Source organism: Oryctolagus cuniculus, chromosome 19, assembly GCF_964237555.1.
Source record: "Oryctolagus cuniculus chromosome 19, mOryCun1.1, whole genome shotgun sequence".
NCBI classification, from domain to species: domain Eukaryota; kingdom Metazoa; phylum Chordata; class Mammalia; order Lagomorpha; family Leporidae; genus Oryctolagus; species Oryctolagus cuniculus.
In genome coordinates this window covers 18,544,591-18,757,206 of record NC_091450.1, presented here as the reverse complement: position 1 = coordinate 18,757,206, position 212,616 = coordinate 18,544,591, and the positions used below count along the sequence as shown (strand labels likewise).

Sequence of the window (212,616 nt, the reverse complement as noted above, 5' to 3'; positions counted from 1 at the left end):
ATGCCGGCATCCCATATGGGCACTGGTTCGAATCCCAGCTGCTCCAGCTCCGATCCAGCTCTCTGCTGTGGCCTGGGAAAGCAGTTGAGGATGGCCCAATTCCTTGGGTCCCTGCACCCACTTGGAAGACCTGGAAGAAGTTCCTGGCCCCTGCTCCCACTATTGTGGCCATCTGGGGAGTGAACCAGTGGATGGAAGACCTTCTCCCTCCCTCCCTCCCTCCCTCTCTCTCTCTCTCTCTCTCTCTGTCTCTGCTCTCTCTAACTCTGTCTCTCAAATAAATAATGGAAAAAAAAGTCAATGAAAATAAAACTTGATTCTTAAGCAAATAATAAATATATGTTGGGGCAGACATTGTGGTGCAGCGGGTTAAGCCTCTGCTCGGGACATCCACTTCCCATATCAGAGTGCCAGTTTGAGTCTTGGTTCTGCTGCTGCCTATCCAGCTTCCTGCTACTGCATCCGGGGAGGCCCCAGATGGTGACCTAAGTGCTTGGATCCCTGTCAGCCAGGTGGGACTGGCTGGATGGAGTTCCGCGCTCCTGGCTTTGACCTGGGCCAGCTCAGCCCTTGATGTTGCAGCCATTTGGGGAGTGAACCAGTGGATGGATGATCTCTCTCTCCCTCTCCCTCTCCTTCTCCTCCCTCTCTTGCAATTTCTTTCAATTAGATGAAAACAAATAGGGCCAGCGCTGTGGCACAGTAGGTTAATCCTCCACCTGTGGTGCCGGCATCCCATAGGGGTGCAGGTTATAGTCCTGGCTGCTCCTCTTCCTATCTAGCTCTCTGCCGTGGCCTGGGAAAGCAGTAGAAGATGGCCCTGGTCCTTGGGCCCCTGCACCCACATGGGAGACTGGGAAGAAGTGCTTGGCTCCTGGCTTCGGATCAGCACAGCTCCTGCCATTGTGGCCATTTGAGGAGTGAACCAACGGAAGGCAGACCTTTCTCTCTGACTTTCCCTTTCACTGTCTATAAATCTACCTCTCAAATAAATAAAATAAATCTTTTTTAAAAAGATAACAAATACATCTTGATTAAATGAGTATTGAGTCCTAAGTGAGTTACTGACTTGAGTCCCCACTGCCGCTACGTCCCCACCACTGCCACCACCATTTATTGGTAGCAGTCCTTCCCCAACCATGGCAGCTCTGGGGGATTAATATACAATATTTTTTAAGTACAGATAACCCAGAAGTTCGTTAATTATTAGCTTTTGGATTTCAAAATAGTCTTTGGAAGCTCATCACAGAAGGATGACTTTCAAATAGTTCTTACAATACACTTACCTCTGAATGTCAAAAGTAAAGTCCCAAAGGGTTCAAGGTATAAAGTTTCTGCAATGATTAACAGATTTAGTGAAGAATAAATGAGAAGCCAGTCTACCTTGTCCTGGGAGATAGATCCCTTAACAGGATGGAGATGAAATGGAAGCAGAGGGATCCAGGGGAGAGGTCACTGGGGCTGGGAACAGAGATCTGGTCAGGGGTCTGCATTGTGGCACAGCAGGTTAAGCCACCACCTGTGACACCGGATCCCATATCAGAGCACTTATTTGAGTCCTGGCTGCTCCACTTCCAATCCAGCTCTCTGCCAATGGCCTGGGAAAGCAGCAGAAGTTGGCCCAAGTCCTTGGAACCCTGCACCCTTGTGATGAAGCCTTCGGCCTGGGCAAGCCCTAGCCCTTATGGCCATTTGGGGAGTGAATCAATGGATGGAATACTTCTGTCACTCTGCCTTTCAAATAAATAAAATGAATCCTTAAAAACAAAGAGAAATCTGGTCAGGAGAGATGGCATGGACAGGGGATGAGTCAACACTGAAGGGCTGCCTAGCCTCACAGGGGCAAGCACTGGACATAACCAGCAAGCAGAGCTACGTCAGGGCTCACAGATGATCCAGGTCTCAACCACCTGGCCCTTTGCGCTTTGTACTTGGTATGGCTGCCATGCACCTGTACACGTAAACTTGTACGCCTTTTCTCCTATTAATTTGTATTGTCAGCATATATTTTTTAAAGATTTATTTGAAAGGCTTAGTTTATTTTTTAATTATTTGAAAGGCAAAGAGAGGGAAGGAGGGAGAGAGAGAGAGAGAAAGAGAAAGAGATCTTCCATTTGCTGATTCACTCCCCAAATGGCCACAATGGCCAGGGCTGGGCCAGACCGAACTCAGGAGCCAGGAGCTTCTTCTGGGTCTCCCATGTGGGTGGAGGGGTCCAAGGAATTGGACAATCTTCTACTGCGTTCTCAGGCTCATTGGCAGGGAGCTGGATCAGAAGTGGAGCAACTGGGAGTTGAACTGGTGCCCACACTGGCATCCAGTGTGGCAGGTGGCAGCTTTACCCACTATGCCACAACACCAGTCCCAGTGTATTTTTTTAAGGTTTATTTTTTAATTATTTGAAAGGCAGAGCAATAGAGAGAGTGTGTGCATGACAGAGACTGAGAGAGATCTTCCATCCTCTGGCTCACTCTCCAAATGCCCACAATGGCCCAGGCCTGGGCCAGGCCAAAGCCAGGAACTAGGAACTCCATCCAGGTCTCCCATGTGGATGGTAGGAACCCTAGTACTTGGGCCATCATCTGCCACCTTCCAGAGTGCATTAGCAGGGAGCTGGATTGGAAGCAGCGTAGTCAGGACTCTAACTGGGCTCTGTGGTATCAAAAGCCACTGATTAACCCTGTGTACCACAACATCAGCCCAAGTCAATGTATTTTAGCAGACAAATAATTATATAAACCTGAGAGTGAAAGTTTAAACTTCCCTATACCTGCAGGTCCATTTTCCAGCAAGATACACCCATCTGTGTCCTAGACATAGCTGAGCCCTCTAAGTTACGATGTACAGAAGAACCCTATTTTCTTAACCTGGGGTGGGGGGATGAAGAAGCCTCTGGAGCCCTTCCTGAATGAAGCCAGCTGCAGAGCACCTGTGAGCCAGAGCGAAGATTAAACACAACCCAGCAACAACAGCATAAAGTTTGTTAAAAGGAGGCAAGAACAAAATATCATAGGAGGGGACAAAGGAGCAAGCATTAGAGGTTCTTATGGGACAAGGAGGAAACCAGTCTGCAGCAGGGAAAGCAGAGTGGGGAATAGTAACTGCGGTATTGATTCTAGCTTTTAACATTTGTTTTGTTCACCATCCTTTCTTCATATTTGCAAACAAAAATTGCCTCCTTTAGCCTTTGTCTTACAATTTATTATTTTTTTTTTAGTTTTATTTATTTATTTGAAAGGCAGAGTGACAGTGAGCAAGAGAGAGAGAGAGATGTACCCACTGGTTCACTCTCCGAATGCCTGCAACAGCCAGGGTTGAAGCCAGGAGCCCAGATCTCCTTCTGGGACTCCTGAGTGGGTAGCAGAAACTGGAAGCTGGATTGGAAGCAGAGTAGCCAGGACACAAACTAGCACTCCTGTATGGGATGCAAGCATCCAAACAGCAGCCTGACCCTTGCACTACAATGCCCACCTCCACAATTTCCTAGCTTATCCACCTCTTCTTTTTTAATATGGTGAAAAGCTTTTGATTTCTTCAGGTGAAAGCATTATTGCTCCAGACTGTTGAGAAATGACTTAAGATGTGTATATTGCTCTTTGTAATTTCTCCAAGAAAGTAAAATGAACTACTTGCAATCACTGACTCTATTCAAATAACCACTTATCACCTGAGGAAATTCTCTGAAACTTGGTCTTACAAATTTGTTCTTGGCCAAAAGCCTGGAAATCTTGGTTTGCTTGGGTATTATTTATCAGTAAGGTGCAAAAACAGTCTGCAAAAACATGACAGCTTATCATTTCTGCATGGTGGGTTTATGACTTACTGTTCAGTATATTAATTGAATTCTTTGTATCCTTTTGTTGAGTCCTCTAAGTATTATTAAGTATTTTCTCTGGTAATCAACTCATGCATAACTTATTTTTCCATTTTTAGTAGCAAAAATAAGATAAAAACACCTCCAATCTACAAAAACCTTTGTTGACACACATTTTTTCTCTGAGAATACCATAATATTAATTTAGATCTACTTGAGAAGCTTGTGCTGTGGAGTAGAGGATTAAACCAATGCCTGTTATGCCAGTGTCCCTTATGGGCCCTGGTTCGAGTCCTGGCTGTGCTCCATATCTGATCCAGCTTCCTGCTAATGCACCTGGGAAAGCAGTAGAAGATGGCCCAAGCCCTTGGGCCCCTGCACCCATGTGGGAGACCTAGGTGGAGCTCCTGGCTCCTGGCTTTGGCCGGGTCCAGCCCCAACCTTTGTGACCATTTGAGAAGTGAACCAGTGGATGGAAGATTCTCTCTTTCTCTCTCTCTCTGCAACCCTGCTTTTCAAAAAAAAAAAAAAAACTTTAAAAAATAGATCTACTTTTGAAGAAATGAAATGAGTGGGGAACATTTTCACTTTGGTGTAGCAGTTTTGATTCAATTTTCTAATTTACATCCCTTAAGAAGAAGGCATTCAGGTAGAATGATACAAGACACCTGAGTTCTGCATGTAATGATATTTCATTTGTTCCATCCCTGTTCAAATTATAGACCCAAAAGCTAAGCATGTAATACAGGAAGGGAATCTCAACTCCCCCATTCCTCCAAATTAATTTCCTGAAAGTACTTAACTATTCCCATTATAACCACAACAGGTCAATTATAATATGAGCTGTTATAACAATAGAAATGTATAATAACAGAGACGCCTAAAATAAAAGTGCAATTAAAAACAGAAAGGGTAGCAAACTGGTTCAGATCCCCGAGCCACAGAAAAATCCAATGTAATAGTCAGGCATGTGTATAAATAAAAGGGGTCTTCAAAAAGTCCATAGAAAATGTGTGCTACTGAAAAACTATGCATGGATTTCAAAACAGATTTTCACCAAAATAAACATATCCTTTAATTCCATTTTCCAAGAACTTTTTGAAGTAACCTCATAAGTTTAAAGATAACAATACATGTATAAATGGTTGCTGAACTCAACTATGGAACAGTTCAACACATTTTCCAAATACCTGTTCTCAGTTCCTTTATTAAATATGTGCAGGGAAATCTCTTTCAGTCAAGACAGAAGAAGAAATTAGTGGACTCTAGACCACATGGAAAACATGGAAATATAGAAAATATGGAAAGCTTCAATAATTTGACATTTAGATTTAAATTTGCCTCCTCAGTACTAATAAGAGGAATCCTAACACTGCATTTTTTCTACTTATGCTACAAAAAGAATGTGTTTTTTAAGTTACTTATTTTTGTTCAAAAGAGAAAGACCTCCCATCTGGTTCACTCCCCTAAATGTTATCAAAAGCTAGGGCTGGGCCAAGCTGAAGCCAGGAGCCTGGAACCCATACAGGTCCCCCAAATGAGTAGCAAGAATTCAAGTACTTGAGCCACTAACTGCTACTTCCCAGGGTGTGCAAGAAATGTGATTTTTTTTTTCGAGAAGTCACTGGGGAAATATTGCAACTCTCAAGTATTCTGCTCTGTGATGACATACAAAGAAAACAGGCCAACATTTGAAGGAATTCAGTAAGTGTTAAAGAACACACATGAATAAAAAGGACAACTTGTATCTCAATACAGACATCCAAAGTGAAGATGTAAATCTTTGTGTTTGCAATACATATGAATAGGAAAGATAACAGGCTATACATTTCATTACCCTTATACATCTCCCAGAATATTCATATCACCAGCAACACAAAACAGCCAGTCATTTGCTATACTTAATTAAAATTCATTTATTTTTCATATACATTGTCACATTATTTCAAAATTTTAACATACATGATACACAGATAATTAAAACTTAAGAATGAAGCAACACTGGTTGCTTCTAGAACACCGGGTACCTAAAATATGAAGACAGCATTCTGGGCTCATGGCTCAGAAAACCAGGACACTAATAGAAGTATTAGAAAATGGACAGATGGAACTTCCCATTGCAAATACTGCAATGGCATTATTCAGACGTGGCAAAGATCCTTGCCATACTGATTTTAATCCAAAGGGAAGTAGGCAGCATAATGTACAGTGTATCAGAAGTCTTTGTCCAAAAACACACCCCAGTCTCCCCACCCCCAGAAACAGTTCCCAAAAATTCATCCAAAGATAAGTTTCTATTATTAATTTTAATTTTTTTAAAAATTCTCAACTAAAAAGGTCAGCCTCCACATCTCAGTAAATCAGCTTAATAAGCCTGCTTTTCTAACACCTAGCTGAAATCAGCCAGATAAAGAAAATGAGTTTTGAGAAGCTAAGAAAAGGGAGAGCTAATTTGGGAGATACAAAGCCATAGCCATTTTGAGAATGGAGAGAAAGAACACCCAGAGGAAGGAGAAGGTGTCAGAAAAGACGGAGCATCTAAGGTTTACTCACTTCAAAATTATTCCTAGGGCTGCAGGGGTGCTGTGGTCTAGCATCCCATATCAAGTGCCTGGGTTCAACCAGCTCTGTTTCCATCTTCCTGTTCAGGCACACCCTGGGAGGCAGCAGGGGCGGCTCAGGTGCTTGGGTTCTTACCATCCACATAGGAGAATGGGTTCTCAGCTCTTGGCTTCAGCCCAGCCCAATCCAACCTAGCCTTGACCCTTGCAGGCATTTGGGAGTGAACCAAAGGACAGGCGCTCTCTTGTCTATTATCTCTGTCTGCCTCTCACCAGAAAAAAAAAATTCTGAGAATTCATCCTTCTTGCTTGTTTTTCTTGCAGAGACCAGAGCGGGGATTCTACCACCATCCTTGCTAACGAATGGCTGTCACTTAAGTACAGTACACATGTAGTGAGCCCTTACTTCATTCTAGTCACTGTCTTCCTGGAGCATTTGGTTGGTGCGAGTACAGGCAGGAGAGGAGGGGCGGAAAAAAGGGGTGCTGTGGTTTGGCTACTTTGATGTGTCCCCCAAAAGTTCATGTGTGGAAATTTAATCCCCCCATCAGGAGAAATTAAGGTAGAAATTTAATTCAGCTGTGGTGGCTAGAGGTGAGGGCATTTGGAAAATGATTAGGTTTAGATAAAATCATTAGGGCAAAGTCCCCATTATTGGATTATGGTGGCTTTGTAAGAAGAGGGAGAAAGACCAAACACACGCGTGTGCACACACACTCCCTTTTTCCTGCCACATGATGCCCTGCGTTGCCTTGGAACTCTGCCAGCAGAAACTCCATCGCCAGATGCAGTGCCTAGAGCTTGTGCCTCCAGCACAGAACTCTCCCTCGTAAAGTAACCTGCATCAGGCGTCTCATTTTAGTAGTAAAAAGCAGACTCTTACAGCCGAGCTTGGTTGGGCTTGGGGGGCACTGACAAAGTAACAGGAGAGAGATGGATGAATAAAGACTCAGGTAAGTAAAGACAGACTTAGAAAGGGGAAGAGAATCAGAAAAGCACAGAATTCCTTCACACAGGGGGCCTGGTTGGAGTCTCAGCTATTTGGCTTGAGATCCAGCTCCCTGCTAATGCACCTGGGGAAGACAGCAGAAGATGGGCCAAGTGCAAGGGTCCCTGTCCCCATGTTTGAGACCAAGATGGAGTTCCTGGCTCCTAGCTTCCATCTGGCTCAGACCTGGCTGCCATTTGGGGAGTGAATCAGTGGATGGCAGATCTCTCTCTCTCCATGTGTCTCTCTTTGTCACTCTGCCTTTCAAATAAATAAATAAAAATCTTTAAAAAGCACAACACTATGGGGGCCGTGGAGGCCAGTGCTGTGGCGCAGTAGGTTAATGCCCTGGCCTGAAGTGCCAGCATCCCATATGGGCGCTGGTTCTGGTCCCGGCTGTTCCACTTGGGATCCAGCTCTCTACTGTGGCCTGGGAAAGCAGTACAAGATGGCCCAAATCCTTGGGCCCCTGCACCCGCGTGGGAGATCCGGAAGAAGCTCCTGGCTAATGGCTTCTGATCAACGCAGCTCCGGCCATTGCAGCCAATTGGGGAGTGAACCAACAGATGGAAGAGATCTCTCTCTCTGCCTCTCCTCTCTCTGTGTAACTCTGATTTTCAAATAAATAAATAAATTTAAAAAAAAAACACCATGGAAAATGCATAATATGAAAACAACTTGTTGATCTTAAATTATTATTATTATTATTTTTTGACAGGCAGAGTGGACAGTGAGAGAGAGAGACAGAGAGAAAGGTCTTCCTCTTGCCATTGGTTCACTCTCCAATGGCCGCTGCGGCCAGCGCACCGCGCTGATCCGAAGCCAGGGGCCAGGTGCTTCTCCTGGTCTCCCATGGGGTGCAGGGCCCAAGCACTTGGGCCATCCTCCACTGCACTCCCGGGCCATAGCAGAGAGCTGGCCTGGAAGAGGGGCAACAGGGACAGAATCCGGCGCCCCGACCGGGACTAGAACCCGATGTGCCGGCACCACAGGCAGAGGATTAGCCTATTGAGCCACTGCGCTGGCCCTGATCTCAAATTATTTTGCATCAAAATAAACTTACCTTAAAAAAAAAAAAAAAGGATACAGGATGCTGGTGTTGCAGGTGATAGCTTAATGCCAGCCCTTAAACTTGTCTTATAATTTTGTTTTTCCAGAAACTTTTTTAAATACTCCCATGTACAAAATAGTGCTTTTTTCTTTTTAAAAAAAAAAAAGGGGGTTTATTCTTTTTAATGTATTTGAAAGGCAGAACAATATAAAGAGAGTGACTGTCCAACAGTCTAGTCCAGAACTCCACCCGCATCTCCCACATGGGTGGCAGGAGCCCAAGTACTTGAGTCATCATTTGCTACCTCCTAGGATGCTTTAGCAGGAAGCTGGACAGGAAGCAGAGCAGCTGGGACTTGAGCCACGCTCGCTGATAAGGGACGGGACAGCGGCTTAGCCTGCTGTGTCACACAGCCCACCCACATACTTTATCTTTAAACCCCAGATTTCTCTTTTTACTTATAAGATGTTAACAGTCTTAAAGAAAGGATTTTCGGTAGTTTTAATTGCATTTTCACTGATTTAGTTCCTTTGGACTGTAAGCCTTATGGGTAAAACTAGATTAAATGTAGCCATTGTGAGGTCAAAATCTTCAGGCACAAAAATCCATTAACTTTTTAATACTCTCAGAAGATGAACCTAATTTCAAATGAAAGCTGCCTCCAGAATATAATGTTAAGCATGACCTAGATACAATTTGTTTTTGCAAATACTCTATAGAAATTCACATAAAATTCCACTGAACTAAAAGTAGATTGCATGTGTAGCAAGAAAATATTTTTTGATAGCTTCAAATGGATCCTAAAGGATGATGGTCCTTGGAAGAAAACCAGTAATCAAATAAAGTACATGGCAATGACGGATAGGTTAGAAATTGTGAATCTGCATACTCTAGCTCTATTAAACAGACGAAGTGCTTTTAATTTGGTTCATTGTAGTTAACATTGCTGACATATTTAGATACAACCTCAAATACCAAAGTTGTTTTACCTATAAGTTGTAATGTGAAAGAAACAGAACACATTTTTCCTCAAAGCATGAAATTATAGTTGCTAATGAAGTACTCGAATATGAGAACGCTTTCCTCTTTGAACTATATCTTTCATTATCTGTGATTCCTTTCATTCACTAAACAGTTTTCTCATTCTTGCTCAAGCAGTATTGACACAAATAATTAAATTTATCTGAAGCACCGTTTATTTGTATGAATCCCTAACTGCTAGATTTCACTGACTGTATAGTGGGCAAAGAATCAATTTGTCCACTGAATCACCTTACTGAGTGGATTTTAAGGAAAATATGGAAGTCTTACAGAAAAGGTTTTTTTCACATGTCACTCTTGGTTATTTGAAAATTTTAAAGACATGCAAACTGTCCAGTTGCCTAATTCTGTGTCACAAAACCAGCCAGGATACAGATAAAAGGGAATAACGTTTATCAATTTTCCTACAAATGAAGTTCCATGATTTGTAATGACAAGTAAGAGGAGCAGAGGCACGTGCTGCGGAATGGTCAGTGGAAACTTCCTGTCTCCATCAGCACGTACACATCCTGTATTTCTCCTTCCAGATTTCATCTCATTCCACCACCACTGCTCCTGTTCTCAGATCCTTACAGTCTTGTGCTTTCCATCCTTCAAGATATGGCTCAAGAATCTCCTCCAGATTACCAGGGCACCATGGTTTCAAAGTACCTACTGCTTATGTCACTAACCTGCTAAAGCTGAGCATATTAGAGAGCAGTAGTCAAGCTTTCTGTTGGCCACCTGTCACCAGTGTCATTCAAGCATGGTGGGTTGGAGTAGATGTCCCTAATCTGATGATCAGGGGTTTTTTTTTGTTGCTGTTTTAAGATTTTTTTTTTTAATTTATTTGAAAGGTAGAGTTACAGAGAGAGATAGACAGAGAGACAGAGACAGAGACAGATCTTCCATCTGCTGGTTCACTCCCCAAATGGCCACAAGGGCAGGGTTAGGCCAGGCCAAAGCCAGGAGCTTCATACAGGTCTCCCACACAGGTGCAGGAGCGCAAGCACTTGGGCCATCATCTGCTGCTTTCCCAGGCACATTAGCAGGAAGCTGGATCAGAAGAGGAGTGGCCAGAACTTGAACCACTATTCATATGAAATGCCAGCGTCCTAGGTGGCAGCTTAACACTATACCACAATGCTGGCCCCCGGTTTTGTTTTTGTTTTAACTATCATTTCAGTTAGTCAGTGAACTCCCTAACAATGTTATCACTGCGGTGTTTATCCTCATTTGGTGCACACACTGGCCATTTAATAACATTTGTGACTTCTTTACATGAGGATTATGGTTACCTTAATGGCTGTGGTTACCCTGACGGATTATAAGGGTAGTTGCATCCTTTGTATAGAAGGGAAGATTGCCCATGACTTGAAAAATCACTTTCCAGTTATCCAGGACAAGATGTACCTTGGAGACTGGACATAGAGAAGAGCAGTCCAAAAAGATGAGACCCTGGCTTTCTCTTGATTGTGCTGGTACCAGGGCCAGGCAGTCTGCTTCCTGGTGGTGGATGTCCCATGGCACTGTCACACCATGACAAAGTCACAAAAGAAAGAATGTGGAGGAGGTGCCCTGAGAGCGGCAGGACCAACACCCCAAATGCCTGGACCTAGAACAGGGTCAGTGATCCATGACTTCAAACTAACCACAAAGGATCAGCAACCAGTATCCTGTAAGCTGCTTTGTCATTGTTATTATTGTTGTTTGTTTTTTACAATGTTTTCAGTATCACTTTTTGTGCTTGTATTAAGTAAAGTTACTTTGAGAATCCAGTCTCTCTCGACTCTGCTAAGGGAAATAAATTATAGGTTTATCCTTTACCTAAACAAGCTGGGGCCAGAGCGTGGTGGGGCAACATCGAAGTGTGAAGAAATCTTAGAGAATGGTGAGAACTGGAAGAAAGAGTGGCGCTGCCTGCCCAGTTGTAAATCCTGGAAGGTCTAGGGCATGTATCACTGAAGATGGCAGAATTTTTTTTTTTTTTTTTTTTTTTTTTTTTTTTTTTGACAGGCAGAGTGGACAGTGAGAGAGAGAGACAGAGAGAGAAAGGTCTTCCTTTGCCGCTGGTTCACCCTCCAATGGCCGCCGCTGCAGCCGGCGCACCGCGCTGATCCTGGCAGGAGCCAGGAGCCAGGTGCTTTTCCTGGTCTCCCATGGGGTGCAGGGCCCAAGCACCTGGGCCATCCTCCACTGCACTCCCTGGCCATAGCAGAGAGCTGGCCTGGAAGAGGGGCAACCGGGACAGAATCCGGCGCCCCAACCGGGACTAGAACCCGGTGTGCCGGCGCCGCAAGGTGGAGGATTAGCCTATTAAGCCACGGCGCCGGCTGATGGCAGAATTTTATAACAGCCATACTCTGTATTTTGAGGGTACTTCAAAGTCTGTGGAATCTGGGATTAAAAGTGTGAATTTAGGGGCCAGCACTGTGGCGTACTGGGTAAAGCTGCCGCCTGCAGTGCTGGCTTCCCATATGGATGCCAGTTTGGGTCCTGGCTGCTCCACTTCTTTTTTTTTTTACAGGCAGAGTTAGTGAGAGAGAGAGACAGAGAGAAAGATCTTCCTTCCATTGGTTCACCCCCAAAATGGCCTCCTGGTCTCCCATGTGGGTACAGGGCCCAAGCACTTGGGCCATCCTCCACTGCCTTCCCGGGCCACAGCAGAGACCTGGACTAGAAGAGAGCAACTGGGACAGAATCCAGCGCCCCAACCGGGACTAGAACCCGGGGTGCCAGCACCACAGGTGGAGGATTAGCCTAGTGAGCCACGGCGCTGGCCCGGCTGCTCCACTTCTGATCCAGCTCTCTGCTATGGCCTGGGAAAACAGTAGAAGATGGCCCAAGTCCTTAGGTCCCTGCACCCATGTGGGAGACCCAGAAAAAGATCCTGGCTCCTGGCTTCAGATCAGGGTAGCTGCAGCCATTGCGGCCAATTGGGGAGTGAACCAGAGGATGAAAGACCTCTCTCTCTCTCTCTCTCTGCCTCTCCTTCTTTCTTTGTGTAACTCTGACTTTCAAATAAATAAATAAATCTTTTTTAAAAAAGTGTGAGTTTATTTTGATGAAAAAAATTTAATAATATGTGGTCAGTGTGTATTATAAAAAACTCATGCATAGATTTCAAAATTATTTTTGCACCCAAATAAACTTAGACTTTTAATTCCATTTTTCCATGAAGTGGTTAAATATGCTTGTATTTAGAATAAGTTCCATTTTTTACACCAAAACACAAAATTACCATTGCATGAAAATTAAGTGTATTATTTGCAAAAATTCAGAATTAGCACAGTACAGTATTAGTGAAGACCATCATACTGTAATTTTTGTAAACATTAAGCTTTCCTTTTTTTCCTTTTGACAGTATAAGCAAGGTCTGTTTTTCCAAGGCTTGCATCATAAAAGTAATGTTGAAGCTCATCTAAAACCTTGCCTGTAATCACCCTGGATAAGCTTTTGAAGTATTTGCCTCATCTATCATGAAATAGCTTTTCTGTTCTATTAACTGCTTTTAAAATAATGCAAAAACAAATTGTTTTACAATTTAGACCACCTAGAAATTTCCTTATTTCTATATTGTCCTAATATAAAATATATTAATACCTATTCAATTCAGATAAATTATATACTTATGATTTTTATAAACATTAAAATCATATATGCATAGAAATTTTAATATACATTCTTAAATTAGCCTCAAGTATACATTCTTGAGATAAATTAACAGTTAAGTGCTCAACATTGTAAAACATGTGAAAATACACCATTGGAAACAACAGAATGGTATAATTCTTAATTTGCTGAAACTCCTTGAGATACATAATTTTTAAACCTGAGGTTAGACAAATTGAATAAATCTGAAAGACTGAATTAAGTTTTTCATGTCTACTTTAAAGTATAAAGATTTATATTAAATTTATTTTTATTTATTTTTTTTTTTTGACAGGCAGAGTGGACAGTGAGAGAGAGAGACAGAGAGAGAAAGGTCTTCCTTTTGCCGTTGGTTCACCCTCCAATGGCCGCCGCTGCAGCCGGCGCACCGCGCTGATCTGATGGCAGGAGCCAGGAGCCAGGTGCTTTTCCTGGTCTCCCATGGGGTGCAGGACCCAAGCACCTGGGCCATCCTCCACTGCACTCCCTGGCCATAGCAGAGAGCTGGCCTGGAAGAGGGGCAACCGGGACAGAATCCGGCGCCCCAACCGGGACTAGAACCCGGTGTGCCGGCGCCGCAAGGTGGAGGATTAGCCTATTGAGCCACGGCGCCGGCTTAAAGATTTATATTAAAGTGCTGAATTTTAAAGATAACTATCGGTGTGAAATGCGAGGTGACTACCTTCCGTGGTATCATATGGGTGAGAGTTCTTCCTTCCAGAGGAAGAAAACTTGTGTTTTAGAACTTTTCATTCAGTGTATTTCATTAAGAAGCTGAATTATTTTATATATCTTGAAAATAGAATGCTGTAGTCAACTGAAAAGGCTCAAAACCAAAAATTATCAATTGAAATGTACTTAGCTTAGAAATTATAAAAGTAGGAGACACTGATAAAATACATTCTATACAGAACACACTTACAAAACACTGTTTTGATGATAAAAATGTACTTATAGTATTTTAGTATCAGCATAACAATAAATTAGTATATGGTATGGGAAGGATCAAATTATTCAGTCTTCTCATTGACTGAGTTGTTTGTAAGTAGAAATGTATTTTAAGGATTATTTTTGGTACAAAAGGTAATCTGACCCAAAAGTGTTAAGAAGATAGCCTGAGGTTTTAAAATACAGAAGTAAACAATCAAAAGTGGAGTTCCTGAAATCAACTGGAATCACAATATGAGTATAAATATTAATTATTCTAAAATGGACATCTGCCACTGTTACTATTAATCAAAATATTAGAGAAGTGAAAATATTCAGGAAGTAAGACTTTCAGACTGGAAGAGGGAAGGGTTTGAATAAACGTAAATAATCATTGGTAATTAAAAAGCAAGTGAGCCTGTGGAATAGTAATTCTTCAAAATGCAGCACACGACTGGGAAGTCAAGTATGTTCTCCACAGGCCACCCAGTGCATTTTAGAAAAACAAAATGTGGTCACTTTAAGGGAGCTGTTGACCCCTCACTTCTCCGGGGGCCTCTCAACTGCCCCGGCTTCCTTTCTGCGAAGGAGAGTGAAAGCCGACCGCAGTGTGCCGTCACCACTCTGCTGAGAGAAGCAAAGGAAGGTGGCCCAGAGGAAGCCACAGAGTCCAGTGTAAGCTGTTCTCCAGTGAACAGGAACGAGGCCAAAGTTGGTCAGCTGGAACAGAGAGAGAAGGGGTGAGGGCTCCACAGAAGCCAAAGCAGGGCTTAGTGTTCTGAGTAGTGTGCAACTCACCTGGACCAGGGGCCAGTACATCAGACCAGTCTGCAACACAGAAAAACTGTGTTAGGTGCCTTTTAATCACACAGCTCATTCTATAAGATTAAGAAATACCAGGTGGACAGCATGCTTAGGTACGATTATATTTCAGACTAAGCTGATTAAATTAAGACTGCTTTTAGAAGTGAGAGAATAGAAAGTTGTGGGAAAAGCTGTTAGGTATTAGAGATTTGAAAACATGTTTTTATTTATTTCATTTGAAAGGCAGAGTGAGAGAGACAGACCGTTTCCATCTGCTGGTTCATTCCCCAAATACCTTCAACAGCCAGGAGCCCAGGCCAAGCCCAGAAGCTCAAAATTCAATCTGATGCTCCCACATGGATGGCAGGCAGCCATCTTCTGCCTCCCAAGATGCATTAGCAAGAAGCTGGACCAGAAACAGAAGAGCCAGGATGTAAACTGTCACTTAGATATGGGATCCGGGCATCCCAAGTGGAAGCTTAATCTGCTGTGCCACAATGCCCGCCCCTTCAAGACATTTTTAGTAGTTATATTCTTAAGTTCGGAATGAGAAGACTACCAGAACCAGGACCAATTCTGGAAGAAAACTGTAGAAATAGCACCACACATTTATGTATTGCAGTTTCCCGGTCAGCATAAGCAAATGATGCAGGAATAGACATATAATACAGGATCATCAAAGATTTATTAAAACTATATGCCACCGAGGCCAGCATTGTGGAATAGCAGGTAATGCTGCCCAGATACCAGCATCCCATGTGGGCGCTGGCTTGAGTCCTACCTGCTCCACTTCCAATGCAGCTCCCCGCTAATGCACCTGAGAAAAAGAAGATGGCTCAGGTTCTTGGGCCCCTGCACCCACGTGGGAGAACCTGGAAGAACTCTTTGGCTCCTAAATTCGACCTGGCCTAACCACGGCCATTGTGGTCATCTAGGGAGTGAACCAGCAGATGGAAGATACCACTCCTTGTCTCTTCCTCTCTCTCTGTAACTCTGATTTTCAAAAGAGTAAATAAATCTTAAAAAAAAAAAAAAAAAACTATATGCCACCAAATGATCCATTATGGAATTATCTGCTAATAAAGTGTTCAAATTGTATTATGCTATCAGGCAAATTTAGCTGACACTTTTGTGTATAACAAAATATTTTACATATGTTTATTTAAGATTTATTTATTTGGGAACAGTTTTTTTTTTTTTTTTTTTTTTTTTTTTTTTTTTTTTGACAGGCAGAGTAGACAGTGAGAGAGAGAGACAGAAAGGTCTTCCTTTGCCGTTGGGTCACCCTCCAATGGCCGCCGCGGCCGCCGCACCATGCTGATCCGATGGCAGGAGCCAGGTACTTATCCTGGTCTCCCATGGGGTGCAGAACCCAAGCACTTGGGCCATCCTCCACTGCACTCCCGGGCCACAGCAGAGAGCTGGCCTGGAAGAGGGGCAACCGGGACAGAATCCAGCGCCCCGACCGGGACTAGAACTCGGTGTGCCAGCGCCGCTAGGTGGAGGATTAGCCTACTGAGCTGCGGCGCCGGCCGATTTATTTATTTGAAAGACAGAGTGACAGACAAAGAGATCTTCCATCTGCTGGTTCAAGTCTCCAAACATCTGCAACAACTGGGGCTGGTCCAGGCTGAAACCAGGAATTCCATCCGGGTCTCCCATGGGTGGCAGGCACCCAACTACTCGGGCCATGACCCACTGCCTTCTCAAGTGCATTAGTAAGAAGCAGGATCCAGGCCTTGAACCAGCACTCTGATGTGGAATGCAGGTGACACAACCCCTGCCCCCCAACAGATTTATTCTAAGAGGTTTCATTCTATACATTCTGACAAAAAGGGGAAAAAAGGTGCCATTTTAGACTTTTTTTTAAGAAAGATAGAGGTCTTGGTATGCAAACTGTAATCTCAAAAGAAAAATAAAAAGCCTAAGGTTTTCAAAATAGTCCTTAAAAGTAATATCATGACTTAGCTTCTTTTTACTGATTTGTATTTTGGAGCGTTTCTAAAATAGTTGCAATGAAAGTTATATTTATGTATTTTATATAAATACAAATGTATATAGTACATATACTATACCTTTATACTTAAAATATATATTCATTTAAGAATGTGACACCAAGGCAGGCACGGTTAAGTCATCACTAGGGACACCCGCATCTGCTCAGAATGCCTGGTTGAAGTCCCGGTTCCTCTGCTTCCGATCGAGCTTTGTGCTCTTGGGCATCCCGGGAGGCAGCAGTGATGGCCCTACCACTCTGTGGGTGACGTGGGTGGAGTTCAGCGCTCCTGGCTTCAGCCTGGCCCCAGACCTGTGAGTATTCTGTGGGAGATTCTCTCTCTCAGTCTCTCTCTCTCGTTCAAATAAAGTGAAAATAAATAAAAATAAAAAGTAATACTTTAGGGCTGATGCCGCAGCTCACTAGGCTAATCCTCTGCCTTGCGGCGCTGGCACACCGGGTTCTAGTCCCGGCTGGGGCGCCGGATTCTGTCCCGGTTGCCCCTCTTCCAGGCCAGCTCTCTGCTGTGGCCAGGGAGTGCAGTGGAGGATGGCCCAAGTGCTTGGGCCCTGCACCCCATGGGAGACCAGGAGAAGCACCTGGCTCCTGGCTTTGGATCAGCATGATCTGCCGGCTGCAGCACGCTGGCCGTGGCAGCCATTGAAGGGTGAACCAACGGCAAAGGAAGACCTTTCTCTCTGTCTCTCTCTCTCTCACTGTCCACTCTGCCTGTCAAAAAAAAAAAGGTAATACTTTAGCAAAAATAATCAAAAGACCAAACCTTTACAGACTTGGCTTTACCATTGATTTTTCTCATCAGAAAAAACATCATCTGGCACTTACATCTTGGTCTGTTAAACCAGAATCAGGACCCCTCAGAGAAGTGAGTGATTCCCAGGCCCAGGCAGGGCAGGTACAGGTATAAGGTACCAGATGAGCCTGGAACATCTTGTTATGCCATAAAATAGGAAAGAGGTGTTTTTAAAAAAAAATTATGTATTTATTTGAAAGGCAGAGTTACAGAGAGGCAGAGATTGAGAGAGAGAGGAGAGGCAGAGAGAAAGAGAGAGAGAGAGAGAGAGGTCCTCCAGATGGTCGCAACGGCTGGAGTTGCACTGATCCAAAGCCAGGAGCCAGGAGCTTCTTCCAGGTCTCCCATGTGGGTACAGGGGCCCAAGCACTTGGGCCATCTTCCACTGCTTCCCCAGGTCATAGCAGGGAGCTATATTGGAAGTAGAGCAGCCGGGACTCAAACTGGCGCCCATGTGGTATGCTGACACTGTAGGCGGCAGCTTTACCCACTACACTACAGTGCTGGCCCCAAAAAAGGTTTTTTAAAAAAGAAAAAATAAAATAAAGATGTCACAAGGACATAGGAGCCAGATTGAAGAAATTCTCATTGGCCAAAATCTGTCACACCTGAGCGCAAAAATAATCTCAGTAAACAAAATTATGAACCAATGAAAAAGTGGGAGTCTCTGGATCCGTACTGATAAGTGAACGAGTGGAGTGAAGAGCGGGCCCTTGCCCACATTGAATGCCGAGTGCCACCTGGTAAACATGGACCTAGGGCAGGAGTTTAAGCGCATCATTTGGCAGACCAACATAGCAGTCAGGAGGTGTTGGGGCGCAGAGGGTTGTGCCTCTGTGTGGGATGCCCACATCCCATATCAGAATGCCTGGGATCAAATTCCAGCTCCACTTGCAAACCAGCTTCCTGTTAATGTGCATCCTGGGGGGTGGTAGGTCCTTGCCACCCACGTGGGGCTCCTGGCTTTGGCCTGACCCAGCCCTGGCTTTTGCAGGCATTTGGAGAGTGAACCAGCAGATGAAAGAGCTCTCTCTCTCTCCCTTCTCTCTCTCTCTGTCACTCTGCCTTTCAAATAAATAAGATAAATGAACTTAAAAATATGGAAAAAATGTTGCAGGGAAATGCAGCACTGGCGCCTAAGGAGTAGGTCAGGGCACATTATGACAAAGACTGGCTGTTCACAGGCATGGTGTTAGAAGCACCTTCTTGCTGATTGGGTGTTCACTTCAAGGAAGAAAAGGAAACTGTACCCAGGGAGTGAAACATCACACACCTTGACCACCGTCTCCTCTGGGCATGGTGTGCCCCCTCCTGATGCCGTAAGGACGACACTGGATTCCCAGTCAGGAATCCAATCAGGAGCAAACATCAGGCAAAACTTCCCAAACAGGAGGCTTAAAAAGGGGAGGGCGGGACTGTGTTCTTCAGAAGTATCAGTGTCATAAAAGGTGACCAAAAGGGCTGAAGAAATGTTCCAGATTAATGAGGACCAAAGAGACAGGAGAAGTAAATGTGCCCCTGGTCCTAGACTGGAGCTTGTACCGGAAGGAAAAGAAGCGGCATGAAGGCCGTTACCCGGTCACTGGAGAAGGCGGGCCGTGGGTGGCATATGAAAGTGTTGATAAATTCGCTGAGGTTGATACTATGTAACTGTGGTTATATAAGAGATGCCTCATCTTAAAAACAGATACTTAAGAATTTAGGGGTAAGCAACAATTGTGTATAACTGATTCTGAAATGATTTAGAAAATCAGAGGGCCGATGCTATGGCATAGTGGGTAAAGCTGCTGCCTGCAATGTCAGTATCCCATATGGATGCCGGTTCGAGTCCCGGCTGCTCCACTTCTGGTCCAGCTCCCTGCTTGGAAATTACTTCCAAACAGGTGTTAAAAACTTTAAGGGGCAGGCATTTGGCACAGCAGTGTATGCACCACTTGGGATACGCACATTCCATACCAGAGTGCTTGGGTTTCAGTCCTAGCTCTGCTTCCTATTCCAGCTCCCTCCTGCTCTGAACACCCTGTGAGGCACAAGTCCTTGGGTCCCTGCCACCCAGGAGGGAGGCCCCAGATTGTGTTCTGGCTCTCAGCTCAAGCCTAACCCAGCCTGGCTGTGACAGGCATTTTTTGAAGTAGACCAGTAGGTGGAGGATATTTCTCTGTCTCTGCCTCACTGCCTTTTAAATAAAATAAAACAAGGCCGGCGGCACGGCTCACTAGGCTAATCCTCTGCCTGTGGCGCCAGCACCCCAGGTTCTAGTCCCGGTCAGGGCACCGGATTCTGTCCCGGTTGTTCCTCTTCCAGTCCAGCTCTCTGCTGTGGCCTGGGAAGGCAGTGGAGGATGGCCCAAGTGCTTGGGCCCCGCACCCCATGGGAGACCAGGAGAAGCACCTGGCTCCTGGCTTCGGATTGGCGCAGCTCCGGCCATTGTGGCCAATTGGGGAGTGAACCAGCAGACGGAAGACCTCTCTCTCTCTCTCTCTCTCTCTGTCTGCTTCTCTTCTCTCTGTGTAACTCTGACTTTTAAATAAATAACAAATTCAAAATCCCTTTGTCAAGATTTTGGACAGCATTGTGCCATGGCAGGTTGGGCCATTGCTTGTGCTGCTGGCATCCCATGTCAGAGTGCCAAATCAAATCCTGGCTGTCCTATTTCCAATCCAGCTCTCTACTAATGAACCTGGGAAGGTAGCGGAAGATGGCCCAAGTGCTTGGGTCCCTGCCACCCATGTGGAAAAACAGGGTAGAGTTCCTGAATCAGCCCAGGCTGTTGCAACCATCTGAGAAGTGAATTAGTAGATGGAAGATATCTATCTCTCTCTCCCTCTATCTCTCTTTGTCTCTCTCTCTCTCTCTCACTCTGCCTTTCAAATAAATAAATCTTATTTTATTTTATTTTTAAAGATTTTTTATTTATTTATTTGACAGGTAGAGTTATAGACAGTGAAGGGAGAGACAGAGAGAAAGGTCTTCCTTCTGTTGGTTCACCCCACAAATGGCCGCTACGGCCGGAGCTGTGCCGATCCGAAGCCAGGAGCCAGGTGCTTCTTCCTGGTCTCCCACGCGGGTGCAGGCGCCCAAGCACTTGGGCCATCCTCCACTGCCTTCCCGGGCCATAGCAGAGAGCTGGACTGCAAGAGGAGCAACTGGGACTAGAACCTGGGGCCCATATGGGATTCCGGCGCCACAGGCAGAGGATTAGCAAAGTGAGCCACGGCACCGGCCCCAAATCTTTATTTATTTATTTGTTTGTTTGTTTGATAGGTAGAGTTATAGACAGTGACAGAGAGAGAGAGAGAAATGTCTTCCTTCCATTGGTTCACCCCCAGAATGGCCGTTACGGCCGGCGCTGTGCCGATCCGAAGCCAGGAGCCAGGTGCTTCTTCCTGGTCTCCCATGCGGGTACAGGGGCCCAAGGACTTGGGCCATCCTCCACTGCCCTCCTGGGCCACAGCAGAGAGCTGGACTGGAAGAGAAGCAACCGGGACTAGAACCCGGTGGCCATATGGGATGCTGGCACCACAGGCAGAGGATTAACCAAGTGAGCCACGGCGCTGGCCCCCAAATAAATAAATCTTTAAAAAATAAAGATATTGGACCCCTCTGTCAACCAAACTGGATCCTGAATGTAAGAATTTTTTTGTAAGATTTATTTATTTATTTGAAAGACCTACACACACACACACACACACACACACAGAGAGAGAGAGAGAGAGAGAGAGAGGTCTTCCATCTGCTGGTTCACTCCCCAGTGGGCCACAACAGCTGGAGCTGAGCTGAACTGAAACCAGGAGCCAGAGGCTTCCTCTGGATCTCCCACACGATTGCAGGGGCCCAAGGACTTGGGCCATCTTCTACTGCTTTCCCAGGCCACAGCAGAGAGCTGGATCAGAAGTAGCACAGCCAAGACTTGAACCGGTGCCCATATGGGATACTGGCACTGCAGGTGGCAGCTTTACCCGCTATGCCACAGTGCCAGCCCCAAGAATGGTTTTATTAAAAGTATTTAATGTTAAAATATTAAAATATTATATTTTCAAAAGCCTGTCTTACCTTATATGTATTCCAGAATTTCTGTTTCAGGTCCAAAAATATGTCATCATCTCCTTGGAGAATGCTCATACCTATTTATACACAAAAATATCAAAAGAATTTTGAAAGATTCTGAAAGATTACTAACTATATAACAGCATATAGTCAAGTTACCTATTTCAATATGCAAAATAACTACTATCACTCATTGAATATATTCCTTCTAACTCAACAGTGAAAAGAAAAGATAATCTCCATTTCAAAACTAGACAAATTTTAAAGGGATGATAAATACAAAGTGAGACCAGCAGGGTATAAATGTTATAATGGGGTAGGCATTTGGGGCAGTGGTTAGCTAAGTCTCCATGCCCACATTCTATATCAGAGTGCCCGGGTTCCAGTCCTGTCTCCACTTCTGATTCCAGCTTCCTGCTAATGGATGCCCTGGGAGGCAGCAGGTGACAGCTCCTTAGGTTCCTGCCCCCATGTGGGAGACCCAGATAGAATTCCAGGCTCCTGATTTCAGCCTGACCCAGACCTGCCTGTTGCAGGCATTTGGGGAGTAAACCAGTAGATGGAATATCTTGCTCTTTTTTTTTTTTTTTTTTTAATTTGAAAGAGTTACACAGAGAGAGGAAAGTTAGAGAGAGGGAGAGATCTTCCATCCACTGGTTCACTCCCCACCTGGCCACAACGACTGGAGCTGCACCAATCCGAAGACAGGAGCCAGGAGCTTCTTCCGGGTCTCCCACGCAGGTGCAGGGGCCCAAAGACTTGGGCCATCTTCTAGCGCTTTCCCAGGCCATAGCAGAGAGCAGGATTGGAAGTGGAACAGCTGGGTCTCAAACCGGCATCCATATGGGAAGTCAGTGCTTCAGGCCAGGGCGTTAACCCGCTGTGCCACAGCGCCAGCCCCTCTCTCGCTCTTGCTCTGGCCCTGGCTCTCTGCCTTTCAAAAATAAAATGAAAATAAACAAATAATTTTTTAAAAAGTTATGCTTTGATGATTATTTTTAAAGATTTATTTTTATTTATTTGAAAGAGTTACAGAGAGAGAAGAAGAGAGAGAGAGGGACCTTGTATCTGCTAGTTCACTTCCCAGATGGCCACAACAGCAGTGGAAGATGGCCCAAGTGCTTAGGCCTCTGCACTAGCTCGGAAGAAGCTCCTGTCTCCTGGCTTCAGATCTGCCCAGCTTCAGCCGTTGCAGCTATTTGGGGAGTAAAACAGTGGATGGAAGACCTTTCTCTCTGTCCTTCCCTCTTGCTGTCTGTAACTCTATGTCTCAAATAAATAAATCTTTTAAAAAAAAATGAGTGCTTTAAAGATTCTCCCCCAACTACAGTTTGGAGGAAGGAGAAATAAGAGATTTGTTAATTGTGGGGAGCAATCCGGACTGGACTGAGTTACTGGAATTAAGACTTATTCTATGCATCTGCTCTCCCACAATATGGCGCTGGGAGAGAAGTAAACAGCTTCCGCACAGCTGCCTCCAGTTCAACCAATAAACTGTAGGACTTGCTCCTGATTGGAGAGCAGCGTACTCGGCGTGTGGGCAGCCGAGTTAGGATTGGCGGAGGAGGACTATAAAGGAGGAGAGAGACGGCATGCACCAGGAACATCTATGGGGAACATCTAAGGGGAACATCTAGCTGAAGGAACACCCGTGCAGCCCCCGAGAAAGCCGGCCGGCGGTGTGCCGCTCCCCTGCGGAAGTGGGGAATGTGGCCAGGGGGAACTGCCCTTCCACGGAGGTGGAAGGGATAGTAGCCAACCCGGGAAGAACCAGCAGCAAACCCGGGGAGGGCCGAGCAGACGAAAGAACAGCGCAGGGTCCTGTGTCATTCCTCCACGAAGAGGGGGAGCGACATGATGGTGCCGTGACTCGGATATGAAGCCTAGGCAGGGTTTAGTGTCGTTCCTCCATGAAGAGGGGGAGCGACAGTTAATTATAAGAGTTTCTGTAAAAAAAATTTTTTTTAATTATTTATTTGAAAGACAAAGGAGATAAACTGAGTTTTCCCATCTGCTGGTTCACTCTGCAAATACCCGCATTGGCCAGGGCTGGGATGGATTAGGGCCAAAGCCAGCAGCCAAGAACCAGCAACTCCGTCCAGGTCTCCCACATGGGAGGCAGGAATCCAATTACTTGAGCTCTCACTGCTGGCTCCCAGGGTCTGCATTAACAGGAAACTGGAGTTAGGAACCAGAGCCAGGTTTCCAATGTAGGCCCTCTGATATGGGATGCAGGCTTTTTTTTTTTTTTTTTTTTTTTTTTTTTTTTTTTTTTTTTTTGACAGGCAGAGTGGACAGTGAGAGAGAGAGAGACAGAGAGAAAGGTCTTCCTTTGCCGTTGGTTCACCCCCCAATGGCCGCTGCGGCCGGCGCACCGTGCTGAACTGAAGCCAGGAGCCAGGTGCTTCTCCTGGTCTCCCACGGGGTGCAGGGCCCAAGGACTTGGGCCATCCTCCACTGCACTCCCTGGCCACAGCAGAGAGCTGGCCTGGAAGGGGAGCAACTGGGACAGAATCCAGCGCCCCGACCGGGACTAGAACCCGGGGTGCCGTGCCGCAGGCCGAGGATTAGCCTAGTGAGCCGTGGTGCCAGCCAGATGCAGGCATCTTAACCTCTCAGCTATATATCCACCCCAAGAGAGATTCTTCAAAGAAAGATTTATTTTAAAAAAATCCAGCAAAATATTAGTAATACCGTGTTTCACTTACCCAGCATTGATTAAATGCTGAGCACCTTATGTGCTTCATTGCATTTGACCCACCTAACAGTTCACTGAAGCAGCTAGAGTTGAAAGGAGGAAAAGAGGTTAATACCAGAGGGGTCCAACCCAGGTGTCCGATTGCCTAGCCAGACCTAACCTGGCCCTGGCACAAAGGATCATCTAATCCCCTCCCATGAAGTTTCTAAAGAATGCCTTAAACAAACATGCAGTCCACCCCTCCCATCTTATTGTAACTTGAGGAGAGGGGAACCAGACCAGAAATGTGAAAAGCTAAAGAAAGCAGCGCTCTGGGCAGGAGTCTGTACCAGGTGCCTCAGGCCTGAATCTTGGGCCTCCAGCATCTCTGGTTTCAGACAGACTGACAACAGTGTCACCATTAGGGCATCCAGATGAGGAGGAGGGCTTGCATCCTGTTTTCTTTGAGTTACCCAAACTCCTTTGAGACTCAGTGTTCTCGTCTGTAACCCAGGAGTGATAAGAGCGAGCACCTGCCTTCCTGGTTGGCTGAGGATTGAGTAGGAAGCGGATCCCCAAGGTCACAGCTGCATTGACAGGCAGAGGAGCCTGTTTGCAGATCAGGCCCAGACTTGACAAAGCAGGAGGCCCCTGCTCGCAGCATGCCGGTTTCACGGAGCCCATTGATTCCACCAACCATGTGTGTGGTTGACTGAGGCTGCAGCAAGCAACCCAGTCTTCCCTGAATCCGACCCCAAACCAAACCCCGTGGGTCAGTTTCTCCACAGTGGTGGTTTGCCTGACCTCAACCCTGGTTTAGAAGACACCAACAGCCACTAAGAGATTCTCTCCCATTTTGGGGGGAATTTTGTGGTCCAGGACCCATGGAGATATGCCAAGGGTGTGAGCACCCTTCCCCACTTACCCCCCCCCCCCCCCCCCCGCCACACACACACCTCAAGGCCATAGAAACAGCCAGGATGGTTGTGAGCTGTGAGCACGGAGCCCTTCACTGTGTTTGGTATTCTGCCACCGGGAAGGTTCCCCAGGTCGGGCTCTCCAGCCATCACAGTCTCTGTCGGGGACTCCCGGGAAAATCTTGTTACCACAAGGAGGACTAGGACCCTGGGCGGGACTGAGGATCCAGGGCCAACGCCAGGTTCCCCATCCCCCATTGTGTGTGTGTGTGGGGGGGTGCTGTTCCTGGCAGCAGGACGGACCCCCGGGATTGCAGATGCTGAAGCATGGAGGAGGCGTCCCCTCCAGGTGCCTGCGGGCCTCGCCACGGGGAAATGGCCCTCCCAGCCACATCCTAGCACCGGAGTTTCCATCCCAGCCTCCTTTATCCCTCACCAGCTGGACTTTCGGCCTCCAGATCCCGGTGTTCAGACAGCCCAGCCATTATGCCCTGCCCTCTAGCCCTGGCTCCCGGCCCCCCAAAGCTCCCGGCTCCTACCCTAGTCCTTAACCCTGGCCCCTGGCCCGGCTCCTGCCCCTGCTTCCAGGTCCCTAGTCCCGGGTCCTCTGCCTCTCACCGATGTAGAAAGCCGAGAGGGCCACGGGTCCGCCGAACGTCTGGTCGCACAGCACCTTAGCCAAGACGGTGCGCGGCGCGCGGCCCGGCAGCGCGCGTTCCAGCAGGCGCAGCCACACGTAGTTGAAGTTGGCGTGGAAGGTTACGGCCAGGGTGGCCACGCGCCGCGTCTGGCGCCAGTCGGCAGGGCCGCCCCGTAGCTGCTGCTGCAGCGCGTCGCCGGAAGAGTAGAGGCCGGCGTAGAGCAGCACGTTGGTGGGCCACGGGTGGCGTTGGGCCGCGCGCGCCAGCGCCCGCCACCAGCCCGCCATGCCCGCGCCGTGGGCGTCCGGAACGACCGCCCAGCCCGCGGTCTGGGCCACGCCCGCCGCCGCCCCTACCCGCCGCGGCCCCGCAGCCGCCTGCACCTGCCGAGTCCAGACGCTGCAGAGCGGTTGAGCGCCCTGAGCACACCCGACCCGCGCGTCCAATCCGGCGTCCAAGCTCAGCGTTTGAAATACGCCTGGTCCATAAGATGCACGGATCCCTTCACACGAAATTGCCCAGAATAGGCAAATCTATAGAGACAGAAGGCAGATTAGTGATAGGGGGCTGGGCGATGCAGAAACACAAAATGACTGAGCAGGGTTTGTTTTTTTTTTTTTTTTTTGGAATGATGCAAACATTTTATAACTTGAGAGTGGTGCTGGTTTCACGACTTTGTGAATGATATCATTGAATATAAAATGAATTTCATGGCATGTGAATTATATCTCCAAAAAAAAAAAATAAATGAAAGGAAAAAAGCAAGGGGATACCAATGCACAGTTACCTGAATGGCAGCGTTTTTAAACGTTTGCATGCAGGTAAGTCCTGCTTTCATCGCACAATACAGTGATTGTGTAACTTGGTTTGTAGAAAACGGCAGAAGTTAACACTGGAGGTCCCTCCTGGATGTGAGGTGAGGCCTGATGTGCCTTCCGGCCCTCACGTGTCATCTCTGTGACCCGAGCTTCCCAAAGCCTATGCTGACCTCCAGGGCACTGTCCCAGAAGCAGAGGTCATGGGGAACCCAGATACAATCCCTGACCTCATGGGACCCGTTTTTCTGTTTTCTGCCTTTATTTCTTCCTCCACAATCTAATCCCATTCTTTCCCTCCCTCTCTCGCTCCTCTCAATTCACTTGCTCGATTTTACCTAATTTTAAAAATGTTAAAATTTTAATCTTGAAAGAATTCCAGACGTGGGAAAAAAGTTGCAAAAAATAGTACAAAGTGTTCCCATATACTCTTCATCCAAGCATCCCCAAATATTGACATCTTACATAACCATAGTGCATTGACCAAAACAAGGAGATAGCACACGTGTACTCCTATCGCCTGATGTAATGCTACTACCTAATTTCAGGCCTCGCTGAAATTATTGCCATTGACCCATCCAGTCCTGGGTCTCCCTACACGGCTTTGAACTGGTCACGTCACCTTGGTCTCCAATAGGCAGGCTATGTAACTTTTATCTGTGATTTTGTAGACTGTCCCTAAATTTATCAGTTCTGTTGTTGTAGGCTGAATTGTGTCTCTTCAAAATTCCTGCATCGAACCCTAACCCCCTAAAACTCAGAATGTGACTGTATTTGGAGATAGAGCCTTTAAAGGAGTAATGACATAAAAATGAGGGTAGGATGGCAACTATCACTATGTCCCTAAATCCGTATATCTGAAATACATGAAACTTGTATACCTTAAATAATTTTTTTAAATGATGCCTTTAGGTTGGACTCCAATCCTGTCTGTCTTGTATTGGTATAAGAACAGGAAATTTGGGCCGGCAACGCGGCTCAATAGGCTAATTCTCCACCTAGCGGCGCCGGCACACCGGGTTCTAGTCCCAGTCGGGGCGCTGGATTCTGTCCTGGTTGCCCCTCTTCCAGGCTAGCTCTCTGCTGTGGCCAAGGAGTGCAGTGGAGGATGGCCCAAGTGCTTGGGCCCTGCACCCCATGGGAGACCAGGAGAAGCACCTGGCTCCTGCCATGGGCAGCCATTGGAGGGTGAACCAATGGCAAAAGGAAGACCTTTTTCTCTGTCTCTCTCTCTCACTGTCCACTCTGCCTGTCAAAAACAAACAAACAAACAAACAAACAAAAAAAACCAGGAAATTTGGACGTTTGAAGAGACATCAGGGTTCAGGCATTTATCCTAGAGGTTAAGATGCTTGTGTCTTATATCAGAGTGCCTGGGTTCAATTCCCAACTCTGTCTCCTCCCTCCAGCTTCCTGCTAATGCAGACCCTGGGAGGCAGCAATGATGGCTCAAATAATTGGGTTCCTGCCACCCTTATAGCTGGTCTGGATTGAGGTCCTGGCTTTCAGCATTTGGGGAGTAAACTGGCAGAGAGATTCTCTCTTTTCTCTCTCTCTTAAAGTTGGGAGAGAGAGAGAGAGAGAGAGAGAGAGAGAGAGAGAGAGAAGGGATCTTTGCACAGAGGACAGGCCATGTGAAGGCACAGGAAGGAGGAAGCTATCTGCAGGCCCAGGAGAGAGACCTCAGAATGAAACCAGCCCAGTGCACACCTTAATCTTTGACCTTTAGCCTCTAGCTCTGGTGAGAAAACAAATTTCCATAGTTTAAGCTACTTAGTCTGGTGCTTTGTTAGAGCAGCCCCAGCAAACTAAGACAATCATTCTCTTCCATTCTTGGGAATTGGCTAATTTCTATGTTCTTTTGCCCTTTTTACTTCCCTGTTTGCCAATTTCTACCCCTCATGCTTCTTTATTCTTGTTACTGGTGCCAAGTTAAGCTTTCTGTGAGACTTTGCTCGGGTAGGCAAGCGCCTAGCTCACCAAGACACCTTTCCTTGCTTAGTACTCATTTCCCTCTCATATTCAAATTGCCACAAATCCAGTAGCTTAGACAGCACACAATTGTTGTCTTAAAGTTTTGGAGGTCAGAAATCTAAGATGAGGACATTTGTCTGGCCTAGTGGTTAAGCTTTTAGCTGAGACACCTGCATCCCATATCAGAGTGCCTGGGTTCAAGTCCTGGCTCTGCTTCTGATTCCAGGATTCCTGCTAATGCACACCCTGGGAGGCGGCAGGTGATGGCCTACCTGGGTCCCTGCCACTGCCACCCACATGGGAGGCCAGCATTGAGTTCACAGCTCCAGGTTTTGGCCTTGCAGGCATCTGGGGAGTGACCCAGAGACTGAAAGTTCTCTGTGTGTGTGAGTGTGAAATAATAAATAAAAGTTGTGAGTGTGCATGGGTGTGCTCCATCTAGAGGTCCTAGGATAGAATGGATTTCCTTACCTTGTCGGGTTTCTAGATGCCCCCTGCATTCCTTGGTGCCGTCCTCCATCTTCCAGGTCAGCAGCGATCACCTTCCAGCCTCTCTGTGATTACATTAGGCTCATGTGGATAATCCCAGATCATCTTCACACCCCAAGATCCTTGCCTTAATCATACCTACTGCCGGGGCTGGCGCTGTGGCACAGTAGGTTAATCCCCCACCTGCAGCGGCTGCATCCCAAATGGATGCCGGTTCGAGACCCGGCTGTTCCTCTTCCAATCCATCTCTCTGCTATGGCCTGGAAAAGCAGTAGGCAATGGCCCAAGCACTTGGGCCCCTGCACCTGCATGGGAGACCTGGAAGAAACTCCTGGCTCCTGACTTCAAATCGGCTCAGCTCCAGCCATTGTGGCCATTTGGGGAGTGAACCAGCAGTTAGAAGACCTCTCTTTCTGTGTCTCTACCTCTCTCTGTCTGTAACTCTGCCTCTCAAATAAATAAATATGGAATGCCAGCACTTCAGGCCCGGGCATTAACCTGTTGCGCCACAGCACTGGCCCCAATAAGTAAAAATCTTTTAAAAAATCATATCTACTGCCACGACAAGTAGAGATGAATATAGACATCTTCTGGGACCATTATTAAGTCTACTGCACCCCTCTTTATTGGGTTTTTCTGATCTTTAATCTTTCTTGTCTCACTCCAACAACAATTGATCACGTTAGCTGAAATCACACTACCCATCTCAGCACATCCAGATCACGTCTATCCAGGCTCTCATTCCTTCACTTCAGTTGATAACTATTCACTGAGTACCCTTATGTGTCAGGCACTGAATTACAGAGTGTGGAAAAGATTTGTATTTGCTGTTAGACCCTCTGAGTGAGGATGCTAACACATCGAGAGGCACACCCCAAAGACTCAGAATCCAGACCGGCTGATGCAAAAGCAAGAGGATTTATTTGGCGTCTGCGCAGATGGGCCTCCTGAACTCGGGAGTCCAGAGAGCGCCCCCAGCACAGAGCCACACGGTTTATATACCCGCAGCAACCAATCCGTGAGCTGATCATGTAAAAGGCATGCGCCTTCTGTCCAATCCGTGAGCTGATCATGTGAAAGGCATGCGTCCTCTACCCAATCAGTGAGCTGATCATGTGAAAGGCATGCGTCCTCTACCCAATCAGTGAGCTGATCATGTGAAAGGCATGCATCCTCTATCCAATCAGCTACGGGATCACATGGGAGGCATGCACCTCATCACCATTTTGTTGTTTACTTCTTCAGCAGTTCCTTTCCCTGTCAGCGTCATCTTGTTCACCCTGAGGGGGACGACATCTCACTCCCTTTGTTCCCCTGGAGGGAGAGCAGCGTCCCGCTTCCCACACGGTTATCTGAGTATTAGGAGGCATACAAAATGGGTTAGGTCTTAGCACAGCCAGGCACAAGTGTCTCAGCTAGCTGAGCATAGGGTCCCTTATTTTTATACCTGCACCTAATTTTAGCTCTGGGGAAAAAGTTTAGGGCTATAATTTTTAAATTTTAATTTTATTTGGGGCAAAGGTGACTTCTTGTTTTTAGTAGCATTAGCTTAAGTCACTCCATCTTGGTTTGATTTTAAGGTTCTTCATTTGCAAATACTAAAAACTTTAGATAGCCAGATCAAATCTCTACCTAAATTACAGAAAATTCTTATGGTCTATGAAAAAAAAAAAAAGGAAAGTATTTCCCTAAAGATTCCACGCAATTCCCTTATGCAAATTGTTAGAGAGGAAAGTAGTGGGAAACTGGCTTTTCAGAAAAGCAGGAAAGTTAGATGGGAGAAAAATTAGGTTACCAGGTAAAATACAGGTTAGCTTTAAATTTTGTACAATAACTATTTTTAGAATAAGTCTGTCCCGTGCTATATTTGGTGTCTATTTATACTTAAAAAAAGCCTTTATTGTTCATGTGAAATTTGAAGTTAACAGGGTGGCCTATATTTTTTTTTGAATTTATTTTTAAATCTGGCAACCCCCAAAGGGATCGTACTATTTTTTTTCCTTAAGGTTTATCTGAAAGGCAGAATGACAGAGAGAGAGAGAAAGAAAGAGAGAGAGAGAGAGAGAGAGAGAGAGAGAGAGAGAGGAAAAGATCTTCTATCTGTTGGTTTACTCCCCAGATGAGTGCAACAGCTAGGGCTGGGCCAGACCATAGCCAGGAGCCTGAAACTCCATCTCCTTCTTGCCAGAGATCCAAGTATTTGGGTCATCAGGTGCATTAGCTGGAAGTTGGATCAGAAACAACAGGGCTGAGACTCAAACCAAGCATTCAAACATGAGGTATGGTGTCCCACGCAGTGGCTTAACCCACTGTGCCACAGATCCCACCCTGGAAGCAGTACTTCTTGGGAGCCTACTGAATGCGTCAGTTCCCTCCATCGACACAGAAACCCGGTGAAACAAGGGATTGGAACCATCTGCAGAGGCACGGATCCTCCAAAAACCACAGCCATCTTTATTAAGCCAATCAATGTGCTTATTTAATGGGAGATGAAAAAAGGAAAAATGAGTACTGAGGAGGCTGAGCCGGTTTTACATGTGTTGCTGTATATTTATGTCTTCTTAAGGGCAATTTTTAAAAATTTCAGTGGCTAAACACAATCTAATGCTCAAGCAAATGCCAAAGGACTTGTTGTGGCCTTTAACCAAGAGAAGATGCCCTAAGATAAATGAATGAATGCAGTAGACCGGCGCCGCCATCCCATTGGTGGAAGCTGTGAATCAGAGCCCGAGCGACTATGAGGTAACAGATTCACCCGGCTTTAATAGCCCCGAGCAGCGTGGGGATGGCTGGGGCACTCAGAGCTGTGTTACATGTAGAAGGGGAGTTTTGTTAGGAGTTCTTTCAGCAGTGAGTAAGTACTGACGTGGGAACAGGGCTTCCATTTACAGCTAAGGATCACATTAAAAAATACTTTCAGTTGATTACAATGAAGCCTATTATAGCTGTTATTATTTTATTTTGTTTAAATGAATCTAGACTTAATAAGAACCACCAACCGGGCTGTGGTGTCTAAAATCTAGCTTCTCTTGCTAATCCTGAAATTTCCACTGGCAAACAAAAGACTCTTGTGCTTAAAAAGCACTAAGATCAGGCCGGCGCTGCGGCTCACTAGGCTAATCCTCCACCTTGCGGCGCCAGCACACCGGGTTCTAGTCCCGGTTGGGGCGCCGGATTCTGTCCCGGTTGCCCCTCTTCCAGGCCAGCTCTCTGCTGTGGCCAGAGAGTGCAGTGGAGGATGGCCCAAGTCCTTGGACCCTGCACCCCATGGGAGACCAGGAGAAGCACCTGGCTCCTGCCATTGGATCAGCGCGGTGCGCCGGCCGCGGTGCGCCAGCAGTGGCGGCCGTTGGAGGGTGAACCAATGGCAAAGGAAGACCTTTTTCTCTGTCTCTCTCTCTCACTGTCCATTCTGCCTGTCCAAAAAAAAAAAAAAAAAAAAAAAAACTAAGATCAATTGGCCTGTTTTTGAATGAGCTGATGCAGCCGTTAGCAAAGACCACCCTTCCTAAGAGGTAGCACTCTGGTGCCAGGTGGTCTCTCAGCTTGGACCTCTAAGGCTCGTCTCTGTGCAGGGGGGCTCAGAGCAGGAAAACAACCAGCTGCTTCCCTCCTTGTCACCTGAAAGGAAGCCAACAAAGATACAAGATTTCTTCTCTTTTTCATGATTTTCCTACCCATCTGCCCCTTCATTCCACAGTACTCCATTTCTTTTTTTTTTTAAATTCTTATTTATTTATTCAAGAGGCAGAGAGATGTGGGGTGTGGGTGTGGGAACAAATAGAGAAAGAAAGAGAGAGCTCCCATCTGCTGATTCACTCCCCAACTGCCTGCAACAGCCAAGGCTGGGCCACGGCTGTTGCTGGGAGCAAGGACCTCCATCCAGCTCTCCCATGAGAGCGGCTGGAACCCAATTACGTAGGCCTTCGCTGCTGCCTCCCAAGGTCTGTTTCACTAGGAGGCTGGGGTCAAGAGCAAGAGCTGGAGCCAGGAATCGAACCTGGGTACTCTGACATGGGACACTGCATCTTAATGGTGTCTTAACCGCTGGGCTAAATGTCCACCTTGCAGCCTTTTTTTTTTTTTTTTAAGAATTACTTTATTTATTTGAAAGACAGAGTTATAGAGAGAGGTAGAGACAGAGAGAGAGGTCTTCCATCTGCTGATTTGTCGCTCCCCCTCTTCGCGGAGGAACGACACTAAACCCTGCCTAGGCTTCATATCCGAGTCACGGCACCATTATGTCGCTCCCCCTCTTCGTGGAGGAACGACACAGGACCCTGCGCTGTTCTTTTGTCTGCTCGGCCCTCTCCGGGTTTGCTGCTGGTTCTTCCCGGGTGGGCTACCGTCCCTTCCACCTTCGTGGAAGGGCGGTTCCCCCTGCCACTTTCCCCACTTCCGCGGGGGAGCGGCACACCACCGGCCGGCTCTCTCGGGGGCTGCACAGGTGTTCCTTCAGATAGATGTTCCTGGTGCATGTTGTCTCTCTCCTCCTTTATAGTCCTCTTCCACCAATCCCAACTCTGCTACCCACATGCCGAGCACGCTGCTCTCCTCCAATCAGGAGCAGGTCCTGCTGTTTATTGGTTGAACTGGAGGCAGCTGTGTAGAAGCTGTTTCCTCCTCTCCCAGTGCCATATTGTGGGAGAGCAGATGCATAGAATAAGTCTTAATTCCAGTAACTTAGTCTAGTCCGAGTTGCTCCCCACACTGATTCACTCCCCAGATGGCCACAATGGATGGAGTTGCACTGATTCGAAGCCAGGAGCCAGGAACTTCTTCAGGGTCTCCCACGTGGGTGCAGGGGCCCAAGGACTTGGGCCATCTTCTACTGCTTTCCCAGGCCACAGCAGAGAGTTGGATCGGAAGAGGAGCAGCCGGGATTAGAACTGGCACCCATATGGGATGCCAGCGCTTCAGGACAGGGTTTTACCCGCTGCGCCACAGCGTCTGCCCCACAGCCTTCATTTTTAAAAAAAAAGTTTTATGGGGCAGGCGCGGTGGCACACTAGGTTAATCCTCCGCCTGCGGTGCCGGCATCCCATATGGGCGCCAGTTCTAGTCCCGGTTGCTCCTCTTCCAGTCCAGCTCTCTGCTGTGGCCTGGGAAGACAGTGGCGGATGGCCCAAGTGCTTGGGACCCCGCACCCACGTGGGAGACCAGGAGGAGGCACCTGGCTTCTGGCTTTGGATCGGCGCAGCTCCATCCATTGTGGCCATTTGGGGAGTGAACCAATGGAGGGAAGACCTTTCTCTTTGTCTCTCTCTCTCTCACTGTTTGTAATTCCACCTGTCAAATAAATAAATAAAAGTATATTTTTAAAAAGTTTGATTTGATTTGATTTGAAAGGCAAAGTGACAGAGAGGGAGAGGCAGAGAGCAATAGAGATCCTCCATCAGCTGGTTCAGTCCTCAAATGGCCATGACAGCCAGGGTTGGCCCAGGACAAAGTCAAGAGTCTAGAATTCCATCTGGGTCTCCCATATGGGTAGCAGGGGCACATGCACTTGGGCCATCCTCTGCTGCCTCTCAGGGAGCTCATTGGTAAGAGGAGCAGCCAGGACTCAAACCAGCACTCTGATATGGATGCTGGCATGGCCAACTGCAGCTTGACCCTCTGCACCACAACACTGGCCCCCTCAGTCCTTCATGCTGAATGCCAGCTCTGGAGTTACTCCAACAGTGGCCTCTGTGGAAGGAGACTTTTACTTGAAGACAGGTATGCCTAGCAAGTGCAGGATTTTTGCTTTTCAGTATGGCCAGAGATCAATAAAATAATTATGCTTCAGGCAAATTTTCAATATGAGTTTGTTTATTTTTATTTGATTGGCTTTTAATGGGTGGGGTTGAAGTTGGGCGTGCACTCCCACAGCTCACTCCCTGTCTGAAAGTGCACACAAAGAAAGGTTGCTCCAGCTGTGCAAGGTCAGAAGCAGAGGTGAGAAGCAAGAGCATGAGAGCTGGGCTCCCACCAGAGCCTTAATCGTCCTGTGACCGGAAATGTGAAGCAATTCTGTCATAACAATCATGCTATTGCTGCTCTGATGTGGAAAATCATGCCCAAGAAGTCTGCCTTGTGACTTAGCCCCCTCTCATCACTGCACTGACACAAATTTATGTGAAAAGTACTTAGATCAAGGCAAACGGCAGGGCCAGCACTGTGGCAAAGCGGGCCAGCATCCCATGTGGGTGCTGCCGGTTCCAGTCTCAGCTGTTCCACTTCCAATCCAGCTCCCTGCTAATGTACCTGGGAAAGCAGAAGATGGTCCAAGAGTTTGGGCACCTGCCATCCATGTGGGAGACCCGAAAGAAGCTCCTAGCTCCTAGCTTCAGATCGACCCAGCTCTGGCCATTGAAACCATTTAGGGAGTGAACCAGCAGAGAGAAGATCTCTCCCACTCTCCCTCTCTCTCTGTAACTCAGCCTTTCAAATAAATAAACCAATAAATAAACCTTTTTTTTAAGTACTTAGATCAATGTGATTGTTTTCTGGCCATTTTATTGCAAGCCAGAGCTAAAACAAAACACCAAAGCTAAAGGTTTATCTATCTTTGCTCTTGTATAAAAGGTTGGAATACTTACCCATCCTCTTGTCTTATCTGCAGTAGAATAATAACATGAGGTGCTAGGCTTCGAACAAGATTTGGCTTCCCAACCCACGCAGGTATTTTCAGCCCAGACGTAAGTGGACACTGAATCCAATTACAACGTTTAAGTGAGGGGCCTGATGGGAGGACTTTAGGTGGCTGGGAGTCCCCCCAGAAGGTAGTTCTCTCAAGAGGGTGGTCATAAAATCTCTGTGGGCCCCAGCCACACTCTCTGCCCCTTGGCTTACCTTGTGAGCCGTCTTCTTTACACCCTCTGCCATTGTCATCCTCCAACCTTACCACACAGCAAACTAGTAGGACCTGCCCGATTTCTGGACTGTGAACCTCCAAAACTTTGAGCCAAAATAAATCTCCTTCTTTCCTGTGTAGCTCGTCTTTGGTACTTCTTGGAAGCAAAACATGTGTCAACAGATTTTGTAAAGAGGCTGGTGGACACTGCAGACCCCACTTGGAAGAAATGTTTGAAACAGAGTGTGTCTCGGGCTCAGGAGCTGTTTTCACCAGCTTTATTTTAAGTAACTGTTCTGCCTACAATTAGTGTGGGATAATAGAGCAGTCAATTGAATTTATTTCATTAATTTACCATTGTTAAGCTTTGTGAACAGAAATACCTTTGTACATTTTCTTAAAATAGTGAAGGGAAAAAATAAATCTGAGATTATGAAAAACCTAAGATGAGAGGTAGTTTTAAAGATGTTTATCTAGTGCATATTCAAATATGCAAGTCAATTAAGAATTTCCACATAAAAAGTGGATTCATCACAGATTAATTCTTCTCCAATTATGCTTTTTTTGAACTTTTATAGGTAATTTTAAAAAATGTTTATTTCTGGATTTATTTGAAATGCAGATTGATAAAGAATGGAAGGGAGAGAGAGAGATCTTATATCTGCTGCTTCCTTCCCCAAATATCCACAACAGCTAGGGCAGGGCCTGGCCAAAGCCAGGAATTCTACCTCGGTCTCCTTTGTGTGCGGCAGGGACCCAAGTACTTGAGCCATCATCTGCTCCCTTCCCAGATGCATTAGCAGGAAGCAGAGGAACTGGGACTGGAACCAACACTCTGATATCGGATGCAGGTATCCCTAGTGGCAGCTTAATCCTCTGCGCCACAATGGCCACCTCAGTAATTTTTTTTAAAGTTTTGTTTATTTATTTGAAAGGCAGAGTAAGAGAGGGGGAAAGAGAGAGAATCTTCCACCTGCTGGTTCACTCTCTAAATGCAAAGCCAGGAGCCATGAACTCCATCCATGTCTCCTATGTGAATAACAGGAACCCAAATGCTCTGGAGCCATCATCTGCCTCCCAGGAGCATGGACAGGAAGCTGGATCAGAAGCAGAGACAGGACTCCATCCCAGGCTCTCTGATATGGGATGCAAGAGTCCCAAGCTATGGCTTAAGTTGCTGGGCCACAATGCCCCACTCTGCTTTTCAGAACTTCAAAACCTCCATCAGCACAGAAAATGTATGACTTCCAATGCATCAAGGGAGTAACCAATCAGTGCAGTAACAATTAGAGACGACGTTAGTGTGCTCTAGCAGTATGATCCAACCCAGAGAGAGATCACGCTGTGATCAGAACAGGGAAGGCTCCATGCAGTTGGTTCTCATTTCCCAAGGTAACTTCAAAGTCATCTTAGAAAATGAAACAGCAAGTGCTGAATCACCGCTTTATGGGAAGTACAGGATTAGGTTCCCTCGAGCTTCTGGCCACAACATTGTCATCAACTGATCCATGCATAACCTTATTTTGCGTGTGTTTCTGTTGAAGGACACCTTTATCTAATTGCACTGTTGACTCGTTTATAGGGAGCTCAGGGCCAAGCACACTGTACTTCGTGCCTGAACAATGCTTGGCTGGCAGACATGTTTTCTCATTTATAGGCACATCACTGCCTTTTTGGCCCTTAGCGGCACTAACACTCGACAACCCTTCAGAACTATGTTTGGGACCATTTAAAACAGCAAAGTCACTAACAAAGGCGCAAAACTGTGATAAATGTGGCAGGAAACAGTCTGCAAAAGGGACATATACTTACCGTATGAGCGCCCAATAAGAAAGCAACACTTGGCCTTGGTGGACTTCAGCTGCAGATGGGTGCATCAGTGATTCAGACTTCCCACCCACGATGGCAAAGGCACCCCTGAGGACTGACCGCGGGCTCCAGCTAACTTTCAGTGAGCGCGGAATCATGACGGCCGTATGGAAAACTGTTAACAGCTGATTGGAATAATGAGGAATTGAATACAAAGAGGGACGAGAACTTTAAAGAGTAGACAAGCAGCAGATGCAAGAAACTGCTACTGTCCCTAGGACTGAGGTAGGACACCAAGGAAGAGCAGAACCTGTGTCCCGCCCCCAGGACTAAGATCTCGATCAAGCCGGGAGGGCACGTCCCTGGTGGAACTGGCCGCAAATCTGTGTCTCACAGAAGGGCCTCGGCTATAAAAACTCAGAGGGGAGTGTCAGGGAAAGCTGCTGGCTGTGGTGTGTTTCAGCCTCTGGGCACAGGAAAAGCCACCAGCAGGAACTCTTTCCTCCAGCAGTGTCTCTCTGGCACCCTCTACTGACAACACCTAGCACCACGCTGAGGGCCCAGATGCATTTATTTATTTTTTTACCCAGCATGAAAAAAAGAAAAGACCTCGAATCAGGAGACAAAAATCAGTAACTGGCACAACATTTGTAAATATTTTTAAAAAGTATTCTAAAATAACTATGAGAAATAAAAAAGCAGAGTTAGGAAATTTTTTAAAATTTTTTTAAATTTATTTCTTTTATTTATCGAAATGGCAGAGAGACAGAGGCAGAGATCTTTCGTCTGCCAGGTCCCTCCCCAGATGCTCACAACAACCAGTGCTGGGCTAGGCTGAAGACAGCGGCCAGGACCTCAATCCAAGTCTCCCTTGTGGGTGGCGAGGACCCAACTACTCGAGCCATCATCAGTTGCTTTCCTAAGATAGATGAGCAGAAAGCTGGAATGGAGCGTGGAGTCAGGACTTGAACCCAAGCACTCAGAAATGGGATGTAGGTGTCCCAAGTAGTTGCTTAACTATTGCACCTAACGCCTGCAACAGGTTAGGGGAATTAACTCTTTTTTTTTTTTTTTAATTTTTTGACAGGCAGAGTGGACAGTGAGAGAGAGAGACAGAGAGAAAGGTCTTCCTTTACCGTTGGTTCACCCTCCAATGGCCGCCGTGGCCGGCGCGCTGCAGCCGGCGTACCGCACTGATCCGAAAGCAGGAGCCAGGTGCTTCTCCTGGTCTCCCATGGGGTGCAGGGCCCAAGCACTTGGGCCATCCTCCACTGCACTCCCTGGCCACAGCAGAGAGCTGGCCTGGAAGAGGGGCAACCGGGACAGAATCGGGCGCCCCGACCGGGACTAGAACCTGGTGTGCCAGCGCCGCAAGGCGGAGGATTAGCCTATTGAGCCACGGCGCCGGCCCAGGAGAATTAACTCTTGATGAAGGAACAAAAAAATTGCAGGGGGGGGGGCAGCACTGCGGCATAGTGGGTTAACACCCTGGCCTGATGCGCCAGCATCGCATATGGCTGCCGGTATGAGAATCGGCTGCTACACTTCCGATCCAGCTCTCCACTATAGCCTGGGATAGCAGTGGAAGATGGCCCAAGTCCTTGGGCCCCTACACCCATGTGGGACACTTGGAAGAAGCTCCGAGCTCCTGGCTCCTGGCTTCAGATCAGTGCATCTCTGGCCATTGCGGCCGATTGGGCAGTGAACCATCAGATGGAAGACCTCTCTCTCTCTCTCCCTCTCTCTCTCTCCCTCTCTCTCTCTCTTTCTGCCTCTCCTTCTCTCTCTGTGTAACTCTGACTTTCAAATAAATAAATAAATCTTAAAAAAAAAAACAGAAATGTTTCTAGTTCTGATTATTTTTATAGTCTTTTAGAAGTATTTATAAAATTTCCTCTTTTTATACATGCTGTGTTTCTACCAACCTTTTTTGAATTAATAATATATCATTTTCCATAACAAAAAGTACTCATTTCTTTTTTTAACAGGCAGAGTTAGACAGTGAGAGAGAGAGAGACAGAGAGAAAGGTCTTCCTTTTTCCGTTGATTCACCCTCCAAATGGCCGCTATGGCCAGAACTGCGCCGATCCCAAGCCAGGAGCCAGGTGCTTCCTCCTGGTCTCCCATGCGGGTGCAGGGCCCAAGATCCCAAGCCAGGAGCCAGGTGCTTCCTCCTGGTCTCCCATGCGGGTGCAGGGCCCAAACACTTGGGCCATCCTCCACTGCACTCCCGGGCCACAGCAGAGAGCTGGACTGGAAGAGGAGCAACCGGGACAGAATTTGGCACCCCAACCTGGACTAGAACCCGAGGTGCCAGTGCTGCAGGCAGAGGATTAGCCAAGAGAGCCACGACGCCGGCCAGTGCTCCTTATTTTTAAAGGCTGTTGTCTTGGGGTCAGCACTGTAGTGTAGCAGGTTAAGCCTCTGCCTGCAGTGCCGGCATCCCATATAGATACCAGTTCAAGTCCCAACTGCTCCACTTCTGATCCAGCTCCCTGCTAATGGCCTGGGAAAGCAGTGGAGGATGGCCCAAATGCTTGGGCCCCTGCCACTCATGTGGGAGACCTGGATGAAGCTCCTGGTTCCTAGCTTTGGACATTTCGGCCATCCAGGGAGTGAACCAGAGGTCTCTCTTTGCCTCTCTGTCTGTAACCATGACTTTCAAATAAGTAAACAAAATCCTTCTAAAATAAAATAAAAAATTAAACATAAATCATAGTTTAAAATGTTAATGATGGGGTCAGCGCCCTGGTGCACTAGGTTAATCCTCCGCCTGCAGCGCCAGCATCCCATATGGGCTCCGGGTTCTAGTCCCAGTTGCTCCTCTTCCAGACCAGCTCTCTGCTGTGGCCCGGGAGTGCAGTGGAGGATGGCCCAAGTGTTTGGGCCCTGCACCCGCATGGGAGACCAGGAGGAAGCACCTGGCTCCTGGCTTCGGATCAGCATATCTCCAACTGTTGCGGCCATCTGGGGAGTGAACCAACAGAAGGAAGACCTTTCTCTCTCTCTCTCTCTCTCTCTCTCTCTCTCTCTCACTGTCTGTAGCTCTACCTGCCAAATAAAGAAAAATCTAAAAAAAAAAAAAGTTAATGACAATCCCTGATTTGCATGTGATTGCATCAACAATAGCATCTCTGCTTCAGATTCTCTAAGACTTCATGCCCAACCCAGCTCCTGTGATTAATGCCAGAGCTGCTCACACATCACAGGAAACTCCTTTGAGTATCAGAAAAGTGTCAACAGAAACACTCTCCTAAGGTTTCGGAAATTAATAGTAAACCAGTGACTTACCGTAGGTAGACTGGTTTTGTTTACTTCTATTTCCAGTTAGCACTGAACAAATATTTTCAATATTTCAGGACAGAGATGGCCCTTCAGAAGCATGTGGTAGCCAGGACAAAATATTCTGGTATCCCATGTGCAGTTCAATGAGGCTTGACAAACGTATAAGTACTTCACAAAATCTGTGGAGCACAGAATTAAAAGATAGTTGTTTTAGTGGGAAACAGTTTTGAAATCTAAGCCTTCAAGGGGCCTCCAGAAAGGTTATGAAAACACTATGTATGGATTTCAAAATTATTTTTGCACTAAAATAAGCTTAATTTTTTATTCCAATTTTCCATGAACTAAAAAAAATATTTATATATTTATTTGAAAGGCAGAGATACAGAGAGAAGGCCCCAAATGGCCACAGTGGCTGGGGCTGAGCCAGGAGCTTCTTCCAGGTCTCTCACCTGGGTACAGGGGCCCAAGCACCTGGGCCATCTCCCACTGCTTTCCCAGGAACGTTAGCAGGGAGCCGGATCAGAAGAGGAGCAGCCGGGACTTGAACCAGTGCCCATAGGGAAGCTGACGCTGCAGGCGGAGTGTTAACCTTACACGCCACAGCGCAGGACCCTCATGAACTTCTTGAAGTTTATTCTCACAAATGCCCATGGAACCACCACAGCAATTAAAACACAGAATTTCTAACATCTCCAAATATTTGTTAGCACCCCATGGCAGTCAACCTCCCCTCTACCCTGGGCCAAGGATTCCTGTCCTCATAGACTGGTTTGCATTTTCTAGAATTCCATTTGAGTGAGTTCACACAGTACATGCATTCATGTGTGTCCCGCTTCTTTCACTTGGCACGATGTCTCTGTGATGCATTAATGACAGCAAACCATAGCCTGTGGGGCACACCTGGCCCACTACCTGTTTATATGGAGGCCAAAGGGCCAAGAATGGCTCTGAATTTTAAATGGTTGGGGGTGTGGGGATCAAAAAAAAAAGTATATTTAATGACACCTGAAAATTAAATGGATTCAAAAATCCAGTGTTCTCTACAGGACCCTAGCAACACTCGTTTTTTTACATATGGTCTGTGACCATGCTCATGTTTCAGAGTTCCACCATGCAACAGAGACTGCAAAAGCCTAAAATAAATATTTACTGCATGGCCTTTCATAGAAAAAGTGTTCCAATCCCTAATCTGTTGATGGGCATTTGGTTTGGTTCCTAATTATCCATATTCCGTGTGGTGAACTTTGAAATTTTTTATTCTATATCATTTAAAAATATTTGTGTATTTGAAAGGCAGGGCAACAGAGGAGAGAGAAAGGGAGAAAGGGAGAGAGAGAGAGAGAGAGAGAGTGAGCGAGCTTCTGTCACTGGTTCACTCTACCAAATGGCTGCAACAGAACCAGGAATTCCATCTGGGTCTCCCACATGGGTCTTCTACTGCCATCCTAGGTGCATTGGCAGAAAGTTGGATTGGAAGTAGAGCAGCTGGGACTGGGACCAGCACTCTGATATGGGTGAGGGCTTCCTAAGCAGCAGCTTAGCCTCCCGTGCCAAAACGACAGCCCCTACCCTCTGGCGTTTTAACTCAGCAAATTGATTTTACAGCCTGTTAACAAGGTATAAGGCTAGGCGATCACTGACGGTACAGAGGATGAGTGTGTAGAAAAAGAAGTTGAAACGACTTTTGGGCTGAGTGCTAAGGAAATCCAACTGTTAAACATCGGGTAGGGGAAGACGAAACCCCAAAGAGATTGAGGAAGATCGGGCAGACAGAGCCACAGCCAGGAGAACTTCATATCAGAGGAAGCCAGGAACCTCGCAGTCTGAAAGAGGGAGCGGCCTGCTTGGTTGAGTGCAGCTGAGCGAGACTGGATAGAAACAGGACTCACTCACCCCGTCAAGCCCCTCCCGACCTGACACGTGTCCATCTCCAGCTCCAAACCAATCAGGAGCTAGGACCAACCAGAACCTAACTGCAGAAGACCCTCTACTGTCCCTTAGGGACTTCCCCAATCCATAAGAGGCCCAGAAGAGCCCCATATGGCCACTAAGTGTTGTGTGAAAAAAAAAACAAACCCACAACACAACAAAAAAATACAGCACCTGTGCAGGACATCAAGCCAGGTGCAAACCAAGTGTTTTGTGCTGAGGGACGAGCCAGAACAGGGCCAGGTGCCGATGGAAGTGCCGTGTGCTCAGGAGAAAGCTGTATGCCTCTCCAAGACCCCATGGAAGCACCTGTGCAGCTCCCGTCTGGGGCCAGTCAGGGGAGCCTCTTCCTGCCATGCTGTCTCCTGTATTTTCCAGCATCAACCACCAATAAAGCTCATCCGCATTGCTCAGTAACCTCTTGTCAATTTCTATTTGCAGTGAGGCAAAGAACTTGGGGAGAACGGACTGAGATGAACTTCCTGAGGTTTGTTTGATGGAGTGAGGCAGCAGCAGGAGCCAGATGGAAATGCGGAGGGAGAGCACGTGCGATGAGGAAAGACGGACCATGTGCAGAACTGGAAGGGCCGTGGCCTTGTTTGTCTTTTGATGTGAGAACTGTAAGAATGTTTGATGAATACTAGAAGGTGAAGACGCTAACAGATGAGGAAACTAAGACACTAAGAGGTAACTTGCTCTAGCAGCAAGCAGATTTCACTCACACGCCTCTAAGAGCCCAGGCTTGTGGTTGTTTTTTTTTTTTTTTTTTTTTTTTTTTTTTTTTTTTTTTTTTACAGGCAGAGTGGACAGTGAGAGAGAGAGAGAGACAGAGAGAAAGGTCTTCCTTTTTGCCGTTGGTTCACCCTCCAATGGCCGCCGCGGCTGGCGCACTGCGCTGATCCGGTGGCAGGAGCCAGGTGCTTCTCCTGGTCTCCCGTGGAGTGCAGGGCCCAAGCACTTGGGCCATCCTCCACTGCACTCCCTGGCCACAGCGGAGAGCTGGCCTGGAACAGGGCAACCGGGACAGAATCCAGCGCCCCGACCGGGACTAGAACCTGGTGTGCCGGCGCCGCTAGGCGGAGGATTAGCCTGTTGAGCCGCGGCGCTGGCCTTGGTTTGCTTTTAAAGCCCAGCTGTACTTGGGTCTTGAGCTCTTGTGGGCTTCACTTTCAACTAGGAAAAAGTGTAATTCACTTTACTTTCTTACCCTCGATTTAAAAGTCTGAAGTTGCAAAACACAAAGACTGAGGAACTGTTCCAGATAATATTATTTTAGACTTTCTTTTCTTATAAAGGTCGTTATTGGGATAATTGTCAAGATCTGAATAGAGTCTACTGATTAGAAAATAGAATTGGGGCCGACATTGTGGCATAGCAGGTAAGGCTGCTGCCTGTGACGCCAGCATCCCATATGGGCACTGGTTCTTGTCCTGGCTGCTCCACTTCTGATCCACCTTCCTGGTGATGGCCTGAGAAAAATAGCAACAGATGGCCCAAGTGTTTGGGTCCTTGTCACCCATGTGGGAGACCTAGATGAAGCTCTTCGCTCCTGGCTTTGGCCTGGCCCAATCCTGCTTGTTGCAGCCATCTGCGGGGTGAACCAGCAGAGGGAAGTGCTCTCTCTCTCTCTCTCTCTATATATATATATATATACACAAATTTGACTTTCAGATAAATAATTTTTTTAAAAAGAAAATATTGTTATCAATGTTCATGTCCTGATTTTATTGGTCGTACCTTATTTTGGGAGAACAAACATTGAACTATGCAGCTTTGAAAGAACATCATCTTCATGTCCCAGCTGCACTTTTTTTTTTTTTTTTTTTGACAGGCAGAGTGGACAGTGAGAGAGAGAGACAGAGACAAAGGTCTTCCTTTGCCGTTGGTTCACCCTCCAATGGCCGCTGGGGCCGGCGCACTGCGGCTGGCACACCGTGCTGATCTGATGGCAGGAGCCAGGTACTTCTCCTGGTCTCCCATGGGGTGCAGGGCCCAAGCACTTGGGCCATCCTCCACTGCACTCCCTGGCCACAGCAGAGAGCTGGCCTGGAAGAGGGGCAACCAGGACAGAATCCGGTGCCCCGACTGGGACTAGAACCCGGTGTGCTGGCGCCGCAGGCGGAGGATTAGCCTAGTGAGCCACGGCGCCGGCCCCAGCTGCACTTCTGATCCAGCTCTTTGCTGTGGCCTGGGACAGAAGTGGAAGATGGCCCAAGTCCTTGGGCCCCTGCACCCGTGTATGAGACCTGGAGGAAGCTCCTGGCTCCTGCCTTCAGATTGGCGCAGCTCTGGCCATTGTGGCCAGCTGGGGAGTGAACTAGTGGATGGAAGACCTCTCTCTCTCTCTCTCTCTGTCTCTCTCTCTCTGCCTCCCCCTCTCTTTCTGTGTAGCTTTGACTTTCAAATAAATAAATAAATAAATCTTAAAAAAAAGGACATCATCATATCTGTAACTATGAAATGATTAAGAAAAGCAGTATTACTTCACTTAACACAGTGCCCTCCAGGCTCATCTACATTATCTGATGGATTCTTCCCTTCTTTTTCATAAGGCTGAATAGCATTTCATTGTGTTATATATACCACATATTCTTTACACAATTATCTGATGACTGGCATTTGATGGTTGGGTCCATATCTTGGCTACTATGAATAATGCTACAAATAACAGCAGTGTAGATATTTCTTTGACATACTGAATTAATTTCCTTTGGATATATTCTTCTACCCAGTTTTGGGAATGCTGGGTCATATGGTAGTTGTAGCTTTAACTTTTTGAGGAGCCTCTGTACTGTTTTCCATAGTGGCTGTACTAATTTACATTTCCACTAACAGTGTATATGGGTTTTCTTTCCTCCACATCCTAACCAAAAGTTACATTTCACTTTTTTAATAAAAATGATTCTAAAAGATTAAAAAAAATGATTCTAACAGAAAAAAAAAGAAAAGCAGTAGAAGATGGCCCAAGTCCTTGGGCCCCTGCATCCACGTGGGAGACCCAGAAGAAGCTCCTGGCTCCGGGCTTCGGATGGGCGCAGCTCCAGCTGTTGCGGGCACCTGGGGAGTGAATCGGCGGATGGAAGACCTCTCTGTCTCTACCTCTCTCTGTAACTCTTTCAAATTAAAAAAAAAAAAAAAAAGTGAGACAAGGCAAATGTGGTAAAATGTTAACATTTGGGGAATTAAAGACTATGAAAATTCTTTATATTCTTGTAAATTTCCTACAAGTCTGAAGTTCTGCTAAAATAAATATAAAAGTAGGGTGATATGAAATCATATTGGATTCTACTTTTTGGAAACCTTCCCGAGGTATCAAAAAAGTATACGGTATGGGAAAATTCACACTCTCCTCATAAATGTAAAAGATTAGTGCCTGTTAACAACCAAAAGAGGGTCTGGCACTGTGGCATAGAGGGTAAAGCTGCTGCCTGCAGTACCGGCATCCCATATGGGTGCCAGTTTGAGTCCCGGCTGTTCCACTTCTGATCCAGCTCTCTGCCATGGCCTAGGAAAGCAGTAGAAGATGGCCCAAGTCCTTGGGCCCTTGCACCCGCGTGGGAGACCTGAAGGAAACTCCTGGCTCCTGGCTTCAGATCGGTGCAGCTCCGGCCATTGCGGCCAATTGGGGAGTGAACCAGTGGATGGAAGACCTCCCTCTCTCTCTCTCTGCCTCTCCTTCTCTCTCTGTGTAACTCTGACTTTCAAATAAATAAAAAAATCTTTAACACACACACACACAAAGAAGAAGAAGAAGAAGAAGAAGAAAAGAAAGAACCAGGCACTGTGGGTCTCTTGAGGAAGAGCTCAGTGTTTCCTCTATTTCCCCAACTGCAAACCTGAATCTGAGTAAGCCTAGATCCAGCTAAGTTACACGGGGAAAATAGAGACTAAGAGAAATTCTGATAATCTGGTGTCTTCAACAAACCAATTGCAAAGGAGGAAAAAAAGACAGGGAAACCTACAGAAGAAAATGGACAGAAAAGATACAAAGCTTGGGTCTGGCACTGTGGCATAGCTGGTAAAGCTGCTGCCTGCGAGGCTGGCATCCCACATGGGCGCTGGTTTGAGTCCCAACTGTTCCACTTCCAAGCCAGTTCCCTGATAATGTGCCAGGAAGATGGCTCAAGTGCTTGGGACCCTGCACCCTCATGGGAGACCTGAAGAAACTCCTTGCTCCTGGCTTTCATCTGGCCCAGCCCTGGCCGCTGTGGCCATTTGGGGAGTGAATCAGCTGATGGAAAATCTCTCTGTGTAACTCTGCCTTTCAAATAAATAAAATACATCCTTAAAAAAAAAAAAAAGATACAGGGGCTGGCGTTGTGGCGCAGCAGGTTAACGCCCTGGCCTGAGGTGCCAGCATCCCGTATGGGCACCAGTTCTAGTTCCAGCTGCTCCTCTTCCAGTCCAGCTCTCTGCTATGGCCTGGGAAAGCAGTAGAAGATGACCCAAGTCCTTGGGCCCCTGCACCTGCCTGGGAGACCCGGAAGAAGCTCCTGGCTCCTGGCTTCGGATCGGCGCAGCTCCAGCTGTTGCAGGCACCTGGGGAATGAACCAGCAGATGGAAGACCTCTCTCTCTCTGCCTCTCCTCTCTCTGTGTAACTCTGACTTTCAAATAAATGAATAAATCTTAAAAAAAAAAAAAGATACAAAGCTAGTTTTTAGGGATGCATGTTTGGGTGATAAAATTACAAGGAAAATACAAGTAGCTGCTCCTCATTATCTGGGTGGTATTTAGTCCACCAACCTCTCTTTCAAGTCTCTTATTAAAGTCTCTTATTATGTAACATAGTACATGTAACTCCCATATATCTTCCTATCCACTTTAAATCATCCTTAGATTACTTACAATACCTAAGACAATGTAATGCTATAATGATTGTTCTACTACATTAAAGTATAATAACAAAAAGAAAGTCTAAATATTTGGATGCAATTTTCTTTCCCAAATATTTTCATTCCAAAGCTAGTTGAATCTGTGGATGCAGAAACCGCAGTGCCACAGACCTACTGTGTAAATAATGATTCCTGGGGCCAGTGTTGAGGTGCAGCTTGTTAAGCCACCCCTTGAAATGCCTGTATTCCATGTTGGAGTGCTGAGTTGAGTTCCGGCCGCCCCACTTCCAATCCCGCAACCTGCTAATGCACCTGGGAAGGCAGCAGAAGATGGCCCAAGAGCTCCCCCATGTGGAAGAACTGGATAGAGTTCCAAGGTCTTGGCTTTGACATGACCAGCCCTAGGTGTTCCAGCCACTGGGTAGTGAATCAGCAGAGGGAAGATCTCTCTCTTTTTCTGTCAATCAATCAATAATTTAAAAAAAATATAGTGATTACCATAAAAGTAAAAAGTGGTTATTCTTTCTTGGGTGAGGGAACTTGGGGTTGTGTTTTGGAGGGGACCCTGAGGATGTATTGTTTCAGGGCGTTCCTTTCATAGCGTAGAGGAAGGATGGTTATAGGGTATTAGCAAATAATAATTTATTTCTTTATGCTGTTTCCAATTTTTTTAAGATTTATTTATTTGAAAGTAAGCGTTACAGAGAGGGAGAGACAGAGACAGATCTTCCATCTATTGCCCCAGATGGCAGTAGTGGATGGGGCTGGGCCAGGCCCAAACCATGAGTCAGGAGCTTCATCCGGGTCTCCCATGCGGGTGGCAGGGGCTCAAGGACTTGAATCATCTTCCACTGCCTTCCCGGGCGCATTAGCAGGGAGCTGGATCAGAGGTGGAGCAGCTGGGACTCGAACCAGAACTGAGGACATGGATGGCTCACAACTCCGGCCCCAAAATTACCCACGCTAAGGAGTTCAGGAGAGAAGTGTGCCAAGACGAATACAACGTGGTAAATCAAATACAGGAAAAAGTTAATCCTAGGATCTAGGTAGTGCGAGCATGGTTGTTCACTGGACAGCTCTTCCAACTTTTACAAAAGTATGAAAAAATTTCAGAATACACGCGGGGGGTGGGGGGAAGTGATCTGTTTTGCTCAAGCAGAAGTGTATTTAACTTTCGGTTTGGGGAGGCTGAAATGGATCCTTCCTCCGGTTTGCGGAATAGTTTCTACAGCAACTGCGAGCCAGCACGCGAAGTCTCCTTGCATTGAGAGCTGTTTTATTCACATAACCAAGCAACTGACGAAACGCGGGCGCAGGAAACAGGAGCGGACCTCCGCCGACCCAGCCCACCTCGGGCTCCCCTAGGACCGTGCTGAGGCGGCCCGGGACCCGGCCCGCTCCTCGGCAGCACTTCCCAATTAGGCGGCCCACGCGGCAGCAGGGACCACGCCGCCTTGGGCAGTCGGGGCGCTGGGGCCTGAATCTTACCCAGATGGGCACCGAGAAACGGGAACACGGACCTCTACAGCGCCGGGCTGCTGTAACAGAAAACCGAAGAGCGGCAGCCGACCTAGGATTGTCATCATCATCCTTATTAGGCCCATCCCGTGACAAGCCAAAACGGCGACAGCGAAGGAGGAGGCCGAACCACTTGTCTCAACATCTTTCCCACCTCGAATTCCGATCCTCGTCTTCACAGATCGGCGGGCGCCAGAGAGACCCATCCCCGAAACCGCCCCACCCCCAAATCCCAGAGCGCCCGGGACGCCCTAGCTACTGCGCGTGCGCAAGGGTGCTCGCTCGCCCCGCCCCCTGAGGGGAATGGCTCCATTCCTGAGGGGAGCCCAGGGCGAGGGGGAACTTGGAAGCGGGGGCCCGGAGGTGCGCTATGGTTTGCAGCCTTTTAGTTGAGGAGTGATAATTTATGATTAGTAGACTCCTACCTCTCTGGTTTCGGAATGCTCCTGAAAAAGAGTGATTTCGGAGTGCTCCGCCATCCATCCTCCCCCCGCTCACCTGGGCGCGTTAGGGTTGCCAGGCGTGACTGCCGGGTACGAAAGCCTAGAGGGCCCCGCCCACCTCACGGGGCCACGCCTCGTCCCGCCCCGCCTCCCCGCAACCCGCAGGCTCCCCGCCCCGCGGCGCCCCCGGGCAGCTCCTCCTCCTCTCCGCCCCGCCGGCCGCGGGCGCGGGAGACGTCAGCGCTGCCAGCGTGGAAACCGCGGCGGGGCGCGGGAGGCGGAAGTAGCGCGCGGGACCGCCGGGCCACCACTGGACTCTGCCGGCCGCCTCAGCCATGGACGCATCCTTGGAGAAGGTCCGTACGGGCGGCCGGGGGTGGGTGGGTGGCGCTGCGGCTCGGAGCCCTCGCCGCCGGGGCGACTGTTTCCGCGTCGCGAGTTGCCATTGTGACCTGGGGAGGCCAGCCGGGGGTTCCTGGGCCCCAGCTGAGAAGGCCTGGCCGCGGGGGTCGTCCGGCCCTGCGCTCGCGGCGAGGACCTGGTCACCTCCCCGGGGCTGGGGCCAGGGCCGGGGCCTGTGTCTCTCGGCCGCCAGAGGGTGGACCGGCTTCTGTGGCGGCCGCGGAGGGCCCGGAGCCCAGTTCGGGGGCCGCGGGGCCGACCTTGGGCCCTGCGGTGGTCCTGTGAGGGGCCGGCCTGGGCTCCGCCGGCCCTTCCGGATGACAGGAGCGGCCGCAAGAAGCAGCGCCAGTCGTTTGGGAGCCAGCTGCACACCTGTAGGTTTTCGGGGGGCCTCTAATTTAGGAAGAGAATGTCTTGGAAGCGGTGGTTTTCAACTCGAGCGTGCGTAGGAATCACCCGGGGCCCTTGGTGAAAACCCAGCTTTTCGGCCCTGGGGTCCTAAGCTCGGGGGGGTGGGAGGGGCGGGACCGGGACCGGGCTCTGCGTGTTTAACAGGTTCCCCCCACGTGATCCCGATGCTGCAGCTTGCGAACGCCGGGATGCAGAAGTCGGGGGTGGGTGTTGCGTGCGTGTGGACGTGGTGTCGGGGTTCGCAGCTGCTCCACAACTTCGTGGCGTGCTCTTGCCGGTGGCGAGGAGGGCACCCCCGCGTGAACCCGAACTCCCCCCACCCCACCCCCCGAGTAGCAGCGCCTCCTTTTTTTTTTTTTTTTTTTTTTGCCGCGGGGGAACAGCTAGCAGCGTGATGCACCTGGCTGGCTGCTTCGGCGGCGTGTGCAATGGATTCCGATTGTTCTCGATTTGGGGCTTGGCTTTTTCTCCATGGGTTCCTGCCTTTCCTCGGAGCCCTCCTTGGTGTTGCAGCTTGGGATTCTGCGTGTCTGCTGGGACGCAGACTCGGTTTCCCACACTTGTGGAGTTCCGGAGCAACGCTGGTTTTACTTTTTGAACTGGCAGCAGTAACGTTCGCACTCATCTTTGTGGGTGCAGCTCCTGCTGTAGTTGTTGGTTGTCATTGAACAGTTGAAGGCAGTAATTGTAGAAGCTGATGTTTTCGCGTGCACACAGTGGTAATGCCCTACTCCGTGGTGGCTTATTGGGTAGAGATAAATCAAGAAAATAAGAACTTGTCCCCCCAACCCCAAGCGCTCTGTCGGTGGTGAATGTTACCTGCTTTTCTGGCTGGGAACGAAGTTTTTCCAGGCTTCTGATTAGCACAGTGCCTACCCTGGGGTGCTTTGAATTCCTGTCTAGATCAGTGGTTCTCTGCCGTCTGGCCGTCTTGTTCCTCAGGGGACGTTCGGTGTGTTCTGCAGATATTTTTGATTGTCACCGGAGTGGGAAGGTGCTAGAACTCGGTCGGAAAAGACCACATTGGCTGCTAAACATCGTGTGTCCGACAGAACAGCCCCCACACATATCAGAGGATTCCCCGGGGGACACCTTGGTTTAGGTCCTGTGTGGCACGCCAGTCTTTGAACACAAAATGATGCTAAAATACCCCTTTTGTGTTGTTTCCAGTTTCGTAAGATGGAGCGAGCTTTGTGTCGTTTCAGTTAGAAACCCGAAGAACTGGTGTGATCTTTTCTCCAGGAATAGCTCTTTATAGGGCGGCTCTGCAAAACAGAGTGGGTTGGAATCCTGCTGTAAATGTTACTTTTCTGACATTTGATCAGTGGATTACAGTGGTTGCTCCCTAAATGTTAATTGACAAAAGGCCTGAAACTCTCCAGATGAAGATCTGAGGTGCTTACGGCCAGAGCATTCATAAAATTGACGGTGAACTTTTAAGAATTCAAAACATGTTGGCTGGAAGCCTCTGCCTCAGGCCAGTGTGAAAAGTTTGTAAGAACTAGAACCGGGTCTTACTTTTATATCCCATGAAGTATTAGAGGGACTTAGATATAATGAGTAATTTTTGTTGGTGCTAAGTGAGCAGAAAATGATTTGATGCAGTATAAATGGTGATGGCTTTGTGTTTGAAAAAGAGTCAAAGGAAACATCACTTGTGTCCATTATTCCTGTTTATTTGAGGGATAGGCTCTTCCAGGTTAAATCCTACATTACTAATACAAACGACAGTTATTTGAGCGGTTCTGAATGATCCCATTAAAATGATCCCTCCATAATTTATACTAGCTACAGAAATTACAGTATTATTTGATATTCATCCTCTAAAATTTCAAGTAATACCTCACTCTAAGATATACTATGCTGTTATCATTTAGTAGAATCACTATGTATTTCTTTTGGTATGAATATGATTTTTTTTTTAAGATTTATTTGAGAAGTAGAGTTACAGAACAAGGGAGAAACAGAGAAAAAGGTCTTCCGTTTGCAGGTTCACTCCCCAAATGGCAGAGCTGAGCTGATCTGAAGCCAAGAGCTTCTTCTGGGTCTCCCACCTGGGTGCAGGGGCCCAAGCACTTGGGGCATCTTACACAGCTTTCCCAGGCACATTAGCAGGGAGCTGGATTGGAAGAGGAGCAGCCTGGACTTGTACTGGTACCCACATGGGATGCCAGCACTACAGGCAGAGGCTTAGCCTACTAAGCCACAGCGCCGGCCCCCTGAATGTAATTCTGTACCCTTGCTTTTTCTTTAGGTAATACGAGTGTGTAAACACGCAGACCTGGGATAACTGAGCCACTGTCTTGATTTGCGTTTCTTTTAGGGAGGTATCAGTTCTCTTGTGTCTGAAATTAGTAATTTTTCAAGAAACTACATATATTGAGGAGGCAAGGAATTCAAACTAGCAGAGTAGAAGAGACGTCAGCCCCCAGCCACCCTATACACACTATGCCCAACCCCTAAGGAGTAAGACCCTATAAAGTAGTCTCACATTTACTTGCATTAATTTTCAAGTAAACAAGATGCCATAGGAATTGATTACTGTGATGGTGAAAATCTTAAATTACTCAGCTTATACACATAGACTTTTCGGTAAAAATCTTCTTCTTTAAACTTGCAGAACCGTAGTTTCTCAACCTCAGGACTCCTGATATATTGAGCAGACAGTGGTCTGTGAGGGGCCGTCCTTTGCCTTACTGTAGCATGGTTATCAACATCCCTGGCCTTGCCCTACTGGATGCTCTCCCAGGTTGTGACAACTAAAAAGGTCTCCAGGTGGCAGAAACTGTCCGCCAGGGGTAGAGGCGGTCCAGAATTAATGAGAATCTAGGTCTGCACTGTTCACATTTGTTAGCCACTTGCACATTTAGCAGTTAAAATTAAGTAAAATTTAAAATTCATCTGCTGTTAATTGGCCCGTCATTCTCAGTAATATCAGTTCTCTTCTATTGGAAAGTACAGTGCTAGCCACAGGCACATATCGCTTGGGGCTGGCCCGCTGCAAGCATAGGTGCAGATTTCCATCACCAAAGAAAGGTCTAATGGAGTGCCCTCTAGGGTGGGCGGTTTAGTGTACTTGTCATGTCTAAGTCTTAGCTCTGAAAGAGGCACGTAAATAATTACAACTCAACCCATTTTTAATTCTTATTTTCATCAGTTACTAAGTTTTTTACTACTTCTTTGGACCTGGTTTTGGGAATTTATTACCTTATAGTGATGCAGAAGTATATAATGAGGGCCAGTGCTGTGGCGCAGTGGGTTAAAACCCCGGCCTAAAGCGCTGGCATCCCATATGGGTGCCGGTTCTAGTCCCAGCTGCTGCTCTTCCCATCCAGCTCTCTGCTGTGGCCTGGGATAGTAGTAGGAGATGACTCAAGTGCTTGGACCCCTGTACCCACGTGGGAGACCAGGAAGAAGCTCCTGACTTTGGATCGGTTCAACTCTGGCTGTTGCAGTCATTTGGGAAGTGAATCAGTGGATGGAAGACCTCTACTGTCTGCCTCTACCTCTCTCTGTAACTTTTTCAAATAAATAAAAAATAAATATTTTAAAAAAGTATATAGGCCGGCGCTGCGGCTCACTAGGCTAATCCTCCGCCTAGTTCTAGTCCCGGTCGGGGCGCCAGATTCTGTCCCGGTTGCCCCTCTTCCAGGCTAGCTCTCTGCTGTGGCCAGGGAGTGCAGTGGAGGATGGCCCAGGTACTTGGGCCCTGCACCCTATGGGAGACCAGGAGAAGCACCTGGCTACTGCCATCGGATCAACGTGGTGCGGCGGCCATTGGAGGGTGAACCAATGGCAAAGGAAGACCTTTCTCTCTGTCTCTCTCACTCTCTCACTGTCCACTCTGCCTGTCCAAAAAAAAAAAAAAAGTATATAAAGAGCAGTAAGAGCAGCTTGAATGAAACAATGGTAATAAGTTACTGATAAGAACTGGCAGAATTTATATTCCTACTCTTTAGTAGAGAAGTGAGAAAAGAACCTGTTAGGCAAGCTTGAAACGACCAGTTTCTGTGTATAGATGCCACTTCTTCATGTAGAGTGGGAGGACTTCTGTGATAGACTGTGACTTTAGTGTTCATTTCTAGCTGATGCCTACAACGTGGTACTGTGAGGGTTTTGCATGCACACGTATGGGAGCAGTGGCAGCAAATGATCATGTAATGCTGAGTGTCAGGGACAACTGATGGGCCTTAGTGGTGATGCAAAGTTTCCTGATCCTAAAAGTTATGGTCTTGGTGATTCTTGAGTTAATCAAGATGGCAGAGGTGGTCATGAGCAGAGCTCTTGGTGGTTGCCAGTTCCATGTTTTGCATCCGGGATTATGAGTTATAATTCTAGGTAGGAGTTGCTTGAGTTCACTGTCCTTTGTCTTCACCTAAAGTAGAAACCTGTTTTACTTATGGTTTTTATTAGTCAAAGTTCAACTATGGTCCAATCCAAGTGCTGAGTGCGAAAGGAGACTCGGGGTGAATAGACGTGGCCCCTCTGGAATATTAGCTTCTGGTAAAGGGAATACAGTTTTAGGCAGATCCGTGTTTGGTAAGGAGGGGTAGAACCACAGGCATTAAACAAGCAGATAGGGGGTGCGTGCAGTGAGTGACCTGAAAGACTGTGTGAAAGAGGTTCTCTACGTAGATTATTTAATTCAGAATTATACTTTTCTACAGTTTGTTTCATGTATTGTAATTCAGTTTCTTTTTGGACTTTGGTAAAAAAAGTTTGTGGATTTTTTAAACCCAGATTTAAAATTTTAATGGCTCCAATACAGTTTACACAGGAAGGGTTCGCACCGTTAACCTACACTACTTTTGTTTTTCTAATTTCAGAACATCCCAGCATGGCCAGGCTTTATCCCTAATGGAAATATTAGACCAGGAAAAGGCAAGATGCCTTTGTTGAGTCTTCTAAGAGGGCTTTCTGGGAAATAAATTATAGTTTTGATTTTTCTTTTGTTTATAGAAAATAAACTCGTTTGGAATGTACCTTTTTTAAGAGTAAGAGGACACATTCTCAATTTTAGAAAACAGTTCTTGTGGAAATTGAAGATTAAGAAATAGATTCCTTTAAAAAAAATCCATGTGTTTTTACCTCTGGGCATATTCTTGCTTACAACTATTTGAAGACCAATAAGCTAATCTACATGTATTGAGCAAAATTTTTTTTTTTTTTTTTGCCCCTGAGGGTAGCCAGAATCTGTTTCTGTTGCTTACAACCAAAGCTGTTTACCTGATAATCTTGCCTTTAACCTTCTCAGCTTCCCAGAGCGCCTTCAGATATCCAGGATTACAGGTCTTTCATTCCGCCTATGATATAATGTCAGGTTTTTTGTTTGGGTTTTTTTAAAGATTCACTCATTTATTTGAAAGGGGGAGAAGGAGTGGAAGAGTGAGAGCAAAAGAGAAAGATGATCTCCTACCTGCTGGGTCACTCCCCAAATGGCCACAATAGCCAGGTCTGGGCAAGGCTGAAGCCAGGGGCCAGGGACTCCATCCTGTTCCCCAGCAGGGGAGACAGGGGCTAAGCATTTGGACCATCATCCACTGGGTTCCCAGGTGCATTAAAAGAAAGCTGGATCAGAAGCAGAGGAACTGGCACCCCAATGTGGGACGCCGGCACTGAAAGCAGCAGCTTAACCCACTGCATCACCGTGTAGTAGTGTAGATTTTGACTTTGTTGTATGATTGTTTCATATTACTGCGGGGTGAATATAAATCAAGAGTCAGGAAAGCCATTTCATCTTTTGAAGTTAAATAAGATGTAAAAAATAACCAGTGTCTGCCATCACCTTGAAAGTGTCCAAAAATTCTTTTCAAAAATTTGATTTATCTAGCTGAAATTAATTTCTGTTCTATTCTCTTCAAGCAGTATTCATGGGTCACAAAAGATTTATTTGCTGGGGCAGCACTGTGGCATAGTAGGCTAAGCCCCTACCTATATGGGAGACCTGGAAGAAGTTCTTGGCTCCTGGCTTCAGATCAGCCCAGCTCTGGCTGTTGCAGCCATTTGGGGAGTGAACCAGCAGATGGAAGATCTTTCTGTCTCTCCCTCTCTCTGTCTGTAACTCTACCTCTTAAATAATATAATGAATAAAATCTTTTTTTAAAACTTAATTGCTAATTTTTTAAAAAGATTTATATATTTATTTGAAAGTCAGTTACACAGAGGGAGAAGGAGAGGCAGAGAGAGAGAGAGAGAGAGAAAGGTCTTTGATCTGTTGATTCACTCCCCGATTGGCCGCAATGGCCAGAGCTGCGCCGATCCCAAGCCAGGAGGCAGGAGCTTTTCCAGGTCTCCCATGTAGGTGCAGGGGCCCAAGGACTTGGGCCATCATCTACTGCTTTCCCAGTCCATATTGCTGTTATTTTTGCAATTATCGTTTGCTATAAATGTTAGGTATTAAGTTACTTAAAGTTATATAGTCCTTGAGATCTAGCCCTGAGCCCTGTCCATGTGGTATTTCCGTGGAAAATGCATTCCTGAATTTCACATGACTAAAGGAGGAGTTAACTTTTCCTATTATCTTATTCTTACTACAGAAAAGCAGAAATAAGGGGGAAAATGTCACTTTGAAGTTGCTGTCGAATATTTTCTATAGAAACAGTTGAACGTTGGCAATTTAAAGTCCAAAGAGACATTGAAATTTCAGGAATTGATGGTTTCCCTTCCTCAGAATTCATCTCATTTTTTGAGATAAGGCTGCCAACATTAATCTTATAATTCCAGTTCAATTTTGGAGTCATGATGTTGATAGGATAATAGCTGGCTTTATCTTCTGATCAGATCACCTGCTGACAAGTCTTAGGAACATTAAAGAAGCCTGTGTGAATGAAAGTCATTATATCTAGTGACTGTAGCACACCTCTCTTTAAGCAGTTTGGTTTTTTTGTCCCAGAGTAAGTGTGTTTTTCCAGATGAACTAGTGAAGTTTTTAGAAATAGGCCTACCTTTTGTGCACTATTTCCATCTGTGTAGCTGTTTGGAACTGTTTACTCAGGATGCAATGTCTAAGTGAATTGATTTTCCAGAAATGGTGGTCTCAGAAAACTTGTTTAAAAAAGATTTATTTGTTTGAAAGGCAGAGTTAGAAGATCTCTTTCTCTCTTCCCTCCTTTCTGAATGCTGGTTTGTTACCCAAAAGGCTGCAATGGTCAGCCAAGAGTCTGGAACTCCATCTGAATCTCCCACATGAGTGGCAGGGGCCCAAGCACTTGGCCATCGCCCACTACTTTCCCAGGCTCATTAACAGGGAGCTAGCTTGGAAGTGGAGCAGCCAGGACTTGAACCTGCGGTCATAAGGGATGCTGGTGTTCAAGTGATCGACTAACCCCTGAGCCACAATGCTGGCCCCTCTAGGAATATATATTTTTTTAAAATTAGATTTGAATCTCTGCCATTTCCAACATGTGTCTAAGACAAATGGTTTGCCTTCCCTTTTTTCCCCCCTCTCTGATTGAGGTTTGATCTAGCGGTAGTGATTTTGTTGGCTCTTTATCTCTACCACATTTTTATTTTTTGGTCATTCATTTGTGTATTTTTTCTTTTTTCTTTGCTCTTTCTGTGTCTCTTCTTGAGGAACTTGTACGGTTAGCACTAATAGTTACACCTCATACAACATTTGTCTGTCGCTTTCCAATTAGGAAGATTATGATGTCCTCAGACACTCTCAAGCATAGAATCCATGATAGTTACATGTAAGATTTTTCAGTATCCAGGAGTGGGCATTTAGCACAGCAAATAAGATACTGTTTGGGATGCCCACATCTCATAGCCAATGCCAGGGTTTGAATGCTGCCTCCACTCCTGACTCCAGCATCCTGCTGAAGCATACCCTGGGAGGTAACTGGTGATGGCTGAAACAGCTGGGTCCCTGCCACTAGCAAGGGAGATCTGGATTGAGTTCCCAGCTCCTGGCTTTAGCCTGGCCCAGCTCTGCCTGTTGTGGGCATTTGGGAAGTAAACCTGCAGATAGAAAATTTCTGTCTCTCAAATAAAAATAAATGTTATAAAAACTAAAATGCTAGCTGGAATAAAAGACTATACAATTCTTTTTGTTTGTTTGTTTTTACGAATTATTTGAGGGCTGGCGCTGTTAACACCCTGGCCTGAGGCGCCGGCATCCCGTATGGGCGCTGGTTCTAGTCCCAGCTGCTCCTTTTCCAATCCAGCTCTCTGCTATGGCCTGGCAAAGCAGTAGAAGATGGCCCAAGTCCTTGGGCCCCTGCACCCACATGGGAGACCCGGAAGAAGCTCCTGGTTCCTGGCTTGAGATCGGCACAGCTCTGGCTGTTGCGGCCAATTGGGGAGTGAACCATCGGATGGAAGAACTAACTCACTCTCTCTCTCTCTCTCTCTGTAACTCTGACTTTCAAATAAATAAATCTTTAAAAAAAAAGAATTATTTATTTGAAAGACAGTTAGAGAGAGAGGGGGAAACAGAGAGAGAGGTCTTCCATCTGCTGGTTCACTCCTCAGATGGCTGCAACAGCTGAGGCTGGGCCAAGCTGAAGCCAGGAGCCAGGCACTTCTTCCCGGTCTCCCAGGTGGGTGCAGGGGCCCAAACACAGGGGCCATCTTCCACTGCTTTCCCAGGCCGTAAGCAGGGAGATGATCTGAAGAGGAGCAACTGGGACTTAAACTGTTGCCCATATGGGATGTTGGTGTTGATTCTGAGGCTTTACCTTCTTTGTCACAGCACTGGCCCTGAGTATCCAAATCTTAAAACACAGAGAGAGACCATGGTGCTTTGTTAACGTTATTTTATTTTTATTTTTTGAGAGAAAACTCCCATCTGCTGGTTCACTCCCCAAATGGCTACAACCACTGAGGCTGGGCCAGGCCAAAGTCAGGAGTTTAGAGTTCAGTCTAGGTCTCCCGTGGGTGGCAGTTACCCAAGTACTTGGGTCATCTTCCACTGCCTTCCCAGAAAGCTGATTCAGAAGTGAGTAGCCAGGACTTGAACCCAGCCCTCCGACATGGGATGCTGCAAGCTGTAGCTTAATCTCATGACTTTGTCGTGTTTTTTTTTTTTTTTTAATATATCTAATGCATAGGGTGTAAACTAGCGTTTTATAACATCAAGGTCTTCTGTCTGATATGAGCTGCTGGTTTTTCTTTTTTCACGGATTCTAGAATCCCGTCTCCCCCAATATGAACATTCCTCCCCTGAAAAAAGCTTATTGAAACTACAGTATTATGTACTTCTATTTTTTTTTTCTAAAATGTATTTTATTTATTTGAAAGGAAAAATTACAGTGAAAGACTGAGAGGTCTTCCATCCACTAGTTCGCTCCCCAAATGGCCGCAATAGCTAGGGCTGGGCCAGACTGAAGCCAGGAGCTCCATCTGGGTCTCCCACTTGAGTGCAGGGGCCCAATCACTTGGGTCATCTTCCACTGCTCTCCCGGGCCATTAGCTGGGAGCTGGATCAGAAGTGAAGCATCTGGAACTCAAACCGGTGCCCAGATGTGATGCTGGCTTTGCAGCTGGCAGCTTTACTTTCTACAGCACAATGCCAGCCCCCATACTTCTGTTATTGATGAATATTATGATTTATGTATACATATATATTTAAATTATGTTTTCGATTTCCCCCCCTTTTCTAGAAGCTGCCTCTCTAAATGATTAGCACTGTATTTCTCAAACAAGTCATTCACGTACTGTCTGTGATTTTTATCACCAGTTTACCACCCATACTGTTATTTGCTAATATGTTATTTTAAATTGACTTCACATCAGTTCACCCTCCTTTTTTTTTTTTTGAGGGAAATTTTCATACAATAAAACAATCAATTTTTTTAATTCAACAATCTGTGTTTTGGAAGTTGTAAACAGTCTTATAATCACTAGCATGATCAAGATATGAAAGATTTCTGTCTCCCTAAAAGCCTCCTTGTGTTCCTTCTTAGTGGGTCTCGATCTGCTTTCATTGCTGTAGTTTAGCCCTCCCCGCCCTCCTTCACCCCTTTTTAATTTCCCTTGATTTGTGCTAAACAGTGATGTCTGATTTCAGGAATTCAAGGTATTTTTTCTTCCCAATTCATGTAAAAGTAAATGTGTAATTTTAAAGTCACATTTTGGTAAACTAGTTTAACTGAGGAAAGTGTATACAAAAGCTTGGTTAAGTGTAGTTGAAGGCTGAGAAAATTTTAAAAGTGGCTGTAATTCAGTATTGCCCAAATTGTAGGCCCCAAAGACCCTCTTTCATTATTTTTCTACTACTGTTTTTTAATTTTGAGACTACTTCTTAGTAAACATAAAAAATATTTATTGGCAAGTTATTTACCCCATTATTAGTAATGCAAACATTCATTAAAATGGATTGCTTTTCAAACTTCAGGTTGTGCCATGTATGTGGGATATTATATTACTTCAGTAGATCAGGACCAGCAATTCTTTTTTTTTTTTTTAGAGGCAGAGTGGACAGTGAGAGAGAGAGAGACAGAGAGAAAGGTCTTCCTTTACCATTGGTTCGCCCTCCAATGGCCGCCACGGCCGGCGCGCTGCGGCTGGCACACTGCGCTGATTCGATGGCAGGAGCCAGGTGTTTCTCCTGGTCTCCCATGGGGTGCAGGACCCAAGCACCTGGGCCATCCTCCACTGCACTCCCTGGCCACAGCAGAGAGCTGGCCTGGAAGAGGGGCAACCGGGACAGAATCCGGCGCCCCGACCGGGACTAGAACCAGGTGTGCCGGCACCGCAAGGCGGAGGATTAGCCTAGTGAGCCGCGGCGCCGGCTAAGACCAGCAATTCTTTAAAAATGAGTAGAAGAGGGGGCCAGCACTGTGGTGCAGCGGGTTAACGCCCTGGCCTGAAGCACCAGCATCCCGTATGGGCACCAGTTCTAGTCCCGGCTGCTCCTCTTCTGATTCAGTTCTCTGCTGTGGCCTGGGATGGCAGTACAAGCTGGCCCAAGTCCTTGGGCACCTGCACCCACGTGGGAAGACCTGGAGGAAGCTCTTGACTCCTGGTGCAGCTCTGGCCATTGTGGCCAACTGGGAAGTGAACCATCGGATGGAAGACCTTTCTCTCTCTCTCTCTGTGTTACTCTGACTTTAAAATAAATAAATAAATCTTTTTAAAAAATGAATAGAACAAAATAGAAAGTAGAATGTGTTCCATATAAGGATGGGGGTTGTCCCAGTATTAGAGGTCATCTGGGCTGGCGCTGCGGCTCACTAGGCTAATCCTCCACCTTGCGGCGCCGGCACACCGGGTTCTAGTCCCGGTTGGGGCGCCGGATTCTGTCCCAGTTGCCCCTCTTCCAGGCCAGCTCTCTGCTGTGGCCAGGGAGTGCAGTGGAGGATGGCCCAAGTGCTTGGGCCCTGAACCCCATGGGAGACCAGGATAAGAACCTGGCTCCTGCCATTGGATCAGTGCGGTGCGCCGGCCGTGGCGGCCGTTGGAGGGTGAACCAACGGCAAAGGAAGACCTTTCTCTCTGTCTCTCTCTCTCACTGTCCACTCTGCCTGTCAAAAAAATTAAAAAAAAAAAAAGTCATCTAATTCTAGCCAAAAGCAAACATAAAAGTAGTTTTTTCCATTAATCTATAGAGCCTTATTCTAAATAAACTTATAATTTCCTTCAGCTTCTTTGAAAAATGGAAATTGCTCCCTGACCTGCTTTACTCCTTTGCCTTGCGTTTGACGCCTGACTTTTTCCTCTAACATTTATATTGCGAAAACTTTGAGTAATTTTAACATTTCACGTGTAATATTTCTTCTTCTACTAGGACAGGGTATGTTAATATTTCTTACCGACTGAAAAGGGTGAAAATCATCTCATGTCAAAATGATTCTTGAATAAATGCTCACAAAGGAGTGAACAGTGACACTTGTTTTACAAAATGAGCTGCCTCACAAGGTCGCAGTCTGTGGCAAGCATACAGCTGAATGATTCTTAGGAATCTTGAAACAGCCTAGTGAGAGATATTGCTGTTTTTCTGATTCTCAATAATGCACACATCTGTCAATTTTGTAATTAGGAAATGTGAATGTGGTTATACACACTCTATAAAAGTTTTCTTGCAGTATTTAAGAAAAATAGTATGTGGCCAGCATTGTGGCGTAGTGGGTTAAGTCACCGCTTGCAATGCTGGCATCCCGAATGGGTGCTGGTTTGTGTGCTGGCTGCACCACTTCTGATCCAGCTCTCTGATAATGCACCTGAGAAAGCAGTGGAGGCCGTCTCAAGTGCTTGGGCCTCTGCACCCACATGGGAAACCCAGAGGAGACTTCAGTCTAGCCCAACCTCGGCTGTTGCAGCCATCTGGGGAGTGAACCAGACTATGAAATATCTCTCTCTCTGTCCCTCCCCCTGTCTCTGTAACTCTGACTTTCAAATAAATAAGAAAGTCTTAAAAAAAAATAGTATAATTGTGATAAGCCTCTTTAAGCCATAGGGATCCAGGATAAGAAGAGTTCCTAGGAACTCTTGTTGGTTATGGCTTCTCTTCCTAGAAAAGCATTTTTTTTTTTTTAAGATTTATTTATTTTGAAAGTCAGAGTTACACAGATAGAGGAGAGGCAGAGAAAGAGAGAGAGAGAAGTCTTCCATCCTTTGGTTCATTTCCCAATTGGCCATACAGCCAGAGCTGTGCTGATCTCAAGCCAGGAGCCAGGAGATTCCTCCGGGTCTCCCACATGGGTGCAGGGGCCCAAAGACCTGGGCCATCTTCTACTGCTTTCCCAGGCCATAGCAGAGAGCCAGATCGGAAGTGGAGCAGCCGGGACTTGAACCAGTGCCCATGTGGGATGCCAGCACTGGCCCCTAGAAAAGCATCTTAAAACACCCCACATTCATGTATGTCACAACCTGGCTTGGCTTGCTAAGGGTCAGTAGGAATGACAGCAAGGAAACAGACTGTATACCAACTGGCCTCAAAGTGATGGTTGGAATCTATTGAATTCTTTGTTAATAAAGGGTCCTTTTTTCCTGAAATTATTTCAAATAAGCCCCAGATTTTTAATAAGGTCATTTTACTCCTGATTTAAGTAAAGGAAAGTACATTCAGATATGTTTATAGGTAGGAAAAAGAAATCTCTTGTAACAGTTCTGTGTGACCTTTGAGTATTGAGATTGATGAGTGGGTGACACCTGCACTGCAGGTGTACTACTTCAAATAATGTTTTATAACCCATAAACAACCACCATCACAGAAATTTCCTGGTCTTTGCTAGGTGGAATAATGTTTGTTTTTTAATAAGATGTATTTATTTATTTGAAAGGCTGTGTTACAGAGAGGCAGAGGCAGAGAGAGAAATAGACGTCTTCTATCCACTGATTCACTCCCCAAATGGCTGCAATTACCAGAGCTGGGCCGATCTGAAGCCAGGAGCCAGGAGCTTTTTCTGGGTCTCCCATGTGGGTGCAGGGGCCCAAAGACTTGGGCCATCTTCCACTGCTTTCTCAGTCCATGGCAGAGAGCTGGGTTGGAACTAGAGCAGCTGGGACTCGAACCAGTGCCTATATGGGATGTCGGTGCTGCAGGCAGTGGCTTTACCCACTATGCCACAGCACTAGTACCTGGAATAATGGTTTAAGATCCGAAGTAAACATGTTAGTTAAGGGTAGGATAACTTTTTGCACAGATTATCCCAGTTTGTACTTTTTGCCCTGGTTTTTTTTTTTTATTTATTTATTTATTTTTATTTTTTTATATTTTTTTTGACAGGCAGAGTGGACAGTGAGAGAGAGAGAGACAGAGAGAAAGGTCTTCCTTTGCCGTTGGTTCACCCTCCAATGGCCGCCGCGGCCGGCGCGCTGCGGCCGGCGCACCGCGCTGATCCGATGGCAGGAGCCAGGAGCCAGGTGCTTTTCCTGGTCTCCCATGGGGTGCAGGGCCCAAGCACCTGGGCCATCCTCCACTGCACTCTCTGGCCACAGCAGAGAGCTGGCCTGGAAGAGGGGCAACCGGGACAGAATCCGGCGCCCCAACCGGGACTAGAACCCGGTGTGCCGGCGCCGCTAGGTGGAGGATTAGCCTAGTGAGCCGCGGCGCCGGCCTGCCCTGGTTTAATTATTAATAGTAACCCCTTTCACTTTTAAAACTGCTCCAGTTTGGATGATAAGGACAGTTGAGGCTGTTATAAAATAGAAGTGTTACTGTAGGGAGAGACTGTTTTTCTGCGTGCAAACATTTAGCAGTGTTATCTTTAAAATGAATCCTTAGTTCCTTTTTTTTTTTTTTTTTTTTGAAGATTTATTTTATTTATTTATTTGAAAGGCAGAGTTACAGAGAGAGAGGGAGAGAGATTGTTCAGTCGACTGGTTCACTCCCCAACTGGCTGAAACAGTCAGATCTGGGCTAGGTCAAAGTCAGGAGCCAGAAACTCCAAGTCTCCCACATGGATGGCAGAGGCCCAAAGGCCATCTTCTGCTGCCTTCCCAGGCACCTTAGCAGGAAGGTGGATCAGAAGCAGAGTAGCTGGGAGGTGGTGGCTTGCTCCACAATATTGGCCCCTAAACCTAGTACTTGTTATGATTTTTGAGAATAGAGTTTTTTCAAAGTATGAATTGCTTCATATACTTACTTGATTAAAATTGAGAAGCGGTGGGGGGTGGGAGAGGGGCTGGTGCTGTGGCTCACTTGGTTAATCCTCCGCCTGCGGTGCCGGCATCCCATATGGGTGCCAGGTTCTAGTCCTGGTTGCTCCTTTTCCAGTCCAGCTCTGCTGTGGCCCGGGAGTGCAGTGGAGGATGGCCCAAGTGCTTGGGCCCTGCACCCACATGGGAGACCAGGAAGAGGCACCTGGTTCCTGGCTTTGGATCGGTGTAGCTCTGGCTGTGGTTGCCATTTGGGGGGTGAACCAACTGAGGGAAGACCTTTCTCTCAGTCTCTCTCTCTCACTGTCTTACTCTGTCAAATTTAAAAAAAATATTGAGAAGCAGGAGTGCCTAGTAGTTAGGAGTGCTAGTTATAGACTCGCGAAGACCGAATGCTCACTGTAAAGCATTCTGACTGTGATCTTGGGTTAGTCAGGAAGCAATGTGTGTAAAGCATAATGCTTGTAATATAGTAAGCAACCTGGTGTTAGTGATTTCTAGGATTCCTAAATCTTACTGAACACTTACTCTGCTCCATACTCTATGCTCCATTTTAAGGGCTGCAGAAATTAAGACATTCTTCTTAAGAATGCTGTTTTTTCCCTCTCAGTATCATAAAACAGTCTCCTTCTGTATATTGAATAATAGACATCGTGAAAACAATTAATTCTTCACTTAGGTTTGTATCTGGCTGTGCTCTGCTGTGTTTATTAATATTGATCACACAGCATCATTGTCTAGCACTATCACATATACTGAGGATATGAATGATTAAGAAAGTAGTGATTACCTTCAGTAGAAGCTTATGTACGTACAGTTTTAAGGAACCAGTTAATAAATGTATAACTTTTCTTAGAGCATTTTTGGCTTAGTGCATAGTACACAGATTATCCTGCAACTGAATAACACTGTATTTTGGATTATCCAATTAATGCAACTAGTGTGTGAGTGTCTACAGCATTGGAGTCATATCATATTCACATTTATCCAGATTTATAGGTGCTACTTTCCCTGCCCAGGACCTCCAGCACTTGGCTCACCCCCATAAAAGAGTAGGAAGGAGAACCACTTAAATGTAAGCCAGTGCTCTCAAGGAGTGTTGCTCAGAGAGGCTCAGAGCGGGTTGGGGGGTTATGAAGCTGCAGTGGCCTCCTGTCATTACATGAGATTCTAGTGTTTACAAATTGGTATTGGGGCTGGTGCTGTGGCATAGTGGGTAAAACCGCTGCCTGTAGTGCTGGCATCCCATATGGGCGCTGCTTTGAGCCCCGGCTGTTCCACCACTTCCGATCCAGCCCTCTGCTATGGCCTAGGAAAGCACTAAAAGATGGCCCAAGTCCTTGGGTCCCTGCACCTGCGTGGGAAACCCTGAAGAAGCTCCTGGCTCCTGGCTTTGATCGGTGAATCCAGCTATTCCACCCAATTGGGGAGTGAACCAGTGGATGGAAAACCTCTCTCTGTTTCTCCTTTTCTCTATGTGTAACTCTATCTTTCCAATAAATAAAATAAATCTTTAAAAATTTGTGTTGTTCATTCAAAGTGGTTTCTAAACTGAGTCAACTGTTTTGTCTTTTCTCAACTGAAAAACTTTGTCCCAATCTATAAGAAAAATTGATGTGGTGCACTTAGAGGCAATCTGTTAATATCCAGTCTGGCATGCCCCTTTTCTTGGGTAAATAGTAATCTGAAAATTGGCTAACTTCAGACCCTTGGTCCTGTATGAGAAATCAGACAGTTTTTTAAAAAAGATTTATTTTATGCACTTTAAAGGCAGAGTAACAGAGACAGAAGAGGAAGTGAATCATCAGCTGGTTCACTCCCTGAATGGGCATGAAGGTTGAGGTTGGACCAGATCGAAGCCTGGAGCCAGGAATTCCATCTGGGTCTTGTGTGGGTGGCAGGAGTCTAGGTACTTGGCCCTCCTCTGCCAGTTTCCCAGGTGCACTAGCAGGAAGTCAGATCTGAAGTTGGAATATCCAGAATTTGAATCAGCACTCTGATATGAGATGCTAGCATTGTAGGCAGCAGCTTAACCTGCTGTGCCACAGTGCTGGGCCGGAAGTCACAGTTAATAGAACTCTTTCTTTCTTTTTTTTTTTTTTTTTTTTTTTTTTTTTGACAGGCAGAGTGGATAGTGAGAGAGACAGAGAGAAAGGTCTTCCTTTTGCCGTTGGTTCACCCTCCAATGGCCACCACGGCTGGCGCGCTGCAGCCGGCGCACCGCGCTGATCTGATGGCAGGAGCCAGGTGCTTCTCCTGGTCTCCCATGGGGTGCAGGGCCCAAGTACTTGGGCCATCCTCCACTGCACTCCCTGGCCACAGCAGAGAGCTGGCCTGGAAGAGGGGCAACTGGGACAGAATCCGGCGCCCCGACCGGGACTAGAACCTGGTGTGCCGGCGCCGCAAGGCGGAGGATTAGCCTAGTGAGCCACGGCGCCGGCCAGTTAATAGAACTCTTAATCCTTGTCTTCAGGAAACATATCTATACTGGAAAAACCATGCATAAAACAGTTCACAGAAAAGGATGGGTGGTATCGTAATAAATGACAGTTGCTTGTCAGAATGGCTCACAGCTTCAAAGGTTCTGTCCCAGTATGCCCATAAATAAAACTTTCTATTAGAAAAACCTGGATTTTTGGTTTAGAAAAAACATTTTTTTAAAGATCTATTTTATTTATTTGAAAGGCAGAGTTAGAGGGAGGGAGGGAGCCAGGGAGGGAGAGAGACAGGGAGACAGAGAAAGAGGTCTTCCATCTTTCCACCTGCTGGTTCATTCCCCATATGGCCGCAACACCTGGGGCTGGGCCGTGCCAAAGCCAGGAGCTTCTTCTGGGTCTCCCACACGGGTGCAGGGGCCCAAGCACTTGGATCATCCTCTGCTGCTTTCCCAGGCCATAGCAGAGAGCTGGATCGGAAGTGGAGCAGTTAGGACTTGCACTGGCACCATATGGGATGCTGGTGCTACAGGTGGTAGCTTAAACTCACTGTGTCACTAGAAAAAGTATTGATATCATAAAGGAGATGTGAAGCAGTGCAAATTATTTTTTCCATAAAGATTTCTTGGCAATTTTGAGTTGTGATTAAATGGATAGCTAGAGATAAAAGGCACAAAGATGTTCAGACATGGCAGGTGTTAACAGCATCAAGTGTGGAGGTATGAATTATCAAGCAAAATTGTTTATCTTTTCATTGAGCCAGATAGCAGTGGACACATTGGTGTATCACAGGAAGTGAGGATAATAAGACATATGACCAGAACTAGGAGCTGAGATAAATTCTCTTGATCACTATCTGTTCTTCCTACTCTTATCGCTGAGAACACAGAGACCTCTTTAGATTGCTTTCTAATCTATCTTGGGGTTTACATTTAAGTTATGAGTTTTATTGAAAACACCTGTCATGAAGCTGCCTGATTACTTTGTGAGCCCTCTTGGGCATCAGTGTGATGTAAGAGTCTTTAAACAGGAGCCAGGGACTCAGGGTTCTAGCACGGTGCCGTCGTTTGTTAGCTCCATGACCACAGGCAAGTTGCTTTACCTCTCTGAGTCTTGGTTCCCCTCCTCTAAAATGTAAGACTAGAATCAGGAGTTGTCATGCTATTTCATGGTTTCTGTTTCTTGATGAAACTTTTATATATATATATATAATTATATAAAACAAAAATGTTATACATATATATAGCTGTATATAAAACAAAGAAAATTATATATATAACTCTCTATATCAAACAGAACTGAGTTACTTAATGGGAGGAGGGGAGCTAGAAGCCGCAATCCTTCCCCAGAGTTGCTCCTAGTGGTTTTAAGGCTCAGATAAAACACAGCTGCAAGATCCCTGGGCTTGATCTCTAAGGTCCCTTCTAGAATTAAGCATTTTCAGATTCTTATTCTTATATTGATAAATTGAGTAGAATTTCTTTTTTTTTTTAAGATTTAATTTATTTATTTGAGAGGTAGAGTTATAGTGAGAGGGAAAAACAGAGAAAGGTCTTCTGTCCGTTGGTTCACTCCCCAAATGGCCGCAACGGCCGGAACTGCACCTATCTGAAGCCAGGAGCCAGGTGCTTCTTCCTGGTCTCCAGTGTGGGTGCAGGGGCCCAAGAACCAAGGCCATCTTCTGCTTTCCCAGGCCACAGCAGAGAGCTGGATTGGAAGAGGAACAGCCAGGACTAGAACTGGTGCCTGTATGGGATGCCGGCATCACAGGTGGAGGATTAACCTATTGCACCAGGGTGCCTGTCCCTTGAGTAGAATTTAACAAATTGATTAGGTAATGTAATACTATGTTATACAAACTTGTTGCACACCTGTTCCATAGGAGATATTGGTACAATAGGCAATATAAAGAAGAGAGAAAACACGGAACCTTCTTCAAGCAAGCAGTACACTTGAACAGATGGAAATAAAAGTTTCTGCAGCTTTTTATAGCACAACTCATACCATATAGAGATTAAAGGCAACAGGATTTGTTCCCTAAAAATCACTGCAGAAATTAAGGAGAAAGAAATAAAATTGAAAGTATTATGCTTTAATTCTGCAAGATTTTTTAAATCTTGGTTTCATTTACTTTTTGGATAGGAGGTAAATGTACACATTGTACTAAAATCCAAAAGGAACAAAAGGATATGAACTTAAAAGACCCCCCACCCCTGTCTTCGAGTGCTATGTCCATCTTCCCAGATCCACCCTCTCGAGGGAGCTATCACCAGCTTCCTCCAGATGGATGCTCTCTCTGTAACAGCACTGACAGATTGATGAGTATGTTAGTTTCCTCTGGCTGCTGTAACAAATGATCCCAAAGTGGGTGGCTTAACACAGTGGAAGTGTATTCTCTCCCAGTTCTGGGTGCCAGAAATCTGGAGTCAGAGTCACTGGGCTGAAATGACGATGTTGACATTGGATTGGAGTTAAGGCTGTGTTCCAGAGTCTCTAGGAGAGAGTCCCTCCTTGCCTGTTCCGGCCTCTGGGTCTGCTGACGTTCCTCAGCGTGTGGCCACATCACTCATTATTCAAAGTCAGCATCTACTCTGCCTTCCTGGGTGTGTGTGGGGAGGGTGTCCCTCGGCCTCTCTGTCTTAAGGATATGAGTGATGACCGTTTTGGACTCATGTGAATAAATCAGAGTAATCTCACCATCTCTTAATCGCATCTATGAGGGCTCTGCCATATAAGAAAACATTCGCAGGTCCTAGGGTTAGGATCTTTTTTGGGAAAGGTTGCCTTTTCAATCTACTGCAGAGGTAAAACAATATAATACCCACACTTTTCTGGACCTTGCTTCTGATGGCAACAAACTGGAATGACCCAGAGGTTCCATTAGTTTGTAACTAGTTAAATAAGCTATGATATGTCCATAGAAGGTGAAATGGGCACACTGACATAGTACTGTGTTTGCGGTGGGAAAAAGCAAGTCGCAGAGTACATGAATAAGATGGAAATTTGGAAATGGATATGTCATACTTCAAAGCGGCTTCCCTTGAGTGTGGAATTGTAGAACGTTTATTTTCTTTTTTTGAAAATTTGTTTTTATTTAAAGGCAGAGTGACAGAGACCTTCCATCCACTGGTTTGTTCCCCGAAATGACTGCAACGGCCAGGGCTGGGCCAAACGGAAGCCAGGAGCCTGGAACTCTTATCTGGGTCTCCCACATAGTTGGCATGGAAGCTGTTTCCCCGTGTGCATTAGCAATGCAGCTGGAACTCAGACCAGTGCTCCAGTATGGGATGCTGGCCAAGTACAGTTCAACCCACTGTGCCACAACACTGGCCTATTTTATGTTAAACTTTTGTATTGTTGGAAGTGTTTAAGTTGTGTGTGCTTTATAATAAATCCAAAAGAAAATGGACTTGCATTTACCTTTTGTGGATGAAATATGTTGCAAACGTGGTAGAGTATTATTAAAATTCAGCCTTTTGGTGTGTTTCCTAGATAGCAGACCCCACGTTAGCTGAAATGGGGAAGAACCTGAAGGAAGCCATGAAGATGCTAGAGGACAGTCAGAGGTGAGCAAACAGGGCAGAGGCAAGCTTGTGAGACGTGTCCGACCTGCTGGGGAGACTCAGGGCTCGACTTCCTTCTGCTGGAAACACCTCTTGGCTTTGAAATGTCAACAGCCTGGCTGACTTTAAAGTCGGTGTTTATCTTGGGGAGAAGGTACTCTGTAATTAAAGGATTTTGAAATTGAGGGGAAGGACTTGTAATTTTCAGTTTTATTATGAGTTTTATTTACTTAACATATTGATTTGAACCTATAAATACTTATTATAGATTCAGGTCACGCAGAGCATCAACTGACCAAGAAATGAGTTGGTTTTGTTTTTTGGATTTTTTTTTCCTTCATGTTCCTTTCTTTTCATGAAATTCAGACTATACCCAAAACTGGGGGGGAGGCAGATGGTAGATGTGTTTGAAGACAGGCAACGTGGACATGTTTAAATGTTAGAAGTTTGCTAAGATAAAATAAACAGTTCCTTCTTTGCTTTACATTAGAAGAACAGATGATGAAAATGGAAAGAAGCTTGTATCAGAGGATATTCCAGGGCCACTCCCGGGCAGGTAGGTAACAGTGAAAATCCGTTTCTTTAGTGAGGGTGGAAGTTTTTCTTAAACCAAGATTTTACCATTGTTGATTTACAGTTTCAGTTTTAATGAGCAGAGAGCACATTTAAGTAGAGTTATGTGCACTGTGCTGTTGGACACCTGACATGCCAGTACTGTTGGTGATACTGCCTAGCCAGGTAGCTTCTCGCCCTGTCCCGTTCAGAATTTAATACAACCTCATAACACACAGGTGATGCAGGTGTTGATAATTACAATGGGAGTTTCATACTTAGTTTATCCTTGAAACCTGTAATCTGTTTGGTAGAGTTTTATTGTGAGAGAGATTTTTTTTTTTCACTGAAACCCTTTATTGAGAAAAGATAAGGTGGGTGGAGCACTCTCAGAAGAAGAATCTTGCATATTCTTTTTTCCCCCCAGAAACCTTTTATTAAAGAAATACAAACTTCATGCATTTCATATGCACAACTTTAGGAACATAGTGATTCTTCCCACTGTACCCGCCTTCCCACCCCTCTACCTCCTCCCTCTCCTATTGCCATTCTTATTTTTTACTAAGATCTATTTTCTATTAATTTTATACACATATGGTTAACAATACTAAGTAAAGAGTTCAACAAATAGTATGAAAAAAAACTGTTCCTCAACAGTCGAGACAAGGGCTGTTGTGAGAGATATTATAATTTGCTGAAATTTATGATTTTTATAATATACAAAGTTCAGTCTTTAGTTATTGGCAGAATGATTTATTTTTTGGCCACCTAATCAAATCTGAAAAGTCTGTGTGGTTTCAGCTTGTGGGAAAAATGTCAGGAAAATAGGTGACAGGAATTGTCACAGGATGTTAGTCAATCTGGAATTAAAGTCCTAGCCCAGCTTCCCTGAGACAAACTTTTTTTTTTTATAGCCAGGAAACTGCGTATGGGTAAATAGTACAACTCCCTTAAATTGTCCTTTGACCTTAACGTAAATTGTACAAGTTTGCAAAAGAAAGGCATGGAAGAGGGATCGTGGTGTGCCAATAAATGTCACATCTAACACACCCAGATACTAATATTTTATAATAGTCACTCCTTCTTATAACCTGAATGCTGCTGATTCAATGCCCTTTAGGTGTAAAATGCTTTCTACGGTTCAGAATGGGAAGCCAGTCCTGTAAGTCTCTTCATCCCCGCTCTACTGAAAGGGACAAATGGCTTTAAGGTTTCTTTGTTCTCCTGATTGCACAGAAGTTTCACTAAAGATTGGCAGCTCCGTAAAGCCACTGGTCAGGAGTATTCACACAGCAGTGCTAATGTCCAACATTTGAGGCTGGGCGTGTGCTTTACCTGCCCTGATTGCATCCTCACCATTCTGTAATGCAGTGGCTCAGTGGGCTCCAGAGCTTATTCACTGTCACGTGACCAGCACCCAGCTGTGCCTCGCTGCCCCTGCCTGCCCTCATCTCTACAGTGTTCAGGGGACAGAGCCGCTGTTCTTTGACGGTCAGCACCTTGGGGAGGATGAGTTTCTGAGACATTGTTTTGACAGTGTTTTTTTGTTTTGTTTTGTTTTTAAGAGAAACGTTACTAGTCATCCTCTCACTAATGGAGGGATGATATTTTTACATCACACTTGTCACAGTTGCTTTGCCATAGCTTACTGTTTTAGCCATTTGTGTTCTCAAAGTTTCTGCTTCATGCAATGAGCATTTAGTAACATACCTTGGGTAGAAGTAAACTGATTTACATTCCAAGCCAACCTCAAGTGTCCCAGCTTGGAGAAGAGCTGGTAATAAATGACACTTGTTGGATTGCATGTTTAAGACTTGTTTGTCCAGACAAGACTCGCACATGGAGGAAAACTAGGTATACCAGTGGCACAGAGTACTCATGGTACTTCTCTGAGCTTGTGGCATCTTATAAGGATTTCTGGCTTTTAAAACTTGCTTATTAAATCTCCTCTGTCCTGTGCTCCAAGATTCATATGAACCAGTTTAGAAATACTGCTTGAGTAAGACTGGAAAAAATTTTTTTACAGATTTATTCATTTTAAAGGAGGAGTGACAGGGATAGACAGAAATTTTCCATCCACTGGTTCACTCCCCAAAAGGCTGCAACAGCCAGGTTTGAGTCGGTCCAAAGCCAGGAGGCAGGAACTCCATCCAGATCTCCCACATGGGTGCCAGGGGCCCAACTTGAGCCATCGCCTGCTGCTTCCCAGGTGAATTAGCAGGAAGCTGAATTGGAAGCAGAGTGTCAGGGACTCTATACTGGATGCTGGCTATGGCTTAATAACCCCTTGTGGCAGCCCTGACTCGTAAAGTTTTGACAAATCAAGCTTATTTGGGTAGAAGATTGAATTAGTCACAAGTAAGAATTTGGTTTAGAATTTGAAGTTTGTTTTTAAAAATATGTTCTTTTTCTTGCAGCTTCTCAACTAAAAATAATGTATTTTTTTTAGCCAAAAGCTAGTTTGAATGAGAGAAATGGTGGGAGAGTGATGGAGGGGGTTACTCCTTCCACCAGTATGCTAACTGTTTTTCTTCTGCAGTGGACAGGATATGGTGAGCATCCTTCAGTTAGTTCAGACCCTGATGCACGGAGAAGAAGAAGAAGAACCCCAGAGTGCTCGGTAATGGAGACCAACTTGCTGGCTTCCATTTGAAAGCTCAAGTGCTCTCTTGCTCTCTCTCTCTCTTTTTAAGATTTCTTTATTTATTTGAAAAAGAGCGGTCTTCCATCTACTGGTTCATTTCCCAAGGAGCCGCAACAGCCAGGGCTGAGCCAGGCAGAAGCCAGGAGCTTTATTCGTATCTCCTACATGGGCACAGGGGCCCAAGTACTTGCGCCATCCTCCTTGCTTTTCCTTGGTGCATTAGCAGGGAGCTGGATCAGAAATGGAGCAGCTAGGACTTGAACTGGCAGGATGCTGGTGTCGCAGGCAATTGGCTTTCCCCACTTTGCCATAACACTGGCCCAGTTCACATACTCTTGATCTTAATAGTGATTGTTTTCTGACAGGCTGCTGCTCCTAAAAGAATCTGCACTTTATTAGCATTACATATGATCTTAAAATAATGTTCATTTTTTCTTTTCAGAAAGACACTATGTATTTTAGCTAATATATCTGTAAAAGGAAATTACTTACTAAAGTTAAATCCTTTAGGTCTTGTAATATTGTGTGTTAGGGGAGGGACTGGTGAAAGGACTGAAGAGTAAGGGCTGTGTGCTTTTCTCTCTCTGGTTGCTTCTGCTTCTGCTGCAGAATGGAGTGGTGGCAGCTCAAGTTATCTGTGAATCATCCATTGTCTTTATTTATTCCTCTATTTACTTAGTTGCACTTCTCTTTAATATTTTTAAATTTAAATTTTTTTGAGTAACAGATTGTTCTGGCTCAAATCAGAAGATGACAAAGATTGTATAAAGGAAATTTTCTTTCCTACCTTGGCCTCCTGGTTCTCTTTCCTGGAGACAGTGTTACCAGTTTTCTGGCATTCTAGAAATATTTTATGTATGTGTATAGTCTATATATATATACACAAACACACACACAAGCAAAATATCCTTTCCCTCCCCTCAGGTACATAAATACTGTGTACATATTCTGTACCTCAGTTTTTTTCACTTGTGACTTGGAGTTCAGTGCCTGTTCAGTATATAAGGTGCTGTCTCTCTCTCTCTCTCTTTTTTTTAAAGATTTATTTATTTATTTGAAAGGCAAAGTTACAGAGAGGCAGAAGCAGAGAGATTTAGGTCTTTTATCCACTGATTCACTCCCTAAATGGCCACAATGGCTGGAGCTGTACCGATCCAAAGCCAGAAGCCAGGAGTTTCTTCAAGTCTTCCACATGAGTGCAGGGGCCCAAGGACTTAGGCCATCTTCTGCTGCTTTCCCAGGCCATGGCAAAGAGCTGGATCAGAAGTGGAGTAGCCAGGACGCAAACCAGTGCCCATATGGAATGCCAGCACTATAGGCAGTCGCTTTACCTGCTAAGCCATGGCGCCAGCCCCTCTGTCTCCCTTTTTAAAAAATTTTTATTTCAAATGTGGAGGAAGACAGACAGAAAGTGACCTCCCACCTGCTTGTTCACTCCACAAATGCCCTCAACAGCTGGGACTGGATCAACCAAAGCTGTAGACTGAGAATCCAGTCCGAGTCACCCACGTGGGTAGCAGAGATCCAAGCATTTTAGACATTGCCTGCTGCCTCCAGGGGCGTGTCCCACCAGGAAGCTGGAATTGAAAGTCGGTCAGGGACCTAAACCCAAGCACTGTGACTTGGGATGTGGGCATCTCAGCTGCTGTCCCAAACACTGGGCTGCTTTTCTTTTTTTATTTTGCCTGTTTCTCTTCAGTTTTACTTTGAATGGGTGAACCATACGTTGTTTAGTCTCTTGCTCATGTTTCTCATTATAAACCTTGCTGCAGCCAGTACTTTGGATGTGTGTCATTTCCCGTAGAGACCAGTGTGTCTAGAGGGTAAACTGTCTTGAAAGTGAGATTGCTGGGTCAGGTAGTATGTGCAGTTGCAGGGTTTTTCTTAATTAATTATTTATTTGAAAGGCAGAGTTAGAATGACGAGATCTTCTATCCGCTTGTTCATTCTCCAAGCGCCTGCAGTGGCCAGAGCTGGGCTGATCCAAAGCCAGGAGCCAGGAGCTTCTTTCAGGTCTCCCACGTGGGTGCAGGGGCCCAAGGACTTGGGCCATCTTCTGCTTCTTTCTCAGGCACATTATTAGGGAGCCGTATTGGAAGTGGAGCAGCCGAGACTCAGCTGGTGCCCATGTGAAGTCCTGGCACCACAGACAGCAGCTTTACCTACTGGGCCACAATGCCAGCCCTGCAGTTGTAGTTTGGATCACTGGTGGTGTTATTTCCCTCCATGGTGTTAACAGTTAGCATTCCCACCAGTGATATATGAGAGGAGTACTTTTCCTACACCTTTGCCTGCAAGGGCATTATCAGACTTAAGGATCTTTGATAAATGATAAGTGAGAGATGATGTAATTGTTTTTCTGTTTTAAGACCTATTTATTTTCCCTTTCTATGAACTGTCTGTCCTTTATCCGTGATCCTATATAGTTCTAAGTCTTTTGCTCACTGTTAACAGTTAACAGATGTAAACATTTCTTATTTAGTTATTCTTTGTAAGTGAAATTAGTCCATCTCTTTCAGTTACTTATAAAATAGCTAGTTTCCATTGATTTTGCTGTGTTATTCTAATGAGTAACAGAAAATTTATTTTTAGTGGGGCCCGTGCCGTGACTCACTTGGTTAATCCTCCGCCTGTGGTGCCGGCATCCCATATGAGTGAGCACAGGGTTCTAGTCCCAGTTGCTCCTCTTCCAGTCCAGCTCTCTGCTCTGGCCCGGGGGGGCAGTGGAGGATGGCCCAGGTCCTTGGGCCCCTGCACTCGTGTGGGAGACCAGGAAGAAGCTCCGGGCTTCGGATCAGTGTAACTCTGGCCGTAGCAGCCGTTTGGGTGGTGAATCAATGGAAGGAAGATCTTTCTCTGTCTCTCTCTCTCTCACTAGCTGTCAAAAAAAATGATTTTTACTAATTCTTTAAAAATTGGTTTCGCTGGGCTGGCGCCGCGGCTCAATAGGCTAATCTTCCGCCTGCGGTGCCGGCACACCGGGTTCTAGTCCCGGTTGGGGCGCCGGATTCTGTCCAGGTTGCCCCTCTTCCGGAGGCCAGCTCTCTGCTGTGGCCCGGGAGTGCAGTGGAGGATGGCCCGAATGCTTGGGCCCTGCACCCCATGGGAGACCAGGATAAGTACCTGGCTCCTGCCATTGGATCAGCACAGTGCACCGGTCGCGCTGGCCATTGGAGGGTGAACCAATGGCAAAGGAAGACCTTTCTCTCTGTCTCTCTCTCACTGTCCACGCTGCCTGTCCAAAAAAAAAAAAAAAAAAAAAAAAATTGGTTTCTGCTAATTTTATAATGTCTCTATTTTCTATGGCTCTTAAAGTTGGTATCTAATTTTAAAATTATTTTAAGAGGAGATTATTCAAGAACAGTATAGATTTTTCAGTAAAAAGAAAGTCTATTTTGTGGGTCTTGAATTTTTAAAATTTTTTCTCCCCAAGCTGTCAATACCTTATATGCATTGAATTTTCTAAATTTATCTGAATTTCTGCCTTCTGAGCCAGTAAATTGATTTTGAGTGTAACATAAAGTTCTGTGGACTACTGTTCTTAGTTCTGTTTTCTTTTTCATGCTTCAACTCTAATACTTTTTTTAATCTAATTAATTTTTGATTAACAGAATCCAGGATATTGGAGAACAAGGGCACATGGCTTTGTTGGGGCACAGTCTGGGAGCTTATATTTCAACTCTGGACAAAGAAAAGCTGAGAAAACTTACAACAAGAATACTTTCAGATACTACCTTATGGCTATGCAGGATCTTCAGGTAACAACCTTGCGAGACTTTAGTTTCCCACAAAGACATGTTAGTTATAGAATGTGAGAGATCCTTTTTTGGGAGATATATCTGGATTCAGATTTGCCTCTTCTTAGAAGGGTTGCTTCCTTGGCTACTCTGTGCCTCAGTTTCATCATCTTTTAAGTGGGGATGGCATTAATTCCTATTTCATGGGATTTTTGTGGGTATAATGGGTTAAATGTAAGGAGCTAGTGTAAGCGCTTCCGGGGGTCCTAATTGGCACATGCTAATAGAATAAAAAATAATAATCTGAATCAAATGCATTTTATCATAGTGTTTTTGGGGAGGTGTGGTTGTAGTTTTTGTGTTTTTTTTTTTTAGGATTTATTTATTTGAAAGGCAGTGTTACAGAGCTGGGGGGTGGGAGGAGACAGGGAGAGATCTTCCATCTGCTAGTTCACTCCCCAAATGGCCACAACTGCCAGGGATGGACCAGGCCGAAGTCAGGAGCCAGGAGCTTCTTCCAGGTCTCCCATGTTGGTGGCTGGGGCCCAGGAACTTGGGGCATCTTCCGCTGCTTTCCCAGGTGGATTAGTAAGGAGCTGTATCGGAAGTGGAGCAGCTGGGACATGAACCAGCACCCATATGGGATGCTGTCACTGCAGGCTATGGCTTAACCTGCTGCACTACACACCGACCCCTATTATTTCTAAAAACTAATGATAGCATTAGTTTGTGCTTTTGTAGAAAAGAAACTTGTAGGGAAGATGAATGTGTGTTATGAAATTGGAACTTTTCTGTATGCTGTGATAGTCTTGACATTATTAAGGGATTATAACAGATTAAGGATTCAGCAGGAGGAACAAGACCTGTGGTATTGTGTTTATGCTGTAACTTTCATGGAGAAGGAATGTTTGCCTAACACTGAAGCATTCAAATTGAGAGACCTTCATTTGCAGATGTTGGGAAATAGCCTGGCCTAGTGAGAGAACACGTCTGCCTAATGTTATTACAAAGGAGAAGTTTTCTTTTCTGATAAAAATCTAATGCCTATAATTGAAATTCTTCCTCCTCATCTAGTAGATTGTGAAGAATGAAAAACCCCCAAGTAAATAATTATAGAAGTAAAATTAGCCTGGCTAGTGTTTTTGACAGATTATTTGAGTGTTGTAGAGCTGAAACTCCAAGAACTAGGTTTGCCTTATCCAGTGCTGGCCTGTGCATGGAGTAACCAGAGCCGAGATTTTCAGGCTTCTTCTCTGGAGGACGCCCATCCTCTGCTTGCTCTCAGAGTTTCTATTCTTTGTGGAGTTGGGTGTGGATGCAGTGTCATTGCCAAAACTCCTTCATAGCTCCTGGCTGTGAGAGTCGGCAGCCATCTAAATGAGGTGTTTCACGTCCTGTAAACACGCATCTGTAGCTGCAGAAAAGAAGTGCTTCTGTATAAAACCCTGATTAGCCAGGTAGAAGAGCATGTTAACCTGTGATTGTCTCTTTAACAGGTATGAGAATGGCTGTGCTTATTTCCATGAAGAAGAAAGAGAAGGCCTTGCAAAGATCTGTAGGCTGGCCATTCATTCTCGATATGAGGACTTTGTGGTGGATGGATTCAATGTGCTATATAACAAGAAGCCTGTTATATACCTTAGTGCTGCTGCCAGACCTGGCCTGGGCCAATACCTTTGTAACCAGGTAATGTGGCACAGTGTAGATATTTTAAAGAAACACTGTGTTATTTTGTTCTGAGGCTTTTAAAGCATGCAGACTGCTTTCTCTATTTCATCTATTTCTCTATATAAATAAATTTAGAACTAAAGAATGTATAATAGATGTATTTGCAAATTAAAAATTTTTTTTATTTGAAGAGGAGAGAGATTTTTCCGTCTGCTGGTTTACTCCCCAAATACCTGCAACAGGCAGGATTGGGCCATGCTGAAGCCAGGAGCCCAGAACTCAAGTACTTGAGCCATCGTCTGCTGTCTCCCAGGGTGCACATTACCAGGATGCTGGATCAGAGGCCAAATAGTTAGGACTCAAACCAGGCACTGCGATTTGTGGTGCTATGAGATGCAGATTTCCCAAGCAGCAACAACCACCATGCCAAATGTCTGCCCCAGTTTTTAATTGCCTAAATGCAACCACAGTCAACATTTCACTTTCTTTCCACACTTCAATCAGAGGTGTGTATGTGTGTGTGTGTTTACATGATTTTGTCTGGCTTTTACCACTTACTATTATAACAGGAGTATATCATTTTTTTAAAAGATTTTATTTATTTATTTGACAGGTAGAGTTACAGACAGAGAGAGAGAGACAGAGAGAAAGGTCTTCCTTCCATTGGTTCACTCCCCAAATGGCCGCCGCGTACTGTGCCATTCTGAAGCCAGGAGCCAGGTGCTTCCTCCTGGTCTCCCATGGGGTGCAGGGCCCAAGGACTTGGGCCATCCTCCACTGCCTTCCCGGGCCAGAGCAGAGAGCTGGACTGGAAGAGGAGCAACCGGGACTAGAACCGGCACCCATATGGGATGCCGGCGCCACAGGCAGAGGATTAACCTAGTGTACCAATGGAGCCGGTCCCAGAAGTATATCATGTTTTAACAGTTCTTTGAAGTAAAGTTTATTTTTCATGTCTCCATAATATTTTTTCAAGTACCTGTGTAGTAACTATTTCCCTCTTGGATAATTAGTGTTTCCAATTTTTTTTTCTTTTCATAACCATTTTTAGGTAATGCTCTTTATTTAGTGCTGTTATGGATATTTTTGTGCATAAAACTTGTCCTATATTAGAGTAATATCCCTCATCCGCTGGTTCACTCCCCAAATGGGAGTAATGGCCAAAGCTGGGCCGATCCGAAGCCAGTAGCCAGGAGCCAGGATCCTCTTCAGGGTCTCTCACATGGGTGCAGGGGCCCAAGGATTTGGGCCATCTTCCACGGCTTTCCTAGGCCATAGCAGAGAGCTGGATTGGAAATGGAGCAGCCAGGACTCGAACCGGCGCCCATATGGGATGCTGGCACTGCAGGCCATGGCTTTACCCACTATGCCACAGCACCGGCCCTATATATACCTAGAAAAATACATCTATAGTAATAAATATATTTATACTTAACAAGTGTCTGAAAGGTTATATATTAAACTGTTAATAGTAGTGTATTGGTGGCTTGTTGGACAGGTGGGCATTTTACTTATTGCTGGTTTTTTTTTTTTTTTTTTTTTTTTTTGATGATCTGTGCTACTTGAGTGTTTTGTAATTTAAATAATTCTTTACCTGCAGCTAATTAAGCTGATCAGCTCCCTTTCTTCAGGGGGCCTGGTATGTAGTAGCTACAAGCCTGGTCTCCTTGGTAGTGTATACAACCTATTGTTTGTATGGGTTGCCCTAAGGGACCTTGGAGACAGCCCTTCACAATGGACATTCATGCCTCTGCCTCATGCTGTTCCTAATCTAGGCTGCAGACAGGGATGCAGGCACTTTTGGAAAGCCTGAAGGCACAGTCACATTGGCCAAGTCATCATGTCCATTTCCACCGAGTTGCAACTTGTGCAGGGCCAAGTTCAAGTTCCCTGACCTCCACATCTGAAAGAAGGGGGGGGCTTTACCAAGTTTAATGTGGATAAATTTGAAGACATGGTGGCTGAGAAGCGGCTTATCCCAGACGGTTGTGGGGTCAGATGTATCCCCAATTGTGGTCCCTGAGACAAGAGCTGGGCCCTCCACTCATGAGGGCGTCACTATTCTGCACTCCTGAATCATGATCAGTAATAAATCCTGATTGCTGTGAAAGAAAATTCTTTAAAGAGGAAATGTGTAAATAAAGTACTCATTAAAGTTTTGGTTTTTAAGCACTACCAAATCTTAGTTATACAAGAGATCTTCAAAAAGTTCATGGAAAATACATACTCTGAAAAACTGCATTAATTTCAGAATATTTTTTAAAGATTTTATTGTTGATTTGAGAGGTAGAGTTACAGACAGAGAGGGAGAAACAGAGAGAAAGCTCTTCCCTTTGCTGGTTCACGCCCCAAATGGCCACAACGGCTGGAGTGGGGCCGATCTGAAGCCAGGAGCCAGGACCTTCTTCTGGGTTTCCTACGTGGGTGCAGGGGCCCAAACACCTGAGCCATCTTCTACTGATTTCCCAGGCCATAGTAGAGAGTTGGATCAGAAGAGGAGCAGCTGGGACTCGAACCGGCGTCCATATGGGAAGCTGACGCCGCAGGCGGAGAATTAACCTGCACCACAGTGCCAGCCCCAAATTTCAAAATTCTTTGCACTGAAGTAAAGCCACTAGTTTATTATGACATTTCTGAGCAAGATCAAGTTTGAGGCACTAAGAAAGATGCCAGTTTGAAAATAGCCCTTCAGATGTCTGGTACAGCGGTCAGCTCCACTTGGGACACCTGCATCCGATATGAGAGTATCTAGATTGGAGTCCTGCCTCACTCTAGATTCCAGCTTCCTGGTGATGTACTCCCTGCGAGGCTCCCGGTGAAGGCTCAGGTGCTTAGGTCTCTGCCACCTGAACTGAGTTCAGGCCGTGGCTGTTGCAGGCATTTGTGGAGTGAACCAGCAGGTGGAAAAATCTGTATCTGTCTCTGCCTCTCAAGTAAATAAAACTTGATTTAAGAAATTTTACAAAAAAGAGTACCTATCTGGGCAATATGAATTCTCCTAAAATTGAAGCAAAAACAGACATCAGATTCATTGTGAAACTTGTGTGGAAGAGTGGTGAAATCACTGATGCCTTATGAAAAGTTTGTGGGATCTGTACCCAAAAGAAGTCAGCAGTCAAATGTTTAACTCATTTTAAGAGGGTACGAAAACAGTGTTGAAGATGAAGCCTGCAACAGCAGACCATCTGAATCAATTTGCAAGGAGAAAATTAATCATCTTTGTGCCCTTAATGAAGAGGACCAACCACTAACAGCAGAAACAACAGCAGTACCATAGAGTTGGTTCAGCTCTCACAGTTCTGACAGGGAAATCAAAATTAAGCAAACTTTCTGCTCAACAGATGCCAAAATTGTTGCATCCAGACCAGCTGCAAACAAGAGCAGAGCTTTCAACAGAAATGTTAAAAAGCAGGATCAAGATGCTGAAGACTTAAGAAGAATTGTAACAAGAGATGATGAAACATGGGTTTCCCAGTACAGTCAAAGCATTTGAAGTGGTCCTGTCAAAGAAAAGCAGACCAGCGGTCAAGAGCACAGATCATAGCAGTAGTTTTTGGGGATGTCCAAGGCATTATGCTTATTGACTTTCTGGAGAGCAGCCAAAGAATGATGACAGTTGAGTGTTAGGAGAAAGTTAGCCAAATGCCAGAAAACAGCAGGGACAGCTTCCCCACCTTGGCACTGTTCCTGTTCATTCCTGTAGCAAACAGTTTTGCAAGTTGCAACAGGAGGTCTATAGGCATCCATGTTACAGTCCTAATTTGGCTCCTTCTGACTTCTTTTTGTTTCCTAGTTTTAAAATATCTTTAATGGGCACCCAGTTTTTTGCAGTTAATGTCATGGTTAAATTCCTAGGTCCCTCAGTTCTTTAAGGATGGATCACATGGCTGATATTCTTTACAAAAATGTCTTGAACTTCATGGAGCTTGTATTGAGAAATAATTTGTTTTAATCTTTTAATTCCGCTTTTACAAACTTTGGAGGTCCCCTCATATAGAAAAATATACTACAACTGTTTACAATTCCTAAAACTATAAATCCTTCACACATTGAAAGCTAAAAATGAAGAATATAAAATTAATTTGACAGTAACAGTCCATCTATAACACTCACTTCTTTCACAAAACACACTTCTGCTTTTCCATATTTATTACTTCTTAGGGGTGGGTGGACACATTAAAAACATACTGTTCTTCGAATACCTTTAGTTGATGTTACCAGTAATGCTTGGAGGAAAAATACCAAATTATACCACCCCCACCCCTCCGGAATGCTCAGGGCTCAGCTGTTTTTCTCTTTAGAAAATGAATATACCAAAGATAGATACTTGTCTCATTCAGAGCAGTTTGCATTGTATCCTCCCATGCTATTTTTGTTTTCGGCTTGACTTTCTAAATAAACATCTATAATGTTAAGATTTCCTCAGGGTAGTTTTTTTTTTTTTTTTTTAAGAATCGCTGTGGTTTGTCCTAGAGTCTTTCACAGTCATATGTGAGTGGTGGTGGAGATCTTTGATGTCGAGTTGTGTGTTTCTTCTTGCAGCTCGGCTTGCCCTTCCCCTGCCTGTGTCGTGTGCCCTGTAACACGATGTTTGGATCCCAGCATCAGATGGTGAGTTCTCCTTTTAGTTTGTAAAATAATATGGAATGTGTTTAAAGCTGCATCTTCCTTTCAACTTTAGCTGGCTTACAGATATTGGCATATTTACTTATTGCTCTAGTCTTTCTATAGTATAATACGTACTTCAGTGTTTCAGTGTCCCTGAAGGTAGGCAGGTAGATCAGGAATACCTGGTTCTTAAGGGACCTTCTAATCATTATGTGTATCACTTGTTTTAAGTAGGAACATGGTAACCCAATTAAGCACTAGCAATTCCTTCTAAAGCAAAATTTTTTTTCATATTATTTTTCTTTTGAGAGAGACTACTCAGCTACTGGTTCACTCCCTTAATGCCTGCAACAACTGGCCCTGGCCTAGGACTGAAGCCAGGAGCCAGGCTCACTAAGTCTCCCATGTGGGTGGCAAGAACTCCCCTAATTACTTGCACCATCTCCACTCCCTGTTAGTGTCTACATCTGCAGGAAGCTGGAGACTGGAGTTGGGAGTTGCACCTGGGCAGTCCAGTGTGGGACACAGGTGTTTCAGCAGCTGGACTAAATGCCTGCTTTAAAAACCCTTACTTAAATTATCACTGTTGCCCGGATTTTTGCATGGGCAGATTGTGAAAATAAGGTTCCTCATTGTAATCTTGGGATTGAGTTCTGCTTATTTTTACCAATACAGGTGCTAAACCTCTTCTTAGTAAAGCCAGAAGGAAAAGGGACGGATTTTAGGGTTCTGAATTTCTGTTTTAAAGGTAGTTTCACTTTCAATTTCGGATACATTAATAATAGAGATACTTTCTTGGCTGTTTCAAAGGGGTTGAGAGAACATTTCCTTTAAGTGTAAATGTTTAACTGATTTTTTCCAGTCTTAAACGAAGACTTTGATTTTCACACCTGTGATTAGAAATAATAGGAAAATTGTCAAGAATGTGAGTGACTGATTTTGAGAATCAGTATGCTTCCTTTGAAAGTCGTAATTTTTCATTATCTAACTTTTATGTTGGTTGCCTCATGTTTTTGTGGTTTGTTTCTTGGTTCCAGGATGTCGCCTTCCTGGAGAAACTGATTAAAGATGATGTGGAACGAGGAAGACTGCCCCTGGTGCTTGTCGCAAATGCTGGTAGGTGTTACGAACCCGAATCTTTGATTGGAATATGCGGGAGTTCGAGTACTTAGCCTGAACAAGATCAAGACTTCAGAAAGGTTTATGTGTCATATGTTTAAGATAGTCCACATTGTGGTGAGAACTGAAGTATTGAAGTTGGTTCATAAGATTTCTTTAATTGTTAATTTGTTAGGGGAATTATTTTGTGAATAGGAAGCTCCTGACTGCTGGCTTTGGCCTGCCCCAGTCTCAGCTGCTGTGGCCAACTGAGGAGTGAACCAGTGCATGAAAGATATCTCTAATTCTCTCTGCCTCTGTCTCTCTGGAATCCTGCCTTTCAAATAAATAAGTAAATCTTTTCTTTTTAAGAATTATTTTATTTATTATTTTGAAAGACAGAGGAGTTACTGAGAGAAGTAGAGCCAGAGAGAGATAGAGAGGTCTCCCATTCTGCTGGTTCACTCCCCATATGACCGCAACGGCCAGAGCTGAGCCGATCTGAAGCCAGGAGCCAGGAGCCTCTTACAGGTCTCCCATGTGGGTGCAGGGGCCCAAGGACTAGGGCCATCTTCTACTGCTTTCCCAGGCCACAGCAGAGAGCTGGATTGGAAGAGGAGCGAACTGGCGCCCTCATGGGATGCCGGCACCACAGGCTGGGGCTTTAGCCTGCTGCGCCACAGTGCCAGCCCCTAAATAAGTAAATCTTAAAAAAAAAAATCTGTATGTTGAAAATGAACAATTGTTGCTGGGAGAAATTGAAGAAGACCCAAATATATGGAATTATATGCCTTATGCCTGGGTTGGAAGATCATTGTTAATTAGATTTTCCCCAAACTGATTTACTGATTCATCTCAGTCCCTACTAAAACTTCAGTAGGCTTCAATTTCTTGTAGAAATTGATAAGCTAACTGTAAAGTGTGCCTAGAAATGAAAGATCTAGTAGGCAAAATAATTTTGAAAAAGTAAACTTTGAAATTTTCACCCCGTGTGACCTTGTAACTTCCTGTAAAACTAAGTAATCAAGACTCTGTGAGACTAATCAGAGAATAAAGAATGTAGAAATAGATTCATGTGACATGTATGGTCACTTGCTTTTTTATAATGCCAGGGTAATTCAATGGAGAAAGAATAATGTTCCCCACCAGTGCTCTTCAAACAATTGGGTATAAGTGGAAAAAACTTATCAATCACTCTGTGTATAAAAACTTGTCATAAATGGTTCACAGACCTAAAACAAATGTGCTAAGATGATAGAACTTTGAAAATATAGAGGAATATCTTTATGGCCTTGAATTAGGCAGAGTTTTCTTAGAACACAAAAAGCATGAGCTTTTTCAGATCCAAAAAACCCTGATAAAATGAAAAGCAGACTACAGATTGGGAAAAATATTTACCAAACATTTGTCTTTTTCTTTTTTTTTTTTTTTTTTTTTTTTTTTTTTAAGATTTATTTATTTATTTGAACGGCAGAGTGACAGATCTTCCTTCTGCCAGTTCACTCCCCAAATGGCTGCAATGGCCAGGTTGGGCCAGGCCCAACCCAGGATCCTGAAACTCCATCCAGGTCTCTATGTGCATGACAGGAGCCCAAGTGTTCAGGCCCTCCCAGGCACTTTAGCAGGGAGCTGCGTGGGAGTGGAGCAACCAGGACACCCATATAGGGTGCCGCACTGCACATAGTAGCTTAACCCACTACACCACAACACTTGTATCCAAAATTTATAAAAGGCTCTTTTTTTTTTTTTTTTTTTTTTTTTTTTTTGACAGGCAGAGTGGACACTGAGAGAGACAGAGAGAAAGGTCTTCCTTTGCCGTTGGTTCACCCTCCAATGGCCGCCGCGGCCGGCATACCGTGCTGATCCGATGGCAGGAGCCAGGTACTTCTCCTGGTCTCCCATGGGGTGCAGGGCCCAAGCACTTGGGCCATCCTCCACTGCACTCCCGGGCCACAACAGAGAGCTGACCTGGAAGAGGGGCAACTGGGACAGAATCCGGTGCCCCAACCGGGACTAGAACCCGGTGTGCCGGCGCTGCAAGGCGGAGGATTAGCCTAGTGAGCCGCAGCGCCAGCCAAAAGGTTCTTAAAACCCAGTAATCAGGAGATAGGGCAATTTTGAAAATGAGCAAAAGGTTGACTGGTCACCAAAGAAAATATATAAGTGTATAAGCACTTACAAAGAGTCTTAATAACATCACTCATTGGAGAAATGCAAACTAAAACCACAATGAGATAATTATATCTATCAGAATGAAAAGAATTGGGGCCAGTGCCGTGGTGCACTAGGTTAATCCTCTGCCTGTGGTGCCGGCATCCCATATGGGCTCTGGGTTTTAGTCCTGGTTGCTCCTCTTCCAGTCCAGCTCTCTACTGTGTCCTGGGAGGGCAGTGGAGGATGGCCCAAGTGCTTGGGCCCCTGCACCCATAGGGGAAACCAGGAAGAAGCACCTGGCTCCTGGCTCCGGATCGGCACAGCTCCAGCCGTAGCAGCCATTGGGGAGGGGAACCAACAGAAGGAAGACCTTTCTCTGTCTCTCTCTCTCTCACTGTGTATAACTCTACATGTCAAAAAAAAAAAAAAAAAAAAAAAGATGTTTAAAAAAAAAAAAGAATGGAAAGAATTAAGAAATACAGAACCAGGGGTTGGCATTGTGGCGTAGTAGGTAAGCTGCCACCTGCAATACGGCATCCCATATCAGAGCTCCAGTTAGCGTCTTGGCTGCTCTGCTTCCATAGAAAACAGCAGAAAGTGGCCTAAGTACTTAGACCCCTGCCACCCACGTGGGAGACCCAGATGGAGTCCCTGGCTCCTGGCTTTGGGCCATGCCCAGCCCAGCCATTTGGGGAGTGAACCAACAGATAGAAGACCTCTCTCTTTCTCTGTCACCTATATTTCAAATAAATTTTTAAAATCTTAAAAAGTAGAGAACCAAATGCTGATGAGGATGCCGAGCAACTGGAATTCTGACAAGGCCAAACAGAGGATATCTTTTCAGCCCTGGTTCTGCTTGTGGGAATTTATGAAACGAAAGCATACCTCCACATAAAGACTGAAGCAAATTTTCATAACAGTGCAGATGTCCTTCACTTGGTGAATGGATGAACAAATTGTGGAATATCTGTATAATGGATACTAAGCAGTAAATGGAAAAGACTTCTGATATACACATAAACGGGGGAATTTGAAAGCCAGATATGAAAAATGACAATCATTAATTGATTGCAAATTTTAGAAGCAACCCAACTACAGTGACAGCAGTGGAGAAGGATTGCTTGGGGTGAGAAGTGGAGAAAAGAGTGACTGCAGTGGGACTTTGGAGGTTTTTGGTAGGATGGAAATAGTCTATATCTTTTTTTTAAAGATTTATTTATTTATTTGAAAGACAGAGTTACAGAGAGTAGTAAAGACAGAGAGAGGTCTTCCATCTGCTGGTTCACTCCCCACGTGGCCGCAATGTTTGGAGCTAAGCTGATCTGAAGCCAGGAGCCAGAAGCTTCTTTCAGGTCTCCCATGTAGGTGCAGGGGCCCAAGAACTTTCCCAGGTGCATTAGCAGGGAGCAGGATCAGAAGAGGAGCATCTGGGACTCGAACCAGAGACCATATGGGATGCCAATGCTGCAGGCCGGGGCTTTAACCCACTGTGCCACAGCGCCAGCCCCAATAGGCTATATCTTGATTGTATTTGGTGGTTATATGCCATCCATTTGTGAAAATTCATTGAAACATACACTTAAAAGAGTAGATTTTATTGCATGTGAATTATACTTCAGTAAAACTGTTTATTAAAAGGAAAACTCCTACATACCCACCTTATTTCTACCAGGAAAACCACTACTTCCTGCCTGACTTACTTTATTATATGTTTAAAAAGAAACACAATCCACCTATATTTGATTAAGGAGTAAATCACTTGATTCACCTTAGTCACCATCAAAATCTCAGCAGGCTGCAGTTACTTGTAGAAATTGATAAGCTGATTCTAAAATACACACATACATGGTCATTGTAGTGCAGTGTGGTAAGCCACTACTTGGGACGCTTGTGTCCCACTGGTACTCTGGTACCAGTTCAAGTTCCAGCTACTCTGCTTCCAATCCAACTTCCTGTCAATACACCCCAGGAGGCAGCAGATGATGGCCAAAGTGCTTGGGCCCCTGCCACCCATTTGGGAGACTCAGTTGGAATTCCAAGCTCTTGGCCAAGAGCTGGGTTATGAGCATTTGGAAAGTGAACCAACCAGCAGGTGGAAGACATATCATTCTCTCTTTGCCTCTCTCTCTCTGCCATTCAAGTAAAATAAACCTTTAAAAACATGTGGTAGGGGCTGGTGCTGTGGCACACTAGGTTAATCCTTCGCCTGTGGTGCCGGCATCCCATATGGGTGCTGATTCTAGTCCTGGCTGCTCCTCTTCCAATCCAGCTCTCTGCTATGGCCTGGGAAAGCAGTAGAAGATGGCCCCAGTCCTTAGGCCCCTGCACCCACATGGGAGACCAGGAAGAAGCACCTGGCTCCTGGCTTCAGATTGGCGTAGCTCTGGCCATTGCGACCATTTGGGGAGTGAACCAACGGAAGGAAGACCTTTCTCTCTGTCTCTCCCTCTCACTGTCTGTAACTCTAGTTGACAAATAAATAAATAAAATCTTTAAAAAAGTTAAAACATATGGTAGAAATAAGAAAGATCTACGAATACCCAATTTTTTTGAAAGTTGAGAGTCTACCTTATCTGACTTTAAAATTTGATATAAAATTAAATATAATCAAGACCTTATGAGAATAAGCAAAGAGAATAGAAAATTTAGAAATAGACTCACGTGACAAACAGATGACTGTGGGCTGCAGTTGGCATGTGACTCAGTGATTTTCCAGTGTGATTCCTTGCAGTCATCTGAGCAGACATATCAGGGAGGTTTGGTCAGCAGCCACTGCCAAAAAATATGAAAAGGAATCTGAATGTTGTCATAACAGCTGTGCTTTGATTTGCATGGAAGGGTCACATGGCACAGCCCAGGCATTGACATGAATTTGAGATGGATGTATGTGTGAGGGGAAAAGTTTTCAGCCATTTTCCTTGTATAGACCATGGCAAAAGAACCAGTTTGTTTAGGCACATGGTAAGGATTTGAAATCTTACTAGTTTTACTGAAGTTCTGTCTGGAAAGGGGTCTGCCTGGGAAGTTCTGGAGGGCAATCAGATTACCAAGGGAAGAGCTTAAAGAGTTCAATATGTCTAAACTGGCTAGAATGCACGTTAACAACCTGTGTGGGGCAGGAACCCAAATTCATCTGTGTATTTTTTATACAGATCACACTTAAATCAAAATCACCCAGTAAATGACAATAAAATAAAAGGTTAGAGGGGAACGGCGTTGTGGTGTAGTGGGTGAAGCCACCTCCTGTGATGCTGGCATCCTATGTGGACTTCATTAAGTGTCCCGGCTGCTCTACTTCCTACCCAGCTCCCTACTACTGTCCTGGGAAAGCAGCAGATGATGGGCCAAGTGGGAGACCCAAATGAAGCTCCTGGCTCCAGCCTGGCCCAGCACTGGCCATTGCAGCCATCTGGGGAGTGAACCAGCAGATGGAAGACCTCTCTCTCTTTCCAATAAATAAACAAATCTTTAAGCAAATAAATAAAAGGTTGGAAAAGAGTATATTGGACAAATGCTTAGAAAATGAAAGTACTCTGGCAATATTAATGTGAGATAAAATAGACATCATTTGATGAAAGACATAATCCACTAAAAGAGATAACAGTTCTGAATGCTTGTGAACATAACTACAGAAAAAAATGATAGAATTCAAGTATAGATTGAGAGACTCAAAGTGTCGGTGAGAAGCTTGAATATGCTCACAAAATGGAGAATACATGCTCTTTTTTTTTTTTTTTTTTTTTTTTGACAGGCAGAGTTAGTGAGAGAGAGAGGTCTTCCTTCCGTTGGTTCACCCCCCAAATGGCCACTACGGCCAGCGCGCTGTGCCGATCCGAAGCCAGGAGCCAGGTGCTCCTCCTGGTCTCCCGTGCGGGTGCAGGACCCAAGAACCTGGGCCTTCCTCCACTGCCTTCCCAGGCCACAGCAGAGAGCTGGACTGGAAGAGGAGCAACCGGGACAGAATCTGGTGGCCCAACCGGGACTAGAACCCGGGTTGCTGGCGCCACAGGCAGAGGATTAGCCTAGTGAGCCGCGGCACTGGCCATGCTCTTTTTTTATATATTTATTTATTTATTTGAAAGGCAGAGTTACAGAGAGGGTGAGACAAAGATATCTTCCATGTGCTGGTTCACTCTCCAGATGGCTACAACGACTAGGGCTGTGCCAGCCAGGAGCCAGGAGCTTCATTTGGGTCTCCTGTTTGGGTAGAAGGGGCATAAATCAGCTTGGAAAAGTTCATTTTAAGTCAGTCCACAAAGAAAATCGCCATAATAAAGGATATCATATTATATTCCCCTCACAGGGAGGAGATAGTGTCTATAAAAACTCATATGCTGTAAAGACTCAGAAAATATTTGTTCTTTCAGTATCCTTGTTTGTTTTATCCCAGGAACTGCAGCAGTAGGTCACACAGACAAGATTGGACGTTTGAAAGAACTCTGTGAGCAGTACGGCATATGGCTGCACGTGGAGGGGTGAGTAGGTGGTGCGTGTTGGGCCTGCAACACGGTCATTGTGAGAAGTGGCCATCCAGGCTCACGCTCGGTAGCAGCAGTTAGCACTGAGGGCTCTTGACTGCGGTTAACAAAACCCCAAACTGCCTTAAGCAGAAAGGGATTCCATTGGCTCGTATATCTCAGAGACCAGTGTGGGCTACAGCTGTCAGCACGTGTCAGCCGTGCTTCACTGTCTTTCTCCCCTTCCCCTGTGAATGGACACGGTCATTTGGCTTGGTTCCCTCCACGTGACTCTGTCTGATACTTTACTATTTTGGTGCAACTATAGGAACTCCAGCCTCGTGTTTAGTTTGTGAGACGTCTCGGCAAAAGTCTCATATGGAACTGATGACTGTGGCCAGGAAAGTGGAGTGCTCTGATAGTTTAGGGTATTTGCCCACCTCTAGAGCAGGCGGTGGTGTCTCCTCTAACCAAAGCTTGAGGTGTGATCCTGGAAACCGGGGTGGTTTCCCAGAAGGACTTTGGTTGCCATGGAGAGAGGAGGGGGCAGTATATAGGGCAGCCAAAGTAGCCCCTGCCCACCATGGCATCCATGGTAGGTACATTTTCTATTTTATTCCTTGGAAAAGAATGATAACTTAAAAGTAGTTACTGTGACAGATATAGAATAGTATACTCACTATACCAAATAAGTAGAGACATCCTGTGAAAGACACTTTGATTAAAATGCATTTTCAAGGTTTTCCTAACACTTGTACAAACCTCATATTCTGTTGCTGTTATAAAAACTGGTAATGCAGCTGAAAGACTTAAATGTCAGCTTGCAGCAGCACAGCCTTTTATTTGTTTACTTAGTGAGTAAGCAACAAGAAGTAATCAGCTCTTAGACTGGTGTTTTTTTTTCCAGTGTGAATCTGGCAACATTGGCTCTAGGTTATGTCTCCTCATCAGTGCTGGTATGTTGTTGATTTACTAAATATTGGTGTTTTTCAGAATAAAATTAAAGTCACTCAGTTCCTAATGGCTTTCTGTAGTTTTTATGACTGGAGAAGGGTGTTGGGTTAAGTGTGTTCTGATAATGTAATGAACAGCTTCTCTCTTTTTGTTAGGCTGCAACCAAATGTGATAGCATGACACTGACTCCTGGCCCATGGCTGGGTCTGCCGGCTGTTCCCGCAGTGACACTCTACAAGCATGATGACCCTGCCTTGGTGAGGGCTTGCACTGGGAGGTAGTAGGGAGGGGCTGATGCTCACTGGCTTTAGGGACAAAATAGAGAAAAGTAAGGGGAAGAGTGAAAAATTGTCCTCAATTCTATTTCTACTACGTTAAAAAATTTTTTTTCTGTTTATTCACCCTATGCATATGAAGAGTTTTTATGGCATTTTGTAACTGGGTCATATTCTGTCACTTAACTCTCAGAGTTTATTTAATCATTCTCCATTTGTGGACTTTCAGGGTGTTTGCAAATTTTTGTTACTGAAATAATGAGATAATGAATATCTTTTTATATTTCAAATTATTTCCCTAGAGTAGGTTTCTATTAGTAGAATTACTGAGTGGGAGTATTTTAAAGCTCCTGAACTGCATTGTCCAATAGGCTGTTAAGATGTTGTTTTTTAAAAACCATAATTGTAGTTCTCAGTAACGATTGGTTAGTGTGATAGTGACATGCAAAGGAAGCTCTAAGTGATACCTGTGAAGACAGCTTCTGAAGTCTTGCTCAGTGGATCATGGCCAGACCTTTGAGGACACAGAGCCTAGGAAGGGGCTGTCTGAGTGGCTGAAAGCCCCAGCTTTTCATCTGTGTTTATTTCCTTCCTCCCTCCCTCCCTCTCTCCCTCCCTCCCTCTCTCCCTCCTTCTCTCCCTTCCTTCCCTTCCCTCCCTTTCCTGCCTCCCTCCCTCCCAGGCCGGAGCCAGGAGCCAGAAACTCTATCCAGGTCCGCCACATGGGTGTTAGGGACCCAAGTACTTGGGCCATCTTCTGCTACTTTTCCAGATGAATTATTAGTAGGGAGCTGGGTGGAAAGTGGAGTTACCAGGACTTGAACCAGAACCCATGTGGGATGCTGGTGTCACAGATGGAACCTTCGTCTGCTGTGCTACAGCACTGGCCCCTCTATCTACATTTTCTTTCTGGCTTTGCCACTCCATGGTTGTGAACCCCTGGGCAAAGCGAAGTCTCTGAGCTAAGCTACCTAGAGTAGTTCTTCATGGAGTTGTTGGAAGATCAAAAGAGTGATGCAAGCCGAGTATGTAGCATAGGGTCTGTCACAAACTAGGTGTTCAGTAAATGATGGCTAGTTAATTCTATTAGGAGCGTTCGATGACTGATGAATGAACCCATGTTTGCTTTTTTAGACTTTAGTTGCCGGTCTTACATCAAATAAGCCAGCAGATAAACTCCGTGCCCTGCCTCTGTGGTTATCTTTGCAATACTTGGGACTTGATGGGACTGTGGAAAGGATCAAGCATGCCTGTCAGTTGGTGAGTAGAAACCTGGAGTTCAGATGAGTCGCAGAGTTTCCTTGGCGGAAGCAGAGACAGACAAGTGCTTGATTTTGTATGCTCTTTCCAGCCCTCATTGTCTGGATCTGCTGCCTCATTAGCAGGCAGACTCATTGCCCTGCATGTATATGTTGCTTGTTTAGAGTTCTGGGAGAGACTCTGGGATTCTCCCAGCATTTGTGTGCAGATGAAATCAGATTAACATGAAAGCCACTGCCCACATGGGCTGAGAAAAGAAGTCACAAGATGATTTGGAGGAGCAGATCGGGGCATTGAACGTTTGCTATAACCGACTGACTTTCCAGAGTGGGAGAATATGAAGGTTAAAGGTTACTTCAAGTAGCATGGATATTGTTAACCCAACTGACTTGGGTTCCCAAATTGCAGAGTTTTAGGGACAGTTCTAATTCTCTTTTAATTTGAGTTGTTTTAAGTGTGAACAAGGTGGAATTATGCTATAGTTTAGTTTTAGTGCATTGGAACTGGGTAATTTACAAACAACAGAAATTGGTTACTTACAGGTGTAGAGGCTGGCAAGTCCAAGGTCAAGACACCAGCGGATTTGGTGTCTGGTGAAGGGCCATCCCTTGCAGATGGTGCCTTGTGTGTCCTCACGTGGTGGAAGGGGTGGCCACGCTCCCTTCATGCTCCAGTCATATCCAAAGGCCCCACTTCTTTAACTGTCACACTGGAGACTTGATTTCAACATTGGAACTTTGGGCAAGCACAAACATTCAGACCATACCATTTATAAAGCAAAAAAAAAAAAAAAGGTCAGATTTGTACAGTGTGAGAGCTGAGCCCCTTCCTAAGGTCAGAAGCGTGATGCCATATTTAGACATCTCCATTTTTTTACCTGTGAAAGAGAGGTTGTAATAGAAGATTATTACAATTATTACAAGGACTTAATGAGTTCATCTCTTTTGAAGCTCCTATAGTGGTCCCTGATCTCACATAATGGGACTTGAAAAGGTTTGTGGAAAATGAAATTGAGGTAGATTTATTGTGGTGCCAGAATTTTTGAAATCCATATAGGTGGTTTTTGTTTTGTTACTGTTTATCTGTTGTGCTGTGGTGGAGCAGGTAGAGCTGCCACCTGCAACATCAGCATCCCATATGGGCACCAGATCTAGTCCCGGCTGCTCCATTCCAATCCAGCTCCCTGCTAATGCGCCTGATAAAGCAGTGGAGGATGGTCCGTGTTCTTGGGCCCCTGCACCCGTGTGGGAGACCCAGAAGAAGCTCCTGGCTTTGCCTTGGCCCAGCCCTGGTGGTTGCGGCCATATGGGGAGTAAACCAGTGGATGGAAGACCTCTGTCTGTCTCTCCCTCTGTCACTTTACTTTTCAAATAAATAAATATTTAAAAAAATGTTTTCGAATAAATAAATCTTTAAAAAATATTTGAAAGGCAGAGTGACAGAGAGGGAGAGACAGAGATCTTTTATCTACTGTTTTACCCCCCAGATGATTGCAACAGCCGGGGCTGGTCCAGGCCAAAGCCAGGAGCCCAGGACTTCATCAGTGTCTCCCATATGAAGTATTTGGGGCACCTTCAGTGCTTTCTGAGGTACATAGCAGGGAGCTGAATCAGAAACAGAGCAGCCAGGACTCACACTAGTATTCCCACGGGGGATGTTGGCGTCACAAGCTGAGTTTAGCCTTTTAGCCTACTGTGAAAGGCAGAGTTAGAGAGGAGAGAGAGCGAGCAAGCGAGCTCCCCAAATGCCACAATGTTTTTGTATTGCTATAGCAGTAGTCCTTAGGTTATGATGCTATTGGGATAGTTCATTTTTTACATTAAAAATAATTTCAACGTTTACATTTACAAAAGCCCCACTTTTTAAAAAAGATGTATTTATTTGAAACGCAGAGTTAGAGAGTCAGAGGTAGAGAGAGGAGATCTTCGATTGGCTGGTTCACTCCCCAAATGGCTGCAAAGGCTGGAGCTGTGCCGATCAGAAGCCAGGAGCTTCTTCTGGGTCTCCCACTCTGGGGCAGGGGCCCAAGGACTTGGGCCATCTTCTGCTGCTTTCCCAGACCATAGCAGAGAGCTGGTTTGGAAGTGGAGCAGCCGGAACTAGAACTGTACCCATATGGGATGCTGGCACTGCAGGCGGTGGCTTTACCTGCTACGCCACAGCGCTGGCCCCAAGCCCCACATTTTAAAAAAAAAGTGCTCTCGTTGTTGACTCACATGTTGATTTGGTTCTCAGGAAAGGTAAATCTTTATTGCCATAGTCGCTTGGTCAGTTTAGAGAAGGTTTGGGCACTCAAGGAATTAAGTTTTTCAATTCCCCTTGGCCTATAGAGTGCAGGAAAGTCATGATGGCATGAACTACTAAGCCATGTGGTCTCCGCAGCTTTGGCATTTTGAATGATAGCTTCATGTGTATCAGCTCCTCACAGCATCCCTGAAGACAGATGCTGTCATCCCCGTTTTATAGCTGAGGCAACCGAAGCGCAGAGATGTTAAGTAACTCATTGAAGGACCTGACTAGTAAGCGGCAGATGAATTGCCTTACCCATAGTCCTGCTGGTGATACTGGTGAGAAATCCTGCCACAGCCAATGGCCTCAAACTCAATCCAGATCTCCCATGTGGAGTCATGGACCCAAGTTCTTGAGCTGTCACCTGCTGCCTCTTGGGGTGTGCATTAGCAGGAAGCAGAAGCAGAGCTAAGACTTGAACCCAGGCACTTTGATATGAGATTTGGGCTTCCCTAGTAGCAACTTAACCACTGCACCCAATACCTGCTCTACTCTGACTAATTAGGTTAATGCAACAGATTCCCATGCCTCACTTAAACAGCTTTTCTTAAATCACTATGGTAACTTCTAAAAGTGAAAGATTGGGGAATATTTGCAGATGTTCAAATGTAAAAATTCGTAGTCAAACTTAGAAATCACCAAGTTGCAGATGGCTTTGTCTGCCTGAGATCTTTGTTTGCAGAATGCAAAGATTCATGAAAACCACTGAGTCATTGAGTAATACATGAACTTTTTTTTGTCATTTGCAGAGTCAGCGGTTGCAGGAAGGTTTGAAGAAAGTTAACCACATCAGAATCTTGGTATGGAAGATGTCATCCACTTAACTTCAACAATGCAAAATGGTTTTTTTGTCTAGAATTGAAACATGAATTTCAGTGGAAATATGGCAGCTCCAATGAAAAACCACATTCTTTGGAATGAATGTTTATGACCGAATTATGCAGTTAGCCTGAAGCCAAAAAATTTGTCCCACACAATGTTTAAATTCCTGTAGTGCTTTCATATAATCCATTCATTCTATTAAGATGTGGACTTGCACAGAGATCTTAGAAACACCACTGACTTCACCAGCCTGAGGGCTGTAGAACACCCGTCTTCTTGAAATGAAAAACCATCATGTGTCTCGGAGTGCTCTGCACTGCTTTTCTGAAACCTGACACCAGTTTTTCCGTTTGTACAAAGAGGGATTTTCTGTTAAAATGAATCTCTCAGAGATTACCCACTAGGGATAATAACCAGACGAGGAAGTAAAGGTTTAGCAGTGCTCAGCCAAGAGTGAGTGTCAGCTCCTGTTGATTGGTCTCATGTTTATTTTCATCGTAGTGTTTAAGGAAATATATGGGTCAAATTCTGCTTTAAAAAGTTTTCTGACAGTCCTTCAGAGTACAATTAAGTTGAATTAAGTTTTTTTTTTTTTAAAGATTTATTTTATTTATTTGAAAGAGTTAAAGAGAGAGGTAGAGCCAGAGAGAGAGAGGTCTTCCATCTGCTGGCTCATTCCCCAACTGGCTGCAACAGCCAGAGCTGAGCTGATCCAAAGCCAGGAGCCAGGAGCTTCTTCTGGGTCTCCCACGTGGGTGCAGGGGCCCCAGAACTTAGGCCATCTTCTGCTGCTTTCCCAGGCCATAGCAGAGAGCTGGACTGGAAGTGGAGCAGCTGGAATTTGAACCAGCACCCATATGGGATGCCGGTGCTGCAGGCTGGGGCTTTAACCTGCTGCACCACAGCACTAGCCCCTCAATGTTTGTTTGGAGTTCTAGTTAGTATAATTTCTTTTTTTTTCTTTTAAGCTTTATTTATTTGAAAGATTGGGGAGGAAGGGGAGATCTTCCATCCTGTGGTTCACTCCCCAGGTGCCCACAGCAGCCAGAGCTAGGCCTGGCTAAAACCAGGAGCCAGGAATTCCATCTGGTTCTCCCACATGGGTGGCAGTACTTGGGCCATCATTGTCATTGGCCCTTCAGCAGGAGGCTGAATCTGAAGTGTGAAGTCGTCAAACCCTGCATTCTAATATTGGATACAAGCATCCCAAGTGGCGGTTTAACCTGCTATCAATGTCCACCCTGTCTCTTATTTCAGAGCCTGGTTTGGTTTAGGGTAGTGGAGCCCCTCTGTGTTGCCTCCTGAGCTGCTTGGAGCCAGTTGACCCGAGTTCTTCCTGGGAGAACCTTGACGTTAGAGGAGTCTGGAGACCTAGGTTCTGTTCTGAGCGGTGCCACGGTGTGGCCTTGTGACATTGAGTCATTCCCTTGGCCTCCTGAGCCCATGCACTCAGCTGTCAAACCAAGTTATGTTGGTTGGACTCCTGTTTGCAAACAGAGCTATGCATCGGGCATGCTAGGCCCGGGTGCCATTCCTGTCCCTGCCTTGCTGAGCCCACTCAGGTTCTTCCTCATCTCTGTACTCCGCCTCCTCCTCCAACCAGATGCAGTGGTGTTCATCACCAGTTGTTTTGGAGCAGCTTTGTAAGGCCAAACCTGGACGGGCATGAACTCTGTTCCTGTGGCAGACACTGAGCAGTCTTGTCTGTCGGTTGTCCCCATCACCATGGCAGCCGCTGCTTGTGAAATGCTCCCTAGGTGCCATGTGCAGCACTAAGTACTCAGGTTTATTCCCTGTAACCCTCACAGCAGTCTCCTTTGTACACGCTGTTCCCGTTGCCTGGAAACACGTTCCCTCTCCTTGATTCTTCTTGTGACTGGTTTCTTACCTTTCAGATTTTACTTCAAATATGACCTCTCGGAAAGGCCCTTCCTGACCCCTTTGGTCACCCCCTGCCATCCACCACTTTATTGCTGGGGTTATTTCCTTCCTCCTTTCTCTTCCTGCCATCTGAATCATACTACGTATCTGTTCGTTGACCGTTTCTTCCCACAAAAGCTTTGGACAGGCTTTATGCAAATTCACCACTGTCCCTCCTTAAACTGCAAGACCCTAGCTTAGAGTCAGGTCCAGGCCCTGTACATGACCTCTTCCCCTGCAGCGCAGCTTACTGTCATCTTTCTGCTTTCTAAACTCTTTGTGGATTCCCTTTTTTGTGAACTTTGTGAATCCAGCAATGACTTAAACTGTTTTTGATGATTGGTTCTATTTATTTATTTATTTTTCTTTGACAGGCAGAGTTAGAGACAGAGAGAAAGGTCTTCCTTCTGTTGGTTCACCCCCCAAATGGCCGCCACGGCCGGCGCACTGCACAGATCCGAAGCCAGGAGCCAGGTGCTTCCTCCTGGTCTCCCATGTGGGTGCAGGACCCAAGCACTTGGGCCATCCTCCACTGCTCTCCTGGGCCACAGCAGAGAGCTGGACTGGAAGAGGAGCAACCGGGACAAAATCCGGCGCCCCAACCGGGACTAGAACCTGGGGTACCAACACTGCAGGCGGAGGATTAGCCTAGTGAGCTGCGGCGCCGGCCCGTTCTGTTTATTTTTTAAAGATTTATTTATTTGCAAGTCATACACAGAGAGAGAGAAAGAGAGAGAGAGGTGTTCCATCTGATGGTTCATTCCCCAGATGGCCGTAACGGCCAGAACCGCGCCAATCTGGAGCCAGGAGCTTCTTCCGGGTCTCCCACATGGGTGCGGGGGCCCAAGGACTGGGGCCATCTTCCACTGCTTTCCCAGGCCATAGCAGAGAGCTGGATTGGAAGAGGAGCAGCCAGGACTAGAACTGGCGCCCATATGGGATGCCGGCACTTCAGGCCAGGGTGTTAACCCGCTGCACCACAGCGTTGGCCCCAGTTGGTTCTGTGTAATCCAGTACTTCAGCATTAGCTCATTATAGCCAGCAGTTTCTATGTTTAACCCTGGACCACATTTCTGTATTTCTTATGCATACCAAGTTTTGACACCCCCGAGTTCAAAGAAAGAAAAGGTGATCACAGCTATACAAGTACTTAGAAGTCTGGCACTCAAATCAGTCTTCCCTGTCCTGAGGATAAGGGAATGGGTGGACTATTCTGTCACCTTTTTTATTCCTACTTGCTTTTACTGATCTTACTCCAAACTATAAATATTAGGCCTCTGTTCCTTTAAAAATACCAGTAGCTTTCTGTGAAGGAGATGATAAATATAAAAGCACTTAGCACAGGAACCTGCTTCGTGAATAATGGGCAGATCTGAATATAAATCTTGTTTCTTCTGAGTCACATCCCCACAGTCTGAAAAGTGAGTGGAAAAGATGCTGACCCAGCTGCTGCCTGTCTTTCCCGGTCAGCGTCTCCTGGTGTGGCTCGCCAGACGAGTCGCCACACTCAGGGCCTTGCACACGGGTTTTGTGACTAGAACCCTAGTGCTGCGATTGTTGAATGCGTGGAGATCTTCTCCCCCTGCCAGACACCGCTGAGCCTGCTGGGGACGCTGCTGCTCAGCGCAGGCCTGGCCCCAGGGTGAAGCAGGCCTCGGTGTAACTTGTTCAGTGGAGAGCCTGAGCTTAGTGCAGTGAACATCTTCATCTGTTAGGAAACCCGTTACTGCACTTCCGTTGTCTGCCGCCTGTCTTGACTGTGAGTACTAAATTTGTTTATAAAATGGAGTTCTAGACTGCGGTCGTCTCCATCCAAGCAGGACTGTCTCCTGTTCTGAAAGTTGTACAAGGTGAGAGGAAAGTAGCTGTTCCCCTTCTTTTATTCCCTGTCAGTTGAAAAGTCCAGTAAACCCTCCCTGGTTGTGAGCACTGGCTCTCCAGCACTGATTCGGGCTCTACTTTGTGCTCAGCTTTTTTGAGCTGTAACGTCAGACCTAGATTGTGTCCACGGTGTTAGATTCCTCCTGCCTCCGTACCGCTTAGTGTCAGGTGCTCGTTATGTGATTCACAGCGTACTTTAAGGGCTGGCTCATAGTTATATCTAAAAGTTTTACCAAACCCTTTATTTTCATTTCTATAGCAACTGAAATTAACCTTTGACCTTTCTAATGCGTTTATGGAATAGAGCATCTGTCCGGTCTTTTCCACACTCAGCGTTTCACCTTGTGGGTGTTTGCGACTGAATGTTGCTTGGTAACACCAGGCCTCCACTTTTGCAGGTAGAAGATGAGCTCAGTTCTCCAGTGGTGGTGTTCAGATTCGTGCAAGAATTTTCAGGTGCAGGTAGGTGATTTTGTTTTTTGTCTGTTTCAGGGCTTTGAATGCGATTCCACTTTAAATCAAGTTAAATAGATAGTCCAAAATATCTTTATGGCTAAAATCTTCAGGCATTACTTCAGAAAAACTTCATAGTTTTCACAAGAACTTCAGTGCTAAGTGCCAAAGGACTCAGTGATTAAACCTGTGGTTGCTGAATGCCAGTCCCTAGACTGGTGCACAGGAATGGCTGAGAAAAAGTCACTTGAAGAGAGATTCTTGGGTCCTACTCTGTAGGTATTTTGGTTCAGTAGGTTGGACCCAGGAATCTACTTTTAAAGATTGTGTCTAGGCCAGTGCTGTGGTATAGTAGGCTAAGCCTCTGCGTGCAATGCCAGCATCCCATATGGGCACCGGTTCATGTCCCGGCTGCTCCTCTTCTGATCCAGCTCTCTGCTTATGGCGTGGGAAAACAGTGGAAAATGGCTCAAGTCCTTGGGATCCTGCACCACCCACAAGGGAGACCTGGAAGAAGCTCCTAGCTTTGGATCAGCTCAGCTCCAACCGTTGCGGCCATTTGGGGAGTGAACCAGCTGTCTCTCCCTCTCTCTGTATAACTCTGCTTCTCAAGTAAATAAGTAAAATCTTAAAACAAACAAACAAACAAAAAAAAACAGTGTCCCTGAGGCTGGTGTTGTGGCAAAGTGGGTAAAGCCGCTGCCTGCAATGTTGACATCGCTTATGGATGCTGATTTGAGTCCCAGCTGCTTCACTTCAGATCCAGCTCCCTGCTAATGTGCATGGGAGAAGTGGCAGAGAATGGGCCAAGGGCCTGCACCTGTGTGGGAGACGCCCGTGAAACTCCTGGCTTTGGCCTGGCCAAGCCCCTGCCGTTGCAGCCTTTTGGGGAGCAAACGAGCAGGAGGAAGATCTTTCTCTGTTCTTCCTAACTCTACCTTTCAAATAAATAAAAAATAAATCTTAAAAAAAAAAGTCCAAGAATGTCCCCAACCTAGTCCAGGGCACAATTATTTTTCACCTGGATGGTCAGAGTCTCCTCTTGGCCTCTGTCTGACTTCCATACAGTCTGTACACCCCATTCCAGAACCTTCTCCATGTGAAAGTGAGTGAACATTGCAAGTGGAAGCCACAGGTATTTCTTCTCCACCCGGACCCCTCCGTATCTGCGCTTGAGTTGAGTACAGTCCAGGCCCTTCATGGCTGTGCCCGCCACGGCCGGCCCGTGCGCGCTGCCCTGCCTCTCTGATTTCCCCTCTAGCTCTGCTCCAGCTAGATTGGCGTGTGCGCCCCGGCGACACTGCTCCTTCCTCGTGCAAGGCCTCAGCACTTGCACATCCCTCTGCTTCAGACACACTTCCTCTCACTCCCCTGACTGCCTCCTCACCACTGGGGTCCCCACTGCATGCCACCTCAGAGCGCCTCCCAGTCTGGCGTGTCTCAGGCCCTCTGCCGTACTGTATGGAGCCCCTGCCTTCTCTCATGGCACTGACAGTGACACATGAGTGCAGTGGTTTTATTTTCCTTAGGTTCTGCTCGCTAACTAGAATGTAACTTCCATGGTGACAGAAGCCTCCCCAGATTTCCATCCCAAGTGTCTGGCACAGTGCCTGGCCTCAGTGGGCACCAGACCACCTGCTGAGTGAGGGGGGGTCTGGAGCCACCTGATTAGAAAGCTGGCGGGCTCGGACGGACCCCACACAGTGCTCGCTCTTCCTCATAAGGACACATTTTTAAAACATAAAACTAAGGCTGGCTTTGTGTGAGCGTGTTCCAGTGTTCTGTAGTTCCTGAGAGACAGATGGGGAGCTCCAGCCTTCCATCAGGTGGACGTTGGGTTCAGTGCCCTTGAGACCATTCCCTGGGGTTGACGCCAGGCTCGGACAGCTGTGTGTTGCTGTTAGCCTGGTTTCTGGGAGTGAATCTCCTGTCTGTGTCTTGACCTCAGATCCAGTGTTTAAAGCTGTCCCAGTGCCCAGCATGGCACCTGCGGCTGCCGGCCGGGAGAGGCATTCCTGTGACGCGCTGAATCGCTGGGTGAGATTGGCTTGGTTGTGTTTTCTTGAACATCTCGGGGCTGAGACAGCACGTGGTCCTGAAAAGGAAATCCCACCCACAGGGGAGGAAGGCACTAGACTCGCCTGGGTCCTGCCGCGCCTCACGTACTGACTCCCCTCTGGCAAGGCCTCCTGGCATCGTTGCCTCAGCTTCCTCGTGGGAGCGTTCCTTGTTGCTGTGCGAGGCCGAGAGACGACCTGCGTGGAGAGCGAGGTCTGCAGAGCCCCTCTAAGTCCTCAGGGCACCTTCGACAGTCGGTTCCGGGGAGCCTTTATGCTTTGGTACCTCTTTTGACCCTGAAATGGTACCTCGGAGCTTTTACCCTAAAGAGTATGATAAATGGTGTAAGGTGTTCACAGTGGTGTCCTAGTTGTTGGATGTGAACAGCCAGACAGGCTTGGTGAATGAGCCCTGGAGCTCACCCACACTGTGGAGTTCACAACAGCCGTCACAGGCCGTGCAGCTGTGTGGTTAAGGTGGGAAGTGGCTGTCTCGGATGCAGTGGACAAGTGCAGGTCCCTGAGCTGTGTGGAGAAGCCACGCTTTATGACAAAAAGCACCCCCCCCCCAGCTCACCCAGGAGCAAAGCAGCTGGGGGAGCTCTCCGCCAGACGTCAGCAGTGGGGTCCCTGACTGGCGTGATATGGGTTTCACTCTTCAGCTCACCTGTATTTCCTCTGTTTACAGTGAACTTGTACTTATTAGCAAGAAAAAATATTGAGATATTCAGAAAAAGATCAGAGGAGAGCAGCTCTCCGAGAGCCTCTGGTGTGGGCGGAGTGCAGGAGGGAAGGTGGCGCGGTGGTGCTGCCCCGCCCTGGAGGGCACTCACACTCTGCTTTCCCCTGCAGCTGGGGGAGCAGCTGAAGCAGCTGGTGCCTGCCAGCGGCCTCACTGTCATGGATCTGGAAGCCGAGGGGGTGTGTGTGCGCTTCAGCCCTTTGATGACGGCAGCAGGTAACTGGTCTCGGTCGAGTCCTCTCCCTTTTGCTCCATCGGTGAAGTCCAGGCATGTCGGTTGATAGCTTCCCCTTGTGATGTTCCCGTCTCCGGGAGCATCTCATCTCGGAAGGGCTGCTGCTTTACTGTGGTGCTAACTGTGGGAAGCCGCGCATTGCAGTGTCCTTCTCATGAACACAGTGGGTCTCCCTGAAGTCCTTGGAGTTCCCGTGGTTTGCTGTCTTGTGACCCTGGGTCTTTTCTTGCGATGGCTCGCACTCCTGGCTGCGCAGTAGAGCACCTGTGGAGCTGTGCAAGCGCCCCGTGGCTGGGCCCACCACAGACTCTGCTCTCCTGGGTCTGCCGTGGGGCCCGGACAGCTGCAGCGTAGCTTCCCTCGTGATTCTGAGTGTAGACATTGCAGAAAACAGTGCAGCCAAAGGAACGTGGTCTTTCACGACAGATCCCTGGCCCCGCGCCTCCCAGCAGGGATGTGAAGATTACGATAGGAGAAGTGAGTTCTGGCATTCCAGTGCACGGAAGCATGACCACGGAGAACAGTGATCTTCTCTGCATTTCAGAAAAGCTAGGAGAAAGGGTTTTGGATGTTTTCCTCACAAAGAAGTGATAAATGTTTATGGAGACATATGCTGTCCCCAATTTATTATTATGCATGTATCAGAACATGACACAGTACCCCATAAACATGCATGATTTTTATGTTTCCATTTTTTTTAAACACTGAAAAAAGAGGTAGTAAAGATTTGGTTGTGCTTTTTTTGTATGACAGCTTAAAATTTTTCAGAAAATGTTGAGTGGTTTTTCATAATGTTTTCAACATTTTTGGAAAGATATTTTCTGAAAGACTTCAAAGTAGGAAAATGTGGTCATTTGTTCTGGAAAGAAAAAGCCATCATGAGGATTATTGGTAGCATCAGCCCAGCCTAGAGACTTGTCTGTAGAAAAATACTGTGAGATATAGGTACACATACACACGTGTGTAGACACAGGACTACTGTGAGATATAGATACACACGTGTAGACACAAGACTACTGTGAGATACAGATACACACACATGTGTAGACACAGGACTACTGTGAGATAGATACACACGTGTAGACACAGGGCTACTGTGAGATATAGATACACATACACACATGTGTAGACACAGGACTACTGTGAGATATAGATACACACACATGTGTAGACACAGGACTACTATGAGATATAGATACACGTACTCACGTGTAGACACAGGACTACTGTGAGATACACACACAAGTGTAGACATAGGACTACTGTGAGAGATATATATATATATACACACACATACACATTAGTATAGACACAGGAATACTGCGTGATGCCTGAACTTCTGACCTTGCCAGGGGTGGGCGAGGGAGCCCTGGCCTCTCAGTTAGCCACCCTTAAAGCAGTTCTCTGACGTGGTGAACGTTTTCAGTTCTGGGAACTCGGGGAGAGGACGTGGACCAGCTCGTGACCTGCATACAGAGCAAGCTGCCCGTCCTGACCTGCACACTGCAGCTCCGGGAAGAGTTCAAGCAGGAAGTGGAGGCGACAGCAGGCCTCCTGTATGTCGACGACCCTAACTGGCCTGGTATCGGGGTTGTCAGGTAAAGTTGCGGCGTCTCGAGCAGAGTTAAAGGCTGTGCTGTATCAGGAACGTGGATGGGTTACTTTGTGCACCAGCTTAGAATGCCTGCAGTAGTAATACACTGGGCAGACAAACACCGAGCCGGTTTTCTGGGCACAAAAAGCACAGTGCAGGCAGTCGGGCCCCCACCGCGACCGCACTCAGTGAGCTCAGAGTCAGTGACTGCATGTGCCAACTCACAAGTTCCCGGGAGAGGATCAAGATGGGTGTACAAGGGCACTTCATAAAGTTCACGGGAAACTGGAATTATAAATTGTAGTGGCCAGCGTTGTGGCACAGCGAGTTAAGCTGCTAGTGGGGACACCGGCATCCCATATAAGCATCAGTTCAAGTCCCAGCTCCTTCACTTTTAATCCATCTCCCCACTAATCGGCCTTGGAAGACAGTGGATGATGGCCTGAGTGCTTGGAGCCAGGCCATCCACATGGGAGACCTGGATGGAATCCCAGGTTCCTGGCTTCAGCCTGGCCCAACCCCCGCCATTGTGGCCATTTGCAGAGTGAACCAGCAGATGGAAATTCTGTCTCTCCCTCTGTGTAATTTTGCCTTTCAAATAAACAATTTTTTTTGTTTATTTTAGTGCAAAAAGATTTTGGTCCATCCATAGTTTGTTCACAGTATGCATTCCCATGAACATTTAAGTAGAACTGTCACAGTATCATAAGGGGTAGATAGATAGAGGATTACGAATCTGTAAGAAAAAGAGCCCGATTCGCAGGGAGCAGAAGCCCCACTGGGCTCCTCATCTCCCGTGTGCTGCCCTCCTGTGGCTGAGTCCCGTCTGCTGTAAAGGTGGGGCAAGTTGCCTTTTGAGAGAGAGCTTCCAGATCTTCCAGTTCACTCCCCAGTTGTCCCCAACAGCCAGGGCTGGGCCAGGCCAGAGGCAGGAGCCTGGACTCCCATGTGGGGGCAGGGATCTGAGCACCTGAGCCCACCAGTGCCTCCCAGGGTGCACTTCAGCAGAAGCTGAGCTCTCCTGCCTGCAGTCCCAAGCTAGACCAAACCCTTGGCCCTTGTTTAGATGGCCCCCTTGTGACTGCCCTGGGTTCCTGGGCCTGCCCCTTTGTCTCACCCTCCATTCCTGTTCATCTCTGCCAGATTGCAGTCTACTTCCGTGTAAACCTGTGTTTGAAGAGACATCTGATCTGTTGGACTACAATGTCATTGCTTGATTCTGTTTCTAGGTATGAACATGCTAACGATGATAAGAGCAGTTTGAAATCTGATCCGGAGGGGGAAAAGATCCATGCTGGACTCCTGAAAAAGTTAAATGAACTGGAGTCTGACCTGACGTTTAAAATGGGTAAGTGCTGCTTTTGTGAGTCAGGTGTGAACTTGCAAAGGACATCTTCTAATTGGCTTCAAGGAAACGTGTTTTCTCTCTCTGCTGTAGTCCGGTTTTGGCACAGCCCTTTCTAGGGAGCGACATCTGCCTCCTGGCTCTGTGCTTTGAGGGGCTGTCCCCCTCTTCTTCCTCATCCCATGGACTCCGTGTCGCATGACCATGTGCAGAGTGGGCCTGTGCCCCCAACCCAGGGCGTGAGGACCGAGCTTGTTTCTCCTGCAGGCCCCGAGTATAAAAGCATGAAGAGCTGTATTTACATCGGCATGGCGAGTGAGGACATCGATGTTTCCGAACTAGTGGAGACCATTGCAGTTACAGCCCGGGAAACGGAGGAAAACTCAAGGGTCTGTAAGACTGACTAGTGCTTCCTGGCCTCTCTGGGCTTCTGCCTGTGCAGCTCGCTTGGGGCCACAGAGGAAGAAGCCGCTGTTGACTATCTGTTCGTTCATTCTTTGCCAACAACAAAGCAAATGTCCCTAGTGAGTTAGGCACTGTGCCACACAGGTTTGACACAGTCCCCGCCCACAGCGAACCCAAAGCCAGTGGTGGAGGGACACCTACAGCCATGCCACGTGGCCGTGTAGACATGTCACCTCTGCCTGGCAGGGTCAGGGAGGCTTGCTAACGGGAGCGGGGCCTGACTGAGGGAGACAGGTGTTGGCCAGGAACAGGACTTGCCCGCCGCTCAGACCTGCTTGTCGGCCAGTTGGCTTCAGGGACCTTCTGCAGGCCAGACATTTGCTTCCCCAGAAACCACGGCAAAGGACAGGGGACCCCAGTGAGTCTGACCCACACCTGCCCCCTTGGGTGGGGTGGGAAGAGAGAAGGAAGTCTGCAGTGAGGCTGAGGAGCCAGCTTGCTTTTCTTTGGGTTTCTTCTAAAGCTGACTGCATGAAGATACTTTAAAAAGCTCGTGGAAACTAGAATTAAAAGGTGCTCTTATTGATGCAAAAAAATCTGAAATCCATGCAGATTCTTCACAAAGTTCTTGGAAATGCATACCATGAAAAAACTATGCATGGTTTTAGAATTTTTTTGCACCAAAATAAACTTGAAATTGCGTTTCTGCAGACTTTGAGTTCATATTTCCTGACTCTGTCTCCAGAAACGTCGAGCAGGTGCCGCTTTTCTGTCACCACACATCCAGGCTCTCAGCCCCTGTGCGGCCGCTCAGCACGCATGTGTGCCCGTGCCCGGTGTGCTGTGGCGTTCTGTCCTCTCCCGATGGGCTTCCTGTTTCCCTTTCACACTGGCAGTTAGATGTAGAATTCCGTCTACGGACAGGTGGCCTTTTGGAAAAGGGCCTCAGTGCTGTGCTGATGGTTCTGGGCCCAGGCAGGAAGCGCAGACAGGTTACCCTTTCTTGGTCTCAACACAGCTCCTGGAGAACATGACAGAAGTTGTTCGGAAAGGAATTCAGGAAGCTCAGATTCAGCTGCAGAAGGCAAACGAGGAGCGGCTTCTGGAAGAGGTGAGGCTGGCGCCGGGACCCCCGCCGGCAGCAGGCCGCGGGCCCAGCAGCAGCGTGGCCTGAGCGAGGGCTTTGTTTTGCAGGGGGTGTTACGGCAGATCCCTGTGGTGGGCTCTGTGCTGAACTGGTTTTCTCCTGTGCAAGCTTCACAAAAGGGACGCACCTTTAACTTAACAGCAGGTAGGACTAGGAGCCTCTGCCCAGGTCTCATTTCCCTGGACAGCTGTCACCGTGCCCGTGGCCCCTAGCACCCCTCAGGCCAGGAGCCCTCCGCAGTCCCATTCTTTACCGCCGGGTGCTGTGCGCAGAACCTGTCGGCTCTCTCTGCTGCCTGCTCCCACCTGAAACCAGGGAGTGCAAAGCAGATCCCTGTGCCTGACAGCAGACAGACTGCTCTGCCTTCAGTCCAGCCAGCCGGTTCATCCAGTGTTGAGACTCGCAGAGCAGCGTGTCTGAGACATTGGGTTCAGGGTCACTGCTCTTCATTGTCCTCCTGAGTGTTCTGCCTCAGCACAGGGCTGCTTCTAAGAGGGGACAGTTGCAGACCAGAAGGTAGCACTGAGACCTTGTGTTTTAAGCCAGCAGCCAACAAGTACTAGAGTTCCTGGGATTTGGGGAAGACGTGAAACTGCATGGTTCTTTTCCTGCTCTATTAAGGAATTAATTCCCGAAACTCGAGGTCCCTTCCTTTGTTCCTTCCCCAGGCAGTGCTGACTACGGTGTCATGAAGTAAAAGACAGCGCAGAGTTTAATTCACCACGTCACAGCCGTTAGCACAGGCATCTGGTCTCACTGCTAAAGGACACTTCCCAGTCGGGCCTGGTTCCTTGGGTACTTGCGTACGTGCCCCCTGCTGCTGGCTAAGGCGAGTGGGGGGCACAGCAGGGCCGCAGGACACCTCCTGCAGTTGGTGGCACTCACCTGAGTGCAGGGCGCACCAGACTGGCCAGCTCAATGGCAGGAGCAGCTTATTTTAGGGAACAGGTTGAGTCAAGGCAGGTGGCACCTCCCGGACAGCCTGTGCCAGGAGCACGCTCCCACCCCTTTCTCTCCCTGGCAGGCTCTCTGGAGTCCACAGAACACACGTATGTCTACAAAGTACAAGGTACAGGAGTGACCCCGCCTCCCACCCCCTCAAGCGTGCGCACCAAGCAGAGACTGCCAGGTACGTTACACTACACCTCCACTGCGGGGGCTTCAGCCTCGAAATCCCTGGGCAGAGCTCCATAGAGGAGCTTACGGGCTGGAGAGAGGGGTGTTTTAGCTGTGCTGCGTGCTCTTCTCAGCTTCTGATTAAGATCCGCTCCCAAGGTCAGGGTCAGGAGAGCAGCAGGTGTTTGCTTGTCCAGCAGTTATCACGAAACAAGGTAATTGCAAGCCGCCCACCCTGGGCTCGTCACATAGCTCATCCATCTCTCCCCAGGCCAGAAGCCTTTCAAAAGGTCCCTGAGAGGCTCAGACGCTGTGAGTGAGACCAGCTCCATCAGTCACGTTGAGGACTTGGAAAAGGTGGAGCAGCTGGCCAGTGGGCCGGAGCAGAGCACCCTGGAGGCCCACGGCCCTGAGCAACCCCCGGGGACTCCCAGGCCTCAGAAGACAGAGGCCCTCCCAGCCAGGGCCCAGTGCCCAGGTGACTGCACACAGGTAGAAGAACCAGAAAGCTTAAGATAAAATTTAGTGTTGGGCTCAAGACTGTACTGTTGTTTCAGGGAAGATGAAGTTCTATGAAAATGTGAACCGCGCAAGTACGAGAAGTGACTGTCACTGTGCTGAACTGGATGTTTGCACAACTGTGTGCCTGGGAGCCAGGCTTTCCGGGAGGGCAGTCAGAACAGCCACCGACAGGTCGGGTAGTGACCCCATTCTCCCCCTAAGTTACATGAACACTTTTTATTCACAAAGAACACTTAGAACTCCAAGCTCCTGCCACTTGAAACACTTGCTCTTACCTTTCTAAACCTAACTGTAATAAGTTATTAGGTTGCACATAGTAACTTTTTGGTGAAACAGCTTTTGTTAGAGTTCTCCATGATCTCTGCTGTCCACCGGCAGAGGCGACACCCAGACGTGCGGTAGTCGCTCTGCCGTAGGATCCAGTTGCAACCCCCACGTGGGTTGTCTGGCTTAAGGAGAGTGGTCTCGGTGGTGTAAATAAGTCCGAGCCCTCTCCTGCCGTCCGCGGCTGCTCTGCCTGGAGCTCTGAGTACGGACTGTGTCCACGTGCGCTGCGGCAGCCTCCTGTCCGGGTGGCTGCCGAAGCCGCCTCCCCCTTTCGATACTCTTTGTAAACACATGTAAGGACTCGTCTATTAAGAGTAAATATGAAGTCTCTTCCAGACCCATGTATGTTTATTTTTAAATGCCAGTAAAGCTTTTAAATTGGCACACAAGTAGAGGCTGTGCTCCTTTCTATGTTTAATATCCAAAAACCTGAAGATGCCACCCTTCGGAGCCCAACATCAAGTAGGCCGTGAAGCCCCCCTGGAGTCAGGACTCCACAGTAAGTGCGCCTCCGCCCCACTAGCAGTCACCCCTCTGGACCCAACTTAAAAGACAAGAGACGACATCGTCCTTAGGTGGACCGAGCCAGGCTACTTGCTAAAAGGACTGTGTTTCTACATCACTTCATCTGTCCCACGTCATGGCCTTGGCCTTTCTAGTGCAGCTAGTCAAGCTATGGGAGGTCTCCCCCGGGTGAGGGATTGACACTGGGTTTGTGGATACAGTATGGGAAGCCTTAGCTCTTACGTCACATTAAGCCTCTAATTACACTCTGATTTGATGTGATTTGACATTTGGCACTTGCCAAGATGCAATTTTCCTTTGTGGGGGGCGGGTATAAATGATTCAAGTCTTCCCTGTATATTTGGTGCAATGAAGTATAACAGATAAAATGGGGGTGGGTAAATTATCACCTTTAACAAGATTAATTTTTAAAGGTTTTTATATATATTTGGAATTGTTAATTGGTTTTGGTGAAACAGAATTTCACCCTTGAGATACTATTTGAATGTTCAATAAAGATTCTTGAAATTGTTACCAATGAATTCAGTTCATAAGTCTATTATTAGGCATGGTAACTTCCTTTTGGAGGCAACTTTAGAAAAATAAAGGGTTTATAAAAATGTGACTTACTAAGAACCACAACTTGGGCATTTTAATGACCTTGCTTGTTTTATCAGTAGCTTTTTAATTCTCAGATTAAAGACAGCAAGCTCAGAAAACTGTTTTTCTTTCTGAACCTTTCATTTATCTAGAATTGAAGCTTCTAAAATATTGTGGGGCCAAAAAAGACTCTGTGAGGTATAAATTCTCACTGATTTTTATTGTTTTAACTACTATTTTTTGGCTGGCGCCGCAGCTCACTAGGCTAATCCTCCGCCTGCAGTGCCGGCACCCCAGGTTCTAGTCCCGGTCGCTCCTCTTCCAGGCCAGCTCTCTGCTGTGGCCCGGGAGTGCAGTGGAGGATGGCCCAAGTGCTTGGGCCCTGCACCCCATGGGAGACCAGGAGGAAACACCTGGCCCCTGGCTTTGGATCGGTGCAGCGCGCTGGCCGCAACACACCGGCCATAGCAGCCACTTTGGGGGTGAACCAACAGAAAAAGGAAGACCTTTCTCTGTCTCTCAGTATTTTTTTTTACAACTTTGTCAAAAAAAAATTTTTTTTCAAGTCAATTCAATTGCAGTTTCATTCTATTCACTCATTTAGCAGAATTAGAAATACTCACCCAGGTGTCCAACACAGCTACCTTCACACGTTAGGTGCTCCTCTGCCCCTTATTAATCAAAAAGTAAAGCGAAGCAAATGCCTTTGCCAAAATAAGGTTTTATTTTCAAAGTAAGGAAAGAGACCTACAGCTCAACGGCTGTAGACCCCAAGTCCATGCTCTTCCAGCCCCACACTGGTCTTTGGTAATTCCTATTTTCAGCTTCCTGGGGAAGTGATCTTTTCCCATAAGCCATCTTCATTTTTTCTGTAGAGTAGAGCTTTATTTCCAGGAAACAGTGTGTTAGTTGGAGATGGGTATTTTTTTAAAAACATCAAGGTAGATCTGATGTGTTCAACAAAGTGGGGGGGCTCGGCCAAGGGTGAAGTGGAAAGGTTCTGAAAGAAACAAGACCATCGCCATGAGAGAGGAGTAGCCAGTTCCGTTCCCACTGCTTTGACAAAGCTGTCAAATACACAGAGTGTCTTCATCAACGTTAGTGAGGGTGTTCTCGGCCACTACCTGTATAGGCGAATACACAGTAAAGGGAAACGAAGTGTGCTGGGTTACTGGGGACAAGCAGTGGACTGCTCACTGCCACACCCCTGCAGGAAGTGAAGTGGGGCGTGCCAGTGGCAGCCACGAGTAGCAGCCCTGAAGGAAAGCGGCTGTTACCTGCTCTAAACCCTTTTTTCCTTGCAGATGAGGAAACCAGGGCCTGGAGATTAAGATTTACCCAACCTGTAAGTTCTCACCTCTAGTATTTGCTTATCATCTTGCTGCAACCAGAAATCCACATGTGGAAATGGCATCCAGGAATACGGTCCTATTCGAAGTTGTTCTGTCTTTGCGTCATAAATGCTAATCATCTAGAACAGAACAGTTCAAGGAGAGACTTGAAGGCGTGTTACCCGCTTCTCAAATCCTACCGTGAACGCAAGCTCCAGTGTAGTCTAGTGCCTACAGCATTTATCTGGAAGACAAGCTTCTTAAAAATCTGTCTCGCATTATTACAAAAACTGCCACCCACTGAATCAGAATGCATCTGATACTGCACCTCTGTGGGTACCGTACATTACGGTATGGAGCCCAGTGAGTATTTTCCCCACTCCAGGAGGCATGTCCAGTAAATGGCAGGGCGGGGCCCCAAACCCAGGTGTGTCAGACTAAAGTCTGGGCTCCTCCTGGCTGTGTAAACACTGCCTCCCCACTAACACAGCCCAGGCAGCCAGTCACCTTGAACTTCAAAAGCACAGAAACGCACGGAGCTGCGCCTGGTCGTTAAGGTACTGGTTGGAGTGCCCACGCTCTCTTCCAGAGTTGCCTGGGTTCTAAACCCGACTCCCAGTATCCTGCTAATGCAGACCCTGGGATGCAGCAGCCACACATCAAGTAACTGGGTTCCTGACACCCACAGGGGAGACCTGGGACGACGTCTCGCTTCAGCCCTAGCCAGGGACCCTGTGGGAATTTGGGGACTAAGTCTCTCTTTGTCTACAGTCATGTAGACTTGCTCTGTTTCTCAAATTTTTTTAATGTATTTAAAAGACAAGAAAAAACAGCTTGTGAAAAAACTGCCAATGGTAGTTTTCAACTTGACCAGCAATATTCAATTTCAGTTCCTAAGACTAACAGAAGTTCCAAACACTAACTAAATTAAGGCTAGTATGCTAGTTAAGAAATTGCACAAAGAATCCTAAAAATGTTATAGGACTGGCAAAATAACTCAGACTCCAAACATATTCTGGGAAAACGTCAGCAGATTTTCTTTTGGGCGTGCTGCATGCAGTTTCTGTTTTTTCATACTTTGAACATTTTAAATTTTTCTAACATTAGATTGTTATCCAAATAAAAAACATCCTAAGGAAATCAGACTTTTATATTAATTTGCATATCCTCTTGGGTTAATTACATCATTCCAGCAAACTGCCCTTCACTGACTTTTCCCAAAGGCATGCATGATCCCAAGAGCAGAGGGGAGAAAGTCCCTCCCTTCCTGTTCCTTCTGTGGGAACTTTATCGGGAAAGTGTTTTTTTTTTTTTTTTTTTTTTGGACAGGCAGAGTGGACAGTGAGAGAGAGAGAGACAGAGAGAAAGGTCTTCCTTTTGCCGTTGGTTCACCCTCTAATGGCCGCCGCGGCCGGTGCACCGCGCTGATCCGATGGCAGGAGCCAGGAGCCAGGTGCTTCTCCTGGTCTCCCATGGGGTGCAGGGCCCAAGCACCTGGGCCATCCTCCACTGCACTCCCTGGCCACAGCAGAGAGCTGGCCTGGAAGAGGGGCAACCAGGACAGAATCCGGTGCTTTTACCGGGACTAGAACCCGGTGTGCCGGCGCTGCTAGGCGGAGGATTAGCCTAGTGAGCCGCGGCGCCGGCCTATCGGGAAAGTTCTTAAAAGAAGTCCATTCTCTCTGGATCCGATGCTGTGAGTTCACAAGTACCTCACCTCCTCCCGCGCATTTTACAGAGAGCGCTGGGGTCTTGAGCTTAAAAAAATGTTCATTACTCATCTGAGAAAGGCTGTGTGGTAGTCCTTGGTGCCTTACAGCTTTAAGGAAGCTGACATGGGCGGGCACCGTGGTGCACAAGGTCGGGCCAACACTTGGGATGCCCACATCCCGTATCAGAGTGCCTAGGATTGAGTCCCACTTCTGCTTCTGATCCAGCTTCCTGCTAAGGTGCCTCCTGGACTGCAGCACGTTAACAGCTCCAGTACCTGGGACCTGGATGGCGTTCAGGCTCCTGGCTCTGGCCTGGCCCAGCCCTGGCTATCGAGGGCCTCCGGGAAATGAACCAGCAGATGCAAGGTCTTCCTCTCACTGTCTGCCTTTCACACACACTTTTAAGCAATGAAGCCGACATAACACTTTTTTAAGGTGTGGTCCCCTTAGCCCCTTAACACAAAGATGATTGCAGACTCACTGGTCCCCCAGCCAACGCCCGCGCAGCGCGCAGCTCCTCCTCTGGACCTCGGTCTCGGAAGGAGGCTCGGTAAATCTCTGCGGTTTTAATGTTGACAGCTGTGAGGGACAACAGGACGGCCACAGTGAGGAGTCAGCGCCGACTCACTGCCTACCACCACGTACGAGACAGAAAACTGAACGAAGCGACCCCTTGAGGGCCTGTAGCTGCCCCCTTCCTCACAAGGGACAACGCAGCCATCCGGCGTGGCACCTCGGGAAATGGCAGAGGCCTGTGCCGGGCCAGGTGAAACTTGGCCCATGTAGGACGCTCACGGCCAGGCAGGTGTGGCAAAAGCCCTGGTCAGCTCTGCGCCCAAGTGCATTTCTGAAGGGCTTAGGGCTAGGAAGGTGGCCTGTCTTCGTGGCAAGGGACCTCAGGGAAGTTAGAGCAAACTAACAGCCATGTATCCCCCGCCCAGCTAAATAAATACTACAGGTACTGCAGGAACCCCACCCACTTCCAGGTGTGTCCTCAGGAGTCCTGGGAGCTATTACAGAAGGGAAGAGGGGCCTGGCTTTGAGCCTGGTCATTTTACACTTGTCTTGTAGGATCTCTTTCTCCAAGAAAACCTTACCATGGTCACCTGTGTCTTAAAAAGATGGACTCCCTCCTCCCGCCCCTCTGCCCCCAGCACTGGCTAGAGCAGAGCACCCTGGTGGCCCGGGGACAGAGGCCTCCCACGCTCAGCCAGCTCCCAGACAGGCAGGCGTGGTCTGTGTTCGGAGTCACACGCCACGTAACAGCATTTCCACGGCCTCGTGAGGCCATAGGCACCCTAGTTTGATTAAGTACACCTGTGATGCCTGCTGACAAAGCCAGCCTGACGACAGTTCTCAGATCAGATGCCGGTCATTAAGCAACGTGTGACTATGAGTGGCTTTGTGTCCCTGTTCAGTCCTGGGATGTGGGCACTAACTCACACCTGTGGCCGTTACAGGCTAGTGAAGTCAAAGCTACTTTGAGCGTCCACAGCAAACAGAGGAGCTGGGAGCTGAAGCCAAGGCCGTCGCCTCTTGACAGCAGTGGGCATCAGTGGTTTGTTGAGTCAGACCTTAGCCTGGAGCCTCCAGCCTGCTAGGAAATATGCTACTTACCAATGCCATAAATGATTGGAAAGTGGTTTTCATTTTCTTCCCGGTCATTTAATTCTAATGAAAAAAAATTGAGACAATTTCAAGAATTAGTAAGCAGTTTTCAAAGCAGCTTAACAGAGGCCAAGGAGGAGGCCCCACCACAAAGGCGGAGGCCCCCTCGCTGTGCTCAAGTCCCCAGGCAGGCAGGGTTCTACCGAGCAGGGCCTCCCCCTCCCAGCAGTCCAGAGAGGCTCCAGAAGGCCCTGGGGAGGGAGCCTGGGGCACCGAGGGGTTGGCATCCACACTGAGGACAGGACTCAGGGAGGCCACGCCAGCCGCGGGAAGGGTGAGGGTAACCCCTCTGAACCCCACAGCTTTGTTTCAGGGAAAAACGGCAGACCTGGGGCAGGCCCTGCCCTGGCAGCTAAGATGCCAGTGTCAGGTCACGGTGCTGGGCTCCGTGCCCAGCTCCAGCTTCGTGCTAACGCGCATGCTGGGAGGCAGCGGCGACGGCTCAAGTGACTGAGTTCCTGCCAGCTGCATGGAAGACCTGCGCGGAGTTCCTGGCTCCCGGTTTTGGCCCCACTGGGGCCACTGCAGACTGTCTGGGGAGTGAACCAGTGGATGACAGCTCTTACTGTACTTTTCAAATAAGCAAACGCTTTTAATAAGAGGCAGAACTTACCTGTGACACATAATGTCACTAAATGAATGTCATCTTCCTGTTTGTCAAATTCACCTGCAATGAAAAGTTTAAAAGTGCATGTCAACAAACTTCCTCTAGGGGCTGACACAACCTGCAGCACCAGCCTCCCACACGGGCACTGGTGTGAGTCCCTGCTAATGCGCCCGGGAAAGCAGCGGAAGAGGGCCCAAGTGCTTGGCCCTCTGCCACCCATGCAGGAGCCCTGGAAGAAGCTCCTGACTCCTGGCTTCAGCCTGCCTCAGTCCTGGCTGTTGTGGCCAACTGGGGAGTGAACCAGAGGATGGAAGACCTCTCTCTCCAACTCTGCCTTTCAAATAAATAAATCTTAAAAAAAAAAAAAAAAAAAAAAAAAAAAACACACACACACACACAAAAACCACTTACTCTAATTAGCCAACACTGCTGAGAGTCAAGAGAGGAGGAGGTAGCGGCGCCGGCACACCGGGTTCTAGTCCCGGTCGGGGCGCCGGATTCTGTCCCGGTTGCCCCTCTTCCAGGCCAGCCCTCTGCTGTGGCCAGGGAGTGCAGTGGAGGATGGCCCAGGTGCTTGGGCCCTGCACCCCATGGGAGACCAGGAAAAGCACCTGGCTCCTGGCTCCTGCCACCAGATCAGCGCGGTGCGCCGGCCGCAGCGCGCTGGCCGCGGCGGCCATTGGAGGGTGAACCAACGGCAAAAGGAAGACCTTTCTCTCTGTCTCTCTCTCTCACTGTCCACTCTGCCTGTCAAAAAAAAAAAAAAAAAAAAAGAGAGAGGAGGAGGGACGAAGCCAGCCGAGTACTCTATGTTCCACCAACCTCTGGGCACAGCCTGGCCCTGGGGCCACTTGGGAGCCCATTCTTAGCCTCCAGTTCACTGCCCTGCCGTTTTTCGCTGCATTCTGACGTGTCTGGGGGACGCCCAGATTCAAAAGAAATTTTTCTTAAACTTTTTCTCCCTGATTCTAGGGTCAGAAGAAAAATCTAGTCTTTGTAAGAACCTTTGGAAGGTGCACGAGAGTGTAGGCCTTCAAGGCCCACGATCCCAGCTGTGAATACCTACTGCTTTCGCCCATATCTGCAGTTAAGCTCGGACCCTGGAGGCAGTGTTCTACCCACTTAGTCCCAGCCGCTTCTGTACAGTTATTGTCCCATGTACGTCACACCTCTTACTTTTAGTGACGATATGACTGCTCCTCTACTGCAGGATATCGGTTCATTTCATCCTGAAAGTCATACTCTACTGCTCTATCTATCTATCTATCTATCTAGAGAGGCGGGCACAAACCTCTGTGCACGCTGCAGATCATTTTCTTAGCACAGATGCAGGTCAAAGGACCTGAACCTCTGACAACCCCGGAGCCAAGCTGCTTTGCTGACCACCCTGTGCACGTTCTAAGCACTTGCTGCCCAGTGGTTAAGGAACACACAGCAATGCCTTGTTTTCTTAAACATTTGCTCACTTAAATGGGGGGAAAGAGTTATCAACATTAATTTTCAACAGATTAAAATGGGCATGACTTCTAGGAGGGCTGCTGTTTGTACAGAGTTAACAGCACTTACTACACTTGAATGCATCAATTACTATTTTGAAAATACTGTCACCAGGGCCGGCGCTGTGGCGTAGCAGGTAAAGCCACCACCTGCAGTGCTGCCATTCCATATGGGCACTGGTTCGAGTCCTGGCTGCCCACTTCCAATCCAGCTCTCTGCTGTGGCCTGGGAAAGCAGTGGAAGACGCCCAAGTGCTTGGGCCTCTGCTCCCACGTGGGAGACCTGGAAGAGGCTCCCGGTTCCTGGGTTCAGATCGGCGCAGCTCCAGCCGTTGTGGCCATTTGGGGAGTGAACCAGCGGACAGAAGACTCACTCACTCTCTCTCACTCTCTGCCTCTGCCTCTAACTCCTCTGCCTTTCAAATGAGTAAATCTTAAAAAAAAAAAAAAAAGTCACCATGGCCACGAGCCCTGGCAGTTGAGCTCCGTGCTCTTCCGTCTAAGATGCCGAGAGCACTCCTGCTTCTTGATGCTGCTCTCAGGTGGGCTAGCTGGGATTTTTTTTTAAACTCAAGAAATAGGTCCAAACGTTTGTTAAATTTCAGGAAAAGACAGTGAACTTACTAAGGAGTTGTTGCGTGAGTTTTTGTGACAGCTGCCTGTCATCACTGAAGCCTCCCACGAGGTGCACCTCCAGCCTGGCAGAGAAATGGGACGGTGGTCAGGAGCCGGGCGACACGTGGACGGCGGGCTCGTGTTTTTCGTTCTTAGCTTCTGCGGCCCCTTGCTCCACAGCAGCGCCTGCAGGCCTTTTTCATGTATGACATGTACAGAAAGACCGTGGGGCCACGGCCAGCGGCCAGCTCCCGGGGACCCTGCCCAGGGACCCTGATGGCTGCCCTAGGGGACCAACATCTGAACGCCAGGGGGATGCTGCCTCTGAGAGCATGGTGGCTGCACACACTCCCCCCCACCCCACCCCGGGGTGCTGGCAGACACTGCTAAATCTTTAGCGTCCGGCAACCGGGGCACAAGGCTGGGAGGGAAGCGAGCTCTGGCTTATTAAGCAGACTCCTGGTGGTGCTGTGCCCTCTAACGCCCACCGTGTCTGAGAGACAGCGGGAGGTCAGCTCCACTGACCGAGGACACAGTCTGCTTTGTAGTGCTCCTACTTAGTGCCACGTCAGACTTTCCCAGGATGGTTCCACCAAATAGGACGGGAAGAGCGTCCCTCGATAAGTGTGGAAACCTCACCTATGTAACCCTTCCTAGAAGAGCCCGGATGCACGCTGGCAGAGTAAGGCGCTGACAAGGAGCAGGCATCCAGCAGCAGTTAGGACTCCACTCGAGGCACCACAGCCCACACCAGAGTGCCTGGTTTGGGTCCCCGCTCCTTCACTTCCGACCAAGGCTCATGCACATCCTGCGAAGGCTGCAGGCCATGGCTCAGCACTTGGGGCTCTGCCACTTACGTAGGACACCTGGACTGAGTCCAAGTTCCTGGCTTCAGCCTGGCCCAGCTCTGGCCATTGTGGGCAGCTGGGGAGTGAACCAGTGGATGGAAGATGTCTCTGACTTTCTAACAAAACAAATCAAGCTCAGAGAAGTCCTACAAACTAGTCCTAAAACCCAAACCAGTTGTGTGTGACTCTTTCTCACAGCCCATGACAACATGGAGAACGAATGCTTGGGAAAGTGCTACTGTTTTCATACTGCCGAGCACACAACCTACCCCTAAGGCTCGATCCAGAGTCTTCCATCTTCCTAGTACACGGTGCTGCCTCAGGGGCCTCTTAGGACATGAGGGCCGGTGCTGTGGCACAGTGTTAGGTAAAGCCACCGCCTGCAACGCCAGCACCCCATATGGGCTCTGGTTCGTGTCCCAGTTGCTCTACTTCCAATCCAGCTTCCTGCAAAAGGCCTGGGAAGGCAGGAGGATGGCCCAAGTGCTTGGGCCCCTGGATGAGGTTCCTGGTTCTTGCCTGGCCCAGCCCTGGCTGTTGTGACCATTTGGGGAGTGAACTAGGAGATGGAAGATTGCTCTCTCCCTCCCTCCATAACTAACTTACAAATAAATAAATAAAACTTAAAAAAAAATTAAATGGGAAGGGGGCTGTTACTTCTGTGGCTTTGCTGCCACAGAGACTATCCATGAACAGACTGGGAATACGTGGTAATCATGCTCTAAGCAGCACGCGGCCGGGATCAGACCTGGTTATAATTTGCTGGGCCCAGTGACTGCCCGGGAAGCAAGCCCAGCCTGCACAGCAGGCCCAGCCACAAGCAGAATGAATTTTTTTTAAAAAATTTTTGATAGGCAGAATGTACAGTGAGAGAGAGACAGAAAGGTCTTCCTTTTGCCATTGGTTCACCCTCCAGTGGCCGCTGTGGCCAGCGCATCGCGCTGATCCGAAGGCAGGAGCCAGGTGCTTCTCTTGGTCTCCCATGGGGTGCAGGACCCAAGAACTTGGGCCATCCTCCACTGCACTCCCAGGCCACAGCAGAGAGCTGGCCTGGAAGAGGGGCAACCGGGACAGAATCTGGTGCCCCGACCATGACTAGAACCCGGTGTGCCGGCGCCACAGGCGGAGGATTAGCCTATTGAGCCGCGGCGCCGGCCGCAGAATGAATTTTAAAAATGGATCCAGGCCAGCGCCGCGGCTTACTAGGCTAATCCTCCACCTGTGGCACCAGCACTCCAGGTTCTAGTCTGGGTTGGGGCGCCGGATTCTATTCCAGTTGCCCCTCTTCCAGTCCAGCTCTCTGCTGTGGCCAGGGAGTGCAGTGGAGGATGGCCCAAGTGCTTGGACCCTGCACCCTCCTGGGAGACCAGGAGAAGCACCTGGCTCCTGGCTTCGGATCAGCGCAGCGCACTAGTGTAGTGGCCATTTGGGGGGTGAACCAACGGAAGGAAGACCTTTCTCTCTGTCTCTAACTCTGCCTGTCAAAAAACAAACAGATCCAGAGGCAGGCACAGTGCGGTGGTGAAGCCGCCATGTGGAATGCCTACATCTGGTATCCAGGCGCCTGGGTTTGAGTCCCGGCTACACTCCCGATTCATTTCTTGCCAGTATCACGCACCCTGCAAGGCAGCACGTGATGGCGCACGTACTCCGGTCGCTGCTACCACGTGAGACACCGGATGGCGTTCTGGGCTCACGGATTCAGCCTTGTAAATAAATAATCTAAGAAAATGATGTGTTGTCCTAGTGCAACTGACAGCGTGTCCTTTTCTAAGGCCTGGGAGTCTAGCATGTGTCTCTGGCTGTACTACTTCATCTAACGGCTTAAGCTTCGGAGGAAATGTGGGCGCTGCTCTGGCAGCCAGGCCTGGGGCACGGGCCCAGCATGTGACGGGGTATGCAGGCTGCAGTGCCCAGCTGGTCGGGGGGCCGCAGCGGCACTCCACTGGGGGCAAGGCCAGGTCAGAGGAGCTTCGGAGAATCCACTGATGTGCCGAGACCAAAAGCCAGGCCCAGCCGTCCCCTGCCTGTTTGCCTCCCTGCTTTAGAACAGGAACACCCTGGGGCAGCTCTGCCGCCTCTGTTCACGCTCTGTCCTCGGGCTGTGTCCCCACTGGTACCGCCTCTACTCCCAGGAAGCGTTTCAACGGAGCGCTGCAGAAGGGATGCCCCAGTGAAGGGAAGCCAGCGCCGGGCCTGACAAGAGCGACGTCTCATCCTGCAGCACGGTGACCGCTTCCAAGTCCGACCCCCTGCGTCAGGTCCAGCACCAACTCCCGCCTGCACCCGTGTTTGTTCCCTCCGTTCACACAGCGTCACTGCTGTCCCTCGCTCTGCGCTGGGGACCAAGCTGGCCTCACAGCTGCTCCCCGCTCCCCCCATTGCCGGCGCACGGTTCCCCCCCCCACAGCGGTAGCGCGGAGCTCACCTGCCACATTCAGAGTGGTCGGGAAAGGACTTTATGGAGTTCATGATCAAGGGGACCTCGGCTTTGGTGTCGGTTCCATCACAATGTGTCAGGCAGGTGGCCCCGTTACCTGAAGAACAAGGGTGAGAGGACTCGGTTATTCCCCCGGGAGCTCCGGACGCCTAAGTGGCTCGGTCCGCTCGGGCTGCCTTGCCCCCAGCCGTCCTGTAGGAAGAAAGCAGGCAAGCGTGGGCTGCCCAGCCAACCCATTCGGCCCACTGGGACCAGGGCCACAGGGACGTACCATGCAGACTAGAAAAAAGGTAAGCGAGGTCAGGTTTCAAGTAAGACACCAGGAAATGAAAATGGGGACATTCAATGGTCCCACTGTTGGGTCACTTTAAGCAACGGTTGCCTTCACCTCTCTCATCCTACCTGTGTGCCTCAGGACCACAATGTGACAAGTGGTGGCATCATCAGAACCCAGAATGGAGATGGAGCCTGTTTAAAAAAGAAATAAAATAAAATATCCGGAAGCCTCTGGGGGTGGTGCCCAATTCACTGCTTCCTAACCTACCATCCTTTGGGGAGGTCACTGCCAGCTCTCTTTGCTGAACATACAGAAGGCCCTGGGGTCCCACTGGTTGAACACACTGACCTCTGAGAAGTCTGGCTCTTTCCTGTTCAATTAAAGAAAAATAAAATAGTGACGTGAATTAGTGAGGCGTGAATACCTAGAGAGGTGGAGAGAGCCCAAGTGCAGTCTTGAGTGGGAGACGCCCTGTGGGTGTGAGGTGTGCACCTGCTGCCGGGCAGGCTGAGTGCAAAGGCAGCGCTCACTGTCACGTGGACTAACACAAGGAAGATGATGCAGTTCCGACTGCTATCTATAAAACATGGCCTTAGCGCTCGGGAATTAGGATGCAAAAATCCTTTATCACGGGTCTTCCCTGAAGCGTGAGACCCTGACAATCCTGCAGGTGTCAAGGGTGGGCAGCTCGGAGGCCCCCGCCCTGCTTGCCATTCCCGGAAGGGGAAGGCGGTGCAGAACTCCCCTGGCCGCTCCTGGGAATGAGCCCCGACGGCCCCGTGGCTGTGCTACTGAGGCGGGCATGAAGCTGGCAGCAATGACAGCCGCGTGAGTAACCTCCGCAGCCCCAGCGCGCGCCACTCGCTGCACAGCCGCGCAAGGCCAAGACTGGGAAAGAGTTCCAAAACGCTAACTGGAAAGCAAGAACATACGTGGACAGTCTCTAAAAACAGCCCTAAGTTTGCTATTACAACAGTGACAGACTGCGGACACACGAACCTTTGTCTTTTCCGTAGTCCCTAAATGTTCCAGGATGTTATGTTATTCAGATAGGGTAGGAAAACGTAACATTAGGGTAGTAAGACAAAACAGTAAGCAAATCTATAAAGAAGGTGGTATCATTAGGTATCACAAATTTGTCTAATTGGGAAAGGCGTGTGGCACAGCAGGTTAAGCACCCACTTCCGTCACACACATGCCATCTAGAGTGCCTGGCTTCACTCAGCTCCTTTGCTTAAGATCCAGCTTCCTGGGGGCCGGCGCTGTGGCGTAGCGGGTAAAGCCACCGCCTGCAGTGCCGGCACCCCATATGGTCCTGGCTGCTCCAATTCCGATCCGGCTTTCTGCTACGGCCTGGGAAAGCAGTAAATGGCCCAAGTCCTTGAGCCCTTGCACCCACGTGGGAGACCTGGAAGAAGCTCCTGGCTTCAGATCAGTGCAGCTCTGGCCGTTGTGGCCAGATGGGGAGTGACCCAGCAGATGGAAGACCTCTCTCTCTCTCCCTCTCTCTGAATAACTCTGACTTTCAAGTAAATAAATAAATCTTGCACTTGGGTTCCTGCCACCCATGTAGGAGATCTGGATGGTGTTCCAGGCTCCTGGCTGCTGTAAGCATTTGGGGAATGAACTAGTGGATGGAGGATCAATCTCTTTTTCTTCCTGTCATTAAACCTTTTAAATAAATAGAAATCTTAAAAAAAAAGTTGTCTATCCTTATGTATTTGTATATTCTTACTTAGTAAGCCTGTAAAAAGAAAACCTCAGGTGGTTAAATTCTTTAATGAAAAATGATTTAAACATTTTCAAAAATGACAAGCTGGTACAATGGCAAAGTATATCCTTATTTCCTTCTTACTTGCAACAAATAAAGTCCTCCCTGTCAGTACAGCGTCTTCTCCAGTGTAGACACTGTAGAACAGTGCTGTGTATGCAGGCTTCTTACCATTCTCCTGACTGCTACAAAGTTAGGTTAGTGTTCAGTTACTCAATAAAATCCAAGAAAGGTAATGAACATAACAATTAGTTGGTAGGTTATATGCTGTTTTCCTCATTTATTTATTTTTTAAAAATGTATTTATTTGAAAGGCAGAGTTAGAGGGAGAGACAGGAGAGAAAATCCCAGATGGCCACCAATAGCCAGGGCTGGGCCAGGCCAAAGTCAGCGGCCAGGACTACCTGGGTGCAGGGGCCCAAGCACTTGGACCGTCTTCTGCTGCTTTTCCCGGGCCATTAGCAGGGAGCTGGATCAGAGGTGGAGCAGCTGGGACACGAACTGGCACCTGTATGGGATGCCGGTGTAGCCGCCAGCAGCTTTACCGGCTACGCCACAACGAAGGCCCCTGTTTTCCTCTTTACCTAAACTTCCATTAACAAGTCTCTATTTAATTAACAAACTAAGGATTAAGTGGATTGAAGTAAAATCCCATTGACAAAACAACTTTGCTGTCAGTTAATTAACAAGAAACAAACATGGCTGACTACTCTGAAACAGCAGGCCTGGGACCCCTGACCGCTCCTCATTTTCCTACCTGTCCTCACCTCACCTGAATTTAAAAACAGGAGAGAAAAAATTAAGGGAATTAAAAAAAATTAAAAAAAAAGGAGGGGGAGTTCAGATCCCCCTGAACTCGGGTTATCCTTTAATACTTACCTTCTGCTTTGTTCTTGGGCGGGGAGGGGGAAGGAGTACAGGCAAAATTTTCAAAAGTGGGTCAGCACCCAAAAGCCAAGTGACTGGTGAGAAATGAATTAGCGCCTTCACAGACCACAGAATCCTCTTCAGCTCGGCTCCTACCCGGTCCCCAGGGAATAAAAGCAGTGAAGCCACCAAGCTAACCCGGGTTTGCTGCTCTCGGCTTCCCCCTTAAGAAATGCAGACGGCTCAGCCACCTTCTCCCTCTGGGACAACTCGGCACCGACCTGCCAAACTCACATCCTTCGGGAAAGACAAGCAGCCCCACTCATCTCCACTTCTAACACTCTCTGCTCTTTAACACTAAACACTGTCCCTGTCCCCATTTCCAGCTCCTACGCAGGGGCACTAGTCTCGAAACCCAGCTTTTTCTGAGAAGCGAGTATTTGCGGCTCTGCAGGCGCTGCCACCCACCCCTCCGGAAAGCAGTCCTGACAACTCCTCAGTGCACGTGGCTGTGTGCCGATAAAACTTTATTAATAGGTGACACGAAAAATGTGACTTTCACGCGGTCCTCCCCCAACCATTTCTTTTTCTTTTTTTTTAACTTCCACAATCTTTTTTTTTTTTTTTTAGATTTTTATTTATTTGACAAGTAGAGTTACAGAGAGAGAGAGAGAGAGAGAGACAGAGACAAAGGTCTTCCTTCCATTGGTTCACCCTCCAAATGGCCGCTACAGTCGACACTGTGCCAATCCAAAGCCAGGAGCCAGGTGCTTCCTCCTAGTCTCCCATGCGGATGCAGGTGCCCAAGCACTTGGGCCATCCTCCACTGCCTTCCGGGGCCACAGCAGAGAGCCGGACTGGAAGAGGAGCAACCAGGACTAGAACCCGGCACCCCTATGGGATGCTGGTGCCACAGGCGGAGAATTAACCTAGTGCACCACAGTGCCGGCCCCCCAACCTTTTCAAACTGTAGAACACACCACTGGCTCCCAGGCTGCTCAGAGGCAGGGCTGGGCCTGTGGGTCTCAGGTGCTCTGAGCCCCTGCCACTAGGGGTCCCTTCCCATCCCTGCCTGGAGAGCTTCGGGAAGTGGGCAAGAACCGACAGGTGTGCCAATCAGCACAGCCTGACCCCGCCCCCACACCGCAGTTCAATCCTTTGCACTGCCCCTCAGCTGGCACAACTTCTAAGCGCAGAGAGCAGGAGCACCCGAGGGTCCGAGCACGTGGCCCTCTGTGCTCCACCTCCTGGGCGGAAGGATGCCCGTGCTGGCCAGTCTCCCCTCCTCCCCCTCCGGCCCCGCCCCTCCTGCCCACCAGGGGCCTCCTCTTCCTCCTCAGGCTCCCCCCCCCAACATTCCTGTAGGAGCAGTGGGTCCCCACTGCACAGCCTTTTTGGGCCAAAACCTTCCTCGGAGAGGAGCCACCTGGTATGCGACCATGTCCCTGAATCAGGGACAATTCAGATAGAACAGCAGACCAACCCACATTCTTCAGGTGGCTCAGCGCCCCCCCCCCCCCCCCCCAGCTCTGCTTCTGCCTTCACAGTTAGTGGTGCGACAGTGACAAAGTACAAGGAAAGTGACACTGCAGATGCCTAGCTCAGTAGGTATTAGCATATGAAGCCACTGCAAAAAAATCCATGGCAGGGACCGGCGCTGTGGCATCCCATATGGACACCGGTTCAAGTCCCCGCTGCTCCACTTCTGATCCAGCTCTCTGCTGTGGCCTGGGAAAGCGGCAGAAAATGGCCCAGGTGCTTGGGTCTCTGCACCCGTGTGGGAGACCCGGAGGAGGCTCCTGGCTTCAAATCAGCCCAGCTCTAGCTGTTGAGGCCAACTGGGGAGTAAACCAGAGGATGGAAGACCTCTCTCTCTGCCTCTCTGCAACTCTGCCTTTCAAATAAATAAATCTTAAAAAAAAAAAAAAATTCATGATAGGAACGGGCAGGCGTCTGGCCTAGCAACTGAGACACCGCACCCCACGTCAGAGCGCCTGGGCTGGGGTCCCGCCGCCGTGCACCATGGGAGACAGCGGCGATGGCTCAGGTCCTTGGTCCCTTGCCACCCAGGTGGAAGGCCTGGACAGAGTTCCAGATTCCAGGCTCTGGCCTGGCCCCGTCCTGGCCACTGGCGGACATTGGGGGGAGAGGGGTGTCAAAGAGCAGATGGGAGCTCTCCCTGTTTCTGCCTCTCAAATTAAAAAACAGAAAGTCAGGTTTATGGAACAAATGGATTAAACGATGCTTATTTTAGTGCAGAAACGATTCTGAAATGCCCGTACCAGGTGTGTATGCATTTGAACAGCCTCAGGAGCCTGGATTTCAAGGTCTGCTTCGCACCCAAGCGAACCTACCTTTCAAGCTCCACGTCCTGAGGCGCCCTGGCATTCACAAGCGGCCGTCACCTTTCAGACCACCCCGGGGGAGGGGCGGGCATCGGGCTCGCTCACTCCCGGAACATTCGGGGAGCACACGTTCTGTCCCAGGCTGCGGGCAGCAGCGTGACGGCCCCCACCCCCTGCGCCTGCGCCTGCGCTGGACCGCGGACCACGGCGAGAGCCAGCCATCCCCGACGGCGGCTGCACGGAGGTGGCCAGGGTCCCCGCTGCACATCTAAAGGCGCAAGGGGACACCCTGACAGCACGCAACTTTACCCCTGCGCCGAGCGACGCCGGCAGGTCCCACGGGCGCCCAGCCCACGGATGTGTGTCTGCCACCAGAGGGACCGCTCGGTCCCCCTTAACCGCCGCTGTGGCATCGGGGACGTCTGGTTTTACTTTTTTTTTTTTTTTTTTTTTACACTAAGAAATTCAATCCCAACAGCCCCAGGGATCTTCCCGAGGACAAAAGCAGGAAAAACAAAAACCCTGGCATCAGGGCGTGGTCCTCACCACAGCCCAGCTGGGGGAGAGCGACGCCCTTCCTTAGGGCTAAAAATATCCGGGGGCCGGTCCTGCGCCCCGGGGGCAGGCGGGTAGGAGGAGGAAGGGCTGGGGGGCCCCGCCGGGACACCCCCCGCAAGCGGCGCCCCAAGCTCACCCTGGAATGGGTTCCTGGCCCCCTGAGGACCCCAGGACTACGCGCGACGTCCACCACAGGGTGGGGACCCCACGCGCGTGCCTGGGAGCCCAGATTTCTTGCAACGGACCCAGTCCGGGTTGGGGGAGGGGACGCCTGGAGGTCCCGGGGTGCTTTCAGGCGGCGGTGCTGTGCGACCTTGGGCAAGTCACCTAACCTCTCTGGGCCACCGTCCCCTCCTCTGTCCAAGACGGATGGGTCAGCAGATGCCCTCAGGTCTAAAGAAGGTAAAAGCTCCGCGGTTCGCCCCAGAGAAAAGCGAAGGCGGCGGACTCCGGATGCGCCAAGTTTAAACTCAGTTCCCGAGGAGAGCGGGTGGTGGCGGCGGGCGAGGAGGACTCTCGCCCGCCCGCCCGGCGGGTCCCCCGAGGGCCCGCCCCGAAGCCCCCGCGCCGGGCTCCGCTCACCTCCAGAGACGGGTGGGCTCGGACGAGGTCCCCGGCGGACTGCGGCAGCCGCACTCGCCGCCCCTCAACCAGCAGCGGCATCGCGGAGGCGGAGGCGGCCTCCCCAGCCCCGGGCCGCCCGCCGCCCCCGCCCCTCAGCCGCCGCGGCCCGCCCCGCCCTGCCCTGTCGCGGGCGCTGTCGGGAAGTAGAGTCCTGACAGAGACGCGGCCCCTGAAGAACTGGGAGAATCCAGCACGGTGGCCGCACGGACTCACGGGAAATGTAGTCCAAACGTAAGGAAGCACCACCAGAAGTGCCCGCGGCCCGAAAGGGGTGCTGGGAAATGTAGTTTCAAAAGCGTGGGAGGGAGGGAGGAATTTAGAAAGTCGCCCACGAGGAGCTGCGACACCAGGAAAGCCTTTGCCCTCACGAGTGGGCCCACGTGGCTTGAGGGCGGGTATGGGATCTGCTTGCTTCACTTTAAATCATTGTTTCAGATACCTGCTTCTCCAGTGCGGACCTTGCTCCAGTTTGAGTTTGGGACCAGGGCTGTGCTGCCCCATAGTGTTGTCTTCAGTAAGCAATGAATGTAAACCGTTTTAACCGGGGACGACAGATCCCCACCTGTGCTAGCGCCACATAGTGAGACCATCAGTAACACTTTCTGCTTCAGTGTCGTAAGGCACCCATCGATGGGCTAGGAGCCCAGGAGCAGGACCAGTAGGACACTGTACAGCCGTCTGCTGAGACCAGTCCCCCCACTCCCGTGGTGGGGTTCTCATTTCAAACAGACCCAGCTCGACATCACCTTAACCAAAGTAGTCAGCCGTGCGATGAAGTGGAGCCAGCTCACGCAGAGCAGAAACTCCATCAGATTGGCATATCTGGGTTCCACTCCTCCTCCCTCAGCCAGCCTCCCCTCCACCTACGTAGCCCACTCAACAAAAATTCTAGCAAGTGAAAAACCGACTCCGGGGGCCGACTTTGGTGGCAGAGTGTTACACGCCTTCGCCTGTGGCGCCGGCATGCCCGCCTGGACGCTGCTCCTGTCCCATCCAGCTCCCTGCTGAAGCACCTGGGAGAACAACAGAGCATGCTAAGTTCTCGGGCCCCTGCACCCCTGTGGGAGGCTCGAATGGCACCTGGCGTCCGCCTGGCCCAGCTCTGGCCACTGAGCCATTGGAGGAGCCATTTCTCTGTCTCTCCCTCTCTTCTTTCAAGTAAATAAAATCAATCTTTAAAAAAAAATTACTACAGGAGACAGCTCATGATGCCCCACAGCCCCAGCTCACCCAACTTTTCCCTTCAAACAACTGTTTCTAGCTATCAGGAAAGTATTTCTGATAACTCCTCAAAAACATAGAGGCTGGCATCAACAGCTGGTCATCGCAGGTGCAGTAACTTGCCCACTCTACCATAATTGTGGAGCCAAGGTTAAATCCAGCTTTGTGTGTCTCCAAAGCCAGTGCTCTCCATCCATCTCTTAAGTATACTGCTAGATAGTGGGACTTGTGAGCCACTCACTGAAATGCAGGTAACATGAAATCCCAGGTAGGAAGCGCCAGGTTAAGACCAGAGTTTGAATCCAGGGTGATGTGTGACTGAGCAAGTTACCAACTTCTCTCAGCTTTGGAATAGGGATGAGACCAGCACCTATATAGACACTTGCTACTGAAACTACAGATTCGTCGATAAAGTGAGATATTTTGAGATGTAAAGGTTGAGAATGTCTCATGGTGTCTGCCTAGGGTTGATGCAGCTTGCCTTAATGAACTGGTTTTTAACGTCTGGGTGATCTTCCCATTTCAGAGTCCTGTGTTAAATGATGGAGTCTGACAACAAGAAGGAACCCACTGGAGCCACCTCCCTGCTTCAGCCGCATTTAGTCTTTAAGTCGTGAGCAAGCACTAGGTTTCTGATTTTGTACCAATCATGAAGACACAAAGCCTCTTCTCTCACCACTGAAATAGGAAGCCTACCCACCCACCTCCTAAGATGGATCATTATAGGGCCAGTGCTGTAGCATAACGGGCACCATCATCCCATATTGGTGCCAGTTCTGGTCCTGGCTGCTCCTCTTCTCAATCCAGCTCTCTGCTATGGCCTGGAAAAGCAGTAGAAGATGGCCCAAGGGCCTGGTCCCCTGCACCCATATGGGAGACCATGAAGAAGCTCCTGGCTTTGGATTGGCTCAGCTTCGGCTGAGTGAAGCAGTGGACAGTGAGCCCGTGGATAGAAGACCTTTCTCTCTGTCTCTCCCTCTCTCTGTAACTCTACCTCTCAGATAAATAAATCTTTAAAAAAAAAAATCATTACAAGTTCAAAGAAGATATATAGGGAAGCGTCTTTATTTGAAAGGCATGAGAGATCTCCCATTCACTGATTCATTTCCCAAATGCCTGTAACTGAGAAGGCTGAGTCAGGCCAAAACCAGGGGCCAAGAACTCAGGTGGGGGCTCCCTCACGGGTGGCAGTGGCAGGAACCCAAGCACTCGAGCCAGGTTGCGCATCAGCAGGAAGCTGGATGGAAGCGGAGCTGGAACTCAAGCACATCCTTGATACAGGATGCAGTCTTCATGTCTGTGTCAAATGCTTGCCACGTCTTCCGTCTAGAGGCTGCATCCCTTGGTCAGTAGGCTGTGACTGGGGCCGGCAGTGTGGCGCAGCAGTCAGACGCTAGTTCTTTCACACTTGCATACTTTCAGTCACTTCCCAGGAAGGAAGACCAACCAGAGCACAGATACATGGATGGAGCCCAAAGCTTGCTTCTTAGGAGAAAAGGCCCATTGTTTTCATGTCACTTCCAAGGAGACTTCACACTTTCTTTTCCCACAGATGTTCCTTCAAAGCATGTAACCTTTTTGGAAAAGTGCTTGTTTCTCTTGGACCTGTTCAAACCCAACTGGATGTGATCAGATGATGCCCTGGAAGCCACCCCACCACAGGACGCATTCCTGAACACCTGCAACATGCCAGCTGTATTTCCCCCTCTTTAATCATGAGCTCTCAAGAGCAGGTCTCCATTACAAAAACTACAGTTCAATGCACCGAATCAGCAAATAAGTACACAGACACAGAAAAAGAACATCTATGTGAGAGGTCTTTTTATTGGGGTTCCCCCCTTTTTACTGGCATCATGAAAAGTTTCAGATTAACCGTGTTATTATTTTATTTTTACAGTGTAATTTTTTCTCAAAGTCCTTTCAAATTTTACAGACCTATTTGCAAATATATCCTACTTTAAATCTACTTTTCCAACCCACAAAGACCCACTGACTATTAACTGTAGTGAATACATTGACACATTTTATCCAGTATACAAAACCCCACCTCTCTGTCAGCAAATAGAAAGAGAACCTTAAGATTCTTAATGACTGTCTGAGTCACTGAAAGAAAAATCTCCAATATGCAAAACTTCTTAAAGCATTAAAATTTATGTTTTCCAAAAAGATATTTACAGACTGAAATTCAGACTCTACACTGCCATTATATGTAATTTATACAAGACCCCTAGGAAAGAGGAAGTAGTTAGTTCATTACAAAAGATCTGTGAACAAGAAAATACTAATTGCCTTTAAATAAATAGAAGTTTCAGAAAAATAAATATGCTTAAAGATGGTCATTTTCACAAATAAAGAAGTATACACAGAAGGAACCAAGGGAGCATATGCTGGAGTTCCAAAAGGCCTCTGGCAGACTTTGCACACAAGTGGTTTGACAGCGAGGATGTCGGAGACCCCCCTCAGGGTTTAGTTATAAAAACGCAGTCTTTGCTAGAAAAGAGTTCACTGGGCTGCATCCGTACCACGCACAGCCACGGTAACTCTGGGCCCATCTGGCAAAACACTGCCACCAAATCACGCACAAAATGTTTTTTTCCATGTGGACAAAATGCTCAAAAAAACCAACTGATGCTGGTCAACAAGAACTCGACATACCTGCTGCAGGTGTGAAGTCTCAGGTCTAATGGGATCTTGCCAGTCAGAGTTCAAGCTCATTTCCAGTCTTTATCAATGGCAGTCACCTGGACCTCCATTTTTCTTTTAAATCCGTTTTTTTACTGTGCTGAGTATATTATCTGTTATATATCTGTTATCATTCTGTTCCCCTCAATCCTTTCTCTCCCCACTTCTGGCTGTTACGGGTCTCTGAAGTCCCTGGGATCACCGTCAGGGCCAGCTCCAAACCTGAGTGTCCTGGACCAGCTCTGGCCTCTCCCACTCTCCTTCTATCTTTTCTGCACCTACTGAGATCCCAACACACAGATACACTCACAGCAGAAGGTAAAGAACGTCTTTAAATCTTATCAACGAAGTCCTGCATCTATGACAAAAATCTCTGTCAGTTTAAAAATCCATCTGTTAAAAAACAGGGTGCTGCTGCTATTAGAAATTACACAGTAATTATGTCAAAAGGCTGTAGCACAAAACAAGTATACACTGAACGTGCAAAGCCTTCAACATCTGTCATCAAGCCCACAGTAAAATATTGCACATGATATTCAGTCTTCTCAACTTCTGTCTCTACAGGGAATAAAAACAAAGCAAAACGTCTGCTCAGACACTGGGTGAAGTGTCACTTGAGACCTCGACTCACTGCGGTTCAATGCCACCCTAACACTGTGCACCTGGGTCCTGATGGCTGCAATGCGGAGAAGTCTGTCTCAGTCACAGATCCTCGTGCTCACAGGGGACTGGTCGGGCAGGTACAGCACAGGCGGGGATCCCACACTACTTGAAGGGCTTCGGAAATGCGGATCCAAGGAGCTGGGCGTAATTCCAATCACCGTGTCATTCTGGGGCACTTCACCTTTCAAAAAGTCATCATCTTCATCCTCCACCACCTCCTGCAGAAAGCACAGAGGTGAGCGCTGGGATACACCGGCAGTTTGAAAAGCTTAAGAATTCCTTTCCTCAGGAATGTGCTACTAATGTGAAAATGACGAAGAAAAAAAAATTTCTTATAACTACATTTTAATTTTTTTTTTTTTTGACAGGCAGAGTGGACAGAGAGAGAGACAGAGAGAAAGGTCTTCCTTTACCGTTGGTTCACCCTCCAATGGCCGCCGCAGCCAGCACGCTGCGGCCGGCGCACCGCGCTGATCCGACGGCAGGAGCCAGGTGCTTCTCCTGGTCTCCCATGGGGTGCAGGGCCCAAGCACTTGGGCCATCCTCCACTGCACTCCCTGGCCACAGCAGAGAGCTGGCCTGGAATAGGGGCAACCGGGACAGAATCTGGCGCCCTGACCGGGACTAGAACCCGGTGTGCCGGCACCACAAGGCGGAGGATTAGCCTAGTGAGCCGCGGCACCGGCTGACGAAGAAAATATCTTAATTTCAAAAAGTAAACCCAGTTCCACAGTACAAATCGCTCATACGGCGCACTAGGTTAATCCTCCACCTGTGGCGCCGACTTCCCATATGGGCGCCAGTTCTAGTCCCGGCTGCTCCTCTTCCATCTAGCTCTCTGCTGTGGCCTGGGAGGACAGTGGAGGATGGACCAGGTGCTTGGGCCCTGCACCCCCATGGGAGACCAGGAAGAAGCACCTGGCTCCTGGCTTTGGACTGGCGCAGCTCCATCTGTTGTGGCCATTTGGGGGTTGAACCAAAGGAAGGAAGACCTTTCTCTCTTTCTCTCACTGTCTGTAATTCTACCCGTCAAATGAATAAATAAAAATCTAAAATAAACAAATAAAACAAGCAAAAAATAAACCAAATCACTCTTATGACGGCTTCTCTCATTTTGCCCAAGGCTTGTGTAAAGTCTGGTTCTGGCACGTGGCAGGGCATTCCACTGATTAGGCACACTATGGCTGAGCTGTAACGTGGAAATAAACGTGCAACAAAAACACAGAATAATGCCATCATCATGAGGTTCTGTTGTCTCCTTTGGCCTTCGTGTTTCTGCCACAGCCCCTGTGCTACTGGAGGTCACATTGCGGATCTGCCTCTTCACCCCCACTCCTGAAGGCCAAGACAACTGATGTAACTTCTGAAATAACCTTAACATAAAGCAATCAACTGGAGATTTTACTTAGGGGAGATAACAAGTGGTAAAGATCTAAAAATGTGTTCAGCTAAGTTCCATCTCCACTTCCTGAAGTCAGTATGTGAAGTGTCTGGTTTATATAATTCATCAAAACACGAAGAATTTGGGGTGGGTTTCAGTCTAGTGGTTAAGACGCTCACACCCCACATGGAGCGCCTGGGTTCAAGTCCTGGCTCTGGTTCCTGAGTCCAGATTCCCACTCACGCAGACCCTGGATGGCAGCGGGCACGGCTCACGTAGTTAGATGGGCTCCTGCCATCCACGTGGATAACCTGGATTGCGTTCCTGACTCTGGCCCCGGCTCTGGCCACAACAGACATTTAGAGTGAAGGAACAGCTAAGAGCTCTCTCATTCTATCTCTCTGCCTCTTGAATAAATTTTAAAAATCCTCCAAAAACTTAATTGTAAGAACATAATCTGGGCTTGGAACTTTACAAATGCAAAATGAGTAAAAATGTAGCTTTTGTTGTTGTTCGTGTTGTTTTGTTTTGAAAGGCAGAGAGACAGAGCATGAAGAGAGAAACAGAGAACCCCCGTTCACTGTTTCTCCCCAAGTGCCCATATCGGCCAGGCTGGGGCCAAAGGCGGGAACACAACCCAGGTCTCCTACGTGGGTGGCAGAAACCCAACTGCTTGAGCCGTCACTGCTGCCTCCCAGGGTGTGCATTAGCAGGAAGCTGACCTGAGGAGCTGGAGACGGGTATCATACTCAGGCACTCCAAGGTGAGATGGTGAAATACTCACTCCAAAATGGAATGCTTTTTAAGTGGGACATTTGATTGTGACCTTGACCATAAGGGAGATTCCCAGAAAGCATGCTGAATGACAAATTCACCTTTTTAATGGGCTTCTTAAACTCCTGGAGCTCTTCAGTACTCATGTCTTCCCATATCTGATAAACAGGATCAATGAATTTCTTTGACCTGTCAACAAAGACCACAATTCATAGTCAAGTTAAATAATTCAACACAAATAAAAGTGTATTTAGCTCTTTTCCATAAGAGTTACTTTCTAAAAAACAAGAGTAAAAATCACAGTTATAATAATAATGTCCAAAAATACCAGTTGGCTAATATGCTGTGTTAAGAGGTTCACATATGCACTTAGATGGACAGTCATACCTACTGTTTCTCCTCTTTACATTTACAGGTGAAATTCTTGATTCACAGTAACTGCCAGCTGAATCACAGTAAAACCAAATGAAAACTAAATCACAATATTCTAGAATATCTTTTTTTCTTTCATATTGAAAAACACATCTAGGAACAACAACTACTCTGTTTCCAGTCCATCAAGGCCTGGGAGACCACACACTTCCAGAAGGGCCCGCTGCTAGTTAAAAACCGTGTAACAAGCAAAAATCTTGCTTCCCTATTTAAATACAGAGTTAAGACTCGTTTGGAGGGTTCCAGAATAACCCCCTAGATAAACCACCTGCCTTTGTTTACCCCATGCAACAGAATGGGACGTGGTCTCGGGAGGAAGGAACAGGTCGGCAGAAAATTATAAACCAAGAGCACATAGCACTTCCCTATCCTGGTGCCTTTACTGCCGCCCCTCATACATTTCAATCAACTTTTTTTTCCCCTAAAGAACAGAAAACCATTTTGTGTCCATCTGTGTTCCTACTAAAGAAAAGATCTACAGACCCTGGTATGCCTGTGACACGCAGCAGACCCTGCAAGTGATCTCTAATGTGGCCTGGGAAATCCATGCCAAGAGAGCATGTGACTCTAATAACGAGCTAGGAAGGGTCGCTTCAGCAAAGAAACTGTAAAGCCAACCTTGGGAAGAGCAAACACACATCACATTCAAACTCACCACTGGCAGCACTGACTGTTTAAGGTACTCACCTCTTCAGCACACAAGGATCAAAGGGGAAGAAGGTGTCAAGTGGGTTGGTGCAGGTCTGCACCGAGTCCCCGCCAGCTGTATTTCTAATAACTGGTAGCATCTGGCGGTTGTTCCTCTCAATGATAGTGTAGCAGAAGACGAGCTGGTATTTGCTGTGGACACCAAAATCAACACAGATGGAGGCATTACCATGCTGGAATCACTGCATGGATGTGACTTACATGTCACAACTGCACGGAGCACACAGATGTTGACAGAACAAGTGCATGAAAAAAACAACACAAAGCAGGAAGTAATGCTTTCAGGGTACTTTGAGCCTAGGACTAACAAGCCTTTTAAGGAAAAAGAAAATGTGGCTTTCACTTAAAATATGAAATTGGACTTAGATCAATAGGCATTACCAAAAAAAAAAATATCAGTATGTCTGCCAGGTAAAACTCTTTTAACACGCATAATTATATAGCTATCTTTACTTCTGCTGTTTGCAAAAGAACCGGGGTTAGTGGAAAAGGGATTCTTGGGACGGACATCGTGGCACAGCAGGTTAAGCCATCATTTGGCATGCCTGCATCATACACTGGAGGCTGGTCTGAGTCCTGGCAACTTCACTTCTGATACAGCTTCCTGCAAGGCAGCAGATGATGGCTGTGTCTGGATGGAGTTACAAGCTCCTGATTTTGGCCTGGCCTGGCCTGGCTCTGGCTGTTACAGGCATTCAGGAAGTGAATTGGTGGACAGAAAATCTATTTTTGTTGTTTTTAATTTATTTATTTAGGGGACAGCACTGTGGCAGAGCAGGTAAAGCCGCAGCCTGCAGTGCTGGCATCCCATATGTGCTCTGGTTCAAGGCCCAGCTGCTCCACTTCTGATCCAGCTCTCTGCTATCGCCAGGGGAAACAGCAGAAGATGGCCCAAGTGCATGGGCCCACGTGGACACCTAGAGGAAGCTCCTGGCTCCTGGCTTCAGATTGGTGCAGCTCCAGCTGTTACAGCCACTTGGGGAGTGAACCAGCAGATGGAACACTTCTCTCTCTCTGCCTCTGCCTCTAACTTTGCCTTTCAAATAAATAAGTAAATAAATCTTTTAAAAAAATTTATTTGTTTACTTGAGAGGCAGAGTTACAGAGAGAGAGAGAAACAAAGAGAGAGGTCCTCCATCTGCTGGTTCACTTCCCAAATGGCCTCAACGGCAGGAGCTGGCCTGATCTGAAGACAGGAGCCAGGAGCTTCATCCAGGTCTCCCCAGTGGGTGCAGAGGCCCAAGCACTTAGGCCATCCTCCACTGCTTTCCCAGGCCATCAGCAGGGAGCTGGTTAGGAAGTGGAGAAGCCAGGAACTGGCATTCTTATGGGATGCCGGTGCCACAGGCAGAAGCTTAGTCCACTAAGCCACAGTGCTTGCCCAGGACAGAAAATCTTTCTGTCTCTGTACTGTTCTGCCTTTCAAGTTGGTAAAAGGTTAAAAAGATTTTCTTTAAATAATAAACATTAAGAACAAACACCACGGATTCCAGAGTCAGTGAGGGGGAACAGGGGCTGCTGAAGGAGACTTAGCTGCTTCTGAATAGAAAATTGGGACTTTACTGAAAGCGGGGCAAGGGGTTGACCAAGTAATGGGTAGGAAAAGGAATAGGCACGGTGAGGCTAGAGATGTGAAACAGAAGAACATAATAAAAACCAACATAACCGTATGAGATCTACATCTCCTACAACCTGTGTGACAAGAAACATGTGCCTGTACACGAGGGCACACACACAAGAATAATCTTATGCTGTTGTACCCAGTACTGAAGCAAAAAACCAAATACAAATCAAATTCCGACAAAGACTTTTTTAATTCTAAAAATATTAATAGGCTATACCACAGCAGTTAAAATCAAAACAAGCTATAGTTGTCAATACAAGGGGATTTCAAAAACCTCATAGGAAAAATGGTATTAAAAGACAAATTTATTTGGGTTTGAAAAGAACTGAAATCCATGCATAGTTTTTTTGTAATACCCACACCTTCAGTAAACTTTGTGAAGACACGTCTTATGGCTGCATCCCAAAACCATGAAGAAAAACAGCAGCAACATAATGGTCCCTGGACCACTGGGCACAGACCTTTGTTTGTCTCCTACTCTCAGCCTCATCTCCTACGCTTCTGTCTGCTGCACGTGCCAACCTCAAATCCAGAGTGCAGTCCTCCGCCCTAACCCCTAAATTATTCTGGGGTCACCGCCTCATCTATCCTCACTCTGCCGGCTGCTCCCCCTCTTCAGCAGTATAGAAACCTTTTCCCCACTAAGCGTGGCTACACGTCGGCTTCTCTATTCCTTTCTGGAATCCTTCCTTACCATTTCTGAGATCCCCGAGAGACAGGACACCTTGAACTAAATGCCTACTGAAAGAACATGAGGGTTCCTGGATGACAGCAGCAAGCTGCCTAAAGGGGACTGAGGCAGGAAGACAACCATAGCCTTAACTGTCTTCATCAGTGAGGACCCCACCTGAACAGCCTCATTAAACGGCCAGGCTCTCCAGGTCTCTCTCCTCGAAGCAGAACCAAGCGAAGCGTGCACAGCCGCCACTATGCTCTCAGACCTCAGCTCTGCAGTGTTGCTACACAGCTACTTCTGTGCCTCCATCCCCTCCTTTGCAAGTGGGGTCAGCGATACAGTTGCAGGGCTGTGTGAGGACTGAAGGAGTTCTGGATGAAGCGCTCAGAGTCGCCTGGTCACGGTCATAGCCAGGTATTACAACAGCTACCAGGCCTGAGGTAACACAGTCCTTCTCAGAACTAATCTCCTGTGGGTGGGTTTGTGTCTCATGACCAGATTATTTATTACTATTACAGAAGCCACCCTATTAAGCTCCTCTGGCATGCACCTCTCAGCTTCCCAGTTTCCTTATTTATTTTGAAGTGCCTAGGATTACTTGCATGCTCTCCTCAGGGTCAAACAGCACTGGTAATTTCCACTACCACTAAGTATAAAAACAATAGCTCCAGCACAGTACTTCCTGCAGGGACTGGGTAACTGATTTTTTTTTTTATGTTTTATTGAGATTAATTTCACAGAAATCTAATGCAATTTTATAATACTAATATGAAACAAATTTACTTTTAAATAACTTCCATGAAGAAAATGTAAATAACTTACTTTGTGATAGCAGCAAAAAAGTTAACCACTGAGGGTAGGCAAATCTTCAGAGGATTTAGCTGACTCATTACGATACGTTCAAAATTCAGACTTTGAAGATATCTCAAACCTTTGGATACAAAAATAAAAAGATTTTTAAAAATCCACAAATAATTGAAAATCTAAGGTAACTTTAAAAGCATAAATTATTTCACAGTAAAAAAAAAAATAGGGGTAGGAGTTGTGGCACAGCAGGTTAACCCATCACGGAGTACCATTCCATTCCCAATTACTCTGCTTCCGATCAAGTCTCCTGCTAATGTGCCTGGCAAGCAGCAGATGACGGCCCAAGTAGTTGAGTTCCTGCCACCCACATGCAAGACCTAGATGAAGTTCTTGGCTCCTGTCTCCAGCCTGGTTCAGCCTGGCTTCGGATCGGCGGATCAGCACAGCTCTGGCTGTTGCGGCCAATCGGGTAGTGAACCATCGGATGGAAGACCTCTCTTTCTGCCTCTCCTCTCTCTGTGTGTAATTCTGACTTTCAAATAAATAAATCTTTAAAAAAAAAAAAGAAAAGAAAAAAAAAGTCCACAGAGTCACAGTGTGTGGCCCAGAGTTTCACAAAGCTAACTGCATTCTCCAAGAAGAAAGGCAGTTTTTCTAAACAAAGCAGTTCAGAAAAGACCCAGGAAGTAAGCACGTGTTCCTAGGCTATAAGATTATAAAACAATTTGGAATCCACACATTTGTAAGCTTATAATATGCTGAGTTTATGGGGGGGTTGGAGGGATGGCGTTCAGACAGCAACCAAAATAGACAATAAAGCAAAACAAAACAGCAACCTCATTTGAATTTGCACATCTTAAATAATCCATGAAGAGTGAGCATGTTCAGGTATACATTAGTTGTAATCCTCTCTCTCCCTTTCTCTCTTGTGTGGGTGTCAGGAACACAGGTACTTTGGCCACCATCCGCTCCCTCCCAGATGCATTAGCAGGAAGCTAGATGGGAAATGGAGGAGTGAGGACTTGAACAGGCACTCCAATACGGAACAAGGGCATCACAAGAGGCAGCTTAACTCGCTGCGTCACAATACCTGCCCCATCGCCCTTTAAAAAGAAAAAGAAAACTCGAAAGGTAAAGGCAAATTTTAGACAAATCTCTGTTTTGGAACTACTGAATATAATTCTCTTCTACACTGGTAAAGACACTTCACCTCTAAGAGTCTAGTAGACCAACTTCAATTATTTATAGAAAGAAGTATAAACATTTTACTTACCTTGTGATGCAGCCTAATTCACACAGTTAATTTTAACCCTCAAGAGCACGCAGGATACAAGTAAATGAATACAATCCACCCCGAGTTTCAGTTTCGAGCTGTGCCCCGCAGATGACTGTCCCACCTGGGTGGGGTGGGGGAGTTGCTGCTGGCATGGAGAGGGACACTGCTAAGTCCCCTCAAGGCACAGGACAGCCCCCCACATGTAGGAGTCTCCAGTCCAAACGCTAACAATGCTGAGACTGAGAAGCTCTGGCTTAGAGGACTTGCTCTGGGAAGCTGTTTGAATTAATCTGTGAAAATCACCAAAGCAAGTTCCCTACCTTGTTCTTAGGGACGCTCTTCAACTAAAATACACTAATGTAATAAATAAGTTTCATTTGGTAGATTGAAATCATAAATAATGATAGAAACGAGCAGAACTGAAAAATGGTAAAAAACCTTCAAGTCTTAGATATGGGAGCCTAACTGAGATCGCAGCCACACAGTAACCCTCATTGGGCTTCAATGCGGAATCCTACGGATGGAGCCGTGCGACCTGGGCCTGCGCGCTGGTCTCATCTGTAGTGGGAATGCCCTTCAGGGGCCAAGGGGCATGAGGAGCTTTACGCAAGGCACTGGTTCAGTCACCTGCTCAGCCTCACCTCTGAAGATGTCTTCACACTGAACCCCTTCTGAGACAGGTGTTCTCAAATCCATCAGCAGTCAAGGAGGGGGCCGAAGGGAATTTCAGGGGCCTATGAGCTACATGAAATATCTATAAAAGTCTGAGTACATGTGTGCTTTTCTGAATCATAGTTTTGTTTTGATCAAATTCTCAAGGAAAGAACTGTTATTCCAACAGGTAAGAAGTACACAAGGAAGACCCAGTCAAGTCCATCAACCCCGTATCACTAACCTTCCTTCAAGTTTCCACTTAAAAGTTGCTTGTGTCTAAACACAAAAGTGTAGAATACAGCTTGGCAGGCTGAATAAAATGGTCCGTGGAGAGCAACATCACAAAAAGCCTTTGTGCCAGAATCCTGATTATTAAGGTATACGTGCAGCCAATTAACCAAAAGATCTAGGCATGATTTTACAGTACTAGAGAAAAGAGAAATTCAAGTCAACTTTATTAAAACATTACAATAACATAAAGATAAGACACACACCTTTCCTTACAAATCATAATGAGTTCCCAGGTTTTGGGCTGGCATCGAGGCGCAGTGGGTTAAGCTGTGCCTACGATGCCCATGCCAGCGTCCCATATCAGAGTGCCAGTCTGAGTCCTGGCTGCTCTGCTTCCGATCCAGCTCCCTGCTAATGCACCTGGGAAGGCAGCAGATAATGGCCCAAGTGCTTAGACCTCTGACACCTACATGGAAGAACTAGATGGAATTCTTGGCTCGTGACCCAGCAGATGAAAGACATCTTTCCTTTTCTCTCTTCCTCTGTTACTCAGCCTTTCAAATAAAATGAAATAAATTTTTTTTAAAGTTCCCAGACTTCAGTAAATATTAGCCATGGGAACACATAAATAGCAAACAGAGGAAGGTAATGGATGGGTGGGAGGGAAGACAACTTTCCAATTACAAAGCAGAGCAGCACCCACCTTCTAGAAACAGAGAAGCCCCTAAGAATGTCCCACAGGATGCAGAAGTTTCTCCATCAACTCAGTAGGGCTTCACTGTGGGCGCCCCACCCGACTAAGGGGATATGGCTGAAGAATGGTACATGTTTGCCAATATCTCACAAGATAAGAACAGTCCGATTAACCTCACTATTCTCTATGGAATTCTGTTGAAATCTCAGGGCCACCAATTTGAGCTAGACACCTTTCACTTGTTGGGAAGGGTGTTTAACAATACCCTTACCCCAAGAAATCCTTATGGGTCACTGGCAGAAACCGGCCTTCTACATAGAGCTTTCTATTACCTTTACAAGGGGTTTTTTTCAGCCTTACTAGATATAACTGATTCGGAATACAAAAGAAAAATGAGAAACCTACAAAAGAATCACACAGTACACAACACTGTACGTTATCCATGAAAATAAATGTATCTTCATGTTCAAATGTGCTCACACAGAACAGATGATAAAATCCTCACATTTAAGATTTTAGGCTTAAAAAAGGAAACATGGGTTTGGTGCTATGGCATAGTGCACTAAGCCTCTGCCTGCGGCACTGGCATCCCATATGGGTGCTGGTTCATGTCTCAGCTACTCCTCTTCTGATGCACCTCTCTGCTACCACCTGGAAAGTGGTATAGAAGATGGCCCAGGTGCTTGGGCCCCTGCACCCATGTGGGAGACCCGGAAGAAGCTCCTGGCAGGCCCAGCTTCAGCCGTTTCAGCCATTTGGGGAATGAATCAGTGGATGGAAGATCTTTTTCTCTGTCTCGCCCTCTCTCAGTAACTATGCCAGTCAAACAAATAAATAAAATCTTAAAAAAAAAAAAAAAAAGAAGAAGAAGAAACATTATTGTGAAACTCCTTTTGGGAAACACAAGCATCTTGCATAGACTTGAGGGAAAAATCACCACTTTAAAGATAGACCAAAAGTAAGGCTGGTATTTCTCTGACTTGAGACAAGGCTATAATCTTTTTAAAGCATGATATTAAAAAGTACTTGGAAAATTAGGTTACTTACATAAGAGGAATAAATTTAGCTCTTGCCAAAAAGCTTCCAATATAATTTCCAGCAGCTTGCCTGATGATGGCAGGATTATTTGGATCCTGCAGTTTTTTCCAGAGATGTTCCAAAAATGCTTCTGCGAATCCCTATTTAAAGAGAAGGTGCTGGTATGATCTTTTTCACTGCTTAAGATACTCTGGTTCTGGGGTTGTTAGGCCTCAGCCTAGCAATGAAAGATACCTGTGTCCCCTATTTGACTGTCTAGGTTTGGTCCCTGGCTCCAGCTCCTGACTCCAACTTTCTGCTAAAGCAGACACTGGAAGGCAGTGGTAGTGGTTCAAGTACTTGGGTCCCTGCCACCTAATTACGTGGGAAATGTGGACTGAGATCTTGCCTCCTGGCTTCAACCTTCACCCAGCCCTTCACCACTGCAGGCATTTGGGAAGTCAATCAGCTCTTCATTCTCTCTTTCTTAAGTAAATATAAATAAATGAAAGACATTCTGGTGATCAAAATATTTTTAAAGATTTATTTTATTTATTTGAAAGGCAGAGTTATAGAGCAAGGGAGAAACAGAGATATCTTCCATCACTGGTTTACTCCTCAAATGGCCAAATGGCCAGGGCTGGGCCAGGCTGAATGAAAGAGCCAGGAACTTTATCCCAGTCTCCCATGTGGGTGCAGAGGCCAAAGGACTTAGGCCATGTTCTGCTGCTTTCCCAAGCGCATTAGCAGGGAGCTGGATCAGAAGTGGAGCAACCAGGATTCAAACCAATGCCTTTATGAGATGCCAGCACCACAGGCAATGGCTTTGCCAGCTACACTGCAGTGCTGGTCCCAGTGATCAGAATCTTAAATTTTTACTTTATCTGTATGTGAAGAAAATTCTAGTATTTCAATTATACTGCTAGATATTTTTCTTTTTTTGAAGATTTACTTATGCACTTGAAATGCAAAGTTACTGGTTTACTGGTTCATTCCTCAAATGGCTGCAATGACCACAGCAGTCCAAGACAAAGCCAGTAGCCCAGAACTCCACCCAGGTTTCCCATGTAGGTGGCAGGGGCCCAAGCACTTGGGATATCTTCCACTGCCTTCCCAGATACATTAGCAGGAAGCTGGATCAGAAGCAGAGCAGCCAAGACTCAAAAGAGTGCTCTAATATGGGATGCCAACATTGCAGGTGGCAACTTAGCTCACTGTGACACAGGGCCAGCCCCTATACTGCTAGATGAATAATGAATACAGCTGTCATGACTTCCATTAAAAAAAAAAAAACACCTGAGATAATTCTATTAAAAATAGAAAATGTTCTGGGTACTAAATAATCCAATGGACCTGAGACATCGTTGAGCAGGCAGAAAGTCTAAAGTTCTGAATCAGCAGTTCTGGGACAGAGCTTTGGAACTAGCACATTGTAAGAATCTCGAAGTGAGCCTGAAGTTCAGCAGAACTGGAAACCAGTGAGCACTCATGTCCTTTGGAGTCCACAAGGGGACTCCTTTTGCGAGCAAAGCATCCTTTCATTCTTTTCACACACTGAACAGCAACATGGACTACAGCATACCTGGTATTTGATCCATTATGCTAATCATAGAAAAAACAGACTACATTTCTTGGAAAAAGGCACAATCTCCAACTTTGCCAAAAACAGAGCATTTCTAAAGCCAGGGACACAACGGTTTGGGAAGACTGGATTTAGCCTTTTTATCCAGGATCAGTACTCTCCCAACTGTTCTTGAGAGCTAAACAATAGTTGCAAAAGAGGGCCAGCACTGTGGTGTAGCTGGTAAAACTGCCGCCTGCAGTGCGGGCATCCCACATGGGCACTGGTTCTAGTCCCAGCTGCTCCACTTCTGATCCAGCTCTCTGCTATGGCCTGGGAAAGCAGTGGAAGATGGCCCAAGCCCTTGGGCTCTTGCACCCATGTGGGAGACCTGGAAGAGGCTCCTGGCTTTGGATCAGCACAGCTCCAGCTATTGTGACCATCTGGTGAGAGAACCAGCAGATGGAAGACCTCTCTCTCTCTCTCTTTCTCTGACTCTGCCTCTCTGTAACTCTGTCAAATAAATAAATCCTTAAAAAAAAAAAAGGCTTGAACTGAAGGGAAGGGCACCACCTAGTGGCCAAAAGAAGGATACCATCTTCAGAGGTACCAGCTGAGACAAGAGAGAGCAGTGATTCCCTTTGCCCCTTGGAAAGTGCTGAAATGGAAAGTAAGCCGGTGTTGTGGTGTAGTGGGTAAAGCAGCTACCTGTGATGCCCGCATCCCATGTGGTGTGCCCAGGAAAGTAGCGGAGGATGGCCCAAATGCTTGAGCCCCTGCACTCATGTGGGAGGCCTGGAAGAAGCTCCTGGGACAGCTTGGGCCATTATGTTCATTTGGAGAGTGAGCCAGTGAATGGGAGATCTCCAACCCCTACTCCGTGGCTCTGCCTTTCAAATAAATAAATAAATCTTTAAAAAGGGGGGGGGGAGGTATGTGTGTGCCAGCACTGTGGTGCAGCAGGTTAAAGCCCCACCTGCAGCCATCAGGTGCCATATGGGTGCCAGTTCAAGCCCCAGCTGCTCCACTTACAATCCAGCTCCCTGCTAATGCGCCTGGGGAAGCAAGAGAGGATGGCCTAAGTCCTTGGGTCCCTGAACCCACATGGGAGATCTGGAACAAGCTCCTGGCTCCTAGCTCCTAGCTCCTAGCTTCAAATTGGCTCAGTTCCAGCCATTGCGGCCATTTGAGGAATGAATCAATGGATGGAAAACCTTCTGTCTCTACCTCGTTCTGTAACTGTCTTTCAAACACATAAAACAAATCTTTCTTAACAAAAGAAAAAAAGGAAGGTAATTTTATTAAAGATATTAAACCAATGAGCTCAGGGGAAGAAATAATTCATGGTCTCCCTGCACCCCAGGTCTAAACAAAAAAATTACCAGCAAGAATCAAATACCCTCAGTTTAGATTAAATGACATTTTTACTTACCAGTTTGAAGCTGCAGAGATAGAACATGAAAAACTGTACATGGCAGGAAGCATGGGTGGGCAACAGGAGTTTGTCAAAGATGGTTATCAGATCACGGTATAAATCCTTTGTTTTGTTGTTATCAATCTTACCTATAGAGAAAAATTGGTATTTTAGTTTTATAGATACATATTTCAAGCTATAAGCTTCATCTGCCAAATTTTAAAACAGAATGCATTAAGAATCTGTGCAATATCCATTAAGCTACAATGAAAACAAAATTCATTAGCAGGGAGCTGGAGCAGGAGCAGAGAAGCCAGGACTAGGAGTAGCTGATAGTGTCATAAACGGTGGTTTAACCAGCCACACTGCACGATCAGTCCCTCAAACCAACATTTTGATCCAAACTTTCAAACTTTAGGCTTTGATTTTCTTTTTTGGGAAACTTCTATTTTTCCCATGAACAAACTTCTGTTTTGTTTTTAATTTATTTGGGGGCAGAGAGAGACAGCAAGTGTGAGCACTCTCTCCCCTCACATCTGATGGTCCACTCCCCAAATGCTTATAATGGCCAGGATGGGCCTGGGGCTGGAGCCAGGACACAAGAACTCAATCCAGATCTCCCACTTGGGTAGCAAGGATTCAGCACTCAAGCTATCACTGCTGCCTCCCAGGGTCAGAAATGACAGGCAGGGGAAACTGAAAGCTGGAGCAAAGAATCAAACCCAGGCACTTCAGGGTGGGACTCGGGTGTCATAACCGGTTTCTGAACCAGCAGGCCAAATGCTCACTCCAGATTTTCCTTTTTAAATATAATCCACTACTGCCAAGGAAGCAGGACTTCCCACACATACTGCTGTGATGTCATAAACATGAACCCTTCTTTACAATTTATTTAGCTGAAGCTCTTTGAGGTAGTAATTCTACTGCTAGGAATTTTATCACAAATAATTTGACAATATGTGTGTAAGGATGTTCATTAGACTGTTATTTGTAATCTTGACAAATAAGGTCAATATGACCAATAACAATATTTTATAACAGTGAATGGCATCATAAAGTATTCTCAATACATATAAAGCACAGATATGAAATATAACAATTAGTGTGACCCCCTAAATGTACAAAAAATATACATATTCACAGGCTAAGAAAAAGACATGCATCAACACACTAACAATGGTTCTCAGAAGAGCAGGAATGCAGACACTTAAACTGTCTTTACCTTCCAGTAGTTTCCAAATTTTCTCTCATCAATGTATTCAATTTGTAACAGCAAAACAATCAACACATAACAGTCAACTCAGATTCAAGTTCTATTAATCAGAAACATTGAGCTCATCTTTTTTTTTTTTTTTTTGACAGGCAGAGTGGACAGTGAGAGAGAGAGACAGAGAGAAAGGTCTTCCTTTGCCGTTGGTTCACCCTCCAATGGCCGCTGCGGCCAGCGCGCTGCGGCTGGCGCACCGCGCTGATCCGATGGCAGGAGCCAGGAGCCAGGTGCTTTTCCTGGTCTCCCATGGGGTGCAGGGCCCAAGCACCTGGGCCATCCTCCACTGCACTCCCTGGCCACAGCAGAGGGCTGGCCTGGAAGAGGGGCAACCGGGACAGAATCCGGCGCCCCGACCGGGACTAGAACCCGGTGTGCCGGCGCCGCAAGGCGGAGGATTAGCCTAGTGAGCCGCGGCGCCGGCCGAGCTCATCTTTTTAAAGTTTATTTTCATTATTTATATGGCAGAGAAGAGAGAGAGACAGAGTGAGTTATCTTTCATCTGTTAGTTCACTTGGATATGGAATGCAGGCGTCCCAAACAATGGCTTAAATTGGTGTACCCAAATGCCTGCCCCACTGAGCTCATTCCTAAATCTGAGCAATGTGAATGGAAAAACTCTTGTGTTGTTCACAGCAAACCCTCTAGACTAACAGTTTCACATGGGCAAAAAACTCAGTATAGGGCCGGCGCTGTGGCACAGCAGATTAATGCCCTGGCCAGCATTAAGCGTATGGGCATGGATTCAAGACCTGGCTGCTCCACTTCCTATCCAGCTCTCTGCTATGGTCTGGGAAAGCAGTAGAAGATGGCCCAAGTCCTTGGGCCCCTGCACCTGTGTGGGAGACCTGGAAGAAGCTCCTGGCTCTGGATCAGCACAGCTCCAGCTGTTGTCGCTGGTTGGGGAGTAAACCAGTGGATGGAAGACGCCCCCCTCTCCCTCTGTGTCTCTCTCTCTCTCCTTGTCTCTCTGTTTGGCTCTTTCAGATAAATAAATAAATCTTTAAAAAATAATTAGAACAGTGAAAAGATCAGCGCATTGAAGATAAATATAACTGAACCTGAATCCCAGTCCCACCATTTTAAAGTTAACTGATAGGCCGGCGCTGCGGCTCAATAGGCTAATCCTCCGTCTGCGGCGCCGGCACACTGGGTTCTAGTCCCGGTCAGGGCGCCAGATTCTGTCCCGGTTGCCCCTCTTCCAGGCCAGCTCTCTGCTGTGGCCGGGGAGTGCAGTGGAGAATGGCCCAGGTCCTTGGGCCCTGCACCCGCATGGGAGACCAGGAGAAGCACCTGGCTCCTGGCTACGGATCAGCGCGGTGGGCCGGCCGCAGCAGCCACTGGAGGGTGAACCAACAGAAAAGGAAGACCTTTCTCTCTGTCTCTCTCACTGTCCACTCTCAAAAAAATAAATAAATAAAAATAAAGTAGCTGATGATGGCAAGTATGCTAAACTCTAAATCTTTTTAAACCCATATTCAAAAGAAAAATTTTATAGGAGTTTTATTAGTACTAGAGATAACATATTGAAAATGCCCAGCCGCCGGTTCTAGTCCAGCTGCTCCTCTTCCAATCCAGCTCTCTGCTGTGGCCCGGGAGGGCAGTGGAGGATGGCCCAAGCCCTTGGAACCCTGCACCTGCATGGGAGACTGGGAAAAAGCACCTGGCTCCTGGCTTCGGATCAGCACAGCTCCAGCCGCTTCGGCCATTTGGGGAGTGAACCGACAGAAGGAAGACTTTTCTGTCTCTCCCTCTCACTGTCTGTAACTCTACCTCTCAAATGGATGGATGGATGGATGGATGGATGGATGGATGGAAGGAAGGAAGGAAGGAAGGAAGGAAGGAAGGAAGGAAGGAAGGAAGGAAGGAAAGAAAATGCCCAGCAAGGAGCGGGACACATTAGCTGCTGTTATTACTATAGGTCATTACCATCCACAGAGCACACATCCTTAATGTAGGACAAAAGCAAGGAGAGCAAGATGTCCAGGCGTTCAGCTACGGGATGGACCATCTGATCAAGCCGTTCTGGATCAGCCTTGGTTTCATGCTCAGTTTCTTCATCTTCATCCTTTGAAGATAAAAAATAAGAACTGACATTTAAAAAAAAAAGTGGTTTAGTGGGAAAACTGTTGCAAGTGATTATTTCCTCTCAAAGAAAAAAAAAGACACAGAAACCTTTCCAACAGGAGCTCTCATGTAGGCACATGAATCAGAACCATGTGTAAAGTTTAAAATACACACATGGGGCAGGGCTGGCACTGTGGCACAGAGGTTTAAAGCCCTGGACTGAAGCACCAGCATCCCATATGGGCGCCGGTTCTAGTCCTGGCTGCGCCTCTTCCGATCTAGCTCTCTGCTATGGCCTGGGAAAGCAGTAGACGATGCCAAGTCCTTGGACCCCTGCATCCACGTGGGAGACCCGGAGGAAGCTCCTGGCTCCTGGCTTCAGATTGGGGCAGCTCCGGCCATTGCAGCCATCTGTGGAGTGAACCAACTTATGGAAGACCACTCTCTCTGTCTCTACCTCTCTCTGTAACTCTTTCAAATAAATAATATAAACCTATTAAAAAAAATACACACATGGGGTAGGCATCTGGCCTAATAATTAAGCCACCAGTTGGGATGCTTTTATTCCTTAATCGGACTGCCTGGGTTCAATCCCTGGGCTTGCTCCTCATTGCAGCTTCCTGCTAATATGCACCCTAGGAGGCAGGAGCTCAAGTAGCTACGTCCTTGCCATCCATATGGAAGACTTGGATTGAGTTCCCAGCTCCTGGCTTTAGCCTGACCCAGCCCCGGTTATTGCGAGCATTTGAGGAGTAAACCAGCAGATGGGAGCTCTCCTTGTCTTTCTCTCTCAAATAAAATGAAATAAAATAATGAATAAATAAAAATTTAGGGACAGGCACTGTGGAACAGGAAGCTAAGCTGCCACTCGGTGAGCCTGCATCCCATATAACAGTGACTGAGATCAAGTCCCACCTCCATTTCCAATCCAGCTTTTTGCTAATATGCCTGGGAGGCAGCAGATGATGGCCCAAGTACTTGAGTTTCTGTCATCCATGCGGGAGACACAGACTGAGCTCCTGGCTCCCAGCTTTGCTTGGGCCCAGTCCCAGATAATACAGGCATTTGGAGAGTGAACCAACAGATGGAAGAGCTCCTTCCTTCTGTCTCTTAAATAAATTTAAAAAAAAAAAAAAAAAAAAAAAAAAAAAAAAACCTTTAAACAATAAAAATCAATGTAGGGGCTGGCACTATGGCATAATGGTTAAAGCCACTGCCTGCAGTGCCAATATCCTATATGGGTGCAGGTTCGAGTCCTGGCTGCTCAACTTCCAATCCAGCTCCCTACTAATGTGCCTGGGTAGACAGAGGAAGATGGCCCAAACACTTGGGCCCCAGCAACCACTGGGAAAGCAGTGGAAGATGATTCAAGTGCTTGGGCCCCTGCACCTGTGTGGGAGACCCGGAAGAAGCTTCTGGCTCCTGGCTTTGGAGCAGCCCAGCTCCGGCCGCTGCAGCCATCTGGGGAGTGAACCAGCAGATGGAAGATCTCTCTCTCTCTGTAACTCTGCCTTTCAAATAAATAAATAAATCTTAAAACAAAAACAAACCAGAAAGAAGCATTGTTTTCAAGCATACAACTGATAAAACATACAAAACACTGAAGTATTTTTCTATTCATCACTGCCTCACAAAACACATGTGCTTTACAACACACAAACACTAAGAATGAAAGTGAATCATGTCACTAAACTCAAATTCAAAGCCTCGCAAACAGAGCAAGTATATATACGAGGCAGTAAATAATACTGCAGTTAAGTACTACTTTCAGGAATCATTTACAAGTCTGTTGAATTATTTTATGTGTTTTAACTTAAAGCCTTGAAAAAGATGAGACATCACCAACTGTCTCTTCAGACCCCTTGCAACAATGAACTATAAATGCCGGTTTTCATTTAATAGAAATGCTGACGGGCTTGGTGCTGTGCCGTGGCGGGCTAAGCCTCTGCCTGTGGTGCTGGCATCCCATATGGGCGCCAGCTTGAGTCCCAGTTGCTCCTCTTCTGATCCAGCTCTCTGCTATGCTCTGGGAAAGCAGTGGAAGATGACCCAAGTGCTTGGGCCTCTGTACCCACATGGGAGACCTGGAAGAAGCTCCTGGCTACAGATTGGCCCAGCTCCAGTCACTGTGGCCATTTAGGGAGTGAGCCAGTGGATGGAAGACCTTTTTGTCTGTCTCTCCCTTTCTTTGTCTCTAACTCTACCACTCAGATAAATAAGATCTTTTAAAAAAACAGAAATGCTGACCATATTAAACAACCCTTCCGTGGAATCCGTCCCTCCACAAGTCTGAGCAGCTGTTTCCTCAGCGTCTTCGATGTCCTGACGGGGTGCATTCACCTGCATCGCAATAGAGAAGACAAAAGAATAAAGCATCGAAACCCTGACCGTGCTACATGGGGCTGGAAAGCGTGTGACAGACATACTCCAGAGGTGTCTACATGGGCACCTTTCACAGCACCAGGACACAATCAGGGTGATGTGGGTCATGAAGGAACTTAAGTATCAACCAAACCCCCTTTACCGCATACTCAAAATCACCACCAACTGTGACACGACACACTCTAACTCGGCCTCCCACACAAGTTCAACATTTATTCCATCTTTTAATAAGCTCAACACACACACAGATGCTATAGAACTGCATCATCAATTAACTGAGCAGAAAAATAAACTGTGAGCCAAATCTGAGCATCACACTTCAAGTATCTTCTTGAACATTCTGAATCATGCCTTTGTTGCTGTCTATGCATGGCCTTCTTGGTAAACATACTCTGAAATATTCCCTACAATGTTTTAGACAAGGACTTTACAAAGATTATGTATGCAGCTGGCCAGAGAAGTATGACTCCACTTGAACCCTGAGCCAGAGAGCCCAATTTCTAACTCTCCAAGACCTGACTCTCACTTTCCTTTTCCCCTAAAGCAGGGGTAGGGAACATCATGGCTGCAGGCTGTCAAAGACCTGCAAAATAATTTGGTCTGGCCCTGCCAAGGCAACCGCAGGAGGGACTCCAAAATTCAATAAATCTATATAGCAGGCTAACTTTTAAGAGGATAATTTTGCATGGCCCATGAATGGTGTTATAAATCCCCAAATGGCCTTTGACAGAAAACAAGGTTCCCCAGCTCCGCCCTAAGTATCAACGTTTGTCTTTACCAACAATTTTATCTCCTTTGTCCACAAACCTGTTCATTCTCCTCAGTCCTAAATCTTCTCTCACTGTTGCTCCATGCCCTCTTCATGCCACAAAGCCCAAAATTTCAAACAGCCATCCCCACTGGGCTCTCGGACTCCTCCAAACATGGCCCTCCAGCCATCTGCTTCTATGGCAAAGACCACCTTCCAACCATCAGATCCAAAACCAAAGACTTGGCCGGCACCGCAGCTCACTAGGCTAATCCTCTGCCTTGCGGCACCGGCACACCGGGTTCTAGTCCCAGTTGGGGCGCCAGATTCTGTCCCGGTTGTCCCTCTTCCAGGCCAGCTCTCTGCTGTGGCCAGGGAGTGCAGTGGAGGATGGCCCAAGTGCTTGGGCCCTGCACCCCATGGGAGACCAGGATAAGTACCTGGCTCCTGCCATCGGATCAGTGCGGTGCGCCAGCCGCAGCGCGCTGGCCACAGCGGCCATTGGAGGGTGAACCAACGGCAAAGGAAGACCTTTCTCTCTGTCTCTCTCTCACTGTCCACTCTGTCTGTCAAACAAACAAACAAACAAACAAACAAAAAAAGACTTATGTTTTTCTCATCTTCCTTCAAAATGTCAACACCTGCTGGAGCTGATCAAACCCTTCCTTCTCAAAGGTCTGCCTCGAACACCCATACACACTCATTCTAAACTGCATCATTCCAACTGCAACTCAACTGCCTGGAAGGTGTTCTGTTTGTTCCCGACCCACAACTCAACCTGTCCAAAATGGAACTCAGAGCTCCCAACTCCTCCTCTTGACATTTCTAATTAATGTTATTGGCAACACCAAGATTTTATTTCAATCCCTTTCTACTCAATTCATTTTTCTTATCATCTGCTTCCCTAATTCTAACCAGTCTCAAAGACTAGTGCAAGTACTTGGCATAGTAATTAAGATCCTCATAGTGCAATGTCTGGGTTCAAGTCCTGGCTCCACTTCCAGTTCCAGCTTCTTGCTAATGCATACATATCCAGGGAGGCAGCAGGATATAGGTTAAGTACTTAAGTCCCTGACACCCATGTGGGAGACCTACATTGACTTCAGGGCTTCTGGGTCCAGCCTGGCCCAGTCCTAGCTGTTGTAGACATTTTGGGAGGATATGTCTGTCATTGTCTCTTTGCCTTTCAAATAAATAACAAAGAACCCAACTCACTTTTCCTGAACAATGTTGCTAGAATCTACTGCTTCTTTTCATGTCTCCTGCATCTTACTGCAGGACACTTTTATAGATTTATTTATCTGGAGCAAGTGCTGTGGTGTAGCAGGTTAAGCCGCTGCCTGCAGTGCCAGCATCCCATATGTGTGCCAGTTGGAGTCCTGGCTGCTCAACTTCCAATCCAGCTCCCTGCTAATATGCCTGCAAAGACAGCAGAAGACGGCCCAAGTGCTTGGGCCACTGCAACCACTTGGGAGACATGGAAGAAGTCCCTGGCTTTAGCCTGGCCCACTCCCCCCAACCCCCAACCCCATTTCAGCCATTTGGAGAATAAACCAGTGGATGGAAGAGCTCCCCTCCCCATCTCTCTCTAATTCTCAGTTTCAAATAAATAAATCTTTTAAAGAAATTCACATATTTGAAAAGCAGAGCAATAGAAAAAGAGAGAAGGACAGAGAGACACAGAAGATAAGAGAAAGAAATCTGTTGGTTCACTCCTCAAACAGTCAGTTCACTCTTCAAATGGGCCTGATGGTCAGGGCTGGGCCAGAAATCTAAAACTCCATCCGGGTCTCCAATGTGCACGGCAGGGACCTAGGTACTGGGGCCATCTTTCACTACCTTCCCAGGTGCACAAAGGACTCAGATATGAGATGCTGGCATTGCGAGTAGCAGCTTCCCTTGCTGTGACACAGTGGCTGGCCCTGCAGGCTTTTTTTTTTTTTTTTTCTAAGATTTATTTTTATTTATTTGAGAGACAGTTACAGAGAGGCAGAACCAGAGAGAGAGGTCTTCCATCTACTGGTTCACTCCCCAAATGACCACAATGTCCACAGCTGACCTGATTCGAAGCCAGGCACTTCTTTTGGGTCTCCTAAGGATATGGGCCACCTTCTACTGCTTTCCCAGGCCATAGCAGAGAGCTGGATCAGAAGTGGAGCAGCTGGGACTCAAATCGGTGCCCATACAGGATACTGGCGCTGCAGGCTGGGGCTTTAACCTGCTGTGCCACAGCGCCAGCTCCTCTGAGGCCTCTTTAAACAAAACAGAAAGCTTTCAGAATCTCATCTCAATGTCACTCCTCAGGAATGACTTCCTTCCTGACTATATCAGGTTCTTGAGCTCATAATAACACATGCATTTTCCAAAACCATACTTGACAGCTGTGTGGCTGTGTATGCACTGCATCGACCCCGGCACTGTGAGAGCCGCTTGTAATTCCCAGCACACAGATGGAGGTGAAGAAATGAAGCAAAGGATGGTAGAACTGGGGATACTGCTCCACTGTTGTTACTGCTGTTTCACATGCTCTGATTATAACAAATACCAAATATTCAACGAATTCAACTCAAGGAGAAAAATATTCAATACTCACATCCAACTTGAGTAGTTTTTCAATAACAAGTTCCAGAATTTCATGCCTCAAAGTTGGAAAATACACACTTATCCTCAGTAAGTTATGAACGTAACATTCCTAAAGCACAAAGCATAAAGAGATAGACATTTCAACAGAGAATGTTTATAATTCTATAACCAAAATATCAATTATACTTCTTTAATTTAAATACACAAATAAAATAGGTGACACCGCAATACAGAAACTGTTTCCTTAAAAAAAATTGTACTATTATTATCATCATTTGGGAGACAGAGAGTGAAGGAAATGGAAGCAGGGAGGCAGAGGGAAGCTCCCATCTGCTGGTTTACTTCTGAAATGCCTCCCGTGACCAGGCCTGGGTCAAGCCAAAGCTAGGAGGTAGGAAGTGGGAACTCAATCCACGTGTCCTACTGGAGCCACAAATGCTGTCTCCCAGCATCTACATTAAAAGCAGTCGGAACTGGGAGCCAGAGCCAGACCTGAACCCGGGTACTCTGACATGGAATGTGTGTGTGTTAACTGCTAGCCCAAATACTTGCCCCCAAACTGTATTGTCTTATATATGTATTTATTATGTTCATATAATGACCCCAATTATCTCCGGCAAATTGAATTTGTAATTTACATACTTCCAAAGAGGTTTTTTTTTTTTTTTTTAAGATTTTTTATTTATTTGAAAGAGTTACACAGAGAGAGGGAGGGAGGGAGAGAGAAAGTCTTCCATCTGCTGCTTCACTCCTCAATTGGCTGCAACAGCCAGAGCAGCACCGATCCGAAGCCAGGAGCCAGGAGCTTCTTCCAGGTCTCCCATGTGGGTGCAGGGGCGCAAGGACTTGGGCCATCTTCTACTGCTTTCCCAGGCCATAGCAGAGAGCGAGACTGGAGGTGGAACAGCCGGGTTTCAAACTGGCACCCATATAGGATGCCGACACTGCAGGTAGTGGCTTTACCCGCTCCACTACAGCGCTGGCCACAAAGAGTTTTTAAAATAACTTTTTAGCCAGTGCCATGGCTCCCTAGGCTAAACCTCCGCCTGCGGTGCCAGCACCCAGGGTTCTAGTCCCAGTTGCTCCTCTGCCAGTCCAGCTCTCTGCTGTGGCCCGGGAAGGCAGTGGAGGATGGCCCAAGTGCTTGGGCCCTGCACCCGCCTGGGAGACCAGGAGGAAGCACCTGGCTCCTGGCTTCAGATAGGTGCAGTGTGCCAGCCACAGCGCGTCAACCGTAGTGGCCATTTGAGGGGTGAATCAACGGAAAAGAGAAGACCTTTCTCTCTCACTGTCTAACTCGGCTTGTCAAAAAAAAAAAAAAAAAAAAACTTTTGGGAGCCGGCGCCCTAGCTCACTTGGTTAATCCTCCACCTGCGGCGCCGGCATCCCATATGGGCACCAGTTCTAGTCCTGGCTGCTCCTCTTCCAGTCCAGCTCTCTGCTGTGGCCCAGAAGGGCAGTGGAGGATGGCCCAAGTACCTGGGCCCTGCACCCACATGGGAGACCAGGAAGAAGCACCTGGCTTCTGGCTTCAGATAGGTGCAACGCCAGCCATATCGGCCATTTGGGGAGTGAACCAACGGAAGGAAGACTTTTCTCTCTGACTCTATTAACTCTGTCAAAAAAATAAATAAATAAATAAATAAAAAACTTTTGGGGCCATCATCGTGGTGCAGCAGGGTACTACTTGTAATGTTTGCATCCCTTTTGAGGACCGATTTGAGTTCCCTACTGCTGCTCCATTTCCATTACCAGTCTAGCTCCCAGCTAATGCACCTGGGAAAGCAGAAGATAGCCCAAGCACTTTGGCCCCTGATACCCATGTGAGACACCTGGGTGGCATTCCAGGTTCCTGGCTTTGGCCTGGCCCAGCCCTAGCCAATAAGACCACTTGGGGGGGAGGGGTAGCACTGTGGCACAGGTTAATCCTCTGCCTGAGGCGCCGGCATCCTATATGGGTGCCAGTTCTAGTCCCCGCTGCTCCTCTTCCAATCCACCTCTCTGCTATGGCCTGGGAAAGCAGTAGAGGATGGCCCAAGTCCTTGGGCCCCTGCACCCATGTGGGAGACCCAGAAGAGGCTCCTGGCTCCTGGCTTTGGATCAGTGCAGCTCCAGCCATTGCGGCCATTTGGGGAGTGAACCAATCGACGGAAAACCTTACTCTCTGTCTCTCTCTCTCACTGTCTGTAACTCTACCTCTCAAATAAATAAACAAAATCTTTAAAAAGACCATCTAGGGAGTGAAGGAATGGATGGATCTCTAACTCTGCCTTTCAAATAAATATAACAAATCTTTAAATATATATATAAAACTTCATTAAGACATAATTCATAGAGCATACAATGTGCAGACTTACAATGTACAACAGTTTTTAGTACATTTGAGCTGCCTAATCATCACCATCACCAATTATAAAACATTTTTATCAGCCCTAAGAGAAACTTCATATCCATTAGTATATTCCTAAAAAGCGCAGTCCTAGACATGCACTACTCTTTCTTTCCTATAAATTTGCTTATTCTAGACACTTTGTATGTTAAGTCATATAACATGGCCTTTTAGCTCATTTCTAAGATTCGCTCATGCTGAAACAGGCACAACATTCCTTTCCATTGCCAAATAGTATTTCATTGCACAGCTACACCATGTTTTCTTTCTCTATCCATCCGCTGATGGACACAAGCAGTGTCTCCTCTGGGGCTATTATGAGCAATGCTGCTGTGCACCAAAGCACACACACATATCTTCATTTCTCTGGGGTACACATCTTGCAGTGGCTGGTTATTTTCCCCTTTAATATTAAAATTATAACAATTCTTTATGTATACAAATCCATCAGATTTATGATTTGCAAATATTTTCTCTCATTATTTGGGATGTCTATTGATTTTTTAAAAGGCACAACAATTTTTAATTTTGAAGTCCAAATTACATATTTTTTCTTTGATGGCATGTGCTCCAGCTCTCAATCCAGAAATGACTGCCTTGGGGAGGGGTGGGGTCTGACCTGTAGGCCATATAAGGCTTTCCAGCTCATCTGGTCTGACCTTGCCAAGGCAACCACAGGTAGAACTAAAAAATTCAGTAAATCTACAGCTGGTTAATTTTTAAGTTAATATTTTTTTAAAGATTTATTTTCATTTATTTTGAGAGGCAGAGTTAGAGAAAGGCAGAGGCAGAGAGAAAGGGGTCTTCCATCCACTGGTTCACTCCCAAAATGGCTACAATGGCCAGAGCTGGGCCAATCTGAACCCAGGAGCCAGGAGCTTCTTCCAGGTCTCCCACCTGACTGCAGGGACCCAAGGACTTGGGCCATCTTCTGTTGCCTTCCCAGGCACACTAGCAGGAAGCTTGATCGGAAGTGTAGCAGCTATGACTTGAACTGGCAACCACATGGGATGCAGGCACCACAGGTGGAGGCCTCACCCACTATACCAAGTATTAAACTGGTAATTTTTATATGGCTCATGAACAATGTTATAAATCTCCAGATGGCGCTGGTCAAAGAAAAGGTTTCCCACCCTTGGATCTAATAGCATGGAAATTTATATCTGAGTTTTCTTCTAAGATTTTTATCTCTTACAATTAGTTCTTTTATCCATTTGAGTCATTTTTGTATGTGGATATCCATATACTTTTTCTTTTATATGAGAAGTGGCTTGGGAGATGGAAGAGAGAAGACATACTAGCTGGTACACAGTCCAGATGTCCACAATGAGTAAGGCTGGGCCAGGATGGATGTGAGCTCAATCCAGGTCTTCCCAGGTGAGTGCCAGGAACCTAATCACCTGAACCATCACCACTGCCTCCCTGGGTCTGCCTGAGCAAGAAGCTGGAGCCAGGCACCAGAGCCAGAATTGAACTCAGGCACATCAATGTGGCAGACAGGCATCCAAATTGCTAAGGCTAAACAACTGCTCACATACACTTCATTGTTTTGCATGTATTCTTCCACTGTCACAGCACCATTTCTTGAAAATATTTCTTTCAACCCAGTTAAATTACCTTGAACAGCAGAATTTTGCATACTGACCTCAAATCCCTTAACTACAATGTGTTCATTTATCAGCTCTAATATTTCCTAGGATTGTTCAGGATTGACACATAAAATCACATCATCTGCAAAACAGTTTTACTTTTTGGGGGAAGCATTGTAGCACAGTGGGTAGAGCTGCTGCCTGCAACTTCGGAATCACACATGGGCACTGGTTCAAGTCCCAGCTGCTCCACTTCTGATACAGCTCCCTGCTAATGAGCTAGGAAAAGCGGGAAGATGGCACAAGTGTTTGGGCCCTGCTACCCACATGAGACACCCTGATGAAGCTCCTGGCTCCAGACTGGCCCAGCCCAGGTTGTTATGGCCATATGAGGAGTGAACCAGCGGATGGAAGATCTCTTTCAAATAAATCAATCAATCATCTCAAAAAAAAGTTACTTCTTCCACTCCATCTAGATGCCTTTACTTCTTTTTTCTCACCTAACTGCCCTGGCTAGGTAAGTGGTAGGGGTGCACATGCTCATCTTGGCTCACATTTTAGGGAAAAGCTTTTGGTGTTAGCTATGGGGTTTTTAAAGATTCCTCTTATCAGGTGGAAAAAGTTCTCTTCTGCTTTATTTAAAAAAAAATTTTTTTTCATATATATTTATCTGAGAGGCTGAAGAGAAAAAGGGCTCCCATCTGCTGGTTCACTCATCAGATGCCTACAATGGCCAGACCTGCTCTAGGGCCAAAGCCAGAAGCTATGAACTCTCTCCAGGTCTCTCACAAGGGTAGCAGGAATCTAGCTGCTTGGGCAATCACTGTATGTTCCAGGATCCGCATCAGCAAAAAGCTAGACCCAGGAGCCAGAGCCAGGTATTGAACCTCGGCACTCCAACGTGGGGCACAGTGCCTTAACCACGAAGCTAAGCACCCACCCCTCCCTTCTGCTTTTGTCCTGATCAGGTTTTAAAGTTACACATTTTTGTTTCATTTACTGAGCTGATCATGTGTTTTTTGTCCTTTCTTCTACTAATACGGTGCAGTCTATTAATTGATTTTCAGATATCACATCAACCTCAAATTGCCAGGCTAAATCTCGGTTGGTCATGGTGTGTAATTGTTTTTCTGTTATTACATTAAGTTTGCAAGTACTCATTGAGGATTTTGTACACACACACACACACACACACGAGACACAGTGACTCAACATTCCATTTGAAGCAGAACATTACAAACATCAGCAAAAGTTACTCCTTATCTAGTATGTGTAATAAACTTATTTAGGAAAAAATAATATGTGCTACAAAGCAGCCACTATCAATTAGTGAAAACTATACAAATAACCTAAATACTTCATGAAAACTCAGCCTTCAATGATAGGAGGCTCTGCTTCCACTTTCAAATAAGGAACGTTTATAATCAATAATATATGAACTGTTATCTCCCAGTAATTCTTATCTGTGTAAACACTAAACCCCCGTAGATATTTCTGAAATGGACTCTGACCATGACTTGAACACAGTAATAAGAGAAAAGGGCATTGGGAATCCCCATTAGTCACCTGCTAAGAAAGGCATAGGATTCAATTTCTTAGTCCTAAGTTTAAAGACGGGGTGGACATTCGGCAGAGGGTTACATCAGCTGGAATGCCCGCATCCCACACTGGAGTGCCTGCGTTTGAGGCCAGGCTCCTGAATCCGGCTTCCTGCTAATGTACACTCCAGTAGGCAGTGGGTTCTGATTCAAGTAGTTGGATCTCTGCCCCTCACATAGCAGACCTGGACTGAGTTCCCAGCTCCCTGGGCATTTGAAAGAGTGAACCAGTAGATGGACTTCTCACTCTTTTTCTCATTCTGTCACGTAAATTAAAAAAACAAACAAAAGTAAAACAAAATGAATCCACAAGACAAAACAACTTTAAAGAAAACTACCATCCAAAATAAATCACAAAAAGACTTTTCTATTATTTTCCTCATGAAAAAATTTCTTACCAATGTTCTTTCTGATTTTCGAACAAAAGGAAACTTTTCGACCAGTATTGGCATAAGAAACCATGGTGCCCTGGGGGGGGGGGGGGGGGGGAGACAAGAAAAAAAAAATCAACCAATCCACCTTAACTGGGTGTTGCAGGAAGATAACATTTCCATTCTATGAGCAAATACGGATTGATACGGGGCAATTAGTAGCCCTAACCTCAAGCAACTGAAATAAAATGAAAATATAGCTGCAATTAAATCTAAAACTACTTAAGGGAAAACAATTTTCTATTAACTTTGACAGTAAAGGAGAGTTTTTTCCTTACAAAAGCTTAACAGAGTTTCAGTTTAAAATCTACAAATTTCCCACTACACATACACATTATTTTAAATGTGAAAAAAGCTATCAACTTGGATTAAGTTAAAAGCATTAAATAAAAGGAACTAGAAGTCTACCCCTTCAAAAGAAATGCAGAAATTGGAAAAGCTTTTCTTGTACTAAAATTTTTATTCATATGGCATCACACACAGGGGTTGAAAACTTTTAGATATCCTGTCTCTTCAAGATAAAAGCAAAATTCCATCCACTATACATGTATCGCTTGCAAAAAGCAATTAAGATAATGAACAGAAAGCTGAAATGCCATTTTCTGTACATGGTGATTGTTTCCTAAGATCTGAATTTTGATGCTATTAACATTTTATAATTTTCTGCCAATGGACTATAATTTTCTTAAGGATTTAAACATTAGGATCCAAAGTAACAAAAGTACTCACGAAGGGACATATCGTGCTATTATTTGCAAGGCTCTGTGACATGTGTCAAAATTTCCAGGAAGATCTATAAGGAGAAAAGTTGAGCATATGAGCGTCAAAACAACACCAACAGACGGGCGTTGTGGTGCAGCAGGTTAAGCCGCTGCTTGGGATGCCTGTGCCCCCTATCAAAGTGCTGGTTCAGGAACCAGCTTCTTCTACTTCCCATCCAGCTCCCTACCAATGTCCCTGGGTGGATGACAGTACTTGGGTCCCTGCCACCCACATGGGAGACCTGGATAGAGTTCCGGATGCCTGGCCGTGGGCCTTTGTGCAGTGAACTAATAAGTGGAACATCTTTCTTTCTCTGTCACCCTGCCTTTCACATAAATAAATAAATTCTTTAAAAAAAAAAAAAAACACTGAAAACTGAAAAATTACATACTTGAAGCTAAAAACATGTGCTTACTGACTGAATAATTCATCAGAAAAATAATTTCAAGTTTTATGTCACATCCACCAGCAAAGATTAAATAAATGGTCTAATTACATAATTAACACAATTAAGGCAAATGATTACATATTAATACCAAAATAAAACACTGATTCCATTAAAGGTTATCACTGCTTCAGTCTACTTTTAGAAAAGATGCTGAAGCCAGGAGCTTCTTCTGGGTCTCCCATGTGGGTCGGGGCCCAGGGACTTGGGCCATCATCCATTGCTTTCCCATATACGTTAGTACTGAGCTTGATCGGAAGTAGAGCAGCTGAGATTCAAACTGGCGCCTATATGGGATGTTAGCACTGCAGGCCGAGGCTTAACCTGCTGTGCCACAGTGCTGGCCCTAAGGCCAGTATATTTACCATTCAGCATACATTCATTCTCTATGACACAGTATGCATTCTTGGCTTTATCCATTATTATACTTACTATCATCTTCATCATCAGAATCTGAAACATCTATGTCACCTTCCTTGATGATCACTCGCGCTTTTGAGAAAAAAAGAAAATGTATACTCTGTCACTGACCTAGATAATGAACAGCTCTACAAAAGAAAATTAATATTCTCAGAATTCAAAAGTGTGATGATTAAATTTACAGCTTGAAAAAAAAGAAAAACAAGAATTAAAGCAACTACAAATTCCTAAATAAGACTTCCTAATAAGCTCACTGAAGCAAATCACAATGCATAAAAATCACAGCAAAAAATGAATCCAAATACCTCCATAGCGGACTAACATTTGCCAGGACTAGTACCAAAACAAGTACTGAAATCTTTCATGGTGGCAGGCTCTCCAATGGGTAAGGGGAAGGTAGTATATTAATGATGAGGAATTTTTTAGGAAAGAAAAATCAAAGCAAACAAAGAAAAATCACTTACGAGGTACAAAATGAGAAGCAATCATGCTGAGACATGGCCTAAGGAAGACAGTCTGTGCGGACACAAGATTACCAAGAAAAGCCAAATACTCTTCTACCACTGTTTGACTTCTATTTAACCATGGCAATTTCTGGAGTTGGGGGAGGGAGATAATGGAAATAGTTAATTGGTACAATATATACTATTTTCAAAGTATTGAATTACATACTAGACAGTGAAATAAATAGCAAACTTACCAACAGAATGTTGATGAGCTGCTCAAAGTCTTTGGTCAAATACATAATAGAAGAGCGGAATTCTAACAGCCAGTTAATGATCTGGTCATCCTTAATTTGAACAAAGAAAAGTACTTTTATAAATCACTAAGATAACAGAAAATGCAACTACCTTACACCAGTCATTTATCAGTAATATGCAAACTGGGGGGAAGTTACACACTTGGAATTAAACCAAAGTTGTGTATCAAAGATGTCACAATAAGCTCTCCCATGGTTAACTCTGCGACACAGGAAAATGAATTTAATGCAATACTTCAAACTGATCATTTTGTTTGCTTTTAAAAAGTGAAAAAAAAAACACACACGCACACACACACAAAAGAAACAAAAAAAAAAAACAAAAAACACCTGGAATGAACTTAAAAAAAAAAAAAAAGGCACACAGGCAGAGATCTTTCATCCACTGGTTTACTTTCCAAACACCCTCAACAGCTAGGGTCAGACCAGGCTGAAATGTGCAGCCCTGAACTCAATCCAAGTCTCCGTCAGCTGGCAAGGACCCAAGTACTGAAACCATCACTGCTCACCTCCCGGGATGGGCATTAGCAGGAAGCTGGGTTGGAAGTAGAGGAGCTGGGCCAATCTGAAGCCAAGAGCAGGCTTCTTCTGGGTCCCCCACACGGGTTCAGGGGCCCAAGCATGTGGGCCATCTTCTAGTGCTTTCCCAGGCCACAGCAGAGAGCTGGATAGGAAATGAAGCAGCCAGGACTCAAACCAGTACCCCTATGGGATGCCGGCACTGCAGGCGGCAGCTTTACCTGCTATGCCACAGCACTGGCTCCAGATACCTGATATTTTTTAAAGCTGCACAATTATAGCAGAGTCAAATGAGAAGACCATAAGGACCAACAACCACCTCTATTTTCTCTATATTCAAGCTGACCAGAAAGCACACTGATAACATTCAGTCTAGGCTGACCAACTAGGGTCATCAATAAACTTAAGTTTTTCTAAACCCAATCTGTGGCTTTTTTAAAAATGCATTAACGTGTGTTTTCTTTAAATGACAGTTCCAGTACTCCATGAAATAAATTTTCAGGCAATAAAATCATTGCTCGTGATTTTAGTGACACACACACAAAAAAAACTATTAAAAAGAAAGCTATACTGGGGGACAGTGCTGTGGTGCAGCAGGTTAAGAAGTCTGCAACACCAGCATCCCATACGGGCGCTGGTGCGAGTCCTGGCTGCTCCACTTCCGATCCAGTACCCTGCTAATGTGCCTAGAAAGGTGGCAGAGATGTCCCAAGTGCTTGGACCAGAAAGAAGCTTCTGGCTCCTGGTTTCAGCCTGGCCCAGCCCCAGCTATTGCAGCCTTTTGGGGAGTGAATCCGCAGGTGGAAGATCTCTTTTTCTGTCTCTCCCTCTCTAATTCTTTCAAATAAATAAAATAAATCTTTAACAAAAAAAAAAAAAGAGAGAGAGAGAGAGAAAGCTATACATAAAAATGAACCAGTTACACAAAATAAAAGCTATATAAAGGTTATTATTTATATTCATGTATATATACAACATACACAAGAAAAAAAACTATGGAGAAAAACTCCCAATTTGTGAAAGAAAATGGTTAATGTTCATTAAGACCCAGTGTGGGCAGTGTATGTGTTTGTATGTGAAAGAGAGAGAGAGAAAGAGAGAGAGTGAGTGTGTGTGTGTGTGTGGTAGTGGGGGGGGGTTGGGTTCTTTTGGCACAGCAGCTTGGCATGTCTGCATCTCATTCTGCAGTGCCTAGTTCAAGTCCCAGCTCCTTTGCTACTGATGCAGCTTCCTGCTAATGCACACCATGGGAAGAACCAGATGATGGCTTAAGCACTTGGGTCCTTGCCACCTACGCAAGAGACACAGAGTGAATTCTAGGCTCCTAAATTTGGCCTGGCCAGCCCTGGCTGCTGTGGGCATTCAGGGAATGAATGACCCAGCAGACAGAAAATCGATGTCCATCTGTCTATGTCTATCTCTTTGTTTTTCAAATAAAAATTTAAGAAAAAAAAAAAACATAAAAAAGGCTGGCATTTGGCACAGCGGTTACTGAGACATCCACCTCCCATATCTGAATTCCTGGTTCAAGTCCAGATTTTCTTTCAGTTCCAGCTTCCTGCTGATATACACCCTAAGAGGCAGCAGGTGACAGCTCAAGTGGTTGAATTCCCACTTCCCACCTGGGAGATCCAGGTGGAGTTTCCAGCTCCTGGTTTTGCCCTGGCCCAACCCTGGCTGTTGCAGGCATTTGGGCAATGAAACAGCAGATGAGAACTCTCCTTTCTGCCTTTAAAATAAGTTTTTATTTGTAAAAAGATGTATTTACTTCTTTACTTGAAAGGCTGAGTGACAAGAGATCTTCCATCTGCTGGTTCACTCCCTAAATGGCCACAACAGCCAGGACTGGGACAGGCAGAAGCTAGGAGCCAGGAACTCCAACCAGTTTTCCCAGACTGGTGCAGAACTCAAGTACTTGGGTCATCTTCCACTGCCTTCTCAAGAGCATTAGCAGTAAGCTGGATGAGAAGTGAGCTGGCACTCAGGGGCTGGCGTTGTGGCAGAGAGTGTAAAGCTGCCTGCAATGCCAGGATCACCTATGGGCACCGGCTTGAGTTCCAGCTGTTCCACTTCTGATCCAGCTTCTTGCTAATGGGAAAGCTGCAGAAGATGGCCCTAGTACTTGGGCCCCTACACCCACGTGGCAGATCTGGAAAAAGCTCCTGGCTCTTGGCTTCAGTCCAGACCAACTATAGCTGGTGCAACCATTTGGGGAGTAAATCAGCAGATGTAAGATATCTCTGTCTTGGGGCTGCCACTGTGGCACAGTGGGTTAAAGCCCCAGCCTGCAGTGAGGCCATTCCATATGGGTACCAGTTCGAGTCCTGGCTGCTCCACTTCTAATCCAGTTCTCTGCTATGGCCTGGGAAAGCAGTAGAAGATGGCCCAAGTCCTTGGGCCCCTGTACCCAAGTGGGAGACCCAGAGGAAGCTCCTCGCTCTTGGCTTCGGATCAACGCAGTTCCGGCTGTGGCAGCCATTTTGGGAGTGAACCAGTGGATGGAAGACCCCCCCCCGCCCCGCCGCCTTTCTGTAACTCTGCCTTTCAAATAAAAAAAAAAAAAAAAATTTTTTTTTTTGACAGGCAGAGTAGACAGAGAGAGAGAGAAAGGTCTTCCTTTTGCCATTGGTTCACCCTCCAATGGCAGCTGCGGCTGGCGCACTGCACTGATCCGAAGCCAGGAGCCAGGTGCTTCTCTTGGTCTCCCACGCAGGTGCAGGGCCCAAGCACTTGAGCCATCCTCCACTGCACTCCCGGGTCACAGCAGAGAGCTGGACTGGAAAAGGAGCAACCGGGACAGAATCCGGCGCCCCGACCGACTGGGACTATAACTCGGGGTGCCAGCGCCGCAGGTGGAGGATTAGCCTAGTGAGCTGTGGCACCAGCCATAAACAAATAAATCTTTAAAACAAAACGATATCTGCCTCTCCCTCTCTCTGTAACCCTATGTTTCAAACAAATAAATATATCTTTCAAAAAACACATACAAAAAACAAAAAAAACAAAAAGTCCAGCATTCAGATATTGAATTTTGGCTTTGAAGGCAGTGGCTTAACCTGCTATGCCACAACACTGGGCCCAATAAATTCTTTTTTTCCAAAAAGAAAAAAACCAGTAGGAGAAAGACAAACAATCAGTATCAAACCTACAATGACAGAATATTAATAAGAAGCATCATTCAGTGCAGGTAGGGTGTCTTACACTATACATACATATCTCTTTCTAATCCCAAAATCCATGCAAGGGGGTAGGTTTTATAGCATAGTGGGTAAAGCTGCCACCAGCAACACTGGTATCCTATATGGGGATGCCAGTTTGAGTCTCAGCTGCTCCACTTCCAATCCAGCTCTCTGCTGTAGCCTGGGAAAGCAGTAGAGGATGGCCCAAGTGCTTGGACTCCTGCACCCAGCTGGGAAACCTGGAAGAAGCTCCTGGCTCCTGGCTTCAATCGCCTCAGCTCTGGCGGTTGTAGCCATCTGGGGAGTGAACCAGCGGATGGAAGATCTCTTTCTCTCTGTCTCTCCATCTCTAACTCTGCCTTTCAAATAAATAAATAAATCTTTAAAAAGAGGAGTAAAATCTATTGTATCCCCTTTCACTTTTTTTTGGACAGGCAGAGTTAGACAGTGAGAGAGACAGAGAGAGAAAGGTCTTCCTTCCGTTGGTTCACCCCCAAAATGGCCACTACGGCCAGTGCGCTGCGCCAATCAGAAGCCAGGAGCCAGGTGCTTCCTCCTGATTTCCCATGCGGGTGTGCAGGGCCCAAGCACTTGGGCCATCCTCCACTGCCTTCCTGGGCCACAGCAGAGAGCTAGACTGGAAGAGGAGCAATCGGGACTAGAACCTGGTGCTCCAACCCAGACTAGAACCTGGGGTGCCAGCACGGCAGGCGGAGGATTAGCTAAGTGAGCCTTTTACTTTCAAACAGCAAAATCACGAGGCTACCATTTATACTGCTCCACTTTAAAAAGTAAACCAGTCACAGACTTTGAAGATTTAATACTGCACTATTAGAAGCAAGCTACTTGTTGGCCAGCACTGTGGCTCACTAGGCTAATCCTCCACCTGTGGCGCTGGCACCCTGGGTTCTAGTCCCGGTCGGGGTGCCAGATTCTGTCCCGGTTGCCCCTTTTCCAGTCCAGCTCTCTGCTATAGCCAGGGAGTGCAGTGGAGGATAGCCCAGGTTCTTGGGCCCTGCACCCACATGGGAGACCAGGAGGAAGCACTTGGCTCCTGGCTTCGGATAGGCGAGTGTGCCGGCCATAGCAGCCATTTGGGGGGTGAACCAACGGAAAAGGAAGACCTTTCTCTCTGTCTCTCTCTCTCACTCTCTAACTCTGCCTGTCAAAAAAAAAAAAAAAAAAAAAAAAAAAAAAAAAAAAGGAAGCAAGCTACTTGTAACAATCCTCTGAAGCAGCAAGCACACACAAACTCATGTGGTTACAAAATACATAAGAAAACAAAGAGATTGTTCTTTGTATCCGAGAAAGAAGGCAAGAGTAAGGAAGCTTTATAGAGCAAGCAATGCTTCTGCTGTCTTCAAAGGGCTGGCGTGAGCATTTTCTAGAGGTCACACTCCTCCGAGACAGCAAGGCCTGTTTTCAGAGAACTGAGACTCCTTCAGGACGGCTGGCTATTATGACGAGGAAGACAACAGATCAAACTGGGGAGCAACGAGCCAAATAAATGAGGACGGCCTGAAAACCAGATCTTTCAACAGATCTGCTACAAGGGCAAGAAACAGGTGGAAGGAACCAGGGATTATTGTTTGTTTATTTTTAAGATTTATTTATTTAGAGATATCTTCCATCTGCCAGTACCCTCCCCAGATGGCCTCAATGGTCTGGGCTGGGTCATGTCACAGCCAGGAGGCAGGAGTTTCATCTGGGTCTCCCACATGGGCAGAGGGGCCCAAACACTTGGGCCATCCTCTGCCACTATTCCCACATCATTTGCAGGGAGCTAGATTGGAAGTGGAGCAGCCAGGATAAGAACTGGTGCCCATATGCAATGCCAGTATCGCAGGCTACCACTTTACTCGCTGTGGTACAATACAAGCCCAACGGCTCAATAGGCTAATCCTCCGCCTGCGACGCCGGCACACCGGGTTCTAGTCTCGGTTGGGGCACCGGATTCTGTCCCGGTTGCCCCTCTTCCAGTCCAGCTCTCTGCTGTGGCCCGGGAGTGCAGTGGAGGATGGCTCAAGTGCTTGGGCCCTGCGCCCGCATGGGAGACAGGAGAAACACCTGGCTCCTGGCTTGCGATCAGCACGGTGTGCCGGCCGCGGCGGCCATTGGAGGGTGAACCAATGGTAAAGGAAGACCTTTCTCTCTGTCTCTCACTGTCCACTCTGCCTGTCAAAAAAGAAAAAAAAAAAGCTGCTGACCTTTCAGCTGGGACTCAAAGTGAACAGCTTTATGGATCACAGCAATAACAAAAAACACTAATGCAGCACGTGTGTGCCAGACACTGTTCTAAGACGTTAACACACATGAACTCATTTAGCCCTTACAAGCGTCCCATGTGATAGCGACTACTGCAGATCCCATCTTAAGATGAGATCACTGAGGCACAGAAGGGCAGTGACTTGCCCTTGATCACACAGCATTTCCTAGTAAATAAGGGAAGCAGTGCGCCCAGCGCCATGCTTAAACAGGCAGCAAATAAAGTAGACACAGAAAACTTCTCCCAGCTAAAAGAAGGCACAGGCAAAGGTATCAAGATGCAAAGTAGAACCTGCAGGGGATGACGCAGCTGCTGAAGGGCAAGCATTTGGCACAGTGGTCATGACACTGCTTGGGCTATCTGCATCTTACATTGGGGCACCTGGGTTCCTGTTTCAGCTTTGCTTTCAACTCGTTTCCTGATCATGCACATTTTACAAGGTAGCAGGTGATGATCTGGATTGAGTTTTGGGCTCCCATGTTTGGTCTGGCTTAAACCCAGCTGTTGAGGGTATTTGGGGGTTGAATCAGCACACAGAGCTATTTCTATTTCACTTAAGATAATAAAATAGGGGGCCAGTGCTGTGGTGTAGTGGATAAAGCTGTCACCTGCAGTGCCGCCATCCCATATGGGTGCCAGCTTAAGTCCCAGCTGCTCCACTACCGATCCAGCTCTTTGCTATGGCCTGGGAAAGCAGTGGAAGATGGCCCAAGTGCTTGGGCCCCTGCACCTGCATGGGAGACCCAGAAGAAACTGCTGGCTCCTGGCTTTGGATCGCCATAGCTCCAGCCATTGCAGCCATCTGGAGAATGATCCAGCAAATAGAAGACTTCTCCCTCCCTCCCTCCCTCCCTCTCTCTCCTCTGCCTCTGCCTTTTCTAACTCTGCCTTTCAAATAAATAAATACATCTTTTAAGAAATACAATAGAGAAAAATAAAAGGCATCTAGTGAGATCAAATCTAGAAAAAATGGTGCAGGTCATGCTAAGAAACTGGTTTTTTATTTTTCCATAGGCATTAAATGTGTTAGTAGAGGAATGAAATAGATATGTGCTCTAAAGAGATAATTTAGGCTACAGTACTGAGGGTAAACAGGGGGAGGGGGAGAGGTGAGGGTAGTTGGAGAAGATAAAGACAGGGGTGGGTGTCGTGGCACAATGGTTAAGACAGCATCTGGGACACCCCACGTTCCGCATCAGAGTGCCTGGAATTGAATCTCACCGCTGCTTCTGATGTGGCTTCCTGAGAGTATTCACCCTGTGAAGCAGCAGGTGACAGCTCAAGTACTTAGGTCCCTGCCACCCATGTGGGAGACTTAAAGAATTCCTGAGGGTCAGTGTTGGGGCATGGCAGGTTACGCCTCAGCCTGCCATGCCAGCATCCCATATGGGCACTGGTTCATTCTGAGATGCTCCACTTCTGATCCAGCTCCCTGCTTATGCGCCTGAGAAAAGTAGAAGATGGCCTAAATGCTTGGGCCCCTGCTATCCATGTGGGAGACCCAGATGAAGCTCCTGGCTTTGGCCTGGCCCGGCCCTGGCTATTGCAGACATTTAGGGAGCGAACTAGTGGATGGACTGTAACTCCTACAAATAAATAAATAAATATTTAAAAAGAAAAAAGAGTTCCTGGCTTCTGGCTTTAACCTGGACAAGCCCAGGCTGTTGTGGGCATTTGGGGAGTGAATCAGCAGATGGAAGACATCTATGCGTGTTTGTTTCAGTCATTCAAATAAAGATAGAGGAGGACAGGATCTAAACACCACTGAAATCTCTCGGTCTTAGTCCCATCTTCTTAGAAACCTCTGCACCATGACTGCCCAGTGGAGAAGCAAATGTGCAGAGGTCCAAGTACCCTGCTAGTGTGTGTGTGCCCATCGTGGGTAAAGGGGAAGTAAGGACTGCCAGAGGCCAGGAACACTGCAAGTAGCTAGACTGCCTGCTACTTTGTCCAACTTGTCTCTGGAAGGACCTGGAACTTCCACTGCTGTAAGTTCACTGAAACCACCTAGGAGAGACACTGCTCAAACCGTTAACAGCCCCTGATGGCCCTCTGTCCTGAGCCTGTGACATTATGGACTAGTTCTGTTCTCAGCTGTGGCCGAGTACAACACATGTCCAATAAGTCATCTCTGCTGTCTTAACAGAACAGAAGAATAATAATAAAAAGCCACTAAAGAGGCTACTGGAAGAATCCAGGTAAGAACACCAACAAAACAGAAAGACTTGAAAGATGTTTTCCCCTGGCAGGTTCCTAGTTCAAGAAGTAGGTGAGCAATAAACAGTTGAGCAGATAAAGGCGGCTACAGAAGGACTTGGTCAGGGATATAGAAGTGAATTTAAGGTATGCTAGATTTGGAATACCTAGGACAATTTTGGGTAAAAACACCCAACCAACAGTTAAGAAACAAGTCTACAGTGCACAAGAGCAATCTGAGCTGAAGACCCAGATGTGGGAGTTATTAGGATACAAGTAGCTTCCAAAGCCTTGAGGGCACAGGGATCACAGAAGAATCTGCCACAAAAAGGGTTAAGTTGAAACCAATCAATACCAAATTTAAGGAGAACCTACCAAGGTAGTGATTAGAGAGAAGTGATCATGAGACAGGAAGATCAGAGACACTGAATGAGAAGTTTTAAGAAGTGGCTGACAATTGTGTCAACTGCCACAAAGCATTAGTACAAGGCTTTAAAAATAAAGTCTGTGTGACATGTGACTCAAAGTTTAACTTGTCTACAAAGTATAGCACACTCGGATGGTTATAGACAATAGGTTAGTTTGCTTGGTTGTTTTAAACCGAGGCCTGTTCTTCATAAAAATGTTAGCTTGCAACTGGCCCATTTCTAACTTCTGTACCTCTGTTCACTTGAGAATGGCCAAGGCCACCAGACTGTGGTTTCTCCTGTCTTCTCCCACCTGCAGCCACAAGATAACACAGGTGGCGCCAAGGTCAGTGAACCCATGCTTGACCCCTACCGGGAACAATTGAATAATTGAATCGTTACATTTTTCATTAAGGTTACAAAAAACCTGGCTGATTGGCTAACTGTTTCTCCCTTCTGTATGCCTGCTTTCTGCTTGCACAAGCCCACACACATAATCAAATGTCTGATAAAAAGCAGGTTTTGCCTTTAAAAACCCCCCAGCACTGCAACTCGGGGCTGCCTTCTCCTGACTTGCTCTGTGAGAGGGCAGCTGCCAGCTGGCTAAGACAGACTCCTAATTTGATCTCAAAAGTCTCACTATGCGTTTACTCTGTGTGCCCCACAACAGTCTGCTGAAACCAGTGTGTAAGAAATCACTGGTAATCTTTGTCAGGATAACTACAGCAATCTTGAGTACAGTGGACTTAGATGTGAATAAGAAATGAGACAGTACAGTCAGCAGGGACAGAATACCAGCTGGGGCCGGCGCTGTGGCCTGGTGGGTAAAGCCACCTCCTGGAGTGCTGGCATCCCATAGAAGCTGGTTCAAGTCCCAGCTGCTCCACTTTTTTTTGTTTTTAAATATTTATTTATTTATTTGAAGGCAGAGTTACAGAGAGGCAGAGGCAGGAAGGGGGGGGCCTTCTATCCACTGGTTCACTCCCCAGATGACTGCAAAAGCTGGAGCTGTGACGATCTGAAGCCAGGAGCTTTTTCTGAGTCTCTCACGTGAGTGTAGGGGCCCAAGGACTTGGGCCATCTTCTATTGCTTTCCCAGGCTATAGCAGAGAGCTAGATCAGAAGTGGAGCAGCTAGGACTCTAACCGGAGCCATATGGGATGCCAGCACTGCAGGCGGCAGCTTTACCTGCTATGCCACAGCACCAGCCCCCTGCTCCACTTCTGATCCAGCTCTCTGCTATGGTTGGGAAAGCAGTAGAAGATGGCCCAAGCCCTTGGACCCCTCACCCACGTGGGAAACCTGGAAGAAGCTCCTGGCTCCTGGCTTTGGATAGGCAAAGCTCCTGCCATTGCAGCCATCTGGGGAGTAAACCAGCAGATGGAAGACCTCTCTCTGCCTTTCTGTAACTCTGACTTTTAAATAAATAAATCTTTAAAAATAAATAAACATTCCTTCCTAAATATTAAAAAAAAAAAAAAAAGCCGTTATAAAGTCAGGGGGTGTTCATTCTAAACGCTTCTTGAATAGTAACTCATTGAATCCTACTTAAAATCTCCATGATTTTACAGAGAAGAATACACAGGCAGAGAGATGAGACAACTAATTCAAGATCACACAAACAATAACAATGAATTGAGGTTTTATCCCAGGTAATCTACCGCTGTCATAGCAACAAACCGCTTTCCAAAACTGGGCAATAAAGAGGGGTGAAACAAAACGCACTGAGTTGCTACAACTTGACCTTGGAAACACTGAAGCACTAGCAGCTTGAAGCCCAGTTAGCTCTTGATGTGTTTTTGGTTTGAGCTTGGAGAGACAAGGGTTGCAGACAGCAGAGGAAGTAGAAAGGATTAAAGCCGGGTTTCCTAACCTCAGTACTGCTGGCAATGGGGCTGGATCATTCTTGGTTGCTGGGGCTGCACTGTCCATGGTGAGAAAGGGTTTAGCAGCATCCCTGTAATCCACTCCCAAATTGTGACAGACAAAAACATTTCCAAACATCACCAAATGTCCCCTAGCGGGTAAACGGCCCTGAGTGAGGAGTAAATCCAGAAAGAATAACGGAGAGAAAGGTCTGGAGGATAGAACAGGACCAAAAGTACAAACTAATGTCTGTTCAAAATAGCAGTAACTTTGCTAAGAATCAAATAAAAAATTAATTACCTTTATGTCTGGATCTGACAGCTGGTTCTTCAACAACTCAAAGTCATTTGTTTCACCCTTAACAAGAATGGGGAGAAAATGAAGTTTTGGTTTCCTGTTAAATATCAACAGCAAGACTTTTATACTTTAACATTTGATGAAATTACAAAAGGAGCATTGTGGGGCGGGCAGATGGCCTAGCAACTTAAGACACTGGTTTAGATATGCATATCCCCATCCCATAGTGGCGTACCTGGGTTCAACACCAGCTCTAGATCCTGACTCCAACTCCCTGCTAATGCAGACCCTGGGAGGCAGCAGTGATAGTTCAAAAGGGTTCCTGCCACCCGAAAAGTAGACAGACCAAGATTAAATTCCTGCTCCTGGCTTCAGCCCAGTCCTGACCACTGCAGGCATTTGGGAAGTAAGCCAGGGGATGGAAGCTCACTCTCTCTCGGCCTCTCAATTTTGAAAAATAACATTCTATGTTTCATCCATCAGTTGCAGATTATGAATTCATGACCACAAGTTTTTTAAAGATTAATTTTATTTGAAAGGCAGAGTTATAGAGAGAAGAGATAGAGAGATCTTCCATCTGCTGGTTCACTCCCCAAATAGAAACAATAGCTGGGGCTGGGTCAGGCAAAAGCCAGGAACTTCATCCAGGTCTCCCACATGGCTGCAAGGGACCAATACCTTGAGCCAGTTTCTGCTGGTTTCTCAGGCACATTAGCAGAGAGCTGGATTAGAAGTGGAGCAGCCAGGATTCGAACTGGCACCCACATGGGATGCCAGCATTGCAGATGGCAGCTCAATCCACTGTGTTATAGTGTTAGCCCCAGGACTACAAGATTTTAAAAGGCAGGCCAGCATTGTGGCACAGGGGGTTAAGCTGACATCTGTGAAGCCAGCATCCTACACCACAGTACTTCAAGTCTCAGGCTGTCCCACTTCCTGTCTTAGTTCCCTACCAATGAGCCTGGGAAAGCAGTGGAAGTTGTCCCAAGTACTTAGGCCCCTGCCACCCACATGGGAGACCTTGCTAGAGTTCTAAGCTTTTGGTTTTGTCCTGGCCTAGCCCTGGCCATTGCAGTCATTTGGGGACTGAATCAGCAGATGTAAAATCTCTTTTTCTCAGTCACTCTGCATTTCAAATAAATAAATCAAACAAAAAATTTTAAATGCACGTTAGTGGAGCCAGAGGCTTGGAAAAAATAAACAACTATAAAGCCTTTTATATTTAGTTGCATTTGTTTATGATAGTCCATACTCCCGAGTTTCAAAAAATGAGAAGAAAACTGAACAGGTGACAGCTCAAGTAGATTGGTCCCTGTCACCAACATGGCAGACCTACTTTTGAGTTATCAGCTCCTGCTAGCCCCAGCCATTGCAGGCATTTGAGAAGTGAACCAGCAGATGGGAGCTCTATCTCTAATAAGTAAAATAAATAAATTTATTTTTCAAAGGAAAAAAAAAACCTGCTGCAGGTTAGGCATTTGAAAGGCACAGCATTTAAGTCGCTGCTTGGGATTTACACATCCCCGTCAGAGCGCCTGGGTCAAGTCAGGCTCTTCTGCTTCTGATCCAGCTTTCTGCGACGTGCATCTGGAACACAGCAGATTATGGCTCGAGTGTCTGGGTCTCTGCCACCTTGGCTTTGTTCGGGCCCAGCCCCAGCTATTGCAGGTATTTGGGGCAGTGAACTAGGGGATAAGATATTTCTCTGTGTTTTTCTCTCTCTCTCTTTCAAATAAAATGAAAATACATTTTTAAAGAATATAAAAAAAATTTTTTTTGACAGGCAGAGTGGACAGTGAAAGAGAGACAGAGAGAAAAGTCTTCCTTTGCCGTTGGTTCACCCTCCAATGGCTGCCACGGCTGGCGCACCGCGCTGATTCGATGGCAGAAGCCAGGTACTTATCCTGGTCTCCCATGGGGTGCAGGGCCCAAGCACTTGGGCCATCCTCCACTGCACTCCCGGGCCACAGCAGAGAGCTGGCCTGGAAGAGGGGCAACCAGGACAGAATCTGGCGCCCCGACCGGGACTAGAACCCGGTGTGCCGGCACCGCAAGGTGGAGGATTAGCCTAGTGAGCCGCGGCACCGGCCAAGAATAAAATTTTTAAAAACTAAAAACAAACTGTTGTGATGATCTAATTTTGGGAACTAAGACAGGATCTATTCACATGCATGGACATAAGTGGATATTATATATAAATGTACAGTTATGTACGTTTTCTCCTTACTGCTGAGATTTGGTAGGATTACTTGTAAGCTAACACAAAAACAAATAAACAAAAATGCTTATGTAATTCCTTAAGAAATAAAATCTTCTAATGGCTTTTTATTGGAGCAGTTGCTAAAGTCTTAAAAATATTGTGAAAAGGGGCCACCACCTACAGTGCCGCCATCCTGTATGGATGCCAGTTCAAGTGGCTGCTCCACTTCTGATCCAGCTCTCTGATATGGCCTGGGAAAGCAGTAGAAGATGTCCCAAGTGCTTGGGCCCCTACACCGACATTGGAAATCAGGAACAAGCTCCTGGCTCCTGGCATCAGATCAGCCCAGATCCAGCCAGTTCAGCCATTTGAGGAGTGAACCAGCAGATGGAAGCCCTCTGTCTTTTTCTGCTTCTATCTCTCTGTAATTCTGCCTTTCAAATAAATAAATAAATCTTAAAAAAAAAAAAAAAGATACTATGTAAATAAAGCATTTGAAGAGGAGAAACCTCAGAAAAGACATTATCACTCTCATTTTGAGCATAAGGCTTCATGCAGTTTTTTATTTCAATACTGGTATCTCACATTTTAGTGTATCTACTAGTCCTGAACAAAATGCTAGAATAACTGTATTCTGACCAACAAAAACCAAACCTCCTCTTACCTTTTTGTATTTCAGTAAGACTTCTGTTACGGTTCCACCAAATCGGACAGTTTTTCTTGGAGGAGAATTGAAGAAATCATTCTCTAATGCAAGCATATCTGAAATCCTGTAGAATCAAGATCACCAAGCTATTAAGTTCACAACAGACAATAAAAACGATAACAGACAACATTTATTGAAATAACACTGTGTAGAGGGATGACCACTAAGGCCTTCTAATTAGACCACCTGCTTTCACTCTTATGGCCTCCCCACCCCCCAACAATCGGTTCTTAATTCATCAACCTAATGATCTTATCTTCCTGCTGCACTTAGAATAAAAATCCAAACTCTTGCATTAATCCTACAAGGCTCTACCATTAATTTGGCCCCTGCCTACAACTCTGACCTCACCTCCAATCACCTGTTTTACTGCAGGCATAGTGTCCTTTCTGGTCTTCAAAGTTCCCCAGCTGGTTCCCATTTCCCCTCCTGCTCATTCTACCAGAAACACACTTTCCCCAGACTTGTGTGTGGCTGAATTCCTGGCTTCATTCAAGTTGAAGTTCAAATGTCAGAGGCCCTCCCCACCAGAAATCTAGAGCACCCAATGGGCCCCCCCCTCCCGTCACCCTGTTCCATTTTCTTACAGCACTTCTCTCTGTCTGAAGCCATCTTGTTCATGTACTCGTCTTTCCCCACCTAGACTGTAAACTCCGGTTGAGAGCAGGAGCATTAGTCTCTCTGGATAGACTGCTGTCCCCCGATGCCCAACACAGTAAGGAGGCTTATGAGGGACTATGATTGATACTATGATATGTGTTTTCTTTTCTTTAAACTTTCATTTAATAAATATAAATTTCCAAAGTACAACTTTTGGATTATATAGCGGCTTTTCCCCCCATAACCTCCCTCCCACCAGCAGCCATCCCACCTCCCACTCCCTCTCTCATCCCATCTCTCATCAAGATTCATTTTCAATTATCTTTATATACTGAAGATCAACTTAGTATATACTAAGTAAAGATTTCAACAGACTGCACCCACACAGACACACAAACTATAGAGTACTGTTTGAGTAGTAGTTTTGCCGTTAATTTGCATAGTACAACACATTAAGGACAAGAGATCCTACATGGGGAGTAGGTGGACAGTGACTCCCTTCGTTGATTTAACAATTGACACTTTTATTTATGACGTCAGTAATCACCTGAGGCTCCTGTCATGAGCTGCCAAGGCTATGGAAGCCTCTTGAGTTCACAAACTCCAACCTTATTTAGACAAGGCCATAATCAAAGTGGAAGCTCTCTCCTCCCTTTAGAGAAAGGTACCTCCTTCTTTGATGGCCCCTTCTTTACACAGGGATCTCACTCACAGAGATCTTTCATTTAGGTCAATTTTTTTTGCCACAGTGTATTGGCTTTCCATGCCTGAAATATTCTCATGGGCTTTTTAGCCGAATCCGAATGTCTTATGGGCTGATTCTGAGGCCAGAGTGCTGCTTAGACATCTGCCATTCTATGAGTCTGCTGTGTATCCCACTTCCCATGTTGGATGTTCTCTCCTTTTTAATTCTATCAGTTATTATTATTAACAGACATTAGTCTTGTTTATGTGATCCTTTGACACTTAATCCAATCATTATAATCAATTATGAACTGAAACTGATCACTTTGACTAGTAAGATGGCATTGATTTGGAATCCCCTGGCACGTTTCTAGCTCTACCATTGGGTTAAGTCTGAGTGAGCATGTGCCAAACTGTACACCTCCTCCCTCTCTTATTCCCACTCTTACATTTAACAGGGATCAATTATCAGTTAAATTAAAACACCTAAGAATAATTGTGTGTTAAAGAGTTCAACCAGTGGTATTAAGTAGAACAAAAAAAATACTAAAAGCAATAAAATAGTAAGTTGTTCCTCGACAGTCAGGACAAGGGCTGATCAAGTCATTGCTTCTCACTGTGTTCATTTCACTTTTACAGGTTTCCTTTTAGGTGCTCAGTTAGTTGTCACAAATCAGGGAGAACATATGATATTGGTCCCTTTGGGACTGGCTTATTTCACTCAGCATGATGTTTTCCAGATTCCTCCATTTTGTTGCAAATGACCAGATTTCATTTTTTTTTACTGCTGTATAGGATTCTATAGAGTACATATCCCATAATTTCTTTATCCAGTCTACTGTTGATGGGCATTTAGGCTGATTCCAGGTATTAGCTATTGTGAATTGAGCTGCAATAAACACTGAGGTGCAGACAGCTTTTATTCGCCAATTTAATTTCCTTTAGGTAAATTCCAAGGAGTGGGATGGCTGGGTCGTGGGCTATATTCAGATTTCTGAGGAATCTCCAAACTGACTTCCATAGTGGCTTTACCAGTTTGCATTCCCACCAACAGTGGATTAGTGTGCCTTTTTCCCCACATCCTCGCCAGCATATTAGTGTTTTACGAGGTTTAATTCATTTAAACAGCAATGACTGGGGCAGGGACGCAGCATCCTTCTAAAGACTCCGAAAGCTAAACCTCAAAGTGTTTTATGGAGGTTGGGACTTTCAAGATTGAGCAAGATTAAGACGGTTAAACACACAGGAGCGTCAAAACAGATTTCAAACAAGGTTTTAGGATTCAATTTGCCATCAGTGACAGCATCTAGATGAAACCCCAAACAGGCCAGAGAGTCCCTTCCTCACCTGGAAGAAGAAGCGGGAGGGAAGACAACGCAGTACCCGGGCTGGGACGCTGAGGGGCCCGATGGGGAGAATGGGGACCGTGCACACTGACAGCCCTACTTTTCCAGATCCCTTTTACTTGCAATGCCTACGAGGAACGGTCTCGCTCTTCAGAACCTACGATGCCCCTCTACCTCCCACCTCCTACACACTCCATTAGCTTTGTCTCAGATCCCTCCACATCTGCTCCCCCCAAACCCGGCCCTGGAGTTTGGTCCCAGACGCGCATAAGGAAGCGACCCGAATCTCACCCAGCTCGCGACGCACTCAGGTTCTTGACCGCAGAGGTAGAAGCAGCCGCATCCCCCGGCAACCGCGTGTGAAGCAGCGGTGCCGCCATTGGGCCGGACAAGCCTGACTGCGACGCCTCGCGCCGGAAGTCGGGCGCCTTCCCGCTACCGCCCTGTCCCGGAAGAGGCGTGTGCGAGCAGCGGGCCTTCAGCCAATCAGGACCCCACGTTGAGAGAGCGCTCCTTGAGCTCGGCGGGCTAGAGCGCCGCCCAAGCTGCCTCCCCAACTCCGCCCGCGTTAGCCCCGCCTTCTTCCTGGAGGACTTTCTCCGCCCAGAACGGCCGAGCGGACTAAGCGCATCCTCTGCTCCCGGCGGAGGGGAGGTACCGAAGCTGGGCTCCGGGAAGAAGGGAGGGCGGGAACTCCCAAGGAGAGCCAAGCGGCGGCTGGGTTCCTCGGAGTGTTAGTTTTCTGGAGTCAAACGGAAGAAACGGGAGAGCCTGTGATTTACCCTAACCCTCACTGAGAAAAGGGGATTAAAATTCGGCGTTGTGACCCGGGGTCCGAGGCTGTTTACCCAGTGCACATCCTCACGGACAGCCCAAAGACATAGGCGTGGCTGCCCAGGATGTTGCGGGACAGGAGCAACTGCCTCTAGGAGGGGAAATGTTAAAACTCTTGGCAACTATGGAACCCCCCCGCAGCAGGTTTATGAGCACAGTTCTATGCTGAAACAGTGTGAAGTCAATAACTCTTTCTGCGGCTTCCATTTAGTCCCTCACAGCTGTAGAGCAGCCAGAGAATGTTGGGCAAACAGCAATGTCCCAGTGTCACCTACTCATCCCCATCAACAGCTCGTTTTTATTGTGGCATTTCTGTTTCAAGACCCTAAGAGCACCTGATGTTCTCCAAAATTGTCTGTCAGGTTTTCAGTTGGTATTCCAGGGAAAGATGCAGCCCCCACTACCCTGCACTGGTCCAGACCTTACTGCCAGAGCAATGCTTGAACAGATGGGGTATTAAGTATCCAGTGGGCTCCTTTGCTTATTATTTTTTTTTGAAGGGGCGGGGATTTCCATGTAACTAAGCATACTGTTTCCATGTGTGAAATCCCCTTCTGGAAGCTGGCATTGTGGTGTAAAGGGATAAGCCACTGCCTGCAATGCCGGCCTCCCATTTGGGCACCAGTTTCAGTCCTGGGTGCTCCACTTCAGATCCAGCTCCCTGCTAATGCACCTGGGAAGGCAGCAGAGTGTGGCCTAAGTCCTGGGGCCCTTGTACCCGTGTGGGAGACCTGGATGAAGCTCCTGGTTCCTGGCTTCAGCCTGGCCCAGCCCTGGCTGTTGTGGCCATTTGGGGAGTGAACCAGCAGATGGAAGACCTCTTTTTTCTCTATCTCTCCCTCTCTCTGTAACTCTGTCCTTCAAATAAATAAGACTGACTGAATGAGTGAATAAATAAATAAATAAATCTGGCCGGCGCCGCAGCTCACTAAGCTAATCCTCCGCCTTGCGGCGCCTGCACACCGGGTTCTAGTCCCGGTCGGGGCGCCAGATTCTGTCCCAGTTGCCCCTCTTCCAGGCCAGCTCTCTGTTGTGGCCAGGGAGTGCAGTGGAGGATGGCCCAAGTGCTTGGGCCCTGCACCCCATGGAAGACCAGGAGAAGCACCTGGCTCCTGGCTTCGGATCAGTGCGGTGCGCCGGCCACAGCGCGCCGGCCGCAGTGGCCATTGGAGAGTGAACCAACGGCAAAGGAAGACCTTTCTCTCTGTCTCTCTCACTGTCCACTCTGCCTGTCAATAAATAAATAAATAAATAAATAAATAAGTCAATCAATCTGCAGCACCTAAGCCCGGCTGCCCCCCGGGAGGCTGTGGTTGTCCATGTGTTATGTGTTCAGCGTCTTCTGGAGGAAGTGCCTGGGTTGGCTCGCTCTTTGGACTTAGGTGGTGAAACAATTGCTGAAGAATCTGCCAGCGCCATCGCTCTAGTCCAAATGCAAAGAAATCTGCCCCCTGCTCCTGGTTAAACCGAGTGAACTCAGGACAGGGAGCAGCGTCAGCGTTCAGCTCCCACCCCTGCCCATTTCTTCTGAGCCCTGGATAGCGGAAGTGGAGTCAGGTGTGCCCTGAGGACGCCCCCAGAGAAGCTGTGAATTCAGCTCAGCAGGTTGCAGAGGCAGGGGCAACCAGGCCCCAGGATGGTGCAGGGTGGGTGAGTGGGGCAGTGCCCCCTCTCCTGCCTCACACCCCACTCACCTCTCTGGCTTCTTTCACCGTCCTGGTGATCCTCGCGTGTTTGAGTAGAGCAAGTAGCAGATGGCTTTTCCCCACCACTATTGGAAAGAACAAACTGTACATGTTTCCTTTGAATACATCTTAGTGATGTCACGGGCTACACGGTGAGGGAGCTTGGGTAGCTCTTTGTCCCGCTGGCTCCCGGTTTCTGAGACTGTCTTCCAGCTTCTGTCTGCCCTGACAGAACTGGCAGGTCTCTGGGTAGCCTCGAGCCAACAGTGGGCACTTGGGTTACATTGAAAGCAGGTGCGATGATAATGGCCTCTTTTAGAAGTCATTGGCGGCCTGGAGAGAGCCCTGTTCTGGGGTCCTAGGCTGATGGTACTGCCGACTGCTGCTTTGTGCCCATCCCCTAGCACAGAATCCACCTGCAGCCAGCGGCCGGGTGGCAAGGCCAGGCTCAGCAGGGACCCATGAGGGCGGCACTGGAGACCCCGTGGCCACCCCAGAGCAGCAAGTGCTCTCTGCATTAGGAAGAGCGAATTACACAGCACTGATGGACAAGAATAGATTTTCCTATCTGATTTCATGATGTGGTCAGGTAAGCAGGCAATGTAATTTCCAATCCTGTGGGGAGGCGACTGCTGTGTAGAACCCGTGGTGTCAGCTGAGAGGGGATTCCTGTTCCTGTGCAAGGCGGAAGCAGTGATTTTTTTTTTAAACTCCTGAAAAACAAACACTCCTATGTGTATCTGGGAGACAGTTTATGTGTGAATTAAAAAGCTTTTTGCTCTGTCTCTTAACTTATGGCTTGCATGGAATAGGAATGAGTTGTTTTTCCAGGAAAGAGTTGTTTTCTTGTCCAGTCACAGACCCCTTAGGAAGACGCGATTTGAATGAGTACTTTAGGATTTCTTTGCCTGGTTCTGATCTCAGGAAATACCATATAGTATATGACAAAAATATTTTAAGTTTACCTTTGACATCTGTCTGACTCTGGTTTGCTTTATGACTTCTTCATTTAATAATAAATTACCTTAAAAATAAATCTTTTCTGTTTTTTTCATTTGATTTGAAAGGCAGAGAGACACAGAGAAAGATCTTCCATTGGCTGGTTCAGTCCCCAAACTCCTGCAATATCCAGGGCTGGGCCAGGCCAACGCCAGGCACTGGAAACCCAGTCTGGGTCTCCCATGCAAGTGGCAGGCACCAAAGCAATTGAACTATGCCCTGCTGCCTCCCAGGGTGCCCATCAGCAGGCGGCTAGAGCTGACACAGGGTAGCCAGGACTGGAACCAGACACTCCAATACGGCAGACAGGCACCCTAAGCAACAACTTAACGGCCGAGTCAAAAGCCAACCTCTGCTCTTTGAGAAAGAGCATGGTGTTATTAGCATAATAGCAACCTGTGTTGACCCGTGTTTCTGAACTGTGCCTGCTGTGTGGACTTGTAGTCATATATGCAGGTGAGAACAAGAACTTTTATGTATTCGTTTTCCTTTCAAATAACAGATGTCCATTCCTCCTGTTCATAGAGTCAGGGCTTCGGGATCTGGAAATTATTCCCCACGGCCTCCACATTTGCTGCAAATAAACCACCTTGTGTGACAACTCCTTCTGACATGCTTCATAGAACACACCAGGAAACAGTCCAGTTGTTTCAGGTAGGAAGCACCAAAGGCAGAGGAAATAATTGCACACTAGCTCACAAAGACTTTTTCAAAAAACTTATAACTTTCCTTTATATAATTACCACATACATATATTCCTAAGCAGTGTACTAAATAGTAAAAAAGAAAAAATACTTTGGCTTCTCTTTGAATTTTATAAAATGGAAATTGCTTTACTATACTGCTGCTTGTTTTCAATCAATATTATCCTTCTAATTCCATCCCTGTTGTATGTGGTTGTGGTTTATTTTTTCTGCTACTGTGTAGTTCATTACATGAATATGTTGTGATTTATCTGTTTCCCTGTCACAAACATTTAAGTTATTTTCTTTCTTTTCTTTCCCACCCCCAACTATTTGCATTACTGCTGTGACTATTCTTATACAGTGTCCCGATGTGTGTGTGCGCAAGCATTTTTCCAGGGTGGAAGTATTGGCTTGGCAGGTATGCAGGAGATGGTACCTTCCACAGAGGCCATGCCAATAAATGCTCCCAACAATACCTTCTCCTAAAGTTTGAAAATGGCTGCTTATTTTCACAAAGCACAGTTAAAGCTAGGCTGCCATATTTTTTAAAAATCTTATAAATGGAACCCTAAGAATAATGTAACAAGTAGCATAAAGCTAAATAGCGTAATAATTCAGTGGTGGTGTTCCTTGGTTGCGTACCTTCTTTGGGGGAGTCTCTCATCAGTCACTGGGTTGCACAGGACAACTCCTTTTGCTAGGATAAAACACTCCTTTCCCCACAGACCTGTTTTCTTTTGTTTCCAGCCTAATAAAAGAAAATAAAGACACCTCCTCACTACACCTCCCCACACACACATCCAAAGCAACACTAACAAGTTAGCTTGTCCACAGCCATAGCCATCCTTTAACCACCTTTTGTTACAGTTGTTAGTAATTGTTCTGAGCTTCTTTATTCCAGAGTGAATTTTTGTTTTACTTTCATATACCAGGAGACCCATTAAACTTTTTTAAAAAGAGCATTCTTCTCCCAGAGATGAATTTTACAACCATCCCTGGTGTAGTCATGTTGGCTTAAGTCTCTTTGCTTGCAAGCCACAGACACGAACTTGAGCTAGCTTAAGCAGAAAAAGATAAGGATACAAGTGGTTACAAGGCACCAAGAAAGAATTTCTCATTAGCCAAATGTGGGTCCAGTGCTCTCCAGGAACTCAATCAACACTTGTCAGAGGGATGAGTTCATACTGCACCTATGTGGTTCTATAATGGGCAGAAGTCACCTCTTCGGAAAGGTCACAGGAATAACTGAGTTGAGATCTGAGAACCACAAAAGGGTGAGGAGGTGTCAGAAGGCTGTGAAGGGAGAATTTCTTGAAGGCAAAGAGAAAAGGATGTGCAAAGGTCCATGGCAAGAGTAGAATGGGGCCATCTGTTGGGCTTTTAGTCAACTGTCCAAGGTGGAGGTGATAGTCATTGGGAGGAGGTGCTGGTGGCTGAGATGAAGAGGGTCAATTGAGAAAACAGCCCACATTGGAGCCCCTGAAATAAACCTGGGAATTCTCTTGGGATGCAAATACTCATCTTTCCTTTATATTAAAATTGCCCTGTTAGTCCTTTGTAAAGTAAGATACAAAGGTGCAGAAATCTAAGGTGAGTGGAAGTAAAATTTCAAAGAAGTGAATTAATATTTGTTCATTTATTTTAAAGATTTGTTTGTTGGCCGGCGCCGTGGCTCACTAGGCTAATCCTCTGCCTGCGGCGCCGGCACCCCAGGTTCTAGTCCCGGTTGGGACGCCGGATTCTGTCCTGGTTGCTCCTCTTCCAGTCCAGCTCTCTGCTGTGGCCCGGGAAGGCAGTGGAGGATGGCCCAAGTGTTTGGGCCCTGCACCCCATGGGAGACCAGGAGAAGCACCTGGCTCCTGGCTTCAGATCAGCGCAGCGCGCCAGCTGTAGTGGCCATTTGTGGGGTGAACCAATGGAAGGAAGAACTTTCTCTCTGTCTCTCTCATTGTCTAACTCTGCCTGTCCAAAAAAAATTTTTTTTGTTTGTTTGGGGCTGGTGCTGTGGCACAGTGGTCTAAACCTCTGCCTGTGACTCTGGCATCCCATATGTCTCCAGTTCTATTCCCAGCTGCTCCTCTTCTGATCCAGCTCTCTGCTATGGCCTGGGAAAGCACTAGAAGATGGCCCAAGTCCTTGGACCCCTGCATCCGTGTGGGAGACCCAGAAGAAGCTCCTGGCTCCAGGCTTAGAATCAGCCCAGCTCCAGACATTGCAGCATTTTGGGGAGTGAACCAGCAGATAGAAAACCTTTCTCTTTCTTCCTCTCTCTGTCTTTAACTCTGCCTCTCAAATAAAGTATTTTTTAAAAAATTTATTTATTTTAGAGGCAGAGTTACAGAGAGAGGGAGAAACAGAGAATGAGAGAGAGAAGTCTTCCATCTGCTGGTTCACTCCCTAAATGACCATAAAGCAGAGCCCATATGGGATGCTGGCACCCCAGGTGACGGCTTTATCCTCTATGCCACAGCACCAGACCTGTGATACGGTACTTAACAGGGCATTTGCTAGAGACGCTCAGATCCCATATCCAAGACTCTGGGTTTGAGTCTTGGTTCCACTTCCAATTCCAGTTTCCTGCTAATGTGCACTCTGAGAGGCAGCAGATGATGATAGCTCAACTACCTGCTCCCTGCCACCCACATGGGAGATCTAGATGAAGGTACAGACACCTGGTTTTCACCTGGCTCAGCCCTGGTTACTGCAGGCATTTGGGGAGTGAACCAGTGGATGGACAATCATTGTCTATGTCCCCACACTAAATGATTTAACAATAAGTTATTTCTGTAACAGAGGAGAAAGAAAGTCTTAGCAATATGATGTGACCTTGCTAACAGGGTTACATAGCAGCTCAATCAACTCATTCAGCCCAATTCAGAAACAACCAGAAAAGTAATCTTTCTCAGGCTGATCAAACCAGACTACTACTGAAATAATGACTTAATTATTTTTTTTAAGAGGAGAATTTTTTTTTTTGACAGGCAGAGTGGACAGTGAGAGAGAAAGACAGAGAGAAAGGTCTTCCTTTGCCATTGGTTCACCCTCCAATGGCCACCGCGGCCGGCGCGCTGCAACCAGCGCACCGCGCTGATCCAAAGCCAGGAGCCAGGTGCTTCTCCTGGTCTCCCATGGGGTGCAGGGCCCAAGTACTTGGGCCATCCTCCACTGCACTCCCTGGCCACAGCAGAGAGCTGGCCTGAAAGGGGGGCAACCAGGACAGAATCCGGCGCCCCGACCGGGACTAGAACCTGGTGTGCCGGTGCCACAAGGCGGAGGATTAGCCTAATGAGCCACGGCGCCGGCTATGACTTAATTATTCTCAGTTCTACTTTTCCAAAAGTAAAAGAGAGACCAGGAGCCTAGAACTCTATCCAGGTCTCCCATGTAGGTGCAGCAGCTCAAGTACTTGAGCCATCTTCCACTGCTTTCCCAGGCACATTAGCAGGGAGCTGCATCAGAAGTGGAGCAGCTGGGACTCGAACTAGTGCTCATATGGGATGCCGGTTTCAGAGGCTGTAGCTTAACCCAGTGCACTACATCAGCCCCTTCTTTGGCTTTTAAGCATTTATTTATAAACAAATACTTCACATACTTGATTCTCTCCAAACCAAAGTTTGACAGGTGGGTGTTGTGACACGATGATTAAGATATTGGCCAAGATGCTCACATCGCATATCAGAGTGCCTGGGATGGAATCCTGTCTCCAATTTCAGTGTGCCTGGGAGGCAGCAGGTGATGGCCCAACTACTTGGCTCTCTAGCATATACCGGGGGACCTGGATGGAGTCCCTGGCTCTTGGCTTAAGTCTGCCCAACCCCAGCTGTTATGAGCATTTAGGAGTGAACCAGTAGATAGAAGATTCTCTCTCTCTCCCTTTCTGTCACTCTTCCTTTCAAATAAGTAAGAAAATAAAACTTGAAAAAAAAATTCTTTGACACAATACTATTGACTTCAGCCAGTAGGAGAATGGAGTGATCTGACTCATAGATGCTGTCAGTGGTGCCCCCTGCAAACAGCTCAGGTTTTAAACTGACTGTTAAACCTGACTTTGACCTTGTCGACCTCTGCCACATTCATCTGGATGAGCATGCTCTTTGGTCTCAATGATGTGGCTGTTGGTGGAGCATTTCTGCAGCATATACACTGTCCATGAACTTGCTGGTTTCATTCCTTGCCTGCTACCATCATGAGTACAGTGCAGGAGAGCATCATAGTCCAGTAAAGTGAAGCTACAGCAGACTTTAAGATGGAGGAAAATTCCCACTGGGTTGTGGACAGAGTTTTGGAAGTCTTGGTTATGCCACATTAAGTGTGCAATTACACTCGAGTAATGTCTGATATTTAGTACTTGTCAAAACACTTTTCTTGTGCAGGTGACTAAAAGGGACAGAGTCTTTACATTTATTTGGTACAATGGGGGAAAGTGGGGGAAGGGTCAGTAACCACATTTAATAATATGAAACTTGAAATGTTTTTATATTTGAAATTCATTGGTTTCACTGATAGAATTCCAGTGCTTAGAACCCAGTCACACAGAGAAGGATTCAAATTCCAGCTCTGTTGTTTAGTCTGTTACTTTGGGCAAATGCCTTATGTTCTCAGCACTTCAGTTTCCTTATCCATTTATTTATTTACTTATTTTTTAAACTATATTAGAGCTATGTGAGGATTAGAGCACACAAAGCACAAACTACAAAGTATGTCATGGAGTATAAGGCAGGAGGCTCTCATTAAATAACAGAAGTACTTGCCCACTCTTTTCCCATAATATGAGATATACTGGGATACTTGGTAGTTGGAGTCAGGTGAAAACTGACCTGTGAGGTAGACAGAGACATGGATATTATCGTAGTCCATTCATGCTGTGATAACAAAATACCAGAGACTGGATAACTTATAAACAACAGGAATTTATTTCTCACAGAGCTGGAGGCCGAGAGGTTCAAGATCAAGGTGTCAGCAAGTTTGGTGTCTGGTGAGGGGCTGGTGGCTGGTTCCAAGTTGGTGCCTTCCTGTTGAGTTTCCCACGATGATCACTGTGTCCTTACAAGGCAGAAGGGACAGAGGGCAAAAAAAGGGCCCAGCTGGTTCCCTCCAACCCTCTCATAAGGCTACTAATCCCCTAAGTCACCTCATAAAGGCCCAACCTCTTAATGCTATCACATTGGCCATTAAGCTTCAACATATGCACTTTGGGGGACACATGCAGACCACAGCAGACGCACTGAAGAAGAAAATAATTCATAGGCTTCCCAGCAGGAACCTATAGGTTTTTAAGGTTTTTACCTTTAAAATGACAGACAATGCCTGATCACTTAGGGCTTGACTATCTGGTTATGGACTCCCCTCAGTTCCTTAATTTCTTGCTGCAAATAGTAGAAACAGAGAGAAGGCAAGTGACTTCAGCAGAGACTGAATTATCTTTGTGTCCTCCACAGTAGCTAGCACTTAGTATAGACTAAATCACTTTGTGGAAACTCCAGTTCTGGGGCCAGTGCTATGGTAAAGCAGGTAAAGCCACCCCCTGCAGTGCCAGCATCCCATATGGGTGCCAGTTTGAGTCCTGCCTGTTCCTCTTCCAATCCAGCTCTCTGCTGTGGCCTGAGAAAGCAGCAGAGGATGGCCCAAGTCCTTGGATCAAGTCCATCGGATCAGCGCAGGTCTGGCCATTGTGGCCAGTTGGGGAGTGGACCAGCAGATGCAAGACCTCTCTTTCTGCCTTTCCTTCTCTATGTAACTCTGACTTTCAAATAAATAAATCTGAAAAAAAAAAACCCACTCAAGTTCTAAAAATATTGAGCTGTTATTCTGTCTAGCATGCCATGTGTGATTAAAAAATAGCTTTGACTATGCCAGAAAAATGAAATCAAATGCATAGAATGGTGCTGACTAGAATACATGTACACATTGATTCTTTTTTTTTTTTCCTGACAGGCAGAGTGGACAGTGAGAGAGAGAGAGAGAGAGAGAGAGAGAGAAAGGTCTTCCTTTGCCGTTGGTTCACCCACCAATGGCCGCCGCAGCCAGCGCACTGCGGCTGGAGCACCACGCTGATCCAAAGGCAGGAGCCAGGTGCTTCTCCTGGTCTCCCATGAGGGTGCAGGGCCCAGGCACTTGGGCCATCCTCCACTGCACTCCCTTGGCCACAGCAGAGAGCTGGCCTGGAAGAGGGGCAACCGCGACAGAATCCGGCGCCCTGACCGGGACTAGAACCCAGTGTGCCGGCGCCGCAAGGTGGAGGATTAGCCTAGTGAGCCGCGGCGCTGGCCCCACATTGATTCTTAAATATCAAGTATGACTTTAATAACTACAATAAAACTAAGTCCAAATACTTAAACAAACAAACAAAAGAAGAAAGGGAGACATGATTCCAGAACTAGAAACCAGATTTTAACTTGCCTATTAACAACTTTAGAGAAAGCTGAAAAGGGGACCAAGAGGGGAAATGTAGAAAAGTATACACAATATCCTATCATTGATATTTTTACAAAAGTACATACACAAGGATACTGGGTTATGCATAGACTCTCCTCATGGATACCCTAGACACTAACAGGATGGGGATGTGGGAAAGGAGTATGGAGGCCTAGGGGCAGGGAGGAATAATTTTCATTGTGTAGTTCTTAGTACTAGTTCGCTTTTCCATTTTTTAAAAACAAGGTTCACATACTACCTCTTTAAAAAAAGAAAGGTGTTCTGGTGGTAAGGGAAAAGTTTATTCTTTCTGAGTTCAAATTTAAACCTCTAAGGTGATTTTTAAAGGGAGATTGTTTATAATACAGTGAACTGATACTTATCTGACTTGGTAGAAAAAGCTCTGTTCTGTGGGATCTCCGTCTAGCCTCTGCTACTATTTATATGGGCTTTTTTTTTTTTTTTTTTTAAGAAACCTAACACTATTGTTGTTGTAGAAATACAGGTAGAGAGAAAGCTTGACTTCTTTTTAAAATGTATTCCATTTTTATTTACTTTACTTAAGAGGTAGGGGTGGTGCAGTGGGTTAAGCCACTGCATGGGAACACCACATCCCAAATCAGGGTGCCTGGTTCAAGTCCCAACTACCCCACGCTTCCTATCCAGCTCCCTGCTAATGCACCTGGGAGGCAGCAGATGGTGACTTAAGCACGTGGGTTCCTGTCCTCATGTGGGAGATCCAGATGGAGTTCTTGGCTCCTTGCTTTGGTGTGACCTAGCCCAGCCCTGGCTGTGTAGGCATTTGGAGAGTGAACTAGCAGACAGAACATCTGTCTGTGTATTTGCCTCTGTCTCTCCCTCTGTCACTTTTTCAAATATGTAAGTACATCTTAAAAGAGAAAGAGAGGAGGGAGGCAGAGAAACACAAAGAGCTCCCATCCACTGGTCTCTTCACAAATGTCTACGATGGCCAAGGCTGGGCCAGGCTAAATCAGGAGCCAGCAATTCAGTCTAGGTTTCCCACATGGGTAGCAGGTGGAACTCTGGTCCCAGGCACTCAGGTATAGAATGTGGGTATGCCAAGTGCTGGCTCAGTCTGCTGCTCCACAGCACCTGCCTCCAAATTTATTTTTAATGCCATTTTCCTGACTTTTAAATACCCTCATATATGTTAAGTGAAAAAGGTAAGCTGTCATACAGTATGTAAAGAAACACTGACTATGTCAATACTTTATATATATATATATACACACACACACACGAATGATACAAGTAAGAAATGTACATGTTCGGGCTGGTGCCGCGGCTCACTAGGCTAATCCTCCGCCTTGCGGCACCGGCACACCGGGTTCTAGTCCCGGTCGGGGCGCCGGATTCTGTCCTGGTTGCCCCTCTTCCAGGCCAGCCCTCTGCTGTGGCCAGGGAGTGCAGTGGAGGATGGCCCAGGTGCTTGGGCCCTGTACCCCATGGGAGACCAGGAGAAGTACCTGGCTCCTGCCATCGGATCAGCGTGGTGCACCAGCTGCAGCGCGCTGGCCTCGGCGGCCATTGGAGGGTGAACCAACGGCAAAGGAAGACCTTTCTCTCTGTCTCTCTCTCTCACTGTCCACTCTGCCTGTCAAAAAAAAAAAAAAAAAAAAAAAAAAAAAGAAATGTACATGTTCACCATATATGAAAGGACTGAGAAGAAACTAATAACATTTAATATCAGTCAATAGAACTTGTTGAGAGGGGAGGAAAGGAATATCATTATATTCATTTTTTTAAAGCCTTATTTTATTTATTTGAAAGACAGAGTTACAGAGAGAGAGACAGACAGACAGAGAGGTCTTCCATCCGCTGGTTCACGCCCCAGATGGCCGCAACAGCCAGAGCTGCGCCGATCTGAAGCCAGGAGCCAAGAGGTTCTTCCAGGTCTCCCATGCGGGTGCAGGGGTCCAAGGACCTGAGCCATCTTCCACTGCTTTCCCAGGCCATAGCAGAGAGCTGAATCGAAAGAGGAGCAGCCGGGACTTGGATCGGCGCCCATATGGGATGCTGGAGCTTTAGGCCAGGGCTTTTACCCACTGTGCCACAGCGCCAGCCCCACATCATTATATTCTTAGGATTATATCTATGGTGGGTGGCACTGTGGTGCAGTGGCTTGCACCGCTGCCTGAAGTGCAAGCATCCCATATGGATGCCAGTTCGAGTCCCGGCTGCTCCTCTTCTGATCTAGCTTTCTGTTACAGCTTGGGAAAGCAGTGGAAGATGGTGAAGTCCTTGGTCCCCTGCAACCACATGTTTTTTTTTTTATTTTTTTATTTTTATTTTTTTATTTTTTGACAGGCAGAGTGGACAGTGAGAGAGAGAGACAGAGAGAAAGGTCTTCCTTTGCCGTTGGTTCACCCTCCAATGGCCGCCGCGGCCGGCGCGCTGCGGCCGGCACACCGCGCTGATCCGATGGCAGGAGCCAGGAGCCAGGTGCTTTTCCTGGTCTCCCATGGGGTGCAGGGCCCAAGCACCTGGGCCATCCTCCACTGCACTCCCTGGCCACAGCAGAGGGCTGGCCTGGAAGAGGGGCAACCGGGACAGAATCCGGCGCCCCGACCGGGACTAGAACCCGGGGTGCCGGCGCCGCTAGGCGGAGGATTAGCCTAGTGAGCCGCGGCGCCGGCCCCCCTGCAACCACATGTGAGACCTGGAAGAAGCTCCTGGCTCCTGGCTCCTGGCTTCAGATCGGCACAGCTCCAGCCATTGCGGCCATCTGGGGAGTGAACCAGTGGACGGAAGATCTCTATCTCTGTCTCTCCCTCTCTCTGTAATTCTGTCTTTCAAATAAATAAAATAAATCTTTTAAAAGAGAGAGAGGAGAGAGAGATCTTCCATCCACTGGTTCACTCCCTCAGATGGCCACAATGGCCAGGGCTGGGCCAAGCCAAAGCCAGGAATCAGGAGGTTCATCTAGTTTCCCAGAAGGGTGGCGGGGGTTCCAACACTTGAGCCATTATCTACTGCTTTCCCAGGCCATTAGCAGGGAGCTGGATTGGGGGAAGGGAGCAGCCAGGACATGAACCAGTGTCCACATGATATGCCAGCATTCCAGGTATCGGCTTTACCTGCTGCGCCTCAATGCCAGTCCCTGCTTTTAACAGTTTATAATATAGAAATAAATTACCTAGTCAAATAATTGCACTTTAAAATCTGTCCATCCAGTAAAAATGTTGTTTTAAAAAGTTGGAAAAAATGGATTGGCACTGTGGCACAGCAGGTTAAGCTGCCGTCAGCTGTGCTGTCATCCCATAAGGGTGCCAGTTTGAGTCCTGGCTATTCCATTTCAGATCCAGCTTGCTGCTAATGTCCCTGGGAAAACAGTGCAGGATGGCCCTGCTATACCACAGCACTGGCCCCCAGAATGATATTTTAAAAATACATCGCTGGCGCGCCGCAGCTCACTAGGCTAATCCTGCGCCTGTGGCCCGCACTCCAGGTTCTAGCCCCGGTTGGAGCACTGGATTCTGTCCCGGTTGCTCCTCTTCCAGTCCAGCTCTCTGCTGTGGCCTGGGAAGGCAGTGGAGGATGGGCCAAGTGCTTGGGCCCTGCACTCACATGGGAGACCAGGAGGAAGCACCTGGCTCCTGGCTTCGGATCGGTGCAGCGCGCCAGCCATAGCAGCCATTTTGGGGGTGAACCAATGGAAGGAAGACCTTTCTCTCTGTTTCTCTCTCTGTCTGTCTAACTCTGCTTGTCAAAAAAAAAAAAAAAAAAAGAAGACCCGCCCCCCGCCTCTCTGTAACTCTGCCTTTCAAATAAAATAAATAAATTTGTTAAAAAATACGTAAACATCTGTATTCATTAAGATTAAAGTAGTTTTTTCTTTTTCTTCTGCAGTGACCATTTTCTGCTTTAGGCAGCACCTGAGTTTCAGTAATCACAGGTCTTAAGAAATACCTCTATTTACCCCAAGACAAAATCCAGTCATACTAGTACCAATTAGCCATTACACAACAAAAGGCTTTTCTGTGGTTTCCGGCACATGCACTTCTACGATGTCCTTTATGCTTTAGTACATTAAAGTTGACATTTCTCTTGGTTCCTAACTGCAGTTCTAGACTTACAAAATAACAGTGCTTACCTGCTGCATTTTATATAGATAGAAGCTCACCATTGCAGGCTTTTTTTTATTAAAAAATAAATTTCTAAATGGCATATGGCTTACAAATTGCTGATTTAATCTAATATTTTTGTGATCGAATATGTGTTAACAAATTGTATTATCTAATTATTTTTAAGTACACAGTTTAGTAGTGTCAACTACAATCATTTTGTTGTACAACTAGCACCACCATCCATCTCTGGAACTTTTTCATCCTGCAAAACTGAAATGCTGTACAGTTTAATGGGGAACCACTAACCAACTCCCTATTCACCCTCCCTGCAGCACCTGTCTATGAATCTGATCACTCTAGGTACAACATATTAACGAATTCACACGGCATGTTTTTTTGTGACTGCTTGCTTCATTTAGCCATTATGCCGTTCTAATTGTGGTTTCCCCAAGCATCTGCAATGTATAAAGTCTTACATTTTTGGGTAATTTTTTAAAAATTATAAATACAAAAATACTAAAGCATAAGACAAAGAAGCAAAGAGATATAATAACAGCTAAAATTTTCCAAAGTGTCCATCCAAAGTCTCATACCACTTAAACATTCGTGTGGGGCAGGCATTTAGCCCAGCAGTGGAGATGCCTACTTCTCACAGTAGAATGCCTGGGCTCAATACCTTGCTCTGGTTCCTGATTCCAGCTCCCTGCTAATGCAAACCACTGGTGATGGCTCAAGAAACTGGGTTCCTGCCACCTACATGGGAGGCCTGGATTCAGTTCATGGCTTCTAGTTCTGTCCTTCCCTAGTGTCAGCCATTGTGGGCATTTGGGGATGAACCAGTGGCTGGGAGTGCTCTCTCTGCCTCTCAAACAAGTAAATTTAAAAGAAATAAAAACTCACTTTTGTATATAATTTGAAACTTCAAAAGGATACCATTATTAGAGCATTTTTATGCAATCCAAAAGAGGATAGGGCTGTGGTATGGAGTTGTGAATTAAGCCTCCACCTGTGACACTGGCATCTAAAATGAGTGCCAATTTGAGTCCTGGCTGCTGCACTTTCGATCCGGCTCCCTGTTAATGATCCTGGGTAAGCAGCCATAGAGGACCCACGTACTTGGGCTCCTGCCACTCACATGGGACGCCTTGGATAGAGTTCAAGCTCTGCTTTGGCCTGGTCCAACCCCAGCCATTGTGACCATTTGGGGAGTGAACCAGCAGACAGAATATCTCGCCCTCTGTCTCTCTTTCTTTCTCTGTGTCACTCTGTCAAATGAAATGAAATAAATCTTTTTAAAAAAGATTTTATTTGAAAGGCAGAGTTACAGAGGGAGAGGGCACAAGAGACAGAGAGATCTTCATCCTATTGGTTCACTCCCCAAATGGCCACAAGGCCAGGGCTGGGCCAGGTTGAAGCTAGCAGCCAGGAGCTTCATCCAGGTCTCCCACGAGTAGCAGAGGCCCAAGTACTTAGGCCATCCTCAGTTGCATTCCCAGGTACACTAAGCAGGGAGTTGGATCTGAAGTGGTGATGCTGGGACATGAACTGGTGTACATATGGGATTCTAGTGTTGCAGGTGCACTTCACCTGCTATGCCACAATGCCAACCCCTTGAAACCAATATTAGAAGAGAGAGGGAGGCTGGCGCTGCGGCTCAATAGGCTAATCCTCCGCCTAGCGGCGCCGGCACACCGGGTTCTAGTCCCGGTCGGGGCACCGGATTCTGTCCCGGTTGCCCCTCTTCCAGGCCAGCTCTCTGCTGTGGCCCGGGAAGGCAGTGGAGGATGGCCCAAGTGCTTGGGCCCTGCACCCCATGGGAGACCAGGAGAAGCACCTGGCTCCTGCCTTCGGATCAGCGCTGTGCGCCGGCCGCAGTGCGCCAGCCGTGGCGGCCATTGGTGGGTGAACCAACGGCAAAAAGGAAGACCTTTCTCTCTCTCTCTCTCTCTCTCACTATCCACTCTGCCTGTCAAAAAAAAAAAAAAAAAAAAAAAAAAAAAGAGAGAGAGAATACTAAAATTAATTTCATTAGAATATTAAACTATATAATTAAATAAACATGCCTTAAAGGAATCTTTTAAAATATTATTTGAGAGGTAGGCACACACACACACACACAGAGTAGAGCTCCCATATGCTGGTTCACTCCTCAAATGCCCAAAATGTCCTGGCTGGACAAAACCACAAGCCAGGAATCCAATCCAGGTTTCCCATGCAGGTAGCCATCTGTTACAGTGTGTATTAGCAGGAAGCCCACAATAGTCCCAAAGGGCTGAAGCCAGGAACCTGGAAGGCAATCCAGATATCTCCCAGGTCTGCATTAGATAGCAGGAAGCTGGAGGCAGGAGTGAGGCTTTTTTTTTTTTTTTTTTTTTAGATTTATTTTTACTTGAAAGGCAGAGTTACAGAGATGGAGAGGTCTTCCATCTGTTAGTTCACTCCCCAAATGGCCTTGATGGCTGGAGCTGGACCAGTCTGAAGCCAGGAGCCAGCAGTTTCTTTCATATCTCTCACATGAGTGCAGGGGCTCAAACACTTGGGCCATCTTCCACTGCTTTTCCAGGCACATTAGCAAGGAGCTGTATCAGAAGTGGAAAAGCCAGGACTCGAACCGGTGCCCATATGGGATGCCAGCACTGCAGGCAGAGGCTTAACTGGCTGCACCACAGCACCAGGCCCAAAGCTGGGTATTAAACCCAGACACTTTGATTTGGCATGCAGACATCGTAACTTCTAGGCCAAGCGTCTGTCCCCCGTCTTCTGCAATTTCTGCTTCTATGGGAACTTACTTGTACAAGTTCACCCAGAGTATACGAGACATTATCTGGAATGTTGGAATGCTGGAATGCTTTCAGAAGAGAAGCCCATTTTTTTTTAAATCAACTCACTTAAAAACAAACTTAATTTAAAAATAGCACAATTTATTCTGGCATAAAACAAACTTAATTTAAAAATAGCACAATTTATTCTAGCAATAAATAACTATAATCTGAAGCTGAAAAATGTCACCCACATTGAAACAGGTATATTTGGCATAGACAGTCTAGCAAGCCTGATGGTGTAAGACAGGTCAGGACTCCAGGTGGAAGTTTCCAAAATGAGATTAAGTATTTGTGCTTCTACAAAGTTGGCAGTTAAATCTGTAGAAACATTGGTGAACTCTGGGAAAAAAAAAAAAAGACAATTTTTATTTGGAGAAATTTTTTTTAAAGATTTATTTATTTATTTGAAAGTTAGAGTTACACAGAGATAGGAGAGGCAGAGAGAAAGAGGTCTTCCATCCGATGGTTCACTCCCTAATTGGCTGCAACGGCTGGAGTGCGCCAATCCGAAGCCAGGAGCCAGGAGCTTCCTCCATGTCTCCCACAAGAGTGCAGGGGCCCAGGGACTTGGACCATCTTCTACTGCTTTCCCAGGCCATAGCAGGGAGCTGGATAGGAAGTGGAGCAGCTGGGTCTCGAATCAGCGCCCATATGGGATGCCAGTGCTTCAGGCCAGGGCGTTAACCTGCTGCGCCACAGTGCCAGCCCCTATTTGGAGAAATTAATATACATTATAATCTAGAATGGAACAAGAAAACCGAGGAGTTGCTCATTCTTATTTCCTCTCTGCCAGTCGAATATTAAATAGAGAGTAACCCACGGGTGGATCTAGAGTATTACAGCATAAATTACAATTACAGGGCCGGCACCGTGGCTCAATAAGCTAATCCTCCGCCTGTGGTGCTGGCACACCGGGTTCTAGTCCCAGTCGGGGCGCCGGATTCTGTCCCGGTTGCCCCTCTTCCAGGCCAGCTCTCTGCTGTGGCCAGGGAGTGCAGTGGAGGATGGCCCAAGTGCTTGGGTCCTGCACCCCCATGGGAGACCAGGATAAGCACCTAGCTCCTGCCTTCGGATCAGCGTGGTGCGCCGGCTGCAGCGCGCCAGCTGTGGCGGCCATTGGTGGGTGAACCAACGGCAAAGGAAGACCTTTCTCTCTGTCTCTCTCTCTCTCACTGTCCACTCTGCCTGAAAAAAAATAAATTACAATTACAACTAACAGCCTCAAGAAGAAGGCAGAGGGCTGGCAATGTGACCAAGTGGCTTAAGCCACCCCTGCAATACCGGCATCTCATATGCCCCAGCAGCTTCACTTTCAATCCAGCTCCCTGCTAATGTGTCTGGGAAAGCAGCAGAGGACATCCCAAATGCCTGGGCCCCTGTTACCCACATGGGAAACCTAGATTTTAGTTCCCAGATTCTGGCTTTGCCTGGCCCAGCCCTGGCCATTATAGACTTTTGGGGAGTGCACTAGCAGATGGAAGATCTCTGGCTCTCTCTGTACACCCCCTACCCTTACCCCCTGCAACTCTGCCTTTCAAGTAAATAAACAAATCCTAAAAACAAGAAAAGGAGGGGTTGGCACTGTGGTATTGTAGGCTAAGCCTCTGCCTATAGTGCCAGCATCCCGTATGGGTGCCTGTTCATGTCCCAGCTGCTTCTCTTCTGATCAGGCTCTCTGCTATGGCCTGGGAAAGCAGTAGAGGATGGCCAAGTGCTTGGGCCCCTGTACCCGCAAAGGAAACTGGGAAGAAGCTCCTGGCTCCCGGCTCCTGCCTTCGGATCGGCCCAGCTCCAGCCATTGCAGCCATCTGGGGAGTGAACCAGAAGATGGAAGACCTTTCTATCTGTCCCTCTCTCTGACTGTAACTCTACCTCTCAAATAAATAAGCAATATCATTAAAAAAAAAAAAAAAGAAAAGAAAAGAAAAAAAACTGAAAGAAAGAAAGAGGTTACTAACAGCTTTAATTTGGGGGCTGGCATTGTGGCACAGCAGGTTAGGTAGGCAGCCACTCCTGTACCAGTATCCCATACTGGAGGTCTCATGCAAGTCTTAGCTGATCTACTTAAGATTCAGCTCCCTGTTAATGCACCTGGGAAAGTAGCAGAAAATGGCCCAAGTCCTTGGGCTGCTACCACACATGTAGGAGACCTGGATGGAATTCTGGGCTCTCTGGACTTCAGCATCTCACGTGAGTACCAATTCAAGGCCGGCTGCTCCTCTTCTGGTCCAGCTCCCTGCCAATGTGCCTGGGAAAGCAGTAGAGGATGGCCCAAGTGCTTGGGTCCTGACACCCATGTGAGAGCGCTGAAAGAAACTCCTGGCTTCATCCTGGCCCAGCCCTGGCTGTTGTGGCAATCTGGGGAGTGAATCAGCAGATCGGAGATCTCTGTCTCTCCTTCTTTCTCTGTCACTATTTCAAATAAATAAATCCCAAAAACAAACAAACAAACAAACAAACAAAAAAACAAAAAACTTTAAACTAGAAAGCAAGTTTATTACATACATTTTAGAAAACATTATATATCAATCATACTTCTATTCCAGCTCCTCCATTTGTGTGATGTTGGAAAAATTACTTAACCTCTTAATATCAAATCTACTGTCGTTGAAGTGGAGATAACAGTGTTCAACTCCGATTTGTTGTGAAGAATGCCTGTAAATCACTTAGTATCATGTGTAGTGCAGTATAAATATCCGATAAATATTAGGTACTATGAATAAATGTTCCATATGTCTGTTGATTCAAAGATAATACAAATGGGGATACAGAGATAATCATGGTCTAGTCTTCGAAAAGATATTCTTGTCAAAAGTTTCTCGTGGACTACACAGCAAATTTTTTTCTTTTTTTTTTTTTTCTTTTTTGACAGGCAGAGTGGACAGTGAGAGAGAGAGACAGAGAGAAAGGTCTTCCTTTTGCCGTTGGTTCACCCCCCAGTGGCTGCTGCGGCTGGTGCACCGTGCTGAAGCCAGGACCAGGTGCTTCCTCCTGGTCTCCCATGGGGTGCAGGGCCCAAGGACTTGGGCCATCCTTCACTGCACCTCCGGGCCATAGCAGAGAGCTGGACTGGAAGGGGAGCAACCGGGACAGAATCTGGCGCCCCGACGGGGACTAGAACCCGGTGTGCCGGCGCCGCAGGCAGAGGATTAGCCTATTGAGCTACGGCAGTGCTGGCTGCAAACTTTGATTATTGTAGATCAGAGTTTCTCAACCTCACATCATTGATATGTTATATAATTCTGTGTTGGGGAGGCTATCCTGAGCCCTGTAGGATGTTTAGCAGCAACTCTGGCCTCTACTCATTAGATTCCAGTAGCAGCCTTCCTCAAGTTTTTGAATTGCAAAACTTGAGTTTGTACTATTGCTGTGGACCATAAATGTGAGCATCAAGGCCTTAGAGGGGTTATCAGTTTCCACTCCTCCTCCCCCAGCCTTTCAAGCGAATGGAAATAAATCAACAAAATTTAAAAAAAAAAATCAAAAGTTTCCTAATGCTTACAGAATTAGTGCATTCCCTAGAAAGATCCTTTACGATCCAGCCCCATTTTACTTCCCTTATGTCACGTTCAGACACTCTACATTCTTTCCTCTCTCTTCAACCTCTGAGTCTTAAGCATCCCTGACCACAGCATCAAGCTGTCCTTCCCTAACTGCGTCCCCAACAAGCCACAGGCTGGTACAGCCTTTTTGTTGATACTTTCCCTTCACATGGGATCTTCTTCCCCACTTCAACATTTTTTTTTCTTATTTATTTTCATTTTATTTGAAAGGCAGAGAGACAAACAGGCAGAGATCGTCCATCTGCTGGCTCACTTTCCAAATGTCTCAGCAGTCAGGGCTGGGCAAGACCAAAGCCAGGAGCCAGGAGCCAGAAACTCAACGCAGGTCTTCCATGTGGAGAGCAGGGACTTAACTACTTGAGCCATCACCTGGTGCTCCCAGACTGTGCACTAGGAAGCTAGAATTGTAAGCATAGACTAGATTCAAATCTAGGCACTCTGCTACGGGATGTAGGGGTGCCCCAAGTGGCATCTTAACTGCTGTGCCAAATATCTGCCTCTCCCTATCTTTTTCATCCAGTGAGTACCTATTTCAGGATCTGACTCCAGCATCCCTTACCCAGTCCACATCTGTATTCCCAAACAAAGCCTTAAAAGCATGCTGTGGTAGTTCACTCCAGTGTCTCTCTTGATAGATGGTGAGTTCCGGGAGAATAGGGATATCATATTTAGCTCTGAATCTTCAGGGCCTTAATGCAATGTCTGAATTTTGCTAGAAATTTTTTTAAAAAATGTAAGGTCCATGAATTATTTGAAGAGCATGACTCTGCCTGTCAAAAAGATCAATTTACCATTCTGGTAGGGAGTCTGCTCCTTCTCCGCTGATGCCTAAAATTCTCTCCTTTGCTTCTCCTTTGGTTTAGAGAACAAAAGACTACAAGGCAAGGTCTGAATCCTTTTATCTCTATGTCTTCCTCATTCCTAACATGTGCTAAGTGCTCAAGTCTCCAAGAGCTGCATTGAGAATTATTTCAATCATACAAATTACCTGAAACAAGAAAATTAGGGGAGAAAATAATGATCTCTTACAGAGACGCTGAGTCCTTTCCTTCCAAAATTATCATTATAATGGCCCAGCGCTGGCCATTATAGACATTTGGGGAGTGAACTAGCAGATGGAAGCCAAGTGGTTAAGGTGATGGACTGCTAATCCATTGTGCTCTGCATTCATGGGTTCAAATCCCAAAATTATCATTTATTAGTGTTTTGTTCTTTTTTATCTTTTCTTTCTGCTTTTTTTGGCTGTGGGCTGATATACTCCAAAGGCAGCCACCCATGTGTCATCTTTTCATCTAGTCTTTAAAAATAGAAATAAACAAATTACTGAATGTATTTCAAGGCCAAGTTTTCTCAAAATGCACAAAACCAAAACAGCCAAAATGCTTTCCCCTTATGGAAATCATAGAATATATATGTGTGGGGGCCGGCGCCATGGCGTGGTGGGTGGGGCCACTGCTTTCAGTGCGGGCATCCCATATGGGCGCCGGTTTGAGTCCCGGCTGCTCCACTTCTGATCCAGCTCTCTGCCATGGCCTGGGAAAGCAGTAGAAGATGGCCCAAGTCCTTGGGCCCTTGCACCCCCATGGGAAGGCACAGAGGAAGCTCCTGGCTCCTGGCTTTGGATCGGTGCAGCTCCAGCTGTTGTGGCCAATTGGAGAGTGAACCAGCAGATGGAAGACCTCTCTTTCTCTGCCTCTCCTTCTCTCTCTGTGTAACTCTGACTTTCAAATAAATAAATAAATATTTTTTTAAAAGAATATACATGTGTGTATCATTCTAGAGAAGAAAATGTAGAGACCTTCTCTTAAAGGCGAGTTGGAGAAAATTATAAGGAAATGAAATCAATTCATATGAAATACAATGAACGTGTTGTTGGCTAGTATGTTGGCACAGTTTCAACAAGGAGCATTTAACTCTGGCAACAAGACTGGAGAAAAGACCAGGATACTAACACACAGCCACACACACTATTATGGTAGCATTTAAAACAGGGAGAAGCAGAACCACCAATTGTGACCTTCACATGATCCTTCCTACTTTCTAACTGACCAAAGCTGGGAACGCAAGTGGAATTTGTCAACACAGCCTTGCCCATAAATTCATTAAAGAGGTTGGCACAAAAGGTCTTACAGTTTAGTAGAAAGCTCACATGATAGTGCACATAGCCAAATATTTTCCAAACTCCAGAATCATTCAAGTTTCATTCATATGATTAATTTTTTACCTTAAAATGGACTCACATAAAATGGTTTTTTACTTAAATGAATTTCAAAAAACAACAGTCACTGCTGTAAAGAGAAAATCAACATCACTTGTGGAACTTGTCCACTGAAGGAACTTTGTGAACCCAGATTACACTAGCTGGGTCCAGTTTTGGCCTAGAGCACCACTAGAGAGAGGTATTCAAGATCACTGACCCCAAACTAAGTCTCCCTGATAAAAGTGAAAAACATTGAAAGAGGAAATAATTTCCTCTGGGGTCCGCATGGTAGCTTGCAGGTAAAACCACCAAAATGGCTGCTCCTCTTCCTATTCAGCTCCCTGCTGAGGTTCCAGGGAAACCAAGTCTTTGGCCCCTTCACCCACATGCAAGACTGAAGAAGATCCTGTCTCCTGGCTTCGGTCTGGCTCAGCTTCGGTTGCGTGATTTAGGGAGTGAACAGTGGATGGAAGATCTCTCCCTCTCTCTCCCTCTCGCTCTCTGTAAAGTCTGCCTTTCAAATAAATAAAAATCTTAAAAAAAAAAAAAAAAAAAGAAAGGAAATATTTTCCCACCCTAGGACTCAATGTCATTTAATGTTGGGTCCCTGCACCTCACCTGAAATCATCTCGTTCCAGAAATGCTACAGAGCCCAAATCACCCATCTCCCTCCAACCTGATGACTCCCAAAAGACCTTAATTCCCACCCTGCCTCCACGAAGCCCAAATGAAAGGAGCAGAGCTCCTGATCTGGTGGAGCTGGCAAACCTTGGCATGCGCCCATTCAGAGAACTAGGTTTAGAAAACCTGCCAGCTTCCAAAATTGCTCATCTCTGAAGGAGAAGGCCACTTCGCTCCCACTCACTTTGTTTTTTCAGACAGAAGGACCCTGCAGCAGTTGAAGCCTCAGGTGGCTGATTGTCCCTCCAAAGGCACTTACTTGGCAGAGGTCAGCACAGCCATTCAGATGGCTGCTGTCTGGCCCTCGCTAGACAGAATGACTTTTCTTCTTGGGCTTTGAGGCTGGAGTGGTCTCAGTGGGGACGAATGGTTGCCCCGGAGTGGCTGGAGGTGCAGCCTCAGAGGCAGGTGACGCGGTGTCGGGGCGCTGTCCTGGAGGTGGGGCGGTCTCAGAAGCCTGCGCAAGTGGCTCCGTAGGTGCCTCCAGGCCAGGTGCAGCCTGACGTAGAGAAATCTCCTGCACTGCACAGATGCTCTCAGTGGCCTGGGGAGGCGGAAGCAGGGCCCGCCCAGTCTCTGAATCCGCTGGGTCTACAGTCTGGAAAGCCTGGTCAGACAGACGCTGCAGCACAGGAACCTGGGTGCCCGCAGCCTGGGTTCCAGAAGCCTGAACAGGTGGAGGCTGAGGTCCAGAGACCAGAGGAAAATTCCAGTGCTGCCTCTGTGAGGCCACAGACACCACAGGTTGGCTCTGAGAGGACACAGGGACCCGGAGATGGCACTGAGAGGCCGCAGAAGGCAGAGGCTGGCTCTTAGAGGTCACAGGGACCTGGAGATGGCACTGAGAGGCCGCAGAAGGCAGAGGCTGGCTCTTAGAGGTCACAGGGACCTGGAGGTGGCTCCGTGAGGCTGCAGGTGACATGGTGTGGCTCTGAGAGTTCACAGGTGCCAGAGGATGGCTCTGAGAGTCCATAGGAGCCAGACAGTGGGTCTGAGAGGCCCTAGTGACATGGTGGCAGCTCCGAGAGGCTGCAAGCAACACAGGTTGACTTTCAGAGGTCACAGGGACCTGGAGGTGGCTCCGTGAGGCCACAGGTAACAAGGTGTGGCTCTGAGAGTACACAGGTGCCAGAGGATGGCTCTGAGAGTCCATAGGAGCCAGACAGTGGGTCTGAGAGGCCCTAGTGACATGGTGGCAACTCCGAGAGGCTGCCAGCAACACAGGTTGACTTTCAGAGGTCACAGGGACCTGGAGGTGGCTCCGTGAGGCCGCAGGTAACAAGGTGTGGCTCTGAGAGTACACAGGTGCCAGAGGATGGCTCTGAGAGTCCATAGGAGCCAGACGGTGGGTCTGAGAGGCCCCAGGGACGTGGAGGAAACTACGAGAGGCTGCCAGCAACACAGGTTGGCTTTCAGAGGCCACAGGGACCTGGAGGTGGCTCTGTGAGGCCATAGGGCCTAGGACGTGGCTCCGAGAGGCCTCAGAAATTACAGGGTGGCTCCTACACGTAGAGAAGGCTGGATTCTGAGTGGAAGAAACCAAGGGAACTACAGGCAGACTCTTAGGGAATGAAACAGTAGAAGGCAAAGGCTGGTCCAGAGTGGACAGAGGGAGAACGGGCGGGACCAGATGAGGCAAGGGTTGCCGATCAAACCATGGCGGACCTGAGTCAGGGCTTGGGGGTCCAAAGGACTCTGAACTTCCCTCGTCTTCAGGCGTGCTGCTCAGAGCCCCTTGGCAAAAGGCCTGGCAGTGGTCGCTGTCCCTGTCACCTTCGGCTTCTTGCTCGAGCTGGCCGGTACCGGTCATCCCCGGGGCAGCCGTCCTCTGCAGGGTCCTCCAGGAGCGCCGCCGCTGCCGCTGTCGCCGGATCCGCAGAAAGCTGTTGGAGAGGGTCCCCATGGACCAAGAGAAGCGGTGGCTGACGCTCTGCTGCAGGGCGCTCACCATGTTTCTGGAGGCCAGCTGGGAGGTCAGCCCGAGGGTCTCTTCGGGAAGCAGTTCGATGTTGCCGGTGTACCAGGAGACCCACCAGAGCAGGCTGAGGAAGATGATGATGGCGCCCATGTAGAGCAGCATGTCGTAGAAGATCAGCTCGGCGAAGATGCCGACGAACAGCATCACCGCCCCCACCATGTCGAAGACGACGCCCAGCCAAAAGAAATGCCTGCAACGGCCCAGACCCGACCGCTTCCTGCTCATGACGGTGGACTTTCTGTAACCTCCGTGGTCTTCCAGATCCGCGAGCGGCAACCGGCCGGGCGGCGCCGCGGTGGGCCGGCTCGGGCCGTTGGGTCCCCATGGCAACGCAGAAGGCGGGGCGAGAGGGAGGAGCAATTGGGCTGCGCTCCACCTCCCGGAGGAGAGAAGGGCCTCGGCCCGGAGCGGCGCGCGTGCGCAGTGCGGCCCGTCGCCCACGCGGCCGCCTTTTGCGCCTGCGCGGCATTTCCTCTCTGGGCGTCCGACGGGTTTGCCTCCCGTCAGCGGCCTGGCATCCTTCAGGCGCTTCGTGTCGTGACGTTAACGTCTGCGATGGCGCGCCCGGCTTCGGGCCGCGGTCCCTTCCCCGCCGTGTTCGCATCCCCTCTGCGCGTCCCTCACCGGTCTGAGCGAGGGCGAGACCCTCCAGGAAGGAGCCGAGGACGCGGACCTTCCCGGAGTTCCCCTCACGGCCCAGCGGCACGTCGGGCCCGGGCGCGCCCCTGGCTTCAGCGCTCCTGTTTTCCCTTTGTTGTTTGCCCGCGGGGACCGCAGGAACAGACTCGTGCTCGGTTATTGCAGACCCGGAGGTAAATTCTCTGAGGGGTTTCCACCGCTCCGATGTCTGCTGTTGCGAAGTCTGTGGACCTGTTTGCCCAGATGCTTAGTCCTTGAAAAAGCGGGACTGCTTTCCCCTTACTCCCCCCGGAATAGGAAAATAGAAAACTGTCAGAAACGGAAAAGGGGCCAGCGCTGTGGCCTTGTGGGCTAAGCCTCTGCCTGCGGCGCCGGCTTCCCATGTGGCGACGGTGGGAGTCCTGGCTGCTCCTCTTCCGGTCCAGCTGTCTGCTGTGCCCTGGGCGAGCAGTGGGAGATGCCCACGTGCTGGGGCCCCTGCAGCCGCGTGGGAGACCTGGCTCGAGTTCTTGGCTCCTGGCTTCAGTCTGGCCCCACCTTTGCTGCTGTAGCCTTTTGGGGGAGTGAACCAGTCGGTGGGAGATTCTCTCTCTCATGCTCTGCATTATAACAGGTCAATAATTTTATTAAAGATTTACTTAGTTATTTGAAAGGCAGAGTTACAAAGAGAAACAGGGGGAGACAGAAAAAAATCTTTTAAAAACACAATGTTAAGTTTAAATAAAATATTTAGAGGCAGGCATTTGGCAGCGCAATTACGATGTCCCTGGGGACACCACATTCCCTATCAGAGGGCCTGGGTTCAAGTCTGACTGCTTCCAATTCCAGCTTCCTGCTAACGTGCGCCCGGGAGAGGCAGCGGTGACTGTTGGAAGAGTTGGATCCCTGCCATGCATATGGTAGCTCTGGGCTGAAGTCCTGGCCTCAGTCTGACCCAGCTTTGGCTGTTGCAGGCATTTGACGAGGTGGCGGGGTCGGGGTCAATCCGTGGATGGAAGACCTGCAGCTCTAAGTCTCTGCCAAAGCTAGGATCCTGGAACTCAACCTCGGTCTCCCACGTGGGGTGCAGGGTCCCAGCCACCTGACCCAGTGCCTGTTGCCTCCCAGAACGCACATTTGTGGGAAACTGGATCAGAAGTGGAGCAGCTGCTACAGCCCAGAGTCTCGGATATGGGACACCTGTGTCCCAAGTGACAACTTACTCACTGAGCCAAATGCCTGCCCTTAATCCAGTGATTTATACATTTCCAGTTTCCTCATTTTCAAACTCAGAGAGTAGATTCATGTGCATTGCTGGAGTTTTACATGCCTGAGGCATACTTTCAAAGTTGCATTCTCCCATTGTAACCAAGGAATAACCCTTCAAATAAGTACGTGGCCTATAGTCATATTGTCAGGTATTTTCACTGGAGAGCTTTATGATTTTTTTCTATTAATAATGTTCCGTAATGATAAACTGCCTAATATTCCACACCAATAAACTTACATAAAAATGTGTAAGGAATTGATTCCCTATTAGTACTGCAGATTCCTTTTTTTTTTTTTTTAAAGATTTATTTACTTATTTGGAAGTCAGAGCTACACAGGGAGAGGAGAGGCAGAGAGAGAGAGAGAGAGAGAGAGAGAGAGGGCTTCCATCCACTGGTTCACTCCCCAATTGGCCGCAACGGCCAGAGCTGCACTGATCCGAAGCCAGGAGCCAAGAGCCTTTTCCGGGTCTTCCACGCGGGTGCAGGGGCCTAAGTCCTTGGGCCATCTTCTACTGCTTTCCCAGGCCATAGCAGAGAGCTGGATTGGAAGTGGAGCAGCCGGGACTCGAACCGGCTCCCAGATGGGATGCCGGCGCTTCAGGCCAGGGTGTTAATCTGCTGCACTACAGCACCAGCCCCTCCTTTTTTTTTTTTTTTTTTTTTTTTTTTTTTTTTTTAAGATTTTATTTATTTTATTTGAGAGGTAGAGTTACAGACAGTGAGAGTGAGAGACAGAGAGAGGCCTTCCTTCCGTTGTTTCACTCCCCAATTGGCCGCAATGGTCGGAGCTCAGCTGATCTGAAGCCAGGAGCCTGAAGTTTCTTCTGGGTCTCCCACATGAGTGCAGGGGCCCAAGTACTTGGGCCATCTTCTACTGCTTTCCCAGGCCACAGGAGAGAGCTGAATTGGAAGTGGAGCAGCTGGGACTCAAACTGGCACCCATATGAGATGCCAGCACCACAGGCGGAGGATTTACCTACTGCACCATGGCACCGGCCCCACAAATTCCTTTTGAATTCTACTACACAAATAAGGCACAGATTCCTTTCTATCATTAGCTCCATGACTAGCTACATAGACATTATCATAAACTCTGAAATCCTCTAAATCTGGAAAAAGTTCACAGTTTAGACTTCCAGTGCATTCTCTTGATCCTCTTAGATCCTTTAATAAGAGATAGATTATTTTTTGTGTGAAACATAACATCTAAAATCACAGCATATTGTTGTACAGTAATACAGGCCTCTGAAGGCTTCCCTGGGGCCTTGGTGGCTTTCATATTTGAGGACTCTCCTGAACCCATCCTACCAAACACTCAATATTACAGCTAGTACCAGTGACCGGAAAGATTTCCATTAGGATTGGGTGATAGACTTTGAGATAAAGTATTGAGTCATCAGGAAACTTTTACATTATACATACAAAGAAACTTTGAGAAAAAATAAAATCTCAAAGCCCGTGCCAATGGTTGGTAGAGGTATCTACCATGAGATAGTGAGGACTCTAAGCTTTTACTATTTGTTTGCTCTCCAAGGAGTCCTGCTTGCTTTTTTTTTTTTTTTTTTTTTTTTGACAGGCAGAGTGGACAGTGAGAGAGAGAGACAGACAGAGAGAAAGGTCTTCCTTTGCCGTTGGTTCACCCTCCAATGGCCGCCGCGGCCGGCGCGCTGCGGCCGGCGCACCGCGCTGATCCGATGGCAGGAGCCAGGAGCCAGGTGCTTTTCCTGGTCTCCCATGGGGTGCAGGGCCCAAGCACCTGGGCCATCCTCCACTGTACTCCCTGGCCACAGCAGAGAGCTGGCCTGGAAGAGGGGCAACCGGGACAGAATCCGGCGCCCCGACCGGGACTAGAACCCGGTGTGCCGGTGCCGCTAGGCGGAGGATTAGCCTAGTGAGCCGCGGCACCGGCCCCCTGCTTGCTTTTAATAAGAGATAATGCAGAACCAAACTTTGGGTGCTTTTTTGTGAGATATACCTTATATTTTGTCATTATTAAGCTTACCTATGAGTTTAACTTGCAATACTCTCCATACATTTAACCATAGCCTGCGTATACTATAAAGTGATGTTAACAGCATATCTTCCCATTGTCCTATGTTGTGATCCTGTGACAACCAATGTGATTCATGGTTTATAACAAGAACAAATATATAAAGTGTATACCAGAACAGCAGTCACCTTGTGGTGTTTCTTTTCTTTTTATTCCTTCTAACATATTTTTGGTAAGGAAGTGTTTATTCGGTCATTTAAACATAACAATTTAAAGCTGGTCTGAATAGTTCCTAGCATTTCCATTTCTTTGGGTTTTCAGTAAGCTACAGTTAGGTTAGGAGGCACGTCTTTTCTTTCCTCCTGCTTGGCACAGCCCCAAACCGAGGACTGAGTCTGCCTCAGGGCCTGCACTGTGGTGCGAGGCGTGAAGCTGCCACTTGGGAGGACGGCACCTGCATTAGAGCACCGGTTCCTGACTGCTCCACTGCCCACCAGCTCCCTGCTAATGTGGCTGAGAAGACACAGAAGATGGCCCGAGTGCTTGCTTGACTCTGCCACCCATGAAGGAGACCGGGATGCAGCTTCAGCCGGGCCAAGCCCTGACGGTTGCTGCTACTCGAGGAGTGAGCCAGTAGGTGGATGATCTCTTTCTCTCTCTCTCAAATAAATAAATCTTTTTTAAAAACTACCATTTTGATAATTTTTAAGTATGTAGTTCACTGACAGTGTGTTTATATTGCTATGTAACTATATATCTATTAATCTCCAGAATGTAAATTTTTTTTTCATTTAAGTTTTAGTGGAGAGGCAGAGAAAGAGAAACAAGAAGACAGTAGGAGACCTGAAATGCATTCCTGGCTCCTGGCTCCAGCCCTGGCCCAGCCCCACCCCAGTGTTTGGGAAGTGAAGCAGCACATGGGAGATCTCTCTTGTCAGTCTGTCTGTCTCTCTCTCTGTCTCTCTCTCTCTTTCTCTCTCTCTCTCTCAGTTTCTTTGCCTCTTAGATATGCTTTAAAACATTTTCGGGCTGGCACTCTGGCATAACAGGTAAAGCTGCCGCCTGTGGTGCCAACATCCCATACGGGCACTAGTTCAAGTCCTGGCTGCTCCACTTCCAATCCAGCTCTCTGCTATGGCCTGGGAAAGCAGTGGAAGATGGTCCAAGCACCATGTGGGAGACCCGGAAGAAGCTCCTGGCTCTTAGCTTCAGATCAGCACAGCTCTGGCTGTGGCAGCCATCTGGGGAGTGAGCCAGCGAATGGAAGCCCTCTCTCTCTCTCTCTCTCTCTCTCTCTCTCTCTGCCTCTGTCTCTCTGTAACTCTGCTTTTGAAATAAATAAATAAATAAATCTTTAGCAAAAAAAAAAAAGCTCTTTAATAGACTTTAATAACCACCAAGCTATTGCAATACGTTAAATCTAGAACAGTCAGATTAAATACAGAATATCTAATTAAATTTGAATTTCAGAAAACTGCATAATTTTTAGTTTAAATGGATCACAAATATTGCATGAGACATACTTATGCTAAAAAAATTCAGTGTCTGAAAT

The 212,616-nt window shown here is 46.9% G+C and overlaps 5 protein-coding genes, 2 long non-coding RNA genes and 1 other non-coding gene across 14 annotated transcripts; 4 read left to right on the top strand and 4 right to left on the bottom strand.

Moving 5' to 3' along the window:
- Positions 1-12,677: 12,677 nt before the first annotated feature.
- Positions 12,678-30,633, bottom strand: MPV17L (MPV17 mitochondrial inner membrane protein like). 2 transcript variants are annotated; one of them, XM_017342497.3, is made up of 5 exons: positions 29,166-30,613; positions 25,883-26,438; positions 21,677-21,747; positions 14,811-14,840; positions 12,678-14,732 (listed from the first exon to the last, which is right to left on the bottom strand). In XM_017342497.3, exons 2-5 carry the CDS (start codon positions 26,190-26,192, stop codon positions 14,553-14,555), a joined length of 591 nt encoding a protein of 196 aa, XP_017197986.1. In that variant the 5' UTR covers positions 26,193-26,438; positions 29,166-30,613; the 3' UTR covers positions 12,678-14,552. The 2 variants fall into 2 exon arrangements, with proteins under 2 accessions (XP_017197986.1, XP_069920775.1); XM_070064674.1 differs by lacking the exon at positions 14,811-14,840 and having other exon boundaries at positions 29,166-30,633.
- A 19,399-nt stretch (positions 30,634-50,032) lies between these two features.
- Positions 50,033-112,488, top strand: PDXDC1 (pyridoxal dependent decarboxylase domain containing 1). Of its 3 annotated transcripts, none has more exons than XM_017342500.3 (23): positions 50,033-50,192; positions 71,118-71,191; positions 71,679-71,744; positions 74,280-74,360; positions 77,996-78,142; positions 79,618-79,807; positions 84,332-84,400; positions 85,435-85,513; positions 92,040-92,124; positions 93,014-93,062; positions 93,216-93,317; positions 94,470-94,595; positions 97,634-97,684; positions 101,906-101,969; positions 103,909-103,997; positions 104,870-104,975; positions 106,421-106,592; positions 107,818-107,936; positions 108,201-108,322; positions 109,357-109,449; positions 109,533-109,629; positions 110,510-110,614; positions 110,873-112,488. In XM_017342500.3, exons 1-23 carry the CDS (start codon positions 50,172-50,174, stop codon positions 111,118-111,120), a joined length of 2,355 nt encoding a protein of 784 aa, XP_017197989.1. In that variant the 5' UTR covers positions 50,033-50,171; the 3' UTR covers positions 111,121-112,488. The 3 variants fall into 3 exon arrangements, with proteins under 3 accessions (XP_017197989.1, XP_008256023.2, XP_017197988.1); XM_008257801.4 differs by having other exon boundaries at positions 50,059-50,192; positions 71,122-71,191; XM_017342499.3 differs by lacking the exon at positions 50,033-50,192 and adding an exon at positions 50,327-50,612.
- Positions 81,384-81,516, top strand: LOC127491507 (small nucleolar RNA SNORA70). Its single transcript, XR_007920228.1, has one exon. It is a non-coding gene; the product is annotated as a small nucleolar RNA SNORA70 (small nucleolar RNA).
- Positions 112,489-113,255: 767 nt separating the features above from the next.
- Positions 113,256-129,829, bottom strand: NTAN1 (N-terminal asparagine amidase). 3 transcript variants are annotated; one of them, XM_002711780.5, is made up of 10 exons: positions 129,672-129,829; positions 123,816-123,918; positions 123,674-123,739; positions 123,260-123,368; positions 119,993-120,066; positions 117,879-117,932; positions 117,215-117,268; positions 116,079-116,176; positions 113,912-114,025; positions 113,256-113,554 (listed from the first exon to the last, which is right to left on the bottom strand). In XM_002711780.5, exons 1-10 carry the CDS (start codon positions 129,750-129,752, stop codon positions 113,375-113,377), a joined length of 933 nt encoding a protein of 310 aa, XP_002711826.1. In that variant the 5' UTR covers positions 129,753-129,829; the 3' UTR covers positions 113,256-113,374. The 3 variants fall into 3 exon arrangements, with proteins under 3 accessions (XP_002711826.1, XP_008256024.1, XP_008256025.1); XM_008257802.4 differs by lacking the exon at positions 123,816-123,918 and having other exon boundaries at positions 129,672-129,817; XM_008257803.4 differs by lacking the exons at positions 123,674-123,739; positions 123,816-123,918 and having other exon boundaries at positions 129,672-129,827.
- Positions 128,622-133,728, top strand: LOC127491488 (uncharacterized). Its single transcript, XR_011384667.1, has 2 exons — positions 128,622-129,491; positions 130,149-133,728. It is a non-coding gene; the product is annotated as an uncharacterized lncRNA (long non-coding RNA).
- RRN3 (RRN3 homolog, RNA polymerase I transcription factor) lies at positions 132,741-181,681 on the bottom strand. 2 transcript variants are annotated; one of them, XM_002711743.5, is made up of 18 exons: positions 181,527-181,656; positions 178,564-178,669; positions 175,703-175,759; positions 164,910-164,999; positions 164,674-164,803; positions 164,222-164,281; positions 163,312-163,375; positions 162,550-162,619; positions 156,586-156,684; positions 153,110-153,202; positions 150,725-150,863; positions 147,547-147,677; positions 144,584-144,714; positions 142,853-143,037; positions 140,697-140,805; positions 137,554-137,706; positions 136,536-136,623; positions 132,741-134,497 (listed from the first exon to the last, which is right to left on the bottom strand). In XM_002711743.5, exons 1-18 carry the CDS (start codon positions 181,613-181,615, stop codon positions 134,315-134,317), a joined length of 1,977 nt encoding a protein of 658 aa, XP_002711789.1. In that variant the 5' UTR covers positions 181,616-181,656; the 3' UTR covers positions 132,741-134,314. The 2 variants fall into 2 exon arrangements, with proteins under 2 accessions (XP_002711789.1, XP_008256026.1); XM_008257804.4 differs by lacking the exon at positions 153,110-153,202 and having other exon boundaries at positions 181,527-181,681.
- Positions 181,682-181,757: 76 nt separating this feature from the next.
- Positions 181,758-185,354, top strand: LOC103348575 (uncharacterized). The gene is made up of 2 exons (XR_516923.4): positions 181,758-181,889; positions 185,279-185,354. It is a non-coding gene; the product is annotated as an uncharacterized lncRNA (long non-coding RNA).
- A 4,975-nt stretch (positions 185,355-190,329) lies between these two features.
- On the bottom strand, positions 190,330-210,377 carry LOC103348576 (mediator of DNA damage checkpoint protein 1). The gene is made up of 4 exons (XM_070064776.1): positions 210,314-210,377; positions 207,859-208,055; positions 205,467-207,704; positions 190,330-190,482 (listed from the first exon to the last, which is right to left on the bottom strand). Exons 1-3 carry the CDS (start codon positions 210,375-210,377, stop codon positions 205,515-205,517), a joined length of 2,451 nt encoding a protein of 816 aa, XP_069920877.1. The 3' UTR covers positions 190,330-190,482; positions 205,467-205,514.
- Positions 210,378-212,616: the final 2,239 nt, after the last annotated feature.

Bases quoted from the DNA above. Each gene is read 5' to 3' on its own strand.
- NTAN1 (XM_002711780.5), bottom strand. From the start codon at position 129,752: ATGCCGCTGCTGGTTGAGGGGCGGCGAGTGCGGCTGCCGCAGTCCGCC. The intron at 123,369-123,673 runs GTAGGATGAGAG...CTTGTTCTTCAG, and splicing joins TGTGGTCCTGAGGCACACAG to GTAACGGGGCCACCTGCCTG. The intron at 114,026-116,078 runs GTGAGTCTGCAA...GTTCTGTTCTAG, and splicing joins GGGCGTTGGCTGGGGGACCA to ATGATTAGCATTTATGACGC.
- LOC103348576 (XM_070064776.1), bottom strand. From the start codon at position 210,377: ATGGGTTCAGGAGAGTCCTCAAATATGAAAGCCACCAAGGCCCCAGGG. The intron at 208,056-210,313 runs GTATTACTGTAC...CTGGGCAAACAG, and splicing joins AGGGAAGCCTTCAGAGGCCT to GTCCACAGACTTCGCAACAG. The intron at 207,705-207,858 runs GTCCGCGTCCTC...AAGCGCCTGAAG, and splicing joins GTGAGGGGAACTCCGGGAAG to GATGCCAGGCCGCTGACGGG.
- PDXDC1 (XM_017342499.3), top strand. From the start codon at position 50,556: ATGACAGGAGCGGCCGCAAGAAGCAGCGCCAGTCGTTTGGGAGCCAGC. The intron at 71,745-74,279 runs GTAGGTAACAGT...TTTCTTCTGCAG, and splicing joins CCAGGGCCACTCCCGGGCAG to TGGACAGGATATGGTGAGCA. The intron at 107,937-108,200 runs GTAAGTGCTGCT...TTTCTCCTGCAG, and splicing joins TGACCTGACGTTTAAAATGG to GCCCCGAGTATAAAAGCATG.
- MPV17L (XM_017342497.3), bottom strand. From the start codon at position 26,192: ATGGCGGGCTGGTGGCGGGCGCTGGCGCGCGCGGCCCAACGCCACCCG. The intron at 14,841-21,676 runs GTAAGACAGGCT...TCTGTGTTGCAG, and splicing joins AATTCTGGAATACATATAAG to ACTGGTCTGATGTACTGGCC. The intron at 14,733-14,810 runs GTGAGTTGCACA...TCTCTGTTCCAG, and splicing joins TGTACTGGCCCCTGGTCCAG to CTGACCAACTTTGGCCTCGT.
- RRN3 (XM_002711743.5), bottom strand. From the start codon at position 181,615: ATGGCGGCACCGCTGCTTCACACGCGGTTGCCGGGGGATGCGGCTGCT. The intron at 165,000-175,702 runs GTAATTAATTTT...GTTCAAATTAAG, and splicing joins TGTCAGATCCAGACATAAAG to GATGACCAGATCATTAACTG. The intron at 136,624-137,553 runs GTGAGTACCTTA...CTTTGTTGACAG, and splicing joins GATCCTTGTGTGCTGAAGAG to GTCAAAGAAATTCATTGATC.